Genomic DNA, 278368 nt, shown 5'->3' with positions numbered 1-278368 from the left:
GATGGGACATTCCAGGTGAGTCCTGAAGAATGAGAAGAGCCAACCAGGTGATGTTGGGGAGGAGGAGGCCGGGCTGGGGATCCATGACCTTGGTTGCTTCCAGCTCCGGTCACTACACTTCATGATATAGGCAGTTGGAAATATCACCCATCGTGCCAGGCACCAAGGAGGTGTTGGATATGTCTCATTATATTGCTATCATTATGAGCAAAATGCAAACGAGGACGCATGGATGAGAAGTTGGGGGAAGTGGGCAGTACTTGGAAGATGGGCTCGGGCTCTCTAGGCCTTTGAGGACCCTGAGGAGGGAGAGTGGGGAGGAGCTGGAAGGCCTCCAAGCCCTCGTTGAAGTCACAGAGGCTGGTGTAGCTGGTGGGAAGGAGCATGAGGGGCAGCAAAGGCAGTCTGTGCCCAACTGAGGGGACCCCCGAGAGCTAACAGAGAGGTGGACCTTGTTCTGTGGGGTCTGGGATTGGGGGACAGCTCTGAAGCCTTGGAGTCAATCCGAGGTGAGACAGACTCTGGGCTTCAGGCAGTGAAGTGCCAGGTCCAGTCAGGGGAGCCTGGGGTCAGGGGAGGGCAGTCATGGCATTTACCCAACCTCCAGAGCCCATCCGGCTTGATACAAAGACCTGGTTGTGACACCAGCTCAGAGCTTCCCTCCAGCTAACGGCCACCATCCCACCCAGCCCCTAGGTTCCTCTTTTCTGAGCGACCCACATGGAGGTCCGTTGGGACTTTGCCTTCATTGCTTTGACTTGGGGGGCCTGGGGGGCTAGAGGGGTCAGCAGAGCTGGTGGTTCAGAGGAGGTGCTCCATGAGCATTTGGTGAATGAATGAATGCATGCACACATGCATGAATGAATGGAGTGGGTAAATAGATGAGGATTCTCCATGGACTGTGTGTGAATGCATGTGTGTGGTGGTTTCTCAGGCCCCAGAACTGGCGGCAGCTTGTGGGCAAGTTGTGTCAGCAAAGAGGTAAGTGTGGAAAGTGGGAAGCTGATGGCTGATCAGCAGATAGTGCAGAGATGGGCAGGAGAATCTGAGCAAGGTTGTTACCAGGCACTCGGTTGCTTGGGCATTTGCATGAGTCTGCCCCCGGCGAGATCTGCGAGCACCCTACCACTGCACCTCATCTCGTCCATGCACAGACTCACAGGGCCCTCCCCGGGGTCCTTGCCATCTTCCTCCACGCCGTCCTCTGTGTTCACCCTGGAGCTGGCCGTCGTTGATCCTGGTCCTGGTCTGTGGACTGCGTGTGTGGTCAGGACCCAACTGAGGCCCCGTGGGGCTGGGCTGGGGTGAGGGCTGCGGGACAGACGGAGGGCAGGTGGCAAGTCTTCCCCATCGCAGACCCTAAGCCTCTCTCCTGGTCCTTCTCCTGTTGCCTCTGTGGCCAGCACATCAGATGACCATGGCTCTGCGTGGCAGCGCTCCCACTTTATATCTGGGTAACTACATTTAGAAAATAGTTTTCCACAGCCTGCCCATGTCTTAGTAGACAGAAAATTGCTGGCAGCTCTGAAGTGACAGTTCAGGTTTGGGAGTTCTGAGGGCCAGAGCAGCCTGCTGGTCACATTCACAGGTGCACACACTGGATATCTCTCAAATTCACATGTGGTCCCAGGCCCACAGGTGCCAGAGTCACTAACACCCCCTCGTGCACAGCCACATGCCCAGCCACTCTAGTCATAGGGGCAGCAACACACTTAAAAACAGCCACATGGGGCTTCCCTGGTGGCGCAGTGGTTAAAAATCTGCCTGCTAATGCAGGGGACACGGGTTTGAGCCCTGGTCCGGGAAGATCCCACATGCCGCGGAGCAACTAAGCCCATGTGCCACAACTACTGAGCCTGTGTGACACAACTACTGAAGCCCACGTGCCTAGAGCCTGTGCTCCGCAACAAGAGAAGCCACCGCAATGAGAAGCCCACCCACCACAAGGAAGAGTAGCCCCCGCTCACCACAACTAGGCAAAGCCCGCGCGCAACAACAAAGAGCCAACACAGCCAAAAATAAATAAATAAAATAAATTAAAAAAAAAAACAGCCACATGTAGGTGCAAAAGTCACACTTGTTGCCGGCAGACGTACAAGGACCGCCACCGTGCACCATGGTGATACGTGGTGTCACACACACGTGGGCTGGGCAGTGTAGGGTCATAGGGTTGTGCATGGTGCTTCACCTCTCACCCTTACTGCCCCCCCCCACCCCGAGTGCTCACTAGCTCCCTGGGTTGTGTCATCACTGTCCCTTCCCCCACCTGCATCCCTGATGAGGTCAGGGCTATGAGGTCAGTATGTCCCCCTTGGGAGCTTGGGAAACGTTAGTGGTTTGTAAATCACCCGAGTCCAGTCAGGGTCACCTTGGGACATTTGTGCACTTTCTAAAGGGCAGTTGCGTATTAGGCACAGGCAGGAGACCAGAGAAGATACATCGAAGTGCACCTGAGGTGACTCTGGTCTGCGTTCAGGCTGTTTAACAGGTGTTCTCTGAAAAAAATGTTCTGTGGTTAAGTAAGTTAGGAAAGCATATTATATAATTCAGCTGAGCTGAACAAAGGTGAACCGGTTTCTTGTTTGTGGGTTTTGGCAGGGCCGTGTGCTGCCAGAGCGTTCAGGGCGGTGTTGGGGGGTGATAGTGTGGGTCCCATTTCCCACCGACGCTTACTTCTCAGAGCCTCTGGTGGGCTGGGAGCACTGGGGCAAGGCTGCTTGGGTAGCACCAGCAATCCCTGGACCACTCACTCTGTGCCCCACCCCAGGGCTCCAGATTCAGCAGCGCACCCGAGAATCTGCATTTCTACAATTTCTCAGGTGGTGCTTCTGGGACCACACCTGGAAAACAGCAGACCTTAGAGCAGCCAGAGGGATCTTTTCAAAGCAAAAATTGTCTGGGGTTCCTCCTCTGCTCAAAGCCGTCTCACTCAGTGGAAGCCAAGTCCTCATGGGAGTCTGCAAGGCCCACCCACCTAGGTGACTGCCCCCCGCCCCAAGTCTGTTTCTCTGTCCCTTAAACCCACCCAGCAAATCCCCACCTCGGGTCTTTGTGTTGCTGCCCCTTCTGCCCTGAAATGCTCCTTCCCCAGATCTTGGTGGCGACAACCCCTCTTGCCCTATCCCTTCCTTCTCACCCCTCCAACCCCGTGCTTGTACCCCTGCTCTTCCAAGAGGCCTGCCGTGACCACTATAGCTTCTGCAGCCCTCCGAGTCCACTCCATGAGGCCAAGGCCATGCTGTCTTGTTCTCGGCTCCATTCCCAGCGCCGAGCACGGCGCTGCGGGGCAGGGGGAGGGGTTGGGTGCTGTTAGATGAACAGAGCTGGAGCAGCCCAGGGGCCAGCAGGGCTGAAGCTCGGACCTCCCCGGCCAGCCAGCCTGAGCAACTGGAGCCCTCACACAGGACGACCCTAAGTGGCACTCTCTGGTCCGATGGCAGGTCTGGTGCCCTGGGAGGGGGTGGAGAGGAGGGGAGAAGTACCCAGGCTGGGGTAGTGGGGAGTGGCCCTGTGGGCAACCAAGCTCTGTCACTTGCTTCATGCTCCTTATCAGTGCTGACCTGTGTCCTCTCCTTGGAGCACTTGGTGTCCTGACACGTCTCTCCAGAGGTCATGGAAGCGTGGATGAACTTGGCTCACCGGCACCTCACAGTGACCCAGGCGAGGTCAGAGGTTGTCCTGTGGCAGAAACCAGAAGGTTCTGAAGAACAGGGGCCAGGCTTGTTTTCCCCATCACACCCTCTATTGGCTCTGGCCTGGCCTAGAGGTGGCCCTAATGGGCAGCTGGGAGAAGGAGGGTTAGCCCAGGCCTGTCTGGCTGCCGGGTGCATAGGAGTGATGCGGAGGGGGTGGGGGAATGGCAGACTCCCCTCTGACCTAGTCCTCTGTGAGGTCTGCGGGGTGGCTGCCCAGAATCTGCACTGGCGTCCCTGGGGCCTGTCTGAGTCTGTGTTCTGCCTCCCTCCGAAAGTGGCTGTGCTGGCTGTACACCCACAGTCCTCCCCTGTCATGTCAAGGCTGTGGGTTTAAGCGGCCTTGGGTGTTGGGATAGTCCGTGAATTTGCCCATGATGTCAGTGGTGGCCTTGCTCAGGACTCCCAAGGAATCTTCTGACAAGCAAGGCTTTTAAATTTATTTATTTAATTATTCTTAAATATTTATTATTATTTTTTTTGGCTGTGCTGCGTGGCATGTGGGGTCTTAGTTCCCTGACCAGGGATCAAACCCATGCCCCCTGCAGTGGAAGCGTGGAGTCTTAACCACTGGACCTCCAGGGAAGTCCCTGACAAGCAAGGCTTTGACTTTAGGGTCCTCCTGCCCAGGGAGCTGGCATCAGACTCTGAGCCTTGCTCTGAATGGCTCTGCCTGGCCAGTGGACTGCAGGCTGAGGTCTCTAGGTCACTCATCCCGGCCCTCCTGGGTGCAACTCCATGAGCAGTGTCCTGCTTCCCATGTGCCCATATCTGCCCACACACATGTGTGCAGGTGCAGGAAAAGTCTGCAGTCTGCTCTCCTGCACCTCCACCCTCCACCCCTGCCTGCCCTTTATTTTTTTTAATTGACAAAACATTATATTAGTTTCAGGTATACAATGTAATGATTCGATATTTGTATGTATTGCAAAATGATCACCATGATAAGTCAGTTAACATCCATCGCCATACACAGTTCCAAAAAAATTATTTTTCTTGTGATGAGAACTTTCAATATCCACTCTCCTATCTATGTTCAAATACGCAATACAGTATCATTACCTATAGTCACCATGCTGTACATTTCATCCCCACGAATTATTCACTTTATAACTGGAAATTTTCTTTTTTCAGCTACAAGTTATTTATTTTTAAAAATTTATTTATTTATTTATTTTTGACTGCGTTGGGTCTTCGTTGCTGTGGGCGGGCTTTCTCTAGTTGTGGCGAGCGGGGGCTACTCTTCGTGTTGGTGTGCAGGCTTCTAATTGTGGTGGCTTCTCTTGTTGCGGAGCACAGGCTCTAGGCAGGTGGGCTTCTGTAGTTGTGGCACACGGGCTCTAGAGCGCAGGCTCAGTAGTTGTGGCGCACAGGCTTAGTTCCTCCGCAGCATGTGAGATCTTCCCGGACCAGGGCTTGAACCCGTGTCCCCTGCATTGGCAGGAGGATTCTTAACCACTGCGCCACCAGGGAAGTCCCTACCATTTATTGAGAGCTGACTAGGTGCCAGGCCTGTGGTTTAATCCTACTGCAACCCTATGCCGTAAGGTTGTGTTCCCCCAAAAGATATGTTGAAGTCCTAACTCCCCAGTACCTGTGAATGTGACTTTATTAGGAAATAGGGTCGTTAAAAACGTAATGAATTTAAAATGAGGCCATACTGGATGAGGGTGGGCCCTAATCCCATAACTGTGTCTTTACAAGAAGAGGGAAATTTGGACCCAGAGGCACATAGAGAGGAAGGCCATGTGAAGAAGGAGACAGAGATTGGAGCTACGCTCCACAAGCCGAACCCCTGGGTCTACCAGAAGCAAGGAAGGGTCCTCCGCTAGAGGCTTTGGAAGGACCCTGCCAACACCTTGCTTTGTGACTTCTAGCCTCCAGAAGTAGGAGAGGATAAATTTCTGCTGTTTTTAGCCACCCAGTTTGTGGTGTCTCGTTACAGCAGCCCTGGGAAACTAATACACCTAGTTTCTGTTAGGATATCCATTTTACAAGAGGAAATAAAGCTCAGAGAGGTTAAGCTCTTGCCCACAGGTACAAAACAAGTCAGTGTTGCACATGGAATTGGAAGCCAGATCTGCACAACTCCAAGCCTGTGGGCTCAGCCTCTCCCCTACGGACCCCCCTTGGCTCCATTCCCTGACCCACTACAGCACCCCACCCCCTGCAGCCTCAGGGGAGACCCCATTCCCTCCCAGCTGGGGGCCGCTGGTCTTCTTCACTAGATCCTAAAACTCCATGTCCTGGCTTCCCCAAGCTCCAGTCTTCCCTTCCCCAGCAGACTTCAGGGGTGCCCCTCACTGTCCCCCCAGACCCCACGTAGCCTCAGTCCTTGGTGCTGCTCTCAACTGTCCACGTGGGAGTTCTGGTACCCCACAGCCCGGACCCCTGGTCCTCCTGTGCATCTCTGTGCAGTCATGATCTCCCCGTGGCCACACCCCTTCTTCCTGCTGCTCCCAGGTCTCCACGGCCAGGCCTCTGTCCCCAGACCTCTCCCCCTCCAGCCCTGTTCAGGATGGACCCTCTAAAGGGGAGCGCTGACTGCACCGCCTCCCTGGCACCCCAAGCTACCAGCAGGCCCCACTGCCCCCGAGTGGCATTTGAGTCCACTGTCCAGGCCCCTGTGGGCAGCAAGGTTCAGACAGAGGAGGCCCCGGTTGCCTTCTCTGCAGTAGAGAAGGCCTCCCCCATCTCCCTGCCCCCAGCCCATTTGACTCCCCGCTCCGCCACCTCCACCCTGGCGCAAGGGCAGAAGCTGCCACTGCCCAAAGCAGGTCCAGGTTTGCTCAGCCAAATTTGGCGGAGGCCTGGCATGGTTTGACAAATCCTGAGCCAGCCTGTTCAGGAAAGGGAAGGAGAGCAAGGCCATACGTAGCTCATTTGATGTTGTGATAGCCTTCCCCTGGCCCAGTGGAGGTTTGCACAAGGAAAGGTCATTGGAGTCCATGCATCCATGTGATGTAACCGGGCAGCGGCTCATACACAGGAGCATAGACATGTGGTGTAGCAGCTGGTGTTGGCGCTCTACCTGCTCCCTCCCACTTACCGTTTTGGGGCACACAAGCCTGACTTCTTACTGCCAGTACCAGAGACCCTGTGCTGAGGGCTTTCTTTGCCCCAGAAGACCCTAGGCCTGGTGTAGGACTGGCTGGAAATGCCAGGCTGTCGAGTGTGGCTGGATAAACCCTCAACTCCCTCACCTGAGGTGAGATGACCCTGAGGCACGTTCTGTATTGGGTCACAGGCTCTCCAGCGACCTTGGGCTCTGGTCACCTGAGGTGGTAACTTGCTTAATAATGCCCTTCACTGGCTGCTCTCCATCCTTTGTCTCACGCTCCCACTCCCTACTGGTGTTTTCTAGAGTCACCTCCCAAATAAATGAATTAACCTTGAATCCTTTCTCAGCTTCCGGAGGAACCCGAACCAAGATACACAGGCACAGGTACACACGTCAAGTATCTCCCATAGGCATGCGCACATGTGCAACAGACACACAATCACGTACAAGCACTCAGAGGCACACGTGGGCACACACAGACACACAGTCACACACCTTCATCCATTCCATATGCTCTCGAGAGGGGACCAGAATGAACTGACAGGACCCTCCCTCTGAAAGCACTTGGATCCTCAAAAGAAAACCCTGTCCTGCTTGTACTTCAAATCCCCACATGCGCCTTCTCCTGGAAGCCCCCCAATCCTGCCAACAGAGGGACACCGTCAGTGCTGAGCCAGAACACCTGGAAGGACACACAGAGGGCTCAGCCTGATTGGTGGCCCTTTCCCTCTCTGGTTCCCTTGGAGCAGAGGCTCTGGTTCATCACCTGCCTCCCCCATGACCCTCCATAATGCCTGGGGACCCCAGAACAGGGTGGGGCACGCAGCTGGCATTCCACAGACGATTGTGGAATAGAATTGTCTGCTCCTGACCGCATAGCAAGCCCCTCCCTGAGTCCCAGCATCACTGGGGACCTTGGGAAGGATTTCCTGGTGTTCCCCAGGCCCAGTGGTGGTTCCAGATATTGAATTGTCACACAAGTTTGGTTTTTTTCCTGTGCCAAGCCAGGGATGAGTGCCCAGGACCCCCCTGTGATCAGCAGGGTGTGGTCCCTGCTTGCACAGAGCTCATAGCCCGGGGGAGATAGATGAGAAAGCTCCAGAATATAAGCAGTGAAGGGGATGGAGGCATGAGGAGTGTCTGGGTTGGGGCCGGCAGAGGTGTCTCTGAAGGGGTGATGTCCAGGCCAAGGCCTGAAAGACCGTGAGTGAGCAAAGCGATGAGCTGGGGGAAGAGCAGCCAGACAGAGGGAACAGCCAGCACAAAGGCCCTCAGGAAGGTCTGAGCACGAGGGAGCCCAGTGTGGCATGATGAGGAAGGGGAGACCAAGGGGGCCTGCCTACGATTGCCTCCAGCCCTTTCTCTTCCAGCTGACCACAACCACCCATTGAGGCCAGAAGTGCCCTACAGGTCACCTATGGATGTCCTTGTTGTACCGTTGGGCAACCTGAGACCTGAGATGGGATCACAGAGCAGGTTGGGGTCAGAGCTAGGACTTGTCGAGTCTGGGTCCCTGGCCAAGGCATCGTAGCTGAGTGACAGCCCCCTGGCTCCTTGAGGGCAGGATGGAGCTGTCCAGGCACTATGGTGCCCAGGGTTTCTTTATCAGGTCCTGGGACCACCATATCACAATCCCAGGGGCTTGTTATAAATGTGGGCTCCCAGCCCCACCCAGATCCATGGAGTCAGACTCTATGGCTGGTCTGGGAATTGGCATTTAAACCAGCTGCACCTAGACTCTGGAAACCCTGTGCCCTAGGCCCCCTGTGGTCCTGGTCTTGGCAGTCCCACTCCCTTTGATAAACAGCTGAATGACCCTTCTACGGCCCTGCTTCTCAAACTGAGGATGGGGGCGGGTCATAAAACCACAGGATAAACTAAGGCATCTTCCTGAATATCAGTGTGACTTGGCATTAACTGGTCCATCATTAAAACATTAATTTGATATTAAAAAGATATTGAAAAGAAGAGTAGATGCTAAACTTACTTGACAGTTTAAGATAAAATATGAGACAACAAAGGACTTTCTAATGTGGGGTTCGCTGCCTTGGGACTGTTTTGGCCTCCATCCCTGCTGTTGGGGGTAAAGTCTTGAGGTCCTCCTAAGTTTTACCGGGCCCTGAACTATTTAAGGATTCTTAGTTCTTCTTCCTGTATTTGTTAGGATTAAGGGTTCAGGCTGTGCAGACAGACAGACTTGGGTTCAAATCCTGGCTCCCCATTTAGTAATTCTGTGCCTCAGTTTCCCCATCAGTAAAATGGGCATAATATTGTACTACTCCTGGGGTTGTAGCTAAAACTTCACATGGCTTTTGGTGTACAGTGACTCTTTGGTAAATGAAAATTGTCAGTTATTTTATTGCTGGCACTATTCCAGGCTGGTTCACCACACCACAATTCAGGGCTCCCTGGAGGAGGGAAATCTGATTATCCTCTGGTTTCATGGGTATCTGGCCCTATCTTCCCACCCCAAATGCTCTAGGGGCAGCCAGCAAAGATCTGCTAGGGGGCCTGAGGAGCTGTGGCCTGCATTCTTCTACCTTGACCAAGTTCCCTAGGTTTGGGCTGGTGTCACCCAACCCCCCTCAGGTGGGCAGTGGGACATGGGGGCCAAGATTTGCTCTGGCTACTGTGGACAGGACACTGAGCTCCTTACCAGCCTCACCAGGAGACTGAAGTCCAAGAGGCTCCATGACTTGCCCAGGGCCACAGAGCCAGTCCATAGCCTAGGGCTGTGCAGTCCAATACGGTAGCCACTAGCCACATATGGCTGTTTACATTTCAATTAATTAAAATTGAATAAAATTTAAAATTCTGTTCCTTAGGCGTGATAGCCACGTTTCAAGTGTTTGATAGTCACATGTGACCAGTTGGTCAGTGTGGATACAGAACATTTCCATCGTCACAGAAAGTTCTCTCGGTCACACTGATCTAGAGGGGCTGTTCTCAGCCTTGGCTGCGCACTAGACTCACCTGGAGAGCTTTTAAGAAACACTGGTGCCTGGCCCCACCTGCAGAGGTTCTGAATGGCAGCCAGGGCTGAGAACTGCTGCTCCGAAGCCCTGTTTGCATTGTCTACTGGAACGGTTTCTCTTAATGGTTCAAATTGAATTCAGACTTTTTGTGAGTGTCTGCATCCCACTTCCAGCCCATGTGTGCAGAGCCAAGGTTGGGGGGGTGGGGTTCAGTTTTGTGGAATTCTCTCTCTTACCACAGTTGGGCTGCCCTGGTCCCTTCCCCTCTCTCTGGACAATGTGAAAAGGAGGCCCAGCATCTCTCACGGGGTCGCTTGAGGCTATGGGAGAGAGGCCATGCATCATGCCTGTCATGCTTATGGGAGGTGGGTAGAAGTACCCAGAGGCGTCCCTATCTGACTTGAGTGGATGGTGTGGAATGTGGCTACTGGCCAGCTCTGTGTCTTTCTGGAAACTGGTCCCAGGGACCCCTGGGTCCCTTGACATCACTGTCCCAGGAATTGCCATGGCAACTTTAGTCATGCTACCCACTGTTTGCAACATGCAAGGACAGGCCCAAGCTGGATGCTTACCCAGAGTGGCCACTGCTATGGGATGGAGGAGCAGGGCTAGGTGAGGTTGAAGGCTTGGGGCTCCATGGGACCTCTCCCCACTTTGGGGTGGGCCTGCCATATAGATGGTTGACCTGCAGGGGCACGCCAATTTCACAGCAGGTTCTCCTGAGGCCCAGAATTACAATGGGTCTTCCTGGGAAGGGTCATCCTGCAGGGGTCACTTCCACAACAGGGAGACCTGGTACCAGAGCTCCATCTATGAGCGGTCTCTTTTGGCTCACCTCAGCCCTAGGAGGGGACATGTGGCCCTTGGGCAGGGGGTCTGGGAGTGATGACAGGGTGAGAGGCCCTCACAGGGGGCCCTGAGTGTGGGCTTTGTACCGGGACAGAGACATCTCTGCCATAGTGGGGCTTGGAAAAGAAGCTCTCTTTGAGCCGCCTCAACATGGAGCCCCCCCACTATTAAACCTCTTCCAGCACTGAGCGTTCCCCCTCCCATGGAGGCCCCAGTCAGAAATGGAGTTCAATCTGGTCGAGGTGGCATGGGGTGGGACTGCTGCATCAGAACATGGAGGCACCTATCTTGGTTTATGCAGGCTGTGCCAGTGTTGTATCCTAGGTTGTCTATGTGGTTTTGGTAGAGCTGAACTCTGCGTTTTTATGGTGAGTAAATGAGCAAGATGGAGTGGGGCATCCCCAGCTGCTCCTCCCTGAGGGGTAAGGATAGCAGACAGTGGGATCTGGAAAGACCAGCAAGGATGAGTAAAATCTTCCAGTGCCTCTCGCTTTGAGCAGACCTGACATTTGAAAATCATTTTACAAAAGGGTTTCATAAATTTAGTTATGTAGATTATGAACTCCTGTAAACCATGGGTGTTCTATAGCTAAAATTGACAACAAAACAAAACAAAACCAAAAACGCCACCCAACAACAAGAATGAATGAACCCTTATGTGTAATAGATATATTTTTCTGTATTTAATTTTTTTCTTCCTTAATGTTTTCACTTTAAATGTTTGTCCAGTAGGCAAGAGAATAGCTGAGTAAGATGCAAACATTGGTGGGAAGGCTTGAAAATTGTCATTTGAACAGTGCTGAACAATTTCAGGTGTGTGTAAGCGATACTATACATTTTTTAAGTGGAATTTTATATTGTATAAGTTAAGTGAGCCTGAACATTTCTAACATACAGGAACCAGTTTTAAGCCAAACCACAGCGAAGATGGGATTAAATGTATCTATTTCTTGGGTCTGGCCCCAAACCTTCCAGGTCCAAAGAAGAGACTCACTCCTCCACATGCAAGCTCCCCCCCACTGCCAGTCTCTGAGTTCACTGAATTGGGCTCTGGTTTGCAGGTCTAGGGACACACCATCTTAGGTCTCAGGATGTCCTGAGAAACCTCAGGGCCTGGCCAGATCTTAATCAGTGTTGAAGTATGGCCAATCCACACTTAACCAGAGAGGTGACACAAGGTTCCCAAATCTTTACAAATGTCCAGTCCAGATCAGGTCCAGGTTGGGAAGATGCCCAGAGTGAGGCGTGTGTGTGTGTGTGTATGTGTGTATGTATGTGTGCTGTGGCGAGGGCGGGGGGTCGAGCGGGAAGGTCTAGAGACCCCAGAAAGTGAGCAAGGACGACCTCTGGCGGCCAGGCCCTTGGATTATCTCCTTCTCTTTTAAACACGTAATTTACAACGGCTGCTCAGGGCTGAGGGTCCTGAGAGGGCCAGGCTGCGTCACACCCTCTCATTTCACGAATGGGGAAACTGAGGTCCACAGAGCAAGGTTATTTTTCCCGAGGTCACGCAGCGAATCAGGGCAAGAACTGAGAATAGAACCCAGGCCTCTCCACTCCAAGGATGTGATTCCGAGTGACTAGTGTTCTTTTAAATCGACACCTGTTTTAAGCGCGTTCGGAGGAGCGAACTACTTAAAGAATTCCCGAAGGGTGAATAATTGGCTTTTAATGGGGTACTGAGAGAAAAGCCGGCCTCGCGGGCGCTTGAAGAGGACACAAACACAACGAGCCACAATTAACAACCCAAAGTGAACGCTTTAAGGATCTCCACTTCCGGGATCCTTAAGGCGTTCACTTCGGATTGTTATTCACGGCCCCGCCCTCATGGCATCTTGGGAAATGTAGTCCCACTTTCCTCTAGACACAAGGATGAGGGCGTCTTGGAACTGCATTTCCCAGAAGGCTGTGCTCGCCGTCTCGTTAGCCGGGCTACGGGTCGGTGGGGCGAACCTCTCATCCTGGACTTTTCAATTTCTCAGGGGGAATGAGTGACGGTGGACAGAGGCCTTTGGCGGCGCCGTCTGTAGGCTGCCTGGCCAGGGGGCGCTGGACGCGGAGACCATGGAGCCGGCCATACAGCTCTCCTTCCAGTCGGGGGGCAAAAAGCCGAGGCGCCGCGTCTCCTTTAATCGCGGTGGGCGGGGCGAGGCGAAGCGACCCGCGTTGCTATTGGCGGCGGTTGGGGGCGCGGAAACTGAACGGGACGCAACCGCAGCCGCTGCTTTCTCAGGCTCCTCTGGTGCCTTGGGCGCCCCCGGCCCCGCCATGGCCGCTCCCTGCACGGTAAGTTCCTGCCAGCTGCGGCCGCCCGGGCTTTAGTCTCCTCGCCTAGCCGGACGGAGGGTTCCGGGCCGGTCTTCTCTGGCCCCAGTTTACTGTCTGTGCAGGGGGCGCTGAGTCCGGGCACCTGGTGAACGCCTTCTGCGAGCCAGGCTCTGTTCGGGCTACCGGGGCTAACAAACCAGCCTCTGCCCCCAGGATTTGCATCTCCCCCTAGCGGGGGAGACACTTGTATGGCCCGACTGGAGGTGTGACCTGGGGCCAGCGCCGGGCCTCTCTGGCTTCTGTCTCCTTATCCTGAGCAGTGGATGGCTGAATGGGGGTTTGTTGAGGGTGCACCCTGTTCCGACCTGTGGGAACAACAGGCCCCCGGGATGCCCGGGACGGCCCAGGCCTGCAGTGTGACCTGGGCCAGACTGCCCTCTCTGATGAGTCCCAGGTTCTTCCAGAGGCCAGAGGGGAGCACTCCAAAGCCCCTCTTTTTGAGAGGTTGTTTTGAACCTGAACCTGCCTGGTCCTCTGGCTGGGTTGAAAGTCAAGGACGCTGGGTGGTGGCCTGTTGGCTTCCTTGGGTGTCTGGGCATGTGAGCAGAGGGCCCAGACTAGGAACTAGGCCTTTTGATCTCTAATGGTGTTTCATCCCCCACCCCAATACATAAACCACCTTTGGGGGAGATGAGGAACCAACAAGCCTGTGGGATTGGAAGAGAGGGTGTCGGGAGATTTCAGGCGTCCCCTGGTTAGGGGCGGATCTGAACTTGCCTCTAGAGGGTGCACTGTTTTACCCTTATTCTTCCAAGAAGCTCAGGTGGAGCAGTTTCTGCTCAGTTCCCCGCCCTCCTCCAGCTGCCATTCCTTCTCTTGTTGAAAGGAGGACTCAGGCTGGTGTGTTGGGGGGTGGAGCTGGGCAAGGGGCCACGGGAGCCTTTGTTCTGGTTACAGCTCCCTGCAGCCCTTGTTCTGCCCCAAGACCGTTTTTTCCTCAAGAGGAGGCTTTGCTGGGCTCCCTGGTGCCCCCAAAATGCTTCTTTGAGGTTTAAGATATTTGGGGTAGGGGGAGATGTCTGCATGGCTGGACTATAATTCTCCAACACGAATTGCTGTTGGATGGAGAGAATCTCTGGAATATTATCTCCATGTCTTCCTAAGCTACTGCTTCTCTGATGTTGGGTGGAGTGGAGATGGTTGTAAAGCCACTGGGGGCTTATTCAGGGCTGACCTTTGGGTTCACTGGCCGGTCCGCAGTGGGATTGAAGGTATGGGATCTGATTCCTGAGATGGGGGTGCTGAAAGTCCCCATTTTTTCTTCTTGGGTCTTTTGAAAAATAACTTTATTGAGATATTATTCACATACCATAAAATTCACCCTTTTGAAGTGTAAAATTTAGTGGTTTTTAGTACACTCACAATATTGTGCAACCATTACTGTCTATTTCCAGAACATTTTTGTCACCCCAAAGAGAAAGCAGTCGCTCCCCTTCCTGACTGCCCCCCCCCTCCGCCGCCCCCGCCCAGTCCCTGTCAACCACTAATCTATTTTCTATCTTTATAGATTTGCCTATTCTGGACATTTCATATAAATGGAATCAGACAAAATGTGGCCTTTGGTGTCTGGCTTCTTTCACTTAGCATAATGTTTTCAAGGTTTATCCGTGTTGTAGCATGTGTCAGTAGTTCATTCCTTTTTGTGACTGAATAATATTCTGTTGTATGGATATATACCACATTTTGTTTATCCATTTATCTGTTGATGAACATTAAGGTTTGTCCACTTTTGGGCCATTATGAATAATCCTGCTATGAACATTTGTGTACAAGTTTTTGTGTGAAAATGCTTTCAACTCCTATGGGTATTTACCTACAATTGCTGGATCATTTGATAACTCTGTGTTTAACTTTTTGCAGAACTACCAAATTGCTTTCTACAGTGACTGGTTTTTGTTTTTATTTTTAAACATTGTTTTGTCTATTCTGGCTGTTCTACATTTTATGTGAATTTTAGGATGAGCTTGTCAATTTCTGCAAAAAAAAAGGCATCTGAGATTTTGAAAGGGATTCTGTTCACTCTGTAGATCAATTTGAGGAGTATTTCATCTTAACAATATTAAGTTTTCCAAACTATGAACATGGGATGTCTTCCCATTTATCTAGGTCTTTCTATACTTCTTTCAATGATGTTTTTTAGTTCTCATATGTCTTGCACTTCTTTTGTTAAGTTATTCCTAAGTATTTTGTTCTTTTTTATGTATCATGAATGGAATTGTTATCATACTTTTATTTTTCACATTGTTCATTGTTGGTGTACTTGATTTTTGTATATTGATTTTGTATCCTGTAAGCTTGCTGAACTTGTTTATTAGTTCTAATAGATTTTTTAGTGATTCCTTAGGATTTTCTATATACAAGATCATGCCTTGAGCATTTTTAAATGCTGCTGGCTGTTATAGGAAGAGTCTTGCCCCTGGGGAAGCCCCTTCCTCCTCCAGGCTTCACATATTTGACCCTGGCTCTCCCTCAGGAGGACCCCTCGCTGGAGAGGCATTTTAAGGGCCACCGGGATGCAGTTACCTGTGTGGACTTCAGTCTCAACACGAAGCAGCTGGGTAAGAAGAGGCATCTTGTCCTAGGCACTAGGCTATGAGCTGAGAAGGTCGCGTTTCTACCCGGGAGGTGTGGCGTGGGGGGAGCAGGGCACAGCGAGGACCCAGGTGTTTTGTCTAGACCTACCTCCTGCTTCAGCCGGCCAGCTCTCTGGGCGCTAGGCTTTATGAGCTCCATTCTGCATGTGGAGTGTGAGGCTCAGAAAGGTTGGGGGCCTTGCTAAGGTCACACAGCCTTTGAGGTTAGGACCCAGTTCTGGGCTCTTCCCTGCACACCGCATCCACCTCTCAGGTCTGGCCTGCAGAATGAGCCCTAAACAGTGGCTTTTTCCTTGGGTCTTTATTGATTCTGTTGTCCACAGTACCATGGGCACACCTTCTTGTTGAAGACGCCCACCACTGAGAAGGATGGGGAGCAGAGCCGGGTGCTTCCCTCCCACCATTGCCCTTATGCTGCAGCTGAGTGCTCCCTCCTTGGCCACCTGTGGGTTCATACACAGCTGTCACGGCTGCAGCTTTCTTGTTTCTATGGACGAGGCTCCCCCTTCATCCAATGGTCAAGGTCCCCTGTCAGAAGCTGCTGGTCTTGTGATACACTGGAGATTAAGAGGAAACTGAAGTCATTTTTGGTCTGTTCTGGGGACCTCCACTAGGCTTCGGATGGGTCCTCTTAATGGCAAAAAGGCCACTGGGTTGAGCTGGCTCCCCAGTTTTGCGAGGACTTGCTCTCTCGAGCTGCAGAGTGTGTCTGTGGGGAGACCTGGGACCCTCAGTTACAGCCCAGGGCTGGTTGCTATGTGGGCCTGCTGCCTGGAGTGGTGACAGGCCCTAGGCTCTCCGAACTCCTGCTCAGCAGTCACTGGAGGTGTGGCCTGTCCCCATGGGGAAGGCAGAGCTGGGCTGTCCCTGCTGCCCGCACCCCACGCTCCGCCCATCTCCAGCATCCTGGTGGAGGCTCCGGGCCCGCTTGAGCCGAGCGTCATGGCATACGCTCTCTCCTCAGCCAGTGGCTCCATGGACTCATGCCTCATGGTGTGGCACATGAAGCCCCAGTCACGTGCCTACCGCTTTGCCGGCCACAAGGACACCGTCACCTGTGTGAACTTCTCCCCTTCGGGACACCTGCTTGCCTCGGGCTCCCGCGACAAGACTGTCCGCATCTGGGTACCCAACGTGTGAGTTAAGGACTTGGAGGGGCTTGTCTGAGTCTGGGCCCTAGTGCTGGACTGGTCACAGTGGGACATCTGCCCCACTTCCGAGGAGGTACCATCAGAAGCTGGGGCTTCAGTCGGGGCCCTCCTCTCAGGGCCAATAGTGAGATTCTGGGCTGACCTCAGCCATCCTGGAAGAGATCCCACCTGATGCTGCTTGCACGTGGGTGAGGCTCTGGCTTCCCTTTTTGGGGACTGGGGCACTCAAGCCTGGATTGACTTTGGGAGGGTTCTGAGGCGGGGGGAGGGCTTCGATGTGCCCTTATGTTGCTGTTATGGGTTTATGGGTTTCCTGACTCTGCATACCCATCCCTGCAGCAAAGGTGAGTCAACCATGTTTCGTGCACACACGGCCACAGTGAGGAGCGTCCATTTCTGCAGCGATGGCCAGTCCTTCGTGACAGCCTCCGACGACAAGACAGTCAAGGTGTGGTCAACTCATCGCCAGAAATTCCTGTTCTCCCTGAGCCAGCACATCAACTGGGTCCGCTGTGCCAAGTGAGTAGTGTCCTACCTGGAGACTGCTGGAGGGACCCCAGGGGTTGGAGGGCACAGAGGAGTTGCCAGGTGCTAGCACCATGACCTTGGACAAGTTACTTAGCCACTCTTTATCTTCCTGAACCTCAACTTCCTTATGTATGAAAAAGAACAGTAATAGTTCTCACATTGTAAGTTGTCCAGGCTTCACTGAGCTAATGCATGACAAGTAAGTTAGTCCATTGTCAGCCACAACTGACCCCTGACGTCTGTGCTGATGCAGCCCAAGGTGAGTCATCAGGGGCCACTTATTAGCAATAGCAACAACAACAAGATAACGTCAGTACCACCACTAGAAATTTTCTTCTAACTCCTCATGGCAGTCCCGCAAGTAGGTGGCATTGTTGCCATTTTGCAGATGAAGAAACTGAGGCTCAGAATAGTGTAGTATCTTGCCGTGGGGCACATCGGGAGTAAGTGGCAGAGCTGGGGTTGGAAGCCGAGTGTCTGGCACTAAGGCTTGCCTACTTTTCTCTGAGGACGTTCTGCTCCTCAGAGGTTGATTTTGCTTCAGAGGTGCCACATGGGGGCCCAGGCTTCTGAGAGGGGTTGGTCTGGAAGCCGGTTCTCCCTTTGGTGTGGGGGCCAGTGCTTTGGGGATGGGGGCCAGCTGATTCAAAGCACCTTTCAAAGTCTTAAGAATTGCAGACACAGCTGTGCCTGCTTCTAGCTTATTCTGTTCCTTTCAACAGAGATCTCACATGTCGAATCTCTGTGCTCTGGAGGAAGAGGTTGGGGTGTCTGGGGACACTGGGAAACCATGGGAGTCAGAGGTTGGGGACTGTTGAGCTGTGTTCTTCTGGGGACCCCATGAAGTTACTTATTCTCCAGGGCCCTCGTTCCTCTGTCCTGGGAGGTCCCTGATTGCTCTGAGTGGCCCTCACCATTGGACTCCTGAGAATAGGAGGGGCCCCGCCAGCAGACAAGTGTTGAACTCACACCAGGCCTTTGGTGGTGGGTCCCCAGAACCTCCACCCCTTTTTTGTTAGCAGGTTGGTTTTGCTGACCCATTCTCAGAGTTAGATGTGGATTCAGGGCACCTGGGAACAGGATAATGATGCCAAGTACTAGCAGTCAGCACGCATGTTGCCATGTGCAGTGCTGGGGGCCTTGTGTGTGACGCTATTGCCTACCTGCTTACCAGGAGGTAGGCACCCTTCTGACTCATCTTGCAGAGAGAAAGGCATTTGCCCAGGATCACTCAGGGTCAGAGCAGGGCATGTGGCCCAGGTGGGTTCCAGAGGTCAGGTGGTGGGCAGCTCAGGAAGGGTGACTGTGGAAGATGGTGTGTGGTGCCCGTGATGTCTGTTGACTGGTGATGTGACTTGTGCCCCGCCTGGTTCAGGTTCTCCCCGGATGGGCGGCTCATCGTGTCCGCCAGTGATGACAAGACTGTCAAGCTGTGGGACAAGACCAGCCGGGAGTGTGTCCACTCGTACTGTGAGCACGGCGGGTGAGTCCCCAGATCCTGTCCTCCACCTGTAGGCGCTCGAGAAAAGCATAGACCTGGGCTCGAAGAGGCCCTAGTGGCCTCCGGTGGCGGCAGTTGGGGCCCACCGCCATGTCTCTGCTGCTCCCTGGCTCTGTATCTTTTCGCATGTGGGCGGAAGTTTCTGCCTCATCCCCATCCCCACGAACAGTAAAGAGCGCTTAACCTCAAGGCATGAAACTCTTTTTAAACATCTTTATTGGAGTATAATTGCTTTACAATGGTGTCTTAGTTTCCGCTTTATAACAAAGTGAGTCAGCTATACATATATCCCCATATCTCCTCCCTCTTGCGTCTCCCTCCCTCCCTCCCTATCCCACCCCTCTAGGTGGTCACAAAGCACCGAGCTGATCTCCCTGTGCTATGCAGCTGCTTCCCACTAGCTATCTATTTTACATTTGGTAGTGTATATATGTCAGTGCCACTCTCTCACTTCGTCCCAGCTTACCCTTCCCCCTCCCCGTGTCCTCAAGTCCATTCTCTACATCTGCGTCTTAGAGAAAAACAAATACCGTATGCTAACACATATATATGGAATCTAAAAAAAAAAAAAAAATGTTTATGAAGAACCTAGGGGCAGGACAGGAATAAAGATAAAGATAAAGGCATGAAACTCTCGAGGCCTCTCTTTTCCCTTCACTTTCTAGTTCTCAAAATTGTGACACGTCTGTCTAAAGAAGTTGAACCCAGACCCCCAAAAGGATGTTCTCCTTGGTGATGACTTTATAAATGAAAGGCTAATCAGGTTCTTGTAGTGGATGGTGGCTGTTCATATTGTGCCGCATCACTGAGAGGGATGAGCCTGCATTTGAGCAAGGACTCACCCAATCTGGGTTCCTAGATGAACCCCAGCGTCTGCCCCTTGTTAGGCTGGGAGCCCCAGGTAAGGGTCCCTCCTGAGGGCTGGCCACGATACCAGCCTGGGTGTCACATATGAGTATATTGAGGGCCCTTGGCTTGTCTTCTAGAAATAGGTGAGCCAGTGGCTCTGGGACCCTGCTGGCCCTTCATGTCTGGGCCTCAGTTGGCAGGGCCTGCCCTGCCTCCTGCTCTGGTAGGGGCACCAGCTCTAACTGAAAGCACCCGAGCAGCTGGCTGAACTTTGGTCTGAAGACCACTTTCTCTGCTCTCATTTAGAAGTTGGTGCTGAGACTTGCTCCCTGGTAAGTGCCCCTCAGGTCACTGCTAGCCTCTGTTCTCACCCTCTCCTTCTTGTTCTCCCTTGGCCGCCTGGTAAAGATACAGGGCAGTAGGGAGGTATTCTGGGCTGAGGGAAGAGTGTGAGCAGGTGTGTGGGAGTGGGGATGTGCTGGATGTTTGGGGGTCTGTTCTGAGCCGGGGCAGACCTCCTACAGCATGCGGTGGCCCCCTTTCCAGCTTTGTCACCTACGTGGACTTCCACCCCAGCGGCACGTGCATCGCCGCCGCCGGCATGGACAACACAGTGAAGGTGTGGGACGTGCGGACTCACCGGCTCTTGCAGCACTATCAGCGTGAGTGTCCCCGAGCAGCCGCAGTGGGACTGTGCCACGCCGGGTGTCTGGCTCTTGGCTGCGGGGCTTAAATGGGCCTGAGGACAGCTGGGGCTGGCTTGGGGTTAGGGGGGAGTCCTGGGTCTGTTGGGATCTTCAGGGGTGGGTAGTCTATGGCGTGGCTGTCCTGGAACCTTGGCCCGGAGATACAGCGTGGTGCTAACTGGCATCCACCAGCCCTTTGGTGCCCACTTATGAGGTGGCAGAACCTCAAGCACACTGCGGTCCAGATGGGGGCCCTCAGTGGGGCTCTGGCCAGGGCTCCTCTTGAGGGGCACTTCTCAGGGGCTGCCCATGCCACTCACCTCCCCCTGTAATGGAGGCTCTGTCCTCCAGGGCCAAGGTGACAGCCCTGGAGGTGGTGAAGGAGACAGGTCTGTCAAAAGAGGTCAGTGTTGGTGGGACCTTGGCCACCTCTGGTTCCACGGTGTCCTCCACAGATGTGGAGCCATGAGCCATATGGAGGGTCGATTTGGTAGGGGGCCAGGCTTGGAAGCCAGCCCCGGTGCCGTGTCCCCTTATTTATATATATATTTAATTATAGCCCTTGGAAGGCAGGGCAGCGGGCTGTCGACGTGGGCTGGTATCGGGCTGCAGGAGGGAGGTGGGAGTGGGGGCAGACTTGGGTGAGCTTACGATGAGAGAGCTGAAGGTACTGGGATATGGAACTGGCCTCAGAGCAGGTATGACTGGGCAGAGTCCTAAGTCACCCCAGTTGTGGGGATGAGGCCCAAGGAAGGGAGCTGGTGAGGGGCCACAGGAGGAACTGGGAGTTGTGCAGGGGGCAGAATGGGTGGGCAGGCCTGAGGGCTCAGGGCTGAGACCAGGGAGAGTCAGAGCTGGCGTTGTTTGAAGAACTGTGGTTGTTGACTTGGGACTAAGTTTCAAGTCCATGGGCTCACTTCCAAAATTCACACCTGAAAATGGGAAGGACATATCTGGAGAAAGGTGTGGGACGTGGGGTTCAGAGCTCCCCCCTTAACACCCCCCACAAGCCCTTCCAATTCTCTGATGTTTGAGGCCAGGAATTTCTTGGGGTAACTGAGGGAACAGACCTTCCAAGAAGGGGGAGTGGATCTTGGTCTTGAAAAGCACATGGTGGAGGGTGGCTCTGCACCCAGCTTCAGCATTTTTAGCTGTGTGACTTTGGGCAGGTTATTTGACTTCTCTGGGCCCCCTGGGACAATGATAAGGCCTGTTTCTTAGGTGGTGTTGGGAGGGTAATGAGTTGGTCCATGACAAGAACTTACAGAGTGCCTCACACAAAACAGGAACCAGGCACAGTGTTAGTGACAATGACAGTGATGCTGAGTCTCAGTCAGGAGGTCTGGTCTCCCAGCAAGGTGGGCCCAGTTGGTCCAGGCTTGCAGTACTGTACATCACCACCAGGTGGCAGGGGCCAGCCACGAGAACGGTTCTTTCCTCAACAGGGAGCCCTGGGGTTTGTCACTGATGCTATTTCAGACAGAGGCTTCCTGAACAGAGCCCCAGCGGGGTCTGCCCTCTACTTGGAGACCACGCCTCTCTCTCCTCTCCTTCAGGCTCAGAGGCCTTTCTCCTCCTGCTCTGGGCCAGGCCTGAGTTGGAGACTGGGTACATCTGCATAGCTGACTGGGCGGAAGGTGGGAGGTGCAGAGGAGTGCTCGGCAGAAAGGCCACCTCTGAGTGTGGGGTCAGGAGGGAGGACTTGGACAGGGAGAGACCGGAAGGGAGGTGATGAGGCAGAGCAGTAGTTAGGAGTACGGGCTCTGTTTCCTGTCTGTGAAGGGGTGGTGGTAGCCTGCCTTATGGGGTTAGTGAGGATCTGATGGGAGAATCCACATGAGGATTACAGTACACTACTGGGTACATGGTTTGTACCACATAAATCTTGATACTGGTGAAGAGAATCTCCAGGTGACCCTGGGAGAGTCCAGGCCTTTCTCTGATGGATCAGGAACCTAGGTCTGGTGTTGGTGGCGTGCAGCAACAGGTACCTGCAGGGGAGGGCCTTGAATGCCATGCTCTAGCCCAGGGTTCCAAAGATGCAGCCTGGCTGGAAGTGCTGGGACAGGGGCAAAAGGGTGAAGGGCATCTGAGAGGACAACAGTGCTGAGAGCCTGCTTGGGTAGGAAGCCATGTGCCTAGGTGACTGGTAGGTGGGCTGTCAATGCCCAATGTCGGGTGAGGTCTGGACATCAGAGTGGGTCAGGGGTCAGGCCCAGGGGGTGGGTTTTGGAGATTGAATAGAGGCAGAAGGTGATGCTATGGGGTGGAGGGGCCAGCTGGGCCTAGGGATCTGGAGTGTGAGAAGGGCTGAGGCCACATCCTGCATCCCTGTGATTGAGGGGCTGTGGAAGAAAAAGGTCCACAGGCAGCCAGAGTGAGCAGGGGGAGCCCGCTTTTCCCGTGATGGAGGGCTGAGGAGAGCAGAGCCAGGGGACTGAAGGAAAGCAGGGTCTCCTAAAGAGGGCGGTCAAGGGGTGGCATGATGCAGAGCAGTTGAGGAGAGTGGAGGGTGCTGGGGAGAGATTCCTGGGGGAGCAGGCTTGGCAGTGGGTGGGGGTGGGAGATCAGTGACTGGCAGGGCCCAGGGGTGGGGGTGGACTCAGATAGCATCAGAGGTCAAGTCCTGAGGGGACCTGAGGTGCATGAGGCTGACAGGCTCCACAGTGAGATTTCAGTCTGTTTTTGCTGCTGTCCTTTCCTCTTGTGATAGAGCCACTCAGCGAGCCTGCAGCCTCTTATTCCTAAGCCACCCCTAATAGAGACCAGAGGCTTCGGGGGGCCTGGAGTACCCCATAAATAACCCGGTTCCCTCTGAGCTCCCTGCCCAATGCATGGCACACAGTGGGTATTCGCAAGGCAGCAGACTCATCCCACCACCTCTGGGCTCAGCCTCCGGGGCTCAAGGAGAGCCTGGCAGGTCTGAGCTCATTGGTTGGGGGGGACAGCCCTCACCCTGTTTGCTGGGGAGGGACCTGGTCAGGTGTGCTCAGCAGCTCCCCTAGAGAGCTCCATGGAAGAACCTTCTACCTGAGAGACCCTCCTAGCCCCTGAGTAGCAGCTGTCCCCCTACCCAGAAGAGATGCCAGGGGATCTCTTGGGAAGCTGATTCCCCAAGTAGGGCTCCCAGCCCCCCGGTAACAGGCACCTGAGCTGTTTTCTGTCCCTGACCCCTAGGACACCCAGGGGGAAGTGTTTAAGGACAGTGACATCCAGTGTCTTCCCTGATTGGGCTTTGGGCGCATAAGGCTGTTGGGCTCTTCTGAGAGAAATTGGTTCATGATACTGCAAATGTGTGGCCAGCAAGCCCAGCCAGCCTGTGGCCAGCTGCCATGATCTTGTTCTGTGGAGGGCACTTCCGGTCCCATGTTGGGTTGTTGGAATCACTCTGGGCTACAGCAGGCAGCTGGCACCATTTGTCTCAGGCGAGGAGTTTCTTGCTCTGGCCTATCACTGCAAGGAGCAGTTCTGATTTCCCAATTCAGCAAGGAGTTGGTGGGGCACTGGAGCCCTGGGAGTGCCAGTCCCCACGGAGGTGGGTTAGGCTCCGTACGCTCTGAGCCACACTAAGACTGTTCAGACATCTGAGCAGCAGCCCTGTCCCCGATCCCTTAATGTGCTTTGCGGTTTCCAGGCACGTGCGGGTTCATTATCCAGGGACAGGCCTGAGTGGTCAGCAGGGCAGGGCTACTCCCCATTTCACAGATGGGGTGTTTGAGGCTTGCCCAGGTCACGCAGCTGGGAAGCTATGGGTTCCTCACACTGTGTTGATTCTAGTCATTTACTTGCCCGGCGCCCCCGAGAGGGCTTGGCTTGGCTCTCTCCAGAAACTCCAGTTAGAAGCTCAGAGTCCCAGCTTCTCTGTCCACTGGTCCTTAGCACGTCCCTGGACCCCCTCCCTACTCCAGACATGGTCATGGAGGGTTTTAAAGCTGTGCAACCAGCAGGGCAGGCCTGCACCCTTTTTGGTGTTCGGAGCCCGAAAGGGTTGATCAGGAGGCAGTGCACCGTCCCACCTGCTCTGGCCAACTCACCGGCTCTCGCCCGCCGTCCCTGAGCAGGTGTTCCTACGACATTCGCGAGGTGGCTGTTCGGAGTGCCCTTAGCTGCTGGTGTCAGAGCACCTTCACTGTGTGAACCCATAGCCTCTTGTGAGCCCACAGCCACTGTGTCACTGGTAATGCCAGTTGAGCGTTGTGAGAGGCCACCCTGGCAGAGCGAGCCGAGCCCTTGTGGTGGGCAGGCATGTGGTGGGGCTCGGCGCTGGCGTGGCCTGCCCCAGAAGGAGACCTCCTGCTTGGGCACCTGGGGTCTCTGTGGGCCCCATGGCCAGTTTGGAACCCATTGGGCAGTGGGCCAGATTTGCTGAGGGTTCTACAAGCAGAGCTGTGCAGGCAGCTTGTGGATAGCCAGGTCTCTCCTTAGGCCACCTGCTGCAGGCAGGCTGCAGGCTGTGGCCCGTTCCCAGTACTTGGGGGCAGGATCTGCAGTGGCCTCAGTCCCACCCTCCCTGGCATCCTGGTGACCTACAGAACATTGACGCTGGTACATCTCTGACCCTGAGTTGGAGTCCCTTCTTTGGGGTCGCGGTGGGGGTGGGGTGTAGCCCACATTGTGCCCAAATGGCAGCCTGCCATCAGCCGTCACCCATCTCTGCCATGGAGCTAGGCGGAGGGCCTGCAACTTTGGTCTTGGTGAAAAGTGGATTGTTTGTGTGCCGTCACTGCTCAGGGCTTCGTGATGGGAGGCTTACCCCCTAGTGGGGCAGTGGGAGACTGTCATGCAGGGCTGATTCTATGAGGCCTCCCTGGTACAGCCCCACCCTCGGCAGAGCCAGAGAGGCTGCTCCAGGCTGGCGGGGCCGGTGGGTGAGGCAGGAGAGCGAGTCGGGAAAGGTGGGGCTGGCACATTCCCAAAAGCCTGGTTTGCCAGGCTGAGCCCTGTTTTGGAGTAAATGGTTCCAGATATTTCTACCCCAGCCAAGAGGCCTTAGCTATTCCTGCCATTTATAGTGGAGCAGGGCCTCGGGCACCCTTCCCTGGGCCGGGTGAGGGGGTGGGCGGCAGTTCCCTCCCTTGGGTGGGCTTGACCAGGTGGGAGAACCTGGCGTGGTAGCCACGCCCTGCCGCTGACGCCCTGCTGGTGCTGGGCAAGCCCTGTGTTCCCTGAGCTCGCCTCCCCCGATCCACGCTGCTGCTGGCTCTCCCCTGCCAGCTTTGTCTCCGGGAGGGGCTGGGGGGCGTTCATGCCAGCACAGGCTGCCAGGGGCTGCAGAAGCAAGAATAGCGTGCCCTTCTCCAGGCTCAGCGAGGCAGATGCGCCAGGAGCAGCATCTAAGGAGGCCCAAGGGGAGATTGGGGCGTGGTGAGATAGATGGAGGGCAGCTGCCTCTCAAAGCTGTCCTACTGTGGGCCGAGGGGTCAGGGGTGGGCGGGACTCCTCAGGGGGATCTCGCAGTGTTTGTGCCCCTCTCCCACCCCCACTCGCCGCGGGTGTGAACCAGCGTCCTGGCGAGCACAGCCAGCCCCTCAGGAGCTGACACTGGCTCGCAGCCTATAGAAGCACAGCCTGAAGTGCCTGCAGAGCCTGGGTCTCCTTCTCCCCAGGCGTGACACACTCGTTTGGGGGGAGGGAAGGATTCACTTTTTATCATTTGCTCAGTTGTATAATCATAGTGACTATATTCTAATGCTGAAAAAATATTTTCTGGAAGTATGTAGAGTAATAATTAGAAGTCCCCCTGTTCCTGTCCTCCCCAGAGAGCACCCCTGCTCTGTGTCTGGAGCTTCTGTCCACGCCTTCCTCTGGGTCTGTACACGTGGGTGTGTCCCCCACATGTGGGGAGTCACAGGCACACCCTGTGTGCCACTAATGTTCTTTCTGCTGCTGCTTGTGGCCGGTGCCTGTTCGGTTCTGCTGGGGTCGGCTCTGGCTTTTTTCCTCTTCTCTCCATGCCCCTATTTCTGGTAAACACTGAGGGTGCCACCCCCTGCCTCATGGCCCTGAGTGTGGGAGAGCGTCTGGCCGTGGGGCTCTGGACTCCACCTCCAGGAGCTGGCTCTGGAGACCCCATCAGCCCCACTCCAGGCCGTCTCTTGGAGTTCCTGGTGCTGAGAGAGTGTTTAGACCTAAAGATCGTGTTATGTAAAGCCCTGGTATCTCCCCTAAGTGTGCTTGGGGACGTGAATCCACACTCCCCGGCACATCTGCACATCGGCTGGCCTGGTGTCTGAGGGGCTCCGTGCACCTCCGTCGGCTCTACTGAGGGCCGTTTCATGGTGGGTGTGTTTACTGGTCCAGCAGTGGTTCCTGCAGTCTCACGGTGCCAGGATGAGGGGTTGGTTTTAGAATTTGCCTGTATGTTTGTGGCAGTTCTGACTTGGCGGGGTCATGGTTATCCTAGCCCCTCTGGTTTCGCTCACGAAGGCACCTGGGTCTTCCTCAGCAGCTACTCTAAGCTGTGATATGGCTGGTCCACACGTTGATGTCCCCATGTGGCCTGCCTGGGTCCAGTTCACCTACTCACCAACTGCTTTTCGAGTCCCGCTCAGTGTCAGGCACTGAGCCAGGAGCCAAGGACCCAACAAAGCCCCCTGCCTGATGGAGCACATGGTCTCATGGGGGACCCAGCCGGGAACCAAATAGCTGCACATAAATGTAAAAACCCTGCTGTGAAGAGACTCATGGTGCTTCAGGAGGGACCAAACAAGGGGGTGGCCCTGATGGCGAGGTCAGGGGAGGCTTCCCTGAGGAGGTGACTCTGAGCAGTGAGTGAGCTGCAGGGTCTGGGGAAGAGACGGGCAAGAGTCTTCCCGGCCCAGGGGGAACAAGGGGTGGGAAGGTCCCACAGCTAGGGAGCTGACAGGGCTGGTGTGGCCAGATCTTGGAGAGCGAGGGACACCAGTGTGGATGGTGGGGCTTGGGCTGGAGCAGTGGGGAAGAATCGTGGATGGGCTTGAGCTGGTAAGTGAGTTAAATGGCAGGATCTGGAGTAGCATGGGATGCCTGGGGTAGCGGAGAGGGACATCAGGGCTCACTCTGTACAGAGGCCGCATAGGCTTCACCTGGCAACATGCCTACAGCACCCTAACTTGTAGGTGCTGTGCCACAGAAGGAGAAACGGGCTCAGTGTGTCAAGATGCTCGCTCAGGGTCCCGGGGCGGGCCAGTCAGGAGGCTGGGGTTGGAACCCGGGCCTGACTGGCTCCTGAGAGCGTGTCTTAAGCTGTTTTCTTGCCCACTCCCATGCCCATCCTTTCCCCCGGGGCAGGGGCATCATATTGGCATTTGCAGGGGTTTTCTTTTCCATTTGGTTTCCCTGAAGTAGCAGCATGTGAGACAGATTGAGCGTTATGTTTGAGCACTCTGTACGGCTCTAGCTTGACTGCTTGGTGAGGAGGGAGAGGTGGAGGAATGGCTTGATCCCTCTGGCCTTGCCACACGTGCTCCTGCCTGCCCTGTGTCTCCCGCCGCCTGCCCTGCGTCTCCCGCTGCCTGCCCTCATCTCTGGATGAGTCTCCTCCTGTCCTTTGTTTGTGCTGCCCTCCTGGGAAGTCCTTGTGGGGCTCTTCATAGCAACTCTGGGCAATGGCCGCCCCAGCCCAGACCTGTGCCGAGTCTTCTGGCCCGTCTTCTGGCTTCGTGGGCCTCCCAGCCCATCTGAGTGACATCCTTCCTCCAGTGCACAGTGCGGCGGTGAACGCCCTCTCCTTCCACCCGTCGGGAAACTACTTGATCACGGCCTCCAGCGACTCAACCCTGAAGATCCTGGACCTCATGGAGGGCCGGCTGCTCTACACGCTCCATGGACATCAGGTGAGGGCGTCAGCCTGGGCTGAGTGGCATGGAGTGGGGTGGAGGCGCTGCCTTGAGGTGGCCCTTCACTTGGAGCCGGATGGAGGGGTTCTGTGGTCCCCTTGCAGCCTGCACGTTGGGGTGAGGTGCAGAAGCAGGTTTCCCACCCACAAGACCTGTGACCTCTGGCAGAAGTGCTGGGCCTGGTGCTGCAGCTGAGAAGGGAGTACAGGGCTTCAGTTGGGTGGGGGCTCGGAACGGAGGCCTCTGGACATGGTTGACAGACTTTTCCCAGGGGCTGAATGGAATCTGTCCCCAGTGACCTCAGGCATCACTTGGTCCAGCAGTTGAGTAGAGCCCTGGAACTCATGCCCTGAATTGCCATCAGGCCTCCTGGGGCCCTTTGGAGGCAGAAACAACAGGTGTCTTGCAGAGGCGGGTGTGAAGGAGGGAAATCTTACCGCACATTCATTGCGGAATTCCTAGAATTGAAACGAGGGAGAGAGGCCTTCTCTCTGAGCGTCTTTCACCAACACATCCGGTGCCCTGGCCCCCTGTGTGGGCAGTAGCTGGGCACGGGCCCCAGTGGGCGGTGGGCTGCTTGCAGTTCTCCCCTGCAGCCGGCCTGGGTGTGGCTGAGCTGTCTCCTGCTGAGCAGAGCGGTCATCAGAGTGTCTCCTGCTGGGACGTGGTCGCCACATCCAAGTGGGGCACGGGTGCAAAGACCAGAGCATTTCAGTTTGTCCACTTCTCCACCCATGAGCAGGGGCAGACGGGATGGAGAGTGGGGACAGGCTCTTGAGGGCTGAGGGAGGCCCTGGGCTGCTCATGTCTCTTGGGCCAGCAGCTAGGTGTGAGGCGTCTAGCCCAGGGCTCTCTGGATCCCACTGCCATCTGAGTCAGAGCACAAGGGGCCTTGGCCATGGCTTGGAGTGGGGGCATGGGCCTTTTCTTCTGCTTCCTTGGGACCTGGAGGCTGCTTGCCCTCAGCCCATGGTGACCCCTGGTCCTCTCTGTCAGAGAAATGTCTGGTGTGCAGGACCAGCGGGCCTGTTCCCCTGGTGTCGACACATCTAGGTGTCACGTATGGCCACTGGGCTGGCGTGATCGCTGCTCCTGTTGTCAGCCTGTGGGGGAGCCACCTTTGTTAGCCCTTTGGCAAGTAGTTACTTAGATTCACATGTAACCAGTTTCGGATCTTATAACCAGGAGGGCATTTGAAAACCACATGAACACTGCTACCTCTCCTGCTCCCGCGAAAATGAAGGAAAAGCAATGCACAGAAACACCGTGCAGGCAGGTGCATACCAAGTGATCACCGAGCACTTTCTCCTTTCTAGTGGACGTTCTTTAGACAGCTGACTCACCTCTCAGCCTGAGAAGCTTTGAATGCGGCATCTAAAAAGCCGTTCCTGTGTTCGGGCCCAGCATCAGCACATATGGGAAACCTGTGGACATTGTTCTCCTGGAGAAGTGAGACAGGGGCCAAGAGAAACCGCGCAGTTACCTATCTGCTGTTGAACCTGGAAATGTGGGAGACAGGCTGAGGGACAGTGGTGGTTTGGGGGTGTGGAGAACGGGAAATGGCTTCGGAAATCAATTCTTCCTCAGGGCACCAAACTCGCAGTGCCCAGAGGAAGGGGGAGGAAGGAGAAGCAAGCTCACCTCTGTTCATCTTGCCGTCCGTTTGTCCATTCATCATCCGCTTCCCAGCTCACCGGGCTGGGCACCAGGGGTATGAAATGGATGTCGTGGTCCCACCCACTGGGGCTCGTGGCCTGGGAAGCAGGGGACTCTCTGGGGACATCAGCAGAGCCGAGGTGGCATGAGATGTGTTAGGAAACCAGGAGAGGCAGGTTGAGTCTTGGGTGGTACTTGGAGGGTTGGGTGAAGCAGGGTAGGCTTCTCCCCGCTCAGATGAAAGTGGGAGTCGGAGTGTGAGGCTCACATTTGTTTCTCTTCCGACCCCCCAAAGTCCCTATCAAATACAGAAACTTAGCATTGGTGTGCCATGGGTCTTAGGGGCTCTTCTTCCTGGAGTACCCATAACACAGCCCCACTGTGGGGTGCAGGATGTGGGAGCCCCAGGGCCTGGCTTCCTCGGGGTTCCGCAGACCGATTCTGGGAGGAAGGAGCTGGCCAGAGCCCCGCGCTAGCTTTAACCCCTCTCCTCTTCCTGGAGAGCTGATCTCTCCCTTTCTCCTCCTCCTCCTCCTCCTCAAGACCTGTGGTGAGACCACCGTGCACTCACCGGTGGCAGCTCAGTGCTGGGTTCTCCAGCGGGCCACGTGGGCAGACCTGGCCCACTTCCTTTGCCCTCTCTGCCTCCAGGGCGCTTTCTTTTGGGCAAAGACTCTTGAAGAGTCTGGTCTCTGGGCTGATGTCGGAGGGCAAGTACGTGGTGTGTGTGTGTGAGGGGGGCTGCAAAACCTAGCCCCCCCTCTGTGCCCCAGTCTGCCAGGGTTTGCTGTGGCTCCTTGTTGGGTCTGACTCTGCCCCTGGGTTTGGGGCGATTCAAAGTCAGCTAAGGGTGGCTTCCTAAGGAAGGAGAGTGCAGTTGAGCAGCCTTGATTCGGGCAGTTGTTAAAAGCAGTCCGCCAGCTGGGCCAGATACCTAGTGTGGGCGGACATCTGGGCCGGGAGCGGGAGCGGCTTTGCTCTCCCCAAGGGGACAAATCCGTGGAAGTTGGGCCTGTGTTGTCACTGGGAGCCGATGTGCTCTGAAAATGTCCCTGACCTATGAGGGTTTGTGACATGCTGTCGGGCCAGAGTGGCTCAGCTCCAGGAAGAAGTTCTTTGACACCCCTTTGGAGGATGTATTGCCCCTGCCAAGCCCCAGGGAGAGGGCCTGCACCACGGGCTGAGGAGTGGGCTGAAGCCCCGCCCAGATGCTCTGTGCAGTGTCTGGTCCTCTTAGGCTCCCCCGCTCATGAAGTCCTCTCCCTGTCCCGTCCTTCCAGGAAGATGCACAGCTGCACTCCTTGGTGACTTGAGCTTCCACGTTCTGTTCCAGGAGGTAGTGAGGGCCTCACCAAGCACAGCTGTCACCAGCCACTTCCAGAAGCCTGTGGCGCCCACAGCTCCCAAGTGGTCCCAGATGCCCAGGGATTCTGTCCCCCAGATGAGAAGGCAGATTTGAAAGCACCTTTGAGTCCTGGTGGGGGAACCGAGGTCCAGAGAATGATCTGGACTTGTAGGGGGTCTCATGCAGCTTAGGGTTGTCGACCTGGAACGAGTACCCACATCTGCAGTTTCCACCACACGCATTGACCTCATATGTATGGCTTTTAGAAGTTGTGATCTCACTCTTGTTTTCAGATCACTGGTCTGTGTAGGAGGCCAGCGGGCCTCATGGCTTCTTGTATTCCAGCCTTGCTGCTAGGTGATGGTGTTCTGGTCCAGCAGGAGAGGGATCCCCAGGAAGCTTTGGTTTGGACTTGGAGGACCTCCTTGTGACCGCCCTCAGGCATAGCCCCAAGGGAGCCGTAGAGGGAGGGCTATTGAGTTGTTCTGCCACGTGGAGCAGCCACCCCTTCAGGCCTCCAGATCCACACTTATGAGAAGGGACAGTGCAGGCCAGGGGTCAGAGGCCAGCCGAGAGGAGCCTGCCACAGGGAGCTGGTGCTGCGGGGAGCCAGACCTTGAGCAGAAGAGGGGGCTCTGCGTGTGGCAGGGAAGTGTCTCCATGTCCTGTGAGAGGGCCGGCCTGAGCCAGCCCCACTGGAGGAAAAGTGAGGAAGGGTCAGGGGAGGCCATGCTGTTGGGTAGAAGCTCTTTTGCCTGAGTTGAGGCCAAAAGTCTCTTATTGTTTCCTAAAGGCATAGGGGCACCAGGACAGGCACATGCCAAGTGCAAAGCTAAGATCAGGATCACCCAGTGTGGCCTGGGTCTCCTGGGCTGGGCCCACGTGCTGGCACTGAGGACAGCTTGTGCCCCCAGGAGTCTGACCAGGCTGGCAGTTTGGTGGTTCTCTGGCGTGCAAGTGATTGGTCACACTTCCATCGGCCCATATGAGGCCGGCTTACCTGTGGGGCTGGGGATGGACGTCAGTTACAAGTTTATTGTGAGCCTGAAGGATTCTGGTGCTTCTCCCCTGCAGTCCTGGCTTTGGGACTCTGAGCCACAAAGGGCCATTCAGGGGGTGTGGCTGGTGACTGAGAGAGGCTCCTGCCCCGTGGGAGCTCGACGCCACATGTGCTGTACCCCAGAAACAGCTCCTTGGCTGCAGCTGGGGCTCGTGTGGCTCTTCAGAGGCTTCCACGGGGTGGATGTCCCCAGGTGATTTGGGGAGCAGGCCAGAGAGCTGGGCAGGCCCTTTGCTGGCTCCAACCCCACACGGGCCCTGGCCCCTCACCGCCCTGCTGCTCCTGCTGCGCAGGGGCGGCAGGTTTCCAAACTCAAGCCGAGCAGACACTGACGCCTTTGCCAGGGCAGGGGGGTGGGACAGACTGAGGAGCCTGTTGGGGTTGAGAGGTTGGGTAGCCCTCGGCTTCCAGACAAATCTGTCCATCCGGGTGGAGAGTGGACAGAGCAGGGAGGTACTGCCAGCCTGGATATGGGGCACTGTCCTACTTCCTCCGCCATGGGGACACCGGGGTGATTTCTCTCTCAGTGATTGGGCTGGAAAAGAGCCTGCACTGGTCACCTTTGCCAGCTGCTTTGACTGAGACCAAGTGCTGGATACGTTCTGTTGGGGAGGGTTCGCAGCCTTGTCTGATGCCCAGCTTTCTAAGGAAACACCCCAACATTTCCAGGGACGAACAGCTTGTACCCACCTGTTTCTGGTTTAGAAAAATGATGGACACTCTCCTATCTTGTTCAGCCAGAAAAGCCTGAGCCTTGGGGGGCCACAAATGGGAGGAAAGGGTTTGGACGTTGGGGTCAAACCATTCTGGCTCCACCTCTTAACCTGTGACAGTGGGCAAGACCTTGACTTTGCCAAGCCTTTCCTCCTCTGTAAGAATGATGCCCATATCTGTCATATTGGGAGAGGACACGTCCTCACAGATGCCAGTCCCTGTCCTGCGCAGCTCTTGGAAAATGACCCCATGCTGTTCTAGATGAGAGCTCTTTAAAAGGCTGTTTAAAGTTTCTGTTATGGGCATGGTCCTGGCACCATGGATGGGTAATGTTTGTTAGGAAACTGAGTACATATTAGGGGGCTCTGATGACTTAACGCCCACTGATGGGCACAGGGCCATAGCCGTCGGCCCCTCCCCCTCTGGGATGGGGCTCACCCATTTCCCCTCCTCCCACTCACCCACAGAGTCTCTGAAGGGTTTATCTGGCTTCTTATTTTGTTTAGGGTTGTTCTCATCTGCCCCAGAACATCCTCTTGCTCTGGCTTCTCTCTTGTCACACAACTCCTAAAATCCGTCCCACAGTGGGTGGGCTGTAGTGATTCTCCGACAGCTTGTCCCCACCAGCTGTCCTGAGTGGGTTCGGCCTGCTGCTGCCTTGGTCTACAGGTCTGCTTCCGTCGCCCTTTATTAGTCCCGCCCATCGGGTCTTTTCCAGGGCCTGACTCCTGGAGGACAGGCCGGGTATCTGATGACACTGGGCTGGGTAGGGGTGCCAGCGCCCTCTCTGAGGCTCTGGGAAGTCTTGCTGTGGGGATCCGCCACGACCGGGACAGTTAAGCAGGAGGAAAGGGAGACCCTGCTTCTCGCTGGATCCTGTACAGACTTAGGGGTGTCAGCTGCACGGGAGCCTCCTCACCCCGCTCACCCCTCACTTTGCCGCAGGGAAGACCAGGAGAGGGGAGGGCTTTCCCACCAAAGGCAGCTGTCTTTCGAAGCCTTGTGCCCTGAGCAAGGCCCCCATAGTTTTGTGTGGCAAATGTGGGGGCATCGTGCTAGAAATACAGATTTATTTTTCTGTATTTTCCGAAACGTAATCTCGAGACATGCTCATTTGGTTTTAGTCCCCAGAGCTATTTGGGAGAGGAGGGTAGGCGGGGCGTGGGTGGGGCGTTAAATCTGGTGTTTGCGGCTGTGCAGTTGGCGTTCGTGTCTCTGTGGAGTGACTGAACCGCACAGGGACCAGCGGGTACGTGGTTCCCCGAACCTCAGCTGGCCCACGGTGGAGCGAGCACCCATCACCCAGGGCCCAGAGCCCCAAACCCGGGGCAGCTGTGTGAGGGGCTGTGCTCGGTTGTCGAGAAATCACAGGCTCAGAGCACGGGGTCGGCCGACGCTACTGGCAGCTTGTGCCGCGCCGGGGGCTGGGGCTGGGGAAGTGACAACAAGGGGGACTCGCCCTCTAGGAGGAGAGACAGCAGGGGGACAGAGCGGCCTGGGCACGTGGGCCGCCCCTGGCTGCCCCAGGAGGAAGGAAGCTCTCAGAATGGGCCCCTCCCACCTCGTTTCTCTGCGCCCTGTGGCCCTTGTGTAGTTGTTCATTTTGGAGACTCGCTTTGCTGCTTGAGAGGCTTAGATCTGCCTTGGATGGTTGGGTAGCTCCCGGGAGAAGTGAGGGGACATTAAGAGGGAGAGGAGCTCACTTACTCCAACTGAAGTAACCAAGAGCTCAGCCTGACCCCCTGTCCCCTGCCGGCAGCCCAGAGTTGAGGGCTGGGAACAGGTGTCCTTGGCCAAGGTCAGGAGCAGCCTAGGTGGCCGCTCCTTGTCCGCGGGGCCCCACGAAGGGACATAAGCACCAGCCCACAACAGGTCTAGCGAGTGAGTGCCGAGCCTCCCTCGCGGGGATTTGTGGAAGAGTCGTCCTGGTGGACTGGGTTGCGGTGTCTTTGCCTGAGCGCGGGGGTCAGAGTCCAGAACACCCACGCCAGAGGCCTCCTTGGTCTCCGTGTATCTGTTTGATGGCCGCTCTTCTTTTACCTCTGACATGGGGCATGTGGTGTGACGTTGCTTTTTGTTCGCTGGCAGCCAGTGAAAAACATCAAAACCCTTGCATGGTGGGGGTGGGGGTACCTGGCTGAGCCTTTGCCCCTGTAGCTGTTGTGGCCACAGCGGTCAAAGTTCAGGTGTGCAGGGACTCAGGGAGTCAGGCCGGAGGGGGTGAGGCCAGCGGAGAGGTCTGGACAAACTGCAGGGGCTGTGGAGTGAGAGTCGTCAGGAGCTGTGGGATCTAAACACCATGGCATCCTTTGTTTTGCCTTTTTTTCCCCCCTGCATTGACGCCTTGCTGTTTGAGAGTGAAGGAACCAGCCAGTGTGGGTCCCTTGGGTCTGGAGGTTGGCAAGGCAGAGGCGATGTATGGTGAAATGACTGGGTGTGAGTCCAGCTGAGCTCGAGGGCCACGTGCAGCTGGGTCAGGGGGGAGAGAGAGGTGGGGGACCGGGCTGCATCCAGTGCTCATGATGATCATCTCACAAAGGGCTCCAACTGGCCAGATCCAGAGAGGGAGGGAGGAAGGATCCGGTTGAGGCTAGGCAGCGTCCCTGCCAGTGGACCTGGCCTGGAGCCAGATGGGGACCAGGACCTCAGGCAGGTGGGCACCCCTGGCGATCAGGGACAGGTCAGACCCACGCTGCCGAGGGCCCAGCTGAGAGCTGCTGCTCAGAGTCCCGCTCAGGAAGCGCTGCAGAGGCCCCGGGCCTTGCCTGTGGGAAGAAACAACTTGGCCGCATGCCTGTCCCTAGCCGGTGAACGAATGCATCAAGAGTGACTAATTGACTGAAAGGAATCAGCCACTGTGAAGGCGGGACAGTCTCAGAGAACACTCCTGATCACAACTGATCCCTGCCGGTGATAAAAGAGACTCCCCCAGCCCGCAGGGTTTGGAAACTAGAACTCACTTCTAAATAACTGCTGGGCTAAAGAGAAAATCCCAGTGGAAATGGAACATTTGGAGATGAAGGACAGTGAAAATACTGCATATGGGAAACTTTGGGGATCTAAGCTCCAAGATGGCAGTCAGAGGCAAATTTGTAGCCTTAAATGAATTTATTTAAAACCAAGAAAGATCAAAAATAACCAAATTCAGAGTTCAATGTAGGAGGCTGCAGAAAGAACACGGAAAGAGGCCTTCTTGAGCTCACAGTTTTGCGGAGCGGCGAGCGGTTCAGTGGGGCCAGAATGCTGATGGGAAGGGCAGAGGAGAGGGCCTGGTGAGGTCTCTGGGGGTCTGGGTGGTCTGGGGCCCTGAAGGCCCACCAAGGGTTGGGTTGAAGATTGTCAGCAGTGAAGAGCCGAGTCTGCATTGCAGTCCATGATGACTTTGGCCCACAGCAGAGCCCAGGGCCAGCCATTCTCTGGGCTGTGCTTTGAGTGCCCTGGACTGCTTCTGTGGGCCCCGGGGTGGATGGGTAGGAGCCTTCGTGGAAACCACTCTTTCCAGGAACACCGAGGTACCTGGTGCAGGAGCCATGCAGTCCTCTTGGTAAACGGGCACTGTTGGGGAGGACTGTGGGCCTCAACCCTCAAGAGCTCCTCTGAGCGCCCTTGTCGCTCGTGCCCTCCCTGGAGTTTCCTGGGACTTGGACTCTGGGGAAGGCTCTAGTTCTTCTTGCCTGGAGGGCTCCTAGCACCTGCTTTCTGGTCCTGATCCCCCTGCCAAACTGGGCTGCCGGCCACATTCTTCAGTGGTCCTGCTGCTGCTTGGCCTCCAATATCTTGTCCCCAACTTGGCATCTGGTGGTGAGTGTCAACAGGAAAGGAGACTGACCCACGAATATTTGTTTGGTTCCTTAGTTGCTGTGACTTCTTAGAAACCTGCCATTCCTCAATGAGCTCTGGGCAGGCAGAGAGCCTGGCTTTTTTGACACTCCACGTACTGTGTTCCTTCCCTTTTCTGTCTTCCCTCTTTGTTTTTCCTCAAAATGAAAACAGTTTTGTTTCGTTTTTGTATTAATGTAACAATGCTATATACTCGTTAAAAAATTCAAAGTATGGGAAATTACAGAGATTTCTAAGACTCAAGTAAGTCACCTGAAATTGCCTCCCCCCACTTAAGTCCTGTCAGTGTGTGGTGACTGTCCGCCTGGAAGGGTATCTGGGTGACAGACGACCTGCTCCCATCCTACCCCCAGGCCCTGCGCCTGCAGCCCGTGATGCTGCGCTCCTGGTATTGCACACTCACCTATGCAAGTGGACATTGTTCCCCGTCAGTGAGAATGGATCTCCTTTGTCCTGATGGATGGCTGCAGAGGACTCCCGGGCTGCTGTGAGCCCAGCCCCTTCGGGCCCCTTGTACTTCTTCATCACCCCCACTATGGGCAGCTCGGAGAGGAGGAGCCGTGGGTAGATTCCAGAAGCATGGGCAGACATGCTGCCTCCTGCCCAGTGTGCCTGGGCCCAGGGGGCAGCTCTGTCTAACCCGCCTGTCTCTTCTGGGCAGGCAGAAGCTGGCCTTGCTCCGTGATGTCGGGTCCCTTTCCAGCCCACAACCTGTCTAGTCTTTTCTGCCGCCGAGTGGAGGTGCTTCCCAGTATTCCTGTCGTCCACGGGTCCACTGCTGTGTCAGCCCTGCTGCCGGAGGCCCCTCATATTCGCTGTTGGAGCTCCTGTTGCTCCCTGTCCTGCTCTGGAGGAACTGAGGTGGCCTTTGATGGAGGCCGCACTGTCATCATCTAGGCGAGAACCTCTTATATCTGGCTTTGCTTGGGGAATGCCAGGTGTTGCCGCATTAACAGTTTGGCCAAAAGGAAGCAATGGTTCCTTTTGGCCAAACTTTTAGTGTGGTGGTGTGCCGAGCAGACTCTTGCTCTGTGCATCTTTCTGCAATGGGTTTCAGGCGTGTGGGGAAGAGCCCCCTTCTTTACCAGGAGATCATGCCCCCTGCCCCAAGCCTGAATGTGCTCACTGGTGCGGCCAGGTGCAGGCCTGACATCACCCTTTGGACAGTTCAGTGGACCTTCAGCGTGTGAGAAGCCAGAGTGGCATGTCTCCTCCCAAGGCCCCAACATGAGGGAAGTGATGTGCCCGTTAGAGGGACACGTCACTTTGCTCTGCTGCCCAGGCACCTTCAGTAACCCCACCCCATCCTCCTTCTTGCCCTGGTTCTGGCCCTTTGGGTCGCCTGAGCTCCCCAAGCGCCCTGCCTCTGCTCATTGGCTCCTCCACGGGGCTCCGCGCTTCTCTGGTCAGCTGCAGTGTGGTGTTGGCGGGGGGGCATGGTCTGGGTCGGGGGACCGAGTTCTGGCCCCAGTGCTGGGCCTGGGATAGGTCAGTGCACCTCTGTGACGTCCGGCTTCTCCTTGGGAAGTGAGGGCAGTGATGTCAGTCCGGTAGGGCTGTCAGTGCGGCCTTTCCTGCTCATTCCTGTCGGCCCAACGCTCGACCTCATGGCCTGGCTTTTGTCAGTGGTGCTTGGGGCCAGAGTCTCAACAGTAGTGCTCATGCTTGGGCACCTGCCAGTTCCTCCGCCAAAGGTTGGGGAGGGCATGGGCTGGATGAGGTGCTCAGCCCTGAGTCCTGCTGCCGCTCTCACTCACGAGCTTCTGGTTTCTTCCTGTGCATTGAGAATCTAGAGTGACCTTTGGTGTTTGCTCTTTTTGGCTTGTCCTCCTAGGGTCCAGCCACCACTGTTGCCTTTTCAAGAACGGGGGAGTATTTTGCTTCTGGAGGTTCTGATGAACAAGTAAGTAAAGAATGATCTGAGGGGTCTCAGCTGATACTGAGCAGAACAGAACAGGGGGCCGAGGTGTCTTGGGGATGGACAGGCTGGGTTTCACCAGCTTCCTTGGTGGCTTTCAGCAATCTTGAGGCCTGGATCTTGGGGTGGGGCCCCCAGAGCTGGGCCCTGGCCTCCCCAGAGCAGGAGTGCTGTAGGTGCCGACCCGTGGCAGCATCTCAAAACCCTTACAGCTCAAACCAGCTTGGGTAGGAAGTCTGGGTTACTGTTGCCATGAGAAAGTTAAAACGGTTTTTTAGGAACTTCTTTCTCCTGATTATAGGTGAATAATTAGATAACTCTTGGATGCTTACTGCGGGCCTGGTAATCAGGGCAACATGGCAAGAGCGTCACCCCTCATTCAGTCCTCAGGGCAGCCGCGTGGGGCAAGCCTTCTCTTCAGCTGTTCTGTGGGTGAGGAAACCGAGTCTTGGCTGCAGCAGAGCTGGAGCCTGCGCTAGAGCCTGCACTCTGTCGTCTGCCGTCCTTTGCTCCTGTGCTGTCTGAGGGGGCAGCATTTTCCAACTCCAGGCTGCGGAGTGAGGACATGTGTGAGGAGGTCCTGTCCTGCCTTGTCACCCTGTCAGCCACCCTGGTGCCTCCTGCCCAGACTGCTCAGCCCTGATTACCTGCCTCCTGCAGGGCACCCTGTCCCTGGGGTCTGGCCCAGAGTCTGGCACCTGGGAGGCTCCAGGGCCGTTGAAGAGTCCACCCGCTGGAAATCTTTCTCCGGGTTCTGGCACAGTGCTGCTTGTCCAGAAAACCACACTTCCCTGAGGCAGGGAGGAAGGGGTGGCTGTTCCGAGCCACTGGTGACCTGGTGTGTCACCTAGAATGTTCATCCCACTGTTCCCGGGCCTCACAGCTCTGACAGCTCTGCCCAGGAAAGTGCTGCTGGCCTCCCAGTGAGCGCCAGCCCCGGCCTGATGGACCGATTCTGGTTGAGTCTCTGCCAGTAAAGCAGAGGACAGTTGGAGGCACAGCATGGCTAAGAGTTGGCAGGCATCTTCCCATACCAGCACCGGTTCCTGTGCTGACCACACAAGGCAGGAGGAGGGCAGAGGGAACCCTGAGCCTTCCCTGGGCATGAAGGCCTGGCTCATTGCTCAGAAGACTAGGGAAACTAGTACAGTAAATTCACACCATAAATAAAGTCCTGGCAAAAGAAATTCACATAGCACAAGAGGCAACCTGGTAGGAAGTAGGGCTTCCCCGACCCTGGCCCCTCCCGGGGCAGCCGCTGCTGTCAGCTCCCTGGCTGCCTTCTGATTGTCTGCTCTGAGAGCCTTTTGGGAATGACATTTGACATTCTCTCTTCACATTCCTGATAGCCATTCCCCAGCTCAGCGCCATTCAGCAGTTAGACTTGTGCAGTACACAGGACCCTATAAACAAGGGGGTGTGTGCCGATGTTCTTTTTGTAAAGGGGACAAATGAGAGACCCTAGATGCTCATCAGTTGGGGAGCAATGAACAGTGGTGCTGCTCTGGGAGTGGCGAGCAGCCTCCCAAAGAACCAGGCTCGTGGCTGCGTCCCGATGGGGCATGCATCCAGGGCACGTTGAATTTCCATCCTATGTGGATTCATTGGTTTTTCTGTGGCCTCAGTTGACTACTGGCCACGATTCACAATTCCTGCCATCCTGGAAGTGGCCCTAGAGGAGTGCAGCCACGGGTGGCCCGCACCCTCCAGCAGGGAGCGCTCTTGCCCAGCTTTTGTTGGAGGAGCCTCAGGGCATGAAGATCCTCCCAGTGGGATGTAGAATAATGGACATGTTACCGACTTCTCCCTGGGGGCCAGTGTCTGTGCCAGACTGTCTCCTGTGAGCTTCATTGCAGCCCTGTGAGGTGGGAACTATGACCATCCCCTTTTCACAGATGAGGAAACTGAGGCACAGAGAGGGTGAGTCCCTTGCCTAGAGCCACACAGTAAGGGGTGGAGCCAGGATCTTAACCCTAGTTGTCTGGCCTGGAGTCTGTATCTGAACCACTTCTCACAGTGAAGCCGGCCAGGCCGCCACCCTAAGGAACTTGTATTTTAGTGGGGAGACAGATGGTAGACAAGGAAAAGGGACAAAGATTAACTAACTACCGACTCTGATGCCTTGAAGGAAATAAATAGAGGGCTATGATAAAAACTAGCAGGAGGGCCAGGGAAGGCCTCTCTGAGAAGGTGGTATTAGAGCAGACACTTCAGCCTGAGGTGCCAGCTATACAGAGCTTGGGCCTGGGACATCCCAGGCCCAGGGAGCAGCCAGTGCAGAGGCCCAGTGGTGACAGTGACTCTCCATCCTGGTGGAGCACTCGATCCTCTTGGGGCCTGTTCAGAGATGGTGCAGGTCCCAGAGGGAGTGGGGTGCCAGGTGGGGACCACAATCCCACCACTGGCCCAGAACTTTGGGGGTGGCCTCTGGGCCCATTTTCTCCGTGGAGAAAGACTGGTAAGGGGTTTTTCTCCCCCTGATTCTGTGTGCTTATTGGTCTCGGCAGGTGATGGTTTGGAAGAGTAACTTTGATGTTGTCAATTATGGAGAAGTCCTAAGAGTGCAGAGGCCCCCAGCCTCGCTGGCCAGCTCCTCCAGAACTCTGGTAAGTGGCTTGACAGGCATATCCTGAGCCCTGTGACTGGTGGGCTGGGTCATGGTGAATAGCACTGGGCTCGGGGATGGTAGGGGTGCTGCAGGCTTAGGCTGGTCACAGGGAAGAGACCCTGGTAAGATCTCATCATTTACCAAAAACTTAAGTGCTTGTGGTGCTTTGTTTCATATCTAGAATGAACACATAAGACATGAAGAGGCCGTTAGCGCACACTGCTGGGTGCCTAGGCCCCGTACCGTCTGGTGGGGGACTGTTTCCATGCTGTAGGCCGTTGGTTGGTTGAGGCCTGAGGAAAGGAAGGACCCATCCTTTGCTGAGCCTTGGGCTCGATGTCGGGTTCCTAGAGGGTGCGGGGCCTGAAGCCACAGCTGGGACAAATGGGAAGGGCCCCAGCCCTGTTGTTCTTACTTCCTTTTTTTTTTTTTTTAACCATGGAAAGGAAGTTCCTCAGCCACAAACCATTTTTAGTATCTTTGTTGGTAAAAGGGCGTTCAGTGTTCCTGAATCAAAATAGTTAATATTTTTGGACAGATATCTGGGGAAAAAAAGATAACTGATACCGTCTCACTGAATAAGGTCACATTCAGCTTTGGCTAAAATAAACGGTGAAGCCAAGGAGGTGGAACTGTGAGGGTTGTAAGCTCCAGTGGCCGCAGGCTGCTTAAATCTCTCCCTCCTGGATCTTAGAGGCAGTGTGGCCTCTCCCACACGCGGAAACTGGCCTGAACAACAGGAAGCGGCTTGCCCAAGGTCCCCAGCAAGTCAAGGTTGGCCCAGAATAGAACCAGGAAGCCTCTGAGTCCATCCCGGGGCTTTCTTTGGCTCCAGCAGAGGGCCCTGCCCCGCCCCGCCCATGCCCCATCCTGTGTGTTGGGGCTCCCTCTAGGAACAGGCCAGGTTGGGATTTAAAGCTTTTCTTCCAAGGGTTGCCCTTGTCCCAGAGGTTTTGTTCTCCCTCCGCATTTGCTAAGGAGTGGCCGGTTCTCAGCTTTTGGGTTTGTTGGGGGGCGGGGAGGGGGTGGCTGCGTTGCACGGTGGTGTGCTTGCTGCCATTTCATCTTCCACCTAGAAAGGCATCTTCCAAACTGTGGAGTTGGGATCCTCTGGGGTCCATGCCCACTCCCCCACAGCTTCCCGTCTCTTGGGTATTTACGGCGAGCCAGGCCCTGCCGAGGCCTTTATGTGTACTGCCCTGTATATTCCTTACCTCATCAGGATGGGTGGGTAAAGTTACTGCTCTCATTCACAGAGGAGACACCTGGGGCTTAGTTGCCTGCCCTGGTGCCTGGACCTGGGGACCCACCATGCTGGTCCCTCTGAGCAAGGCTGAGTAAGCTAGAAACTGCAGGTGGCAGAGGGCTGCCTGGAAGCTCTTTCCCACCCTGGGGGAGGGCCCTGCCACCTGTCTCTTGGGAATGGTTAGTAATCACCAGCAAGGAGAGAATCCCATGCTCCTTTTCTTGTAGCTATTGAGAAAGTAACTTGGACAAGCTGCCTCTTGTCCCTTCAGCCCTAGCTCAGAGACGGGGTGTGGGGCACCCTTGCTTCCCATAGCTGTGGGACCTGATCATCTAGGACGAAGGATGTGGGGTGGGGAAAGCCAACAGGACAGGGCAGGGTAGGGCCTGGGTGCTCGAACCATCAGCCGGGCTCAGGAAAACCATTTGTTCCCGTATTCCCCTCAGGCCCTCTGCCCAGTGGGCATCACCACGTGGGGCTCAAATTGGGGAAGGGGTGTGGTCTCTGGCTGTGTGGTCCCAGGTAAAGCACCCACTCTTTGCAAGCCTCCATTTCCACGATGGGGCCCGAATACACTCACAGACAGGCTCTGAGGACCCCATGTGTGATGTAGGTGACCTCTGCTAACCTATGAAGTGACTTGACTTGTTAATCCTAAAATCATTCTTCGTTTGGGGCTTTTTCCTCATTTGTCTCAGGCCCCTTTGAGACTCTGAACTGACCTATAGGTCCTCCTCCAGACGCACTATGTCCACACACGCATACCACCGGTGTACCCTTTCAGGGGCTGCTCTGATCTCAGGACTCCCAGGTCAAGAGGAGAGCTGGGGAGGCTGTTTTGTTTTGTTTTATATATGTAACATAAAATTCACCATTTTGCCTATTTTTAAGCATGCAGTTGAGTGGCATTAAGTACATTCACACTGTTGGGCGACAATCATCACCATCGTACACAGAATTTTTTCGTCTTCCCAAACTGAGGCAAACTAGTCAGTATAGCACGGCTCAGTGACTAGGTCTTCCCCTGAGTTGGGAAGGCAAGCTGACAGTATGGTCTTGCCCGTCCTGCCCCAGGGCTTCACTGGCACCGAGATAGTACTGATGACCGATTCTGTGGCCGGCCGGGGTGTCTCAGCTCCTCAGGGAGCCCAGGAGCTGTAAGTTCAGGGAGCCCCCACCCGTCTAGCTCTGTCCACATTACCATCCTTCCAGCAACCTGGGGGTTCTCAGCCTTGGCACGTCGATTCTTTGGGCCAGATGAATCTTGGCCCAAAGAAATCCTGTTCATTGTAGGATGTTTAGGAGCATCCCACTAGCTGCCGGTTGTGACAGTCACAAATGTCTTCAGACATTGCCAAATGTCTCCTGGGGCGCAGCGCTGCTCCCAGTTGAGAATCACTGCAGTAACTCCTGCCTCGGAGTGAGCCCAGAAAGGGGGCTGCTGCAGCAGCAGGAGGAGGGTGGGAATGCGGGCATGGCTGTCAGGGTGGGAGGAGCTTAGGGGGGGCACTGAGGACTCTGGAGCCTGTGCTCCTGCTTGATGGGCCAGATCTGGGCTCCCCACCAGCAACTGTGGCCCAGGTCTCTCAGCCTGACTTACTAACACAAGCTCACTTTGTAGAAATGTCGTTTGGCTTATCGAACTGTGGAATCTTCCATGGGTGATGGTAAACAACAAAAAAAGACCTTGAGCAACTTGGTTTTCTTCACTACACTTGGAGTGTGTTCTTACCTTTCCTGCCTGCGGGCTTCCCGGGCTCTGCGGTAGTACCTGGTGAGTGATTTGGTGGCTTGGCTTCTCAGAGAGCCCACGAGCACCACCACCGTGCCCAAGGAGCTCTCAGACCTGAAGGCCCCTCCCCCTTCAGCTCTGTCTACACACTGGGTCTCAGATTCTAACGCCGCACGAGTCACTCCTGCGCGTTTGGGGATTTTAGGAAGCGCATTGGACCAGGTGCTGGATCTTGAATTCTGGACCACATGCCTATTAGAGTTTGGCAGTTTAAAGCCAGAGGGGCAGACCATGGCAAGGGTAGCCCTGTGAGCCTGTGACAGCCCCTGCCCTGGACCCCTGCCCTGACTGTGGCATTCAACTCCCGCTCTTGGAATGAAGGCCATCCTTGAGCCCACTCTGAACAGAGCTCTGTTCACTGCCGGAGCTATTTTCAACCTCTGGTTGAAATTCACAGCTTATTTTTAGACACATTTCATGTTGAAAAGCAAAAGCCATTTCCCAGCCCTTCAGAATGAGAATAATGGGTTCCATTTTCCCTCTATTCTTGGCTGAGTTGCCATGAGGAGGGATTTCAGGGCTGTGGCTGGGGAGCTTTCTCTGCTTGGAAGCCTGCAGAGGAAGGACTCCAGCCCATGCACTGGGCTGAGGGTGGGCAGGAAACTCCGTGGTCTGCCGCACGACACGCTGCATGGCTGGAGGAAGGTTGCAAGGTTTCAAGCAGATGAGCCGCCTCCCAGAGGGGCTTGTGTGGGGCCCCACGAGCTGTCTGTGGCGGGGGCTTGTGCTGGCGTTTTCAAGAGGCTCCTGTTTAGCTCTGTTCCTGCTACAGCCCTCGTCCTCTCGCCCTCTCTGCGCTCATCCTCACCGTTTTCACTCCCTCCTGCTGTCTCTGCTTTTTGGTCTGTCCCTGAGCCTGTGGACCACTGTGTCTTGGCTGACCTTGGATTTGGCATGTGCCCCCCAAGTCCCAGCCGCTATAGCTGACTTCTGCCTCAACCACAGAAGCGTCGTAAAACCATTTTTAATAGCAAAGATGCATCTATTCTGATATAATCTTATTCTTGCCCTCTCTTGAGACATCTGAGAGCCTGTTATGCAATTGAGAAGGAAGGTTGTGCTGGGTGGGGCAGGAGTGGAAGAAGGCCGAATTCTAGGTAATTCAGTAAAACTAAAAAACCACTTCCTGAGTTCTCTGGGCTGGCTGCCCTCCAGTTCAGAGAACCTTGAGGTCTAGGGCCGAGGGCTTTTCTCCACTCACCTCAAATGGGGAGATGCCAGGTCCTCCTTCGGGAGATTTCACGAGGTGGTACATGCCAAGCAGGCACTTGGAACCGTGCCCTGCATGTGGCAAGTGCTCACCAAGCTTTAGCTATTTTTAAAATGTTCCTTTTCCTTCCTCTGTCCAACAGAGCTAGGCGAGTCCCCTGCCCGGGCAGGGGACTTAATGTGCTCCAAACCTGCTGCGGTGAGGGACAGCAGGCGGGGGTGGGGGCCCTTCTGACCGGGTCACATTTGAGGTTGACTCCGCTCAGCAGACTGTCCCTGTGAGGTCCACTGTGGCTTCTGGACTCTTGCGGGCGTCAGTTGTGCTTCCTGATGAGTAGCCCAAGTCCTCTCTGCTCGCAGACACAAAAGCAAATCCATGAGGTGGGTGGAAACAGGCCTCTTTTCCCCCCCCCACCCCCTGACTCCTTAGGGCATGGTGCCCAGGACCCCCTGAGCCTCAGTGCTAGGACTGTCCCCAGGAAGAGGAGGCCAGGTTAGCCGAGGATATCTGGTCCAAGGCCTCAGCCTTCCCTAAGGATGGCCTGTTTCTTCTTCCTAGTTTCTCTGGTTCTGAAGGGGGAGCCCCAGACACCCCCTGTGCCCCCCTTCAGCTCCCACATTTCCATTTTGGGGTGCTTTACAAAGTGGGCTTGACTTAGGGATTCTTGGGCCCTGATCCCTGGCCCAGAGAGTCTTGGCACTGGATCTTGCCCCACGCTGAAGATCTGGGAGTCCCAGGTGGCGTTTGCTCAAGATCTGGGTTCTCATGCAGGCACCTGGACTGAGGAGTCATTGGGTCAAGGTTGGGGAAGGGACCCATTTCCACCTGCCTCATAGATTTGCTTTCTCGCTTGGGAACTTGGATGACTTGGGTCTTTTACTGAGAACACACATTTCTGGCTGGCATTTGCTTTTCGTAGTGAGGAGAAGTGTGGGTTGGTAGATGGGGCATTGTGAACCCCAAGTGTCTTAGAGGGGAGCCTCTCATTTCTCCACTTGAGGCCAGTTCTGGCTCTGAGTTCTCCAAGCTGTTGCAAGGGGCTCTTGGCAGCAGATCCTCAGTCAGAGGATGCCAGGCACACAGGCATCTTGGAAAAGTGTTGGTTTCATGGGACCCAGACTCCTAACACATCGGCTGACCTTGCCTTAGACTCGGGGCATCTGTGGGGGTCGAGATGTGCCTCTTAATGTGCTGGGGGCTCTCGCTCTGCTGCACCCTCTGGCTGAATAGCTGGCCTCCCACAGCCTCCTTCATCCATGTGAACGAGAGCCTGGTGAGAAACACAGGAAAGCAGACGCTCCCTGGCCCCTCCCAGTACCTTCTTGCCTGGTTTGGCCATTGTTGGACCTGGCAGGGCCTGGGCCTTGGGGGCTGACTTAGGAACGGTGGGGACTCTGTTTTCATGTTTCCTGGGACTTAGTGGATGACTCCCATGGGGTAATTCATTCCTGCCCGCTGTGCTGCACAGAGGAGAAACCTGAGCCCAAAGGTCACCTGCTGGTGAGTGGCCCAGGTACCAATCAAGCCTGTGCCCTTGGGTCTCAGCCCTTTTGTTAGCAAAACTAAGAGACCCTAGACTGGAAACGATCAAGAGGTATTCTCCCCATTTCTCAGTGGGCATCCTAGCCTCCTCAGCCCCTGGGACAGATATGCAAGCCCAGCACAGGACAGACTCTGGTGACTCAGAAACAGCTCTTGGTCACTTTTGTGTGTGTGTGCTTGTGTTGAGTCCTGGCAGCACCGCCTTGGGGCCTCTGGTGTCTGCATGCCCCTCACCCTTGGTGAAATTTGACTCCCCGTTGCTGGTCCCTGTTATTCCCCCCACTAAGACCCCGAGGTTCCTGTTCTGTGAGGTGTCTCCAGGTCACCTGGAATGGCCTGGGGCTGGGCACAGTACAGGGGAACAATAAGAGACCTCGCTGGCCAGGTGCTTCCTGCGGTGAGGACAGCAATCTTACAAGGATGGCTGCCCTGGAGAGGATTCTTGGGCAGCCCTACTAGGGAGGTGGATGATGCTGGAAACTTCTGGCTCTGGGAGCCACTTTAAGAGCTTGGCTGGCAGTATTGCCCCTGTATCCTGTTCCAAGCCGAGGCTGGGGCCTGGCTGGATGTGGCACATCTCTCCTGTAACCTCAGACAGGTCATCTGGATTCTCTGTATCCTGATTTCTCCCCCCAGAGTACATTACTTCTCTGGGCATTTTCCATTTTACCGGCTCACTCTGCAAAAGACCATCCTGCAGGGGTGAGGGCAGGGCAGGGCAGCCGCCGCAGCCTTTGCTGACCCTGGGTGATAGAGGTGCTCAGACAGATGCCTCACTCCACACTGAGATTGCATTTTCCCCACCTTTACCTGAATGGAAGTCGTGGAAAGTGCTCTAGGTTTCTTAGTTTCCATGGGAAGACAGAGGAGACTAGAAATATAGAAGATTCAATGTTTGTCACCAAACTGCGATATTTAAAGAAAGTTTCCTGCTTGAAACAGAGCACCCTTGGACAGTAGCTGATGGGTAACGTGGCTGTGCATGGTCGAGGAGCACCAGATATTCGACGCCCCTAGCAGAGGGGCTTCCTGGGCCCAGGGATCAGAGTGAGGGGCTGAGCCCTCCCCGCTGACCTGTTGTATCCAGTACTGGGAGGCAGGCGGGATGCCCTCTCCTTTCCTTCCAGAGGCTACAGCTGACTTACTGGGAGGTGGGTCAGGGCTGCTACCAGGCACATGTTAAATAATTACTGTGTTTACAAGAAGGGAGGGGTTGCCTTTGACAAGCACGAGAACAATGTTTGCAGAAACGCATCAGGCAGAGTTGCTGGGCTTCCTGGCAGTGGAGTGAGGAGACAGGCCTTTTAACATTTGACATTTATTGCAGCAAGCCTCTTGCAGTGGTTCTCAAACTTTAGTGTACATCAGAGTCACCCTAAGGGCTTGTTAAAATTCAGCTTGCCCCATCCCCAGAGTGTCTGATTCAGTAAGGAATTTACATTCCTAACAAATTTCTAGGTGGTGCTGATGCTGCTGGTTGGTTGGAAAACAGTCTAGCCGATTGACACCTTGGCATCGCGAGCAGGGAGGTGGCTGGAAAGAGAGAGTGAGTCTCTGTCCATCTTGGGAAGTTTCTATGGCTCATGGGGGCTACAGCTTGGGAGAGGCACCTGGAGAATTGGTGTCCCTTCAGCCCAGTTTGGAGCACTGTAGTCTTCCTCTTTCCAGAAGAGGAAAAGCGGTGTGGTTGGTTCTGATCTCGGTGTGGTGTTAAAAGAAATCCCGGTGTTGCCCTTTAGGCTCTTTAGACCTAAAGGCACTCTTTAAACCCACTGAGCTCTGTTTACAACTGGGCAGGCAGATGTGTGGTTTTATTACCAGCCAAGGACATCAGTTAGAGGATGGGACCCAGGGCAGCCCTTCGTGGGCCTCTGCCGGGCCTGTCATCCTCTCTCAGCTCCTGTCCTGGCCGTTAGTGCTGCTGCATCAGTTCCGTCATCAGTGCTTGAATGCATGTTCTCCAGGCCACCTGCCTCCTGCATTGTCCTCAGTGTCCACCTCTTACCCTGCAGATGGGGGTGCCTAGGTCACCTCCCATCCTCCAGAGTCTGCTGGACCTTTAGGGAAGCTGGCGGGTGAGTCTCTGACACCTGAGCTTGAGACGGCCTGGGTGCTTGTGGCCCAACATTTTAACCCCCAGGTAGAGGCCTTCTTTGTAGAGCCTTTTGGGGAAGTGCCTCCAGGTAGCAAGAGCAGGAACAAGCCCTGAAACAGCGATGACGGCAGTGGCACCAAGAGGATGGGGCTGTGTGATGGGGCAGTAACTGAACTCCCTTCTCTGAGCTGCCCTTTTGAGGGGCTGATGGTAGTTTCCCGCCACTGGAAAATTCCCACCCCTTTCACAAGGTCCCTATCCAGAGGAGAATGGCACAATTCTTAGGAAGGAAGGCCTATTAATGACTTAAACCAACAGGGGACGTAGTCTCAGAAATCCAGGGCAAGATGTATTAAGGTAGTCACAGTGTGGAATCCAGACAAAGCCTGGACACCCTTGTGTCCAGCTCTGCATGCATCGGGACACACCTGGTGTGTGAACCTGGGCGCTCACACACACCTGTGAGAGCTCTCATCTCTTTCAAGGGACTCAGAGCTGTTTGGGTTTCCTTTCCCCCTGGCAGCCAAAGCGTGGGTTCAAGGTCAGTGGAGATTCCACAGTTGCACATGGGGAATCGAGCCCAAATCACAGGACAGTGGGGTCCTGACATTGTGGTGCTTTACTCCAGGGCACACACAGCCCTGGGCAGGGCACACTGCATGCCTCAGAGTGCCTTTGTTTCAGCCCTGGGGCCACTGCAGTGATGCTACCATTTTGGTGACAGTGATGATAAACATCCACAGCCTGGTTAGGCCACGCTGACAAGTCCCCTCTCCACAGAGAGCCAGCAGAGGCCATGCATGTGAAGTAGAGAGGGTGGCATCTGAGAGCTAGCCTGCCTTCCTCCCTCCCTCCCTCCCTCCCTCCCTCCCTCCCTTCCTTCCTTCTTTCCTTCCATGCTGCTTTCAAACCTAGAAACCTGAAAATGGAAGAAATGAGCCACAAGTGGAAATAGACCCAGTTGCTTAAATCTGACTGTGATTCTTTGGCTCCACCTCCCTGTTCCCCAGCAGAGCCACGCTCCTCCTTTTAGTCTCTTTCCAGATGGCACCTCCTCCATGCAGCCTTCCCAGGAAGGGCAGCAGCTTGTGAAATCTTCCTGCTCCACCTACCCAGAGCACTCTGCTTGGTGGAGCAGCCCCTCTCTGCCACAGTCAGTTTTTCACAGGCCTAACTTGTTGCCCTGGAGGCCTGGGGCCTTGGTCTCCATGTGGTGCCCAACATGTGTCTGGACACCTGAGCAGAATGCTTAGGAAATCAGAGTTCAGTGGACACATTCTGCTGTCTGTGGGCATCGTGGGTTGAGTGTGTGAAGCTAGAGGCAGGCTCTGGCGCTTTCCTTTTGCCGTGTTTGATGGTCCCAGGCTAAATGAAGGAAACCACTTTCTGACCTGGTTTGTCAGTTTGGGGGCAGGTGGCAAGGGGTGGTGTGGGCAGTGGTGGGTGGGAGAATCTACATGTCTGGACTAGAAGTTTTAGTCCTTCTTTCAATTTCAATGGAAAAAATCCCTTTTCAGCTTGTATTTTCCAGATTGGATGGCAGCGTTGTCCATGTGGTGTAAGGGTGTTGGATAATGCTTGTGTTTATGTTCTCATTGGTTACCATGGAAAAAATCAGAATAGATGGTTTCCATGGAGATTATCTTAAAATTAGTTTCTTTGAAGGTCCAGACATTGCTGCAGGGTTCACTGAATGCTCTTGGTGCCATCGGGGCTTTCTCTATGGCAGTGCCAAAGGCTGGTCTGAACGTTTGTGGATTCAGCCTAATTTGCCTCCTGTGCTTGAAAGTGCCAGAACACCAGAGTGGGGGTGATCCTGTGCCTCACCTTCCTCCTGGGGTCCCGCTTGCCTGGCCTCAGCTCCACAGCTCATTCAAGTAGCCTGGAGCTTTTATTTTTTTATTTTTTTTACCACCACCAACAAAAAAACCCTTTGTATTGTGGAAATTTTCAAGCTAGCACAAAAAGTAGAGAGAATAATATAATGAACCACCCCCCCATGTATCCTTTACCTAGCTTTAGCATTCTGCTGATCTTATTTTGTTCATCTCCTCCCACCCTTTTTTAGAAGAGTTGGAATATTTTTGTTTAATCCAGATATGTTACCCTAAATAAAGACTTTTCTGGGTTAAATAACTGCAGTGCTCTTATCACATCCAACAAAATTAATATTTCCTTAATATCAGATGCCTAGTCCATGTTCACATTTTTCTGCATTGTGTCAAGAATATTGTTTTGTGCTCTTTGTTCAAATAAGGACGTGGGAGCCTTTGAAAGCCCACATCTCCCCTCCTCACCATGGTCCTGCTACGTGGAGAGGTTGAGCGCTCTTAGCTTAGAGCTGCAGTTGGGCCGGGCCAGGCGGAGCCTTGGGGCTCCACCCTCCCACTGTCCACAAGGGAGAGTTGTGTACTCTGAGCTCCAGGACGCCCTTGTCCCAGCCTGGAGATGTGTCAGCGCAGGTGGGCCAGCTACTGCCAGCTGTCCTGGGGCAGGCGTCCGCTGGGGTGCGCTGTCCCTCTTCACAGCCTACAGGGGGAGGGAGGGAGAGGGGTGATGTAACCTTGATTCACAACAGCTGTGTGCAACTTCATCTTCCAGGAAAGGGAGGCTGTGAGACACCGGGGTTGGGAGGGCGGGGGGGGGGAGGCAGCCTCCCTCGGCTCCTCCCTGGGCAGCACCAGGGTGAGGGCTTTGGCTCATCGGAGGCCCGCTGCCTCTGCGGGGTAGGCAGAGCCAGTCCTGGTTATCTATCTTGGCAGGCTCTGCTCGTGTCCTGAGATGCTGCACAAAATATGAATTGCCGAGTGGTGGGAGTGGTGCCCGGGGATGGTTGGTGACTCGAACACTCTCCATTGAACTAAGTGCAAGGAGAGTTTAAAATAGCCAGCCTTTGTTCCCGAGGTTTTAAAAATTCAACTCCAGTAGTTACAATGAGCTGTCTTCAAGTGGATCTATAAATAAACTGCTACTGTTCCTCTTTGTCACCGAGAGCTTCGGCGGCTTCCAGAGACGTCGGCTCTGCCGCTCATCTTCATTAGATGCCTCTCATCTGTGGGGCAGCTGCGGCCATCAGCAAGCCAGGCTGACACGCAGAGTTTGTAATGACAGCCACACATTCCCTTTTAAAGAGCCACAGTGCCAAGCCACAGTGCCCCATGATTGACTACACAGGGAAAGATGTAACTTTGCATTGGAGAAACCTGGCAGGGAGGTCAACATCACCATTGATCGAGGTCAACATCACTGATATATAAGATATATAAGACCTGTCTGGTATATAAGACCTGTCCATGTGAGCCCTGTGGTGTCATGCACATAGCTTTTGTGGTGCTCTTGTCAAAAATGCATAACCTCACCCCAATTGTGAGAAAACATCAAACAGATCCAAACTGAGGGACATTTGACAAAAAAACTGACCAGTACTCTTCAAAAATGTCAAGGTCATGAAAGACAAGGGAAAACTGAGGAACTGGACAGATCTCAGGAGACTAAGAAAAAACTGAATGCAGTGTGGGGTCCTGGATAGGATTCTGGAACATCAAGATCCAAGGACATTAATGGGCAAACTGGTGAAGCTCAAATGGAGCCCTTCCTTGGTTTGGTTAATGGAATTGTCCCAATGTTAATTTCCTGGCGTGACCATTGTACTAATGGTTATGTAAGATGTTAACACTGGGGGAGCCTTGGGGAGGGATATATGGAAATTTTCTGTACTATTTTTTGCAACTTTTCTCTAAGTCTAAAATTAGTTCAAAGCAGTTTAATTTAAAAAAACAAAACAAAAACTACAGTCAACACTTAAGCTTTATCAGAAGCCTTGATCTCCCGCCCAGGGTGTCTCGGTTCAGGTGTTTGTGGTGGGGAGGGCAGGTGTTTCTGTCTCAAGGTAGGAGGTAACAACCCGAGCTACTTAGCATCCAGCCTGGAGTGGGCCCTTAGTGACGTGTGTGGAGCTGAACTGAGCAAGAGCCGGCCCTACAGGAAACAGGCCGTGTTCAAAGGGAGTTCTTACAAAGGTATTGGTCACCAGCATGGGGACCGCAGGGCGGCGTTGTCTGCTTGTGGACGTTGTCGTTTCTCAAAATGCTCCGGAGGTGCACCCTCTCCAGGAACTCTGGGCAGACTGGCAGCAGATGCTCTGCAGCATCGCCTCCTCCTGAGGCTTCCCTGGGCTGTGTGGAGGACCCCACCACTCTGCCCTGCCCTGTTCCTTCTCATCCGTGTCCCTGAGCCCTGGACTCTGCCTTGCTGCCTGTCAGCGTGTTTCTGGCTGTACCAGGTGTGATGACCTGGAGGGCTTCCACCCCTAAAGCCTGGGTTGGTTTTCCTCCACGCTCAGATCCAGGAGGGCCAGGACCTCCCCTGGGCACAGGAAAGTTCTCGCTGCATGATGGTCTGCTTGCTTTCTCATGGCTGCCACCGGTTTGCAACTGCTTAGCCTTCCTCTCCCCGTTTCGTCCTCCCCCGCTTCTCCCCACAGCTTCCCTCACGTGTCATTTCAGTAGGACAGTCCTCCCCTGCCCTACTTTTTTCTCCTGGGGGCATATCTGGACATTAGAATGACTTCCTGTTTCCTGCTTCTTACCAAGGCCGTCCTTTCACACCTTTGAAACACATTTGGCTGTATAAATCAGCCCTCTTGTGTGGGGAGGAATACTTGGAGACCAAGTATTGGAGAGCACGGCTGGGGAGTCAGCAGGAGATGGCTGGGGTTGAGCCCAGGAGTGGCTGACATAGCCCTAGGGGTGGGAGCCTCGGTCTTGCTTTGGGCCTGAGTGAGGAGACGGGGGTTCCGTGGTTTGTGCATTTAACATCTCCCACATGCCAGGGAGGCCTGTGACCCACACAGGTGTAATAGGATGACAGAGGCAGCTGTGGCCCCTGCCTCAGAGGGACTCTCAGGAGAGGACTGTGAGGTGAGAAAGTGGGCCAAGCTGCCTGTGGTCTTGGTGCCTGGACGGCACTGGTTCTGTGTGAGGAGGCCTGGGTCAGGCACGTGGATCCCTCATCCTCCAGGTTAGACCCATCCTCTGACCGCTTCACAGTTCTTAGTTCAGAGGACACCCTGTCTGCTTCCCGTTGGTGGGAGCCTGGGGTCACAGGGTCGCTCTTACACTGAATTGGAATCTGTCATCTTGGAGAGTCTGATTGAGTTCAGAGGAAGCTGTCCAGCCCCATCCCCCCGAGCCTCTTGGCTCACTCTCCTTGGGAGCCTGGTGTGGGGAACACATGGAGGCACCCTGCACATTCATACTCTAGACAAAAGCCAGCAGCGGTAACCAAACCCCACACACATACTTGGGCTGGCTTGGAAGAACATTGGCAAGATTGCCAAACAATTAGATGATTTTAAGAAACTAGAATTCCTCTTGGGTTCAAGGCTATGTTTAGAACCAGAAGTTTCCTCCCTTGTTGGAGTCCGGGCCGGAACCCTAAATTATAGGGCAGACAAGGCTGTAGTAGATGTAGTCCACAAATATGTGCGGGGAATACAGTACCAGGTTTCTTTTGAGCTTTGATTTGAGAAAACAGCTGTGTCTATTTCCACTTGAGAAGCTGGAGCTGAGCAGAGCCCAAGTGAGCTCTGCTCTGTCCCCTGCTCTCCTCGCCAGGGCCAGGTTTAGCAGACAGGGAGGCAGGCGAACTGGATGCCTGTTAACTTTCCGTGAGGCAAATTGTCAAAGCCAAAGACCTGAGGTGAAAACCAAGGAACGTCTGTGTCTGTGAATCTGCACCCTTGCTTAGCAGACTATGTGATGAGCAGTTCGATGAAAGATTAAGTTGAAAAGATTCAGCCGTGGTGTGTGGTGTGTCTGTCCATTTCTTCGTTTTGCACTCAGGGTCTATACTAGGAGGGTAACTGGTGAGACAGTCCAGATCTTGGGCCTGGGTCACCTCTGGCTCCCCTCTCTGGCCAGACCCAAGCCTTGGACCAGTTAGTTCCTAGATGCTTTTGTCTGTTACAGAGTTTTAGTTTCTGGAGCAGGCTGGGCAGGGGGCAAGGTCCGGTGTTAGAGACTAAAAGAGAAGGAGAAATTTCCATCTTAAGCAGGTGTTAATAATTGACCACCCCGCCCAACTAGAGGGGGGCATTCTGTCAAGTCAGCTCATGACATCTTTATGGTAGAACTCTAGCCACTCCTGGCTTCTGGCCAGGTGTATGTAGACCTCACTTGCTCATGACTGTCAAGCTGTGTATGGACCCCTAAGCAGCTGAGACCTGAAGTTCCATAGACTGGGCAGCTGCTGCTTGGAAAACCTTGCTTGGGACATCTGCTAACGACTGGGGAGTCACTGGAATGTGACTCTGACCTTCTGCATTTGGAAACCATCATCCCCAGACCAATGGTGGACCTCACGGGCCTGACCTGCGGTCTTTAGCCTTGGGTTTTGCCCACTGGTAATGTCCTGTGGCAAGGCAGTGATTTTCACCTTGAGTGCAGAGTGGCAGTGATGCGTAGTGTCAAGTGCAGTGTCATGTGATGGGCCTGTTGGGATCCTAGGGGCATTTCGGTTGTAACTGCATCTTTTTTCTTTTTTAAGTCAGACTTATTAGTACACAAATTGTAACATTCACCATTTAAAAAAGTGAACCATTCTCTGAGTTTCGACAAACAATCATGTAATCACCACCATGATCATGTTATAGAATATTTCCGTCATCCCCCCAAATTTCCTTGTGCTTCTTTGTAGTCAATCCAGTACCTCCACCTCCAGCCCCAGGCAACTACGAGTCTTTTTTCTGCATTTTTCAGAATTTGATATAATTGAAATCGTATAGTTATATGTTCTTTTTAGTCTGGTTTCTTTCAGCTTAATTATTGAGATTCACCCATGTTGTTACATTTATCAATAGTTCATTTCTTTTTATTGCTGAGTACTACTCCATCGAATGGATATACAATTTGTTTGTCTGTTTGTGAACACTTGGGCTATTTTCAATTTGGGGGCTATTACAAGTAAAGCTGCTGTTAACTTTTACATACATATCTTTCTATGGACATATGCTTCCATTCTTTTTGGGTAAATATCTAGGAGTGGAATGGCTGAGACGTGTAATGGGTATATGCTTAACCTTTTATGTTACTGTCAAACTGTCTTCCAAAGTGGTTGTTCCATCTTGCGTTCTCCCCAGCAGTGTATGAGAGTTCAAGTTTCTCCACCTCCTCGCCAGCACTTGGGATGGTCAGTCTTTTTAACTCTAAAGCATTGTAATAGGTGTATAAGGGATATCTCGTGGTGATTTTAACTTGCATTTTCCTGATGACTGAGGATGTAGAACATTTTTTTACATGTTTGTTTGTCATATTTATATGTTCTTTGGTGAAGTGTCTTCAAATCTTTTTGCCTATTCTTTAAATTAGTTGTCTTATTGAATTATGAAAGTTCTTAGGTATTCTGGATACAAGTCCTTTACCAGATATGTGACTTGCAAATATTTTCTCCCAGTCTGTGGTTTGTGTTTTCATTTTCTTAACAGTGCCTTTCAAAGAGCAGAAGTTTTGAATTTTGATGAAGTTCATTTTATTGGCTTCTTCTTTCACGGATCATACTTTGGCTGTCATATCTAAGAAATCTACCTAACCCAAGGTCACAAAGATTTTCTCCTATGCTTTAGAAGAAAAATTCATACCAGTATTATAGTTTTAGGTTTTACATTTAGGTCTATGAATCATTTTTGAGTTACTTTTTGTATACGGTATGAGATATGTACTGAAACTCATTTTTTTGCATAAGGATTCCAATTGTTCCAGCAATTGTTGAAAATACTATCTTATCTTCTCTCTGGTAAGTGGTGAGCCATTTAAAAAAATTAATTGACCATATATCTGTGTGTATATTTCTGGACTCTATTTGTTCACTGATCTATGTGTCTGTCCTTTCACCAATGCCACACCGTCTTGATTGCTTTAGCTTTAGACTAAGTCATAAAATCAGGTAATGTGAGTCCTCTAGTTTTGTTCTTTTTTTCAAAAACGTTTTGTCTTTTCTAGTTCCTTTGCCTTTCCATATAAATTTTGGAATAAGCTTTTTGATTGCTATAGATGATTTTGGGGAGAATTGGCATCTTAACAACTTTGAGCCTTCAGTACATGAGCATGGTATATCTCTTCATTGATATTGGTCTTTTCTCATCAGTGTATTTTAGTTTACAGCATATAGATTTTGTACATATGTTGTTAGATTTATATCTAAGTATTTTGTAGTGGGTTGAATGGTGCCCCCCCCCCGCCGAGAAATATGTCTACATCCTAACCCCCAGAACCTGTGAATGTGACCTTACTTGGTGAAAGGGTCTTTGCCGATGTGCTTAAGTTAAGGATCTTGAGATTAGATCATCTTGTATTATTAGGTTGGCCCTAAATCCAGTGACAGGCGTCCTTATAAGAGACACACAGGGAGGAGAAGGCCATGTGAAGATGGAAGCAGAGAGTGGAGTTATGCAGCCATAAGCCAAGGAATTCTGGAGCCACCAGAAGCTGGAAGAGGCAAGAAAGGATTCTTAGTGCCTCCAGAGGGAGTGGGGCCCTTTTGATTTCTTAATTTCAGACTTCCAGCCTCCAGAACTCTGAGAGAATAAATTTCTGTTATTTTAAGCCACCAAGTGTGACAGTTTTTTTTTAGAACAGCCATAGGAAACTGATAACACATTTCATGTTTTTTGGTGCTATTGAAAAGATAATGGCCAAGAATTTTTGGAAAATGATGAAAGGCATCAAACCACAGATACAAGAAGCTCAGAGAAATGACAAGCAGGCTGAAGAAAAAGCAAAAACAAAACAGAACCCTACACAAATTATATTCAAGCTTCTGAAACCAAAGGTTAAGAGAAATTCTTAAAGGTAGATAGAGAAAGGAGACGTTATATACAGAGAATCAAAGGTAAGAATTACAGAACTATTCTCATAAAACTGCACAAGCTGGAAGACATGGAAGTAACATTTTAAAAGTATCCAAAGAAAAAACTGTCAACCCAGAATTCTATACACAGAAAAAAAATCTTTTAAAAATGGAGAAATAAAGACCCCCTCTTTTTTTTTTTCCAGACAAACCAAAGCTGAGAGAATTCATTACCAGTAAACTTGTACTATAAGAAATGTCTCTTTTCTCTTTCTTCTCCTTCTGGGATTCCAGTCACACATGTATTAGATAATTTGATATTGTCCCACAGTTTACAGGTAGTCCGTTCTGGGTTTTTTTTTTCCCTATTATGTTTCAGTTTGAGGAATTGATCTGTCTTCAGGGTCATTGGTTTCTTTTCCTCAGTTGAGCTGAGCCTACTGTTGGACTGGCCAAAAAGTTCGTTCGGGTTTTTCCAAAACCTCTTCCCAAACGAACATTTTGGCCAACCCAGTAGTAGCCCAACAAAGTCATTCTTCATATCTGGTATTGGGTTTCTTATTTCTAGCATTTCCATTGACTCTTTCTTATAATTTCTACCTCTCTGCTGAAATTCCCCACCTGTTCATGCATGTTGTCCACATTTTCCAGTAAAATCTTTAACATATTAATCATAATTATTTTTTCTCCATCTGATAGTGCCCACATCTAAGTCATCTGAGTCTAATTCTGCTGATTGCTTTGTCTCTTGACAGTGGGGTTTTTTTTCCTTGCCTTTTTGAGTGTCTCATAAGTTTTTATTGAATGCCAGACATCATGTTCAGGATAGCAGAGACTGGGGTAAATAGTCTTATCAGGAGTTGATACCTTGAACTTAGGGTGAGGTCTGGGTGTTGGAGGATTTTTCTCAGTGTTCCTGCTCCACCCCCAGCTTTCAGCCTACCCTGGGGTCCTGCCGCTCAGAGGATGTCTGTGTCCATGGTCTTGTCCCTCCCCCAGCAGTAGGCTGCTGTTGCTTGTTACCTGGTGCTTGCTAGCTTTGTTGGAGGAATTCTCTGCTGTCCTGGGCCAGTTTCAGTCTTAGGCCCTGTGTCCCTGGGTCTCAGAAGTAGGGCATTCTCAGTAGTCCTGCCCCTCCCTCAGCCTTTGAATACCTCAACGATCTCCACTCAGGATGGTTTCCTGCCTCTCCCACAAGGCAAGAGAGGCTTTTATCTCTTTTTGCTCTTCCCCCAGTAGCTTAAGGATTTTGTTCCGTAGGCAAGAAGGGTCTTGGCAGGGCTTCGTGCCTTTTCCATGTCTACTCCTCTTCTCCAGGCCTGCACCCTCAAGGATGGTTTTCTCCCCCGACCCTGTCTTTCTCATGAATGCCCAGTGGAGGTCTGTGGAGAAGACCCTGTGAGCAGGTGCAAACTCCCCTTGTATCTGTGGCTCCCAGGGGTTCTTCACTCTCACCCTGGCCACTCGCAACCTCTGCAACTTGTTAACATGCATAACTCAGTTCTTCTCACCCACTTATATGGCACTCAGTGTCCCTTCTTCCCAGGCTTTGCCAGAGGTGAGCCGATGCTCACTTCCTGTTTTCCTTGGAAGAGTCTGCCTTTCCTTAGATTTCAGGCTAGTTGTTTGCTCTGTGATCTCAGCTCTCTGATTTAAGAAAAGTTAAGATCCTTTTAGATTGTTGCTCTTTTTCTTGTTAGGATAGGATTAACACTTCCCCCAACTTTCTCTACCTTAGGCAGAAGCTTCTTATCCATACCTGCATCTTGATGATGAAAAGGTGAGACCATAGGCAATCCAGAGACCAGTCAAGAAGTTATCCCTGGGCTTCCCTGGTGGCGCAGTGGTTGAGAGTCTGCCTGCCAATGCAGGGGACACGGGTTCGAGCCCTGGTCTGGGAAGATCCCACATGCCGCGGAGCAACTAGGCCCGTGAGCCACAACTACTGAGCCTGCGCGTCTGGAGCCTGTGCTCCGCAACAAGAGAGGCCAAGATAGTGAGAGGCCTGCGCACCGCGATGAAGAGTGGCCCCCGCTTGCCGCAACTAGAGAAAGCCCTCGCACAGAAACGAAGACCCAACACAGCCAAAAATAAATAAATAAATAATAATAAAAAAAAAAAAAAAAAAAAAAAAGTTATCCCAGATGGATTGATTTCTTTTCACAAGGAAGACTTGCAAGCTCTGCTCTTTTGTTTTTTAATGAAAATGTATGGGTTGGTTACCCATGTGTTTGAGTGGCTGAAAGCAACCACAGATATTTACACAATTCCTACTGTGCGCAGTGCTGAGCTCATGGTGGCGTATGACAGGATGGCAGCAACAGAAACTGAGGCAAGTAGATTAACCTACTGTGAGAGCCTGGGATCCCACAACAGGGTGGGGACACCTACAGACCCCAAATGAGATTGCCGCAAAGTTAAATAGATTCATCTATTCTGAGTTTGACCTTTTTTTTTTTTTTTTTTTCTTTTGATGTTAAGATGTTTATATTTGGTACAAGTGAAAGTTGTCGACTTGGTGCGACTTTCTAGGTATGTATGTTTGGGTTAATGTTGTTGTAATCTTACTTGTGAGAGAACTAACGAGGACCACCAGGCAGGGCCCCTAGTACCCTTGGATGTTGAACAGACAAAGCACTGATAGGATTTCTCCCCTTAAACACTGCTCCTGTTATCCCGCCACTGTCATTACTCACAGCCCTCGCACGTGCATCTCTTCCTGCTCTTGCCCATCATCTTCTTATCTCTGCTTTATCGCTTATCTGCCGAGCTCTTGGGGAAATGCCATATCTGCAGAGTGCTGGAGTGCAGATGAGTGCCTGCGATGGTGTGCGGGGCGGGACTGCTGGCCCTTTGCCTTGGGGAGGTGTCATTTCACAGGAGTGTCACCATGATGGGCTTGGCTCTTTGAGGCATCGAGTGTGTGTGGAGGGCCTGCTCTGTGTTCAGCCCTGTGCCAGGCAGGCATTCCAGGGCAGGTGGGGTGGAGGAATGACACAAAAAGTGTTAGAGCCAGGAGCCAGGAGCCTCCACAAGGATGGAAGAGAGGAGCTGGGGGTGTGGAAGCAAATCCGCAGGCCATGTCACCTCTCAGAGGCTGCTTCCTGTCAGGAAATGCCTGTACTTTGGGTTCAGATCCCAGCCGTCATTTCCTATATTAGAGCAAGTGATTTAACCTCCCTGAGCCTGCTTCCCCATCTGAAAATTAAGGTTAGTAATGCCTGCTGTGAGGGGTCATTGTAGGGATTAAATGAAGTGACGTATAAAATGCTGGCACATAGGTGGCAAGTAAACCACAGCGATAGCCATCTTTACGTGCGGTGTGTCAAGTGCTGTAATGTCTTCTGGTAAGAGCGGACAAGGTTGCAGAGAAGGGCTGTGTCCTGGTGAAGGTAAGAGCAGGAGCGAATGCTGTGGCTGGAGGAATAGCCCAGGGCAGGCAGAACCCTGGACTTGTGAGCAAGGCTGGGGGCTGGGTACCTTCTGACAGTCACTTCCTGTCTGAGCCTCAGGTTCCTGCGGCCCTCTCTTCCAGAGGCCACCTCCCTGCCTCGGGCATGTGGCTGCGGTCCTCAGTACTCTTTTGGAGCTGGCTGGGCTTGGGCTCAGAAGGAGGGTTCCTGTTGGTAAAGTCAGCGGCGCTCACCCCCCCACCCCTGCTTCCAGAGACTCGGCTCGGCACTGTCCGTTTCTGGGCCGCTCTGCAGAAACACTCAGAATTTCCATCCCCTCCTTCCCAGGCAGCAGGCAGCGCCCATCTGGCCACTCCTTGAGGACGCCGGCTGTCAGGACAGAGGGCTGCCAGGTTCCCACCCTCCCTCTGGTGGCCTTTCCTGAGGGAGCCAGGGGGACTCAGTGTCCAGAGGAAGAACGTGCGTGTCTCGAAGGGGGTCCTTTGGAAGCAGTAGGCACTGGCTTCTCAAGAAAGGCCTGTGGGTGATTTGCAGATAAGCGCCTCTCACAGCCCAGCCCTTGGGAGGGCAGGCCCAGTCATCACCCCCATTTTATAGAAGATGAGGAAGTGGAGGCCCAGAGGAATTAAACCTCTTGCCCAGGGCCACCTAGCTGGTCAGTGGTAGAGCTCAGATGTCGACCACGGCCTGTCCGAGTCACTGCTCTTCCCCGCTGCACTCTGCTGTGTCTCCCGACAGCACTGCCTGGGTCTGGGGGCCGCTGCAGTGAGGTGACGGCCAGTCAGGGCTTCTGGAACATTTCCTTTTGGAATGGGCTTTGAGAGCTGAAGTGTATCGATACCTGGAGGACTGGAAGAGCCTAGCCCCGGTGGGCCAAGGTCTTACAAAATGGCCACAGTGCCGCAAGCAGACAGGCCGACGGTGGGCATGTGGACATGGCACTGCTCCTGCTTTCAAGAATCCTCCTCAGGCTTGTGTCTCACATTCAATTTCTCTTTAACCACCAGGGCCTGCATTTTTCCAAGTTCAAATTGACATGCACTTGAGAGTTTGTTATCTATGAGATTAGAACACTTTCCTAATAAAGGAAAATATGCAGGTAGGGTCCACGTGCTAAACTGCCCTTCTTTGATGGTTGGGAATCCTCTTCCGGGCTGATTCTTCTCAAGGTCTCTGAGGCCTGCGCAGGTGAACATGTCTAGGGCAGAGCATCTTCCTGGGGCTAGGCCACTGGATTTATCCAAAAGATGGGCCAACTCAGAGGAGATGCAAGCCGGCTGCCAGTGGCAGGTGTGAGGCATCCTAGGTGAGCCCCAGTCATAGCCAATATTCTCCAGTGGCTGTGGCATTGAGGGGTGGAGGAGTGCTGGGTGGAGTACCCTGGCTCTGTGGTGTATGGGGAGTTGACAGGCTTTGAGCCTAGTGATGTCCTGGGTTTAGAGGGGAGAGGAGCGATGAGTGCAGGCAGAAGACAGGAATAGGGACACAGGCACATGGGCAGGGGGCAGGCCCTGTGGGTGGTCTGGCATTGATTCATCCCACTCATGTGTCCTAGCCCTGGAGACGCAGTGGCTGGAGGAACAGGGCAGGGATGGGGCAGGCCCAGGTGCAGAGCACAGAGGAGCTTCTGATTGGGCATGGGGGGTTGCAAGGTGAGTGGAGGACAGGATGCTCGGAGCAGGGGGAAGGAAGGGTAGATGAGGGGCCCTGGGAGCTGGGCATGGGAGCACTGAGGTGGGAGCGGAGCTGCGGAAGGAGGCAGGCTGGAGCAGGGTGCCCCGTCAAGGGGTTTGAATTTTCTCCCAGTGCCGGTAGAGAGCCCTGGATGACTGGCAAAGCCAGGGAATGATGTGGTAACATTTGGAATGTCCATCAGTGAGGCTGTGGTTGAAAACACTGAGCCCCAAGTGTGGCTGCATTTATGGGTTACTGGGGTTTGGGGGCTGGCCGAGAGTGTCGGCCTCACTGAGCATGTCATTCCCACAGGGGGCGAGTCCACAGAGGAACTGTAGGTTCCTGAGCATCTGCCCACCGTGTCCTTGGGAGGCTCCCGGCATTCTGCCCTGCTGAACACGTGCACGATGCTTCTGGGGTCAGGAAAAGCCTTTGTGTGCAGAGCAGTGCCTGACTTTTGGGGGACACGCATTGGACTGGAATGAGCCCCCTTAGGAAATCACTTGCCCTCAGTGGTGGTGGAGGAGGATGGCTTCTGCATTTGGGGACTGAGGATCTTAGGCAGAAACACCAAGTCCCTCATGTTCCTGGAGTCTTGTCTGAAGCAGCCTGGGGCGCCTGTCCTGTTGATTCTGACTCCCGCCAGCCATCAGGCCAGGACGTTCACGTAGATCTGTTTTCCCGGGGGATCTGGCCAGGGCAGGGTTGGAACCTCCCGATGGTTCTGGGCCATCCCCATTCCCGGGGTGGGGAATTGACCTTAAGCTAACCAGGAGGAAGGGTGACTTCAGAGCCAGGCTGGGCTTCAGGGGTCCCGCACTCTGACAGGCCTAGTGGAGGGCATGCCGTGTGAAGAGCTGGCAGCCCCCGGCCTCTCTGAGGGCCTCCAAGAGCCCACCTGCACATCCCTCCCAGGCCCCTGCAGCCCGGACTGCCAGGTGCTTTGATTCCGCTCCTCACTCATGGCCTCTGCTCAGAAAGGGGGGCTGGAAGGGAGCGCGCAAGCCCGGATGTGGGAGTCCCGCCACACCGCCGTTGCTCACCAACATTTGGAACTCGTCTTCTCGAGTTTGCTGGTGGTTTTCCACTTGATCCTTCAAGGAGCTCTTCCTCTCGGTGTTTCCTCAAGCACTGACTCAAGAATAAGGGGTTCTCTTTCCTTTCATTGTCTTTAGCCAGAAGTGGATTCCCCCATCCCACCAGGCAGGGGCAGGAGTCAGGAGTCGATGCAGAGCCAGCCCCAGGAGCCCGTCAGCATGCCCCAGACGCTGACCAGCACGCTGGAGCACATTGTAGGCCAGCTGGACGTCCTCACCCAGGTAGGCCGTGACGTGAATTCACCCCATCGTCTGCACTTGGCCTAGCATTTGGACCATTTGAAGTTGGCCAGCGGGTGCTGGATTTTTTTTTTTTTTAATCTGTCAAAACTTTTAGTATTTTGTCTTTTTTTTTTTCTCTCTCTCCTTAACCTAACCACATTACTGTCATCACACTCAACGAGGTTAACGATAATTCCTCAATACCATCCAATATTCTCAGGGGTCACTTTTAACGGGCTCAGGACGCACAGAGGGAGAAAGAAATATGAAGGTAAGGACCGAGGGGATGCAGGCAGCACAGGACCGAGGGGATGCAGGCGGCACATTAAAGAGCCGAGGCGACACGACATCGCTCCCGGCTGCGGCCGTGGATCGGGTGCCCAGCTCCCCGGGCCTCCCTGTTCCTGCTGTCATTAACTGCGCCAGGCCAGCACCAGCCAGGCCAGGTCGAGGCCCGCTTGGAGCCGCGAGCTCCTCGCCTCCTGGCTCCCAGGCGGCGACCCCAGCAGGCCCGGTGCAACTGAACAGCCCACCGTCCCCAGACACCGGCAAGTTCCTGGAGGGGAAACGATTGACACAGCTGCCTGCACTGCACCCCCGGCCCTCCCCCGCGGTACCTGCATCTCCCAGCAGGGCTGGGAGCTGCAACTGGCTCCCGAGCCCGGCCCACCCAGGTCCCCCGCCACCACTCTTCCTGATGCCTGTTCCCGCACCGAGCTCTCAGCACCGTGACCTTCGGGTGCTGGGTTTTTAAAAAATATAATTATAATGTACCTATTTTCCAGCCCAAATTAATGAAATAGCAGTGCCTGCCCTGGGATCCTGGCTTTCAGAGCCATCCGATCCCTGGCCAAGCCACTGGACCCCAAAATCACCAACACTGAATTCTGCCAGGGAGTGCCCACCCAGTGCTGGCCTGGGCCACAACAGCTTTGAAAGAAACGCTGTCCATTCATTTGACTCTTCTGTGGGTGGGCACTCCAGGGACGTGCCAGGGAACTGCATGTAGTGAGTCAAAGCATCCCAGAGCCCAGGCTCTGGGCTGCTCCTTATCCTCTGAGCGACCTTGGAGACATCCCTTCAGCTCTCCAAGCCCTGGTGTGTTTATCTGTGATGAGCCTGCCGTGTTTGTGGTCAGGATTAAAGGAGATGAGTCTGCAGGAAGTGTTTGACCTGTGCCTGGCCCTAGGTAGCTGCTCAGTAGATGTTAGCTGTGGCACTGACCACCCTCATCAGGGAGATCAGCGTGGCCCCATCATCACCAGGAGCGTAAGTGCATCTGGCAGCTCATAACACAGACTTGCATTGCAGCAATTCCAGTGAGAGCAAAGCGCCCTGACGAGAGGTGGCAGCCAGCACTGCGGGCATGCCCAATGGGGCATCTTCTCCTGGGGTGGAAGAGCAGTCCCGCAGAGGGAACAGCCTGCCTGCAGGTCTGGAGGGGCCATGGGCACATCCAGGCAACAAGCAGAGCCCAGCGCAGCTGACATGGGGCATGTAGGTGGTGGTGGCAGCTGGGCTGAGGCAGGATTTAAAGGTCCTCAGGCCCCTTCCCTCCTGGGCTCTGGGTGCAGACACCCCCGTGCTGGCTCACGGCTAGAGGGGGAATGCAAGAGGGAGGCCAAGGACCCTTGAGTCTCTGACAGAGATGGAGCTGAAGTGGCGTGGTGTCCCTTCCCTACCTCTGGATCTGGGGCTAAGTGCGAAAACCTCCACATTGTGTCCCATGGTCCACGGCGTGTCACAGCATCTCAGCTGGTACTGCACACCCTGGACCCACTGAAGGAAGGGCATTTGAGGGGAAAGGTCAGGCGTTGGTGACTAGGGGATGGTGGGACTATGCGCACATCATACAGACATTGCCGAGAGCCTCTTAGCCCTGGAGGAGGAGGCGTGTGCTGAGAGAGGGAGATGAGCAAAGACTTAGAAAACTTCTCCCACCTCAGAGCCGTCAGAAACTGCCAAGCCTGCCTCATGTTCTTCACAGCCTCGTCAAGTGAGAGTTCAGGGGAGGTGGAATGAATTAGAACTTTATAGGATAAAATTGGAAATTAAGTCTGAGAAGGTAGTTAAAAATAGCCTCATTGGATCCAGAGGAGTATAACACTAGAAACATTTCCTGTCACTGTTTTAAGGGCGTACATGGAAGGTTTTGTCATGTGTTAGCAGTCAGGGGTCTGGTAGTAACTTTGTAAGAAACTGGCATCACAGGGGATAAGTGAAACCTTGGCCTGTGGCCGGGGTCACACCGCTCAGCCCCTTTGCAAATCCAGACAGCACTGCCCCCCACCAAAGGCCAAGCCCATCAACCAGTCACCCGCTTTGCCAGACAGTGTCCATTCCTGAAGGCCACAAAGTGTGCCGTGTTCCTGATGGAGTCACCATATTTTGAGGCAACTTGGGTTCCACAGATGAAGCCCCCAGCTGAGACCTTAGAGTGCAACCTGTTTTCAAAATGGTGTGGGGAGGCGTCTGCACGAATTTGCGTGCTACCTCGGGCTTGGTCGCCGGTTGTTTTCCAGGCCCACGTCCCCTCCTGGAGTTGGGGCCCTAGCTGAGGTGTTTAGCTCCAGCCAGAGCTGCCCCCGCTGGGGTTGGAGGTTCCCTGGCCCCTCCTGTTGGGACCAGCCTGGCTGCGGGCAGTCCCCTCTCTGGAGGCTCCCCTGAGGCCTAGAGCCGGGTGACCACCGCCGTCCTTCTCCCCATGCGGGTAGCTCAGCTGGGGCTCTGCGCCTCCTTGGCCTGTGGGTGTTGGCCTCGGATGCTTTCCCCTCAGCGGCGCTCCTCACCCTCCTGGCGTGCGCCTGTGCTCTGGAGGAGCAGGGGTGTTGCGGCCACCCCGACACTGACACCTACTTCAGAGTTCTCTGTCTGAATCATGCTGTTCTCCTCCGTCCTGCCCCATCACTGCCCCTTCCCTCCCCCACAAGGAAGTCTATTTCTAAGCGGCCTCCGAGAGGGACACTGCCTTCTAGGTCCTGTGGGCCTCCGTCCTGAAGAACATCCTTCAGGGAAGAAGCCCAGGGCTGCAGTGGGCAGCGGCCAGGATGTTTACTGAGCGAGTCACAGAGGCTCCAGTCCCGGGTGACAGAAGGTGCTCCGCTATGGAGGTTCACTGTCCTCAGAGCCTGCCTTCCCACTCAGCAGGCTGGATGTGGCCCAATGATCGAATTCTCTCTGGAGGTGTGTGGCCCATTTGGCACCCGTCTGAAGGCTAAGGACCCGGCCTCAGTCCTCGTCCGTGGCCGCTCTGTGCAAACCAGAGGCCCAGAGGTCAGGCGGCTCAGTGGGCCTGGGGAAAAATGTGGCTCAGAGCTTGTTTGGGTGCAAGTCCTGGCTTTCCCACTTCTAGCTCAGTGACCTTGGGCAAGTCACTTAACCTCTTCGTGCCTCAGTTTCCAGATCTGGGACACAGAGCTGATAATTGCATCCACTTCACAGGCCTCTTGTGCGGATGGGGTCTGTCAGCCTGTGTGAAGCTCTTTGAACGGTGCCCAGCAATGCCATGTGCTGCTGATGGGTTCAATGCTGCTCCTGCTGCTGACCTTGTCACTATTCAGGGCCTGGCTGGCATGGGTGCAGGGGGATCCTCACGACGGCACCAGAAACAGCTCCCCAGTTCCCCCTGCCTCTCTGCCCAGAAGAGCCATTCCCCCGCCCTCACAGCAGGCGTGGAGGGTTCCCTCCGTGCACACACGTTCGCTGAGTCTTTTCTGTGTGTGGGGCCCTGAGCAAGACCCAGTCCCACCCTTAGGAGGGCCCAGGACTGAATCTGCTGATGTCAGAGCCAGGCCTCCTAGGAAGAGCAGGCAACCAGGACCGTGGGAGACAGCTGGGCAGAGTGCGCCAGATGGGAGTCCAGTGGGCCAGGTGGAGAGGGCCACGGAGTCCTTTGGCCTGGGCTAACAGAAGAAGCAGCATAGGCATTTGCGCTCCTGGTGCGGCCACTGAGCAGGGCAGAGTCGGGCCAGACCCACGCTGAGGGTCTGGCATGGAGTAGGGACAGGGACACAGATTGGGACCTGGGCCGGGGGTGGAGCTATCAGGGCCCTTCCCCCAGGAGGCGAGTTCTGCAGCCTCCCTGGCTCAGGTTCACCGCAGGAGGGAGGAAGGGGGTGAGGAGACGGGCAGGACAGCACAGCAGTCAGCCCCTGCGATGCCGCTGGGCTCCCGAGGGAGTGAGGCGCTTCCTTTAGCCCCCATGGAAAGCAGGCTGCCCCAGGGACATGTGCGGCATCTGCATCCAGCCCTTTAACTGCTGAATTGGGGTTGTGTGGTTTTATTTTTTTAGGAATACCTTTTTAGTAAAGTGCATACATTGTTTTTCAAAAGTGTATTTATTCAGGGAAATAGGATGGGATGGCCTTGCAAGGTACACAGCCCTTCGTGCATCTCACGCCCAAACAGGTTCCCTCTTCGGGCTGTCCCGGGCTGTCAGGTCTCCCCACAGTGTTGTTTTAGATGGAAAGTCCTCAGAGTGTGGGGATCACATCCTCATCATAATTTTCCTCCTGATGTTTATCTGAGGCCTGCAACTTTCCAAGGGCTTTCCTCTGCAGCCCTGTGTTATCCTCCTGCCTGGTGCCCACAGGTCACCTCATGCCCAGTGCAGATAGGGTGTTGTGCCTAGATACGGCTTGTGCCTGGACCAGCTCTGGGGTCCACTCAGCCTGGGGCTTCTCCAGGATGCCAGGTGATCCTGAGCTCAACCCGCTGTAGGTCAGAGCTTCCCCAGCTTCCCTTGCTAACCATTTCTGTGTAGTTAGGTATGGCTTCATTGAGAAGTTTATCTGCAAACCAAACTTGACCTTTCTGAAAGTTAAGGCCAGAAGCTCTTGCTCAGCCCTCTGTGATCACAGAGCCCAGCAGGCCCGGCCCCTGAGGTCACCAGCCAGAGAGCACACCCCCTTGCCCTGGCCCTTCTTTGTGTGGGGGAAGCCCCCCCTTGCCCCTGTGAGTTTGTTGTTTGGGGCCTCACTGAGCTCCTCAGTACCCTGATCCCAGCTGGACACTGTGTCCTGAGCAGCCAGGGTGTGTTTGGCCTTACACGTCCCTATCAGCTGTGGGGAACAGAGGTACCTCCCTTGGGTGTCAGGGCTGCTCTGCTCAGCCCAGTGAGCCACTGCCCATTAGCCTGGGCGTACTTGCCCTCCTGGTCTTGAGGGCCAACTCCACCGCTCATCACCTGGGTGACCTCGGGCAGGTGATGTTGCTCCCCAGAGCCTCAGCTTCCTCGCGTGTAAAGTGGGGACAGCCGAGCCTGCTCGTGTCCTCTGAGTACTATGGTGAAGCTCTGGGTTACCTGGGTGGGCTAGGTCGATGTTCTCCAAGGGTCAGTGTGGGAAAACAGGGTGGCCAGGTGACACAGGAGTGGACATTCCATGCATGTCTGTAACTGCTGGAGTCCCAGGAATGCTTTTGAGCTGCCAGTGAGACTCTAGTAGTCTGACTAGGCATTAGGATGAGAGGGAGACAAAGAGGAGGTCTTTCCCCACGTCCAGGAAGGAGGAGGGCCCAGGAGGTGACGAGAGGGACTGGGAGCCTGGGGACTGTTGAAAATCAGGGGTGGGTCGTGGGGCCCATTAGATGCGGTCCTTGAACCCAGACCCAGGCATTGGGGCCAAGATTGAAGCTCTTCAAAGATGTATATATATCTTGTGGCAGCCATCCTCTGAATTGAGTTACCGTAATGGCTGTGGGGGAAATAGATTTCCTAACGATGGGATTTAGGTTTTTCTTTGGGTGACTTTTTGGTTTTCAAAACCCCTCATGGGAATTCTCAAAAGCAACTAGGGCTGAGGTCACAAGTATGGGTGCTGGGAGCCATGTGTGTGCCCCCCCTCTTCTTCTCGGGAGCCTGTCCTGGGCCCCACCTTCTCCCCTCCCCGTCTGGGGAGAACACACACCTGTCCTGCGGCCACCCTGGTCACTGTGCTGCTGGGCCTGCCCCAGTCTTCTCTTCCTGAGATAGATGGCTCGATCCCAGAGGCCTGCAGGAGTCAGAGCAAAGCTCAGACCAGGAGTCAGAAGCCGCAGATGCTCTGGCACAGCCTTACCTCTTTCTGAGGAAGCTATGGTTTCCTCCTCCATAGAGGGGAAACTTTAGGCCCTGCCCATCTGTCTGTCCTCTGGGGTGGGCAGCAGAGGTCAGCGTCTCAGGTGGGGCCGGGACTGCTCTCAGGGCCTTCTTTCCATGAGTCGCCCCTCCCCTCCACCCCTGGCCGGGCCCCTCCCTTTGTGGCCACTCCAAGAGGAGGGGCTCCAGAGTGGACCCCTGCCAGGCCTGCCTGCTTGGTGATGGGCATTCAGAGGCCCTGACCTTTCCCCTGGTGTTCTTCTGGGGGCTCTGCCAAGTGATTTAGGGTCCCTCTCGCAGGTGCTGGGAGAGAGACTGTTTTCACAGCCAGAGTCCCCTGGGAGCTCACCTCCCGCCTTGGCTCCCTTCACTTCCTTCACGGACTCCTGAGTGACAGAGGTTGGGTGGTGTCTGGAAATTGCAGGGGCCCTGGGTCTTCCTCGAGGGCGAGGGCGAGGCCGTGGGCATGGGGCGCGGCGCAGCAATGTGGGCAGTACCCGGGAGCTAGGGAGGCTGCAGTGAGGGGCCTGGGCCCGGCAGGCGGCTGGTGGTTTCGCCTCGGAAGCCCACAGCAAAGTTATTTTTGACTCCGATTTCACGTCTTGCTGCTTTTTAAAAATACCAAGCCATGAAATTCCTGCTCCAACTGTGTTTTCTCATGGCAGCTGTGCTTGAGGCTGGCCACAGCAAGGCTGTGATGTCACACATTCAGGTTCCTGTGACTCACTGGGGGCCGCTGGGCTCGGGGGCCGCTGGGCACCGGAACATGTGCGCTGTGGGAAGCAGCCACGGGCAGGCCACCCAGCCCTGTGGTTTAAAGGTCCAGGTTGTTGCAACTCTGCTGACCAAACTCAACAAGGATAAGGATTTGGGCCTGTTTGCTTTGGGGAGTTGGATAGAGTGACCCGTTGCTTCAAGACACCTTGCCCCTGCCCCCCAAGGTCCTGGCAGTTTCCTATCTGATGGGCTGCTTGGGTGAGGCGTCCCACACGGGGAAGGTGGGAACACTGGGCAGGCCCGGTGTGGGCCGAGCTGCCTGACCAATCTCAGGGGCTCTCGGGGTCCCTCTTTCCCGGACGGACCAGCTGTTGATTGTGGAAAGAGACTCCAGACTTTAGAGCAGTTCTGCCATTTTCCCTGGGGGGCGGGTCCTCCCAGGTGTGCCCAGATGGAACTTGTCGGGAAGGTGTGCAGTGAAAGCACCTCCCCGTCCCCCCAAGTAATCCCCTTTTGTGGGGTGTGTGCAGCCCTCCCCACGGCGCTTGCGCACCCAGGCAGGGCCTCAGGGGTGATTGTTGCTGGTTTCCGCAAGAGCGGGCCCTCCCTCCACAGCAGCCTATCTCGCCACTTAGCCTTGACCGTGTATAATCCCAAGTCGGTTTAGCCAGCCTCCTCTTCCTGGATATTTAAGGGCTGCCCTTGGGCCAGAGTCGACTTCAGGACAGCCGGACCTCGTGCCACTTGGGGTTTGGAGACTTGTTTTTCCTCTGTTAAGAGCCTGCTTCCTGGGGACAAGGGACTGAAGACACTCTGGTCTATTAGACACTTGGGGTGTGACTCTAGCCGGTTGCAGAGGGGCTGGGCCCTGACCCTTCCCCAGCCCTGTTGCTCATTTTGGCAGTTTATCCAAAGGCTTCTCTGGCTTTGCAAATGCAGAGGCATGGGGAATACCAAGTCAGGGCCAGTGTGCTGGCAGCAGTCAAAGACGGGGCGAGCTTGTGTTTATTATTGCGTGAGGGGCTGGATGGCAGCTCCGTCTTCTATCCTGTCTGCGGTTGTGGCAGAAGGCACCCTCTCCCCAAAGAAGCTGCAGATGGAAGGCCCCTGCCCACCAGATGCGCTCGGGATGGCTGTGGTTACCTCTGGGGCCTGGGAACATTCACGGTCTTATGAGATTTCCCCTGTGAGGCCCAGAGCAGGCCTGGAGCTGGGGGCTGGGGAGTGGGGGCTAGAGCGGGAGATCTAGGAGAGCTAGGCCCATGGAGGGACATCTCATTCAGACTGACTCTGGATGATTCTGAGAGGAGGGAGGAAGGGGACCCAGGCGATTTGCTCTCACTGCTCTGGGGACCCAAGGGCCCTCCAAAGAAAGGTGAAGCACAGGCCACAAGAAGGGGCCTACGAGTCTTCTGGTTGTGACGGGCAGCCCCAAAAGGGCCTACATGGCTCTGAGATTAACCAAGCCCCAGCTGCCCCATGGCCTGCATGAAGCGCCGTGAGAGCTGGGTCGGGAAAGACTGCAATCGGGCCTGCCATTTCCCTCCGCCCACTCTGCAGAGGGCCCTGTCTGGGCCTGGACTGTTGGTACAGACCCTCACTGTACCCACAGTAGCCTCAGCTCTGGGGGAGGAGAAAAAACGGAAAGGAGCTTTGAACTCAGCAGAGCGTGGCATTTGGGGGAGCGATTCTGTTCCCCCCATTCTGATCTGGGCCTAGATGGTAGCTCCAGAAAACCGTCCAAGATGAGAGGCTAGGTCTCCCACTGTGGCTCAGCAGGCACTCCACAGGGGAGGGGGAGCCTGTGAGCCTTCGTCCCTGAGGTGGGCCTGTTGGACAGGGGCCACAGCCTGACTTGCCAGGCTGCACTGAGTTTTTCCAGGCCTCCAACAAGCTACCAAGCAGTCTCTCTAATTTGTGATGGTTGTGTTTTATCTGGTGCTGGCAAATTAACTATTTTATATGGATTGCTGAAAAAGTGAGCATCTGAAGAAAGGGGATACCGAAGGCGGTCAAGGCCAAGGTTCACGCCCCACTGTCAGCCCTGTTTGGACTTACCCTGGAGCCAGAGTACAGCTGAGCAGTGACTGGCATCCTGCACCTTGGGGCCTATCCCTGTCAGACTTGCCTTCCCTGGTGGTGTGCCCATGGCTGGCAGAAAGATGAGCTTGAACCCAGGCCAGGGTCGGCGTGGCAGGGGGTGTGGCTCAGGTCTTCCTCCTGGTGTGGGTAGCACCCCACGGGTCCCCGCAGCATCCGGTTTTAATGGATGGTGGTGAGTGGCCCCACTTTTAATGGCTTCTCCTTTGGGGGTAAGCAGTAATATGGAAAAGCCTGCGTTTATTTAAAAGGAGTTGCTATAAAGCCATAAGGAAAGTAAATTAGCCAAGATTCCTTAATGTCATAGCTAATCCACCAATAGAAAATAGTGTCTCATGCGCTTCCCCAAGAGAGCTAATCCTCGTTAGAGGTGGGGGCTGGGGGATGCAGAAACGCCCGAGAAATCCTATATCCTTGAGACAACGTGAAGCAGAAACACGGACCTCTGGGCTCAAGGGACAAAAGCTCATTTTGTGTTGTTGGCAGCAGACTGTGGGGTGACGAGAGGTGGTTAAAAAGACAGTTACTGAGCCCAGGGAGGTTGCGAGGAATTTCTGTAGAAACTTGTTTTTCTGTGCATCAGCTGTGTGTGATGCTGGACAAGTTAACGTGTCAGACGTCAGCATGAGTGGGAATCTCCATTCCTTCCCCTCTAAAGTTTAGGCCCCGAAACTTTTAGTCCTCATCAGATCGGCGTGAGGTGGGGAGGGGAGGAACTGGGCTGCTTCCTGGATTCCTACCCCACTTTGCGCACCCCTACTTCCTGCTGAGGCCAGGAGGCTTCCTCCCTCCCAAGGCCAGCTGGTGGTGGCCCTTCGGGCTCCAGCCTGCCCACCCTCCTCTCCCTCCTCTGCCAGCCCCTCAAGCCCACCAGGTCCAAGGCCCAAGCTGGGGGGAATGTTCCTTACCAGCCAGCCAGGCTCATCCCCAGAGTAGGGCTGCCCCAGGCCCGGGGGACCTGGACTGGCTGGTGCAGGACCTGCCTCCTCTGCATCCCCATGGCACTCAGGGTCTGGCATGTGTCCATCCAGCACTCAGTGTGCACATGTGATGCGCCAGGAGCTGGGCCTGGGAGCAGGAAGACAGTGGTGAACGAGAATAGACAGAAACCCCTGTCCTCGTGGGGCTGGCACTCTGATGGCTGTCAGCAGGCCGCTCGAGGGCCAGCGTTCACACCTCTGACTCGAAGGCCCCTGTGCCACAGACCTTCAGGCGCTGGGCCGAGGCTGGGGCTGAGAGACAGAGCCTTTGGTGGTAGGAAGAGCTGGGCCCGGACCAGCAACCCCTGTCCCCAGGGAGACAGGCTGGCCCCTCCGGCCCCCATTCACCCCTGACATGCGGCAGCGGGCTGGCCAGGGCACCATCAGCAAGCCAGGGCCCTGCGTGTGTGCACACACACGTGCACGAACACCGAGAGCTGGAGCCAGAGCTGCCAGGAGACAAGGCAGAGCCAGGCAGGCGCTGAGCCCAGCAGCCCCACTTTGTTTTGATGGCTCACAAGACCCCACAGCAGAGAGATTCCCCTTTTCTTGCATCTGTTTTAGATCTTTAGAATCTGAGTGAAGTCAAAACCCTTCTACAAGGGAGATTAATTCCACACTGTTCCATCTTTGCAGTGAAACCATAGGAAAGTTAGACATTCTGTGCGGCACTGTCGAGACAGGGGCGTTGAGCCAATGGCCAGCCCCTGGATGTTTCCCGCAGCCTGGCACAAGTGCCCCCAGCGGCATGGCTGGGTGACTGTGCCCTCGCCCTGAGACCCAGGGCACCTGGGACCCCCTGCCCCCCAGGAATCTGGCTCCTGTGTTGGGGGAAGGGGGCTGGGGTGCCCCAGCCCCTCTGGGGAGACCGCCTGGAGGAGCCAGAATCAACCATAAGCCTGGAAATGATTAAAAGGAACTTTCCGTCACAGGAGAACTTTAAGAAGCAGCCAGACCACCACGTGCCCTGATGGCTCAGGCCCTACGAGGTCTGACCACAGGCCACCTTCTTTGGAGCCTCATCAAGCCCCATCTGTGCCTAGGGCCGCCCCCTCAAACAGCCCAGAGCTCAGCCATGGCCCCTGTGAGCTGGGGGAGCCATGTTGCCCACGGTGCACCCCTGCCCAGAGCACGTGCCATGTAAATAGTAGCTATTAACAAAGTGTTGGCCAAAAAGTTCGTTTGGGTTTTTCCGTAAGATGTTATGGAAAAACCCGAACGAACTTTTTTTTTTGGCCAACCCTATTACGATGGTTCCACAAGAGATGCGTTGCACAGATGAGGAATCTGAAGCCCTGGTCAGGTAACTTGCCCAAGACCACTCAGCAAGTTAGTGATCAAGTTCAGATTTGAGCCCAGGCAGTACAGCTGCAGAGCCTGTGCTCTTATCACCTGGGACAAAGGTGGGGACCAGGAGTCACTCTGACAGCATTTTCTAAGGCCCACACCTGTGTCACAGCCATGACATGGTGAGAGAGGAGGAGGGCAGGGACCCGAGCACTGGGGCGGGGGAGGGGGGCGGGATGAGGGGGACTTCTTGGGGGAGCAGGGCAACGCAGGCCTTGAGTGCCATGTGAATGCCACATCCAAGAGTCTGGCCTTTCTTCCTGAGCTCTTGAACAGAAAAGGAATATAGCAGAAGCAGCGTGGAGGGCAAGGGGGTGAGGAATCACCAGGAAGCCAAGGCAAAAGGATGGGGACTGAGAGGAGGCAGTCACCAAGTAGGACGTGCCTGGGGTCCGCAGCACTGACTGTATATTGGGGGCCCTGGGGTCCTGGGTCAGGCGAGGAGACTCCTTGGGCAGAGCCCTGACGCGACTACCGCGCCCAGCCCGACACAGCAGCCAGAGGGGGCTTGGACATTCCCTGCACCCTCGTCAGCCCTTCCTGCAGCCTCCCCAACCCACTCCAGTGCCCTTCCGTGCTCACCATTCCCACTGCCCTCCCCCGGCCTTCTCCCAGGCGCTGCCTCTGCCCTACACGTGTCCCTTCTTTCAGCCTGACCTTCTCCCCACGCTGTAGCAGGTGTGTGCTTGTGTGGCACTCCTACCCCCAGCCGTTCCAGCCCTCTTGCCCCACTGCCCCTTTTGCCCCATTCATACACTGAGGTCCCAGTCTCCTGGCTTCCCAAGACTGCCATCCCAGAGCAGTTTTAGTTCCCCCTCGCCACAAGGCAGAGTGCTAGAGGGGGCACGTGGCTGGATGTCAGCTCTCTGCTTCCATCGTCAGTCTGTCTCTGGCCCAGCCACCCTGTTCACCTCTGTGCCACCTGTCTTCCATGTTCCAGGGAGGCCCAGGAGGGCCTTTCAACCATAGAAACCAATACCACTCACCTAAGAGGGGCCCCATGCACCCTGTGGGGCTCTGCTTAGAGCAGGAAGTAGACGTGGAAGTGCCCTGGCTGGGGGAGTGGGGGCTGCTGGGAAGAAGGGTTGCCCGCAGAGCTGAACAGCGTTGGGGAGTGCGGTGGGAAGGCCTGGAGTGAGTGAGGCCTGCACACGTGGCAGCATTTCATAAGGAACTAGCCAAAGAGCTGAGAAATGTGGAGAGAACGGCTGGCTGGTCACCCTCATTCTTTTCCCTTCCTCCAAAATGTTATTCACTATCAATCGTGGCAGCTTTGCCAGAAGCCCGCCCACATAGGACTGGTACTGCATCTCATCAGTGCCTGGAAGCCCCTCAGAGCCAGAGTCCCTCGTTGCTGCATGTGATGGGCAGCTGACAAGTGTGAGAGTGGATGATGATGTCAGGAGGGCTCGTGAGGGTTCTGTGGCCCCTCAGAGCTTTGTAGAAGTTATGGCTCCAGTTTTCCTGCTACATTCACACACCAGTATGTGCAAGAGACCTTCAATAAAGGTGGCGGCAGCAGTGGCTCTGGAAGGAGGAGCAGCTGCCGGAAGGGACCTGGCTCCGGGGGTGCGCCTTGGTCCGTTTCTGAAGTGCCAGTTCACTCCCTCTGGTTTCACCACCTGTTGTGAAACTAGGCAGCCATGATCAGTTCCCAGGCTGAGCCCCTTCTCCCAGAGTCCACTCTGGATCCAGCGCTTGGAAAAGTGGCCACGGGCATGCAGGAGCACCATCCTCCCTGCCTGTACCTGCTTGGATTTGTGAGTCTGGTGAGGCAGTGCTAGGGAGTGGAGGCGTCCCCATTCCTGACCCTTTTTGGGTAAGGGCCCTGGGACCCCTCCTCCACCTTCCTTGTGACCACCATACTCTCTTCCCTGTTCAGTCACTCCAAACCCGCCACACTGGCCTCCTGACAGTGCCAAGAGTGTGCTGTGTTCTCCTCTGTCTCAGGGCCTTTGCACCTTGTGCTTGGAACACACTTTCTCTGGCCTGTCCTGTGCTATCTCCTCACAGAGGCCTTCTGGGCCTCCTGTCAGGGTTGGAACTCTCCTTCCCAGGTCTGCCAGCCCCAGAGCACGTGAGCCAAGTCAGGGGCCTGGACTCCACGCGGAGCTCAGTCCTTGTGGGCCGGACCGACACATCCTGCTCCTTTTCTCTTTGCCTTCTCCCCAAACACAAAGTGAAAAGGGGATGAAAAGGAGGCAGAAATGAGTACTGGGGGGGAAAGAGCCGAGGAAAAATGGAGGACAAGACCACCTCAAGAGGAAACCAGGCTGAGGAGAAAAAAGAGGTTGGCAGGGCTGAAAGAAGGGGAGGGCACACCATGAGGAAGTGAGGGCCTGGGAAGTGGGCGGTCAACAGGAGAAATGGGGGGCAAAGGAAGGGCCCACAGAGCCCAGGGAGAGCATGTGGGCCTGAAAGAACTGTGCGCTGCTCCACAAGGCTGTGGGCAACTTGAACCGCCCCGCTTCTGCTCTGTTCCACCCCTTACGAGGGTGGGGGATTTATTCTCCCGGGGAGCACTGGACTCTCGCCTCCTCCATGCATTGCCCGCAGAACTCTTCCCTGGACCCGCGTGGAGCCCACGGGAGTATCGCGGCCCGGCCCCTCGTGGCTGTAGCGTCAGGCGGAGGCCCCGCGGACCCATTTTGCCTTCTCCCAGCATCACAGATGCGTGAGGCCCCGTCGCAGGAGTCAGGGGTGGAAGGCTCTCCCCTTGGCCACCTCGGAGGCCAGTGGAGATACACAAACCCAGGCTCTGTCCCACGCAGGCCACTTTGGGCCCCATGGGGTGCAGACACCTGATGACTCGATGCCAGTAGAGAAAAGGCATCTGAGGCAGCGAAGTTGGGACCCATGGCTCTGTCAAAATATCCCCTGTGCTGTGTTCCCTCCCACTTGGAGTTGGGGGCCCCAGGTACCAGACTTATCGCTGCGGACAGGCATTTTGGTGTAACTTCTCCGAGCATCACTACAATTCAGAGGGGACTAAAAATAAAAGCCTGTCACTTTAAAATTGGTTATTTTTACACCACTCAGAAGGCCCTTCAGGATGTTTCATAAAACGTCTTACACTGTTGAACTGTGAGCGAGAGAAGCCTCTCGCCCTGTTAATGTTGCCCCAGTAGGAGACAGATCACGTCTTCTCCCCCCTCAGCAGGAAAATCAGGATCTGAATGAGATGCCCTTGCTGAGCCTCTCCCAGGGGGATTTTCCTTGGAGAGCTCCAGTGGGAGTCATGCTGGGAACCCCGCCCCCTAGCCTGAGCTGGCCTCTTCCATGCTCTTGGGTTTGTTCCCTAATGCCTCCAGCATCCTCCTCCCTATTGGGTCCCTGGGTTGGGCCGTCCCTCCATCAGTGCCCACTGAGGGGCCAGGCTGCTTTCCAGGGGGTTTCAGCAGCATCACTGACATGGTCCTGAGCCCTGGCCGGAGCCCCGAGTTCACCCGCACCGGATTCTCCTCTCCAGTATCCAGGGGCTTGTGGATTCACTGCCCTCTCCCTCTCCCTGTCTCCCCCCAGCCCCCTCTCCCCCTATTAATGAGGATGATGTGAGAAATGCAGAATAACCAGGCTTTTTCTGACACCGCCTCATGCCTGCCTGACCCTCCCATCCTTCTCAGAGGGGCCTCAGCCTGTCCAGTGTGGTGCCCATCCTCAGCCTCTCCTGCGGGGCCCATCCTCAGCCTGTGTTCTCGGCCTCAGGAACGTGTTCTCTCTCTTGTCCCCCAATTGACTCACCACCAGATGGTGGTGGTTCATACCTCATGGATATCTCTGATTTTGTCCACTTTCCTCCTTAGCCCCCTCCCCCAGTCCAAGCCACCATCATCCCCTCTCATTCTCTCTTGCCTCCATCATGCCTGGTCACAGCCACACAGCCACTCCCCGGGCCATCCCCATGGAGCAGTCAGAGGGGTCTCATCCCCCCTTGGCCTCGAACCCCCAGCACCTTCCTGCTGCTCTGTGGCTGAAGATGAGGTTGCCAGGCATGGCCTGCAGGGCCCGGCCCCACCTCCTGCCTCCTCCGAGGCCCCTCTCCTGCTCGCTGCCTTCCCTCCCACCTCGGGGCCTTCCTGCCCCTCTCTCCTGGTGAACTCCTCCTCAGTCTTAGCTCACTCCCTTCCTAGGGCCACCTCCCCTGGCTCTGACCAAGCAGCGCCCTCCATTTTCCCAGCGCACCCCGCTGGTCTGCGCAGCTGCTTAGCGCTTGCCTCTTCAACCTGCTGCGCACCCTGCGGGCCCAGCTGAGTCTGTCTGCTCTGCGCCATTGTCACCCCAGGCCTGGCACAGGCCAGTACGGCGTGGTGCCCGGGGAGGATCTGAGTGAGTGAAGAGTCTAGGGCCAAGGTTGGCAAACTTTTTCTTAATGGTAAATATTCTAGGCTCTGTGGGCCATAAGAGTCTGTCATAACTACTCAACCTGCCACTGTAGCCAGGAAGCAGCCATAGACAATATGTAAGCAAATGGGCACAGCAATAAAACCTTATTTACAAGAACAGGCAGCAGGCCGAATGTGCCAACCCTTGGTCTAGAGAAACAACAATTCATTCAACAGCAAACGGGAGTGTTTCTAAGGAAACGATTTTCCATGAGAAAGGGCTGTGGCTTCCTGGAAATCGCTGGTAACAGCAGGAGAAGGTGGTTCTGAAACAAGCCCCCAGGTGACCCTCCGACAGGTGTGACTTTGAAGGTGAAACTTCTGGATCCCCTATGACCTTGCCCCAAGAGGCTCCCGCGTGGCTTGCAGGTGAAGGCCGTGACCCTGGGAGGCAGACAGTGTTGGGCGAGGGGTAACAGTGTCCAGGCGTGGAGTCTGAATTCTGCTTCCTGTTGCTCCCATTCAGGGAGGGAGGTGCCTTGTTTGAAGTCGAGCCCAGTCTTGGGAGGGGTGGGGCGCCAGCAGTGACCGGGGCGAGTACCAGAGCGTGTCTAGAGGCTGATCTCTTACGCTTTAGCAGCATAAGCGCCCCAGTGAGAGAAGGCATCTGAAATTAAGGTGTTAGGGTCGTTTCTCATTGCATATCTATTATAAGGTTCTTGTCGATATGTCCCTTTTAACCCTATAATATTGCCTTTTCATAGCTCAGAATTGTGACTTCTGTGATAATTCCAAACCTAAACGTTTAGCCAGTTAAGAGACTCTACTTCACGGGCATTGGAGGTGTCTGAGGCCTGGGAACTGCCTTGGAGAGGGGCTGATGGTGTGAGGGCGCTGCTGGGTGACCCTGAGGGATGGCCCTTCCAACTGCTCCTGCTCATTTAATCCAGAGCCACCAGACCAAGTGGCTTGGACAGGACAGAAGGTGGCTGCCGCTGCGTGAGCACAGAGACCCAGGAGCATGTTCTCAGGCTGCTTGAGCTTGGGCATAGGGTGGGGGACAAACAGGTCTGCTGGGTCACAGGGCCAGTGGCCCTCAGGTGATGCCAGAGCGAGCGGGGTGGGGGTGGGGGGAGGAGTAGGTTAGGCCTCTCCTTATACGTGGTGGATGGGGACAGAGCAAAGGTGCACAGTTCCCGGTGCCTTAGCCGGCACTCTGAAGCCAGGCCACCAGGGTTCACAGTCCAGGTTTGTCATTTATATGCTGTGTGACTTTCGGCAAGTTAGTATCACTTGGTTGGTACCTTGGTTTTCTCATCGGAAAAAATGGGGGTGTTACAGGCTCCCACCCTGAGGGGTCATTGTATGGAATAGAATGCTTGGCGTACCGTGAGCACTCCGTGAGGGTCAGCTGTCAGGAGCAGCCACTGGAGCAGAGTGTGTCAGGAATCAGGATGGCCCCCCAGAGCCCAGTCCTGGGTCCTCCCTCAAGTCTGGGCTTCATACCCAATTACAAAGGGGACCTCGTGTCTGGATGGCACAGGGCCAGGGAAAGGGCATGAGCTGCCTGGTTTCTCCAAAGTCAACAGAGAGGAGGGGCCTCTCTGTGGAGGAGTTTGGACCCCAGAATGAAGGAGTTCCGGCTAATGGCCGTCTTTCCCAGACACGTTGCCCAGACAGGTCTGCCCAGCAGCCAGAACCCTAGACTCCTCAGCCCCTTCTCCAGTTTCCCGTTGCCCTACTTAAAATTAAGTCAGAGGCCGACGGACACCCATGTCGGGCAGGGCCATTTCCTTTTTTGACACCTGCCACCACACCCAGCTTTCAACTCCTTGGGGACTTTGTGAGAGGCCGGGACCAGGTCATTTGCCCTTGAATAAAAGGAAAGCGAGGTGACTGGGCTGGGAGCGTGGACTTAGAGGGACTGCAGAGGTGTCTGCCTTTCCAGTGCTTCTCCTCACCTTCCAGGGCAGGCGGGCCTTGTCTCGGGGCCTGGGGAGCATGGGCACCGTGTGGCAGGAGGAGAATTCCCAGGGCTGGGCCAAAGCACGAGGTGGGGTGAGCCACGAGCAGCCTACTTGGCGTGGCCCCGAGTCTCAGGAGGGCACGGCTGCGGGCTCTGCTCTGCCCTCTGGGTGCTGAGGCAGCACATACTCACAGAGGCTTGCTGTGCCCCTGACACTTGGTTGTGGGGATATTGCTCTGAACCAACAGGTAAAGGTCACACTGCAAACACAGCCACGTGACATGGCCTGGAATCGGTCCCTGCTAGCGATGCTGCTCCCTCCTCGCGTGGGCCCCAGCAGCTGGGGAAGCACGGTGGCGGTGGCGCACTGTGGTGGCCTGGCTGACTCCCTGCAGGTGGCCGGCCTGCCTGCCCTCTCGCTGTGTGTATCGCCAGCCCTGAGCATATCTGACCTCTGCTACTTGGCTTCCCCGATTGGAGCCTTTTCATCACTGGGGAAGCCCTTTCCTGGTGGAGGGAAGGCATATCAGCAAATCGGAGATCAGGGTTTCCAGGCTTCACTTTATCAGGAGGGATAACCGTTTCCCGTGAAAATGAGGTCCCATGCTTTAGTGGAATGGGATTATTAAGACAAATTTGTGAAGCAGAGACTGTGTTCTAATGCACAGAAATCCAAAGTGTCTGTCCTCCTCTCCCTGGCCCATCCTTCCAGCTCAAAAGGGGTTTGGGAGGGATCATATGTGACGGGGAAGAGCTGGGTGGACTTAATCTCTGGATGGTGGCCGCCACCGAGCATCTTGGCAGAGTAGGCTGGGGGCGCAGGGAGTAGGGAAAGTGGACACCAAACACAGAGATGACGTGACTCTTCCAGAAGCTTGCCTGGGAAAGGGGAGAAGCTGCAGGTTTGAGAAGGGTGGACTTTTTTTCAGCCTGTTTGTCTCTAACGTGCTATGAAGCATCCCCTCATAGCTCCCAAAGGAAGGACCCCCAACACCCTCCTTCCATTCAGGGGACTGGAGGTGAAATAAGTGATGCTTTTCTGTTCAAAGAAATTTAACATCATCAAATTTAATGCCGTATTTCTACCGAGCTGAAGTATGGGCCCCCCATGGAACTAAGTAGAGGCCTCGTGAAATGCGTGGCACCCCTGGTATTGACATTGGCCCAGCACCCACTGACTCCACATTTGGAAATTCGGTCCCTGTGAAGAAAAAAAAATTTTTCAGTGTGTGTGTGTGTGTGTGTGTGTGTGTGTGTGTGTTGGGAGGGGGGATGGTGCTGGGCAGAAGAGGGAAAGCTGGCTGGCTCCCCCACTGGGGCCTGGAGTCCAGAGCCATTGGAAAAAGTCTGGATGAGGAATGATTTTGGAGCTTGGCTCAGTGTGAGTTTTGCAGCAGCCAGTGGAAACTTCCAGGAATGCTGCTCTGGGCCAGCCGGGGGCTGTTTCCGCCGCCACTTTTATGAGCTGCAGACCCCCTCCGTGGCTGACCAGCCAGCAGAGGGGAATGTGACCGTCTCTTTCAGCTCAGCTCTACCTCTCAGGGTGCAGTTCATATTCCACAGGCAGCAACTTTTCAGGCTCTGTCCTGTGCCCCAGGGCTCGGAGCCTTTGCAGCCCAGCCAACTCATCCAGAAGGGGCCAGCCGCCAGGAGGAGCAGCCTCCATGAGCGGCTGACATCCGTGCGGGATGCTGCAAAAATTTATAGCAATCTTAGGGGGGAAACTCCCTCCCAAAATGTTTCAATGTTTTATTAAATATGTGAAAGGAAAGTTTCCTTTCTACTGGACCAAGGCCCAGAGCCTCCATGGAGCCTCAGGGAAGGTGGCAAAACCTCTTGGGAAAGCCCACAAATGAGTAAAATTAATAGAAAGTTTTGTTTCTTAATCTGACCCCTTTCTGATGCCGGTAGGCTGCATGGCACAGGAACCAAGCCTGCTTCATTCACAGTGGACTTGCCCAGGGCCTGGTGTGTGCCTGGACACCACTGCCCCTCTGTCAACACTCTGTCCAAAGCCAGAGGAAGGGGGCAGGTTTCTGCAGCCTTGTCTGGAAGCCAGGTTCACAGGCCAGCCGTCATGCTGGGTATGCAGGAGAGGCCAGGGAGCAAAGGCTCTGCCTCTGGAAGCCAACATGACAGGCATTGTCATGGTGGACAACATGGGCACCATGCTGTCACCTCTCAGTCTCCAGGACTGCTGTGAGCTCGGCATTATCCTTCCCATTACAGAGGAGAAAATGGGCTCAAAAATGGGGAATTAGGGCCTAACCCCCAAACAGCACATTCCTGCAATGGTCCTCAGTGGGCTCGGACAGGCAGAGGCCCTCCTGGGCTCAAGGGACTCACCTCCAGCCTGGGAAGCCCCTCCAGGTGTAGAGATAAAGGGCCTGAGGTGTGGGCAGGACCCAGGTGGGGCGCCTTCTTTTGTGGATGCAGTTTTCTCACCTTTGGAATGGAGATGCTTGATGGTCTCTGGTTGGTTATGGACAGAGCCTGGCCCAGATGAGCAAGTGGTTCTGCTCTGGAACTCCAGTCTAAATGCCAGACCACCGGGGCTGGGGATTCCTGACCCTTGGCTGTCTTGAGCAATGACCGAGGACTATGGGACCTGCTGCTTACTTTCCCTCACTACGTCCTTCCCGCTGCCCAACAAACATCAGAGAATAACCATCCCAAACCAGCAGGAGTGGACGTGACGACCAGAGACAAGGCGCCAGGAAGGAGCCCTGGGTGGGAAGAGCTGGCATTTGTTCAGCGGACTGAGGCAGCTGAGGAGGACTGGTTGAGGGCATCCCCAGGGCAGCCCAATGGCCCCTCCATCCTCTGAGCTTGACCGTTTATTTTGCAGACAGTCTCCATCCTGGAGCAGCGGTTGACACTGACAGAAGACAAGCTGAAGCAGTGTCTGGAGAACCAGCAGCTAATCATGCAGAGAACACCACCATGATCAGGGGAGCAAGAATCAAGAGCTCGGTCGATTTGGGGGGTGACAGGCCGGGGATTTGTACTGGGGAACTTGGGTAAATAAATGAAGGGGATTCAGCTCTGGGAATCACATCCATCCCGGAGCCCCAGGGGTCCTGCACCTCTACCCTCCACCCAAGCTGTCCGCACCTGGAGACTCTCCACTTGGCTGTGGGAGGCCCCACATACCCACAAATGACCACGTTTAGTTTAATGTGAAGGAGCCACTTGAAAATGTTTGCTACCTTGGAGTCCTAAGTGGAGTCCACTTTTCCCTTACCAACCTTTCTGCCGTATGACTGGCTTCCCCCCACCGACCTTTCCCAGCGTAGAAATGGACTACTCATTGGTTGGATGAGCCAGGAGTTTCCTATAAATCTGACAAAAGGCCCAAAGTGGGCCCATCTGTGTCTGATTTACCCAGGAACGAGCACTCTGGAGAGGGTGGTGGCTTTGCAGTGGCCTTGATTTCTGCCCCACACATGTTCACTGGGCCCTGATGGCTTCCTCCTCTGCATGCATGAGGGCAAAGGAAACTGAACATTAAAACGGATTTGATGGAGCTCGTCACTGAAATGGCTTGTTCTGAGTGAGACCTAGTCCCCCCATCCCCAGGACCTATAAAGGGAGAATGAAAATGGCTTCTTGGGAGGGCCCCTGCCAGGATCACCTCTGAAGCCCAGCACACCCTGTTTGCAGCCGTTCGGGGTCTTCAGGAGCAAGGACAGCCAGAGCCCCTGCCTACACCCTGTCCCTCTGGCTGGCCTGGCTGGCTGCTTCAGCTGGGACCTGGAGGCCTCAGGCACCTGCCTTTCCTCTTGCTCGTGAGGGTTCCATAGGCAGCTTCCCCTGCATCCTTGCAGGAAAGCCAGGCAAGTGTTTCCCATATGTCTGGGTGTCATCCATGCCTTCTGCATTCAGCTTCTTGGGGCCCAGCCAGCCAGAGAGGTATTTACCCTCCAACACACCTGCCCTGCCCTGGGGCCTGGGGGGAGGGCGGTGTTAGATCTTCCCGGGAGCTGTCAGTAACCAAGCAGCTAATGAGGTTCCCAGCCTCTGCAGCTTCCAGGTGGGAGCACAGTCTGAATGCCTAAGAGCTTGGGCTGACAAGAGGCAGCCTATGTTGAGTACCGATGAACGACAAGCCTGGAGGAGCTGCCTCTTCCACCTGGGTGGGGAGAGAGCTGTAGTCTGCAGTTAGGCCTCAGGCCCTGCCTTTGGTTGAGCTGTGTGACCTCAACATGGTGACATAACCTCTCTAAGCCTCAGGTTCTTGTGTCAGGTGGTGGTGGTAACCACCCCACCAGGTGACGATGAGGTAGGTACTCAACAGAGGCCCGTGGCTCCCCGCCCCCATCAGTCCCTCTAGACGATGGAGCCTGCTGCAAGTGGGGAAGAGGCTGCAGGCTCAGGACACTTTGGAGGCCCCCAGGAACCTGCTGCAGTCTTCCCACGTGGCCCTGCTAGTGTGTAGAAGAGCCTGGAAGTCCTACTGGTCTAAATTGGCAGGTAAGACCCTTGGCTGTCTCGGGAGGTCATGGGCTCCCCGTCCCTGGAGGCTTTTAGGGAGTCTGGGCAACGCTGAGTCAGCTTGCTCAGAGGGGACACAGCTTGTGGGGCCAGGCTTGTCATCCCCTCCCATGCTGGCTGCCCTGCCAGTGATGAGACATCGGCTGCCCTGTTGCAGCCAGTGGAGCTGGAGCTCCCAGGTGTTGGGACTCTGGTGATTCGAGCAGCCAGCCCAGGCGAGATCCTCTCCAAAGACACAGATGGTGCAACAGGACAGGAGCAGGGTCTCCAAGGCATTGTGTAGCAGCTCTGCTCACAGGCCAGGCAAGGGTTGCCACCCATCGTGTCTTCAGTTTACACCAGGATCAAATTTTGAATTTTTCTCTGAAATCTCCCTTTCTCTGTGGGAGAAAATGAGGATTTTTGAGGGTCTGCTAGGGATTTGGGAAATGGCCTGGGAGGTAGTGGTGTACTGTTTTCCCCTGGAAGTCCCACCACCATTGTCAGATGTAAACAGTCTGGAGAGGGGTACTCACCACCCCCCGACACACACAGCACACCCCTTGTCTGGTAGGACAATATTGCCATGTCCTGGGACAGTCCAACCTGGGCCCTCCCAGATGGAGGCGGGCCAGAGCCGTGGCCATGGGCTTCTGGGAGGGCTTTGCACGAGTGGCCCGGGGCCAAGCCCTCCTGAGGGGTTTCCTGCCACTCACACACCTGCCTTGACGGAGCCACCAGACGGATCTGGAACTGGGGAGAAGGATGGTTCTTGGAGAGCTGCATTTGTCTTTAAAACAGCACAGAGACCTGCCATCTCCAAGCCTGGGGGTCAGTGTGTATGACCTCGCCAAGGCAGAGCTGTGAGGGCTCAGGCTCACATTTGGCCATATTCTTCCCCAAAGAGTTCCTTTTCTTGCTCATGTGGGGCCTGACCCAAGACCTCACTGCTCTGAGAATCTAGGGGCCAGGTTGCTCCTGGCGGGAGGGAGACAGAAAACCCTAGGGTGCTCTGACCGCTCTGGAGACTGTCTAGCCTCAGTTCCAAGCCCCGCCCCCGTGAAGGTGCTGCAGGACCCTGAGCTGGGCAACACGGTCTGGGCTGGTGACAGGCAGGACTGGCTATGGTGGGGGGGGGGGCCTTATAAGCACAGGAGGAGTGGGGAGGCCTAGCGGGGCTTGAGGTGGCTCGGCCCAGTTGGGGACCACATGACAGGGCCTTTCTTGTGGCGTCTCCCCAGATGACACTCCCTGCTAGCCCTCCCAGACAGCTCCCCTGTGGCCGGGGGCTCTTCCCGATCCCCCACCCATGCTGCCAAGCTCAGAAGCAGCCCTCTGGAAATGTAAATGCCTCAGCTCAGCCGTCATCTCTCCTAATTTTGGATTTTGGTAACTGAGCTCCCAGAAAACCAAATTGCAAATTTTTGTGTGTGTGTGTGTGCTAGGAAGATGTGTTTAAGTTAGTGGGGTTTTGTTAGGAAGTACATCTCAGTGGCAGTTCCCAGCCCCCACCCCCATCCCTTCATCCCCTAATTTTCCTAACATGTGAAGTGAAAGAACAGGTGTCTGTGATTTAAATTGCAATCCCCCACCTACCCTTTGCCAGATTCTCAGGGTTCCAGGGATGAATATGTACTCCCTGCCGGAGAAACTGAGGGAGGCAGGTCAGGTGGGCTGGACGACCAAGCCAGAAAGCAGCAGCTGAGTCCAACCCCTGCCCGTGGCAAGCCTGCCGCCCTTCATTCCTGAGTCACCACTCCCAGGGGTACCTGACAGACTAAGTGCTGATGGGTCCCTGCAGGCCTGTGTCCCTCCAGAGACTTGAGTGGCATGAGCCAGCCTGTCCTGGAAACTGCCATTCTCCCGCCCAGCACCATCCTTGTCCTCTGTCCCATGATCTCCGGGGGGGCGCGCTGCGTGAAGGCAGGCTGGCAAGAGGGCGGAGCAGGGGAGTCCGGATCGCTCTGGGAGTCAGGGGCACCGCCAGAGTCCAAATCCCGGCTCTGCCCCCTGCTAGCTCCATGACCTTGAATGAGCTCAGTAACCTTGTGGAGACCATTTGTGAGCTAGTGCCCATCTCATCAGGCACACGAGGCGCTCAGAGCGAGAATGTGCTCCGTGTGTGACTGGAGGGAGACTTCTGGCGGGTCCGACCCCTTCCCTGGAACTTGGCCTGTATGTCCGTGGGGATGGGGTCTGATGGTCCCAGAGTCGTTCTGGCTCTGAAATTCTAGGTGGCCAGGGTTACGGTCTCTTGACCCCATGGCCCGTGCTACGGGGATCCCCAGTGGTGAGGAGGGAGTTGGGCCGGCAGACAGCCTCGCCCCACCTGAGGAGGCAAGCCCTCCAAGCCCACCTCTTCTGCTGTCACCAAGGCCGAGGCCGCCACTAGGGCCAGCACAGGCTTGCGGGTGGGTGTTTGTGATTGCCGGGAATCCCGGAAACCCAGCCCGATGAGCAAGCGCAAGCATGGTGAGTCACACTATCCCAGCTCCCTGTCATTAACCTCATCTTCCTAAACGATCTGCTCAAGATGGGCCCCTGATGGCTCCAGCCTTAACTGGTGGGTGGCCATTTAAGTGGGACAGAACTGGGCCCCGGGGTTTTCTCCAAGCACCCCCTCTCCACGCTACCCCGCCCCATGCTGCCGAGGAGGGAACCACTTTGCCAAGGTGGCAGTGTCAGGCTGGCGGGCCCCAGCTCACTTCCTGTGAGCATCACTGCCCTGACACAGGGCCTTGTCCCATTGCTGAGTGGGCTCCAGCCCTAGCACCCCGGGCTCACTCTGCCAGCCACTCTGGGGGAAGTCTCTCTAGAGGCCCAGAACGTGGGGCGCTCACAGCCGTGCTCGTGCTCGAGATGAGACTGGACCCAGGCCAGACAGCCTGGGGCAAAGCCATGAGGAAGCTTTCTGTGCCGGCCCCTCCTCCGCTGGCAGCTGCTGTGTGGAAACACTTTCCCCAGACCCTATTTACAGAGCAAGGCTGAGGAGTGGTTTCACTTCAGGTGAGGCCACCTCGAGCCCCTTCTGCCAGGGCGCTGCCTGTAGCAGGAGGCCTCCCCCCGCCCCCACTGTCTCCTACCACCCATGAGAAATCTGAGCACTATCGGACGGGGGACCTGGGCAGGAGAGGAAATCACATCTTCCGGCAGCTTTCCCTTCTCAGTCCTAAGCTGCTCTTGCAAGCACAAGTGCCTGTTCCTCAAAGTGGGACTTTGGTGTCTCTCATGGGTGCTCCGTGGGCAGAGGCTTGGCCTGCAGGAGTTGGGCCCGTGTCAGCAGTGTCACTCAGCCAACATACTGACATCAGCCCCTGGCCACCTCCATCCTTCCTCAGCTGGGCACCTGGACTCAGCTTAGGAATGGAGACTGACTTCAGAGCTGTGGCCGTCCCTGAGCACCTGGGGCCCACGTTCACCCAGTCCATGTTGTTCTCCTGGTCTCAGGCCTGGCCAAGGGCACAGGTGCCCTGCAGCTGCTCTGCTCAACTGGCCTCTCTTCCAGATCTCTGCCCTGCCCTTCCCTGGCTAGGCTCAACCCAGGGCCTTGCCTTGACCTGGCAGGCTTCTCTGGAACCATCCAGCTCCCCCAGAAGCTCCTGTGGTGCCCCACCCCACCTCTGCACCGAGGCCCTCAAACTGACCCCAGCCAGAGCCGCCCGAGGACATGCCCTCGTGCCCAGGGTTGGGATGGGAGTGCTGATCGTGTTCCCCAGGGCCAGCGCACCCCCCACCCCTACCCTCGCCCCCAGGATCGTTCTCCATGACAGCTGCTGCTGGATTGGCTCCCCCAGAAGCCTCTGGAACTTGGAGCTAGAGAAGCAATGTAATTAGTCTTCCCAGACCCTCCAGGCAGCAGCTCACATGTGCCTGCTAACTGGAAACAGAAGGTGCTTTCTGTTGCAGAGGCCTGGGCTGGCCCGCGTCTGGGCTGCTGCTGTGGGACTTCTTGCCTGCAACTGTGAAGTTGACCTTTGCTCCCAGGAGTGCCCTGGTTCTGGGGTTGGGTCCAGTTCCCCTCATAGTTGGGGTGTGCTTGGGAATAGGGCCGTTTGTGAGGTTCTACAAGGATGCCCATGCCCTTTGAGACATGTCCCAAAGTCTCCTTTTTTTCCAGTTTTAATATTTTTTTATTGAAGTATAGTTGATTTACAGTGTTGTTAATTTCTGCTATATGGCAAGGTGATTCAGCTATACATATATATACTGTCTTTTTTTTTAATATTCTTTTCCATTATGGTTTATCATAGGATTTTTGTTGTTGTTTTGGGCTGTGTCGGGTCTTAGTTGCGGCACGCGGGATCTTCGTTGTGGCATGCGGGATCTTTCATTGTGGCATGCGGGCTTCTCTCTAGTTGTGGCCCACAGGCTCCAGACTGCACGGGCTCTCTAGTTGTGGTGCATGGGCTCCAGAGCACGTGGGCTCAGTAGTTGCGGTCCGCGGGATTAGTTGCCCCACGGCATGTGGGATCTTAGTTCCCCGACCAGGGATCGAACCCATGTCCCCTGCTTTGGAAGGCAGATTCTTAACCACTGGACCACCAGGGAAGTCCCATATCATAGGATATTGAATATAGTGCTCTGTGCTATACAGTAGGACCTTGTTTATCCACTCTCTATATAAAAGCTTACATCTGCTAACCCCAAACTCCCACTCCATCCCTCCCCTAACCCCCTCCCCCTTGGCAACCACAAGTCTGTTCTCTATGTCTGTGATTCTGTTTCTGTTTCATAGATGGGTTCACTTGTGTCATATTTTAGATTCCACATATAAGTGATATCATATGGTATTGGTCTTTTTGTCTGACTTACTTCATTTAGTAGGATAATCTCTAGTTGCGTCCATGTTGCTGCAAATGGCATTATTTCGTTCTTTTTTATGGCTGAGTAGTATTCCATTGTGTATATGTACCACATCTTCTTTATCCATTCATCCGTCGATGGACATTTAGGTTGTTTCCATGTCTTGGCTATTGTGAATAGTGCTGCTATGAACATAGGGGTGCATGTACCTTTTTGAATTCTAGTTTTGTCTGGATATATGCCCAGGAGTGGGATTGCTGGATCATATGGTAATTCTATTTTTAGTTTTCTGAGGAACCTCCATACTGTTTTCCACAGTGGCTGCACCAACTTACATTCCCACCAACAGTGTAGGAGGGTTTCCTTTTCTCCACACCCTCTCCAGCATTTATTGTTTGTAGGCTTTTTGTTGATGGCCATTCTGACTGGTGTGAGGTGATACCTCATTGTAGTTTTGATTTGCATTTCTCTAATAATCAGCGATGTTGAGCATCTTTTCATGTGCCTATTGGCCATCTGTATTTCCTCCCAAAGCTCCTGTTGGGATAATTGCCTCTGGTTTGGGGGAACCTCAGCTATGGAGGCCCCCCTGGTGAGGGAAGGGAGCTTAGGCTGGGGCAGGTCAGATGAGAGCCCTTCCAATCTGCCCACCACTCAGGCCATCCCAGAGCTAGCCCCCCAAGGAGCCAGGACCTGCTGAGATGTTGCCTGCTCCTTTCCTGCCTGGTCTGCTTCTGCCCTTGGCCCACTCCCTCTGTTCTCAACATAGCAGCCAGAGTCGGCTAAGCCATAAGATTAAAAAATAATAAATAATAAAAAGAAAACTTGTAAGATAGTTCATGCCATCCCTGCTCAACCCCTTCCAGCAGTTCCCCAGCCTCCTTCAGGTATAGGCTACAATGCTTACCACAGCCAAGAGGCCCTACTCAATCCTGCCCATTCCCCCACCCCCATCTCCTACCACCCTCCACCCTCCCTTCATGCCCCTCCCACCACACCAGCCTCCTGATTATTCCTTGGACACACCAGGAACATTCCAGCCCCAGGGCCTTTGTACCTGCTGTCTCTACTGCCAGGAATGCTCTGACTTCACCTTTCTGTGCCTTGGCCTCCTCATCCACAACATGGGGTAAGAGTAGTACTGGCCTCACAGGGCTGCGGGAAAGATTTGCTCTCACAATTCACACAAAGCTCTAAGAACAGGCTTTGTGCCTGCAGGGCTCCGATCCATGGCCTGGGGAGGTGGCTGGAGGTGGGTGGGGGCTGAAGGTCTGGGCCCCCAGCATCAGAATCCTACAGGCCAGCCAGCTGGCTACAAGGCCTACTCCAGGCTCAGCCTTGGTCAGCTGACTAGAAACCTGGGGTTCAACCAGTGCTCCTGGGAGGGAGACCCATTGTACCCCATGAGGCCCTCAGTCTGCTCCCTAACCGCCATGGGTCTCTCTCACTGGACACCCCACTCCACATGCCAACATGGCTCCTAGACAGCCTTTTCCTAATGAGGCTTCCAGCCACCAGGCCAATCTGAATGGCCAGGCACGGCCCCCACTGGACAGGGAGGGAGGGTGGGGCAGCCAACCCACATGCCAGGCCTCCCTGCCCACCCGCTAGCCGAGAGGGGCAAAGGTGGGGGTCAGGGCTGACAGGTCAGTGGCCTCGCTGCATCCAGGGCTCTCTGGTGGGGTAGGGGTAGCTGGGCTGGATCTGAATGAGCATCTTGCTCCTGGCCAGCTGGCTGGCTGTGGAGGGGCTTCATCATGCCCCCATGGGCCCTCCCACCCACCTGGTTCTATCCTGCCTCTAATGGCTCAGAACCCCAGTCAAGCAGGGCCAAGGATTTGGGACTTTTTCTGCCTGAAGGAGAGGAGTGGGCCCTCTAAGGGGTCTCCCCCCAAGACTGCTGGCCTGGGGGCCTCCTGCAGGGGCTGGGAGCCTGGCAGCCACCTTGTGGGGGTGGGCACAAGACTTCTGGGGAGAGTCTTCCCTCCACTCTCCCTCCCCCATCTTCCTCCTCCAAACACATGTTTCCAATCCCCTCTCAGGCCCCTCTCCCCCTCCCCCAGCCCCTTCCCATTTCCTCTCAGAGGCCCTCACTCGCATGTGGAACTCATTAGGAGACCCTCAGAGCTTGTAACCCAACTCTGGCCTGGGCTTGAGGAGGGGGCCCTGTCCACAGCCCCCATGCTGAGAGGACCAGCCTCCCCGTCTGGCCCCTGTCTGGCCCTGTGCAGCCTTGAGCTAGAGACCACAGGAGCTGGTCATGGCCAAGAGCTGGCTGGTGCTGGTTGGGGGAAGCTGACCAGGCATCCGGCTCATCTCTGCCCGGTGCCCGTTTAATCATCCTAGCCTCCCCAGGAGCCGGGCTGGGATGGCCATCGGACCTGCTGGTGAAAAGCAGACCTCAGGGAGCCTAGAGCCGGCCAGAGGGAGGGTGTGGGGTTCTGAGCAGTTACTTGATGATCCTCAGCTTCTCATCTGAAAATGAGAAAGGAAGTCCAGGGAAGAGAACGTGGTATGAGCAGCCACTGGGCAAGACAAGGCTATTTTCTCTCCTGAAGGACAGGCTGAGCGCACAGTCCCATGGGCTGGGAGTGGAGATTATGCAAAAAACTGATGCTATGGTCACCAGAGTTTGGGAAATGCCAGATGAACAAAATTAAACCAGCTATATCCCTGCAGGACTTCTCAGAGCCTTTAACACACTCCTATGCTATGCAGCTGGGGCCACAGAGTTCAAAGTGTTTCTCAGACATTTGACCACATGACCCTCTTTATGAGGTGGGCCTAGCATTCTATGGATCCCACTTTGGACAGTTCTACAGGAAGAGCCCTGAGGAGGCAGGAGGCATGGGTCAAAGCCCCCTGATGGGAAAGGCTCCCTGAGGGTCAGAACAGGGGCTGTTGTCTGCTGGGTCTGAGCAAAGGGTGGGAATCGAATGGTGGTTACAGCTAAGGAAGGGTGAGCAGGAGGCAGCAGGGGGCTGGTGTGGCTGAGACTTGGAGGTAGGACCAGGCTGGAGCTGGGCCAGGGCCTGGTGACTCCAATTCCCTCCCTCATGGCAGGTGGGTAGGCAGGGGTGGACACAGAGGCAGAGGCGTGAGGCTGGTGGGCAGAGCCTTGCCCCATGGGGTGTTGGGCGTGTCCATGGCCCCACGTCAGCCTCAGGACAGGGCAGCCACCGGCTGCAGGTTCAGAAGAGTTGCTGTCTCCTCTGTCTCTGTTTCTCTTCCTGTTGGAGCCAGCCTCTCTGCTCAGAGTCCGTTCTGCCCACGCTCCCCAGCACAGCTGCTTACAAGCCCCCTTCCCAGGCCTCCGCTCCAGGACCCCTTCCCACAGGGGTCACTGCCTGCCCCCGGGGCCCTCTCTCCACTGTCCAGGCATAAGAGGGCTCAGCAGGGGGACATGAGCTCAGCCCTGGACTGGAGCCTTCACACAGCATGTTTCCTCCTGCCTCAAGCAGCCTCGCATGGTGTACGGTACCCTGTTCTATAGAGGAGGAAACAGGCCTGGAGAGGAGAGGCTGGTGGTGGAGTTAGCATTACAGGCAGGCTCCCCAGTCTCCACCTCTCCCATCTTACCCATGCCCTGTCCCAACACACATGGCACACTCACACCTTGGTCATCTGAGGGCCACATCGGGTTGTCCTGCGATGTCCAGCGCAGGGTCTGGCAGGTGGTCAGCACTTGACCTCGTCTGGTACAGGTGTCAGGCCAAGGCACTCCTGCAGTGCATGGGGGTGGTTGGGAGTCTGTGCCCAGCCCCTTAGGCCAAAGAGGCCCTTCCCTCTGACAGTTCCGAGGCAGAAACTGCCTAGCTGCCCCGTACCCCTGGGAGTTAGGGTAGGCAGAAGGTATTGCCCCACTTTATAGATGGAGAGGCTGGGGCACCTCCAGGGGCCACCCAAGTCCACAGCAGCACCCCAGATCTGGGGGTTCCAGCTCCCTCCTACGTGGGGGCTCTGTGTCCCAGTAGTGCTCATGGCCTGGGGAATTCAGCCACTCCCCAGCCTGAGTTCTTGGGCCTGGCCTGTTGTTTCTGGGGAGGTTTTGACAGAGAGCTCCAGCTCTGGCCAAACTGCCCTCTCAATGCCTCACCCCCACCAGCCCCGGTCTCGGAACCACCCTGATGGCTCAGGCCAGAGGGCTGTCCCATCTGGCAGTGGGAGTCAGGGCAGTGCTGGCTTCTAATGAGAGACTGCATAACCCATGGCAAGGGGGCAGGGAGGTGGGAAGGGGGCCTTAAGCAGAGCTGATCCCTGGTCCTCCCTGTAACAACCTCAGAGGGCCCCACTAGGAGCCCTGAAAGTTCACTGGTCCCTCTTCTCTCCCAGGGGACCCTAGTCTTTGCAGGGAGGGAGTATCCCAGGTTTGGGGGCATGTGCCCCTGTGGCAGGAATAGGGCTGGGTGAGGCCACATCAAGAAGAGGAGTTCCCCAGACTGTTTCCTAGTGCTGCCGCCCGTGCCTGCCTACCTGGGAACATGGCACATCGAGCTCCAGGCGACCACTGGACAGCTGAGCCCGTATGGGATGGTGCTGGGCATGAAACCTAGGATAGGGCTGAGAGCTGAGGCCTCAACACAGCAACCTCGTGTCAGGGCCAGGCCAGCTGGCTCCCAGGCCATTTCCCCAACCTCATCGTGGTCACATGATCACCATCACTGTCACCATCAATGCCTTATAGGAGGAATTCCTGAAAAACAGGGCTGTGTGGACTGATGGGGAGGGGACCAGACAGGCCCAGGCTGGCAGTAGGCAGATGCTAATGAGGCAATTAGGCCTGGCAGCTACAGCGAGACCTACCAGGCACCGCCCCTTGGCCCACCTGAAGCAGACCCAGCCCAGACCCCTGGCACATCCTCCTGCCAGGTGCCCTGGGAATTCCCAGCCTCCTTCGCCCTCCCAGCCTCAGAGGTTGGATTGGCTTTACTGTCAGGAGCCTGCCACTGGTGGCTCTCCTAATCAAAAAACCATAGCTGGTTTGGCAAAGACGGACCAGGGCACCACCCCGGACTCCATCATTGCTTCTTGCCTTTGCTCTGGCTGAGAATCTCTGCCCGAGTCACCCTCCTGCCCCCCACCCCTGCTCAAACCACTGGGGCTCCAGGCCCTTCCTGGCAGAGGTGGCTTCAGAAGGATCAGAAGCTTCAAGTGGGAGGCCAAGGGTGACACGGTGGCCAGAGGCCAGCAGCTAAGGACCCCTGCTCCCCTAAAGCCCTGGCTTCCATCCCTCAGAGCCCCAGGTGGGCTCATGAGGTGCTGCCCACAAGCCCTAAAGTGTCATAAAACGGAGGGGAGATCAGCCCAGGGCAAAGATTCTGGGGAGGGGCATGCAAGAGGAAAGGGCTCGCCTTTACCCACGACTTTGGGGCAGGGAACCAGCCCAGCTAGACTTACCTGAGTCCTTTTCCTCTCTCCTCTGCCTTCCTCCAAACCCCAAGGAAATCAGAGCCAGCTGCCTGGTTTCTTGGGGCTGTTGAGCTGTTTCTCCTGGCCTTCTAGGGATGACCTCAGTGTCAGCAGTTGGGGCTTCCCCCACCCATCCCAGCCCCTCTTCCAGGCTCAAGAGTGGTGGTATGCAGGACTGGAACCCAGGCTTGGGACCTGAGGGACCCTTGGGTCCACCAGGAGGTGGGAGTTTGGGCTCAATCTGCAGAGGAAGGATAAGCTGCACCAGAGTTGGGGGGTGAGGTGCTCTCTCTGAAACAGGGAAATTGAGGCCTGCAGCCCAAGGACAGGGATGAGGCCCTGCCAGGCATGGTGGGAGCGGGGAGCCGTCCCTTCATGGTAAGAAGCCTTCTGACTCTGGTCAGGTCATGCAGGACTGGCTGAGGCCCAAGTGGGGAATGGAAGTGAGAGGTTTCTGGAATCCTCCAGTGTGGCAGAGAAGGGCCAAAGGCATTTTAAATCACAGGACCATGTGCTCACAGCTGACAACACAGAGTCCAGAAGGAAGGCGGGATCCCTTCATCCACTTCCCGGTGTCCCCTCTGGCTCTGGAGGATGAGCTGGTTTGGGGGGAAGGATAAGCAGGTAGTCAAAGGAAAGAGCCAGGACAAGAGGGCTCCAGCAGGCAGACCAGTGAGTGCAAAGGCCTGAAGAGAGAGCAGGCAAGATGATATAGGGGCCTGGGCTGGGCAACCAGAGAGTCCTGGACCCTGAGGCGAGGAGGTGGGGAGAGGGGCCGTGCCAGATCACTGAGGGCCATGCTGGCCTGTGCCCGGATGGTGGGAGGCTTCAGAGCAGGGGAGGACCAGGTCTGATTCTCAAAAGATCCCTCTGGCTGCTGGGTGGGGAATGGACTATGGGGATGGAACAGGGGGCTGCGAAGGAGGCTAGTGAGGTGGTCCACGGGAGAGATAGGAGGGCCTGGACTGTGTAGTGACAGCGGACAGATTCTGGGTATGGGAAGGATTAGCCATGGAAGTAGAAAGAGCATTTGATAGCACACATGCTATGTGCAGGATACAGCCCCCTCTCCTTATGGGGCGAGTAGCTTGCCCATGCCCCCACCCTGCCAGTGTTGGCCCCCTGCCACCCCAGTGATGGGAAACAGCTGGTAGAGCAAGGGGTTCCCTGTAGAGCCTGGAGCCAGGTAAGAGCCAGCTGGAAACCCCTGGGCTGGGGGAAAGGAGCTCTGGGTTCTTAGTCTGGGGCCCAGCCCCCTGCCACAGCTGGGGTTGTAACCATGGGCCTTAGTTTCCCCACCTGTCAAATGAGTTGACAGCCCTCCCAGGGCTGGTGCAAAGCCTGGACATGGGGCCAGAAGGAAACAAGACTTGAAACCGTCAGGTGGGCTCCTGATCAGTAAGACCACAGGGGCCTGTGTGTGGGAGCCCCAGGCAGGCATATCCACCCTCCTACCAGACCGTCCTTCCCACTTGCTCGTGTTTATGTGTTTCCTTCCCATCACCTGGGCCACGATGACTCACCCCAGGCCTCATGGGTAAGTGAGTAACTGGCTGGGGCTGGAGCCAGGCCCTTGGGCAAGACATTTCCCTTCCTAGGCCTCAGTTTTCTCATCTGTAGAATGGACAGACAAGCCCTGCTCTGCTCACCTCACTGGGGACTCTGGGGCAATGTGGGGCTGAGTTGGCGAACACTGCACTGGCATGAGGGCCATGGGGTAGGGCCTTTGTGCTGGGATCAGGCCTGCTTGACATCAGTCCCAAGTCAGCCAGCCCTGAGCAGGCCTTGAAATGTTCACTTGCCCAGGCTGACCAGCCCAGCAGACCCCCATACTCTGAGGGGAACCCCATGCCCAAGAGAGCTTGGAACAGAGGGCAGCTGGGGTCATGAGAAAGGCCTGGCTGGGCCCCAGGACTCTGTGTGACCACGTGGGGGACTCCAGTGATGAAGGGAGGCTCACACAGGGGAAGTCGCAGAGGGGAGGCTCCACTGGGTAGAGAGTGGAAAATGCTGGGCCCTGCAGGGGAGGATTCGGAGCAGGGGCAGACTCTGCTGAGGTTAAGCAGGGCAGGCTTCCTGTGGCCATGGCCCCTCAGAAGCTGGAGATAATTTCGGGGCTGGGCATGGAATGAGGAAGTGTGTGGAGGCAGGGGTGCTGTGTCTGGGGCACCGAGTAGGAAGCAGGAGGAGGTCAGAGTGAAGTGAGCTGGGGGTGGGGACAGAGAAGCATAGCTGGTCTGGCTATGAATTGAGACGTTAGCAAAAAGGTTTTACCTCCCGTGTCTACCACAGTTAATCAACTGGTCCTGCCTGCTTGGAAGGGTTTTCAGGCCAGAGGATGGTTCAGCAAGTCCTGTGATTGACTAGTAATGCCTGCCAGGGATGAAACGTGGCCGAGTGGTGAGCCTTCCACACTGAGGCAGGCCCCAGTGGGCTGGTGTGTGGCTGGGAAAGGCACACTCTCAAGTGAGTAGCCCCAGGGAGTCCACCTGGGGAGGTTGGCCAAGGGCCTGCAGTCATTGCTGGGTGGGGAGCAGGGAGAGAGGAATTACATCTGTCTAGTTCCCCCTCTGAGGTCCCACTTCACTGCCCTGCACACTCCCTTGCCCAGGGCAGGTGCTCAGAAAATGAGCCTGAATGGGAGGGGAGGCTCCTCCAGAGGCAAGGCTCTCTTCGCTCTTCCGCTCCACCTTCTCCAGGTGGCTTTGGGGAGTTCCCAGATCTTCTAGGCCCTGGCTTCCATCCTGCCAGGTCTTGTTCTCTGATTTTCCTGGGTGTGGCCCTCTCTCTCACCTGCTCCCCAGGGCCCTGACCTCCTACCCCCTCTGCCCCAACACCTGGGCAGGGCAGGGAGAGGATGGACAGGCTGGGCCCCCAGCAGCAGAGCTGTCCCAGGCAACAGCTTCCCTGTGCCATGCTGCCATCATCCAGGGCCTGGCAGCCCCCTGCTGGGAGGCAGGCCGGGATGGACTTCTGTTCCATCCAGAACTAGTCACCGCGGAGATCCCAGCAACGGCCAATATGGAAGGGTGAGCCCAGGTGACTGGAGGGCTGTGGGAGAAGAACATGGATTCCATCAGCCTGTAACAGCCCCTCTGGGTTATCTGTCTGTGGGCACCCCTCCAGCAAGAGTGGCAAGTGCCCACACATACAGGGTCTGTTTGCATGTGTGCATATCACAGTGAGTGTGTGTGTACATGTGTACTGTACATTTCTGCACTCGTGCATAGGTCTGTATTTGTATGCACACACATATGTGCCTGTGAGCATATATGCATGTATAGGTAGATCTGTGTGTGTTTGGGCCTGTATTATGCGTCCTTACGTGTGTGTGTGTGTGTGTGTGTGTGTGTGTACGTGCACATGCATGGATGTGTACAGCCAGGAGTTCTGTGCAGGGCAGGAGAGTTGCCAGGCTTTTCACAGTCCACTCCTGGCCTGGCTTAGACACTACTTGTTCTGACTGCAACCCAGGCAGGCACCTCACCAAGGGATGCGGGAGAAGCTGTCCCAAGGTTCAGGGGCAAGCAGAGTGACCCCTAGTCTGGGTCTCAGGCAGGGCTCTGACGGCATATCTCCCCCAGCCTAGTGGAGCTGCCCTTGGCAGAGACTGGCTCTGTCACCAGCAGCAGGCATCATGGACTGGAGTGCCCTGCCCCTGCCCCAGCCCCTGCTCAGCTCTCATAGTGGGAAATAGACCTTGATTGGAAAGCTGCCCTCCTGGAAGCAAGCAGGAGCTCATCCCAAATTTGTGCTAGCCTCCTTAGGGTAGGAGGGCAAGAAACTGACCCTCCTCCCCTCCTGCCCCTCCAGCATATGCCATTCAAACATGCTGGCCCATCTCTAAGAAATCCAGGGGCAACAGTGGGAAAAGGAAAGTCTGCTTCCAAGATGCTTAAACTATTCTTGGTGACACAGCTCCTGGGTCACCATGCCATGTGGACATGTGTTTGGGGGGGGTGGTACACACCAGTTCATATCTGTTCAGTTCACATCAAACATCCCACCATCACAGCTAAGCCTTGCCGGTCTGGGAAGCCCCCTTCACTGTGTGGCTCTGGGTCTGGATATGTGCAGACAGGGAAGGTAGCTTCAAACGTGCCTCATGGGTTCGGGCCTGGCAACTGGGGAACGAGGGATGAGACAGAGACGGCAGGAGGAGAAATGGCCTTGAGGAGGGGCAGGCATACCATTGGACATCCAAAGGGAGAAAGTCTGGTGGGTGGTGTAACCATGACTGTGATAGAGTCCAGAGCAAAGTTGGGGGGCAGGGGTCCTGGGATCACGGATCAGGGGGGCTAATCTAGCCTGGAGGATCAGAGGAAGCCTCCCTAAGGGTGACACCTGAGCTGGGATATTCTAGAAGGCAGGCAAAGGGTGAGGGCAAAAAAATGTCCTGAATGAGGGAAGAGTGTGTGCAAAGGCCTGGAGGGGTGTGGGAGAGGGGTACAGCCCCCAGAGAGTTCAAATACACCCCACCCGCAGCTCCCCTCCTGAGACCCAATCACCCCCAGGGACCCACACCTGTTCTGGGGCCCCCCTGCCCCTCAGGGAGACCCTAGTGAGTGGGGCACCTCTCCCAGGGGCTGCAGGTGAGGGAGGGTCTGAACCTTGAAGGGCAGGAAAGGCCACATTCCTGAGGAGGAGGAATGTCTTTGATCCCAAGCTCTGGCCCAAGGTACCAGGTCCCATCTCCCAGTATCCTTGAGGGAGGGTCACAGGTGCAGAGCAAGGCCCTGGGCAGGGGCAGCTCTGGCCTCTTGCTGTCTGACCATAGGCAAGTTCTTGTTATGCTCTGAGCCGTGTATGTCAGAGGGTTCTGTGTCTGTCCCTCGCCCCCTCCCCTAACACCCAAGGGCAGCCCTGCTGGGATCCACTTTACGCATTGTGTCTAGCGGTTAAAGGAGGCAGGGCTTCCACTCAGGAACCAAGGCTTTGGGGCTCTCCTCCGGCCAGGGTGATGGGGGCCCAGGACCACTGCAGCATCTCCCATGGCCAGGCTAATTCTCTTCCACCCCTTTGCTCCCCCTGTCACCCCCTCCCCAGATGCTCTCCCTCCTCCTGTACTCAGTCAAACCCTGCCTCTTCTTACATCCCTGCGGGAGGATGCCCCCCACCCCCCAGGGAGTCTTCCCAATTCCACACATCCTCACAGGTCTCTCCTCCAGGGTGGCTGTCCCCGCTAGAGGAGTCCAGAGGGTGAGGGAGACTAGGGAGCCATCACAAGCTAATGTGAGGGGTGGTAGGCCTCCTCCCCTCTTCCGGGAGGGGCTTCCTCGCACACGGGGGATGGAGACTGGGGGGGCACAGTGGAGGGTCCCCTCGCAGTTGTGCCCCCACTAGTGAGAACAATGGTCAACTCCTCATCAGGCACTGCTGTAGGCGAAGCTCCAACAGGCCCCCAACAAGCCCGTTGAGGAATGACTCACTGGCCAGCAGGTCCCCTCCCTTGTGGGTCTGCTCAGGCCTCTCTTTTGAGTGAGGTGCTGGTTGTCTCCATCCCTGACAACCAGCACCTAGACTACGGCCAAGGGGCCTGGCTTCAGAGAACCACCCTCCCAGCCTGACAGATTTGTGATGGACTGGTTGGGCACTGTCCAGACCAGCACGATCCCACGTGGGAAAAACTGAGGCCCAGAGAGGTGGGAACCATACTTGGGCCACACAACACGTCAGCAGGTGGCAGGGCAGAATCCACATCTGGGCCCCTCAGGCCCCGGGAGCCCTTTCCACTCGTCCTAGGTCCCCAGCGAAGTAGGCTCTGCCCAGCAACCCTAGGACAAGCCTGCGCAGGAAGCCAGAGACCTGATTCTCCTATCACCTCTCTGGGCATCGAATCTTGGGTGATAAGGCCACCTATGATTGCAATGCTGTCATCTTGCTGGGAGTGTGACTGTGGGAGAGATCCCTGCTTCTTTTCGACACAGCCCTGCAGCGGGATGAAACCCTTCACGTAGACCATCCTTCGCATGGACAAAGGGGGGTGGGGAGAGGGAGGTGGGCAGCGGGGACTGACCCAGGGCCGCCCCTCTTCGTGCCTTCCTGTCAGCGGAAAGCTCAAATCCTGTGGGTTCCAGAAGCACTCCCTTCGGCAAATCTCAAGCACCACCGCCCTTCATCTCTGACGCTAACCTCCCTCCAGCTGGGTGTAGAGGCAAGGTTGCGGGGAGCCGACCAGCCTCGGGCACAGTGGGAAGGATAAACCCCAAGGATGTGGGAGCACTCCGCCCAGCAGGGAACGGACCAGACGAACCGCAGGATCAGCCGCGAGCTCCCTCCCGACGCAGACAACCCTGACTCAGTAGGGAAAGTGCGGCAGGCCCTGCGCACGCGCACCGCTCGAGTCGAGCCGCTTTGTTCCAGCGCTACCTGCGGATCCATTCACCTACTCCGCCTAGGCAGCCTGCGAGCTGATACACAGCGCTCGCTGAGACCCCGCCCACTTCCCGCGCTGGGTGGAACTTTCGGCGGGCCCCGCCTTCCTCTCTCCGCCCCACCGTCTCCTTCGGCCGCGATTGGCCACCTGCGTGGCGCACTCCCGCCTACCACGGAAGTTGATTGGTGCGTTGGGAGGTGGGAGGAGGAGAGCCGATTAAAGAGGATCCCCCCTAGCACCCGCTCCTGTGGAAAAGTCACGTGGCGCTTCACTCGGCGCCTGTCACCACCCCGCTTGTGAAGCTTCCTTAAAGGGCCCGCTCTCTCTTCCCAGGTCCTTTCAGGATTTCTTCACCCCTGCCCGTGGAGGGTGGCACGGCCTTGGGCTGTCCTACTCCGCCAGTCGCCTAGGTGCTGATCTCCCCTCAGGCCTGCTGGGGTGAGACTACCTTCAGGTCTTCAAGCGTGTAGCCCTCATTGGGACTATGCAAGTTGCCAGAAACGGTGACCGCCTAAGCACAGGTCATGGCACGTAGTAGGCGTTCAATTTCCATTTGTTGAATGAACTCGCTGAGAATGAATGAATGGAGTTGACAGGAGGAGGGGGCTTTGGCTCAACCTGATCGCCCCTTCCCTCCGCCACATCCCCGGGGAAACTCTGCTTCCGTGAACGTAGGAAGGGGATGCCACGCGCAGGACGCCCCCAGGGCAGCCCTTCAGGGTAGGGCACAGAAGAGCTGGGAGCGTGGGATAGGGGACCCGAGAGGGTCTTGGCGGGGCCCCCAGGCGAGTCATAATCAGTTCTGGGCCAGGCGAGACGGCGGCAGCGCTGAGGCGGGGCGAAGGCCGGGGCGCAGGTCTCCGGGCACACGGGACCCCTCGCGCGCCCGCGTACCCCGTGGGGAGGGGCGGCGGAGTTACGGCGCCTTTAAGCTCGGGCGCCGGCCCCGCGGCCCCGCCCCCCGGAGGACGCCTCGGCGCGCGGCCGTCCGAGACGCCGTTTAATTGGGGCTGTCAGGCCGCGGCGCGCGCGGAGGGCCGGGCGGGACGGAGGCCGGGAGGCCGGGAGGCCGGGGCGGCGGGCGTGCAGCTCGGCGGGAGGCGGGCGCCCGGAGACGCGGCTGGGGCCCGCGCGGCCGGGGCGCCGTCCCAGGGCAGGGCTGCCCGGCCCCGGCCCCGGGCCGCCCGCGCTCCCCATGAAAAACCAGCTCCGCGGCCCCCCAGCGCGGGCGCACATGTCGGCCTCGGGGGCGTCGGCGGCTGGGGGCACCGGGGCGGGGTCGGAGCCCGGTGCGGGGTCTGGTTCCGGCGCCGGTACCGGGGCAGGCGCGGCGGCGGGTGCGGGGGCCATGCCTTGCAAGAGCGCCGAGTGGCTGCAGGAGGAGCTGGAGGCGCGCGGCGGCGCGTCCCTGCTGCTGCTCGACTGCCGGCCGCACGAGCTCTTCGAGTCGTCGCACATCGAGACGGCCATCAACCTGGCTATCCCGGGCCTCATGCTGCGCCGCTTGCGCAAGGGCAACCTGCCCATCCGCTCCATCATCCCCAACCACGCCGACAAGGAGCGTTTCGCTACGCGCTGCAAGGCGGCCACCGTGTTGCTCTACGACGAGGCCACGGCCGAGTGGCAGCCAGAGCCCGGCGCTCCCGCTTCGGTGCTTGGCCTTCTCCTGCAAAAGCTGCGCGACGACGGCTGCCAGGCCTACTACCTCCAAGGTGAGGGCAGCACCGAGACCCTGTCTGGGATTGGGGCTCTCCCGCGGCTCCTGGGTGCCCCAGCCGGAGGCCGCTTTCTCTCCCCGTGCCCAGCCTGCCCGGCCGGCGCCACGTCGCCCCCGGCCCGCATTCTCCTCTCCCGGGCGTCCGGCCCCAGCTGTGCGGGTTTAGGCTGGCACGCGGGCCTCCTCTACACCCCTTTCTGGGCACGACCTAAGTGGGTCGAACAAACTTCTCCCCGCCTGGGCTTTCCTTTTTTCGTGTTGTTGGGGCCATGGCAGCTCCTAGGTTCCCCGTGAGTCCCTCAAAGGAGGGAGGGTCCCCTCCTGGGCACCCAAGTTCAGCTTATACAGTCTGGAATGCGTGTTCCTGGAAGGCCACGGTCAGGACAGGAGCTTTTCATAATCGTCCCCGCCCCCGCCAGGGAATAGGGATCATTTGGGTTGGGGGACCCCGGGCATCCCCGCGTGGGTCTCATCACTTGGGAATCACCGCCTCTTGGAGGCGCTTGGGGCAGGGCTGTAAGCAGTGTTCCTTGCCCCAGCTCTGGTTTTCTGGGACCCCCAAGTCCTTAGCCTGCCACCCCAGAGATTGTGGAAAGGGGAGGCAGCGCTGGGAGGCGAGTGGCTGCAGCCGGTGTTTCCAATTAACATTCCAAAATGGCCTCTTGCTGGCAGCGGGGCGGGCAGGCGGGAGGGGAGAGGAGGCCTGCGGCACCCTCGGGCGCAGGGCCCATCCTTAGCTGCAAGACGCTCCCCATTTCTTGTCCCTGTAAAGCCCCAGCAGCCTCTCCTTCTGTGGGTCCAAGGCTTGGGGGGGACCTTGTGTTATAAAGGGGTGGGTTCTGGAGAGGTGGAACTGGGACCCCTTTTATGAACTTGCCCCTGCCGTGGGAAAGAGCCAGCAGATACCTTCACACTACTTCCCGTGTGGTTGAGAGTGGGGCTCAGGCACCCGATTCCCAGTCAGGGGGCCCAGGCCCTCTCTGCCTCTAGCTGACCCAGATGCAGCTCTGGCCCCTGTGGTCTCATCTATAAAAGGGGTTTGCAAACCCACAGGTGTTGGCCTGAGATGGGGTTGTTTGCTTTCCTTTACCTCTTAGCAGTTACTGAGCACCTATGGGTGCCAGGTGTGCATGGGAGCTGTGGAAGAGGAATGAGCTGGAGTCTGTCCTCAAGTGCCCTAAAGTTGGTTGTATGGCTGGGGCCCTGAAGCCCTATAGGTAAGGGTATGGAGCTCAGGCATGTTACTTTATCACTTGGGGCCTCAGTTTCCCCATCTGTGAAGTGGGTCATAGGATAGTTGTGGACAAGACAGGAGGAGGTACATGTGTAAATATGTAGCACCGCCCGTGTTGTCCATTGTTGGTGTTACGGTGCTTGCCGTGGGGAGCCCTGGCTGCTGTTGGTCTTGTGCAGCCTGTTCGATCTGGGGACACTGGCATTGTCAGTCTCTCATCTGGGCCCTGTCTCATTCTGGCCACAGGTGGTTTCAACAAGTTCCAGACAGAGTACTCAGAACACTGCGAGACCAACGTGGACAGCTCGTCCTCGCCGAGTGGCTCACCGCCCACCTCAGTGCTGGGTCTGGGGGGCCTACGCATCAGCTCTGACTGCTCAGATGGTGAGTCGGACAGAGAGCTGCCCAGCAGTGCCACCGAGTCAGACGGCAGCCCTGTGCCATCCAGCCAACCGGCCTTCCCCGTCCAGATCCTGCCCTACCTCTACCTCGGCTGCGCCAAGGACTCCACCAACCTGGATGTGCTCGGCAAGTACGGCATCAAGTATATCCTCAATGTCACGCCCAATCTGCCCAACGCCTTCGAGCACGGGGGCGAGTTCACCTACAAGCAGATCCCCATCTCTGACCACTGGAGCCAGAACCTCTCCCAGTTCTTCCCTGAGGCCATCAGCTTCATCGGTAAGTGCTGCTGCGTTTCGGGCAGGGGGGGTGGGCTTGCGCATCAAGGTGTGTATGGGACTCTGGGTGTTGCCCGTGCCTGGCTGGGTATCTTTGGGCCTGTCAAGACCTGTGTGTGCCCTGCATGTGCCAGCATGTGCCCATGGGTGTACCCAGGCCCACTGTGAGTCACCGAGGCCCTCGGGGCCTGAGCAGTCCCCCGACTCCCAGGCTCCCCGCAGCTGTTGGAGCCTCGTGGACTCTGCTGTCCAGCTTGGGTTTTTCTGGCTGCGCTGTTTCGGGCTCAGCAAGCTGAAACATCCCAGCTCTCAGACCTCCCACGGGTCTTGCTTGCTTTGCGTCACGCCTCAGCGCACATGTCTCTTTAGGGGCTGTCACGGAGCCTCTTTGGGCTTTACTGTGTACCTGAGGGGGCTAAAGTGTGGCCTGGAGCCAAAGGCCTACCCAAAACTGGCAGCTGTTGGAACGTGATGACCCAAAGGGCCTTGGCGGGGCCTCAGATGCTCCCGGCAGCCTGTGGGCCTTGCTTGGCATATAGGGGGTATCCAGAGAGTATGGGGAGAGGCTGAGGAAGCCCTCCCCAGAGTAGTGTGTTCTGCTGTCTGGCTTAGCGCCCTCTGAGCCCCCTGCATCCGCAGCCTCGGCTGACTCGGGTTCCTTATCTTTGACCTCCCATCCTGCTTTCTCCTTGGCCAGCTGGAGGCTGTTTAGATGGCAGGTCGTCTTTGGGTTCAGCTCTCACCCAGGATTCAGGAAAGGGACACAAGATCAGGGTGAATGTAAACCCTGGGCTCTCCGAGCCTGGTGACCCAGTGTTCTGTCCAGCCTCCGGTGGCAGGGAGGGGGTGGCCCGGCAGTCGTTTCCCTCTGGCGGCTATGTCCAGTGGAGGGCGTTTTGGTGTCAGCTGGGCTGGGCTCGTGTTAATAACAGGAAGTGGGAGGCTTCCCCGCCTCATCCGCTTACTGGGAACCAAAAGTAGGTGCCTGGCTGGGAGGAAGGAAGGAAGCTGAGGCCTGGGGGAGGGGCTGTGTCGGGGGCTATCCAGAGCTTCCCAGCTCTGCTTGGGAGGACATGGCCAAGAGTGCTATGGGTGCTGCCTCAGCATTCGTGCTCTCTCCCCAGTGAAGAGGGGGGTGAAGAGGGGGCCCTCAGATTTCCCAGGGCTGAGCCTGGTTTGTAGGTGTTTTTATCCTTCTTGGAGGTCCCTTTATATCTGGGGAGGGGGACAGAACAGGGTGTAGAGGTGGGAGGAACCATACTCCCTTTTTGACAAGTGAAGGAATCGAAGCCCAAGCATCCCATAGGACTCAGTGGGGCAGGATCAAGCACCAGCACCCCCAAGGCTCAGCCACACCCTTGGAGGGCTAAAAATAAAGCCAGCGGAAGTGGTTTTACTTTGGATCACCCAAGAGTGGGTTTGGGGACCAGGCCTTCCCCTTATCTTGATGTGTCACCACTGGAGGCTTGTCTCCACTACCCCCTTCTCCTGCCCCAAATCTAAAGGTCATACAACGTGGTTCCACGTGAATCCATGGCATCGGTCTCTTCCCCTGCTGGTCTGGCCCCCAGTTGGTCCCCGAGTCTGGATTAAGCACCTACTGCATGCTTTGCCCTGAGAACCCTCATGTGGGCTTAGGGAAGGGAAGTCCTGCCAGGCCGGAGGCAGTGAGCGCCATATGAGGAACAATTTGTGAACCTGTGGCATTTTGTAGGAGTGCATATTGTAGGAGTGTACCTGGCTCCCAGTGAGCTCAGGTGGGGACCTTGGGGACCCCAGGCCTGCCTCTTGTTAATCTGTACCCCTGGCACAGCTATGGCACAGAGATGCAGCTGTGCTCGGGTCTACGGGAGGAGAGATTACAGGACCGAGTTGGCCAGTGGCTCAACCGGTATTTGAGCTCCTACTGCGTGTCAGGCATAGGAGTCTGAGCACCACACTGGGGGAATCCGGGAGGAGGCGTGGAGGGGAGAGTTGGCAGAACTTGGTTGGCTGTGGTGGGAGATGTTACTGGCACATGGGCCAGGGAAAGTCTAGTAAGTGGGCTGGGTAGGCCCCACATAAGCAAACCCCACTCGTGAAACTAGGCGTGGCCCTGGTCCCAGTCCCTGGCTATTCCGGAGCAGGACTAAGGCCCCAGGGACTGGCTGGGCCCAGGGCAGAGCTGAGTGCTGCCCGCCGTTCCCTTGTGGAGGAGCCTCCACGAGGCCTGCTTCCGAGGAGGCTCTCGGGGGCACCCATGGAAGCTGCCCCAGGAGAGCAAGCTCAGCCCCGAGCCCCAGGTCGTGGGCTAGCAGGGGTGAGTGCTACGAGTTAGGAGGAACTTTTGTGTGACCTTGTGCTCGTCACTTGGTCTCTGTGCCTGTGTCCTCATTGATAAAATTAGCTTCGTAGCCATGGTGCAGATGACCTGAGAGGATGCAGGTGACACCTTGGCATGTCGTAGCACACGGTTATAGCAGCAGTAGGCCTAGCAGTGATCACAGTGTTTGTGGCGCCCTCCCTTGGCTCAGGTCCTTCTAAGAGCACTGTGAGTAAGCAGGCCCTCTGACAGGAGAAGACCAAGGCGCAGGAATGTCCAGTGACTTGGAGCTACTGTGTGGCAGAGCCCTCTCCACAGTCATGCTCTTGACCTCGACCCCAAGTTGCTGTCCCACCTGCCTGGGACTTCACCAGGTCACTCGAGAGTCGGGAGGCACCAGCCAGTCACCATGCCGCCCCCAGCCCCACCCCAGCCGCACCTGCGGTGGCTCCCTGGAGGAGGTGCTGCCCTGACCCGTGCCTGTGTGTTTCAGACGAGGCCCGCTCCAAGAAGTGCGGTGTCCTGGTGCATTGCCTGGCAGGCATCAGCCGCTCGGTGACGGTCACGGTGGCCTACCTGATGCAGAAGATGAACCTGTCGCTCAATGATGCCTACGACTTTGTCAAGAGGAAAAAGTCCAACATCTCACCCAACTTCAACTTTATGGGGCAGCTGCTGGACTTCGAGCGGACGCTGGGGTTGAGCAGCCCGTGTGACAACCACACCCCCAGCGAGCAGCTCTACTTCTCCACGCCCACCAACCACAACCTGTTCCCACTCAACACGCTCGAGTCCACGTGAGGCTGGGGGCACGGGGCAACGGGCCAGCCCCTCCCGGGCCTCCACAGGGCCTGCAGGGAGGGCCCATGCCTGCTGCCTCTGGCGTGAGGAACCCGGACATCGCCTGTGCCCAGAGGTGAGCTTCCCTCACCGTCCCGGGGAGGGTGCAGCCCACAGCCAGGCCTCCCCCGGCAGGACTTTCCGGAGGGGCCCTCAGCTCTCAGACATGTGGCTTTGGGAGTGCAGCGGGGCCTCGTCCTTGTCCCAGGACACTCCTTTCTGCTGATGGCCCAGCCAGTTTGGCTATTTTTTTTTTTAAAGACACATCCATGGACCTGAGTTTACTTTTTATTTTTGGCAGGTAAATCCGAGCTCCCTGGAGCAGAGTGTTCAAGCTCTTCTTGATTTTTCTTTTTTAATGAAAAGTGTTATTTTCAGGCTACATGCAACAGTGGATTGTATAAACCAGTATTTCATCCCTTTCTTGATCCTGCGAGAGAGAGAGAGAGAGAGAAGTGTTATCAGTTTGTTTTTCTTATTATTTCAAAAAGCAATTCTTGGGTTTTTTTAATGGAAAAGACAAACCCTGCGTTGATCTTGACCAAAAGCGTTTTGCACATGTGTGAAGCCTCCGTTTCCGCAGCGGCCCTTAAAGGGGTGGTTCGCTGCTCTCGCCAGCTTTGGACTCCCAGGCCTGCCCACACCTCCCACCTCGGCCCAGCCCGACCTGGCGCTGCATTTGCCTGTGATGACTGCCGCGAGTGGTGAGTGGTGGGCTGGACAGGTGGCCTTTGCATTCTCTGCCCACCCAACTGCCCTTCTGGTGGTCCCTGCCAACTGCCCCAGGCAGCAGAGGGAGGCCCTGCCGCTGTCCTGCTGGAGGTGGGGCCACAGGGGGCTGCCACGCAGTAGCATTAACCCTCCGGGCTCAGCCCCGAGGGGGGTCTGGGCCCCAGGCCCTTTTTATATGTACCCACTACTTCTGTCTCTTCCTCTCTCTGTTTGTAGCTGAGGGTGCAGGCCCAGTGGCTGGGGGGGCGTAGGTGGTGGCGCCCAGCCCTGCCTCCCCCAAGTCTCTTCCCTCACCCTGGTTGTTGCTTTGGTTCAGCTGCCACTCCCAGCCCCCTCGACCCGTGAAAGCCTGCCCTGTGCTCATCTTGCCCCTGCCTTCTATTAAGAAACTTGCACCCATTTCAATCCCAGGGCAGGGGTGTGCGGCGAGGATGGACAAGGGAAAGGGGTGTGAGGCTCTGTCCATCCCCCCACCCCCATATCCACAGAACAAAGCCACGGATTCCGTTATCCTCCTCCAGTTTTGTTCCTTCTCCAACCTCAGTTCTCCCAGGTGTCAGGACTGCGTGGGGCCCGGGGAGGGGTGAGCAGTCGGGCTGGGGTCCCTGAGCGAGCCAGCACTCAGCATGTGAGCAAGGCCACGGAAACTCTGCCCCCACTGCATCTTACCTCACAGGGGTGGTTTTCAGGGATTCTTTAAGGCAGCAGATTAAAATCTTGCCACAGTCAAGAAATTGACAAAAAGCTTCCATGCTGTACATGGTTCTCTTTCTCTCTTTTACCTTTAAAAAGAAAAACCCAGAAAGATGCATCAGATTTGTGTAAATGAGGGTATGCCAAGAGGGTGGCCAGTTTTGCTTTATGAACTTATGAAGGAAAATTTGTGACCCTACATATATATACACACACATACATATATATATCCCGATCCAGCAACGGGACTTTGTTTATATTGCAAATAAATATTATTTTTTCTTTAAAACGAGTTGTGTCTGATAAGGGCCAGGGGTGGAGGCAGTGAGGAGGGGAACTGTGGCCAGTATCCCAGTGCCTGCTCTGCGAGAGGCAGCAGCCTGATCCTGCCTGGGGCCTGTTGGGCACTTGCTTTGACTGGTCGGAGGTGCCCAAAGCTGGGAGGAGCGGCTGGGGTGTGGGCATTTCCCCAGCCCCTCAGGTGCAGGCAGGCAGGGGCATCTGGGCTTTCTCCATGGGCTTTGGCCCACTGGTTGACAGATCAAGGCTTGGAGAGGTTTTATGGACCAAGGTTACAAAACTGAGCCCCTGCTCGCCCAGAACCGCCCAAGGCTGTCCACTTGGACATTGCCCAGACTGCCCAAGCGCTCCAGGCTCCTGATCTGCCCCGCTGCGGCCCCAGCGCCCTGACCCTTTCTCTTGCTGCTCCTGTGGACGGGACATGGGGTGTGCGTTTATCAACCTCCCTCCTTCCCCCTCTGTCCCTGGGATGCCTATAGGACGTGAAGCCTGGTCAGTGAGCGGGTCAGCCCTGCTTTGCTCCTCAGGACCTGGGTGGCCTCAGACAGGTCCCTCAGCCTCCCTGAGCCTCAGTATCCATTTCTGTACAGTGGAGCCAGTCATACCCAGATACCCAGTGCTTTTCACGTTCGGGCATGATGAACACCTGATGTTCATTTCCTGGTTTGGACCTGGGCCTGCAGGGAGGGCTAGGCTGTGCCCAGCTTCTCCAGAGCAGATGAGCATCAGCCCTCCATGCAGGCCCCTCTGGAGGCTTAAGGCCAGGCCCTGGGGGGAGCAGGGGGCAGGCAAGGGTCCTGGAGAAGAATTATGGCCGTGGCCTGGGGAGCGCGAGGCCCCCAGTGGGCCCCACAGCCCCATGTTACAGATGGGGAAACGGAAGCTCCACAGGGGCTTCACCTCTGGCTGGACTGAGCCCGGGTCATGAACTTAGGGGACCTGGGTGCTGACTCCGTTTCCCCATCTCTGCCTCTCCCCTGGCTTTATCCCTTCTGCTGTGACCAGCACTGGACTGGCCCTGGGTGGCAGGTAGGTGGGCAGGGCCGGAAAAGTGAGAGCAATTCAGCCCCTTCCCCAGCACTCCCCTTTGGGCCGTCTAGGCTCTACCGTCTCTGTGTCTCTGTCCCTGCCCCATCTCTCCCCGTGAATTACGTCCAACCGGAACAGTCACACCCTCACGCATATGATGAGGGCTAGGTGGGTTCGAATCCCAGCTGTGTGGCTGCCAGCTCCTCAGCCCTCTCACTCAGCCTTCCCATCTTTAGAATGGGGGAACACTGCAGTGCGGCCAGCAGGCCCGTGGGAGGGGGAGGAAGGGGGTTCTCACAGTGTCGGCAAAGGGGCGGGGGCTACTTCTGCTCTTGGGCTCCCTCAGGGCCCTGGTCCTTCTGTGCCAGGGGCGGGCAAGGGGGTGGGGGCCTGAGCAGGCAGAGACTGGACCTTTGTTCCCTCGCTGCCCTTGGCCGGGGCTGGGGAAGCCCGCGGGTGCTGGGCTGGGGGCTGGGCCCTCGACAGGCCGAGTAAGTGCCTGGCAGTGCCACCGTGCCCAAGCACAGGGTGGGGGGTGGGCGCAGCAGTCTCCTCCAACCCAGCACTGAGGGGCTTTGCCTCCTATGCAACCTTAGGCCAGGTGGCCTCTGACCCTCAGTCTCCTCATCTGTAGAAACTCCCACCTCACTACCATGCCTGGCTGAGGTTCCCTTCAGCTTCCTGCTGGTGGGGGCAGAGGGATAGGTCATGGCTGGGTGGCTGGGGCCCTGGGTCCTTGCTCTGACCTTGGTCTAGGCCATGCTTACTCTGGACTACTGTCCCCTCCCTGGGTCCCAGGTTCCTGCCTCATGGTCCCTCACTCTGAGCTCCTGTTATTCCACCTTGTTTTGGCCGTGCTGTCCCCACCGTGGGCCCTGTCCGTCCCAAGCCATCTTTGGCTGAGTCCTTGGATGCCAGTGGAGCTCGAGGACACCTGGCTGTCGGCTGCATCTGCTTCGTCTCTGTGCCCTCAGTCCCATCTCTTTCCTCCTGACCCTCTTTTTGCCTCCCTTTGGGTCCCCGTTTCTGTCTCCATCTCAGCCCAGGCGCCCAGGACCCCCTCATCCACTTCTTAGCCACTTCGTAGCATTCTCATGGGAGGAGGATCTGGGCCACTCATTCACTCACTCACTCACTTGCACATTCATCCAGCAGCCATTTCCTGTGCCGACTGGGCTGTCCCAGGAGTGGGAACATGCCCGAGGGAAGTTCAGTGATGTCAGACTGGGTGGCAGGATAATGGGGCCCTCAACTTGTCCTCTGATAAATGAATCAGGTGCAACAGCAAGAGTGACTAAGGCTGGACACGAGAAAGAACTTGTAGCACTGTGGAGGAGTCACCCTGAAGGGGGTCTGACAAGGACACCACAAAAGAGATGAACATTTCCCTAGGGTGGTCCTGCTCCGAGCCCGGGGGAGGGGGAGGCTGCCCTCAGGAGAGGGGCCACCTCCACAGGACCCCTCCCCAGAGTGCAAACATAGTCATCCCTGATGAATGGGGCAGGGCGGGGGCAGGCAGCAAGCCTGTGCTGGAACCTGCTCCCAGCCCTGCTGCCGCCACCACCTGGCACACGCAGGCCTGCCCCCGGACACTATGTGTGCAGCGGGCAGACCCTCTGCCTCAGCACGGATGTGGCCGGGAACACCGGCACCCACACCCAAACCCTTAACAGAAGCCAGAGACGCTGAGTAGGAGCAAGGCCTCCCAACCCTGCTGCCCTGAGACTTTTCACCCAGGTCCTGCCTCCCCCATCGGGCTGGGAGCCTTCTCCCTCTGGCCGCATGAAGGACCAGACACACGAGCGCACACACACTGCCCCCTCATTCCTCAGACAAGACAAGCCCAAGCAGGTCTCACGGCGATGGAGGAGCCGCCCGCCTCTGACTCCAGCCTCCTCTCATCAGGGTGTGGCCCGGTGAGGTCATCCCTTCCCAGGCAAGGCCATTAAAGACCATCATTAGCAACTCCCCAGAGGTAAGATGAGGCCTCAGCCCCATTGTCTCTGGCTGGGCCAGATGAGCCGTGACAGGCAACAGGGGACTCCGGCCCCTGCCAAACCCCCTTTGCTCAGGAAGGCAGCCCCCTTCCCAGGTCTGCTCCGTCGCATACCTCCAGGGGGCATCATCTACCCTGTGGCTTCTGTGCATCTGTAGGATCTCCATCCGCCCCTCTACATCCACACCTCCTCCTCCAGTCCCAGGGCCCTGCCATCCCTGCTGCAAGCAAAGAGGGGCCGCAGCCCCTTCTCCAGGGCTGGATGGGCCGGGGGGGGGGGCGGTGGAGGGGTGTGGTCCAGAGGACAGGGGAGCCCCTAAAGAGCTTTAAGCCCATGGCTGGCAAGGTATAGTTGTCACTAGAAAGATCCCCCAGAACGTAAGTTGGTGCAGCCACTGTGGAAAACAGTATGGAGTTTCCTCAGAAAACTAAAAATAGAACTACCATATGATCCAGCATTCCCACTCCTGGGCATATATCCAGACAAAACTAGAATTAAAAAAGATACATGCACCCCTATGTTCATAGCAGCACTATTCACAATAGCCAAGACATGGAAACAACCTAAATGTCCAACAACAGATGAATGGATAAAGAAGATGTGGTACATATACACAATGGAATACTACTCAGCCATAAAAAAGAATGAAATAATGCCATTTGCAGCAACATGGACACAACTAGAGATTATCATACTAAACGAAGTAATTCAGACAAAGACAGACAAATACCATATGGTATCACTTATATGTGGAATTTAAGATATGGCACAAATGAACCTATCTATGAAACAGAATCACGGACATAGAGAACAGACTGGTGGTTGCCAAGGGGGAGAGGGTTGGAGGAGGGATGGAGTGGGAGTTTGGGGTTAGCAGATGTAAGCTTTTATATAGAGAGTGGATAAACAACAGGTCCTACTGTATAGCACAGAGAACTGTATTCAATATCCTATGATAAACCATAATGGAAAAGAATATTAAAAAAAAAAGAATGTATATGTAACTGAATCACTTTGCTGTACAGCAGAAATTAACATAGCAGTGTAAATCAACAATGCTTCAATTTTTAAAATATTGATTAAAAAATTAAAAAACAGATCCCCTAGTTTCTGAGTGGAGAATAGGCTGAGGGGCAAGTGTTCAGGACAGGGGACATTGAGGAGGCTAGGATGGTCACAGTGGGTGGTGGGGACTGGACCATTGTAGCATGGGAGGAGACGGGGAGAGAAGGACACAACCGCAGGACCAGCAGCACTTGAGCCTCATGGGAGGCAGGACCCATGGTGCGAACACAGGGTCCCAGTGTAACTTAGCAGGACCCTCTGGGGCCTTCCTGGGACAGACCCCTCCTCCATATCCTCTGCTGTAGCCCCTCTCTGAAGTACCCAGATAGCTTTGCGGAGTGGCAGTATCGTAGCCAATGAGGTTTATCCGAGGCATGATTATTGCTAATTGAAGTACCCAGATAATGGTATCTGATGCACATTTCTTGAGTTGTTTTACAGATATGAAAACCATGACCTGGCTATTGTAAATAGAGCTGCAGTGAACACTGTGGTACATGATTCTTTTTGAATTATGGTTTTCTCAGGGTATATGCCCAGGAGTGGGATTGCTGGGTCGTATGGTAGTTCTATTTTGAGTTTTTTAAGGAACCTCCATACTGCTCTCCATAGTGGCTGCATCAATTTACATCCCCATCAACAATGCGAGTCCCTCTGGCTTTACATGATGAACTCATTTAATCCTCCCTGCAGCCCTGGGAGGGGGGTGCTGATTGTCCCCAATGGGCAGATGAGGAAAGCAAGTTGAGAAGGGTCTGCACTGGGGTCTGGGTGCACGTCTGGCTGACTCTGGAATCCTTGCTCTTGTCATAGTGAAGAACAAATCTGCCTCCATATTGGACCTGTTTCTTTTACTCTAACCTTTGTCTTCTATTACTTTTGCTACAAGTTAAGAATGTTGCCTGTAGCCTGAAATATACAGGACAGCCCATTCTCAAGGCTCTGACTTTCAAAGGTATAACACTTTCCCATTCATATAGAGATAAAAGGTTGCAGAACAGAGAATAACATTTGTCTTGTTGGAGGTTTACAGGAACATCATGACCTTGGCTACGAGGACAGACGCAAGAAGGAAGGATTCTGACACCAAGAAGTTTGCACCAACCAACCACACCCCCTCCCCCTTTTAACATGAAAGAAGCCTGAATTCCAACTCTGGTAAGGTGGTTCCTTGGGACATTAGTCCACCATCTTCTCACTATGCTGGCTTTCTCAATAAAGTCGTTATTCCTTGCCCCAACAACTTGTCTCTCGATTTACTGGCCTGTCATGCAGTGAGCAGTACAAGCTTGGACTCAGTAACACTCTCAAATATCCCAGGCCTGAGAGGTCCATGGTGGCTTTGGGGTCTTTGACCCCTCCCACTCCCAACACCACCTGGGCTCCCACCGGTGCCAACCCTAGGAGCAGCATCTTGAGGGAGGGAGCCTGTAACCCCCTTTCTGAAGGGATTACAATGCATCTGTGGGTTCCCTGGGCCAGGCTGGGCAGGGGAGGCAGAGGAGGAGAGCTGGCATCACCTCGGGAGGCTTGGGAGGGAGTGTTGAGTCCGGGCTGTCCCAGAGTGCAAAGGCTGGAGGGGCAGAGACTCAGGGACACCCAATTCTAAAAGGTAAGGTGTCAGGGAGGCTTCCCAGAGAAGGGGACATCTTGTGGTAAAGATGGAGCTTCTGCTGTTCCTGCCTCCAGGCCTTTGCCCCTGCTATTTCCTCCCCTTGAATACTCTTCATCACCCACCGCTCCCTTCAAATGGCTAACTCTGCCTACTCTTTTCCCTGAGCTTGGCTCAAATGCCTCCTCCTCCAGGAAGCCCTCCAAGCCTCTTCCCCCAGCTGAGGTTCTGGCACCTCCTCTGGCTCCCATGGCCCTCTGTGCAGCCCCATTCCCTGAGCTTGGCTCAAATGCCTCCTCCTCCAGTAAGCCCTCCAAGCCTCTTCCCCAGCTGAGGTTCTGGCACCTCCTCTGGCTCCCATGGCCCTCTGTGCAGCCCCATTCCCTGGAGGCCTTGCTTGTCAGGACGCTGGGTCCAGCTGGGCATCATCATCCCTCTGGCCACTGTCTGAGGCACCTCTGGGAACTTGCCCAGCTCTGGATGTCAGGCCTGCGTGACCTGCGCACACAGAGATGTTGCATGTGTCCCCAGAGTACACGTCCTCACGTGTCCAGGTGTTGCTGATTTTGCACCTGCCTCTGGAGATGCTGAGGAGGTGGGACTGACAGGATCTCTGGCCTCTGCAGCCCCTGTTCTCCCTGCCTCTGTGCCCACCATGGTCGCCTGCCCTCCCCTCTAGTTCCAGCCAGAGCTCCTGTTTATAAATATCTGCCACCACATCGGCTAAGTGGAGGGGTCTGGAGGCCACGCTAATTGATTAATTAAACACTCTCGGTTAATTAGCTCCGTCCCTCCAGGGAAAAAAGCCTAGAGCTGGAGCCAAAGCCTCCTCTGGGCTGGGGGAGGGTTTAATTAGCCTGGGTCAGGCTGAGCCTGATGCCAGCTGCTGGGGGCAGTGGAGAGCCGGGGAGGAGTTCTGGGCACTGGAGCCAGCGGGGCCGCCTGGGGTGGGGATAAGGGGCCTCCAGCTTGGGCCTGAACCAGCCATTGATCACCCTGCCCAGCCTCCTGGCTCTTCACCTGAGCCCCAGAGGCCAGGGGCAGTTGGACCTGGAGGAGGAGGGGAGAGGTGCACCGGAGGGGGCAGGACCTGTGGGAGCAAAGGAGTGGAGGCTGACCCCCGGAAGATAAAAGGGCCTTTACTTGGTTAGCATCCCCACACGGGCTGAGGGAGACTCCAGTCTCTACAAAAGGGCCTCTCACCCTTGGCTGCTATAGCACAGTGAGGGCCTTGAATGCCAGCACAAGAGCTGGAACTTTCTCTGCGTGTGGGAGGACACGGCAGGTTTGAAGCCAAGGAGGGACCTGATCAGGTTTGGGTTTTGGAAAGATAGTGGGCTGGGGTGGGGGATGGATTGCTCAGGCGAGAATGGATTAGAGGGGCAGGAAAGGGGTGGGAGCTGGCAAAGAGGGAGCTTCAGGTGTCCAGAGAGAGTGGAGGTCAATCAGGTGTGGGGACTTGTGGGGAGGTAGGTCTAGCCCGGGTGTCAGCAGACTAGCTAATGCTGTGTGGCCTAGGGCCACCCAGTTCCCTTTTCTGGGCCTCTCTCCCCTAATCTGCAAGGTTCGGGGAGGGGTCCCCGAAGGCCAGAGCCTTGGGATGTGAAGTCAGGCATGTTTCCTCGCCCCAGGACAAAACACCTGCTTTACCCGCAAGCTCTCCTGGCACCCAGGCATCCTGCCCAGCAGGGTTCACATGCATGAAGAGCAGAGCCCAGCCCCCAACACTGTAACATCATGGTTCCAGACGAGAGGAGAGAGGAGGAGGGAGGGGGAGGGAGGGGGACACCTTTGCTGGGTACCTGTGCTCCGGATGGCCCCAGGGAGGGAGCTGGCCATGGGTAGGAGGCCGGGAGCCCAGGACACCATGACCGCCACAGAAGCAGGCAGGGCTGCAGCCTTGGCAGGAAGCCGACCCTGGGCCGGTCCTCCAGCTCCCTGAGTGGCTGTCCAAGTGGGAACAATGACCCTTTCACGTCACGCCTCCTCCAGTCACAGCAACTTTGGCGCCGTGGGACAAAGGGGCCATTTCATCATTGTTGGGCTGGATCAACAGCCCGCCGGCCTAAGCCCCGCTGCCCCCACCCAGCCCAGGCTTGGGCAGGGAGGCCGGCTGCCCAGCCCGGCCAGAGCCCAGCACTTTCTCCCCGTTCGGCCCAGCCACATCCATCCGGAGACCCTCCTCGCCTTCCTTACCTTTTGGGCTCAGCAAAAGCTGGGCCAGAGCCACGCTCTAAGGACCTACGAGGACACCAGGCTCTGCCCCCGTCCTTCCCCTCCTGAGTCTTGGTCTTCCTATCTGTGGGAAGGGGGCTGGGTGAGATGGTCTCCCAGGCTCCATCCCCATCTGCTACCCTGACCCTGAGGGGTAAGACTTTCCAATTGTGCTCCTGCCCTCAGCCAGCGCCAGCCCCTAGTGAGAGCACCAAAGTGGGGAGGAGCCCCTGGCCCATGGGGTGGGGAAAGCAGAGGAGGTCTCTTGGTCTGAGTCCTCACCAGGCCCCTGCTTAGCCTCTGCTCGCAGTGACCTTCTGTGGTGGGAGCTAGCTGAAGGCCACTTCTGTTCACCCTTCAGCTAGCCTCCCCTCCATGAGCACTTGGCCAAGAGGCCAGGGGGGCCAGGGCTCTACCCAGGGCAGACTCTCCCCCCACACAGCCCTGTCTTCTGCCTCCTTTTATTAGGGAATGGGGAATTGGAGCCCTGAGCCAGCAGGCTTCCTCCCTTCTCCACTTGGTCAGCGTTTGCTGGGGCTTCCTAAGAGGGAAAGCAGTGGAGCCTTAGGGAAGAGGTCCCAGTCTGGGGATCAAGACAGAAACTGCACCTCCTACCCACTGAAGTCAGAGCTGTCTCAGAGAGAAGCCCGAGAATCCTGACATCAGGGGCCCCAGGCACAGCCTCAGAAGCAGGGCTGTGGGACAGGGTGGTGGCCTTGTGGCGGTGCCCACAGGCAGCCATGGTGTTGGTAACTCATCCCCCAGTGGAGTGCAGGGGGGCTCCAATTGCTGGGGGCCACCAGAGGGTGGGGAGGCAGGTAGCTCAGCCAAGGCTAGGGGGCTTGGGGGGTCACCCCTGGGGACGTCTGCATGACATAAACCATTCAAGCAGCCAGTCTGGGACTAGAACGCCCCTTCTGCTCAAGGAGGAGACAGGCTCTATCCTGGTGGGCTCCTTCCCCAGGACCCAAGAGTGGGACAAACTGGGAGGGTGGGTTCCTGATGCTGGGGCGGGAGAAAGTCAGGGGCACGTGGGTGCCACAGTTTTCCCCACTTCACAGATGAGAACCCTGAGAATCAGGGTGAAGTGACCAGTCTAAGCCACACAGCAGGCAAGCGGCAGAGCCTCAGCAACTGGGGAGGAGGGAGCCGGAGTCTGGGGCTGGTCACCACTGGGGTCTGGTCTCCCGGTGACCCTACTTGGGTGCTGGGCAACAGGCTGGCTGTCGAAGGCAGATACTGTGTGTATGGCTGCGGGGGACCTGCAGGGCCGGGCCTGTTCCCTGGTTCCTACAGCTGCCCGTCCGCCCAACCCTGCCCCACCGGGCCCGGCGGCACTGCACACACACTGCCCATTTGCCCTGCCTCACTTCCTCTGACTAAGACTAAAGAATCACCCCTTCAGGGGACTGGAGCCTGGCACCCGGCAGCAGGAAATGCCTGGCCCCGCCCTCTCCAGAGCCTGCCCGCCCTGCACACCACCCACCCCAGTCTAGACTCCCAGGAACATGTTGGGGTGGGGCCACTGCCCTGGGTAGAGGTTGCCAGGCTCAGCCTGGGAGTAGAGGTGGATGCTCTCCCTCCCAAACCTGGCCAAGGGCCCCTTCTGTCCCAGCTGCCCATCTTGTTGACCTCCAGCCTCAGAATCCCTGGTGCCCCAGCCCACTCAAGCCCAGGGCCCTGGGAGGGGGTTAAGGGCTGAGCCCCTGCTATAACTCCAGCCGCAAAAGACCGAGACCTGGGCTCTGATCACAGTTTCAACCTCCTTCGATTCCAAGGCAGCCTCTGAACTGCGTCCCTCCAGGGAATGGAGGTTGAGGCTGCCTCAAGATGCCTGAGGACAGAAGTGGGAGCCTGGCCTGATGACACTGGGGGTTCCTAGGATCCCTGAATGATCTGCTGCAGCTGCCATCAGGGTAAGGTGGGGGTCGGGGGGATGGGGCTTCAGGCAACTTCTGGCTCTAGGTGGGGTCGCAGCTCCAACACAGCCCTCAGTCTCCAGGCTCTGCCCCAGGCTCAGGCCCCAGCAGTGGTCAGCACCTGCCCAAGCTGAGCCTGTACTAAGCTACTGAGGCTCAAGGGAGAGGCACAGCTGCCCGAGTGTTCCTCAGCAGGGCTGGGAGGCTGAGGCTCTGGATTCTGGCTCCAGCTCTGGCCCCAAAGGGCAGTGGGCCTGAAGCTAGGTTCCTGCACCCTCTGGACCTCAGTCTCCCCAGCTGCGCACACTGGCTGGACTCACTGAGGGCTGCTCCCAGTTCAGACACCCCGAGTTCTTGTATAACACCTGCTAGGCCAGACATACCATGGTCTATTAGTCAACAGGCCCCCAAATAGTCACCTCATCTGACTCAAGGGTTCTGGGAGGGGACTCCACTCTGTCCTCAGCCTCTGACCTCCCATGAAGGGTCACTCTGAGGAGGACACACAATGCTCTGATAACACCATCCCTCGGCCCCAAGACTCCTGAGAGCCTCTATGTAGGTGTGCACCCCACTGCTGCCCTGGGCTCGGTGAGTGGCTCTAAGCTGTGTGATCCAGGGCCAGCTCTGTCCTCTCTGGGCCTCAGCTGCCACCTCTACACCATGAGTCCATTCCCTCCTTGGGGGCTGTGGCCAGGATCAGAGATGTCTCATGAACCATAGCTCTGGTAACAGCTGAGCCAGGGGGGTATCACATACAGCCGCGTCCCAGCGGGGTGAGTTCTGTGGCCCAGCAGAGAGTCTGGCTTTGCAGACTGGTTTGCAGTCCCACCTTCAGAAATGACCCCTCACTTCTCTGAGCCTCACTCAGTGGGGATAATAAAGATACCTGTCTCACCAGGTGTGGGAGTGACTTGTCTGAGCCACCAGGCCCTGGGGAGAATGGGAGCAGCAGCTGTTATTGGGTGTGGCTGCTGGGCAGGGCGGGGGCGGGGGGCAGCTCCCAGACACCCTCAGAGCCGCTGGCCCTGGGCTGGGAGTGGATTCCAAGGACCTCACCCCACTGGGGTAAGGCCCCCGGGATGCACCTTCAGGCGCTGCCCAAGCAGCCACACTGCAGGGTGTGCCCCGGCCGGAGGAGGACCGAGGGGGTGGACGTGCTGCCTTGAAGGTGGGGAACACAGTCTGGTGACCCTGCAGGTGGGTGTGAGGAGCAGGGTGCTGGGCCACTCTGCCCCGGGGCTGGGTCTCAGGGGACAGAGGGCAGACAGAGGGGAAAGGGGTGTGGGCAAGCCCTCAGGAAGGTGGTCTCAGGCCTCTCTCCTCTGACAGTAGGACTCTGAATGCTGCGATCTGAGCCTGAACTCTGGGTTGGGGGGAGTCCTAGGGCCTCAGCCGGCTGCCAGTGGGCTCAGCCACACTCCCCCACCAAGTTGAATTCTGCCTCCTGGATATCTGGGGCCAGTAATGACCCCTGCTCGAAGCTGAAGACCTCACACAAGCTCTCCAAACTCCTCTACCAGGTTCCCATTTTACTATAAGTGTGGAAACTGAGGCCCAGAGAAGTTTAATAACTTGGAGTTTGGGGGAGGGGCTGCCCACACCCCAACCCTTGCCTGGGAAGGAAAAATGGGTCATTGAATTACCATACCATCTTAGGACTTCCCTGGTGGTCCAGCGGTGAAGACTCCGCATTCCCAATGCAGGGGGCCCAGGTTCAATCCCTGGTCAGGGAACCAGATCCCATATGCCGCAACTAAAAGCCCAATCAATCCTGTGTCTTCTAACGGGCTCCACATGACCCCTACCAATGGAGCAGAATCCCCCTCTTATTTACAGGATAGTCCCTCCAGTGCCCTGTAGCTGGGGTGCCCTGCGAGGTCTAGAAGCATCTGGGGGACTCAGTAGACCAGGCCTTCTCTGGGGCTAGCTCTGCAAACTATGGGAAGAAAACTGTCCTTCCGGAAGCTGCCTCTCTCATGCTCAAAACTTAATTCTGCAACACCCCCTTGAGGGGGTCTATCCACTGAAGTCCCTAGCTGGTCATGACATCCTAACCAAAAATGGAGGCAACTACAAACACCCCAAAGAACTCCCCATTAGGATGCATATTAGCTAACTGGGGTGAATTTAGACAGGATGGTTTAAGAAAAAAGAAATTAATTTTCTTTTGCAATACTCCATGGCCCCAATACAAACTAGGGGACCAAGAGATCTGGCCAGAAAATGGGTCATTGAATTACCATACCATCTTAGGACTTCCCTGGTGGTCCAGCGGTGAAGACTCCGCATTCCCAATGCAGGGGGCCCAGGTTCAATCCCTGGTCAGGGAACCAGATCCCATATGCCGCAACTAAAAGCCCACATGCCGCAACTAAAGATCCCTCATGCTGCAACTAAAGATCCCGCATGCCACAACTAAAAGATCCTGAGTGCCGCAACTAAGACCCAGCACAGCCAAATAAATAAATATTTAAAAAACAAAACAAAACAAAACAATACCATCTTGCAGCTGGATGTATTTTATAAAAGGAATGGTAAATGGGGGGAAGTCCCACACATCCAAATGGTCACGACCCTATTCCAAGATCCAGATCTAAAAAACTCCTGCTGGGTGTGCCTGGCTCACACCCCTTCAAAGTGCCTTTTTCCCCCACAGGAGTTCGATGTTCTAAATGATTCCCTTATGAGTCTACCTCCTCGAGGTCCACAACCGGGAACTCCTACCCACCCCACCCCCCAGTTCTGAGAGGGGACAGTTTCCAGACCATCTGCCCCAAGCGCCCCTCCTGGGCTGCTGGAAATCCCACCACTTTATCCCTCTAGCTTTGTCCTGTCCTCCATTACTGGAGGTGAGTCCTGCCAGTACTACATGAAGCAGGGCTACCTACCAGCCTCCAAATACCAAACTCTGTCCCTTAAGGGAAGTGCCAGCTGGTGGTGGAGGAACAATCAAGAGTCCACGTCCCTTTTCCTATGGCTGATCTAGCTACTTGCAAAGAGAAATTTGGACGTTTTTCCAAAGGACCCCAGTTGGTTCGTAGAGGAATTCACACAGCTGACAATGTTCTATGAACTTACTTGGGGGGACACACAGGTCCTCGTTTCTACCTGCTGCACCTTTGGAAAGCTGGATCCTTGGTGCAGCCTGGGCACATGCCAACAAACTGGCAGCCCAAAATCAAGGATATATAATCTACCTTACGGAGGGGATGCAATCCCTGACCAAGATTCCCGCTGAGACTACCAACAGGGAGGTAGAGGGCTTGAACACAGGAACCACATGATAACTTGCTTCATAGAAGGGATGAAAAGGTGTGTCATTAAGACTGTTAGTTATGACGAAGAACAACACAGGAAGTAACACAGGGAAAAGATGAAAATCTCGCCCTCTTCCAGGGCAGTTTGGTGGAGGCCTTTAGAAAGTATACCAATATTAATCCCGACACCCCTGAAGCACAAGTCCTAGTAAATACCCATTTTATCACTCAATCTGCCCCAGACATTAGGAGAAAATTACAGAAGGCAGCTATGGGACCCCAAAAATTCTCAACAAAACATTAGCAAACCAAATCCAACAACACATAAAAAAGATCATACACCACGACCACATGGGTTCATCCCAAGTTCACATACGCAAATCAACATATGCAAATCAATGTAATACACCACATAAACAAACAAAGACAAAAACCACATGATCATCTCAATAGATGCAGACAGAGCATTTGACAAAATTCAACATCCATTCATGATAAAAACTCTTACCATAGTGCGTATAAAGGGAACAAATCTCAATATAATAAAAGTTATTTATGACAAACCCACAGCCAATATAATACTAAATGGTGCAAAGCTGATAGTCTTCCTGCTAAAATCTGGAACAAGACAAGGATGCCCACTCTCACCACTTCTATTCAACATAGTATTGGAAGTCCTAGCCACAGCAATCAGACAAAAAAAGAAATAAATGTACCCAATTGGAAAGGAAGAGATAAAATTGGCATTACATGCAGATGATATGATACTACATATAGAAAACTTCAGACACTCCACACAAAAACTACGAGAACTTATAAACGAATTCAACAAGGTAGTAGGATACAAGATTAACATTCAGAAATCAGTTGCATTTCTTTACACCAACAATGAAACACTAGAAAGGGAATGTAGTGCTTGCTTCGGCAGCACATATACTAAAATTGGAACGATACAGAAAAGATTAGCATGGCCCCTGTGCAAGGATGACATGTAAATTTGTGAAGCGTTCCATATTTTTAAGAGAAATTAAGGAAACACTCCCATTTACCAAGGCAACAAAAAGAATAAAATACCTAGGAATAAACCTACCTAAGGAGACAAAAGACCTGTATGCAGAAATATATGACACTGATGAAAGAAATTAAAGATGATACAAACAGATGGAGAGATAGACCATGTTCTTGGATTGGAAGAATCAACATTGTGAAAATGACTATACTACCCAATGCAATCTACAGCTTCAATGCAATCCCTATCAAACTACCAATGGCATTTTTCACAGAACTAGAACAAAAAATTGCACAATTTGTACGGAAATACAAGAGACCCCAAATAGCCAAAGCAATCTTGAGAAAGAAAAGCAGAGCTGGACGAATCAGGTTCCCAGACTTCAGACTATACTACAAATCTACAGTAACCAAGACAGTATGGTACTGGCACAAAAACGGAAATATAGATCAATGGAACAGGATAGAAAGCCCAGAGATAAACCCACGCACATATGGTCACCTTATCTTTAATAAAGGAGGTAAGAGAGAAAAGACAGCCTCTTCAATAAGTGGTGCTGGGAAAACTGGACAGCTACATGTAAAAGAATGAAATAGGAACACTTCTTAACACCATACACAAAAATAAACTCAAAATGGATTAAAGACCTAAATGTAAGGCCAGACAGTATAAAACTCTTAGAGGAAAACATAGGCAGAACACTCTATGACATAAATCACAGCAAGATCCTTTTTGACTCACCTCCTAAAGAAATGGAAATAAAAACAAAAATAAACAAATGGTACCTAATTAAACTTAAAAGCTTTTGCACAGCAAAGGAAACCATAAATGAGACAAAAAGACAACCCTCAGAATGGGAGAAAATATTTGCAAACGAAGCAACTGACAAAGGATTAATCTCTAAAACATACAAGCAGCTCATGCAGTTCAATATCATAAAAACAAACAACCCAATCCAAAAATGGGCAGAAGACCGAAATAGACATTTCTCCAGAGAAGATATACAGATTGCCAACAAACACATGAAAGGATGCTCAATATCACTAATCATTAGAGAAATGCAAATCAAAACTACAATGAGGTATCACCTCACACCAGTCAGAATGGCCATCATTGAGAAATCTACAAACAATAAATGCTGGAGAGGGTGTGGAGAAACGGGAACCCTCTTGCATTGTTGGTGGGAATGTAAATTGATACAGCTACTATGGAGAACAGTATGGAGGTTCCTTAAAAAACTAAAAATAGAACTACCATATGACCCAGCAATCCCACTACTGGGCATACACCCTGAGAAAACCATAATTCAAAAAGAGTCATGTACCACAATGTTCATTGCAGCACTATTTACAATAGCCAGGACATGGAAGCAACCTAAGTGTCCATCGACAGATGAATGGATAAAGAAGATGTGGCACATATATACAATGGAATATTACTCAGCCATAAAAAGAAATGAAATTGAGTTATTTGTAGTGAGGTGGATGGACCTAGAGTCTGTCATACAGAGTGAAGTAAGTCAGAAAGAGAAAAACAAACACCGTATGCTAATATATATATATAGAATCTAAAAAAAAAAAAAGGTTCTGAAGAACCTAAGGGCAGGACAGGAATAAGACACAGATGTAGAGAATGGACTTGAGGACACGGTGAGAGGGAAGGGTAAGCTGGGATGAAGTGAGAGAATAACATTGACATATATATACTACCAAATGTAAAATAGATAGCTAGTGGGAAGCAGCTGCATAGCACAGGGAGATCAGCTCGGTGCTTTGCAACCACCTAGAGGGGTGGGATAAGGAGGGTGGGAGGGAGATGCAAAAGGGAGGGGATATGGGGATATACGTATGCGTATAGCTGATTCACTTTGTTATACAGCAGAAACTAACACAACATTGTAAAGCAATTATACTACAATAAAGATGTTAAAAAGAAAAGGGAATGTACAAAAACAATACCTTTTAAAATTGTGCCCCCCAAAATAAAATACCTAGGAATAAACCTGACCAAGGAAGTGAAAGACTTATACACTGAGAACTATAAAACATTAATAAAGGAAATTAAAGAGGATTCAAAGAAATGGAAAGATAAGCCATGCTCTTGAATTGGAAGATTTAATATTGTTAAATGGCCATACTACCCAAAGCAATCTACAGATTGAATGTGATCCCTATCAAATTACCCATGACATTTTTCGCAAAAGTAGAACAAATAATCCAAAAATCTATATGGAACCATAAAAGACCCAGAATTGCCACAGCAATCCTGAAGAAAAAAAAAAAAAAAAAAGCAGGAAGCATAACTCTCCCAGACTTCAGATAATAGTATAAAGGTACAGTAATCAAAACAATGTGGTATTGGCACAAAAACAGACATGTGGATCAATGGAACAGAACAGAGAGCCCAGAGATAAACCCATACACCTACAGTCAATTACTCTTCAACAAAGGAGGCAAGACTATACAATGGGAAAAAGACAGTCTCTTCAGCAAGTGGTGCTGGGAAAGTTGGACAGCTGCGTGTAAATCAGTGAAGTTAGAACACACCCTCACACCATGCACAAAAATAAATTCAAAATGACTTAAAGACTTAAACATAAGACATGACACCATAAAACTCCTAGAAGAGAACACAGGCAAAACATTCTCTGACATAAATCGTACCAATGTTTTCCTAGGTCAGTCTCCCAAGGCAATAGAAATAAAAACAAAAATAAACAAATGGGACCTAGTCAAACTTACAAGCTTTTCCACAGCAAAGGAAACCAACAAAACAAAACAAACAGCAAAAAAAAAAAAGAAAAAACAACCTATGGAATCGGAGAAAATATTTGCAAACGATGTGAACAACAAGGGCTTAATTTCCAAAATATATCAGCAGCTCATACAACTCAACAACAACAACAACAAAAACAAACAACCCAATCAAAAAATGGGCAGAAAACCTAAATAGACATTTCTCCAAAGATGAAATACAGGTGGCCAATAGGCACATGAAAAGATGCTAAACATCACTAGTTATTAGAGAAATGCAAATCAAAACTACGAGGTACCACCTCACACCGGTCAGAATGGCCATCATTGAAAAGTATACAGGGGGGACTTCCCTGGTGGGGCAGTGGTTAAGAATCCACCTGCCAATGCAGGGGACAGGGGTTCGAGCCCTGGTCTCGGAAGATCCCACATGCTGTGGAGCAACTAAGCCCGTGCGCCACAAGTACTGAGCCTGCGCTCTAGAGCCCATGAGCCACTACTATTGAGCCCACGCACCACCACGACTGAGGTCCGCGTGCCTGGAGCCCATGCTCCGCAACAGGAGAGGCCACCACAATGAGAAGTGCGCACACCGCAGTGAAGAATAGAGAAAGCCCGCGCATAGCAACGAAGACCCAACACACCAAAAATAAATAAATGATTAATTAATTAAAAAAAAAAGTCTACAGGGGACTTCCCTGATGGTCCAGTGGTTAAGAATCTGCCTTCCAGTGCAGGGGATGCAGGTTTGATTCCTGGTCGGGGAACTAAAATCCCACATGCCACGGGGCAACTAAGCCTGCATGCCGCAACTACTGAACCTGTGCACCACAACTAGAGAGAAGCCCGCGCGCCTCAACTAGAGAAGCCCGTGTGCCGCAATGAAGAGTCCCCACGCCACAATGAAAGATCCCACATTCCACAACAAAGATCCCATGTGCTGCAACTAAGACTCGAAGCAACCAAAATAAATAAATTTTTTAAAAAATGGATAACACGGGTACCTCTGATTAAAAAAAGAAAAAGTCTACAAAGGGGATTTCCCTGGTGCTCCAGTGGCTAGAACTCCATGCTCCCAGTGTGGGGGGCCTGGGTTCGATCCCTGGTCAGGGAACTATTTCCCACATGCCACAACTGGGAGTTTGCCTGCTGCAGCTAAAGATCCTGCATGCCACAACCGAGACCCGATGCAGCCAAATAAATAAATAAATAATTTTTAAAAGTCTACAAATAACAAATGCTGGAGAATGTGTGGAGAAAAGGGAATCCTCCTACACTGTTGTTGGGAATGTAAGTTGGTACAGCCACTGTGGAAAACAGTATGGAGGTTCCTCAGAAAACTAAAAATGTGGATTTCCCTGGTGGTCCAGTGATTAGGACTCCCCGATTCCACTGCAGGGGGCAAAAAAAAACCCTAAAAATAGAATTACCGTATGATCCAGCAATCCCACTTCTGAGCATATATCCAGATAAAACTATAATTCAAAAAGATACATACATGCCTGTGTTCATAGCAGCACTATTCACAATAGCCAAGACATGGAAACAACCTAAATGTCCATCAACAGATGAATGGATAAAGAAGATGTGGTACATATACACAATGGAATACTACTCAGCCATAAAAAAGAATGAAATAATGCCATTTGCAGCAACATGGATGTAACTAGAGATTATCATACTAAGTGATATAGGTCAGAAAGAGAAAGACAAATACCATATGATAACACTTATACGTGGAATCTAAAATATGACAAAAGATTGGATCAAGATGATGGAGGAGTAGGATGTGGAGCTCACCTTCTCCCACAAATACATCAAAAATACATCTGGGCTTCCCTGGTGGCGCAGTGGTTGAGAATCTGCCTGTCAATGCAGGGGACACGGGTTCGAGCCCTGGTCTGGGAAGATCCCACATGCCGCGGAGCAACTAGGCCCGTGAGCCACAACTACTGAGCCTGCGCGTCTGGAGCCTGTGCTCCGCAACAAGAGGCCGCGACAGTGAGAGGCCCGCGCACCGCGATGAAGAGTGGCCCCCACTTGCCACAACTAGAGAAAGCCCTTGCACAGAAACGAAGACCCAACACAGCAAAAATAAATAAATAAATAAATTAAAAAAAAAAAAATCTACATGTGGAACGATTCTCACAGAATATGTACTAAACGCTGGCAGAAGACCTAAGGGCAAGAAAATCTCTATGTAACTGGGTAGGGCAAAAGAATAAAAAAGAGAGAAAGGAAGGAATTGGGACAGGTTCTGCATCCCTGGGAGGGAGCTGTGAAAGAGGAAAGCTTTCCACACACTGGAAAGTCCATTCCCCAGCCTCAGACGCTTGCATTGGGGTGGTCAGGGGCTGCGTGCTGAGGCTCAGACTTCGAAGGTCAGACCCCGGGGACAGGGCTGGGGTTGGCTGTGCAGAGACAACCTGAGGGGGCTAGGGTGTGGTCACCACAACTGAGGGAGTATGGGAAGAAGCCTGAGCCCACCAGAGAGGGAAGGTGCTATTGTTGGGGGGGGTGCACGAGAAGAGGGGCAGGACTGCCATAGGTGCTTCTTTCTCCGTGTGCCTCTCAGGCAGCAGAACACCACCTACACATGCTCCAGGGGTGGGTGTAAGCGTTCACTGCCATCTCAAACTCCAGAGGCAGGTGCAGACTGCTCCTGCTGCCAAGGGTCCAGGGACCGGGCACCAACTGCTGCCCCTGCCTTCCTGGAGTGTGTTCAGGCCATGCACCTGCACACCCACTACTAAGGGGATAACGGCAAGCACATACTGAGGAAAGAGACGGCAGGCATCCAAACCAACAACAGCCCTCGGGCCAAAAAGATATTAAACCCACACATTCTACACAGGGATGCTCCTGCATAAAATAGCCCTCCAAGACTACAGTAGATAATTGTTTCTCCTAAACTCACAGAGTAAGAGAAATTTAAGCAAAATGAAGAAGCAAAGGAACCACCCCCAGTTAAAAGACCAAGAGAATTCCCCTGAAGGAACAAACAATGAAACAGACCTCTTCAGTCTAATAGACACCAAGTTCAAAAAGGAGGTAATGAAAATACTGAAGGAATTAAGAAAGGCTATCGATAGAAATGCAGATTACTGTAAAAAGGGACTAGAAACTATAAGGAGGAACCAAGAAAAATTAGAAAATTCATCTGCCTTTAACTCGGAGAAAGCTGAGTTAAAGGCAATGAATAGCAGAATGAATAATGAAGAAGAAAGAACAAATGACCTGGAAGATAGAATAATGGAAATTACCTAATCAAAACAGCGGACAGAAAGCCAAATGAAAAAAATGAAAGCAATATAAGAGACCTATGGGATAATATAAAGCATGCCAATCTATGCATGATAGGGATTCCAGAAGGAGAAGAGAGAAAAAAGGGGATTGAAAATGTATTTGAAGAAGTTATGGCTGAAAACTTCCCAAACCTAAAGAAGGACACAGATATCTAGATACAGGAAGAACAGAGGGTCCCAAACAAGATGAACCCAAACAGACCTACTCCAAGACATATGATAATAAAAATGGCAAAAGTTAAAGAGAGGATTCTAAAGGCAGGAAGAGAAAAACAAAGAGTTAATTACAAGGGAACCCCCATAAGGCTATCAGCTGATTTCTCTACAGAAACACTGCAGGACAGAAGGGAGTGGCAAAATATATTCAAAGTCTTGAAAGGGAAAAATCTGGAACCTGGAATATTCTACCCAGCAAGATTATCATTTAGAATAGGAGGAGAAATAAAGAATTTCTCAGAAAAGCGAAAAGTAAAAGAATACAGCAATACTAAACCTTTCCTAAAAGAAATATTGAAAGGTCTTCTCTAAATAGAAAAGAAGCAGGAAGATATAGGAAGAAGGAAATCACAACTGGAAAATAAATCACTTAAATTAGCCAGTACGTAGGTCAAAAAGAAAAAAAAAAACCTATTTGTGAAAGTGATGATAAACACAAGGAACAACAAAAGGATAAACATGAAGATGTAAAAAAGGACATCTAAATCATAAAATTTGGGGAAGGAGAGTAAGAAAATGCAGATTTTTTTTTTTTTTTATGTGTTTGAGCCTATATGACTATCGGTCTAAAGCAAGCAGATATAGGAAGGGACTAACATACCTGAAAAACAGGGAAACCACAAATCAAAAACATACAATAAAAAAAAAATACAATAGATTCACAAAAACCAAAAAGAAGAGAACACAAGCATAGAATAAAAGGAAATCATCAAACCACAAAAAGAAAAAGAAAAAGAAAGGAACAACCCAGAAACAGAATCAACTGGAAAACAAGGTTTAAAATGGCAATAAATACATAGGTGTCAATAATTACCTTAAAGGTCAATGGACTGAATGCTCCAATCAAAAGACATAGAGTGTCAGACTGGATAAAAAAACAAGAGCCTACAATATGCTGCCTACAAGAGACCCACCTTAGGGCAAAGGACACACATAGACTGAAAGTGAGGGGATGGAAAAAGACACTTCATGCAAATGGAAATGACAAGAAAGCGGGAGTTGCAATACTCATATCAGACAAAACAGACTTTAAAGCAAAGGTTATAAAGAAAGATAAAGAAGGACACTATATAATGAAAAAAGGATCAATACAAGAAGAGGATTTTACTCTCGTCAACATATATGCACCTAATATAGGAACATCCAAACACATAAAACAAATACTAACACATAAAAGGAGAAATCAATGGGAATACAATAATAGTAGGAGACTTTAACATCCTACTCTCATTAATGGACAGATCTTCTAGACAGAAAATCAAAAGGCAACAGAGATCCTAAATAATACAATAGAATAGTTAGAATTAATTGATATTTTCAGGACATTACATCTAAAAAAAACCAAAAACAAAAGCAGAATACACATTCTTTTCAAGTGCACATGGAACATTCTCTAGGACTGACCACATACTAGGGCATAAAATTAACCTCAACAAATTTAAAAGTATAGAAATTATTTCAAGCATTTTCCCTGATCACAAAGGCATGAAACTAGAAATCAACCACAGGAAAAGAAATGAGAAAAAAATGATTACATGTAGACTAAACAACGTGCTACTACAAACCAATGGGTCAACGAGGAAATCAAAAAGGAAATTTAAAAATACCTTGAGACAAATGACAATGAAAACACAACCATACAGCGACTTCCCTGGTGGTCCAGTGGTTAAGACTTCGCCTTCCAATGCAAGGGGTGCAGGTTCGATCCCTGGTTGAGGAGCTAAGATCCCACATGCCTCAAGGCCAAAAAACCAAAACATAAAAAAAAGAAGAAGCAATACTGTAACAAATTCAATAAAGACTTTAAATATGGTCCACATTAAAAAAAAAATCTTAAAAAAACCCCACAACCATACAAAATCTATGCAATGCAGCAAAAGCAGTTCTTAGAGGGAAGTTCATAGTGATACAGGCCTTCCTCAAAAAAAATCCAAAAAACAAGAAAAATGTCAAATAAACAACCTAACCTATCACCTAAAAGAATTAGAAAAAGAAGAACAAACAAAACCTAAAGTCAGCAGAAGGAAGGAAATAATAAAGATAAGGGAGGAAATAAATAAAACAGAGATTGAAAAATAGTAGAAAAAAAATCAATAAAACCAAGAGCTGGTTCTTTGAAAGGGTAAACAAAATTGACAAACCTTTGGCCAGGCTTATGAATAAGAAAAGAGAGAGAACCCAAATAAACAAAATAAGAAACAAAAAAGGAGAAACCTCAACTGATACCACAGAAATACAAAAAACCATAACAGAGGGGCTTCCCTGGTGGTGCAGTGGTTAAGAACCTGTCTGCCAATGCAGGGGACATGGGTTTTGCCCCGGTCCGGAAAGATCCCACATGCCACAGAGCAACTAAGCCCGTGCACCACAACTACTGAGCCTGCGTGCCACAACTACTGAAGCCCGTGTGCCTAGAGCCCGTGCTCCGCAACAAGAGAAGCCACTGCAATGAGAAGCCTGCGCACCACAACAAAGAGCAGTCCCCGCTCACCACAACTAGAAGAAAGCCCATGCACAGCAACGCAGCCAAAAATAAAATAAAATAAATAAAACATTAAAAAGAACTAACCTCACTTCCATAAAGACAAGCAAAAAAACTTACCTTAAAAAAAAATCCAGGGCTTCCCTGGTGGCGTAGTGGTTGAGAGTCTGCCTGCCAATGCAGGGGACACGGGTTCGAGCCCTGGTCTGGGAAGATCCCCCATGCCGCGGAGCAACTGGGCCAGTGAGCCATAATTACTGAGCCTGCGCGTCTGGAGCCTGTGCTCCGCAACGAGAGAGGCCGTGATAGTGAGAAGGCCCGCGCACCGCGATGAAGAGTGGCCCCCGCTTGCCACAACTAGAGAAAGCCCTCGCACAGAAACAAAGACCCAACACAGCCATAAATAAATTAAAAAAAATTAAAAAAAGAAAAAATCCATAAGAGAATACTATGAACAATTTTATATGCCAACAAATTTGACAACCTAGAAGAAATTGACAACTTTCTAGAAACATACAGCCAACCAAAACTGAATCAAGAATAAATAGATAATTTGAACAGACCGATCGCTAGAAGTGAAATAGAATCTGTAGTTAAAAAACAAAAAAACTCCCTACAAACAAAAGTCCAGGACCAGATGGCTTCACAGGTGAATTCTACCAAACATACAAAGAAGAACTTATACTGATTCTTCTCAAACTCTTCCAAAAGATTGAAGATGAGGGAACACTCCCAAAGACATTCTATGACGTCACTATCACCCTGATACCAAAACCAGACAAAGACACAACCAAAAAAGAAAATTACAGGCCCATATCTTTGATGACTAAAGATGCAAAAGTTCTCAACAAAATGTTAGCAAACCGAATCCAACAACACATAAAAAAGATCATACACCACGACCAGGTGGGATTCATCCCAAGTTTACAAGGATAGTTCAACATACACAAATCAATCAATGTAATATACCACATTAACAACAGACAAGTAAAAAACCACATGATCATCTCAATAGATGCAGAAAAAGCATCTGACAAAATTCAACATTCATTCATGATAAAAACTCTTACCGAAGTGGGTATAGAGGGGACACATCTCAACATAATGAAAGCCATTTCTGACAAACCCACAGCCAAAATAATAGTCAACAGTGAAGAGCTGAAAGCCTTCCCACAAAAATCTGGAACAAGACAAGGATGTCCAGGACTTCCCTGGTGGCGCAGTGGTTAAGACTCCGCACTCCCAATGCAGGGGGCCCAGGTTTGATCCCTAGTCAGGGAACTAGATCTCACATGCATGCCACAACTAAGAGAGTTCGCATGCCGCAACTAAGGAGCTGGTGAGCCACAACTAAGGAGCTGGCAAGCCACGTCTAAGGAGCCCACCTGCTGCAACTAAGGAGCCCATGTGCTGCAACTAAGGAGCCTGTGAGCTGCAACTAAGACCTGGTGCCACCAAATAAATAAATAAATATTTTTAAAAAGACAAGGATGTCCACTCTCACCACTTCTATTCAACATAGTATTGGAAGCCCTAGCCACAGCAATCAGACAAGAAAAAGAAATAAAAGGTAATCAAATTGGAAAGGAAGAGGTAAAATTGTCACTAGATGCAGATAACATGATACTATATATAGAAAATCCTAAGAATTCCAAACTAAAACTACTAGATCTAATAAATGAATTCAGCAAATTAGCAGGATACAAGATTAACATTCAGAAATTGGTTGCATTTCTTTTTTTTAAAATTTTTTTAAAATTTATTATTTATAAATTTATTTATTTTATTTATTTATTTTTGGCTGTGTTGGGTCTCCATTGCTGGGCGTGGGCTTTCTCTAGTTGCGGCGAGCGGGGGCTACTCTCCGTTGCGGTACACAGGCTTCTCATTGCGGTGGCTTCTCTTGTTGTGGAGCACGGGCTCTAGGCACGTGGGCTTCAGTAGTTGTGGTACGTGGGCTCAGTAGTTGTGGCTCGTGGGCTTAGTTGCTCCACGGCATGTGGGATCATCCCGGACCAGGGCTCGAACCCATGTCCCCTGCATTGGCAGGCGGATTCTTAATCACTGCACCACCAAGGAAGCCCTGGTTGCATTTCTTTACACTAACAATGAAATATCAGACAGGGAATGCAAAAAAACAGTATCTTTTAAAATTGCACCATGGACAGCTACATGTAAAACAATGAAATTACAACACTCCCTAACACCATACACAAAAATAAACTCAAAATGGATTAAAGACCTAAATGTAAGGCCAGATACTATAAAACTCTTAGAGGAGAATATAGGCAGAACACTCTTTGACATAAATCACAGCAAGATCTTTTTTGACCCACCTCCTACAATAATGGAAATAAAACAAAAATAAACAAATGGGACCTAATTAAACTTAAAAGCTTTTGCACAGCAAAGGAAACCATAAACAAGACAAAAAGACAACCCTCAGGATGGGAGAAAATATTTGCAAACAAAGCAACTGACAAAGGATTAATTTCCAAAACATACAAACAGCTCATGAACCTCAGTATCAAATAACCCAATCAAAAAATGGGCGGAATACCTAAACAGACATTCTCCAAAGAAGACATACAGATGGCTAACAAACACATGAAAAGATGCTCAACATCACTAATTATTAGAGAAATGCAAATCAAAACTTCAATGAGGTATCACCTCACACTGGTCAGAATGGCCATCATCGAGAAATCTACAAACAATAAATGCTGGAGAGGGTGTGGAGAAGAGGGAACCCTCTTACACTGTTGGTGGGAATGCAAATTGATACAGCCACAATGGAGAACAGTATGGAGGTTCCTTAAAAAACTAAAAATAGAACTACCATGTGACCCAGCAATCCCACTCCTGGGCATACACCCTGAGAAAACCATAATTCAAAAAGACACATGCACCCCAATGTTCACTGCAGCACTATTTACAATACCCAGGACGTGGAAACAACCTAAATGTCCATTAACAGAGGAATGGATAAAGAAGACATGATACATATATACAATGGAATATTACTCAGCCATAAAAAGAAATGAAATTGTGTCATTTGCAGAGACATGGATGGACCTAGAGACTGTCATAGAGTAAAGTAGGTCAGAAAGAGAAAAACAAATATCGTATATTAATGCATATATGTGGAATCTAGAAAAATGGTATAGATGATCTTATTTGCAAAGCAGAAATAGAGACAGACGTCTCTACATCTGGATGCAAATGTATGGATACCAAGGGGGCGGTGGTGGTGGTGGGATGAATTGGGAGATTGGGATTGACATATATACACTACTATGTATAAAGTAGATAACTAATGAGAACCTACTGTATAGCACAAGGAACTCTACTCGGTGCTCTGTGGTGACCTAAACGGCAAGGAAATCCAAAAAAGGGGATATATGTATACGTATGGCTGATTCACTTTGCTGTACAGCATAAACTGACACAGCAGTGTAAAGCAACTATACTCCAATAAAAAATAAAAATAAAATAGCACCAAAAAACCCCCAACAAACCTAGGAATAATCTGACCCAGGAGATGAAAGACCTATACGCTGAGAACTATAAAACATTAATAAAGGAAATTAAGGAGGATTCAAAGAAATGGAAAGATATCCCATGGTCTTGGATTGGAAGATTTAATATTGTTAAATGGCAATACTAACCAAAGCAATCTACAGATTGAATGTGATCCCTATCAAATTACCCATGACATTTTCCACAGAACTAGAACAAATAATCCAAAAATTTACATGGAACCATAAAAGACCCAGAATTGCCACAGCAATCCTGAGGAAAAAAAACCAAAGCAGGAGGCATAACTCTCCCAGACTTCAGACAATACTACAAAACTACAGTAATCAAAACAGTGCGTGTTTTTTAAATTTATTTTATTATTTTTATTTATTTATTTATTTATTATTTTTTGGCTGTGTTGGGTCTTTGTTGCTGCATGCGGGCTTTTCTCTGGTTGTGACGAGCGGGGGCTACTCTTCACTGTGGTGCGCAGGCTTCTCATTGTGGTGGCTTCTCTTGTTGGGAGCACAGGCTCTAGGCGTGCGAGTTTCAGTAGTTGTGGCACACGGGCTCCGTAGTTGTGGCTCATGGGCTCTAGAGTGCAGGCTCAGTAGTCGTGGCACATGGGCTTAGTTGCTCTGCGACACATGGGATCTTCCCGGACCAGGGTTCCAACCAGTGTCTCCTGCATTGGCAGGCGGATTCTTAACCACTGCGCCACCAGGGAAGGCCCAACAGTGTGGTATTGGTACAAAAACAGACATACAGATCAATGGAACAGAATAGAGAGCCCAGAAATAAACCCACACACCCACGGTCAATTAATCTTCAACAAAGGAGGCAAGAATATACAATGGAAAAGAGTCTCTTCAGCTGGTGGTGCTGGGAAAGTCGGACAGCCACATGTAAATCAATGAAGTTAGAACACACTCTCATACCATGCACAAAAATAAACTCAAAATGGCTTAAAGACTTAGACATAAGACATGACACCACAAAACTCCAAGAAGAGAGCAGAGGCAAAACATTCTCTGACATAAATCGTACCAATGTTCTCTTAGGTCAGCCTCCCAAGGCAATAAAAATAAAAACAAATGGGACCTAATCAAACTTACAAGCTTTTGCACAGCAAAGGAAGCCATAAATAAAACGAAAAGACAACCTATGGAATGGGAGAAAATATTTGCAAATGATATGACCAACAAGGGCTTAATTTCCAAAATATATCAGCAGCTCATACAACTCAACAACAACAACAAAACAAAAAACAAACAACCCAATCAAAAAATGAGCAGAAGACCGGGCTTCCCTGGTGGTGCAATGATTAAGAATCCACCTGCCAATGCAGGGGACACGGGTTTGAGCCCTGGTCTGGGAAGATCCCACATGCCGCGGAGCAACTAAGCCCCTGTGCCACAACTACTGAGCCTGCGCTCTAGAGCCTGTGAGCCACAACTACTGAGCCTGCGTGCCACAACTACTGAGCCTGCATGCCTAGAGCCCGTGCTCTGCAACAAGAGAAGCCACCACAATGAGAAGCCCACACACTGCAACAAAGAGTAGCCCCCACTCGCCACAACTAGAGAAAGCCTGCGTGCAGCAACAAAGACCCAACACAGCCAAAAATAAAAAATAAATAAAATAAATTAATTTTAAAAAAATGAGAAGACCTAAATAGATATTTCTCCAAAGACAAAATACAGGTGGCCAATAGGCACATGAAAAGATGCTCAACATCACTAATTATTAGAGAAATGTGAATCAAAACTACAATGAGTTACCACCTCACACTGGTCAGAATGGCCATCATTAAAAAGTCTACAAATAACAAATGCTGGAGAGGGTGTGGAGAAAAGGGCACCCTCCTACACTGTTGGTGGGAATGTAAGTTGGTGCAGCTCCTATGGAAAACAGTACAGAGGTTCCTAAGAAAACTAAAAATAGAATTACCATATGATCCAGCAATCCCACTCCTGGGAATACATCCAGACAAAACTAGAATTCAAAAGGATACAAGCACCCCTACGTTCATAGCAGCACTATTCACAATAGCCAAGACATGGAAACAACCTAAATGTCCATTGATGAATGAATGGATAAAGAAGATGTGGAACATATACAAAACGGAATACTACTCAGCCATAAAAAATAATGAAATAATGCCATGTGCAGCAACATGGACACAACTAGAGATTATCATACTAAGTCAGTCAGAAAGAGAAAGACAAGTACCATGTGATATCACTTATATGTCAAATCTAAAATATGGCACAAATGAACCTATCTATAAAAGAGAAACAGACTCACAGACATAGAGATCAGAGTTGTGGTTGCCAAGGGGCGGGGGATGGAAAGGGATGGACTGGGAGTTTGGGGTTAGTAGATGCAAACTATTACATTTATAATGGATAAACAACAAGGTCCTACTGTATAGCACAGGGAACTGTATAAAATCTCCTGGGATAATCCATAATGGAAAAGAATATAAAAAAAGAATGTGTATATATATGTATAACTTAATGACTTTGCTGTACAGCAGAATTAACACAACATTGTAAATCAACTATACTTCAATTAAAAAATAAATTAAAAATAATCTTAAAATTGATTTTCACTAAGCAAAATTTAATTATGAAATCAAATAAACTTTAATAAAATATTTAAAAATAAATAAAATATGATACAAATGAACCTATCTATGAAACAGAAACAGAATCATGGACATAGAGAACAGACTGGTGGTTGCCAAGGGGGAGGGGGTTGGGGGAAGGACGGAGTGGGAGGTTAGAATTAGCAGATGTAAGCTTTTATATATAGAATGGATAAACAGCAAGGTCGTACTGTATAGCACAGAGAACTATATTCAATATCCTATGATAAGCCATAATGGAAAACAATATTTTAAAAAAGAATGTATATATATGTATAAGTGAATCACTCTGCTGTACAGCAGAAATTAACACAACATTGTAAATCAACTACCATTCAATAAAAAAAGATATTGATAAAAAAAAAAAGAAAGTATACCAATATTAATCCCGACACCCCTGAAGGGCAAGTCCCAGTAAATACCCATTTTATCATTCAATCTGCCCCAGACATTAGGAGAAAATTACAGAAGGCAGCCATGGGACACCAAACTCCCATGAATCAGCTCATGGACTTGGCCTTTGGAGTACTTAACAATAGAGATAGGGTTGAGGAGGCAAGGAGGATTCAGGACAACAACGAAAGGCACAACTCTTGGTGGCAGCCCTAGCCCCCGCACCACCTCGTGGTCATCCTCCCCCTCTCCCTTGCGAAAGCCCATGGCAGGGGCAGGATCTAGAAAATCTGGATAAGAGCCCCTCCCTGTCAGGAACGGACCTGTTTTTTGTTTTTTTTAATAAATTTATTTATTTATTTTTGGCTGTGTGGGTCTTCGTTTCTGTGCGAGGGCTTTCTCTAGTTGTGGCGAGCTGGGGCCACTCTTCATCGCGGTGCGCGGGCCTCTCACTGTCGCGGCCTCTTTTGTTGCGGAGCACAGGCTCCAGACGCGCAGGCTCAGTAGTTGTGGCTCATGGGCCTAGTTGCTCCGTGGCATGTGGGATCTTCCCAGACCAGGGCTCGAACCCGTGTCCCCTGCGTTGGCAGGCAGATTCTCAACTACTGCGCCACCAGGGAAGCCCAGGACCTGTTTTAAATGCAGCCAGGAGGGCCACTGGAAGGACAAATGCCCCCTGTATGCGAAAAATCCACCAGGACCCTGCCTGACATGCAAACCAGAGGGCCACTGGAAGCAAGGCTGCCCCCAGTCCCGAAGGGGACTCGGGGCTCCTAAACTGATGCTGGCCAAGAGGACTGAAGACTGACAGGGCCCAGGACTCTCCCTGCCTCCCAAAGGTCACCTGGTCATTTCCCCGGAGGAGCCTCGGGTAACTCTTGACATGGCAGGTGGGAAAGGTATTTTTTTTATTAGATCCACCTACTCTGTGATGACTGATTTCCCTGGACCCTTGTCCTCCCAATCCTGTATATTAACGGGGATCGATGGACGGCCCAAAGCCAAGTGATTCACACCGCCCCCTGCTCAGCTGCTTACTAGGAAATTTTACCTTTGCACACCAGTTCCTGCTCATGCCTGAGTGCCCCATCCCCTTGTTGGGAAGGGAGTTGCTCACTAAATTCCAGACAACAGTTCAGTTTGGAGACCCCCTCAGAGAAGGCACCCATCAGGAGAAACGACTGCTCTTTGCCATGGGAGCCTGCCTCAGTCACCATCAGAGGCGGTCTCCTCTCCACCCCATATTTTTTCTCCAGTAAACCCCTCTGTCTGGGACACTGAGGTTCCTGGCAGAGCTAATAATGTGCCCCTAGTTCAGGTTTCATTGAAACCCAATGCTGATGACCCATGGAAAAAACAGTATCCCTTGAGGCCTGAGGCCCAGTGAGGTATCCAGCCTTTAATGACCAAGTTCTTAAAATATGGGCTGTTATGATCCTGCCAATCTCTGTGTAATCTCCCCATTCTGCCCATAAAAAAGCAAAGTGGAGAATACAAGTTTGTTCAAGACCTGAGGGCAGTTAATGAGGCAGTGGTCCCAGTTCACTCAATAGTTCCTAATCCATACACCGTACTGCCCAAGTTCCAGAAAATGCAAACTAGCTTACAGTGCTAGACCTGAAAGATGCCTTCTTTTGCATTCCCCTGCACCCAGATTCCCAATATTTCTTTGCCTTTGAGTGGACAGATCCAGACACATGTAACACTTCCCAGCTAACTTGGACTGTGGCTGCCCCAAGGCTCCAGGGATAGCCCCCACCTGTTCAGAAACACATTAGCAAAGGAATTAAGAGAATTACAGTTGGTTAATGGGTCTCTCCTACAGAATGTGGACAACCTCCTAATTTCCAGTCCCACTAGGGAAGATTCAGATAAAGACACCACTCAGGTCCTCAATTTCCTAGGGGAACGAGGATATTGAGTCTCTCCTCACAAGGCCCAGATTTCCACCCAACAGGTTAAGTACCTGGGAAATGTGCTCACCCATGGGACGAAGGCCTTCGCCCAAGACCAAAAGGAAACCACTGTAACCCTCCAACCACCCCCCACCCTGACTAAGAGGCAACTGAGGGCCTTTCTGGGGATGGCAGGATTTTGCAGGATCTGGATACCTGGATTCAGGCTTATAGAAAAGCCTCTTTTTAAGGCCCTAAAAGGAGGTGACCACAAACCCCTCAACTGGGATGAAAATTGCCAAGAGGCGTTACTAGCTCTAAAACCAAAATTAGGGACCACTCCTGTGTTAGGTCTCCCGAACTTAGAAAAACCCTTTCTCCTCTATATAGCTGAGAGACAAATAGCCAAAGCAATCTTGAGAAAGAAAAACAGAGCTGGAGGAATCAGGCTCCCTGACTTCAGACTATACTACAAAGCTACAGTCATAAAAACAATATGGTACAGACACAAAAACAGAAATATAGATCAATGGAACAGGATAGAAATCCCAGAAATAACCCACGCACCTATGGTCAATTAATCTATGATAAAGGAGGCAAGACTATACAATGGAGAAACGACAGTTTCTCCAATAAATGGTGCAGCTACATGTAAAAGAATGAAATTAGAACATTCTTTAACACCATACACAAAAATAAACTCAAAACTAAACTTTCAATCCATCTCCTACAGTAATGTAAATAAAAACAAACAAATGGGACCCAATTAAACTCAAAAGCTTTTGCACAGCAAAGGAAACCATAAACAAAACGAAAAGACAACCCACAGAGTTGGAGAAAACATTTGCAAATGATGCGACTGACAAGGGATTAATCTCCAAAATTTATAAACAGCTCATATAACTCAATATCAAAAAGACAAACATGCTTCCCTGGTCCAGTGGTTAAGACTCTGTGCTTCCACTGCAGAGTGCATGGGTTCAATCCCTGGTTGGGGAAGTTCCTCATGCCACCAGGTGCAGCCCAAAAAAAACCAAAACCAAAACCAAAACAACCCAATCAAAAAATAGGCAATCTTGAGAACGAAAAATGGAGCTGGAGGAATCAGGCTCCCTGACTTCAGACTATATTACAAAGCTACAGTAATCAAGACAGTTTGGTACTGGCACAAAAACAGAAATATAGATCAATGGAACAGGATAGAAAGCCCAGAGATAAGCCCATGCACGTATGGTCACCTTATCTTTGATAAAGGAGGCAAGCATATACAGTGGAGAAAAGACAGCCTCTTCAATAAGTGGTGCTGGGAAAATTGGACAGGTACATGTAAAAGTATGAAATTAGAACACTCCCTGACACCATACACAAAAATAAACTCAAAATGGATTAAAGACCTAAGTGTAAGGCCAGACACTATCAAACTCTTAGAGGAAAACATAGGCAGAACACTCTATGACATAAATCACAGCAAGATCCTTTTTGACCCAGGTCCTAGAGAAATGGAAATAAAAACACAAATAAACAAATGGGACCTAATGAAACTTAAAAGCTTTTGCACAGCAAAGGAAACCATAAACAAGACCAAAAGACAACCCTCAGAATGGGAGAAAATATTTGCAAATGAAGCAACTGACAAAGGATTAATCTCCAAGATTTACAAGCAGCTCATGCAGCTCAATAACAAAAAAACAAACAACCCAATCCAAAAATGGGCAGAAGACCTAAATAGACATTTCTCCAAAGAAGATATACAGATTGCCAACAGACACATGAAAGAATGCTCAACATCATTAATCATTAGAGAAATGCAAATCAAAACTACAATGAGGTATCATCTCACACCGGTCAGAATGGCCATCATCAAAAAATCTAGAAACAATAAATGCTGGAGAGGGTGTGGAGAAAAGGGAACACTCTTGCACTGTTGGTGGGAATGTAAATTGATACAGCCACTATGGAGAACAGTATGGAGGTTCCTTAAAAAACTAAAAATAGAACTACCATATGACCCAGCAATCCCACTACTGGGCATATACCCTGAGAAAACCATAATTCAGAAAGAGTCATGTACCAAAATATTCATTGCAGCTCTGTTTACAATAGCCAGGACATGGAAGCAACCTAGGTGTCCATCATCGGATGAATGGATAAAGAAGACGTGGCACATATATACAATGGAATATTACTCAGCCATAAAAAGAAATGAAATGGAGGTGTTTGTAATGAGGTGGATGGAGTTAGAGTCTGTCATACAGAGTGAAGTAAGTCAGAAAGAGAAAAAGAAATACAGTATGCTAACACATATATATGGAATCTAAGGAAAAAAAAAAAAGGTCATGAAGAACCTAGTGGCAAGATGGGAATAAAGACACAGACCTACTAGAGAATGGACTTGAGGATATGGGGAGGGGGAGGGGTGAGATGTGACAGGGTGAGAGAGTGTCATGGACATATATACACTACCAAATGTAAAATAGATAGCTAGTGGGAAGCAGCCGCATAGCACAGGGAGATCAGCTCGGTGCTTTGTGACCACCTAGAGGGGTGGGATAGGGAGGGTGGGAGGGAGGGAGATGCAAGAGGGAAGAGATATGGGAACATATGTATATGTATAACTGATTCACTTTGTTATAAAGCAGAAGCTAACACACCATTGTAAAGCAATTATACTTCAATAAAGATGTTTAAAAAAAAAAAAAAATAGGCAGAAGACCTATATAGACATTTCTCCAAAGAAGACATACAGATGGCCAAGAGGCACATGAAATGATGCTCAACATCACTAATTATTAGAGAAATACAAATCAAAACTACAATGAGGGCTTCCCTGGTGGCGCAGTGGTTAAGAACCGCCTGCCAATGCAGGCGACACGTGTTCGAGCCCTGGTCGGGGAATATCCCACGTGCCTTGGAGCAACTAAGCCTGTGCGTCACAACTACTGAGCCTGCGCTCTAGAGCCCGCAAGCCACAACTACTGAGCCCTAGAGTCCGTGCTCCACAATGAAGAGTAGCCCCTGCTCATCGCAACTAGAGAAAGCCCGCGCACAGCAACAAAGACCCAGTGCAACCAAAAATAAATAATAAATAAATTTTTTAAAAAACCTACAATGAGATATCACCTCACACCAATCTGAATGGCCATCATCAAAAAGCCTACAAACAATAAATGCTGGAGAGGGTGTGGAGAAAAGGGAACCCTCCTACACTGTTGGTGGGAATGTAAATTGGTCAGTCACTACGGAGAACAGTATGGAGGTTCCTTATAAAACTAAAAATACGGAGAAAACCATGGTCCGAAGGGATACATGCATCCCAATGTTCATTGCAGCGCTGTTTACAATAGCCAAGACATGGAAACTACCAAAATATCCATTGACAGTTGAAAGGATAAAGAAGATGTGATACATATATACAATGCAGTATTACTCAGCCATTAAAAAGGATGAAATAATGCCATTCGCAGCAACATGGATGGACCTGGAGATTATCATACTTAGTGAAGTAAGTCAGACAGGGAAAGACAAATATCATATGATATCGCTTATATGCAGAATCTTAAAAAAATAAGATTCAAATGAACTTATTTACAAAACAGAAACAGACTCACAGAAAACAAACTTATAGTTACCAAAGGGGAAAGGTGCGGGGGAGGGATAAATTAGGAGTTTGGGATTGACATATACACACTACTATATTTAAAATTAAAAAAAAAAACAAACCAACAAGGACCTACTGTATAGCACTGAAAACTCTACTCAATATTCTGTAATAACCTAAACGGGAAAAGAATTTGAAAAAGAATAGATATATGTATAACTGAATCACTATGCTGTATACCTGAAATTAACACAACATTGTAAATCAACTATACTCCAATATAAAATAAAAATTAAATAATTAAATAATAATCACTTTATGAATTAGTTAATTAAAAAATAAAAACAATGGTTTACCGATGGAGGTAGCTTTATACATGAAGGGGTAAGGCCAGCAGGTTATGCCATAGTCAGCCTGTGGACAATTGTTGAGTCTGGAGCTCTACCCTCTCACACTTCCACCCAAAAGGCTGAGTTGATCGCCTTGACCAGAGCACTCCAGCTAGGAAAGGGATTAAGAGTCAATATACAGGGCTTCCCTGGTGGCGCAGTGGTTAAGAATCCGCCTGCCAATGCCGGGGACACAGGTTCGAGCCCTGGTCCGGGAAGATCCCACATGCCGCGGAGCAACTAAGTCCGTGCGCCACAACTACTGAGCCTGCGCTCTAGAGCCTGCGAGCCACAACTACTGAAGCCCGCGTGCCTAGAGCCCGTGCTCCGCAACAAGAGAAGTCACCGCAGTGAGAAGCCCGCGCACCACAACGAAGAGTAGCCCCCACTGGCCGCAACTAGAGAAAGCCCGCGCGCAGCAACAAAGACCCAACTCAGCCAAAAATAAATAATAAATTTATTAAAAAAAAAAAAAGAATCAATATACATACTGATTCCAAGTATGGATTCTTAGTGCTACCTGCCCAGGCTGCCATATGGAAAGAAAAGGGATTACTAACAGTCAAAGGATCCACTATAAAACAACAGGCAGAAATTCTAGAACTCCTAGAAGCGTTCCAGCTTCCAAAGGAGGTTGCAGGTGTCACCGAAGGGGCAACACCTCCCTTACAAGGGGAAACACCCTGGCCAAAAAGCCCGCTAAGACTGCCGCCCAAGAACAGCCGGTCCTACAAGCTGCAGCTCTCAGGCCTGACAGCACCCCCTCCCCAACAGCGCCATCTTATACACCTGAAGAACTTGAGTGGGCTAAACATAGGGGACTGGAAAGAGACCTCTCAGGGTGGCTGACAAAAGATAACAAGCTTCTCATTCCCGGGGCCGAGCAATGGAAAATAACTAAGCACTTCCGCGACTCCTTCCACTTAGGGCGGACTCCCTATTCAAACTAGTTACTCAGGTGTTCCTGGGCAAGGGACCGTCCCAAACTGTTAAAAATGTCACCAAGGCTTGCAAGCTTTGTGCCCGCCATGCCCTAGGAAGCCACCCCATACCTCCACCCCTAACTTGGCCCATACAACATTGGAGAACCTATCCAGGGGAAGATTGGCAAATGGACTTGACCCAAATGTTCCCACATAGGGGATGGAAACACCTATTAGCATTCATAGACACCTTTACAGGGTTGATAGAAGCTCTCCCTACTAGGACTGAAAAGGCAATAGGAGTATCCAAATTTCTGCTTAAAGAAATTAATTAATTCCGAGATTTGGGTTACCCCAAAGCTTACAGCGATAACGGACTTTCTTTCACTGCCAAGGTGACCCAACAGCCTTCCTCAGCTCTAGGTATTCACTACCACCTCCACTCTTCCTGGAGGCCCCAATCCTTAGGCAAAGTAGAAAAAGCAAATCATGCTCTAAAGAGAATGCTTGCAAAAAACAAAAACAAAAACAAAACACTTGCTAAGCTATGCCAAGAGACTTCAGAAACCTGGATCTCTGTCCTGCCTGTAGCCCTTCTGTGGACCAGGATGGCCTCAAAGAGAATTTTAAAACTTAGCCCATTTGAGACCTATGAGAAGCCCCCCGCCTTTTGTTTCCGGTCATGCCGCACAGCTTGTGGGATCTTAGTTCCCAGACCAGGGATTGAACCCAGGCCCTCAGCAGTAACAGCCTAACCACTAACTTCACCACTGGACTGCCAGGGAAGGACCACTGGGAGGCCCTTTTTGACTTCAGATCTCTTGATGAGGAAACTCACAAATGGGTCTCCCACACTGTTAGCTTGAGCCAAGTTCTAAAGGTCCTCCAAGAATACGGAAACGAAGCGCTGCCCACCCCTACAAAGGAAAGGTCGCAGTCTCCATCCAGTCAGGGCACTCTGTCCTACTAAAAACTTGTAAGGAAGGGTCCCCTGAGGACCAGATACAACCAAAATGGAAGGGACCATATCAAGTGTTACTAAGTACCCCAACTGCTGTCAAGCTATAGGGAGTTACTAATTGGGTTCATCTGTCTAGAACAAAACCTGTATCTTATAAGTCCCAACAGGAACCAGAAGAGACCTACTCCTGTGAGCCCATGGAAGACCTCAGATACCTTTCCAAGAACAGATAAGTGACTTCACGTGGCTGAGGTGGGTTGGCCTAGTCATCCTTGTGTTTCTGACTATCATGCTCTTATTCTGCCGCTTTTCAGGACCCCCTCCCCCTGGTAAATATCTTCTTTGCCCCTGCTAGGTCTGAAAGAAAAAATACGGTAATATGATGTCAAAAGCCATCATACTAGTAGGACTTCTGACGAAGGTCGCAGCTCGGAATGGGAAAATCATGCTTTAGTAAACATATCTAAAATAGTTGCCCTGGGAGAAAAACTGGTTAATTGTTGGGCCTGCCATAAAAACCCTGGCTTAACAACAGTCGTTACAGGTACAAATAGGTACATACAAGAGCTTTACCAATTCAAACACACAGAAACCACCCCCACAGCTGATACGAGTGTGACGGGTGATACCCCCATCAGGCCCGATACCTTGCCTACGTTTTAACTCTTTTTAAAAAGGTGACATAACTTTTCCTTTAATCATGGTTACTTTTGTTATCCAGAAAACCAGTCAAGCTTCCAATGTCACTACACCTCTAATGGTTCTCTTGGCTATGGTGAGCCTCTTTGGAACAATCCCTGGGCACCAGAGGGTAATATCACCACAGCGTTTTGGAAGCTGGACCCAAACTGCATTCCCACGAATGCCTCCACTCTCTGTGCTTATAATGAAGCCCAGACCCCAGGTGCCTACGGGATAGGGATGGAATGGACTAAAAACTGGGCTAGAAGTTGTCAGGCTCTATGGAAACTGTGGGTTAAAACTTTCTTACTACACCATCTCACCTAAGCCGAGGTCATGGAATACTCCCGGACTTAACTGTTTTGAATATACTAATGGGCTCTTGTCCCCACATTGTGTTCATTAACTTTTCCCTTCCATGGATCTGGATGGCTGCTTCCTTGCTAAATTCTTCTGTTCCCAGATCTCTTATTGCACCTTCAAGATACACCTGGATACGTGGCACTCCTCAGAATGAGGGCCCAAAGACAAGGGCACCCCAGGGTAATTCGGCCCCTATGTAAATACTTATCCTTACATAATGTGTGGCATGAGGGAGCCTGTACATTAGGACATTTGGTTCCAATCACTGTCCCAATACATAATACTCAAAATCGTCCCAGGAGGGCCATCGGATTAATATTGGCAAGAATAGGACTGGCAGGGGGATTGGCAACTCCATGGGGGGCTTTGCCTACCATGAGGTAACCCTAGAAAACCTAACCAACACTTTAGAGAACCCAGCCCTGACCACTGGAAATGCCCTAAATAGACTTTCAACTTCTTTAAACTCAGTGGCCAATGTGGTTATGGACAATAGATTGGCCTTGGATTACTTGCTGGATGAGCAGGGTGGCGTTTGTGCGGTCATAAACAAAACCTGCTCCACCTATGTCAATAATTCAGGCCAGATTGAGATGGACATCAACAAGATTTATGAACAAGCAACATGGTTACACCGCTACAACCAGGGGTCAGACCCTAATGCCATCTGGTCCACCATTAAGAGTGCCCTCCCTAGCCTGCCTTGGTTCCTTACTTGGACCCTGAGTAACAGCCATACTCCTACTACTCCTCCTCTTTGGATTCTGCCTCTTTCACCTCTTGGTACAGTTCATGTTTTCCAGGTTACAACAATTCCACATCAAAATGGTGGTTAGGGGAATTCCCTGGTGGTCCAGTGGTTAGGACTTTGTGCTCTCACTGCTGAGGGCCTGGGTTCGATCCCTGATTGGGGAACTAAGATTCCACAAGCCGCGCATGGCGCAGCCAAAAAAAAAATGATGGTTAGGCAAGGATTCCAGCCCATACCGCCCTATGACTTAAAACAAGAAGCTGTCCTGCCCCTGGGATCCCTACACTAGGCATCCAGAAATTTCTACTCCCTGACAGGCAAGGTCAATGCCCCTACTCAGCCCTGAAGCAGCCAAAGAAGACAGACCATCGCCCTTCTGCTTCCCATAAGAATATGGAAGTAAAATCTCTGATGGGGGAATGAGACAAGAGGGAAAGGGGCAGAACACAAACACTAGATAAGTGAAGAGGGGGCACAGCTGTTGGGATGCAATTAAGTCCGAATAGAACCAGCTGAAACCATGGTGGCTTCGAGAATAGTCTGGTCATTGACCTTTAGCTCATTATAACGTCATCATAATACTCAAGATCACTCCCCCTTACGCTGTGATAGTTCTGAGACGACCGTAAAAGGTCAAAAAGTGAACGGTGGCCCAATTCCTGGAAAATCCCCCCCTTCCCTGAAATAGCAAAAATATTCGTCCCACTCATTAGCGTATGAAATTACTTAGCCCATAAAAACCTACAACCCCATGCCCCGGGGCTGCTCTCACTTTCCCAGAGGGTCCACATTCTACCTATGGAGTGTGTATCCTGCTAAATAAACCCGACTTTGCTTTTCTCTGGTTCGTTCCTGAATTCTTTCCGGCGAGAAGCCAAGGACCCTCACTTGGCAGTGGTCTGTCCTAAGGACTCTTGTGGGTCCCAGGATGTGACATTTCCCTCTCCTGAAACAATTAGAGACCTCTGCCCTCCCCGTGGATCTTGATTAGGGTTGGGGCAGGGATGGGCTCTCTCCCCAGCGCTGGTTTACCACTCCCTGCTAAATTCTAAGAGTCTCTGGGAAGGCATGAGGCTGAGGTCCTTCTCCAGGATAGGCTAGTGGGCACTGGACAGCACAGCCCATAGGGACCCATTTAATGGGGTCCCCCTCATATTCCCCAGCCTCAGTACAGCATTAGCCTGGGATGCATGGCCACACCTGTCCAGGCCCTGGGAAGGTCAGGGCTCCACAGGCCCTCAGGGGGCCATTTGTCCCTCCCCCACCTCCAGGCCCTGCTGCCTGCAAACCTTTGTTTTTCCAACAGGAGGCAAGTGGAACTTCTGGCCTGTGTGTTCTGTGTGAGTCCAAGAGACAGAAACACAAGCTGCTACGCAATGAGTACAACGCAGTGATTCGGTAATTAATCCGTCCACACCAGGGGCCACATCAGGATGTTTACCCTCCTCCCAGGAGCTCACAGGCCAACTGAGTGAGGGAAGAGGAAACTACAGGGATTCACCCTCCCGCGTGCCGGCTCTGTTCTAGGCACACATCACCTTATATCAGCCTCACGGGAAGGCTGGGAGGAAAAGGCGCTGAGCCAGGAAGCTGGGCTGTGATCCTGCAGGCGGTGGGGAGGGAGCCCTCAGAGGCCCAGGAGCAGGGTGTAGGCCAGGTGGGGGTCCCTGAGGCACTCACAGCACCTGCCCCTCCTGTTGGTGCTGCAGGCGGTGCGGGGGTATCTGCTCTGGCCTCTTCCAGCCCTGTAGCCTTGGCACTGGCTTTGCCCCGCAGCCTCCGCTGTAGCCTCTGGATGTTCCCGGAACTCCAAAGCAAAGGAGCAGAATCCACTCATCCAGCACCTACCCAGCTCCACGCCAGGCTGGGCACACCTCTCGGCGCATCACGTGCCGCTGAAGCCTCTCCTCCACCGCAGAGACCACCTCCTCCACCTGCCCGGAGAGATGGGGAGTGAATTCAGCTGTGACCACCTGATCCTATTGGACCTGAGAGAGTGGTGCTGGGGGCAGGGAGCCTCCTACAGAGCCCAGCTCACCTGCCTGGGCTCAGAGCCCACTGAGGGCTACACAGATCCATGCAGATGGGCTCGGTGTCCTGTGGGCTCAGACATCCTGAGATGCAGCACAGAAAACCCCGTGCAATATATACAATGGAATAGTACTCAGTTATAAAAAAGAATGAAATAATGCCATCTGCAGCAACATGGATGGACCTAGAGATTATCATACTAAGTGAATAAGTCAGAGAATGACAAATATCATATATCACATATATGCAGAATCTAAAATATGGCACAAATGAACTTATTTACAGAAGAGAAACAGATTCACAGACAAAGAAAACAAATTTATGGTTACCAAAAGGGAAAGGGGGTGGGAGAGGGATAAATTAGGAGTTCGGGATTAGCAGATACAAACTACTACATATAAAATATATAAACAATAAGGTCTTACTGTATAGCACAGGGAATTATATTCAATATCCTGTAATTAACCATGATGGAAAAGAATATGACAAAGAATATATATACGTAAGGCTTCCCTGGTGGCTCAGTGGTTAAGAATCTGCCTGCCAATGCAGGGGCCATGGGTTCAAGCCCTGGTCCAGGAAGATCCCACATGCCGCGGAGCAGCTAAGCCTGTGCGCCACAACTACTGAGCCTGCGCTCTAGAGCCCGTGAGTCACAACTATTGAGCCCACGTGCTACAACTACTGAAGCCCATGAGCCTAGAGCTCGTGCTCTGCAACAAGAGAAGCCACCATAATGAGAAGCCTGCTTGCCACAGCTAAAGAAAGCCCGCGCGCAGCAACGAAGACCCAACACAGCCAAAAATAAAAAATTAAAAAAAAATTAAAAAAAGAATACATATATGTATAACTGAATCACTTTGCTGTACATCTGAAACTAACACAACACTGTAAATCAACTATACTTCAATAAAAATTTTTTTTTAATAAAAAAATTTAAAAAGAAAAAGAAAACCCTGTGTAAAACAGGCTGCCTCCGGCTGAGGGCCGCAGATGCCCTCTGTGTGTGGGCTGAGCAGGTCATCATAGTGGAGTTACGCCTGCAGGTGCAGGACAGCCCGGGGTTGAGCCCCAGTTCTGCCACCTAAAGCTGTGTGACCTTGGGCGTGTTACTAACCCTGTAAAGCCCCAGATTCCTCATTGGGAAAATGGGGAATGTCAGACCAGTACCTCAGAGATTTAGATGGGCAGTGCAGGGCGAACAGAAGGCAAGGTTGGCCCTTGGCTTGGTGTCTCCAGGCTGGAGTTGGTGCTTGTTCTGTAGGTGGAAACTGCAGGGTTAAGCACGGAGGCCACCCAGGAGGAGGTCCCCGGTGTTGGCTGTTTCTCTGCTTGTTGCGGGGTGGGGCAAGGAGTCCATTCATGCTCTGAGACTTCCCTGGGAGCCCGGCCAGCTCTGATGTGCAGGTTGGAGAGAAGTTGTCGGTCCTCCTAGGCCTTCTCTTCCGCAAACCCTGCTGGGCAAGTGTCCTGCGTTAAGTCTCAGAGAAGGCCCACAGTGGTCTCCTGACTCCCGCCCTTCTGCTCCTCTCACTGAGGGATGTCCTCCTCGGTCCCTTGGCTGGCCACCATCTGGAGCCTCACCAGGCCTGGCACCAGGCACCTGAGAGGCTCCTGTATGCTAGGAGGTGGAATTCTGGGCATGGGAACGGAATCTAGACATGCTGAAGGATGGGGAGTCGGGGAGAGCTTCCAGGAGGAAGAATTGGGTGAGGTGACCAGCTTCAACTAGAGAAGAGGGGCAGAAGGGCAACACAGCCTGGGAAAGATGAGGGGCAGGACATGCCTGGGGGATTAAGCCTCAGGCTTTGGGGGTTGCTGCTGGGACAGGGAGGTGGCTGGACTCATAGCCAGTTCTCAGTGGGCTCTGTGGGAGGTTGATGAATTCCGCACACCTCGTCAAGCTAAGATGCACAGAACAGCTCGGAGCAGGGTGGGCTGGGCGGACATGCAGGTGGGATTTGTGGTGCCTCCTCTGGCCAGTGCAGGGATCAGGCAGCCCCGATCCTGGGACAGTGTCTGGCATCCTCTTGCTCTGCTCAGACAGCAGGTTGCCTAAGAGAGGCAACCGATTCAAATCCTGACACCAGCATTCTCCGTCTGTGTGGCCTTGGGCAGGTGTCCACATGGAAGCCGGGGAGAGCAACAGTACTTAAGCAAAAGGGTGACTATGGGGGCAGGAGGCACGGACAAGAAGGGCCTGTGTGGATACCCTACAGTCGTTGGTAGTTGTCTTCCTGGTACCTGGTGGGCATGCCCAGGCCTGCACCTTCCCCTCACCTTGCCCCATATAACAGATGGGGAAACTGAGGCTGGCTTGGTACCCTGACTGTCCCAAGACCACGGAAAGTCTGCACCAGAAGCTGCCTAGCTTCCTGCCCCTCAGTGTCCTAGGGCCACAGGGAACAGGCAGGCAGTTACTGGGCTAGGGGTAGAGATGAGGAAGAACAGACCTGCCCCTGGGAGGCCTGCCTGTAAGGGTGCAGCTCTGCCCCCACTTCACCCCATCCTCCATTTCAGCCCTCCATCCTCACACCCTCTCTGTCCTCTGGCACCACACCCGCCCTGGGCGCTGCCACTGTCCCAGAAGCCTCCGTCCTCCCATGACTCTACTGGGCCCAGGGGTGCTGCAGGGGAGGGGTGGGCGGGGACATCGAGGCCAGCGGCTTCTTTACTCCGTCCAGCTCAAGTGCAGCCCGAGCCAGGCTGGGAGCACAGCTCGAGTGAGGCTGTAGCCGCCACAGGTCAGCCTGACCCCAGACTGATGCCCAGAAACAGCATGAGTCCCTGGGGCAGGAGGAAAGGCACTGTGTGTGACTGAGGCAGCAGGACATGTCACCTGTGTATCTGCTGCCACTGTGGAGGACTCTTCAGAACACTGAGAGGGAGACAGGAGCAAGTAAGAGAGAAGCAGAGAGGAAGAGAGGGAGGAGTAGGGATGCTGAGGAGGTGCAAAGCCAAGACTCCAAGCCTCCATCGTCTGCACCAGGCCTGGAGCCCCAGCCAGGACTCTGCACCCGGGATCTGGGCCCAGCCCACCTCCAGTGCTTTATTCCCAGCCAGGTGGGCAGAGAGGCTCAGGTGGAGAGAGAAAGAGGGAGAACGAGAGCGCCCTGGCAGGTCCCCCGTGATCAGCTCTGTGCGGGTGCTGGATGCTGAGGTACGGGAGGTGTGGTCCTTGGGCTCTGTGTGGGTGTCCTCCAGCATGTGTGTACTAGGGTGCCCCATCTGCCCCAGCGCCACCCCAGGTTTTATATCTGTAACACATGTGTTACACAAACGGGATCGATCTGTACCAGCAGAAATGACCTTCCCTCAACCATAGGCTTGGTCCACCTTCCACACCAGCTTCCATGTCCACCTCACTGGGGTCCTGTACACGGACTTGACCAGTGGGCATTTCACCCAGTGACACCCCCATCAAGGATTCTGCTGTCACAGATGCCCTTGCTAGAAGGATGCTCATGAGCAGCAGGACATACCCTGGGAGTGTGTTGAGGTCCCTCTGTGAGCGTTGTGCACGTGTGCCATTAGGATTATTGATGCTCCGTGACTCTGGGCCTTGGCTCCTCATCTGTAAAACGGGGAATAATACTTGTGTACACCTCATAGGGTCATGAGAATTAAATGCAATGGGAGAGTGGCCAGGAAGCCAAGCTTAGCCTTGTGTGGGGCCAGCAAGAGCTGTGCTCCTTGGGTTTCTTTTATGGTTGCTATTATTGTCGTGTGCCTGTTCTGTCCCCCGAGGGGCTGGACCAGCTCAGTGTGGGGTCCCGCTGCTGGCAATGCCCCTCCCAACCACCAGAGTGGGGACTTTTCTGGAGGAGGCTGCCCAGCGCTGCTCTGCACTGGTTCAGAGGCAGCCAGTTCACAAGCCAGTTAAGCTTATCTCCTGAGGATTGGAGGTCTGTCTGTATCTTCCCCTGGGATGACATGAGGTGACCCAGTGTCCGAGAATTAAAAACCCTTCCACACCCGAGGTTCCAATGCCCACAACCAAATCCAAGAAAGGGCCCCTCCAGGTGTGGGGGGCTCCCAGGGGGCTCTAGTGGTGGGGCTGACACAGCTGTGCCTGTCTGTCCTCCTGCCCCCCACCCCCCAACATAGGCCCCGGGGGCTGGGCTCCTTTCTGCACAACTGTTCATGCTCACTGGCTCCTTCCCCAGGCCCTGGGACCCTTCCCTGCACAATCCAGACCCCTCTCCCTGCCCAGCATGTCTCAGGCTAAATAGTACCCAGAACCCCCACAGGTGGTCATGGGCAGAAAGGCTCTCAAAAGCCACCCAGGCCCCCAGGCCTGCCAGATGAATTCCAAGACTCCCAGGGTGCCCCCTCCTACCCTTCACGTAGCAAAGACTTTCCAGAAAAGTCTCTGGCTGGTTCTGGGTCAAATCTACTGCCCTGGACATTGGGGCAGAGAAAGGAGATCCAGCGTTCATCCCCCAGACCAGCACTGGTCCCTGCAATACCCTGAACACACCAACACTTAGTGACCCCGATGGTGAGGGCTGCAGGGCTGCAAGTGTCCACCATGGGGTAATGACAAGTGCGGCTCCCAGCCCAGGAGAGGGGTCTCCTCGCTCCTTCCTCCCCCTCCTCCCTTCCTCTCCCTCCTCCCTTCCTCTACAGTCCAAGGTCTGGGTTATTCTCTCTGCTCCCAAAGGTGGCACCGTCTTTTCTGATGGAACCACCGTGAGGAGCCAGTAGGTGGTGGGCAGATGTGTCCCTGGCAGGGAGATACCAAAACCAGTGTGTACAGCCCCAAGAGAGGGACTGACCAGCCCCAGGGACTCGTAGAGGGGAGATGTCATGATTTATGCTCATGTGTTTGCTCATTTTTTACTTATTAATTTGTTCGGAAATATTTATTGAGCCCCACTGAGTGCCAAGGTAGGGAAGTGGGGTGAGCAGAGCAGCCTGGGGGGTTCTGACAGTTTGGGGTATCAGCTTTTAGCTGGGCAGAGGGATCCCAGAGCTGTCCTCCATCTAGTGGGTTTGTTCTGGCCTCTGCCAGGCACCCAAAGCCACTCTGGGCAGACAGTGCTCTGGATGCAGCTCTGAGAACCCCACGTTCAAACCCTACTTGGGCCACTTCCCAGCGGTTCGGCCATGGGCTGGTACCCTCACCTCTCTGGGCATTGCCTCCCTCTGGAAAAGGAGGACAAGGCAATGCCTGGTCCCCAGGGTAGAGGGGACAGGACACAGGCCATGCAGGCAACACCTGGGACATAGGAAGTGCCCAGTGACATAGCACCACGTGGATTTCCCCTCCTACCCTGTGCAGGAGGCCGAGGGCAGGGTCAGGACCCCATGTTCGCTCCCTCTGACAAGAGCAGCCCAAAGCCCACTCCCTCAGGCCTGTTTCCCCATCTGTGAAGAGGCGAGGCAGAATCACAGGGGCCCTGCCATGGCACGGAACATGAAGAGGAAACACATCCCACGCCCAACCATAGCCCAGCTCCTTGTCCGCGGAGGGCATCAGGTCTTCCATGAGGTGAGACAGCCAGATGTCTTGGCCAGCAAGCATAGGGGCGGGGTCTGGGTGGCAGGGGCTGGAGTGGGGACATGGCTCTTCCATGTCCTCTGAGTGACCCTAGATTATCTCCTCCAGACAGCTCCTTCCGCCAACTCTGCCCTCTGGCTAATGCTTATCTCCGTGATAAATGGCCCCACTGCCCTGACAGAGGAAGAGCTGTGTCCTTCAGAGCCCTCTCTATCGGGCAGGGCACAGCCGGGTGCGAACTTGGGCCTCAGCACGTCAGCATGGTGGCCGAAGATCCCAGGCCGCTGACCCAAGAGTCTTGCCAGGTGGAATGGGGGCTCTGGCCCCAGGGAGGCTGGCTGTCTCACTGCCGGTTGTCTGTCTGGTTAGGGCCCTTGGGGACTCTGGTCTGAAGCGGGAGAAAGGCCGGGTCTTGGGGATTTTGAGGGGAAGGCAAGGCTCTGTTCTCACAAGGCGCTCACCGTTTTCTCCCAGAGCCCCCCAGCCTCTGCGTGCCCCGCACCTGACATGCACATACACAGCGGGACACCCCAACCATGACCTGGCAGCAGAGAGGGGCTGCTTTGACCTGCACATGACCCTAATGTGGCGGCTGGCAGACACTGGCTGCAGGCTGGATCCCACGTACAGGCTGTGGAGTGGCATCCCGTGGAAGGGGTAGCATGAGCAGGGAAGGTGGTGAGCCTGTCTCTGCAGGGTCCTTTGGCGCATCCCAGCTCTAACAGCTGCTTGAACGCTGTCCCAGGGAGGGGGGCGTGACCGGCCCAGGTCCCCACCAGAACAAATGGAATCTCCAGGGCCCCGCAGGACAGGGTCAGGCTGCGCCTCTTTGCTGACAGAGATGCGCTCAGAGACTGTACATCCCACAGGAGGAAATGTCTTTCCTTCCCTTTGGTCCAGGGCCAAAGGTCGGGTCCATTGATTCCGCTTTTCCTCCTGGCTTCAGCCTGACGCCGATACAGGCAAAGGCAGGCCGTCTGTCCACAACCAGATCCTCAGTGCTCAGCCAACCCTTGGCTCTGAAGAAATGTCTGTTGATGAATGAATCTTGGCTCCACATGAATCTTTGATACTCTAGGTTCTTGCATCCAAATATAATGTTTCATTGAAAAAAAAAATCTGCACTTATTTAGTGCTGAGGTGGCTCCCAACACACGGCCAGTGTCACTGCTATTGCTGTTAACTTCACACACGGCCATTGTCACTGCTATTGCTGTTAACTTCACACACGGCCAGTGTCACTGCTATTGCTGTTAACTTCAGGGCTGCCCTGAACCAGCCAATGCCAGTGACTTTGGGGGCAGGCGCGGGGGTAATTACATTTTAGGGGGCAGTGTAACCATCTTTGCAACATTCTCAGCGTGTGGGTATGAGCATGCATTTAAATCTTACTAGATTTTTGTGATGTTTGTGCCCGAACTTGACTTACTATTAATAGAAAAACATGTGGGTTTTACATGTTACTCATCGTTCAACATATATTGACTAAGCACATCCTCTGGGCTCCTCTGAGGTGAGACGACGGGATCCAGCAGTGGCCAAGAGAAACCTGGCCTGCTCTGGGTCCTGCGTCCCCAATGGGATAAGCACACAATTAAAGACCTGATCACAAGTTCCATGAATGCTCTGAGGAGCAGTGTAGGGGGCTCTACAGGGACAGGTACCAGGGGGCTGTCATGATCTAGAGGCCGGGAAAGCTACCCACGGAGAGGGCTGGAAGCTGACTCTGAAGAGTGAGTAGGCGTTAGCAAGTGTAAAGGAAGGGGACATTTTCCAGGCAGAGAGAACAACCTGGGCAAAGGCCAGATGGCCGGAGAGACCATTAAACCCTGAGTGTTCACTGCAGCTGAGTGGAGGAGGGAGTTGAGCTCCAGGGAGAGGCTGGACCAGAGTACACAGGCCCTCTGGGGCCCAGCAAAAGGGAGCCATGGCAGGTCAAGCAGAAGGAACAGGAGGCCAGAGGTGACTTCTAGAGGTCCCTTTCTAGCTGCTGGGTAGAAGTGGGTTATGTAGGATTTCACTCCCCAAAGTCTGGAGCTGATTTTGCTGGTACGGCCGGGGATACAGGTTTTTTATTGCTCTCTATTGTCTCCTCCGTGCCTGTCCAGACCACAGGCTCTCGGGGGCAGGGGTGGGTCTGTGTCTAATTCATTTCTGAGGGCCCAGCAGCCGTCACAGGGCCAGACATATAGCAGGGGCTAAACAGAAGCCTGCTGAGTGAGGGCGCGCACTGACCTGGTGCCCCACCTGTCTGCCCAGTGCTGCCCATGGAACTGTCTGTCAGGCCTGACTCTACCCACTAGCTTGTGTCCTCAGCCAAGCAGGGCCGGGCCCTGCAGGATGTGCTGGACACAGGCCGTGCATCCAGGAAGCAGACTTCGTGCCTTTCCTCACGCTCCCACGCTGGCTGCCAGCCGGGGAAGCGCCAGCCCGGAAGCCCTCCCAGCCATCAGGCTCAGAAGTGCAGGCACCATCTACCGGGGCCAGATCAGATCCAGTGCCGTGCAGCCTGCAGAAGCCCAGGGTCCCACCCACAGAGACCACCCTGGCCCCAGCCTCACCTCAGGCAGCTGAAGCGAAGACCAGAGGTCCTGGGTGGGGTAGAGATTGGGATGCAGAGAACCTTGGGTGAGACTGGAGGGGAGCAGCACTGCCTACTCAGGGACAACTGCTCACCACACGCAGACGGGAAGCAGTGATTTCTCCATCCCAGGAGGTGCGCAAGCAAGACCAGAAGCTGGAGGAACTCCCAGGTCCTCTCTCCACCCTGCTGTAAGAATCCCCCACCAAGCATCCTCTCTCCACCGAGCCCCAAAAGCCACCCCTTCCTGCTCCTGGGGGACCATCACTGTGGCTGTGTGGCCACGTAGTCCCTCCTCCCCACCTCACTTGCCTCTTCGGTGACACAAGAGTGGGCGAGCTCAGGAGGTGTTTTCCTTTCATTCTCTGCTCTCAGCACCACACAATGATCGCATTTATTCTCAACATCCATAATAATTTTCTTCTAAAACAAAAACATGAAGAGTTCCAAACCAATTAGCGAAAACACAGGAAGGCACCTTAATTTCAGGACACAAAGAAATACCATCAGGCTCCCGTGTTTTCTTTGTGGTAAACTGGATTGTTTCTTCAAAGGCCCGAAGCTGTCTGGAAGGGGTGGGGGTGGGAGGGAGGCCAATGTGGGAGGTCCAGGACCCCCTCCTCTGCCCCCACATCCCTTCATACCTACCAGGAGCCCTCGGGGTGGGGCCATGGTCCAACTGTGCTTCTGCCCACACACACACACACACACACACACACACACACACACACACACACACACACCCATCCTCCTCTACTCCTGGGATCACAGGCCTCCTCTTCCCTTGCACTTCTGATGAAACCCAATCCCCCAGCATAGCTGACAAGGCCCCTGGATCTGAACCAACCACCCACTTCTTGATGCCCCTCCCTCACTCTCTGCTCCTGGCCTTCGCACTGGATGTTCTTTCCTCCCTGAGCTCTCTTCCCCTGGCTAAGGACACATGCATCCTTTGGGACTTAGCTTATATACCCCTTCCTCCAGGAAGGTCTCCCTGACCTCATCAAGGGTTCCCAGGGCCACTTGTACACCCCCTGCCACAGGCCTGCTCATTCTGACATGTACCTTCCTGGTCACATGTCTGCCACCTCCATTGCCACTCAGTGTCTCAAGGCCCAGCACAATGCCTGGCACAGAGAATGTGCCCAGTAGGTGTTTGATGAATAAGTGAATGATCCTCAAAATGCCCTCAGAACCCTAAGCTGGCCTTGACTGAATGTTCTGGTTCCAAGCTCACTGTCAAACCCCAGGAGGGCAAAAGCCTTGCCCTGAGCCTGAATGCAGGTCTGGGACCTGGGGATCCCTGCACCCTGGGGTGGGAGGGTGTGTGTGCCCAGAATTCTTTCCTAACGTGGTCCTATTATTTAGGGATGGGCTGAGAGCCCTCCGTGAGCAGGAAGCAGGAAGGAGAGCTGGGCCTCTGTTCTCCCACCCAATCCCCAATTTGGAAGACATGCAGCCTGTAATTTGGAAGGCTAATTTGGTCTGGGGTTAGAAGGGAGCGCTCTGTGTGCTGAATGATGCCATGCTCTCCCAGGGGAGGAAGTGTCCTCTCCTCAGCTCTCAGGCACAGGCCACGCTGCTCCCGCATAGCCCCTGAGGCCTGGGCAGAGACCCCTAGAGCATTGGGTAGCCAGCCCTCAGCCAGAGGAGAGGGAGAGAGGGAGAAACCTGGGGTCCAGTCCCCTTAGCCACTGACTGCCCAGACAGGGGTTACCTTGGGTCAGTGGGCCCCAGACGTCAAAAAGAACCAACGGAGGGTCCCCAAGGACGAGGGCCCCAGAGCACCCCAGACAGCTGCTCAGGAGAAACACTGGGGAAATGGGCACTGTGATCACCTGGCCCAGAAGCCACAGTCCCCAGCAACCCCCACTCCTGCTGCTGCCTGAGCCCTGCCACAGAGTCACTTAACATCCCTCCAGCATGATGGGTCATCATGCTGTTTCCAGCCTGTGAACACTGTTCACCTCATCCCCTGTGAAGCCCTGTCTGACCACCAGGCTGGATCAAGATCCACTTCCGAGCCCCCACAGCGCTGTGCTTCCCACTTCACAGCACTGGGCGTTCTGCCCTATAGGTGCCTGATTGCCTCCCCCATCAGAATATGGGCTCAGTTAGAGTGGGGCCTGGTCGTGGTCCCCTTGGTGGCCCAGAGCCCTCAGCAGAGTTGGTATGACAGGACAGGCAGAGAGGTTGCTCCACTCACAGCTGTGTGGCCTTGGAGTGGCACTTCTCTGGTCCTTGGTTTGCCTGTCTGTGGACCAGGCACACAGCAGCATTTCAGTATTCGATGAACACGTGAGTGAATGAATGAGAAGCTGGTCTAGATGGTCTGCAATCCCTGCACCTCAAACCCTCCACAGTTTCTCTCCTCATTCAAGCTGCAAGGCTCTCTGCCCAGGTACATGCCAGCTGGGACTGGCACTGGCCTTGGGATGAGGTGGCCAAAAGCCCTAGGGACCGTCAGGGCAGGCAGGACGCGCAGGGGAGCTGAGAAGCTGGGGCCTTGAGAGGGTGATGGGTGACAGAGCCTTGGTGGGGAGGGCATAAAGACTTCAGGGTGACAGATAAAGTCCCCATCCCTGAACATGCCTGGTGTTTGAGGACCCCGGCCTGCCTGGGGGCAGCACCCCATCCCCAACTCACCCACACTCCAGCAGCTTCTCCCGAAACTTCTGCTCAGCCTCTAACCGTCTATCACCGGGGCTGATGATTCACACGCTCCGCTCCTCTTTCCTCTTCCCAACTAATTATAGCTCCTGCGTGTTCTTCCCCCTGGAAAAATGTCTTCTTAAAAAAATACATCCCCAAGCCAGCAGTAATTAATTTGGTGAGCACCAGTGTGCAATTCAGACAGACTCTGAGGACAGGAAGGTCCCAGGTATAGGGAGAGGTCTTTTGTCCAACAGAGGAAGAGACGGGTATGGGACACAGGTGGACATGGGACACTTCAAGCAGCAGAAGCTCAGCCCATCCCCCACTCTGCCTACCATGACTCCGGGGACCTTGGGGAATTACAGTCACAGTAACAGTCATGGGGACTCTATGGAGCACTACTACATGCTGGGCACAGTGGCAAGTGCCCACCAAGTGCACTGACGTTCCATCCTCTGACACCTGCTGAAGTCGGCCCTACTGGCCCTACTCTGGAGAAGAGGACACGAGCTCAGAACCTGCCCGGAGTCCCACAGCCATCAGTGGTGGGGTGAAATGTGAAGCCTGTGGCACTGGTAGCCGTGGCCTGAGCAGAGGGAAGCCCAGGGCTATTAGCCCCTCAAGAGACAGGCAAGCACATGGCCCTCTGGCCTGTCTCTCCCTCACCCACCTTCTGGGAATCACAGCAGTTCCCCTGGAACTGGGCCAGAGTTGAGACCACAAGTGTTGTCTGAGCTCTTTGTGGGGCCTAGTGAGCAGACAGCAGAGCAGATGTCTGAGCAGGTGCCCCGGCCAGGTGGAGAGAGCAGACACTGCCAGGACCGGGTCCTAGAGCAACAGTGACAGAATGACTGAGACATCTGAGACTGGGTCAGGGAGCCAGACAGATAGAGAGGGGCAGAGATGGAGACTAAAACAGAGACAGACTCAGGTCTGAGTCAGAGCCCAGAGGACAAAGATAAACCCAGAGAGAAGAGACAGAGACACAGGGCAGGGGACTGAGCCCCCGACTGAGCAGCAGGGACAGCTGAGATGGGAGAGGACCCCAGACCTGGTGTGGCCAAGGGGCTGGTTCAGCCAGAGAACCAGAGGCCTGGCGGTCTAGGAGAGAGCCAGGAGGGAGGGAGTGTTGAAAGGAAAGTGAGAGAAGAGAGATGGAGGCCCAAAGCCTCATGAGGTCAGGCTCGGCTGGCGGGGGCCCCAAAAAGATGGGGTAGCCATGGACACTCCAGCCTGGCGTGGGAGTTGGAAGCATAGTGCCTCCTCATCTCTATCAATATAGGAAGACTGCCTGGGGAGGTGGCTCCAGAGGGGGTGAGCACATGGGCATCAGGAGAGCTGAGGTGCATGGATCAAATGAGCAGGAGGGCCCATCCCGGGAGGGCTCCCCTGGAACGGGCTCTCTGACGCTAGTCTGTACCCCCATCTCCACCAGCGCAGAGGCAAAGTCCCTCTCCGGGGGGTTAAGGAAAATCCAGGCAAGCCTAGGCCTCTCCTTTTCTCCAGGGGAAGTGAAACCCTGGGGCTGTTTGTGTGGTCAGCCTGAGGCCAGAGGCCTCCTGCTTATCCTGCAGAGCCATGTGCCTCACAGCCAGGAATGGAGGCCGGCAGATTCAGAGCTTCCCCCTGAACCCAGGATACGGGCAGCCTTCCCTGGAGTCCTGGTGTCCGGCTGGGACAACCCCCCCACACCTTATTCCCCCCCGGCCATTTGGAAATATACCCCCTCTACCAGCCCCCAAAGCTAGGGGTCTGTCCCCCTCCTCAGATTTCTCAGGCAGGGCCAGGTCTCTCTCAGCTTAGGACAGGACTGTGCTTCCTTCCCCAGACCCTCAAGTCAGGGCCTGTCTCTCCCCTCAGACCCTCCAGGCTAAGCGAGGACCCCTCTCCCAGCCCCTTGGCCTCGCTCTGCCTTGGCAGCCCAGGAGGTGTCAACAGCCTCGCTAACCACAGGCAGACAGCCCTGGCTCCAGCCATAACCTCCCCCAACTCCTCTGGACACCTGACACGGCTGCTGCCTGCCCTGGGTCAGGGCCCAGTGCCCAGGACCCATGAGCCAGGCAGCTGTCGGGATTTCCGGCTCAGGGGGCCTCCGGGGCTGACACCTCTCAACCACTTTCTCGTCTGGACTCTCCTGGCCAAGTCTGTGCTCTTCTGGGGTCGGTGTCTGGATCCTGGAGCATCTGTCATGGGAAGGGAGGGGAACACAGCAGTGAGCAGGTGGCCTTGGGTGACCTCGATCCCAGAAGACTAGCACAGGCTCTCAGGATGTGTCCTTGAGCCCCAGGAATGAGGAAAGAAGTGGTTGACGATCCCTGGGAGGGGGGTTCACCAATGCAGGAGAAAGGTGCCCATGCAGGCCTCTCATTCTTGGTTTGGCCACCCTGGTGGGCCTGAGACACTACAGTGATCACGGCATTTTGATGGAAATACCTGTTTCATGGATCCCCAAGACAAACCAAGAAATCTCCTTTTGCAATGACGTTAACGGGAGGTAACACAAGGTAGGGTCTGGAGTCTGACAAACCAGGTCTCGCCAGCTCAGGCTCTGAGGAGATGACCGAGCCTCAGTTTCTTCACCTATAAAATGGTGCTGCCAGTAACTCCCTCCTGAGAGAATGCTATGAATAATCGAAATTTCACACATGAAGCTCAATGAACGTGAATGGCTCTGCTTTAGGCGGCCAGGATCCCACTAGAGGCTCCGAACCTGCCCCCTCCCTGGGGCCCCCTTTCCCTTCTAGGCCCCTCTGGGCAGAAGACAGGCAGGCAGCCCTCAGCCGCTAGCCCCACTGCAGCCTGGGGCAGGCCAAGCTGAGGCCTGGGGGGAAGGCGAAAGCCTAGGTGGGGCAAGGAGCCAGAAGAGCCAGGCGGGTCTCCTCCTGGGTGGGACCACTGGCAGGCCCCTGGCCCACGCTCAGGTCTCTGAGCAACGGGGACTGGACTGGCTGAGTGCCTTCCTGCTCCCGCCTGGAATCCTCAGGCCACCCCAGGGTTCAGTCACCCTCTGTACCCCGACCCTGGCTCTGGCCCCCTTCCAGGCCAGCATGGACTTTGGCCCCAGCTCCTCTGACAAGCAGAGAGGGAGGACACCGGGCCCACCCCCACTGCAGACCGTTTTTAGCCCCCAAGGAACTCGGCGTCCTCCCAGCAAGGGTGCGTGGGTCTTAGCTGGGTATTAATAGCTCAGCTGGAGGAGGTGACTGGGACTTTCACAGCCAAACCCTGGAGGACTTGCATCCTGGGCAGGCAGGGCAGCCCTCTTGTTGTCCACATGTCCTCTGCTGGCTCGCCACCATTCCTGTCCCCCAGGGGTTCTCTCATCTCCCTCCAGCCCCCACCCCCTCACACATGCCTGGTTCCCCCCTTGTTGAATCTCCCTGTGCTCCCCTGTGGGGAGGGGGAGACCTCTGGGGTCAGGACCCCAGCAGCGGGTCAACAGCTGAGGCTGGTTCGTGACCAGGCCTTGTGGGAGATGAGAACAGAGAGGCCTGTGATAAGGCTTCCTCCTTGGCACCCTTCTCTGCCCGCTGGCCTCTCATTCCCGTTTGCCTCCTCCATCCTAGCTCCCCCACCGGTGGCTGTGTGGGCTTGTCCCCAGATCTCTGACCATGCTGGGCCTAGAACGGAGAAGAGGTGGGAAAACCTAGCTGGCAGAATGGAGGCCTGGAAAAAATGCCTGGGACGGTGCTGCTTGCACACGGCTCAGGGGGGCAGCTGAGGCCTGAACTGGCTGCAGGGCCACCTCTCTGGGGCAGCCTGGGAGTGACAGGGCCCTGGGTGGTGACTGGGGATCTAGGGCCTTGGCACAGTTCCTCTCCTGAGAGCCCCCACTCCCCATGCCACAGAAGCATCTCACATACCTGCCTCGACCACTCACCCTCACTGTGTTAACTCATCTACCCCCACTCCAGGGCAGTCTTGAGGGTAGAAATCAGCAACACCGATGAAGCATGATCAACATGGAGGCGGGTGCTGTGATCATCCACGTTTCAGAGATAAGCAACCAAGGCTCCCATCCTGAGGGCAGGGAGCTGGGACTGGAGGCCAGGCCCCCAGCCTTGCTCTAGTGGCTTTGGACATAAGATCTGTACCCAGTCCTTTTCAAACTCACGGTCAATCCCTGGAAGCCCCGTCTTATTTATCACAGGCATCCCTCTGTCATCGGTCCTGGCACACGTCACTTCCAGGATACAGCAGGCAGGCTTCTGAGTCTTTGGGGACCTCCTTCTCAGTTAGCTATGGCCTTCAGCACTGGACTGATTCTGACCTCTAACCTCTGACCCTACCTCAGCCTGAGGCCTGACCTTGACCCCAAACTGAGCTTAGCTCTCCATCCCCATCAAGTTCTGAGCAATAGCCCCTGCCCTCTGACCCCTGACTCCAAGTCAAGTCTGGACCTCTGACCATTGGACAAGAAGCCCAACCCTTTGATCTCTGACCTCAGCTCCCGTTTAAGTCTCAGCCCTTAGGCCCAGCTTGAATCCAGGCCACCACCTGCTGGTTCCTGCCCCAGGCTGAGCCCCTAAGCCAGCCCCAGGCCTAGTCCCTGCCTCCCTTCCTGAGCCTCAGTCCTGGACTCACCCCGGCTCCCAGCTCTCAGCTTCTCAGCCTGGAGGAGGCCCTGCATTCTCCTCACACTCATTCAGCCACCTCCACCCTGAGTTTTGAAACAAGCTGACACAAGGAGCACATCACACCAGGCGATTTATGACTTGGACTAGCAGAGGCTGGAAACATATGCTGTTTCTGGGCTGGATCTTGTTGTTTGGACCACGGGAAAGCAGAGCCCACAGCAGAGGGAAGGGAAACAGATGGGCAGATGGGCCCTCGTGCACACAGACACCACGTGGTGGGGCGTAGAGGCCCTGGGCGACCTGGGGTTGAGGCCACGCTCTTCTGGGGCAGAGAGGCAGGCGCACCCACACACTCGGCTCTGGAGGAAACAAATTATGATAAATGGGACACTCCCCTCAACTCCTGCACCTAGTTTTCTTTTTAGCCACAGAACACATATTCACAGCAGCTCAGAGTGGAAACTGGGTCCAAGTCCCGGCTCTCCTTCCCACAGGCTGTGAGCCCTGGAGCATGCCGCTTAGCCTCAGCCTCCAACAGTGTCAGCAGCCTGATCTGTAAAATGGGGATGTGATGCTACCTTCCTCGTGGGATTTTTTGAGGACAAATGCAATTGCTGAGGCAGAGGCCCGGTGCATGCCTGGCACACGGCAAGAGCTCATGAAGGAGCAGCTACTAATATTTTATCAAAGTCCAGCTGTTCCAATTGGAGGGTCAGTAGCCCCCCCTTCTGCTCCCACCCTAGGGCTCCTGGGGGACACAGTTTGGAAACTCTTGACCAAGATTCTGGGCTGGCAGTAGGACCAAAAGTAGCATTAGCTGACGATTATGGGAGCCAGAACAGCGTGGAATTTGTCAGCATGGAATTAGGTCACAGAATTCTTAAAACAGAGAAGCCACAGAAGCCAAAAACACTCGACATCTGAAGGCACAGTGATCTCCTGGGCCAAGATTGGTGTGGACCAACCAAGAAAGAATGGATCCCTGCCTTGGACAGCAGGCTGCGGCACCATCACATGCCTGTGGGCTTTTCCTGAGTGTCCTGGAGCATCCAGCGAGTGGAGGGCCTCCGGCTCCATCATGATCTCCAAAGCCCCGCATTTCCTGGAGGTTTCCTGCTTCCCCATCGCCACTCTGCTCAGGTGTCCGGAAAGTCCAGCTGCTCTTGGGCGCCCCCTCTCCTTGGCCAGATCGCCTCTATGACTCCTCCCAGGACTCCTCTGCCCTGCTGCTGAGGTCCCTTGGGCGAATCCCAGAGGGCCATCCCTCAGCATCCCTGCTGCCCTCCCTGGTGCCCAGGCCCTGCAGAGTGGGCTTTGGACACACCGGTGACCTTAGGCCCTACCCACTCTGGGCCAACATTTCCTCACGAGTGAAGGAAAGGAGTTGGCCCCGTGGGAAGAAGGTGAGCACCTGTGCACTGGGAACCCACTGTGCCCCAGGCATTTTACATCCATCATCTCTGATTCAGGAAACAGAGGGTAGGACAGGGGGAGTGACACTCCCAAGGCAACACAGCTGGGAAACGGCAGGGGGAGGATTTGACCTAAAGCTGCCGCCCTGAGAGCAGAGGCAAGAAGTGAGGTCCCAAGTGTGGGCGGGCTACCCTCTGTGCAGCTGCAGAGACCTACAGGCAGCACATCCTGCATCCCGATCGCTGGGGGCTCCCAGCCTCCACCATGGCTGGCTGAGCCCCGCCCCTGGTGCCATTCCCACATGACCCTTCCAGGTGACTAATGAGGGCACCACTCAATAATTGGCCTCATTAGGCGGCTGGGGCTGCCCAGGGGATGGGGTGGCGGATGCTGGGCCCCGCAGGGACAGACCAGACAGCCTCCCGTTAATTACCTGAAAAATCAGACAATCAGGTCTCCTGCCACCCACCTGCCCACGTCCTGCTGGCCCCTAATTATCAACGGCTGCTGAGCAGGCTGGGAGTGACCTGGATTTGGACTGATGACCAGCCACTGCCATCTCTCCCATCCCCCACCCTGCATCCCTCACAGGCTGTGGACATAGAGAGCTGGGGGTGGAGGGTTCTCTCAGGGATCTTCCTGTAGCCCCATTTGTCCAGCCCTGGACACTTCCCACCCACTATCTCTCCTGCCGAGGGCAGCTCTAGAAGAGAAGAGATGGATGTGTGGAGCCCCGTTAGCCCTCAGGGTGGAAGATGGGTGGACTGCTGGGGGAGGGGCAAAGAGCTAGAAAGTGGAGTCCAAGAGGTGCGGGGGCTGATGAAGTGGCTGACCTCCCCCTTGGGCCTGGCTCCTCCAGGGAAAAAATGCCAGACTGTATTCAGGTGTAAGAATGGCCGAGAAGATGAAGCTGAGAGCCCTCCTGTGGGCCCTGGCCCAGCCCAGGGGATGCTGGGGGACCTGGGCCTGACCTTGGAGTCCCCCCACTCAGAAGGAGAGATGGACCTAGACAAAGCATGACCATGATACAGCCTGTGGTGTTGGGGGAGGTGTGGAGAGAGGGACTTGGCCTGGCTGGGGTGGTCCTGGAAGGCCTCCCAGAGGTGATGACCTTTAGGCTGAGCCAGGTTGGAGGGTGCACTGTTCCAGGCAGAGGGAACAGCACATGTGAGGGCCTGGAGGTGCATCCTTTTCTGCTTTTGCTGAAAGCAGTGACAGTGAGGCCGGGTACCCCTCAGCAAGTATCTACCATGCACCAGGCCATCGGGTGAGGGTGGCTAGACTGGCCCTGCCCCAGGAGGGCTGTGCAGGGGAGCTGGGATGGGGGGCAGGGATGCAGGCACAAGCCAGACAGACATCAACCCCAGGCCTCATGCAGCTTACAGTCTCACAAGGCACATTTTGTTCCTGTTCTTGTGTTGTGTGGTAGGTCACCAATGTCCATTATATGGTGTATAGTTGGCTGGATGGATGGACAGACGGATGGCAGACTAAGCCCCCCAGGTGAAGATGAAGAGCTTGAAACAGAGCAGACCTGTTACTTCCTACCTTCTGCACCCTCCACCTCTACTAATGTCGTGCCAGAGCCCTGGGCCAGAAAGAAGAGGGATCTTTCCCAGGCTCTGCACCTCCCTCCATTGCATTTTATCTCCCCAACTGGCTCTGGCTCTCCCAGAGGTTGAGTACCCAGCCCTGTCTACCAATCTTGCACTCCAAGCCAATTTGACCTTTGCCTGAGGGAATAACCTTGTGGGACGTTCAGCTGCGACTGGAGATTGGAGGGAGAATGGGGTCCAGGGGTTGGGACTCCTGGATCAATGTGATGGAGTATCAATGAGAGGAGGCAGGGAGAAGAGCTCAGCCTCCAGAGCTCACCCACTTGGGTGGGATTTTTTTGAGGGGGAGGTCAATTACATTTGTGTTTATTCCTTATTTCTCTCTTTAAATATAGTATTTGATTAATGTAAAGGAATATCTGTGACAATACATAATAACATAATGGACACTGGTGACCTACTGCACAGCACAAGAATAGGAAGGAAGTGTGTCTCGTGAGACTCTAAGTGCCAGGAGGCCTGGAGTTCACGTCTGTCTTGCTTGTACCCGCATGCCCCGCCCCCAGCACCACAAATAGCGCCTGGCACCCCATGGGCCAGCAACAGACGTTCATGGGTGGAATCTCCCTGTGTGTGCCACCCCTACCCAACTCCTGCCTCCCCCAGTGTACCAAGAATCTTGGTTTATCACTTCTGCTCTTTTGTAAGAGCTCTATCATACACATATGAATGCCTAAAACAATATTGTGTAGTTTTACTCTGGTGGGGGACTTTATAAAAATGGCTTTGAACTGAATGTAGTTTCTTGCAATTTGTGTTCTTCATTCTACGTTATGGTTTAGGACTCACCCCTGCTGCTGTGGGAGCTGTGGTTGATTTCTCAATTCTCCTGTTACTGGATGTTTGTGTTGCTCTTAGTTTCTCCTCAGGAACAGTGCTGCTAAAAACATCATTATTTTGGGGGGATTTTACTATCATTATTGTTATCACTTGTCTTGTTCCCATTCCGGCAGAGTTCACACTCCCTCTTCTCCCCCACCCCCCTGCACACACAGGTACTTCCCAGGCACACTGGTGCCCCAGAACGAGGCTCCCTGTGACCTGAGCCAACCCTGGAGGGGCGGGGGATGGGTAGGTCTGGGTAGGGGTACAGCTGAAGCGACTCCGTGTATCTCATATCTGGATGAATACCCGTGCACCCCACCTTGAGTCAACCTCATAAGTACATCTGGCTCCATGTTCAGAACAAGATGAAATGGAGAAACAGACTATGTAGTCGGATGGTCCTGGGTTCAAAGGCCCAGTTCATCTCGCACAAGCTCTACAACCTTGGGTGAGTCACTTCTTCTTTCTGAGCCTCAGTTCCCTCATGTGTAAAGTGGGGGTAATCTTAGGACCGCCCTCACAGAACATTACAGGGAGCCCCATGAGTGCTCAGTGGTGGGCAGGGGTAGCTGACATCGTTGCCGTTGCCCTTTTCCCTACTCCTGCTTCGGCTTCTTCTGCTCTCCATCTAAGGGACTTTCCAAGGCATCCCATGGCTACCCCTAAGGATGAGGAAGCTGAGGCACGGCGCATGGAGGGCCCCTACCCAGGGACCCGTATGTCCCAGCGCATTCCCTGCTGCAGGGCTGATTGGCCCCCCTCCAGTGCATTTCCCACTGCCTCTGCGGGGTCTGTGTGCGTGCAAAGGACAGCCATGCTGTCCCCTCTCCACCACGTGATCCATGCCCTGCCACTGAGCCTCTTGTGCTCCTTCTCGCACTGTCTCAGCCCTGTGGTGTGAAGCTGGGGATGGCAGGGAGGGCAGCACCAGAAGGCCACCAGGGCCAGCAGCCCATCGTGCAGCCTGTCCCCCGCCTCCTGTCTGGGCCCCACCGTAACCTCCCCCATCCCATGGGCACCTGGAGTCCCCACCCTCCATGACCAGCCCCCCTTTGTGTGGAGGACCCCAGATCCTGCCTGGCTTAGGGCCTCCTGGACCCTGACACAGCCTCCACCCTGCTCTGAGGGGTGGTCACACGATGGGCTCTTTCAGCCCTGTACCAAGGGTGTGACAGGGAGCCTGATGCTGCCTCTCCAGACAGATGGAGCAGGTGGGGCTGGGAGAGGAGGCCTTGGAGTGCCCAGAAGTCAGGTGCTTAATTTTGCAGTCGCACCCAGTTTTTGGATGAGGATTTGGGGCTCAGTGTCAGGCCGCAGGGAAGGAGAGTTGGGGACCAGGAGCCCAGATCTGCGCCGCCTGCTGTCACTGCTTGCATTCAACAGGGCTGAGCTGAAGGGGGGCGGTCTCCTCCAAACACAGACTTCCTGCTGGAAGGAGCCCACTGCTACCACCCAGCGAGGCTGGCCCCCTCCATGGTGCGGGGCCAGGGATCAGGGCCAGCCTTCACCCCCAGCTCTGCTCCAGAAGCACTGGCCTCCCTGGAGAGAAGTGGGTGAGAAAGGACCGTTCCCTTGAATGTCCTGCACCCCTTCCCACCTGCCAACACCCGCGTTTCTCCAGCTCCTCTCAGGGAACCCCCTCCTCACTGCTGCTGCAACATTCCCTCCGGGCTCCCGCCCCCACAGCCCCCCGGGCCCCTCCTCCGGCCTCGGGGCGGGAGCACAGTAATTCGAGTTATTTTTAGCCAAGCCGCATCCTCCTAGAGACTCGAGTCAAGGGGAAACCGCCCCCGCACCTCCAGGAGCTGCTTGCAAAAAAAGATCGATTAAAACCAGCGCTTGGAGGGCTCGTGCCAGGCAGGCGGGCCAGCTCTGAGACAGAGCGAGGGCCCTGGGCCTCTCACCCGCGGGCTCCCCGTGCTAGGGCCCGGTTGTTAGGGGTGGCCGGGGTCCCCCACATGCCCCTCACTGCCACCACTCAGCAGCTGTCCTTAGCCCGCCCTCTCCTGGCCCCATCCCCGTCATCCCTGCGGGTGGTGAAGAGGGCATCCGGGGAGCCATCCCCACTCTCCCATCCCCCTCTGGGCGGGGTGCCTTGGGGGTGGGCAGCCTATGTGTTTCCAGGGGAATCTGGGGGGCAGGGAGGGACCCCTTTATCACCTGCCTGGCCTTCTGGCTGATTCAAGCCTTGTCCCAGAGGGGCTGTCAAATGGGACAGAGAGGGACTTCCCTGGAGGTCCAGTGGTTAAGACTCCACACTCCCACTGCAGGGGGTGCGCCTTCAATCCCTGGTTGGGGAACTAAGATCCCACATGCCACGTGGTGTGGCAAAACAAAACAAAAACAAAAAAGAGGAACAGAGACCGTGGGCAGGCCCCTTAAGCACTTGGCACGAAAGGGTCCCTGGAGCCTCCCCACAACCCCTAGTGTAGTAGGTGGTGCCCTCATCCCCATCTCAAAGGGAGGTCACAGAGCCACAGGAGGACAGAGTGTTTGCTCAAGGTCACCCAGCTGCTAAGTGTCAAGGCAGCATCTGGGTCATGCCCTCCAACCTATACCAGTGGACAGACCGTGAGGCCTGAGAATGTGACGACCAACTAATGAACAGGTGTCGGGGGACACAGGAAGGACTGACAATGCTGTACGGGGTTCCCACCTGCCGTGGATGCCACGGCACACTCTCTCAGAGGCGCGCTCCTCAGCTAGGACGTGGCCCTCCTTTTCCCAAGCTGTCATCAGTGTGCGTCTCAGGCAGCATCCAAGCCCAGAAGAGCTTCCAGGAGTGGCCTTGACAGAGGAGAAGGAGCTGGGTGACCCTGGGCAAGACACTTTACCTTTCTGGGCCTCTGTTTCCTCATCAGCAACATGGGATTAACAAGAGAAGCCACTCTGCGGGTGTGGCGAGCACTGGCAACAGCTGATGCACAGCTCCTGGCTCCCGGCCCTAGCAGGATGCCCCTGTTCTGCCCAGGCCCTGAGCTTAGGACTGTGTGCTGGAAGGTGAGGAAACCCACTGTGGGCCAGGCCTCTGGGGCTTTGGGGGTGCAGTGACAGCTCAGGGAGGCCCTGATCAGCTGGGGTCCGGTGCCAGAGAGTCATAGGGAGCAAATGCCAGCTTGTGCCCACTCAGCCCCTCCCACCTCTCCCTGACCTTACACGGCCTGCCTTTGAGCCCCAGCAGCATCCCTCCTCTCCCAGGAAGGCTGCAGAGTCCCTCTTCCAAACCCCAGAGGCTCCTGCCTAGATGGACCCCTCTCTGTTCTACATCTTGGGGTCCTGTGCCCACAGCTTCCTCCTGTCCCAGCCCCTCAGGCTCTGCACATAATAGATGCTCCAGGTGATCGTGGCAGTAGCCCTGGCCCAGCAGACATAAGGGTTTCAAGCTCAGGGCCTCACAGGGCCCATCCACCGATCTCCTAAGTGGAGCCAGGAATCACCCTTTCTGTTTGTTTGCTCCATCACGGAGAATCTCCCCCCAGCCTGTGTGGCTGACCCCATTTTACATGGGGCAGAGGCAACAGGAGAGTGATGTGCAGACCCTGGGAATTTGGGTGATTTGCCCAGGCACCCACAGCTTAGAAAGGGCGGTGCTTGGGCCAAAGCCTGTTGTCTAGGGCCACAAGCCCTTCTTGCTCAGGGACACTCAATGGGACCTTTAGGGTCCCTAGCTCTCCTGACTGTGCCCCTCCTCAGAGCCCCAGCTCCTTTCTGCTCTTTTTGGTGTCCCTTGTTCCTCCCTAAACAGGGCCAGGCCTCCTCCCTCACTCAGTCCATTATGCGCTGAGGCTGGGAGGGGGTTTACTGAAGCACTAAATGAGAAGCAGGCAAGCGTAGGCCCAGAGCCTTCCCCAGACCCACCCCCCCCCAACTGTGGGACACAGCCCTCCTGGCCCTCATTGCCTGCCCCAAACCCCCCTGGTCTGACCACCCTGGTTCCCTGCCTGACTTTGCCACATACTCTCTGTGTGCTTTGGGTAAGTCCCTGCTCCTCTCCAGACCTCAGCTTCCCCACCTATAGGCTTGGAGACGGGAACCAGATGATCTTCAAGGCCCCTGCCCCAATGCTGGTTTTCTCAACTCTGCCAGGGGCTCCTGGGTCGCAGCCTCTGTGTCCTAGGAGAGAATAGGGACTTTGAGAGTTGGGGGTTTGAAACCTTAGGGAGGTGATAGCCGCCTTGTTCATTCAGAATAATTATTGCAAAAGCTACTACACCCTTCCCTCTCCCCCACTTAAAGAATCTTCCACCTGATCCTGAGGCAGGGGTGGTCCTGGGATCCAGCCCCTGGGCCATAATGGGGGCTGAGAAAGGAGCCCTCCCCTACCCCCAGCCTCTCTTTCCCTGGGCTAGGAAGGCACACACAGGCCATAGGGGCATCCAGGCAGGATGGGGCTAAAGGAGAAAGGGGAGCTGGAGGGGCTGCGGTTGCCATGGCAGTGACACTACTGGCTCTACTGGAGGCTGCTGGGGGGAAGAGAGGGGGTCCCTCCCAATCCTCACCTTCATTGTTCTTTTTCACATGCTCTTTTTTCACCTCGGAGGCAGGGGTGAGAGTTGGGGGAGCCCCTTGGAGGTGCAGTCCTGCTCTGTCCAGCCCCCTCTCCTGCCCACCTACTCCATCCCTCTCTTCCTGGCAGGTCAGTCCTCTGTACTGCTGAGCATCCCCTCCTTCAAGCCTGGCCAGTCCCTGCCTGCCTGAGGCCCACAGACCCCAGCCCCGCCCCAAACTGGCAGGAGCCTGCCCTCCTCCCAGGGACACTGCCACCACCACCAACACCCCTTCCTTTCTAGCCATGTTCTGGGAGGGCCCAGTGGGTCTGAGTGGAGGCAGAGCCAGCACAGTGGACCCCCCCCCCCCACTCTGAGCATCTGTTGGCCATAGAGACCAGGGCTTCTTCCAGGTCACCAGTCAGTGTCACAGGGCTTCCTCCATGACCTCACTGGGCACACACCATCCATCCCATGCTCCTCTGGTCCTGGGGGGCATCTGGACCACAGTAGCTCTCCATTTGGCTGTGGGACCTCTAGCAAGTCATGCCCAAGGACTCCATCTCCCCATCTGTGAAATAGGGTGATGGGAACCCTGCCAGCTCCCAAGGCTGCTGTGTGGTCTCAGGAATGCTCAGCCAGGCCCCAGGAGGCTTCCTGCCTGCTCAGCACTCCCTCCACTATCTCTCCCTCCACTGTCACAAGTGCAGAGACTGAGGCTCAGAGAGATGAAGTCACTCCACTGGTGAGCAGTGGTCAGAATTTGAACCCGAGGGACTTCCCTGGTGGTCCAGTGGTAAAGAATCCGCCTTCCAATGCAGGGGACGCGGGTTCGATCCCTGGCCAGGGAACTAAGATCCCACACGCCACAGGGCAACTAAACCCGTGCACCACAACTACTGAGCCTGTGCACCTCAATGAGAGACCCCGCATGCCACAAACTACAGAGCCCATGCGCCCTGGAGTACACGTGCCACAACTAGAGAAAGAAAAACCCGCATGCCACAACTAGAGAGAAGAACGGTGCCGCAATGAAGAGCCCATGCACCACAACAAAAGATCCCGCGTACCTCAATGAAGATCCCATGTGCAGCAACTAAGACCCGATGCAGGGAGGGAGGGAGGGAGGAAGGAATTTGAACCCGAGTCAGTCTGATGTCAAAACCCGTTCCTTGGGCTTCCCTGGTGGCGCAGTGGTTAAGAATCCACCTGCCAATGCAGGGGACACGGGTTCGATCCCTCATCCGGGAAGATCCCACATGCCGCGGAACAACTAAGCCCGTGCGCCACAACTATTGAGGCTGCGCTCTAGAGCCCGTGCGCCACAACTACTGAGCCTGCACTCTAGAGTCTGTGCTCCGCAACAAGAGAAGCCACCACAATGAGAAGCCCGCACACCGCAATGAAGAGTAGCCCCCGCTCTCCGCAACTGGAGAAAGCCTGTGTGCAGCAACGAAGACCCAACACAGCCAAAAAAATAATAAATCAAATAAATTAATTAAAAAAAAAAAACCCGTTCCTTTAACCCCCAACAGACATAGCCTCTAGTAACTCTGATGTGGACCAGCAGGGGCTGTGCCCAGGGATACCCACAGGCTCCACTTTCTCTGCCCTGTTCCCTCTCTGGGGGAAGACACCCTATACCACCACTACCAGGAGCTTGAAGCCAGGGGAGACTCAACCTACCCAGAGAACCTGCCAAGAATGGGCAGACAGGGGCTTGTGGGGGGTGGGGAATGGGTACCAAAAGCAGGGGTGTGAGAGGTCTGGGAGGCTCAAAGGACTTCTTCCCAAAGGAGGGGAGCTCCAGGCGGCCTGCGGTGGCCCCACTCCATCTGCGGTCCTGTGCTGCCCCCATGTGGACGACAGGCTCACATTCCCCAGTGGAGACACATCACTTCTGGGCCAGGAGACCCGCAGAGGGAAAATCAGTGGCCTGGGGCTATGAAGGTGTCCCCAGTGACTGGAGGAATGCGCTGCACCCCCAAGCCTCTGCGGGACCTGTCTTCTCTCTTCCCGACAGATCCTGGTCCCCAGCATGGCATTGCAAGCTGCCCACCACCTTTCCTTCTCCCAGGAGCTTCGAATCCCAGACTTTTGGAGGAAAGTGAACTTGAGAGTTGTATTTTCCAACCCTCCATCCCATATTTCAACCTCCATCCCCAGGAATTCCTCGTATCTGAGAGCTTACTACCTCTGGGAGCAGCCCATGGTTTGGAAGAAAATCTAACTGCAAAAATGACCCTTGCCCATGGTATTTGCCTCCCTCAGTCATAGCTCTGCCCTCTGGGGCCACAAGAACCAAGTGGCCTCTCACAGGAATTTCTAAGTAGATCCAAAGCTTTACCCGGTGCTTAGGGGCCTCCTCTCTGACCCCCAGTCTTCTCTCCCACAGGTAAAACATCCTGCTTCTGATAAGCCACTCTGGTCGCTCCTATCTGGGCATACTGGTAGTCCCTGTCCTCTGGAACTTCAGGACTGAGGGGACCCAGCACCCCTAAGGACTGTCATGTCATTCCATCCTGGCCCTTCTTTGGATCCTGTGCTCATTTTTAGCATTCACTTGACACTGACATTTCCCCTAAGCCATTTCTGCCTCCCCGGAGCCCTTGTGGGGAACAGCATGGCTGGGACGAACAATGATTGAACACCTAATGTATACTCAGCACAGTGTTCAGTGCTTTACTCAAATTATCCGGTTTACCTAACAAAGGAAATTGAAGATGATTCAAAGAAATGGAGAGATATCCCATGCTCTTGGACTGGAAAAATTAATATTGTTAAAGCAGCCACACTACCCAAAGCAATCTACAGATTTAATGTGATCCCTATCATATTTCCCGTGCCATTTTCCACAGAACAAGAACAAATAATCCTAAAATGTACATGGAACCATACAACACCGAGAATTGCCAAAGCAATCCTGAGGAAAAAGAACAAAGCTGAAGGCATAACCCTTCCAGACCTCAGACGATACTACAAAGCTACAGTAATCAAAACAGAGTGGTATTGGCACAAAAATAGATATATGGATCAATGGAACAGAATAGAGAGCCCAGAAATAAACCCATACACCTATGATCAATTAATCTTCAACAAAGAGGACAAGAATATGTGATGGAGAAAAGACAGTCTCTTCAGCAAGTGGTGGTGGGAAAGTGGGACACCCCATGTAAATGAATGAAGTTAGAACACACCCTCATACTATACACAAAAATAAACTCCAAATGGCTTAAAGACTTAAATATAAAACATGATACCATACAACTCCTAGAAAGGAACATAGGCAAAATATTCTCTGACATAAATTGCAGCAATGTTTTATTAGGTCGGTCTCCCAAGGCAATAGAAATAAAAGCAAAAATAAACAAATGGGACCTAATCAAACACAAACTTTTGCACAGCAAAGGAAACCATAAACAAAATGAAAAGACAACCTACGGATTGGGAGAAAATATTTGCAAACAATGCAACTGACAAGGGATTAATTTCCAAAATATACACACAGTTCATACAACTCAATATCAAACACAGCAAAATAAAACAACCCAATCAAAAATGGGCAGAAGACCTAAATAGACATTTCTCCAAAAAAGACATACAGATGCCAACAGGCACATGAAAAGATGCTCAACATTGCCAATTATTAGAGAAATGAAAATCAAAACCATGAGGTATCACCTCACACTGGTCAGAATGGCCATAACCAAAAAGTCTACAAATAATAAATGCGGGAAAGGATGTGGAGAAAAAGGAACCCTTCTGCACTGTTGGTGGGAATGTAAATTGGTGCAGCCACTATAGAAAACTGTATGGAGGTGCCTTAAAAAATGAAAAATATAGTTACCATATGACCCAGCAATCCTACTCCTGGGCATATATCTGGAGAAAACTCTAATTCAAAAAGATACATGCACCCCAGTGTTCATAGCAGCACTATTTACAATAGCTAAGACATGGAAGCAACCTAAATGTCCATCGACAGATGAATGGATGAAGATGTGGTGTGTGTGTGTGTGTGTGTGTGTGTGTGTGTGTGTGTGTGTGTGTGTGTGTGTGTGTGTGCATGCGCATATATATGGAATACACACAGTGGAATACTACTCAGTCATAAAAAGAATGAAATAATGCAATTTGCAGCAATATAGATGGACCTAGAGATTATCATCCTAAGTGAAGCAAGTCATAAAGAGAAATCACCTATGATATCACTTATATGTGAAATCTAAAATATGACACAAATGAGCTTATTTATGAAACAGAGACAGACTCACAGACACAGAAAGCAAACTTATGGTTACCAAAGGGGAAAGGGTGGGGGAGGGATAAATTAGGAGTTTGGGATTAGCAGATACAAACTACTATATATAAAATAGATAAACAACAGGGTTCTACTATACAGCACAAGGAACTATATTCAATTTCCTGTAATTAACCATATGAAGAATATGAAAAAGAATATATATATATGAATCACTTTGCTGTACATGAGAAATTAACGCAAGATTGTAAATCAATTATACTTCAATTAAAAAAAAATTATCCGGTTTAACCCCACAAGACAATTACTATTTTCATCTGCAGGTTACACTCAGAACTGAGGCTTAGAGAGCAGAGATCTGGACCAAGTAGAAAAGCTGACTTTTGTCTCTGTGAAATCCCTCCAGGCCGACTGACCTCTTGCCTCCTGATTCTGCCATCTGCCTGGATTGGTGAAATATGTACATTTAATTCCTCAAACATTTATCAGGTCCCCACATGTACCTGGCACTGTGCCAGGCACAGAAAAAAATTACTCCAGATGTCTCTGACCCTATAATTTCAATGAGTAAGCCCCAGTGGATCCTACTCGGGCTGTGAGTTGGGCTGTAGCTCTGGACAAGGCCTGGACAAGACAATACCACTGCAGGCCACATGGCTCAGGCGGATCACATCCAGCCCCCCCCCAGTCCAAGGTCTGTCTGGTCACCGAGGCCTCACATCTCTCTGTGTCTTGTGCCCAAGGGGCCTGGGTGACAGACGTTCTGCTGAGTCCAGGTAGTAGTTCTGCCCAAGGCTATGCCACAGAGGTCAGCAAGTGGATCCAGGCCTCTGCACAGACAGAGATGGGGCAAGAACTGCTGACACAAAGAGGGTGAGGAGGAAGGGCTAAGTTCTTCATCTTTTTTGTGTTAGAAACTCCTTTGACATCTGGTGATGTTTACTGACATCTCTTCAGAATAAGATTTTTAAATGTGTAAAATAAAATAGGATTACAAAAGATTTTCATGAAAAGGGAAAGATGTCCATGAGTTACTACTGAATGAATAAAATCAAGTTACAGAAGAGCTTGTATAAGCTCTTTACACATTTATGAAGAGAAAAAGAGAGAGAGATTGGGAGGGGAGCAAAAGAGAGTGAAAAGGAGGAGAGAGGAGAGGGAGGGAAGAAAGAAAGAGAGAAAGAGAGGAAGAAAGGAAGGAAGGGAGGAAGAAAGAGGGAGGAAGGAAGGAAGAAAGGAAGGGAGAAAGGACAGAAGGAGAGAGAAAGAAAGGAAGGAAGGTAGGAAAACTATCTCTTTATACATATGGCTGGCCCTACCATCTTTCCCACTTTGAAAAGCATGGCAGGACTTCCCTGGTGCCTCAGTGGTTAAGACTCCACCTGCCAATGCAGGGGACATGGGTTCAAGCCCTGGTCCAGGAAGATCCCACATGCCACGGAGCAACTAAGCTCGTGCACCACAACTACTGAGCCTGCGCTCTAGAGCCCACGAGCCACAACTACTGAAGCCCGCACGCCTAGAACTTGTGCTCCGCAACAAGAGAAGCCACCGCAATGAGAAGCCCTGAGAAGCCCGCACACCGCAATGAAGAGTAGCCTCCGCTCGCCGCAACTAGAGAAAACCCACACGCAGCAACGAAGACCCAACGCAGCCAAAAATAAATAAATAAATAAATTAATTAAAAGAAGAAAAGAAAGAAAAGCATGGCAGGCCAATGGCTCCAGATCATGGTTCCCTTTAGCCCCCCAAATGGTCCCCTCAGGTCACAGCCAAAGCTCCTCATTCTTGTCACTGCCTCCTCCCTTGCCTGACAGCTGGGATTTCACCCTGGCCCTATCCCTACAGCAGCTCCAAGAGTACTGCATGGCCATCATCTGTGAATCTGCCTCCCTGTCGGACTATGGCTCTCTGCTCGTTGCTTACTCTGCCACTGTCAAAACAACCTGGTAACACCAAGTCCTCAACACATGTCATTGCTCACTTTTTAGGAGCTGTGAGAGCTACTGCTTAGTTGGAGGGCCACACAATGGGGCAGCCTGGTTCCTTTAAAGCTGTCACAGCCTTTTTTGCCGACCCCTACCATTTGCTTCCCTTTCTCAAGGTGTGGCAGTCAAACCTTCTCCCCTGGGAATTCGCTGGTGGTCTAGTGGTTAGGACTCTGCGCTTTCACTGCCGAGGGTGTGGGTTCAATCCCTGATCAGGGAACTAAGATCCCACAACCCATGTGGCACGGCCAAAAAAACCCCCCAGAACAAATAGCCTTCTCCTCTTTGTCCAAACTTCCAGCGCCACCTGTCCCATACCCTGGGGCCTCGTGCCACGCCCACCTCCTACAGTCCCCACCTCTGCCTACCAGCTCCTCCACCTGTTCTCAGCACCCCTCAAGGACTTTGCTCCTGCAGAGACACCTTTCTTTCTGGCCTCAACTGTTTCTTTGTTGGCACTAGGTCACCCCTTGAGCATCTGAGCCTGCTCTTCATTCTCCTAACTCACACCTGTCAGATTTCTCTCCCTCTCCTCAGGAATGCTTCAGTAAGGAGTCACCTGTGTGTCCTGCCTCCACATCCTCCTTTCCCTTTCACTCCCCAACTCTCTGCAAAATGCTTCGGTCAGTCCATGAACCTGCCTGCCAAGGAACGTCCATTCAGTAGGTGTTTCTCAAGTTCCTGTTCTACATCAAGTGCTGTGTCAGGCAATGGGAAAACGAAGGTGACCAAACCAGTTCTGAACTCTTGGTGCTTGAACCAATGAACACATACACAAGTAAATAGAAAACGTAGTTAGAGTCTGGGAAAGTTCTATGAAGGAAGCAAACAGGATGAGAGGATGCAGAGTAACTGGGAAGATGGGGCAGAGGGTCTCTGTTTTAGATAAGGCAGGCTAGGGAGGCTTCTCCAAGCAAGCACACTATCCAAAGAGCAGGGAAAAGGTGGTCCAGGTGGAGGGGATAGCAAGTGTAAAGGCCCTGAAGCAGGAACAGGTATTTGTGCTTGGCAGGAAAGAAAGAAGTCCATGGGTGTGGAGAAAAGTGAATGATGAGGAGAGCATTGCCAAGATTAGGGGAGGTAAAGAGTTTATCTCTAATGCAAGGGGAAGTCCTTGCAGACTTTAAGTGACAAGATCTGATTTGTATCTTAAAAAGTGCCCTCAGGCCCCACTGCTGTGTGGAAATGAACTATAGGGGTAAGAGGTGGAGAAGGCAACAGAGTTATTAGGAGGCAACATTTACTTATTTTGGATGACAACAGGCATATCACATTTAATGCATCTAAAAAGAAACATCTGGAGACTTCCCTGATGTTAAGACTTCGCCTTCCCATGCGGGGGGGTGGGGGGCTGAAGGGGGGTGCAGGTTCCATCCCTGGTGGGGGAGCTAAGATCCCACCATGCCTTGTGACCAAATAACCAAAACATAAAAGATATTGTAACAAATTCAATAAAGACTTTAAAAATGGTCCACATCAAAAAAAAAAAAATCTTAAAAAAATAAAAAGAAACATCTGGATCACTGGCCCCCTCAAAATAAAGCAACAAGACCCTTGTCCCTCCCCCAGTCTTCCCCATTTCTGTAAAAAGCACCATCTTCACGCACTTGTTCAAGCCAAAAACTTAGGGGCTACACAGGCCTTCTTCCTCTCCCCAATCTTCTGCATCCCAAGCCCAGTCTACCCTCTTTCCTTATCCACTCCTATCCATCCCCCGTGCCCCCACTCAGCTCCAGGCACCATCCTGTCCCATCCTGCACCAGACTCCTCACGGCTCTCCCTCCTCTGCCCGCTACAGTCCATTCTCCGCTGAGTAGCCAGAGGTACTTTTTTAGGAACACAAATCTCCTGTCACCCCCTGCCTAACATGTATTCCTCAAGGACTCCCTTCGCTTTCATGGCCTTTAATGAGACCTGGGACCCAAGTCAGGAGGAATATGAGGAGAAAGGAGGGGGGTCGGTAAAACCTGAAGGAGCGAGGCCAGGCTCGTAGCACCACCTTCCCATCTGGCTTGTGTCCTCCGGGCTTAGGAACCTATCTTCACGGCGCTGGGGGAAGCTTTTCCAGTAGTCCCTTCCTGCCGCGACAAGCCTATTTCCCGTGCTGCACCACGGCGTTCCTCTTTCTCTTCCGGTCCCAGGCGTTTCGGCATCTGCGGGCCCCGGTGAGTGCTAGCCGCGCAGTATCCGGAGCCATCCGTGACTCCCGGACGGCGGCGGGGCGCGTGGCCTTAGGGAGGACGGGGAGACCGGCTGCCTGGCTGTGGGGACGGAAGCCGCGGGGCGGGGACGGTGCTCGTGGGTTTTCAAGGGATGGATGGGAGAGGGAGAATTCGGATTTGGGGGGAGAGTGCAGCCTTGCGGCTGGGGGGGTTGGTTTCGAGGCACCATTACCTGAGTTTGGGAGGGGGAGACTGGCGTCGGGTCGTGCAGAATGAATCCAGGGTGGTGGAGGGCGCAGATGCAAGGCATCTGTGCTGAAGCCTCATTCAGGCTTCTGGCCTCACGTTCTTCTAGATCAGGGCGAAGAGGTAGGCCCGGCCCCGCGAGCCCCCAGCTCTGATCTCCACTCTTGTCCTCCAGTTGCAGACATGGCCAAGTCCAAGAACCACACCACGCACAACCAGTGTAAGTTCCCCTGGCCCAGCCTTCATCTAATGCCCCAGACCCTGGCAAAGATTAGGGATACTGGGCAGGGAAAGGAGGCACATTCCTACAGTGGGCCTGGGGCTGATTTTACTTTCAGCCAGCATTACCTATGGGGCTGTAGATTTAGAAGCCAGGGATCCCCTTGATATAACCCACAGTGCTTTGCATTCAGTGGTAAGGGGTTTCTTAAACGGATCCCAAGTAAGGAGAAATTATGGTTCTCCTGGGCTTGCCAGCTGTGATGGTGGTCTTATTAGAGGAAATCTCTTTTTTGGTCTAATTCCTTTTTTCCCCACAGCCCGAAAATGGCACAGAAATGGCATCAAGAAACCCCGATCACAACGATATGAGTCTCTTAAGGGGGTGAGTGTGTGCGCCGAATCACAAAAAAGTGTGTGTGTTTGGCTCCAGTTGCATGGTCAGGGTCTTTCATGTAGCTTAACTGTCCTTCATTTTGCCTGGACTTCATGCTGTGCCAGACCTGTAACAAAGCTTTACTTGGCCTTTACTGGCCCGAGGTGTAACCTGCCTCCTGAGAGCAGTTTGTCTGATCATCTCCCTTGCTCACCCAGAGCTTTTCAAGGGAAGGGGTGGTCTTGCCTGTGTACCCGGTACCTTGTGAGCCTTCCGTTCCACTTTGACCACCCATATGACCTTGATCTGATGCAGTGCTAGGCATGGAGGGGGCAGCTTCCCTTCCTGTGCTAGGGAGTTCTAAGGATTAGCCAAGAAGGCTGAGGCTGTAGGGTCTGAGCAGAACTGAGTCTTGTCTCCACTTCGCTACTCCACTGTACTGTTGGTCTCTCCCCGCCCCCGCCCCCTGCCCTCCATTCTCTTATTCTGCCTTGTTTGCTGTGAATCTGTTGTACTAACCTTAGTATTTGGCACCTTTTAAGGGGGAGGGGGTGGGGTGTCCATGAGGGGGTTTCAGGAAAAACTCAACCAAAATCCTGCTGTAGGAATTTGTTCTTCCTTTCTGAGCTCTATTGGGCTCTAAGGGTCAGATATTTCTGCATTTAAGGTTGACTTGATGCTGTCTCAGCTCCCAGTAGGCCTCAGCTGGAGCCTGATGGTCTCCTGGGTACTGCTATGGAGAGGGGCACCATGGGTGACTTGGGGGCTCCTACATGCTGCACTTACAGCCACCTGTACATTTTTTGTCTTCCAGGTGGACCCCAAGTTCCTGAGGAACATGCGTTTTGCCAAGAAGCACAACAAGAAGGGCCTGAAGAAGATGCAGGCCAACAATGCCAAGGCCATAAGTGCACGTGCTGAGGCTATCAAGGCTCCCGTAAAGCCCAAGGAGGTCAAGCCCAGGATCCCAACGGGCGGCAGCCGCAAGCTCAGTCGACTTGCCTACATTGCTCACCCCAAGCTCGGGAAACGTGCTCGTGCCCGCATCGCCAAGGGTCTCAGGCTCTGCCGGCCAAAGTCCCAGGCCAAGGCTCAAACCAAGGCCAAGGCTGCAGGTGCAGCTGCGGCTCCAGCTCCGGCTCCCAAAGGTGCCCAGGCCCCCACAAAGGCTCCAGAGTAGAGACCTTTATCTGCCAATGTGAGGACAGAAGGACTGGTGTGACCCCTGGGCTGCTGTCTGCATGGGGCTGGTGTCCTCCTGTGCTATTTGTACAAATAAACCTGAGGCAGGATCTGTCAGTCAGCCTGTGTCTGTGATCCCAGGGCTGAAAGTAGGGTTCAGGTGGGGTCGGTACCTACATTTTGTGTGGGAGAAGAGTTTAGCCGTCCTTGGATGGCAGGGTGTGGGTGGGAGTCAGGGGAAATAGGGCCTTGGAGTGCCAGAAGGCGACCTAGTAAATGAGTGGTTGGGTGCCTTAGGGACACTGGGGCACATAGCTTGCTGGACTGGGCAGGCTGGTGAGGACAGAGAAAAACCCCAAACATCCCTGTCAGGTCTTAAAGCTTACCCAGAAGAAAGGGGAGGACCCAGAAGAATTCTGCACTCTGGCCTGAGGAGTTCTAGGTTCCTAGCGTGCCTGGCCAGCATTCACTGCTCTGAGTCGTACAGTCCCCCAAGTTCTAGGGCTCCTGGGAGGCCAAGCAGTGGTGGCACTGCCTTACTTGCATGACTGTGCTGTATTCTTTGCCCCCTGGATCAGCTGCTTCACCAGCAGAGCCTTAGCCCTGAGAGCAGCCAGTGAAGCACTGTTCCTGGTCACACTAGATCTTCATTTGTAGTCCAACTTTGGGCACTGGGGAGGCTCAAAGAGTTGTTATTATGCTGGGGCAACAGGTGCAACCCATGGTGTATGAACCCTCATCTCTGAAGTAGGTGTTACTATTATCTTTGAAACCCTGCTCCATGAACATCCTTGCTGTTAGTACTTCAGAAGTGGTCCCTGTCCACACAGACTTTATTGTTGGGCAAGAGGGAAGAAGGGTCCTTGGCACTGGTCAGGGGTAGAGGCTGGAGAGCGCAGGGCTCAGCTTTCACTGGGCAGGGTGGGCACGCTGGCCAGGGCAGGTAGCAGCCGAGTGTATATGTCGATCCCGTGGAGGAACACGGCCTCATGCAGCCGTTCATCGTGGTCGTGGAGCAGCACGGGTGTGTGGTTCATGGGTGAGAAGCCCAGAGCTGGGACCCCCACCTGCAGGGGGCAACAGGTGCCGTTAGGGGGAAGGCCAGCACCCAGGACCATTCCACTGCCCACCCTACTGCAAGCAGCTCACCGCGCGAAGATAGCGGCTGTCTGTGGCAGCGGGGAAGATCTCTGGCTCCAGGGTGAGGTTCCTGCAGAGGGAAGAACCTGGTGAATGTGGAGGCAGAGAGGGGAGAGGGCAAGGGAAGGGTTGAAGGAGCAAAGGGAGGTGGGAAGGAGGGAAGGGGAGAGGGGGGCTGGCCAGTGTGCTCACATGTCCTTGCAGACCCCACTAAAAGCTGCCCACCAGGGGTCTGAATCATCAGTAGATGTCACTCGGGGCTCTGTCCATTTCTGTGGGGAGAAGGATGGCAGGATCAGGACAAGGCCTGGGCATCTTGCCCTATTCTTCATAGGGTAGGCTGTGCCTGGCATGGGGCACACACCCACCTACCCAGACATCCAGCTGGCCAGTCCAGCAACAGGCCCTCTTTCAGTCTCTCAAAGGTCACAGGCCTGGGACCTTCTCTGCCCTCCACTTCCTGTCCATCCTCAGATCCTTCCCAAGTGCCCCTTCCTCAAGATGGCACTCCCAGACCTCTCAGACTGGTCAAATACTCCAATTACAGGTTCACAGTTGTGAGGTCCCACCCTTTCCTGGACCACATGTGTTCATACTTACATAAAAGTAATACATAACTTTTTGATTCATGTCTATTCCTCCCTTCATTGTGTAAGGACTATGAGGGCAAAAACTTGTCTAATTTCACTCCCTAGTATTCCCCAGCACCCAACAGTGGCCTACACAACTAACGCTTGTTGGTGAACAAAACATGTCTCTCACAGCTAAAGCCAGGATGTATGCAGGCACACCAAATGTACACTCCTACAGTGACACATGCGGCAAGCCCAGCCTCCCCAGCTCCTATAACTCCCCTGTTGTAGGTTCCCCAGTCCACACCTGAGCAAACTCGAAGGTGACCCCTTCGCCAGCTGCCTGGCACCAGCCCTGCAGCTGCTCCTCGAAAGCCTGTGAGAAGGGAGATGAGCTGACCCCTCAGGTTCTCCCTGAGCCTCTAGGACAGGGCTGAGGACCCAGGCTCCCTCCTCCAAACCCAGGTGGAGATGGCACCTTCAGGTCCACATCTGGTGCCACGCGGAAGTCAAAGCTGGCGCTCATAGTGGCAGGTACCACATTATAGGCTACACCGCCCTCTAGCTTAGTCAGGTTCACGGAGGTTACGGCCCCCTGCTTCAGTTGAGGGTCTGACTGCAGCCTGTGGTGGGGGGCAGGGGCAGCAGCAGCAAGGGCGAAGAACAGATAAAAAGAGGGCTCAGCCCCCCTCCTCTCCTGTGTAGCCTCCCAGAGCCCCGTGCCCTTTCCCAGGCTGCCTCACCTCTGCCTCTCCTTCTCCCGAAAAGCCAGGATGGAGCTCACAACCTTGTGCTAGGAGAGTGTGAGGTTAGATGTGAGAGTGGCCCCAGGACAGAGCCTTGGGAACTCCCAAACTCCCTCCCCGTATGCCACACACCAGCTTCTCTGCTGCTGTGTCCTCAATGAATCGTGAGCCGTGGCCTGGCTTCCCGGTGCTTGTGACCTGCACCCCTGGGAGAGGCAGGGGGAAGGGGGTGTCTTCAGTATGGGAGAGGCTGGAAAAGCAACCAGCCCTGGGATGGGCCCGGGGTCTTCCCCTCATTCCAGGCTCCTCTGCCAGGTCTCTGCCCGCCTCAGAATGCACAGTGTAGAGCTGGTTTCTGCCCATGGTTAGGGCCTCCCTTCAGAAGCTCAGGAAAGAGATGCCCAGGTAGGAAGGGGCTGGGAGGCAGAGGCCCTGGGTTCAAGGCCTACTCAGGCCCCAACTTGCTGTGGAACCCTTGGCGGGCCCCTGCCCCTTCTGGCCCAGTCTCCCATCTGCACAGTGACCCCCAACGTCCAAGTGCATACTCACACCAGGGGCTCCGCTCACTGTAAAAGACAGTGAAGGCGTCAGTGGGGTTGGCCAGGCCTGAGGAGGAAAAGGTTGGCCAGGCCTGAGAGGGTGGAGCGGCCCAGCCCCCACTAGCAGCCTCCCTATCCCCTGCTGGCCACTCAGTGTCCTGCCACCCTGCTCACCCTCATCCAGGGCGAAGCCAGCCCTCAGGGCCTGGAACTCGGGCCGCTTCACAAACAGCTCCATGCCTTGGTGACCCCCGATCTCCTCATCTGTAAAAGCAGCAGGAATGTGAGATAGGGGGTGCCCCAACACTCTCCCCACCCCTGAAGGTGCCTCTCCTCAAGCCACTCCTACCTGGCACAAAGGTCATGTGGATGGTTCTGGGGAAATGGTGGCCCTCAACCTTCAGCCTCCTCACAGCCTCCAGGTACCTGAGGGGCAGTGAGAGGGTGTAAGCCAGGTGCTGGGGTGGGGAGCCATCAGATGCTTGAGCAGGCAGGCTGCAGCCTTGGGCCCTGCTCTGCCACAGCCTAGCAGGTGACTCCAGAAAGTCTCTGTCCCTGTCTCCCCACCCATGCAATGGTCATAGCAGGAATTCCCGCCCAAGGTAAGGGGTCAAGATGTTCCTTGGCCTTGACGTTCTCCAATCACACCTGGGTCCTGGGTCAATCCAACGGGCCAGTGGGGAAACTGGGAATGAAGGACACTCACTGGATGCTGACACACTTCATGTCCTGGGCGCCCCTGCCATAGATGTAGCCGTCAGCATCCTTGAAGGCTTCAAAGGGGTCATGACTCCAATGTTCCTGGGGGCAGGGGCAGGGGCAGGAAGAGGGACCCAAGCACCAAATGTAGTCGTTAATCCGCTCTGCTCAACTGTGGCCCTGCCCAGGGAGCAGGTGCCCTAGCAGCCCACGTAGGGCTGAAGAGGGCAGCTGACAGCCATCCCTCATCTCTGCCTCCCACCTCCACCACCCCCCTCTCGCCTACCCCACCCCTGGCATGGAATGGCTACTGGGCAAAGGCTGCTTGATTGAGTGGAGTAATCCTCTATGAGGTCGAATCAGTGCCAGGACCAGCATCGTGGGCTCCCTGCATTCGAATGGGGGATCTGTACCATCTTTGTCCCCAAGGGCTGTTCCACTCCCTACACCCCCCACACCTTGAAGACAGGCACCACATCGGTGTGGGAGTTGAGCAAGAGGGAAGAGAGTCTGGGGTTGGTGCCTGGCCAGGTCAGCACAGTCACCACACGGCCAGCTGCCACCTGGAGAGGGCCAGGAGGAGGGGTCGTCAGTGCACGGTGAGGAGCTGCCCCAGGCCCACCTCCCCTACCCATGCAGGGCCACAGGCTCACCTCCACTTTCTGACAGCCCAGGCCCAGTTGGCAGGCTCTCTCCTCAAGGAAGGCCACGGCAGCCCCTGGGGACACAGAGAGCCTTGCTGCTGCTTCTGCCTCCCCACACCTCCCATGGGCCCAGGCAGAACTGGGGGTACATCCAGAGAAGGGAGCAGACCCCTGCCTCAACACAATTCCACATCCGTCAGAGACATTTGCATCTCTATCCCCAAGGAAGAAGACATTTTTGGCCAGTGACCCTTTGTGGAAGGCCAGGTGGGAAGTCCAGAGTGAGAAGCAGGTGTCATTGTTACCTTCCTTAAAGATGGGGAAACTGGCGCAGAGACGTGAGGCTCACCCACCGTCTCCCAGCTGGTAAATCACAGAGCAGGGATTTGGATTGGACCCAGGTACACAGTTCCCAGCCACCAAGCCTGATTCCCCAAAGGGCTGTGGCCTTTGTTCAGCCCCAGTAGGCTTCCGGGGGCCTCTTCTTCCCTTCCCCAACCCCAAGCGCTGGAGAGTGAGGTGAAGTTGTTCCCTATTTAACTGCCAGTTGTAACTTTTGGAGCAGCACAGCCTGGAGGGGATGCTGAGCAGTCTGCTGACCTAGGGAATGGCTTAGAGGAATGGAGGCGCCATTTGAGGCAGCAGATTAGGCTCAGCTGGGTGACAGGGGTTCGCGCCTGGTTTACAGCACAGTCCCCGCCCCTGATGCCCCACCACAGGTCCTCCTGGAACCGCCGCGTTCTCACCGTAGTCGGGCTCGGGCTGGACGGTGCGGATGCGCAGGTACTGACGGAAGAGCGTCACGGATGGGTGCTCGCCCTCACGACGCTTGCTGGCCATGGCGCGGCGCTGCCCTGCCGTGGTGAGCTAGGGGCAAAGCGAGTGGCTACCTACCCCTCCCCGCCGCTGGGGCTGGTGGGCTCCATTTACACGCAGTCCCTCCCCAGGGCGGTTCCCCGGCCGCCCCGCAAGGAGAAAACACCTTGTTTCGGAGCCCCCAGTTACAGAGCCCCCATTCTGTTTCAGGCACCGTGCTGGCCACTTTCAACACATTTCCTTATTTAATCCTCCAAGGAGCCCCATGAAGTTCGTGCCTCTGAAAGCCCGCATTACAGAGGAAAAAGCTAAGAGAGATTCAGAGACACCTAGAAAGTAGCTGAGCCACGTTTGAACCCAGATATTGACTCCCCCCGCCCTCCTCAAAAAAATTCTCCCAGTTGCCCGGATTTCAGGTCAGGGAGCCCCAGATCCCTCTACCCCTCTTCACGGCCCCCCACCTCGCTCTCTGCTGGTCTTGGGCCCGCGCTCCCCTCTCGGCGTCCGCCCTGGACTGTGGGCGGGACTCCGGGTCCTGCGAGGTCTCCGGATCAGAACTGCCGCGGTCCGCCCACCACGTGGCCGGACCTCCCAGGGCGGGACCGAAGACTGCAAATCAGGGCCGTCCCAATCTCTAAGGCCCAGCGAGCGTGGGCGTCTCCGCCAGCCAGTGGTTCCAGCCTCCGCCACTTACATGAGGCTGGGATTCAAGCGCCCGCCCCGGGACAGCTGCCTCCGCCGCCGGCTCCGCCCTGCGGCCGACTGCGAGCTACAGGCTGGCCCCGCCCCCGCAGGCCCCGCCCTTGGCCCTGGGCAGCGGGCCCCACCTCCTGCAACCTCCCGATTGGGCCAGTAGGGAGGAAGGCGGGCACTGACCGGAAACGTCGCAGCTGCCCCCTTGAGCGCCGCCTCGCTCTCAGAGTACAGCTTTGAAAAGTCCTGCTGGGTCTGGCCCCGGCCTGCTCCACCACCCCCTCCCGCGAGTCTTTGACTTCTCCCCTCCTCACGCCTCAGCTCCTCAGGGGCGGCCTCCCTGACTGCCTCAATGCTCCCTGTGTGGAGAGGTTATTGGTTAATATCTGTGGGCTCCAAGAGGCTGGTCCATGTACCCGCAGGATTCCGTCCCTGGCAGGGCACAGAACAGACGGACAGCGTGCCAGGAATGAAGGATAAATGAACGGATGGGCGCATGTGTGATCACACCACTGTGTAGGCAAATCTGTGTATCAGTGGGTGACTGTGTGTATGACAATGTGAGTGTGAGATGGTGGTTGGGTGTGACAGAGGATGGCACGATGAGAGGATGTAATCGTGACGCTGCATGACAGAATGAGAGGTGGGAAACTGCACAAAAGCATACGTGTGGCACCTTCTTGGCTGACCCTGTGCCAGGCTCCCTGGCTCTTCTGCAGCCACTGGAGAGGGAAGATAAAGAGGCACAGGTGTCCCACTGGCCACCCACAGGCTGCACACAGTTGTAGCTGCCCATTTGTGTGTCCGGCTGTCCTTTGTACTCTCAGCCAGTTCTGCCTTCTGTTCCAGGGGCTGAATCAGCTTGGGGAGGGGTGGGGTCGAAGACTTCAACCTCTGGGCACAGAGGAGGCAGGCTGGCAGGGTAGGGTAGGGTCCATCCAACCGTCGTGAGGTTTAAGTCAGACTGCTGACCCACAGATTCCCAGGGGCAAGCAGGCTTGGTGGTTCACCAACAATGCTATTGTTGGGGCCCAGGGCAGGCCATCCCAAAATCTGCCTCAGTGGCATGTTGATTATTTTGAATTAAAGTCACTTGAGAAATGTCCAATGCAAGAGAGACATTCTGATCCTCCTTTCTGTCTCCCTGAAAACAAGAAATAAATCTCTATGCAAAAGGTACACTCCCTGCATCTGGAGGTAGGACACCCTGATTTCCAGAGATAGGGAATTCAGGCTGAGAAGTCTGTATAAACAAACCTTGTTAATTCTTTAATTTACTACCCCCAAGCCTACTCTGTTTAGATTCTCTACTAATTGAGCATCCAAAATATGCTTCTTTGTCCTGTCAAGTCCTCACAAATTTATTCTTTGTCTAAAAAGTATAAAAGCTGCCTGCTCTGGCCACTTCTTAGGTCCCATTTCTATGAGACCTCCTTGTACATGATTAAAATTTCTTTTTCTCCTATTAATCTGTTTTGTGTCAATTTTATTGTTAGTCCAGCCAAGAACTCAAGAGGGGTAGAGGGGGAAATTTCCCTCTCCCCAATACTGTGTTACTTGTTAAACCACATTCTCCACCCTACCTTTACAAATCTTGCTCCCTTCAGCCATAGGTCCTCTATTCCTGACTCACTCAACTCAGCCGCTAGACCCTGGATTTCCCACCAATCCCAGTGGTCATTCAGCAGTAGTAACACCCCCTCTCCATGACACTCCCATGCCGCCAGCCCAGTATGGCCAAGTGCTCTGCTTAACCAGACTCAATCCTAAAACCACTTTCTGAGCTAGGTGTTACCATCATGCCCATTTTACAGATGAGGAAACTGAGTCAGAGTAGCCACTCAGCAGCCATCTAGTACGTAGCACATGTCCTTAGCCTTCCCAGGCTGCTGGAGCAATCCCTCCAGCTCTCAGTCCCAAAGCAGTCCCAGACTTGCCTCCAACTCTAACCCCACCTGCAGCAACGCCAGGAAACAGGACCTGTCACTCCCTAGGCATGACAAAAATGCTTTTTTTATTGTGCCTCTGAGATGAAATGAGAGGTCCTGACTGGGCCTGGCCCTCTGGCCTCTGCCCTCCAACCCCAGGGGCTGCCTCCCTAGTGGAGACTGGTCCAGCTCCTCCAAGCTCAGGCCAGGCCTGGGGCCTGGACAGTGGGTGAGCTCAAGGCAGATGGTCAAGGAAGGCAAGGAGGACGAGGTGGAAGTCTTGTGGTTTGTGGAGGTAGCAGGCATGGCCTGCATCGCGCAGCTTCACCACGGAGTGGTTAGGCAGGTGGCGGAGCTGCCGCAGTGACTCCCAAGCCAGGACGCGGTCCAGCTCCCCATACAGGATGAGAGTCGGGGTCTGCAGGGCAAGGCAAGGGGCTGTGATCCTGGGGCCTGATGGGGACTGGCCCTCAAGCCACCTCCTTAGGAAATCTTCCCTATACACCCCATCTCTCCCATCCAGATCAAGGATGGGGCCATGTGTCCTCCAAGTAAGACCTGAGGCCTTTCCCCCCATGACTTGAGCCAGGGACAGGAAGCCAGGACTTTTGGAGACCCTCCTCCCAGTACCTTCACGGCCTGGAATTGTTCTTGGGTGTAGTTCTGGGTGGAGGCAGGTGCAATGGGCACGAATCCATGCAGCTGGTGGTGGCCTTGCATCAGGAAGGGCAGGGCATAGCAGCCACTCAGTGAAGGGCTCACCAACACGACATTCTGCACCTCTAGGTCCTGCAGCACTCGCTCCAACAGCTGTGCCCGCCCTGCCTCTGTGCTTGCCTCCTTCGAAGGTGCCGAGTTCCCAAAACCTGGGAACAGCAGAAGGCACCAGCTGAGGGAGGCTGGGAAGGAGGTCAGGACTTCCTGCCCACCATAGTGGGGGAAAGAGATGGGAGGCAGTGGCATATAGCATCTGCTACCCCAAACTTCCTAGACGTTATTTTTGTACTGTGATAGGGCTGCTAGAAAACCATCTTTCATTCACCATGTTGGCAAAACTAAAAAGACTGATAATACACAGTGTTAAGGAAGATGTGGAAAAATGGACACTTTTGTACATGACTGGAGGGTAAATCCACAAAGCATTTTGGAGGGTAAGATAATATTCGTCAAAAAACTTTAAATGTGTGTCCTTCAACCCATCAACTGGCCTTGATGGCTACCCTACAGAAATTATTGCCCACATGCTCAAAGAAGCATGTCCAAAGATGCTTCAGCTTCCTTACTTGAGCATTTCAACTGACACTGAAAACTCTAAAGCGCCTACACAGCCACCAGTCGAGGAGTGGCCAGATAAAACCTGTTCATCCCTCTGATGGCACACACTATGGAGGGTCACAGTGCCTGGCATGACCCATGAGACATGGTAGAGGAGAAGAAAACCAGGCTGCAGATAGATTCACTAAGCTGGCAGGACACCAGTCATGTTTACAGCCCCCACCAAACAACCCTGTATCTCTAGGTATGGAAACGCCCAAAGAGGGCCTGCCACCCTCAAACTGCTTAGAGAAGTGAGAGGGAGAGAAACATGGCATGGGTCTCTGAGGGAATCACTCTTGGTTGATTTTTTAATGACAAGAATAATAGCAAAAATCATTTGTATAGCTGAAAAAACAAAAAGCTACCTAGTTTGTCATAAAAAGGACAGTGAGATCTCCCCATGCAATCGCTTGTGAGGCAGGTCATGTTGCTAACTGCTCTGTGACATGCAACAATCCACACTGTAGTTTTCAAGGTAGAAAATAAAAACACAGAGCTTTTCGTGTTGACACTTTGTGTTGTGACTTGCCACTGCTTGTTCAGACACTGGGGTCCAGATGCTCCCCAGCCATACCTTAGGGCTTTCCTACCCCTCCAGTTCTCCCCTCTGGCATGCTGTCCCCATGTCCCTGCTGCACGTTACCTCCTTAGACCCGGGGGGGGGGGGCTCTCACCTGGGAGGTCAAGGGCCACGGCCCGGTAGCCCCTCTGCGCCAGCAGCTGCAGTGTGCCCAGCTGCTCCCACGTCCGGGAGTTAAAGGCCTTTCCATGGAGCAGCACCACATCCACCCTGTGGGCACACAGGGGAGTGTGTGTTCTGGGGGTTTTCTTCCCGGGCTTCTCCCATTGCCCTCCCAGGCCCTGAGTACTTTGAGTTGAGCTGGGGGACCCACACAGGGACTCCCCTTGGGCCTAGTCCTTCAACTACACCCTGGGGTCAGCACCCACCTGCGGGCCCGGTGAAGTGGGAGCACCTCGCGGTAAAAAATGGGGGAGCTGCCAGGGGTGAGACCAGCCAGGATCGTGACATTGGGGTCTCCCCAGAGCCAGGAGGTCTGCTCAGGGGGTCCTGGCAGCCCCACGTACAGTAGCAGCATGAACAGCAGGCCCAGGCCCAGCAGGGCGACCTGGGACCGGGTCATGGAGGTCTGTACCACAGTCTGGAGGAGGAGAGGAGAGGGAGAAGAGGGTAGGGCTGAGCCCCCGCAAGGTCCCCTGGACCCCATTCTCAAATCCCATCCAGGAGCTCCCAGCAGAGGAAAAGCTCAGCCCTTGCCCTTTCCTCTGCTCCGGGCAAGGGTCTGAGGGTTCACACCCAACTACTCCACATGCCAGGGCAAGGGCTCAGATACCCCAAAGCGTGAGGAGCATCTGAGATGTCCCCCTGGCATCAGTGGCCACCATCATCCTTGTGCCAGCTAAAACCACTTCCATTCATCAAGTGCTTATGACAGCCAGGCCCTGTGCTTGGCCCTTCACGTGTAACAACTCATGAACCCACACAAAAACACTAGGGAGCAGATATTATAGGTCTCTTATAAATGAGGAAACTGAAGCTCAGAGAGGTAAATTCTCTTACCCAAAGTGCAGAGTAGCAAGCAGGGGAACTGGGACTTGAGCCCAGGGCTGGGCTCCTAACCACCAGGCCACACTCAGTTTGCCAAGGAGGAAACCAAAGCTCTGAGGTGACGGATGAACTGGTGGACAGAGTGCTGAGGGTCATCAAAGATGAAAGACATCAAAGAGTAAAGCGATGTCCCACTGAGGGCATGTTTTGAAATGGTTCTTTTTATCACACTGCGTATAATAATGCTAAAATCAGAATGTGTTTTACCATTGATGGGAATATTTAATGCTCTACCCCAGCTGATATTAAGTGGGAAGAGAACTCATGGAGAATATCCTTGATTGAGGAAATGCCTAGGCATGAGGGGGTATGGGGCTAGGGAGAAGCATGGCACATCTAGAAGTGGAAAGGGAGGCATGGAGACTGGAGAGACAAATGCCTCCCACCCCCCAGCTTCACGCCAAATGACCTGCTTCATGGACTCCTCTAGTCTGAGTCCTTTGCCAGCCCAGAAGACAGACCTCAGTACCCAGGACCCAGACAGCAGTTAGCCCTGCCTTTGAGACTCTGCTCTTCCAATTCCTGGCTGTGTGCCTTGTTTGTCAGTAAAATGGGGAGAATAACCTGGCGGCTGCCCTCCCAAGACTCCTGTGAGATTTCGGTAATACAGTGGACCTGACCAGGGGCTGTCTTATCATTTCTTGGGTCTAGGGTGAGCAGGCCTGCCTTGTTCCCAGATTCCAGTAAACAGGTCTTTATTGAGTGTCAGCTGGGCGCTGGCCGGAGTTCAGGGCTGGGGAATCGCCTTGGACCCCCCCACCCCCCACCTCTCCCGGAACGAGAAGGCTTGTTTCCCAAGCCCCCACCCCCAGGCTCAAGGGTCAGGTGGTGACTGGGCAGTGGCAGCCCCTCTGGGGCTGATGGAGGACCAGGTGCTGAGTGGAGGAAAAGCACGCTCCTCTCTTCTTTCTGACCACGACCAGCCTCGGACGCAAGCCTCCAACGCGGCAGCCTAGGTTCCCACCAGGCAGAGCATCCGCGCTGAACCTCTCCTCTGGTGGGCCTGGTGCCCTGGGGCACCTCTCCCGATAGGGAGGGACGGGACTTCAGCCGTTGCTATGGCAACCCAGGCAGCTGGAGCACTAGACAACAGTACACTACAGATATGGGGGGAGGGGAGGGAGGCGCTGTATCCGCGTTAGGTCCTTGGCATACGCGTCGACAATGACACACAGGTGTACAGACGTGCACACAAACTCTTGTCCCCATAACGCTTTTCCTTTGTACAAGCTATTCCCTGCACGTACACGCAGTCTCCTTTCACACGCACGGGCCTCTGCACAATCGATACCTTGAAATACCCTCAAAGTCACGCACATTCAGCTATCAGGAAGGCAGAGGGACAGGTAGACACACACACGCTTTCAAAACCATATGCAGACCCTCATATTTCAAGCACCCAGTCATACACACAACCCCAAAACTACACACGCACACAAGAAATACACAGGCACAGGCAGACAGACGGACACCCAAACACAGACCCTCAGAAATACACACAGACACACAGGTAAGATATACACCCTTAAAATCACACGCACACAGAAATTCACACGGTAGACATACACAGACACAAGCGGGCAGACAGGCTGACATACCCCCCCCAACACAGGCACACAGAAACACCGACACACCACACACACACACACACACGTACACCCAGACCCCCAAGAACACACGCTGACAAACGCGCGGGCGCGCACACTTGACACACGAACACAAACATACTCGCTGCCCCAGCGCGGGCCCCTCCCAGCAGGACTCTGTCCCAGGGCTCCGGGGGCAAGGGGCGGGGCAAGGATGGCCCGCCCCCGGACACCCTGCTGGCCTCACTCCCCGGGGACACTCACCGGGCCGACAGGGATGACCGGGTCTGCCACCGCGGGGCGGGCTCCGCTCAGGTGCAACCAGCGCCAAACAGCCCCTAGACGCTAGCACTGCCTCAGCCTCCGCCTCTCTGCGGGCGGCTGCGAGCCTCCGCGCGCCTGCGCAGTCCGCGGTCTCGGGTCCACGCCTAGCAGCCGAGTTGGAGGGGGCACTGGGGGCGGCGCCCCAAAGCACAGAGGCTCCGCGCCCCTCTCCCCCGGTTCAGATTTTCCGGATTGTTTTCGGCCTGAGAGCCGGGGGAGGGCCAGCCGACTTCTTTCCACCAGCACGTCTCCACCCTTGCTCAGTCTCCTGTCTGTACAGCAGGGTTAAGGATAAGGGTTGTCTTAAGGACCACATAGGGTTGTCACCACCACAGAGGCCTGTCTTAAGGACTGAAGGATCGGTCAAGCCTTAGAACACTGTCTGGCGCGGAAGCCTCGCTGTGTAACTGCCAGATATTAGTATTGTTATGCAGCAGCCCCAGGTCTCCGGCCAGCCACTTCCCTGACCCCTGCAAATACACACGCGCTCGAGCACTCGGTCAGAGCCCGGGGTGGCCTCTAGGCTCCTTCACGTCTCTATATGTCACCTATCCTGGTTGGTGACATGTGACCAACATCTGATCTGTCCCTGGCCTGTGTGGGCAGGCCTGGAACAGGGAGGCTGCACGGAACACGCAGCATTCACTCCTTATTAGCACTCTGTGAGGTAGGCAACATCACACCCATTCTACAGGCAAGGAAATAGGCTCGGAGGCGTTGGGAAAACGATCAAGGCTGGGCATTGGCAAAGCTTCGCATTCAAACCTGTCGGGCCTCAACCACATGCCAGACTGACGACTCTGGGTTTGGGCAGCCCAGGCTGGGGATGAGGGGGTGGGGAGGAAGGGGGAGGGAACAGGAAGGATGAGACCCCAAAGGAACCCTCCTTCTCAAGCCACACCATATGCACGTGGAGCAGGTCGCTGAGGGTCTCGGGGCCGGACCCAGTCCGGTGCTTGGGGCACGTGGGGCCGAGGGGCGTGGGGAAACTGAGACAGCTGTGAGAAGAAGGATGGGCCTAGCAGCACCCGTCGGCCCTGGGACGTCTTGTGGCCACAAGCGGGCGCCCCGGAGCACGGCCCAGCCCGCGCCCTCGGGCCACATCCCTGCGTCCCCGCCCCGGGCCTCAGTCGCCGCCTGCACTCGCCCGCCTCCTATTTGCGAGAGCCCACGCAGCTCCCCAGGTACCTGCCCTGCGCCCCCCAACCCTCTCTTCCTCTCTCCAGTTAGAACCCACCCCCACCTACCCCAAAATTTCTCCTCTGCCCATCACGGTTCCCCAGGTCCCCTTCCTCGGGTCTGCCCCCACCCCCTCTGCATGCACCCTACCAGACCCTGCGATCCACAACCGAGGTCCTCGGAGTGAACAGAGCGAGTGGTGGCGGCGCCGGTGACCGCGCCCCTGGCCGCGGCGTCAGTGCGTTGGGCCCCAGCGGGCAGCGCGCTGAGCACCTCGCTTCCCTCGCCCGCCGGAACTTCAAAGCCTTTCCCTGCTCAGCGCTCCGGTTTCCGGCTCCGGAAAACAGATTTTTTTACTCCAACCCCTATCCTCTTCGGCCTGCGATGCCAACCTACGACCTATAACAGTGCCTGGAAGAGGAAAATGTTGAAAAGCAAAATAGTCAGCTACTTACTGTTGATTGCTGTTGATACATTTACTATGCTTACTATGTGCTAGGCACTGGTGAGTGTCTTACATGCCTGGCCTCGTTTAATCCAATCAACCACCTAGGAGCTAGTACTATTGTATTATCCCCATTTGTAGAAAAGGATAATAACAATGGGAACAATAATTGTAATGGGAGACCCATGTATTAAGTTCTTTCCAAAGGCAGGCACCATCAATTATCAATTCTTTTTCTTTTTTTTTTTTAACTCATAAATTCTTGAGGTAGGCTTTAATGTCCCATATTTCAGTTGAGGAAACCAAGGCAATTAGGTAGTGGCAGAGGCAGAAATAACACCTATGTCTTCCTCACCCCAAAGCATGTTCCTAGAGTTTTGATGCTCCAGGAGGGACCCCTGCCCTGTCTGTGGCAGCCTCCCTGCTCCACCTGGGCAGGGTGTTCTGTGGCTTCTCAACAGCCTGGCCTTGAACCACAGGTGCTTCACCAGCACAGCAGGAGGTATGGCGGGCGTGGAGCAGCACGAGGGCACCATCCAGGTGCAGGGCCAGAGCCTCTTCTTCCGAGAGGCTCACCCGGGCAGTGGGCAGGCCACCCGCTTCTCCGTGCTGCTGTTGCATGGCATACGCTTCTCCTCCGAGACCTGGCAGAACCTGGGCACGCTGCACAGGCTAGCCCAGGCTGGCTACCGGGCTGTGGCCATTGACCTGCCAGGTAACTCCAGGGAAGGCTTCTGGACAGGGGTTGTGGGAGCCTCACTGGGGACCCAGGGCTGGGGGCTGGGGGACTGGGAGGACCTAGCCAGGCTGACTCCTGAGCTAGACAGGGCACAGTGTACACTACAAGGGCCTTCGAGCTTTTCTAGTCCATCCGGATGTGGTCTGGACACTGCCCAGCTGCTTCTGTGTTGCCCGGGGCAGTGTCTCAGTGTCTCTGCCTCTGTTTCCTCATCTGTAATGGGAGATAACCACACTCATTCTGGGGTTTGGCTCTAATGAGAATGGAATGAGATTATCCATGTGAGTATGTGGCCAGTACCTAACACATAATAATCGGTGCTCAGTCGATTGGAAGTAAAATACTTTGAAAAAGCCGAAACCACAGGCTCTGTTGGAAGCCCTGAGGAGTGACACTGAGTCCCCTGGCACCTTTGGGGGTGGCTAAGCCCCCAGTCATGATCCCACGTACAAAGCCCTAATTTAGGTTCTGAGGGAGGGAGGAGCAGCACAAGACTGCCAGTCATAACCTCAACTGGCGGGCCCCAGCCCATGGTGCCAAGTGTGAAGGTGGCAGCATGGCCAACCTGCTCCCCTCACTGGCCATGGCTGGTATGGTTTCAGTGCCCAAGGGCGGGCCTCCAGGCCGGGACAGGATTGGTTCTGACAGTGGATTGGGCTGAGCTTCAAGGCCAAGGCCTTGAACTAATCCTTCTGCAGAAGGTAGGGACTGACTAATTGGAGGGGAGGGATGTGTGCAGAGCCAGCCCCTCATCCACTGTCCTGGAGGCATCTACCCTGCCAGCCCTGGGACAGGTGCCTTGAAGCAGTTAACTCAATTTTCACAACAATCTCAAATGGCAAACACTTTTGTTACCTCCTTTTAACAGATGGGGAAACTGAACAGTAGAGAGAGGGCTGAGGGGACTTTCCCAAGCTTACATAATCTATAGTGGACAACTGGGACTTGGATCTGGCCAAGCTGGGCTTCAGAGCCTGATTCTTTGAGGACGCTGTACTGGGGGAGATGGGCACAAACATGGAAGGAAATGCCTTATGCTTGCCACAGATATGACAGACCTAGGTTGCTGTAGGAATAACTACAGCATGCAACACTGCCTGTTGCAGGAACCTGGCACAGAGGTTGACCTAGGAGGGCTTCCTGGAGGAAGGGACCCTCTCTCCCCTGTTTTCCTACTCACCACCTTTGTCTCTCCCACACCTGAATCCCTGCAGGTCTGGGGCGCTCCAAGGAAGCAACAGCCCCTGCCCCTATTGGGGAGCTGATCCCCAGCAGCTTTCTGGCAGCTGTGGTGGATGCCTTGGATATGGGCCCCCCAGTCGTGATCAGCCCATCGTTGAGTGGCATGTACTCCCTGCCCTTCCTCGTGGCCCCAGGCTCCCAGATCCGGGGCTATGTGCCAGTGGCCCCCATCTGCACTGACAAAATCAATGCTGCCGACTATGCCAGAGTGAAGGTACCCCTATGTGGGAGGCTGAGATGTCCCTGCCAGGAGCAAGGAACAGTCCATCCCGGGGCCCTGGGTACTGGGTAACCAAAGGGGTAGCTTCCGGGAGGAGTTGAACCACCAAACTCCGCCCTTTTGGTGTACTTGGCAGAAGATTACTGTGGCAAGCCCTGTGCTAAACTGTGTGCTGGGGCATACACAAATTCATGCCTCTCCAAACCATCCCTGCACTGGGCCAACTTGTCTCTCTCTGTCATTTGCGGTGACCCCAGGGAGAGACCGAAGTGATGGGAAGGGCTGGAGTTGATTTCTAGGAGCCTGGGGCTGGTGGGGCAGGTCCCTGTTGACTCTGCATCCCTTTCCTTTCTCTAGACCTCGGTTCTTATCGTATATGGAGACCAGGACCCCATGGGTCAGACCAGCTTTGAGCACCTGAAGCAGCTGCCCAACCACCGGCTGTTGGTCATGGAGGGGGCGGGGCACCCCTGTTACCTTGACAAACCCGAGGAGTGGCATACAGGGCTGCTGGATTTCCTGCAGGAGCTAGCATGAGGCGCAGCCCTGCTGATGGGGGTGGGCCACTTGCCTGCCTTGGGCTCTCTCTCACTCATTCTCTCTCCTTCCCTCCGTGGGCTCCTGCTCATCCTGCACATCCAACAGGTGTGTCTTTCTATCTGAGTTCTTTTAGGGTCTGTCTTTTCCTCTTCTTTCTCTTGCAGTGACAAACTGAGGAGGTGAAATCAAGAGAAAAAAATTCAGGAGTCAAGGGACATAATCTGGTGGAGGGTAATCCATTAGATGAGCTTCTCCTATAGGCTTTCCTGCTCGGCTTGCATTCCTTCCTCTGCTCTGCCCAGCCTCCCCCCACCTCCCACCTCCTTTGGCTGCCCTGCTGGGCACACACACTCCCTACCTTCACCTCTTAGGCCACAAATACATACATGCCCACATGCATGCATACACATTACAGTCATCTATGTTCCCAAATATGATCCTTCACTTGGGGGCAACCACACAGGTACATGCAACTCTGGGCTGATATGCACACTCTCACAGCAGCTTTGCATTGCATGCACAGGCACACAGGCATACTCTGTCCCCACACAAGCACTTGCACAGGCACATGCTGCCCTCCCCAACCATTCAGCACCCCATGGCTGGGAAGGTGGGGACACCATGAGGCCAGCCCTTGCAGGAGACCCTCTACCAGGCTTAGGGTGTGGCCAGCTCTGAACTTCACTCACCCACAGGTTGCAGCTGGCCCCCAGATCAGAAATGCCCACAAAAGGGAAGGGCCACCACTTCGACCCTCAGATCTCCCAGCTTTTCCACTTTCTTCTGGGTGCTCCACAGCTCCCCAGGTTATTAGGCCTGGGTCTTCTCAGCCAAGCTAGTTTCTTGCTCTGAGCTTTGGGGGGTGGGGAGACAGAGATTGGAGGTCTGTGAAATAAAGTGATGCAATTAGACACCGCAGGCTCTCGCTGTCTCCAGAGCGCCGCCCCTCCCCCGCCCCTTGGGACCGCCACTGCAGGCCCCTCCCCCACCCTGGCGGGACCAGATGGTCCCCCTGCCCTTTGTCCACCGGGCCAGATGGAGGGGAAGGGAGATTGGATTCCCCTCCCCACCCCCACACACCCAGGTGCCAAGAGACTCAGCTGTAGGGGGAGGTGGAGGTCAGTGGGACCAGGCTGAGCCGATTACGGAGGAGAGGGGGAGGTAGATTTGCGCCCCAGGGGGCGCGGCAGCCGGGGGTGCGGTGCGGGAAAGCGAGAGCTTGGGAACCGCCCAGCTGCTCCCCCTACTCTTACCCCTTCCCTAGTCGAGTACTCAACTGCGCCGCGTCCCTCGCGACCCTAGCCCAAAAAGGAATTCTGGGGGTAGCTCTGGGGGAATCACGGGGCGGGTGCACAGGGTCACACCGCTCACAGGCGCCTCCTCCAGCTGGTCCGGTAACCTGTCCTGACGGACGAGGGCTGGGCCTCGCGGAAGCTGGGGGTGGCTGAGGGGTGCGGGGCTTGGTGGGCGAGAGCCCCGCGCGGGGATGGATGGCGCAGAAGCAAGGAGCGCCGGGAACCCGACCCGGCGGAGGGTCGAAACTTGAGCTCCGAGGGACCCGAGCCGGAGCGGGGCAGCGCGGGCGCTGGCGGCGGGGCCGAGGCCGAGATGGGGGAGCAGGGGGCTCGGCAGAGTCGCCGGGCGGGCGGCCCGGGACGGAAGGACCGGCTGGCCGAGAGCTAAGGGACTGGGAGCGGGGCGTAGGCGCGGGTGGCGCGGGAAGGACCGTGGCTGGGACCGCGCTTCAGGCCGGACCAACCCCCTCGACCCCCACTCCCGGGGGCTGGAGGAGCCGCCGGGGTACGGTCGCCCCAGCCCTCCCGGAAGCGGCCGCCGCTCGGGGCGCACCGCGGCGCGCGGGGCGGGGCGGGCGGCTGCGGCACTGGGGCGGCTGGGGCGGGCCCGCCGCGCTGTAATCGGATCCGGGGAGGGGGCGGGGAGGGGCCGGGCCGGGCGGGCCGGGGGTGGGGGGGGGGCGCGGAGCCGGGCTCCGGGCCGGCCGGGCTCCGCGCCTGTCAAACCCCTCATTGTTCGCAGCTGATGTCACTCGCAGTTGTGAGCGGCCGCCTCTCCCGGGGACAATGTGGGACTGAGCGGCCCAGCCGCCGCGCCGCCGCCGCCGCAGGACAGCCCCAGCGAGGTAGGGCGCGGGCCGGGCGGGGCACCGCGGGCCGCGAAGTTTGGGGGTTCGGCGGGGGGCGGGGAGCCCGCGCCTGAGTCCACAGGCTGGGGTTGCGGGTTTGGGAGACTGGGAGACTGCGAGGAACACGTTCCCTGTCCCACACGGGCCCAGGCCTGCACAGGTGGGGGGCGCTGGTCTGCTAGAGGAGCCCCCAGTACCAGGGAGGGGTTTCCTGGACCTGAGACCCCAGATTTGAGGCCCTCATCCCACCTGCTGTTTCTGTCCTTTGGACCTGCTCTTCTCTCGACCTCCTGCCCTGGGTTCTGGTTCTGCTCCATCTCTGTCCCCATCTGCCATTCCCCTGCAGTTCCTGGCTCAGCACACACCCCTTCCCATTCTCTGCAGTCCTTGGGGGCGCCAGACACAGACCTCCAGGCCAGGGGTGTGTGGAGATGACGTTGGGGGCTCGGAGTGGTCCCTCGTGCCCTGTGGCTCTTTAGCCCCTCAGCTCTGACCTAGCTTCTTAGCTGGAGTTCTGGGAGGTGCGGGGGCTCTGGCTAGTCACTTCAGCCTGGCCCTGGAGCCTGCTTGGCCAGGAGAGGGAGGTACCCGCCTCCTCAGTCCCCTATCCCAGGCCCGCCATCTTGGGACCTGTGGCACCCAGTGCCCCGCCCGACTCCAGCACCCTGGGGAGTGGTCTTCAAGGGGATGCACCCAGGGCCAGGTGCATTCCCTCCTTCCAGAATGTGGGCTCTTAGTTCCCACCAAGCGCAGGATGATCACCTTCATGCTGGACCAATAGAGCATGTGTCCCCAGGGGCTCCTCTTCTCCTACAAAGAGTTTTTAGACCCCCAGTGACTCCCCAGGACCTTAAACCTCAACTGCAGCCTTCACTCTTTCCTGGGGTTACCCTCACTGCTTCAGAGCCAGCACCTGGGACCCTATCCTTTTCCCATCTGAAGGTCCCCTAGCCCCTCCGGGCCCTGGAACCCCCTCAACCTCCAAGGCGCCCCCATCCCAGCCCCCACCCCCCAGCCTTCATCAGCATGCAGGCTCAGGCTGCCCAAACACAAGGGGATTGTTCTTCTTGCATGCTCAGGGTGGGGGGCTGGGAGCAGGCGGCCCACACACCCTGGCAGGCCCAGGCCACAGGGAGGCTGGCTTTGCCCCGCCCTCTGTCCCCAGACAGGCTCTGCCCACCCTCCCTACTCCCATCACTGCCCCCCTCCAGCCTCCATCCCCATTGCCTAGTGGCGCTGACCTCTTGAGGAAAGAGCTCTGAGCTGCACAGGTGGACCCTGGGGTTCTGCCAGCTCTGCCAGTTGCCTCTCATTCTCATGTAGCCTTACAGACAAGCCCCTTCCTCTCTGGGCCTCAGGTTCCCCTCTGATGAGGCCCTTCCAGCTATGACAGTCTGAGCCCGATTTTGTGAAACCTATGCCACACCACAGTTCTTCCTTCAGCCCCCCCTTCGCCATGGGGAAACCCACTCAGGGCCTCCAGAAGTCTCAAAGCAAAGTGCAAATCCCCCACCCCAGTGATAACGCCTGGGGAGCCCCTAGACCCAGAGACACAGCAGGAGCAGGGGCTGGGGGTGCTAAGGAATGGGAACTGGGAACCCTGTCCAGGCGGATCCTGACTCTCCCATGGGGCTGGTCCCCTGAGCCCTGGGTCTTCTCACCCCACTGTCACTGCTTCTCTGGGATTCTTAGCCCCATCGCTGGTCTCTAATGCCTCTGGGCCCTGTGAGCCCTTTCTTCTCCCTGCACACTGAGACTGGTACTGGCTCCTGCCCTCCTGGAGGAGCTTCTGCCCTCCTGGAACTCTGTGTAGTGGAAAGGCAGGCTCAGAAATGCCCAAATGGGGCCTCTTTGAGTTGCAGGCATCTTGGAGGGGCAGAGAGGCCTGAGTGATACCATCTGACTTGGAAGGTTGGGTAGGGCTTCACAGAGGAGGCAGCATCTGAGAAGGATTTGGACAGAGTGGGGAGGATGGGCATTTCAAGCTAGGATCAGCCTGGGCAAAGGCCCAGAGGCCTGGTGGTGCTAGGCGTGTTTTGCAGTCTGGTGTGTGTGGGGGATGGGGTAGAGATGAGACAAGAGAAGTTGGCAGAGACCAGACCACGAAGGGCCTTGAGTGCCCATCTATGGAGATCAGGCTTTATTCATTGGGCACTGGGGAGCCAAGGATGGCTGTTGAGCAGCAGAGTGACCCAGTCTCCAGCATGGAGAATGGAAGCTAGAGACCTTTCTCAATTTGGGTGAGACAGTGAGGGGATGGGTACCAGTGCGTGGGGCTGTACCATGTACCCTTTCTCCTGGACTCCAGTCTGGGCCTGGGCCTGCCTTGGTTTCCCTTGGCTGTGAGGACTCTTGAGGGGTTGCCTAATGATGCTCTAAGGAGGCTGTAGCATTTCTGGCACCAGCCAGCTTGTCAGAGCTTCCCTTCTCTGCCTAGTACTGAGTCTACAGGACAGTTCTAGGTCAAGGAACCAGAGGCTGGAGCTCATGGACCCCAGGCTGCTCCCCTCCAGGCCCCTCCTCCCCCGACTCTCCCATAAAGTAGGTATGAATGGCCATCCTGGGAGGCTGTAAGGCTGAGAGGCTGGGCATATGGATCCAAGGATGCTGGGGCAATTCTTCTGGAGGCCTAGCTAATCAGAAAGGGTGAGCATGCCCAGAGAAAAGGATGGGCAGGGGAGTCAGGATCCCTCAGTGCTGAACCCCTCCGGTCCCAGGGTCCATTCCCCCACCCCCCATCCCCGCCATGCCCTGCTTCGCCTGATGCCCTGAGCCATTCTCCAGCATCACTGGGTGTGGCCAGCATGGCTGCTTTTGGAGTAGGAATAGAAGGAGGCTGTTAGGTTGGGGACTGTTGGGGGATGTAAGGTGGGGGATGAACTTGGAGACTGGACCCTTCTCTCTCTTCCCAGTCCAGGTGGGTCTACAAGCCCTAGTTGGTCCAGACACTCTAGCTATTAGAGCCAAGGGAATCCCCCAAGGGGCGGGCCAGTCCACTTGAGTTGCTTGGCCCCAGGAGCCTTCCCCTCCCCCGGATTGTTCTTGCTCCAGAACAAAGCCAGGGTGGACACTTGATCCCTGCGTGTGGGGGGGAGCTGGCTAAGCCCCCGGCCCTTTGATTGGGCAGCTGTCATGAGAGAGAGACAGCTGGGGGGGAGGGGCAGGAAGGGGCAGCCGCCATCGCTTACACAGCTGTCACCCCCCCCACCCCCCCACCCCCCGCCCCCTCCAGCCTGAGTGGCAGGAAGCCAGAGACAGAAGGAGTGGGCACTGGATCTGGGGAGGGGGTCTGGGGAGAAGAAGGGAACGCCCGAGGTCAGAGGCCTGGTCTGAGCTTGGTATGTTCTGCCAGGGAGCCCTGCTGACCAGAGGGGGCTGGGCACCCCCAGAGGTGAGCTGGAGGTCAGTGTGGCATGATGCGTGGCTGCCATGTGGGTGGCCCAGCAGGGACCTAGGGCCCACCAAGCTGGAGCAGCAAGCAACTCCCTAGAGCCCCTGTAAGGGTAGAAGGGGAGCCAATATGCCTAGTAGGGCTGCTTGTTCTTAGGGCTCTAGGAGAATAATTAGAGAGACCTGTATCAAGACCCCTTGTTCTCCCCTAAAGAGAGGAAAGACCTTGAGGGTCTATCAAAACAGGAAGGACACAGAGAGACCAGCCACTCCCCTCCCCCACCCCCTTCCTGCAAACACACACACATAGCACAGGTAGGTAAACTGAGGTCTAGGTCAGGTGCAGGCCTGGCCAAGGTCACCCATTGAATTTGGGGCAGTGGGGCTCTGCTGTAAACCCAGGTACCTTTTTCAGGGCAGGAGCCCTAGTTCTGGCCACATCCCAACCCTTCTGCCCTATTTTCCCAGGAGCCTTTGCCCACAAAAGTTGATGTGCAAATGGTATGGGGACAATGTCGGGTCTCCCATTGGTTATCACCCCAAAGAGGTCCCTGAGCCCCAGAAAGTTCCGGAGCTTAAGATGTGGCTCTGGACAAGTACAGTCCTTTCTAAACACAACCCATGTCTACTAACCAGGCAGGGGTCTGAGAGACTACTAAAGCCTGCTCCCCACCTTTGAAGAGCTGCCCCCATCCCCCCCGGAAGAGGACAGACAGACCCAGACAGGACAGCCAGACAGAGGAAGCAGACAGGCCCTCACACTAGCAGGCAGGGCCCTGCTAGTCCCACCAGGTCCCACCTCTCTGTGACCTTGGGCAGGTTACAGACCCTCTCTAGGCACCAGGCTCCCCTTCTGTTTGGTGAATTCATCTGTTCAGATAACCAGTGTGTTCTGAGTAACTCCTCCGGCCTGGCTCTGGGAACACAAGGAGAGGGTGGCAGCCTTGGCTCCTTCTCTAAGGGGCTCCCGGGCTGGCCAGGGCAACAGAAACTAAGCATGTCATCACTAGTGCTTTGCTGGGGGAACTGCCGGCAGCTGGGGGAATGTTAGCAAGGGCAGCCAGCATGAGGCTGGCCAGGATGCTCACAGAGCACAGGCCCTGCATCCACTGTTGACCTCTGACATCTGGAGAGCGGATGGACAGAACTCAAGCGGAGGGAGGAGCAGGTGCTGGGGAGGCAACAGTTACTGGGTGTTTGGGGAGTCAGGGTTGTCACCCCCATGGTACAGATGAAGAAATAAAGATCTCAGGCCATACAGTGGCTTCCAGAGACAGCCAGGCTGGGAGCCCCACCCCGCCTCCTCCATGCCCACGCTCAGGCTAGCAAGGGGGGTTCTGAAGAGGGCATTGAACAGAGCTCCATACCCTTGACCCTCGAGTCAGGATAGGGCAGGGGGCTGAAGAGGAAGGTGCCCAGGGGTCTCTGGGGTGCTCGAGCCCAGCACACTCATCCCCCCCACCCCTCCCAGGCAGTAGGAATTCATAGGGTTAGGGCTTGCTCTTGGCTCAGACTTGGCACCAGTTGGTCCCCTCCCTGTTTTCCTGCTCGGGTTCTGGTTCCCCAGTGAGCTCCCCATCAAAGCTGAGCCTTGGCGGGTGGGAGACAGCCGCTGGAGGAGAGGGATTTCCAAGCAGGATTAAGGTTCAGGATTAAGTTGGGGCATGAAAAGGGGTCGGGTGGGGAGGGCTGGTGGCTGGGCTAATCCCAGCAGCTAATCTCCAGCTCCTCCTTCTTCCATCAGTTAACGGCCTTGACATTCCCCAGCCCCCCAATCCCTTTCTTACCCATCACCCAGTTCCAAGGGGGAAGCAGTCCCTCCATTTTACGGGTAAGAACACTGAGACTCAATAGTCCAAGTGATTTGTTTCTGGTACAGTAGAAAGTGCTCCAGGCTGGGAACACGGCCAGCCCGGACACTTGTAACCTCCTCAGCACATAGGAGAGGGCTCAGAAAACCACCGTGCACACGGCTGGTCCCCAGACACCACCCCTACCCCCACCCCCAGTGCTGAATGAACCTCGCTCACAGCTGTCCGCAGGAGCCTCTGCTTTAGTGACCTCTAGTGGACAGGTGCAGCCCACCCTCCTGGAGCCTCACTACCTTAACTTCTGCCCACCTTTCAAGACCTCCCATGGCCCCCGTGGCTGCTCCAGCTCCCTCTCCAGCTGCTCCTCCAGGCTCTAGCCAGCAGGGGCTCTGGTCCCTGGACGCAAATGCCTCTTGTCTGAAGTAACGTTTCGATTTTAACCCAACCTTCAAGGGCCAATCCACAAGGGTCCCCTCTTCCAAGAGGTCAGGTAGGAGGCTCCCTCTCTGGACTCCCATAGTTAATTCTTCTGACGTACGAGGGGAAGGGAAGGATACTTGTGGAAACTGGGTGCCTATCACATATGCACCTATCTCATTTTAATTCTCATAACTCTGGGGACTGGACTGGGTATCCCCTTCTTACAGATGGGGAAGCTGAGGCTCAGAAGGGTTAAATATGTCAGCCAGGCTTACACAGCTAGTGAGCTGCACACAGCAAACTGGTCAATGTGACACTTGAAACTTGTGGTCCACGCTGTCTCTCTGCTCTGGAAGTTTGTCTAGCTTGGCTCTGGGGTTCCCATGTAAGGGCAAGGGACCTGAAAGAAAGCTGAGCTCTTCTCTAACCCATCTCCCACTGCCCCCGCAGAGCCGGCCAGGCCACAGCGTGGACGCACTCCCAGGCAGCCTCGGCCCCAGCCCCGCCTGACAGGATGAGCGGCTCAGATGCGGGGCTGGAGGAGGAGCCAGAGCTCAGCATCACCCTCACGCTGCGGATGCTGATGCATGGGAAAGTAAGTGCGTGTGGGGGAGTGCTTCGCTGTGGCTCAGGAGGGGGCAAAGTGCAAGACGAGGCAAGACCTGGTCCTCTGGGAGGGAGTTTGATCTTGGGTATCCTGTCTCCTGCAGAGCCCCTACCCCAAGTAGGGGAAAGCGCTGGGCCTGGGGTATTGATACCCTGCTGACTCCACTCTTGTCTTGTTTGCAGGAAGTGGGCAGCATAATTGGGAAGGTAGGTACCTCGTTCTGTTCTGTATGTCCCCTTCAACCTGAGACCTCAGTCCAGGAAAGGAAGCAACGGCTGCTTGGCCTAAGAGCCATTCTCTATTTTGCCTCCATTTTGTCTCCTGCAGAAAGGAGAGACTGTAAAGCGAATCCGGGAACAGGTGAGGACGGAGTTTGGGAGAGGAGCCCAGGGCACCTGGTTTGGAGGGGAGGGGAGATGCCTGCCTCACCTTGTCCCTCAATCCACCATCTGGGATGACCAGTGAGTGCCCCTAGAAGGTGGCCGTTTCCAGCCTTGGCTGGGGCCTGGTGAGTGGAGGGGCAGGCAAGTTCTTGGCCAGGAAGCAGAGAAGGAGCCCCGTTGCCTGGTGCTTGTCCTGCACCCACAGAGCAGCGCCCGGATCACCATCTCTGAGGGCTCCTGCCCTGAGCGCATCACCACCATCACCGGATCTACAGCAGCCGTCTTCCATGCAGTCTCCATGATTGCCTTCAAGCTGGACGAGGTCTGTGGCTGTCTGAGGGGCTGGGGGCCACGGGTGGTTCCCCGGGAGGAACAGGACTCTGACTCCACAGAGTGGCTACGGGTGGGATGGAAGGCCAAGCTGAGAGCAGGGTTCTCTCATTGGAGTGGGACGCGGGCAGGCTTCCCTCCTTCATCCCCCAGCAGGAAGGTGCTCCAGGGGAGGGGGAGCAGCAGGGGCATGCACGGCCAACCCAGTCTTCCTGCCCAGGACCTCTGCGCTGCTCCTGCAAATGGAGGGAATGTCTCCAGACCTCCAGTGACCCTGCGCCTTGTCATCCCTGCAAGCCAGTGTGGCTCGCTGATTGGGAAGGCTGGCACCAAGATCAAGGAGATCCGAGAGGTGAGGGGAAGGGGATACCACCCCAAGAGAGTCTTACCCTTCAGTTTCGAGGGGAGACCTGGGCTTACAGCCTCCTGTCCTGTGGGGAGCTCCGAGCCTGGGCATGCTCTGGGTTATGGGAGTAGCTGGAAGTGGCCCCCGTTCTCTGCTTGCAGACTACAGGTGCCCAGGTGCAGGTGGCAGGGGACCTGCTCCCCAACTCCACAGAGCGTGCTGTCACCGTCTCTGGGGTGCCTGATGCCATCATCTTGTGTGTGCGCCAGATCTGTGCTGTCATCCTGGAGGTGCTGCCCTGGGGCAGGGAGAGAGGGCAAGGGATGGGCCCTGGGCCTGCCTTGTCAGGCCCCCAAACCCTAGGCATGTGACACCAGGTGGGGATAGAGCAGGGCTGCAGGGATGGATGTGAGAAGCTCCAGGATGTCGGGCTGCATTTACCTGGGGGTTATAGGGAGGGCCTTGAGAACACAGGGCCCTTGGGGAGGTCAAGGGGGCCTGAGAAGGTCCTGATAGAGCCTCCCCATTTGTGCCTTCCAGTCCCCACCCAAAGGAGCCACTATCCCATATCATCCAAGCCTCTCCTTAGGTACTGTCCTTCTCTCCACCAACCAGGTGAGGGGGAACAGCAGGAGGGGTGGGATGTGTTACTGGAGAAGGGGAAGGGGATGGAAGAAGGAATGGGGGGGTCCAGGGAGAGGTGGGGAGGGGTGACTCTGGCCAAACTGCCCTGATCTATCACAGTAACCCCCTTTTACCCACTTTGTCCCCACAGGGCTTCTCCGTCCAGGGTCAGTATGGGGCTGTGACCTCAGCTGAGGTGAGTGACCGCAGCCCAAGGCACCCCTTCCCGAACTGAGCTGCCTCTGACTCCTGACCTCTCTTCTTGGCACAGGTCACCAAGCTCCAGCAGCTCTCGGGCCATGCAGTCCCCTTCGCCTCACCCAGCATGGTGCCAGGTGAGCAGTCCCTGCAGAAGGAAGCAGGGGCAGATCCCAAGGGACCAGGCAGCCCCTCTGGAAAGGACATGGGGAAGCAGCAAAGGTCCAGACTCACGCCCAATCCCTCTTCTCCCCCCAGCAGGACTGGATCCTGGCACACAGACCAGCTCACAGGAGTTCTTGGTTCCCAACGACGTGAGGACGGGATGGGGTGGTTTGAGGGTGGGTAGGGGGGCCCGGGGGGTCTGGGCCTCACCTAGGGTTGAATTCCACCCTCTCTCCAGCTGATTGGCTGCGTGATTGGGCGCCAGGGCAGCAAGATCAGTGAGATCCGGCAGATGTCAGGGGCACATATCAAGATCGGGAACCAAGCAGAGGGCGCTGGTGAGCGGCACGTGACCATCACTGGTTCACCAGTGTCCATCGCCCTGGCCCAGTACCTCATCACTGCCTGGTGAGTGTGGGGTGGGGTATCACAGGTCATGGGGCTTTTGTGCCTGAGAAAGGCACAGGTCGGGTGGGGAGAGCTGACCTCCCTTCTCCTGGACCTGTCCTCTGCCTCCCCTAACCCTGCCACACTTGTTCAGTGTTGCCCCATCTTCCCCCTACATCTGTCCCCCATGTCCTGTTTCTCCAACCCTGTCTCTTTTCCCTGGGTCTTCGGCCTCCCCATTTCTCCCCTTACCCAGTGCTATATCTGCTTGTCCTTTCTTCCCGTCCGCGCTCTTCCAACCTTTCCCATCTTCTTCTCAAACACACCCACCCCAGGTCATTGTTCTCAAGTCCTCTCTATTTTTCATCTAATCTCACCCCTTACATTTGCCCTCATTGCCTCCTTTCTCACCCCCCACCTTCCCCTTCATCTTCCCCCTCTATCCCTCTTTCCAGTTTAGAAACGGCCAAGTCTACCTCTGGGGCGACACCCGGCTCGGCCCCCACAGACCTGCCTGCCCCCTTCTCGCCACCCCTGACGGCCCTGCCCACCGCTCCCCCAGGCCTGCTGGGCACGCCCTACGCCATCTCCCTCTCCAACTTCATCGGCCTCAAGCCTGTACCCTTCTTGGCTCTACCACCTGCCTCCCCAGGGCCACCGCCAGGCTTGGCGGCCTACACTGCCAAGATGGCAGCGGCCAATGGGAGCAAGAAAGCTGAGCGGCAGAAATTCTCCCCCTACTGAGGCCGGCCGAGGCACAGGCACGGGGGCAGGCAGGACTGCGGCAGGGGGCTGCCTCCATTATCTGCCCAAGGAGACTCCACCCCGGGGAGGGGGGGGTCCCAAACACCGCTAATGCCCAGACGCATGGATGCACCCCCCACCCTGCCCCGGTCTGTGGGAGTTCCTGCTCTCGGAGTGGGGGCGGTTTTTGGCCCAGGGTTCGGGGAGCTGCAGCAGCCCCAGGGTAGGGGTCTTGATCCCCTCTAGCTCTGTGCTTGGATGCAGGGAGCATCCTAAGTGCCCCCACTTTGGGGGGGGTCACTCATGCACTCCCCATCCCTCAGGGCTTCCCTGCCTCCTGTCCCCCTGTGGGGATCAGGGAGGAGGCCTGGGGGTGGCTGGGGGCCATGCTTCTCTCCCCACCTCCCTGCAGATTCCTGCTGCTTCCACTGATACCCTTTTGACTGGAATGGACTGGCTGGGCTTGGCAGAGGGCAACCCGAAGTGGGGTCACTGCCAGGCAGCTGGGGGAGTGGCATGGGGGCAGGGGCCGAGTTCTCAGCAGCAGACACTCTGTACAGTTTTTTCAATTCCTGTTTTTGAATAAATATTCTGAGAGACCAGGAAGCTGTGAAACACTGTGGGTATTGGCAAAACCTCCAGAAAACGGGTGTAGCTGAGATCCCAGAGGACCCCCATCTGTGACTCCATCAGCCCCAGCTGGGCCTCGGCCCCTTCCACATGCCAGTTCTGGGGCTTTAGGGCTCTTTGGGCGGTCATGTTGTCCAGCCTCCTGCCTCTGGCACCAAAGTGATCCAGTTGTTTTCTGGGCATTTTTAGAAGCTGATGGAGGAGTTCCAGTAGTTTTGTCCAGCCTCTCCTTGGTGCAGATGTGCGGGAGGTCTTTCTGAATGTCGCTTCACTGGTTCCTCCTGCTGTGGCTGTAACCCAGACCCTGCCCTACTTGGCCCATTCCCTTTGGCTGTGAGCCATTAGGGCCCTCTTCTCTGTGATCCTGCCCACCTCTGCTGCTTCCTTGGCCTGGGGATCATCCATGAGTGTCCAGATCACCCAAGCTGGAGGAACCCTTAGAGATGGTCCAGGGTACAGATGGGAAAACTGATGCCTAGGGAAGGGTAGGTCTGTGTACAAGGCCATGCAGAGTTGGGCCCAGAACTCAGGATTCCTAGCTCCCAGAAGCCTCTGGGCCTCACTAGGCTGCAGGCCCCCTTTCTCCCATTCCAGAGCCAGAAGTGCAGGCAGGCTACCTGCCATAAGCTGTGCTGGAGGATGGATGGGCCCTTTGTGATACCACCCTGCTTTCTCCAGTCCCGGCTCACCTTGGGAGACATCTCTCACGTGGCCTCTGGCATGCTCAGGCTCTCCCTTCCTGCCAAATCCCGGGCTTGTTCTGGTGTCCCAGAAGGGCCTAGCACAGGGCCCTCTGGAGGTCTATGGAGGTGCTGCAGGAGGGCCCGCGGGTGCCAGGCCCGCGAAGTGCAGGCCCGCGGGGGCCGGGGTAGCACTCGTCGGGCGAGGCGGCCCAGCGTCCGGCGTACAGGGCGCTGCAGCAGGCCGTACAGGAAGGGGTGAGCCGCGAAGGCCGAGTAGGCTACCCAGGTGACGGCCGCCTCTGCCACGGCGGCCTGGGCAGCGGGCGCTAGGCACGCACAGCCGTAAGGCAGCCAGCAGGCTGCGAACTGGCCCACGGCCAGCGCCGGGGCCAGGGCTGCTTTGCCCCAGGGCGGGCGAGGCCGAAGGGGCGGCAAGATGGAGAGGCGGCTGTCCAGAGAGTCGGAGCGCGGCCGGGACCCGCGCGCGGGCCGCGGGGGCCGCAGGGCAGCGCGGCGCGCCACGAGGAAGATGCCGCCGTAGGCTCCGAGCAGCAGGAGGGCGGGCAGCGCGAAGGCCAGCAGCGCCCAGAGCGGCCGGAAGGGCTCGAGGCCCCCGGCCAGGACCGAGCAGCGAGCCGGGGCAGGGGGCGGTGCGGGCGGCGGCCCGAGCAAGGAGAGCGCGCCCAGCAGCCCCGCCGCCGCCCACACGGCGGTGAGCACGAGGGTGGGCGGAGGCCGCGCGCCAGGCCGCAGCGGGTGCACTATGAGGCGGTAGCGCGCCAGGCCGAGCGCCGCCACGCCGAGCGTACAGGCGGGCAGCAGCGCCGCCGAGAGGAAGCGCGCCGCGCGGCAGGGCGCGGGGCCCAGGCGCACGCGGCCCAGCCCCGGCGGCGGAGCGGCCAGCAGGCCCAGCGGCATGATGGAGCCGGCAGCCAGCAGGTCCACTACGCACAGGTGCACGAGGTAGAGGGCGTCGCGTAGTCCCGGCGTGCGCAGCACCACAACCAGCAGTGCGCCGTTGCCCAGCAGTGCTGCCGCCTCCACGACAGCCGCCAGGATCAACCCCATCGAGGCTGCGACTTCTGGTGCGTTCAGCCCTGTGGCGTTGGCCATTCGAGCGCTCAGGCTTCACCCTGTGCTGGGATGCAGAGAGCGAAATGGAGCTTCCCCCCCCCCCCCCCCCGCCCCTCGCCACCCCCGGCCCCATTCCCATCACCCGTCCGTTGGTCCTCTAGCCTCTCACCTCACAGGCTGCGCAGGCGCTGGCTCAGACACCCAGGCTGCCATTCTCTTGGGGGCTTGGCCGGCCCCATGGAAGTGTGCAAGGCTGGGACTGTGGCTCTCTCCTCCACCCCAGCAACTCAGCCCCTGCTGGAGATGGTACTGGCTGTCACTTTGATGCTGCCCTTTGGAGACACACAGAGCTGGCAAGGGAGGGGCAGGGCCTGGCGCCGGCCCCCTGGGTCCTAGCAGCTGCCAGCTGGAGGCTGAAGGCTGTGCTGTGGAAGTGCTGTGGGTGCTTCGGGAGGGGGGCCCAGAGCAGACACAGGCTGGAGTGAGACTCAGGACATTAGAGTGTGGGCTTTGGAGTCAGCCACATCCTATTCTGCCTTTTCCAGGGGTGGGAAGTGCCACCCCCCACATCTGCTGTCTTCTGCCATCCCCATCAGTGGGGTTAATCGGATCATTCAGCCTTTGTACTGAGGGGAAACTGAGGTACCAGTGAGACGAGAGCTGGAGCTGGGAGACCCCTAGGTACCCTCTGGTCCTCAGGAGGGCTAGTTCTCTAGGTAAAGTGAGGGGAAAAGCACAGGACTTGGCACATAGTAGGTTGCTCAGCTGGTATTAGCTTGGCACAGAATAGGTGCTTCAAGACACTGTGGAATTAATGAGAGGAACCCTTAGGGAGCAACTGCTGTTTGTTTTGTTTTGTTTTTGCTGTTAGCAAACAAGTCCCCTTCTGCTAAGCACACTCTGAGTTTTCTTTAGGAAGCCACCTCTTCCCAACTCAGGACATGTGGTTTGGGTGAGCAAGACCCTCACCTTTCATATCACATTCCTGACTAGGCACGAAACCCAGTCCTGGCCAGTCAGTGTGTTGCACCCCCCACCACCAAGGTATTGTCTCAGGGAAAGCCATGTGACTCCAATGGGGCATATGCCCCCCAGGTGGTGTCACCCAGTCCCATGGCAAAACCCCATGTATACCCTGATGGCTTGCCTTTGTGTCTGAAGCTCCTTCCTCTCCCCTGAACCCCAGTCTTGGGTTTCCAGCTGTCTCTTCAACATCACCCCCAGTACAGGGACTACTGGGCATCTCAAAAGTCCTATGCCCCAAAACAGGACTTGACTCATGACCCCCCACCCCAATCTGCTCCACAGAGTCTTCCCCCTCTTAGTAAATGCCATCTCAGAAGTTTCCATTGACACCTCCCTTTCCTCCACACACCACATCCAATCCATCAATGTGTCTGAATCCAGCCATTTCTCACCACCACTACCATGCTCCCAGCCACTATCACCCCTCACCTGGACCATTTCAGACCCGTCCTGGCCTCTGCTTCTGCACCTTGTGCTGGTCATTTGTCTGTTTGCCCTTAGATCCATTCCCATCTTCCACAGCACTGCTCTGCCTTCTAAGAAACTGATTTCCCAGGCTCCTTTGTCATTTGGTTTTTGGGTAAATTCAGCCAATGGAAGTTACCAGCAGAAGGCTGGAGGGTGGCAGGAGGGAAGAAGCCAGGGTATTTTCCCTTTCATGCTCAGCCTGGATCTGCCTCTGTGGAGGACATCCTCTCTCTCCATAGCCCTGGCTCCCTTCAGGCAGTCCCCTCTGGGGTTCTGGTGCCTGCTGGGTGACCCTGGCCTCTGGGCATTGGAATACCATCATTCTTCCAGCCTAAGAGTGGTAGCAACTTCCTGCTGTTGCTAATCCCAGGGTTGACTTACCAGCCCCTTTGGTAATTCAATTCCTTCCCTGTATCAAATTCCTCTTGTCTGGAATACATAGAGTGATTTCTCTTTTGTTGATTGGATCTTGACTGACACCACAGATCCACTCTCTACATAGCTGGCTGAAGTGGATCCCTCTAAAGACAAATGAGATCAGGTCATGATCCTGCACTCATCCTTCCAAAAACTTCCCATCATCAAAATAGAATCTCACCTCCTCTTTGCTGAGATGGCCTTCTCCCCACCTCTCTGACCTCACCCGCCTCCTCCTTGCCTCCCATACTTCCAGCCGTACAGTCTTCATGCCTGTCCTCCCACATGTCAAACTGGTTTCCACCTCAGCATCTTTGCATGTGCCGTTTCCTCTGTCAGAACACCCTTGCCTCAGATCTCTCCATGGCTTGCTCCCTCACTTAATTCAGGTCTCTGCCTTCAGTGACCATCTTTTCTAAAATTGTTCCACTTTCCCATCACTACTCCTTTAACCCTACTTTATTGTTCTTCCTGGTACTTTTCCTACCTGATATTGTATTTCGTATCTATGCACATACTTGTTTAGAGCCTGTTTTATTAGAGTGCAAGCCCCTTGAGAGCAGGGACCTTGTCTGTGTCTTGCTTGTGCCTGTGCCCCTAGAACCCCTCACAGGCACGCAGTCCGCATCAGCACAGATCTGGGTGGCAGACAACAGGGCATGAACCTCTGGATTTGAGTCACCTGTTGCTGGAATTCAAAGGGCCCCGGTCCAATTCTCTTATTATTCAGATGAGAAAACTGGTGCTCAGAGAGGGAAGGAATGTGTTCTGGATTACACAGCCAAGTTATACCTGGAAACCAGGTCGCCTGCTTCCTAAGCTCTATCCACACAGGCACCACTTCCTGTACTTGACCACAACTTGAATGTGGGCATTTGCCTCCAGGAGGTGAAGCTGGATTCTTGAGGTCTTGGTTCAGAAAAAGGAGAGAGCATTGGCTTTCTCACTGCCCAGTTAGGCCTGCAGGCCTGGGGCAGCCCCCAAGCCACCAGGGTCTGGGGAGGGCTCAGCAAGGCCAGGTGGGAAAGCAAATGAGAACAGGGGACTGGGGAAGGCAATAGGGAGGGATGGGGACTATGGTGGGTTGGAGAGTGCATGCTCCCTGCAAAATCATTCAACTAAATTAGCAATTAAAACACTTTGGAAGGGACTTCCTTGGTGGCACAGTGGTTAGGAATCTGCCTGCCAATGCAGGGGACACGGGTTCGAGCCCTGGTCTGGGAAGATCCCACATGCCGTGAAGCAGCTAAGCCCATGCGCCCACAACTATTGAGCCTGCGCTCTAGAGCCCATGAGCCACAACTAACTACTGACCCCGCGTGCCACAACTACTGAAGCCTGTGCGCCTAGAGCCCATGCTCCGCAACAAGAGAAGCCACCACAGTGAGGGGCACGCACGCTGCAACGAAGAGTAGCCCCCACTCGCTGCAACTAGAGAAAGCCCGCACGCAGCAACGAAGACCCAATGCAGCCAAAAATAAATAAATAAAATAAATAAATTAAAAACAAAACAAGGGCTTCTCTGGTGGTGCAGTGGTTGAGAATCCGCCTGCCAATGCAGGGGATATGGGTTCGAGCCCTGGTCCAAGAAGATCCCACATGCCACGGAGCAACTAAGCCTGTGTGCCACAACTACGGAGTCCGCACACCACAACTACTGAGCCTGTGTGCCACAACTACCGAAGCCCGCGCGCCTAGAGCCCGTGCTCCACAACAAGAGAAGTCACCGCAATGAGAAGCCCGCGCACCACAACGAAAAGTAGCCCCTGCTCGCCGCAACTAGAGAAAGCCCGCGTGCAGCAATGAAGACCCAATGCAGCCAAAAATAAATAAATAAATAAATTTATTTAAAAAAAAAAACAAAAAACACCTTGGGACTTCCCTGGCGGTCCAGTGGTTAAGACTACATGCTTCCACTGCAGGGGGTGCGGGTTCGATCCCTGGCTGGGGAAGATCCTGCATGCCGTGCGGCCAAAAAAATAAAAAATACACACAAAACATTTTGTAGTTTGTCTGTTTTTGTTTTTTGGTTTTTTTCCAAAGAAATGCAGGAAGGATAAACCAGAAACTACAGCAGGTGGGTGGGCATGGAGTGAGAGGGCTAGGAGGACACTCTTCTGAGCATAGATTTGGATAGATTGGACTTTTGAGAACCATGTTAATGCTCTCTACGTGTTGAAAAAAATAAATCAACAAAGATGAGAAAAACCCTAAAAGTGAATATAAATAGAAGCAAATGAACCTACCTGCATTTCAAATGAATAATATAACCACACTGAAGGGAAATAAATAACTAATCCAAGTAACATTTGAACCTGTGTTCAAATTGTTGCTTTGACCATTGACCCTCAGTCTAAAGACAAAAAGATAATCTTGAATGATTCAGTAAATCTTGAGCTCTACTTAGAAAGTTTTTCACAATGGTATTGGGTGTAGCAATTCTGAAACTGCTTTTTGTGTGGGATTGAGCAAATAAGTAAATATATTGATGTTGATGAGAACCAAAGTTCTGACAGTTGGGGAAGGGAGTAAAATTATGGATATGGGGAAGAATGGAAAGACCATATGGTGTTGGATTGGAATTGGAGAAACAGACACAGATAGATGTGTTTATTTACATATACATATTTCCTAGCCCTCTTTGCTACCGGGACTGAAAAGCAATGACACCCAGTACCAAAGAGCATACCTACTGCCCAGATCTTGGATTCTAAATACCATTTCCTGCTCTAGGGAACCAGGGCTCCTTGGAGAAATGGCTGATTCTAGGTTTGTGCAAGATGAGCCTGGAACATCGTGTGATACCAGAACATAAGGAAGTGCTCATAAAATGATGTAGACACAGTCAGCTTGAAGGACCTTCTGCTGGCCAAAGCTGGGACAATTTGAGGATCAAAATAATAACAGTAATGGATTATAACCCATTGCATAAAATAGGAACCCACAAATCCATACTGATAATAAACAAAGGGGGCTATTATTAATAAATATAGAAGAAATGATGGAATTAAATTAGATAACTATCATTTGCAACCATCTTAGCAAAAATCGATTCAAGTCATCGATTTCAGGTAAAAATCATCATTGGATTTTAAAGCTAGCGGGTGAAAGTTGATGAGGAATGGGACATTCACACCTCAAAATATTTCCCCACAGATTACTGATTAATTACAAATGGGGGAAATGGTAACTTCCCAGTGGAGAAACCTGGTGGACACAACCTTGAGCAACCAAATTTACATCACCAAGAATGGGATATGTCCCTCCTGATATAGTGCACCGAGGACACAGCATTCATGTAATGTTCCTGCCCAAACTACAATGCCTGAATCTAATCACTACAAAACATCAGACAAACCCGAACTGAGAGACAGTCTATAAAACAACTGACCTGTACTCTTCAGTAGTGTCAAGAGTGTCAAAGTTATGAAGGAAAAAAAAAAAAGGCTGAAGAATGGTTTCAGATGAAAGGAGACCAAAGAGACATGACAACTAAATGTGGTGTGTGACACTGCACTGGACCCTGACCTGCTGTCTAGCATCTGCACCCCTTGTTTGTGGACAGGGTAACTTGGGTGATAACTAGCATTCCTTTCATGACAGCAGAGCTGCACCCCTTGCAGATATTCTCAATTCATTTATGATATTCACATAGAAGACACACATGGGTGTTTGGTGCCAAGACACAAGGAACGCTTGATTTGCCTGGCCATGTCTGGGCTAAAGGACAGAATCACCAGGTGGGTCCCCACATGACCAACAGTTCTGAGTTGATGGGGAGGGTCCCTTTTGGAGGCTCAATGATCAGAGGAGGCCGGTTGTTGCAGTGACCAATGTAGACTGACCAGGGTGGGTGGGAGTGTGTGTACAACCCACGTCCACCCGTGTGAGTGGTCACTCCCTGGAGTGGGGCTGGAACTGCTATGTGGTGTGGTGGGTCACTGTGGAGAGCAAGGAGGCCCAGGCCTGGTGCAGCTTTGGCACAGACAAGCAGAGGTCAGGGGGTGAGCCAATACAATGTTTAATACACTTGCCTGTGCATGTCTGAAGTTCAGCCCACCTCGGTGATCACGCCTCTCTCGGATGGACAGTCTGGGCCAGGGTGGATGGCCCGGGTGGATGTGGGACCCGCCCACTCTCAGCCTGTGCTTCTCTAACTACACAGGCTTGAATAGGCTGCTGTATCCGTGTCCCAGTAATAACGCCAGTCCATCACACCCATCACCTTAGGAGGAGAGACTGAGGCCACCGCCATGCCAGGACCACCAAGGATTAGAGGGAGAGGGGATCACTGTCTGGACACAGGAGGGAGATTTGAGAGCAAGAAAGGGTGATATGGGGGCACCAGGGATGGGAGGAAGATTGAGAATGATGGTCTAGCTCCTGGCGGTGGACGGGAGGCGGGTCGGGCAGACAACTCAGAGGCGAACCTCCAGCAGGTAGCGTAGGCGGCACTGACTCTCCTGGTAGATGAGATACTCGCTCTGGAAGAAGCTGGAGCTGCTGAACTCTGGGCAGGGCATGGGCTGGCCCTGGGGCACCACCACTCGCTGGCCATCCAGCTCCAGCTTGGTGTCCTGGGTTGGAACTGCAGGGCACAGCAAGGGCCATGGATGACCCAAGGGTCACTGGTCCTTGGCTTTACCGGTAAGTCCTACCCTCTGTGCTCTCCACTTCTACCACAGGGAGTGGCCGCTCATTCCCACCTTGCCAAGCTCCAAACCACTGCATAGGCTGGGCCTTCTGCCTGGAATCTCCTCCCCCATTTCTCTGCCTGGGAAATGCCTGCTCATCTTTCAATGCTCAGTCAATGACACCTCTTCTTTGAAGCTCTCCTGGATGCCCAGGAAAGATTTGTTGAATCAGTGAATGTTTGTTGAATGATAAAGTGAATGACTACAGTGAAGAATCCTGCGTCTTTTTTTCCTTCCTCACACGCCCCTTCCTTGCTCACCTCCTCCCTGAAAGCATCCTGCTCCATCTCAGCCTCACCTCTATCCTTAGGCCTGTCCAGCTTCATGGGACTCACCAGGCTCTGTGTGGCCACGGGCAATGACACTGTCGAAGCCAGGGGGTGGCTGCTTCAAGCTGGGCTCATAGATGGTGATGTGGTACTCTCTGCCCAGTGCCACCTCACCCAGGAACATGTAGCCAATGTCATGGGCCCCGCAGGACATGCCAGTAACTGGGGGACACAGGGAGGCTCAGGGTAGGCAGACCAGCTCTCTGCCTGACTCCCTGGGCTCCTCTCTGCTGCACTGTTATCTCCTTTGGCTTTGCTGCCCCGGCCCAGAAAAGTACCCATCCTTCCTCCAACCATGTCTCCAGGCCCCTTGTCCTGGCTGTGCTCCCTCCCCCCTCTCTCCTCCACTCCTCAACTCCCAGAGGCCAGGCGTCTGCCACCCTCACCAAGGTCAGTAATGGCCTTCCAGTGACCATATCTGGGGTGGGGGCTTTTCAGGCCTGCTCTGCTGATTTTGCCACGGCATCCTTCACCCTCTACCCTGGGACCCCCTTGCAATGCTCTCCTGAGGCCACCCTCCACTCCCTCTTAGGCTCCTCTGTCCTCCCAGTGGACACCTTGGCCTTGAGCAACCTTCAGCTCCATCTGCTCTTGGATGAATCCTCCGACCTTGCTCTCTTGAGTGGGGGCGGGTAGTGTTCTCCAATAATGAGGTCAACCTGGGCTGAGGAGCCAGTAGGGGCAGGTCACCTCAGTGAGGACACCTCTGGACAGAAACTTGGGGGTCATTGGAGACACCCTCAACCCTTTCCCACAATGCTGCCCATCCCACCTCCCACATACTCCTCTCATGGATTCTCTCCTCCTCCGCCTCCATTACCCTGGGCTGGGGGCCCATCACATTTGGCCTGGATGGGAACACAGCCTCCCTGCAGCCTCTGGCCTTTGCCACCCTCCCAACGGCTGCAGCCACGTTCAACTGTACTCCCCATCGCTCTCTGAATAAGGCTCCCTTGATCCTCCTGGGCCCCCAAGCCCCACACCCACGCTAGGCATTTGCTCTAAGCTTTGTCATCAGGCCGTGCCTGGAGGTGCTGACCTGCCGCAGCCTCCCAGGCTTCGTGCCATTCCCTGGCTGCTTTACCTTGAAGGCTCCTCTTTCACCCCCTCCCAGGTCAGGTTGGCACACTCATCCCATCTGCATCACCTTCTCCAGGAAGCTGTCGCTGACCAGCGGATGCCTCCTTTGAGTCCCCCAACCCCCAGGATGCCCCACTGAGCTCTCTAGTCAGTAACTATCCGAGGGGTCCTCTCCTGGATCCACCGCAGGTGGGACAAGTAATGGGCCCCATACTCCTTAGTGTCCCCATACCCACTCAGGGCTTGGCCCCGAGGGACACCTCACCATAGCCAGCTGACTTGCTGTTCTCGGAGGCAAAGTAGATGCCTTTGCCAACACGGCCACCAGAATGTGGCATGATGCGGAGCCCACTGGTGAGGATGGCGGCCACCACAGCCATGTTGGTGCCGTGCCACAGTAGCTTCCGATTACCCAGCTTGTCGTAGGCCTGGAACTGATCTCCCTAGGGGGGGAGATGGGAACCGGGAGAGTCATGCCACCCAAGCTCAGGTGTTTCTGTCTGCCATCAGAGAGTATGACCAAGGCCAAGGGTTCCCTAGTCACTCACATACTCATGCACACATGCACAAGACCTAGGCCTGGTGGAAACTGGTCAGAGTTTCTCAACCAACTTGCTAAAGGGAAGATAAGCCAAGGTCATCTCCCTAAGGGACAAGGTAGTGATCGTGGGGAGGGAATCTTCCTCACCTCCCCTTCTCGGTTCACTGTCCAACTATGTTGAAGAGCAGGGCAACTGTACTTGCTGCCAGTCTTTTCCAAGTAGGTATGTATCACCTGCGGGGAGACAAGAAGCTGGGTGCCAAGAGCAAGCAATGTATGGACTAACCTCCACTTGTCCCCCGCAGTCCCAGAGCTCTCCTCAGGCCCTGGAGACACAGCGAGAGAAGGCCCTAGGAGAGGGATTCTTCTGGGCACCTGGAGGGCAGACAGGCAAAGGGCCAGTGCCTACTGCTAGCTCGGCTCCTCTGTGGGGACCGGCCCACCTTGTTCTCAGGCGCCTTTGGGTCCAGCAGCTGGAGCTGGCACTTGAGGAGCTGGTAATCTCAGTCCAGTGGGTGTGGCACCTCCTCCACTTTGTCTCCTCGGGGGCTGCCTGCAGGGTCTGGGCCAGCTCGATGTCTGCCAGCACCTAAGGGGATGGGCACTGGCAGCTTGTGTGTCCCCTTGACCCTGGGCCTCCCCTCCCCCTCCCACATAAATAGGACCATGGCCACCCCACCTTATTCAGCCCCACCCCATCTATCTGTCTGGCCTTCCCCTCCCCTGTCCTTCGGCCTGCCCATCGCAGTCCATCTATCTGTCCCCCATCTCCCTTGCCCCATCTATCTGTTTGGTAACCCCACTGCCTGCAACCTGCCAACCCTCACCAGCAGCATGTCCTTCTTGGCCTGCAGAAGCTCCGGGGAGTTGATGGGTGGGGGCTGGCTACGGCCGAAGTTGTGGGGAATGATGGTGTAGAAGTGGGAGGACAGCTCCTCCAGGCTGCGGCCACAATCTGCGGGGGCTTTCAGGGCCGCCTCCACTGCCTCCAAGGCCTCCAAACCCCAGGAAATCTGCTGCTTGCTCAACTTCCCCAGTGGCATCTTCTTCACATTTGGGGGGATGGGGAGAGTGGGGAGTCAGGCCCACAGCCCTGCCACCCCCAGACCCCTGCTACCCGTCCTGGCTCCTCTCCCCTCACCCAGGTTCATGATAGCCATGGCATTCTTGAACGTGTCCTTGCTGAAGATGTTGGTGATGAGCTTCTGTGTGGCTGCGTCCAGGGAGCAGGGCTGCACTTGCTGAACCACGGTCCTCACTGGGCCTCTGTCTACCTAGGGGTAGAGGGAACATGTGGGCAGGAGCAGCTGGGCAGGGCACCTGCACCTGGAGCAGGGCCTGGCCAGACAGAGGCCGGAGAGGAAGGCCTGTGCCTGAGGGTGTACAGCTGGGCAGTGGCTGTCCCTTCCCTCGGCCCAGGCCCACCCTCCCTCCCTGGCCACTTCACCTTCACCATGGCTTCCTGGGCCTCATCCTCTCTCTGTACTTTGATAAGTGTATACTTGCTGGGGTGGGCCACAAAGTGGTCCCGCTCTGCCCAGCTGTTCTTGGTCTTGTCCTGAAATTTCTTTTCAAAGTCCTTCTGTGCATCCTCCAGTGACATGAAGCGGCTGAGTTTTGACTGGCCCACCTCTCCCGGCAAGCAACAGCTTTCAGAGGTGTGCCTACCACAGTGCCCGCCGTAAATGTTTGCTGGCCTCTACTGTGCAGGCCCTGTGCCGAGCGCCCCTGGATGTCAGAGGTGGGGCAGGGCACAGTCAGAGGCTGTGGCCTTTTGGCCTGAGTAAGCTGTGGGGACCCCGGGGAGCAGGGGGCATGCGTTGAGCAGGGAGAGGTGGGGAGGATGCGGGCACAGGGTGGGTGGGTGGTACTCACCACGTGCCCCCAGCGGTTCCAGCAGATAAAGCAGTCACCTTCTTCCAGCAGCTGGATGATGTAGAACTTGTTGTTGTTGCTCCCAATGTTGGTCTGGTTCAGGGTACAGTCATAGTCTTCATGCATCTGTGGCCAGAGGGGGTGTGCGGAGGGCAGGCTGGCTCCGGCCGCCCCTGGGTGGGATGGGGTACCTGGCTGCACGCTGACAGGAATCACACTGCACTGGGGTGTCAGAGGAGGCCCTGTCTGGGAACACTGCCTTAAGTGTCGTGGGGGGAAAACTGAGAAGCTCAGGGGCCTGTCCTGGGGTCTGAAGAGCAGACATGACCCACCTGGATCTGATGGGATATAGCCCTGCCTGACCTTTGGGGTCTTGCAAGAACACAGTTTACTTGGGAGCCTTGAGCTATTTGGCCAGAGCCAAGTGGGAGGGAAGGAGGTCTGAGTGTATTTGTACCCAAGAGGGAGCAGGCACTGGGACTGGCCGGGGACTACAGCTTACCTGGGTCCCAGGGTTGCAGCTGAGTGGGCACAGGGGGTCCATTTAGGCTATGCGCTTCTCTGTGGGTGTGGCCCTGAGGGCCTCGGCAGTGGAGCGGAAACTGTCCTCCTCTTCTGCCCCCTGACGCCCCTTCTTCTTCTCAGGACCCTCACGCTGCACCTGGGGCTTGCGCTTTGGAGCCATGGCTGTTCTGGGGCACAGAGGGGGCCCTCAGGCATCCATGGCCTTTGCGTCCCACCTGGCTGGAACAGTACCAACTTGCCCCACCCTGAGATTGCCCTTTGGTGACCTCCTTCTGCCTCCATTTCCCCACTCCCGGTCCCTGACCAAAACCGGCTCTCTGTACCCCAGATACACCCCTTTCTCCAGTCACCAGGGCCAGACCAGGCCAGGCCCCTGTCCAGTCTGCTCAGTCTGGTCAAGGAAGATGGGCTCTCCACCTTCTATGGCTCTTTTGCGTGTTCTGAGGTTGAAGGGAAAGTGAAAGGAGAATCTCCCCCCTCCCATTTCTGGGCTCCTCTCCCCACAGCACTCTCTGCTCCTCCCCCATCTCAGCTAACTTGGACCTGGCATGGTTGCTGGGCTGAGTCACCCCAGCTATGGAGGAGAGTGGGCAGTGGCTCCCGGGGGGCAGCACTCCTAAGACCAGATCTGTCCCTCCAAAGCTTGGGACCCAATAGCACAGAAACCCTTCCCAGCAGGTTCAAGAGTTCTGGGGTGCCAGCCTCCGTCCCAGACCAGTGGCATTGAACTGCCAGAGGGCAAGGGTCAGTCACACCCGCCCTGCCATGCCCTGTGGAGGGCTGTGGGCAAGGCCATAGGGCACTCACCTAAGAGAAGCAGGGACCTGGGAGCGGTGGTGGCCACCAGGTCAGTAACTCCCAAGCAGTCCTAGTTCTAACAACCTCCTGTAAGCCTTAGGGGAGCGGGGAAGAAGTGGGTGTGGGTAGGATTCCAGCTATTTGGCCACCAGTCTGGTGAGTCAGAGGCTGGGCAGGCCGAGGCGGGCAGGCAGCCTGTCCCATGGATGGGTGGTCACTTGATCCGGACACAGCCGAGGCCCAGGGGACTGACGCGCCCTTAGAATTGCTCATCTGGCCTGAGGCATGCAATACGTGTCCACCGGTTGTCCAGTGACCTTGGCCCCACGTGCGGGCATTGCCCTCCTCTCCCGGGGGCTGCCGGATGCCTCTCCCCCGGTTATTTAGAGTCAGACTCTCTCACCCTGGCCCCTGCCCCTGACGGGGAGGAGTCACGTTCCAGGAAAAGGAATCCCGTGTCTCTGGCGCACCCCAGCGTCCAAGGAGAGCAAACACAGAGAAGGTGTCGGGGTCCGACCCGTCTTCATACGTCAGTGAGCGGCAGGGCGCACGCGCCGCAGCCGTTGGCCGGAAGCGCCAGGGAGAGGCTTGCTTCCTAGTGGAGCCGGGAGCGGGAGCCTATAGGAGTTCTAGGAGGCGTGACCACAGGCATTTATCCTATGGGCGCTTGGGGGCGTGACAGAACCTACCTAAGGACCCAATGGAGCCGTGGGAGGCGGGGTCCACCGGGCGGTGGGAGCCTATCTTGGCTTGGAGTCTTGTGGGACGGCCCGGGTTCAGCCGCCACGTGAGTTCTCCAGGGGTCGCCGCAACACACACGGTGGGCAGCATGTCGGCGACAGGGGCGGCTCGAAAGAGGGGAAAGCCGGCCTCGGGGGCCGGGGCTGGTGCGGGGGCCGGCAAGCTGCGGCGAAAGGTGAGCATGGCGCTTTGGCGGGCGGGGGTCCATCCTGCTATGTTACTGGGACCACCATCATCCCCATCCGGGGGCCCCGGCACCGGTCCCCTCGCCCCCGGGACCCCAGCTGGAGTCAGCTTCGTCCCTTTCTCCGCGCGCCAAATACTGAAAGCCTTTCACTTGAGCCGGGGGCTACCGCCTTTCCCAGTGGCTCTCGAGGGACCCTAAGGGGCTCTTGGTCAGAGCCGGGGTGGTCGGGACCCCTGACCAAAGAAAGTATTATATAATTCTTAGGGCGACTCTTCTGGGGACAAGGGCAAGTCCAAGGGTGGCGGCAAGATGAATGAGGAGATCTCCAGCGACTCGGAGAGTGAGAGGTGAGCTCTTTTTTTCCACCTAGTAGAAAAGAACACTGGGGCCCATTGTGTATGGAAGGAGTACTCAATGACGGGGGCTAGAGCTGGGCCTAGAACCCAGGACTCTGGCCCTTGATTCTCAGATCTTGATTCTTTCCTCCACTTTTTGACCCTGAGAACTGTCATTTCCTTCGCTGCAGGGGCAGGGTCTCTGTGTGGGGAGGACCCCCAGTCCTAATGGGAGACCATTGAGACCTTCCTTCATGACAGGGAGCTGAACTCCAGGCAAGGGGAGAGGGATGCAAGAAATGCTTGCTAGTTCTTCATTGTGTTCTCCCACAATTTCACAGTTATTGAGAGTGCCAGGCACTAGTTTCACTGTTGAGAGAACAGAGATGAGCAGGCAGGTGAAGACGGAATGTGTTGTGGTGGGATGTGTATCTTAGAGCTGCGTGTTGTCGGAACAGAGAAGGGGAGTTTAAATAGGGCCTAGAGAGATGAGGAGGGGTTCCTCATGGAGAGGTAGGGAAGGCATTCAGGGATCAGAGAAAAGTCTGGGGGTTAAGCGGGCTAGATGGGAGATGGAGAGGATGGGAGGGTGGGCAGTGGGTGCATCTGGACTGTGGAGGGCTTTGCATACCTCCTCCATTCTGCAGGTGATGGGGGTGGAGCATGTTGCAGAGTTCAGAGTGGGCTAGCAAGGTATCAGGCCTGACCCTGTGGCATGGAAGCTGTCATATCAGAGAATCCCGGTGCCTTCTTTAAGAGTTGGCTTTAGAAATTCTACTTCTAAAAGTTGAGTACATGTTGGCCTTAACCTGCTCACAGAAAGACTTAATATATACTTTTTGTAGTCTTAAGGTTACTGTGGGTGTGTGCCAGGTCCTGTGCTAAGCACTTTTAAATATTTTTAAAATGTATTGTAAAATGTATTAGCTACAGAAGAGTTAATGAAATGTAATTGTACCATAGAGAGTAATGATGAAATGATGAACCTCTGTGCACCCACCAGAACTAGACCATTTGTAGAAACTTAGAAGCCCCAACTGCCATTCCTGCCTTAAGTTAATCATTTCTTTGGTTTCCTTCCTTCCTTTTTCTTCTTCCTCTTCTTTTTTTTCTTTTCCCTCTTCTGATTTAGGTGTAACTTACATACAGTAATATTCACCTTTCTTAATGTGTTGTTCTGTGAGTTGTGACAGTCGCATATAGTCGTGTAACTACCACCACTGTAAAGATATAGAAGGGTTTTACCACCCACCAAAATCCCCCATGGCTCCTTTGCAGTCAGTTCCCACCCCCCTCCAACCAGTAACTGCTGTCCCTAGAATTTTGCCTTTTCCAGAATGTTATTTGAGTGGAATTACAATGGTTGTATACTTGCCTTGATTTTCTTTAGAGTTCTGTCTTCTATGTGTGAACCCGAAACAGTAGATTGATTCCTTGGGTAAACTGAGTAGAAGTTAAGACTTTGGTTGTATGAGGGAAGGGCAGCACCAACCCTGTTGGCTGAAGACTTGCTGGGCACTGGGTACTAACCGGTCTCAGGAGCATGGTCAGGCCTTGGCTTCCTTGAGAGTTTCCGAGGTCCTTTCTGGGGAAGTTGTGGGCAAGGTCATGGATGAGTCTAGGAAACAACTGGGCTACCTGACAGGGACTAGATATCTGCAGGCACGTGATCAGAGGGAACGGGCTGCCCTGGGTTTTCTGCTTCTGAGTTCCTGTGACTTACCTCCAGCTCCCAGGAGCAAGTCAAAGTAGGACTCATCTTGAGTGAGGGCATGGAGGGGAAAGCAAGGACTTCACTAGCACAAGGTCAAGCCAGGCCCAGTTAAGCTTCACCTGGAATCCCATCCTCAGGGTAGAGGATGGTGCCATGGCAGTGAGGATGGGGCGCTGATAGTCCCAACATGTCTGCCTCTTGGTTCCTTGCATCAGATCTGGGCTGGCTGCTCCCCTGTGTCTGGGGGGGTCGTTGTTGTTCTGAGATCTACCGTTTCTGCTTTCCGTGTTGGATCTTCTGTTTCCTGTCTCCCGTGCCTTCCCCATTCTTAGCTTACTCTCTTGTTCAGGGAGCACATCCTCTATCCTTAAAAGAAGGAGAAAGGACCACTTTTGTGGCACCTTGTACATCTGATAATGTCTTCATTCATCATTAATGGTTTAACTGGCATGCCATTCCAGTGGTTAGCGTTTTATTCCGAATTTTGTACGTGCAGCTCCTTTGTTTTCTGCTCTCAGTGTTGCTGTTGAGACTTCTGGAGTCATTTTGATTCCTGACCCTTTGTATATGATCTGATTTTTCTTGGAAGCCTGTAGAACCTTCTCTTTCCCTCCAGAGTTGAGAGATTTCACAGTGATCTCTTTGGGTTTGGGGTCTGTTTTCACCCTTATGTTGGGCCCTGGGTGGGCCCTTTCAGTTTGGTAAGTCACATCTTTCAGTTTTCTGTGTGTGAGACCATTGGCCATGAGGGCTAGCAGGGATGGGGGTGTCAAGTGGCTGGGGAAGCAGCGAGGAGCACAGTCCTAGTGGCCAGAGGAGCGGGCCGAGCCCCCTGAAACCTAGCCCCCTCCCGCTCACAGCCTAGTTCCCAGGAGGACTGAGGAGGAGGAGGAGGAGGAGCTGGAGGAGACCGCACAGGAGAAGAAGCTGCGCTTGGCCAAGCTCTACCTTGAACAGCTTAAGCAGCAAGGTGAGCCTGTGGACTGGGCAGGTGAGGGGCGGGGCCTATGCCTGAGACTGCCTGCTGTGGCCCCAGCCACCTGGTGGGTGACTGATGCAGGTAGCCGGTGGGCTGCTGGGGCTGCTGCTGCTGGCGGCCCTGTGGGAGGGTGGCTAGGAGCTCTAATGGATCTCCTGGGGTGGGCCAGGCCCTCAGGGGGCTTCAGACTGATCTGATAAGTAAAGGCAGGGGGTGGGCAGGAGGAGACCATCCAGCCCTCCCTCCCCTTTGGCTGAGGTGGCCTGAACTTCCATGGGACACAGCCCAAATGTTCAGGGCCCAGGACTGAGGTGGTGGGTGGGGATGGGAAGGGAAAAGTGGGGTGTTGGCCTGGGTTTACTTGGCTTGGTCTGTCCTACACAGAGGAGGAGAAGGCCGAGGCCCGCGAATTTGAGGAGGACCAGGTGGCGGGGAGGCTGAAGGAGGACGTGGTGAGTGTGGAGGGAGGGTGGTGGGAGGGAAGGGATGGGGCTGGTCCTGCTCCTGGGATCTCACCCCTCTCCTCTCCATGCAGCTCGAGCAGAGAGGCAGGCTGCAGAAGTTGGTGGCAAAGGAGGTGAGCAGACAGGGCACTTTGGTGTCAGATTGGAGGGAATCACCTGGGTTGGTGGGCAGATGGCCCAACTGGGGACTCAGGCTGTGGGGTCTTTGCTGTGGAACATAGTGGGCACTTGGGCAGACAGGGTCAGGTAACGGCCTGGTCCTGGCAGCCCTGGGTCCGGTTTTCCTTCTGGGCAGTGTGGTGGGAAAGGATGGCATGCGTGTGTGTGGAGGGGGGCCTTCCTGCCCCCAGTCGCGGTGACCCGGCCCCTGCCTGCCTAGATCCAGGCCCCAGACCCTGCTGACATTCGAATCTTACGGGGTCACCAGCTGTCCATCACATGTTTGGTTATCACCCCTGACGACCTGGCCATCTTTTCTGCCTCCAAAGACTGCACCATTATTAAGTGTGAGTGAGTGCCTGGGTGGGGGTGCAGCCGCGAGGGATCATCTGGGCCGGCTGGTCTGGGGAGGAGGGAATAATCAGGGAAAACTGAGACCCGACGGGGGAAGCTTCCGGAGACAGGTTTGCTTCCGAAGAGGTGTTTTCTGGATGACAGTGGAAGCTTCTGCCCAGGAGTGGGACTTGTGAGCTCCCTGTCAATGTCATTGGAGATGATGGAGTGGAGGCAGGATGATGATTTAATGGGAATTGATGCTTCAGGTGGGCAGTTGGACTAGAGGACACTCGAGGCTCTGCACAGTCCTGGGATTGAGTTCCTGGTCCTCCTGGGTTCCTGGCCTTTGACCACTGAGGGCTGTCCTCATCCACCCATAGTAGTAACAGGAAGAGCTCATACCGTCAGTCCCAAGCACTTTCCTGTCCCTTTTCTTCCGGGCTTCATGGCTGCCCTTTGGGATTATTGTCACCACTTAACAGATGAGGAAACTGAGGTGACTTGTCCAGGGACTCACAGTGGCTGAGCCAGATCTTCTGACCTGAGGCCAGGACTTTTTCCATGGTGCCACGCTGCCCTTGAGGTGGGTTGCCAGACAGTCCTACCTTCTGTCCCAGTAGCATCTCTCTTCCCCCTTGGTGTTAGGGAGTGTGGAAAGTGGACGGAAGCTTCATGTGATCCCTCGAGCCAAGAAGGGTGCCGAGGGGCAGCCCTCCGGCCACAATAGCCACGTCCTCTGCATGGCCATCTCCTCCGATGGCAAGTACCTGGTAAGGCAGGGTTGGCCCCGGGAGTAGGTGAGAGGTGTGGGCACACGGTGGGTGCCCGTGGCCATTGCCCTTGTTTCCATAGGCCTCGGGTGACCGCAGCAAGCTCATTCTCATTTGGGAGGCCCAGAGCTGCCAGCACCTGTACACCTTCACAGGACACCGGGACGCCGTGTCGGTGAGAAGCTGGGCCTCCTTTAGTGGACGTTTCTCGAGCACCCGAGTGGGCCAGGCATGGTACTGGGATCCGGGGAATGGTGTGAATGAGGCAGCGGGTCCCCATCCTCAGGGAACCTGCACTTTGGTGAACAGGACAGAAACAGGGTGAAGCAATAGGGAAGAGCTGGGGGAGACTGAGTCGAGCTTGCCTATGGAGAGGGAGGCCTCTGAGAAGTCTGTACTTGCTTGAGGGCAGGCAAGTGTGCCCCTGGCTCCACGTAGAGCCCCACAGAGCGCTCTTGATGGGGGCTGGCTCCCTGTGCCACGTGACCTGCTTTTCAGGACGTCCTCCCTGGGCCTGACCTCTGTCTCGCCTGCTGTAGTCCAGGTTCCTTTTTTAAAAAATTTATTTTATTTATTTATTTATTTTTGGTTGTGTTGGGTCTTCGTTGCTGCACGTGGGCTTTCTCTAGTTGCGGCAAGCGGGGGCTACTCTTCGTTGCGGTGCGCGGGCTTCTCATTGCAGTGGCTTCTCTCATTGTGGAGCACGGGCTCTAGGTGCGTGGGCTTCAGTAGTTGCGGCACACGGGCTCAGTAGTTGTGGCTCACGGGCTCTAGAGCACAGGCTCAGTAGTTGTGGTACACGAGCTTAGTTGCTCCGCGGCATGTGGGATCTTCCCGGAGCAGGGATCGAACCCATGTCCCCTGCATTGGCAGGCGGATTCTCAACCACTGCGCCACTAGGGAAGCCCAGTCCAGGTTCCTTTTGCCCTCTTTCCATGCACCCTTAGGGGCTGGCATTCCGCAGAGGCACCCACCAGCTCTACAGCACGTCCCACGACCGCTCTGTGAAGGTGTGGAATGTGGCGGAGAACTCCTACGTGGAGACACTGTGAGTATGCGCGGGCAGAGGGCACGCGGATGTGCGCGTGCAGGTTCACGGGTGACCCCATCCTCCCTCTGTCCCCCTCTCCAGCTTCGGGCACCAGGATGCTGTGGCTGCACTGGATGCTCTGAGCAGGGAGTGCTGCGTGACCGCCGGGGGCCGGGACGGGACCGTGCGTGTGTGGAAGATCCCCGAGGAGTCCCAGCTTGTCTTCTACGGCCACCAGTAAGGCGGCCTGCTGCACCAGGCATTGAGGGGGCCACCCGCATGGGCTGGGGGTGAGGTTGGGCCACGCCCCTCATGGTGCCTTTCTCCAGGGGCTCCATTGACAGCATCCAGCTCATCAATGAGGAGCACATGGTGTCGGGTGCAGATGATGGGTAAGAGCTGCCTTCCACCACTGCCACTGCGCCTGGACTTGCCACGTAGAATCCTCCTGCTCGGGAGCTGTAGTAACCCTTTTCCATAGATGAGGACATTGAGGCAGAGAGCGCAGGGGACCTTGTCTGCTTCCTGTGGCTGGTGTGCACTTGGTCCCTTCCTGCCGTGTGGCCCTTCTGCCCTCCCCTGGCCCCCTCACTGACCCTGCTCCCTGTCCACAGTTCTGTAGCCTTGTGGGGCCTCTCTAAGAAGCGGCCACTTGCCCTGCAGCGTGAGGCCCATGGGCTGCGGGGGGAGCTGGGCTTGGAGCAGCCCTTCTGGGTGTCATCGGTGGCAGCCCTGCTCAACACAGACCTTGTGGCCACAGGTGGGTGCCCTGTGTGGCAGAAAGGAGGGGGTCTCAGGGTGGGCTGGTGAGGGGGGTGCTCACTGTCTCCCTGTCCCCCAGGCTCTCACAGCAACTCTGTGCGGCTCTGGCAATGCGGGGAGGGCTTCCGGCAGCTTGACCTTCTCTGCGACATCCCCCTGGTGAGTGAGGCTTGAATACCCAGCCTGTCTTTACCACACTCCCAAGGCCCGTTACAGTGTTTTCCTGCCAGAGGGCGGTTCCTCAGAGCAGGGCCAGCTATGACTTCTCTTTCTAGCCCCGGCTTCTAGCACAGGGCCTGCAGGAACCCTCCCTTCTTCCTCTCCCTTCCCCGCCTCCACTCCCCTCCTTGTCCTAGGCCTTGTCCTGGTTACTGGGATACAAGGCAGGGAAGTGTGGGCAAAGGCATGGAGGGCCTGGCCCTGTGATGGGTTCTGTATGACTGGTGCCAGACTGAATGCCAGGCTAGGGTGTGTGGACTTGGTGCAACCTAGGGCAGAGTGGCAGGATCTGTCAGTGACTTCTAGTGACAGTTCAGGGCTTGGGTCAATGGTGATGGTCATGGAGTCTCCAGAGCCAGGACCAGGAGCCAGGCCCTACTTGGCGTACACTGTCTCCTCCATCCCCACAAACTCTCTGCGAGGCCTGCGCTCTACTTTCCCCATCTCACAGAGGCGGATGCTGAGGCCCAGGTGGCAGGAGGCAGAGCAGGGATTTAACCCAGGCTGGGCCTTTGACTGTGAAGCTGGGGCTGTGGTGAGGGATCTGTTCTCACATCTTACTGCCTTGTCCCTCCCTCTTCTTAGGTGGGCTTTATCAATAGCCTCAAGTTCTCCAGTTCTGGGGACTTCCTGGTGGCTGGGGTAGGGCAGGAGCACAGGTATGAGGCACTTCTCCAGGGGTGCGGGTGGGGCAAATGGCATAGGGTGGGTGGCTGGCTGGGAATGGGGTGGATACCGGGTGGGGCTGGGCCCGCCCTCAGCTGCTCCTCTCGCCCCCGCAGGCTTGGCCGGTGGTGGCGGATCAAAGAGGCCCGGAACTCCATCTGCATCATCCCTCTCCACAGGGCCCCCAGGCCCCCTGCTGCTGGCTCCTGACACTCTCATCCCCTTTATTTAGGTTCTTCCCAGGCCATCCCCTGCCTTCTTTGTATTAAAAGCCTCCTCTTTTGGGCCTTGTCTCCTCTAGCTTCTTGATTGGGGAGGGCAGGGGGATGGCAGGGGATGGCTTAGTAAAGGCCTGGGGGCTTTATCCTTTGTAGTGAATTTGGGGATGGAGCCCTCAGCTGGCTTCTGGCTCCTAGACCCTGAGTATCCTCTACAACTTTGTTAGGCCAGCTTTCCACCCAGTGCTCCGGGCTGGTTGGGGTCGGAAGCTGCTGATCCCTCAGCTAAGAAGCTGTGGCTGTCCAGTGTGTGTAAGGGCTGGCTGCGGGGTCTGAGGACTGAAAGGAAGACAGTTAGACCTACAAGTCAGGCTGACCTGCACCACCCAGGCCAGGTTAGGAAGCTTTAGGAGCCAGACTGCCCTTGGGGTGGGGGTCAGGGTGGAGGTGGGACCCTGCATTGCTCACTGCTTGGGGACAGGGTCAGAGGTGGGAACAGCTCTGCCCTTGGTCCGAATGACAGCCAGGCTGCACGATTCCTCACAGCAGTGACCCTGCCAGGTTAATGTGTTCTCCTGATTCCACCAACTGGATAATTCAGCTTCTGCCATGGAGTGAAGTAAAGAGGAGGTGGAGAGGCTGATTGGAGAGGTAGCAGTGCAGTGAAGCGTCCTCTTCTCAATGGAAAATGAGCAAGGTGTGTTAAGGATTCTGCTCTGAACTTTCCCTTAATGCCTTGGGCCCAACAGCTGAGCCTATGGTTCTCAAGCAGCAACGTGGTCCCCTTGGGGGAGGAAGCTACAGGGCTTCCCTCCTGCTCCCCTGCTCATGAGGCCTCCCCCTTGGACAGACCTGCTCCTACCTTCATTATCCTGGGGCCAGAAGGGTCAGGTTCAGATTGAACCCCTGAAAACCCTGTTGTGGATCAGAGGATGTTACTAGAATTCACTCCCTATGTCCCGCCTTAAATTGAGCTCAACGACAGCACACACATACCGCCTGAATAATATTGCAAGTAACACGGAAATGCCCCTTAATACACAAACCCCTTTTCCATTAGCACATTCCCAGGAAGAAAGGAAAGTTTGAAAATAAATGCCTTTGGAATTGAAACTGAAAATAACCCCTCTTATGGCTTCTAGTCTCAGCCTTGGTCAGCTGAGACTTCTGCTGTAGTTGGGCTCTTCCTCCCTTCCTCCCTTCCTTCCAAGCAATGGGAAGCCATGAGAGAGTTGAAAGCAGAAAAGTAATAGGATCTGGTTCACAATAAAAAGAAAAAACAAGTCACTGCTCTGTGGAGAATTAATTAGTAAAGGTTTGGGGGAAGAAGGGCATCCACTTAGGAAGCTATAGTAATAGCAGGTAAGAGGTGATGGTGGTGTGAGAGGGCCAGCAGCAGAAGTGGGGAGGCAGAGCTATGGTTGGGTTGTGTTTGGAGGTGACACCAACAGATCTTGCTGATCTGTTGATTGTGGGATGAGATGAATGTGGCACCATAGACAGTGGTGACATTTACCAAGATGAGAAAGACCAGGTGGGGAAAGCAGGATGAGAAGGATCAACAGTTTAGTTTGCAGTGTCTAGTAGATATAGGGAAGTTGAGTAGGCAATGAGCTCACTGCTATATGTTTTATAACAAATATGAAGCCATGTGATTCTGGGGTGCAGAATTACACCTCCCACCTCACACTCCAGTGGGCTCAAGTGCTCTCCTGTCTTCTCCCCTGATGGACTCAAGGCCACAATTAGATGGGTGAGGGGCAGCCACTGTAGAAGCTCTTAGCTCTGTTCGTAGCTCTGAACCATGCAAAGACACTAGGTGGGGCCCTCCCCATCTCTGCCTGTTCCTGTCCTCTGAAGACCCCCTGGTCATCATGAGGCCCTGGTACCCTCTCAGAGTCACAGCCCCAGGGGTCACTGAGGTGTGCATTTCTCACTCCTTTCAAAACACTGAGGTGAGCAGCATGACTGAGGGGTGGGGAGGAACTGAGAGAACAGCAGGTAGGGTTCAAAACATCAAAGGGATGCGGATCCTACTAACCACTTTGCGGACCCCACCAGGAAGCCCACCACAAGCCACTGAGGATACCTCACCTCCAGATCCCGCAACTGGCATACAGGCACCCCCAATCTACCCAAAAAACTATTGGAATAAGAAAATTTAGCAAGCAGGCAAGATACCTATGGTATTGTATGCAAATATCTGAATATACTAAAAACCATTGAATTGTGCACTTTAAGGGGGTGAATTGTATGGCATGTGAATTATATTCCAACAAAGCTGTTTATAAATAAAAATCAAAAGCACCCCCGAAACTGAAAGATTCAAGGGCAATATACAAAAATCAACTGTATGAGCAGTTGGGGAATTCTTGATATAGAAGTGCAAAGTTGAAGGATTTACATTATCTGATTTCAAGACTTACTGTCTTGAAAAACTATAAAGTTACAGTAATCAGGACAGGTGGTGTTAGAGTAAGAAGAGACAAACAGATCAATGATACAGAATAGAGAAGCCAGAAATAGACTCGCATTTACACAGTCTATTGATTTTTTTAATGTACCAAGATAATTCAATGCAGAAAGGAAATACATTTTTCAATGGAAAAAAAAAATCTTGACCCCTATCTAACATCATAGCCAAAAAAAAAAAAAAAAAAAATTAATTCAAGATGGATCACAGACCTAAACAAAAACTAAAGCTAAACCTATATAAAGCTTCTAGAAGAAAACCCATGAGAATTATTTTGTGACCCTGGAGTTAACAAAGATTTCCTAGGACAGAGAAAGCACTAAGTATAAAATATTGATAGACTGGACTTCATCCAAATTAAAACCATCTGTTCATCAAAAGACAGCATTTTAAAAAGTCACAGGCCGGGGAAAAGAATATTTACAATACATGTACCTGACAAAGGGCTCATATCGAGTATAAGAACTTCTAGAACTCAGTAATAAAGACAATCCAATAAAAGTGGACAAAAGGCTTAAACCAATACTTCATAAAAGAAGATATACGAATGGCCACTAAACACATGCTCCTCATAATTGGATCCATGAGCATTTGAGGAGTGAAGGGAGAAATTAAAGTCCCTGCACTCTTAAGGGCACAGGAAAGATCCCACATATGGAGCCTGGGTAAACGAGCCTGGGCTGGGTCCCAGGATGGAGGCAGACTCAGACAGGAAAGAGGCCAGAGACTGGGGTGTCGGTGAATGTGGTGACCCTAGGGGCAGGGAGGGTGCTGGGGCTTTGAATGCCACCAGGACCTGCTCAGACTCAATCCAGTGGGCAGGGAGGAGCTGCCCGAGGGGCTGAGGAGCAGAGGGGTGACACCATCCAAGCAAAGGTTTTGAGGGTGTGCTGGGCAAGGGGCCTGGGGTGAGCATGATGCGGGTGAGCCTCCTTCTCCAACCCCATTCTTCTCCACCATTCTTCTCCCCCTCTACCAGAGTTTCACCCCAGAGGCTCTCAGTAGACCCCTTCAGGGAAGAGTGGGAAGGAGAGAAGAAAGGAGGGGTCAGTGAGGGTGTCAATAGGATCAGCCCTCTGAATATGCTCCCAGCCCCAGAGCCTGCTGGGGAAGGAAAGCAGTACTGCTCGTCCTGGGGGCCTCACAGAGTTCCCTGGTATTGTATGAATAGGTCAGCAACTCAACTCTTCTCTCCTAAGGTAATTGTTGGTAGCAGTTTGGTCTATATACCTTTCTCCCTCTTTATCTGCGTTTATAGCGTATGTGTATAATTATATATCTTGACGGTTTTTTACCATCCCATCCAATGATGGTTTTATATCCCATCCAACGGGATCATAATGATGTTCAGCTTTTTCACTTACAAATACATCTTGGGTATACTTTCTCATCAGTACACATAGATCAAATTCATTATTTTTCAACAGTTATGTTGTATTCTATAGTTTGAATGGACTATAAACCATTAAATCAATGCCCAATTTTACTCATTGGGGATATCACCAATGACTATCTTTATACACCTTTACATCAATGGGCCACTATTTCTGGTGTCTTGCTTTTGTAGCTAGGGTTTTGGCCATTTCCAGCAGAAAAGAATGGACAGCACTTCTGTCTTTTCTTTGGAGGGGGCTTAACTATTGGGAGCCATCCTGGTACTTGAGTCATAAATGCCCTTATGACATCACAGGTCTCCCTCCCCACTCTTTCTCCCCATGCCATGACTAGAGGAACACAGACCTGAGGGGATTTGAACCATCTACACCCAATCCATGTGGGACCAATGGTGAGTAAGAGAGAGACTGACACACTAGGCTTTTTTAGGGATGTCCCCATAAATCGCTCGGGATGAGGGGATCTCCCTGACATCTGAATACTCTGGGAAGCCCTGTACGCTGGGGATGTGTGGGTTACTTAATGGAGAGGGAGGGAGAGCAGCCTCCCTCTTGCCTTTCCCCTAACTGCTGATTGCAGGAGAAGGACCAGCCCAAAACAATTAATGAACACACTAAAAATGAGCCTCAGCAGAATGAGGAGCTGATCTTGAAATCTTTACCGCCAGCACCATCACCGAACTTAGAGAAGGCAGAGGTAGCAGGAGCCTGGACTTGGATGTCTCTGGTCTTTGTGTTCTTTTTTTTTTTTTTTTTTAATTTATTTATTATTTTATTTTTGGCTGTGTTGGGTCTTCGTTTCTGTGCGAGGGCTTTCTCTAGTTGTGGCAAGCGGGGGCCACTCTTCATCGCGATGCGCGGGCCTCTCACTATCGTGCCCTCTCTTGTTGCGGAGCACAGGCTCCAGATGCGCAGGCTCAGCAGTTGTGGCTCACGGGCCTAGTTGCTTGCTCCGCGGCATGTGGGATCTTCCCAGACCAGGGCTCGAACCCGTGTCCCCTGCATTGGCAGGCAGATTCTCAACCACTGCGCCACCAGGGAAGCCCTGGTCTTTGTGTTCTAATGCTTGTGGCTAGTGTCTTCTGTATGTTCCAGAGCTAAGAACAGGAATAAACTCATTCTTGTCTGTCCTCTTTCCCCATTTTTTTCTAGGCTAAACAAGAGAATATAGCTGCAACAAAGGGAGTAGATGATGCTAATAAGAGACCCAGAGCAGTATGATCCCCCCACCCAGATGGCACGGGGCTGGGGGTGGGAATGTGGGAGTCGTGTTTGTGGAATGGAATGGCCAACATATGGGAAGCTGGGCTTAATCAATGGTGTGTGTGTGTGTGTTTGAGCGTGTGCATGTATGTTTGCTTGCTAATTAAGATTTAAAGTTTGAAAGTCAAGAGAAGTGAAGATGGGGAAGAGATAAGAGAGGTAGAATTTTATGGGATGTGGGAACTTTTAATACTATGATATCACAGAGGAAGAGAGCAGGTTGTGGATTGGAGCTGCAGTCAAGGATGAAAGGGCAGGATTAGCAGAGGAAGCCACTTCTCCAGTAGGTGGGCGGGGTCTGAAGGGAAGGATTGTGGATCCTGGTCAGGTGGACAGGCTCAGGTGGACTATGATAACCCTTTGATCACGGTATTCTTGCTCTAGGCTGGCCAACTTGACGCATGTAAAACTGCGTAGCCAGGACAGATATACTACCATTCTACAGATGGGAGCGCTGAGATTCAGAGGTCAATGTGATGTATCCATGTCCATTAACCAGAGGGGGGCAGAGAAACGACACCTACCTGGTCTTCTGGTTCCAGCCAGTGCCTTGCCCAGTGCTCCTGAGGTTCAGAAGAAGGGGTGATTGTTGATAGGGCATCAGGGTCCCTTCCTGGCACACCCTGGGGCTGAAGTGGGTGGGGAATATCCTCCAAATGTCTTGTCTTTTTTCTTGTTAGATCCCAAGAACCCCAAATAGGCCTCCCGTCAGTAATCCAGAAGTAGTAAAGATCCAGGCCTGGTGGCGGGGCACCCTGGTGTGTAGCACACTGCTGTACGTGGCTCTCAGGGTGTGGATCATTCAGGGCTGGTGGAGGCATAAGCTGGTGAAGCTGCATGAGAATAGGCGGCGGACAGCTCTGGAGAACTTTACACAGAAGGAGTGGGCGGCAGTCAGGCTGCAGTCCTGGGTCCGCATGTGGCGCATCCGTTGGCGCTACTGCCGTTTGCTCAACGCTGCCCGCATCATCCAGGCCTACTGGAGATGCCAATCCTGCGCTTCCCAGGGTTTCACCAAGGGCCACTACAGAGTCACGGCCAACCAGCTGCACCTCGAACTCGAGGTCTTGCTGGGCTCAGGGCCTTGCATTGTGACAGAGTGTATTCCCCTTCCAATAAAGCAGTGAAGTGGTCTTTCCCCAGCCTCTCTCTGCTTGATAAGCTCCAGGAGGTCAGGGCCAATGATGGCAAATAGTTAGCATCTCATATGCTAGCTCTGAGGAATTGGCAGTGGTTATCTGAGGAGAAGGATTTTGAGCCACTGTCCAGACTGAGCAGAGACTGTGATTGATTAGCAATGTCTGACATAGGTAAGAAAGTTGGGGGTACAGATCTGCCATGTTGCCAACTCAGGGAGCATCACTCATGTTCAGTCTATGGAAATGGTGCCTCTCCCCAAGGCTGTGTATAATGGAAGCCTGGGGCAGGGGTGGGGTTGTTGCGCACAGCAGCACTTTTGCCAGGAATTCACTCACCAGGTCTAGTTGCTCCGGGCGTGATCTCCCACCCCCATGGCTGAGAGGGGCACACCCACCCCAAGCTCTTGATCCTGGCTCCTGTTGGTTCGTAAACTGGCCCCTGTACATGGAGGGCAAGAAAAGACCGAAGAAAGAGGCAGACTACACCAGATTAGTAGGTGGCAGGTTTAGTAAGCAAGGGAACTTATTTACAAGACTTGTCTTGGGCGGCCACAGACAAGTAGATCTCCGTACTTGCTTGCCAGACTCTTGAAAGTTTATATAGAGGCCTTAATGAGGTTCAGCCACATATACCATCCAGATGTTCTGGAGAACACATTACTCTCTCAAGGCTGCATCCCTGAAAATGCCTCCCACTGTGGGAATGGCAGGCAGAACATACATTCCAAGGACAGGGGAGGGGGTGAGGGGCATCTAATTGCCTGGGTCTAGCTTGTGAGTCCAGCTGGCGGTCACATCCTTTCAGTGACCTCCAACAGCTCCCTGCTGTATCTTCATACTTGACCTCCAAGTCAGAGTCTGAGCTCCAAACTGAAAATGGTTAGACTGCATAGCCCCTGTCCTCACTCCTACCTCAAACTCTGTCCCTCACTCTCTGACCCCGAATGCAGGCTAGGACTCATTCCCCTCCAGACCTGGTTGGTGTGGGAGGTTCCACAGGTGTGGAGGTGGGGAAAGAAGGCAACCCGCTTCTAGCCAAACCTTCTGGTGAGTGTCATCCCCTAGGCTATCACAGACCTAGAGCTGAGAAGCCATCAGTTGTGTCTCCCTCTCCCTCTCCCCAGTCTCTGCAAGAATTGATCCAGGTGGAGCTGAGACCTCTGACAGTCCCTTCTTGTGAAAAGCTGCCACCTGGGGTGAGACTGGCGCCTAAGTGATGATAAAGGGCCAATTAAGAGGTCAAGGTTAGGCTGTCCTTCTGCCCATCTGGGCACTGCTGTTCCATGGTTTCCTGCAGAGAGAGGGGTCTGAGGTCTTGGGTTATTCCCCATCAAAGCTGCAAACTCAGAAGCCCTATGTCCAGCCCAGCTCCATCTCCTCTGCCCTGGCAAGTTGGTCCCTCAGCTCACATTGCCTAGAGATCTCATGCTCCAGCTCTCTGTCTTGCACTAGGGCTTGAGCTCTGTCTTTCTTGCTTTGTCCTTCTGTGTCCTGCCCTGTCTCACTCAGGTCCTAGTCTCTCGCTCTTGCTCTGAAGGACTTCTGTCTCCTCTCTCCTTGCTTCTCTCTCTTGTGTTCAGTGTCTCAGAGTAAAGAGCAAGGACTTTAGAGCCAGACCAAGCTAGGTCACACCAACCCTGGCTTCCCCACTCAATGCTGTGTGGCTGCAGACATGTCATTTTCCCTCTCTGAGCCCCAGTTTCCTGAGCTGTGAAGTGGGGCTAATGATCCTCATCTTTCAGTGTCAATGTCAAGTAGCATAAAAATTCAGCCTCAGCAACAAAACAAAGAAAGAGGGGTCACACCCACAAACCTTAAAAATTGGCAGTCAGGGTGGGAGGGGAATAATGTTTAGCCCAATTAAGAAGACCAAAAGTTGGTGTTCCCTACCATCAAAATCAATTGCAAATGTTTATCTGTTAATGCTTGTCTGTAATGAAAATTTACAAATGTCATCTCTGAAAATGTCTTTTCATTCACATAGGTATGAAGTGAAATATCTGGCACCGCCAATACTGATATAAATTCCTGAGCATAGGATTATAATCAAGACTAGTCATCACTTGGAAGATATTTGTAGACTTCTATGAGATTCTTTTCTTGATATTTGCCTTTAAGCATGTCATTACATTACAGATTAATTACTTGCAACTGAAGTTCAGGTGGTTGTTCCTCAATTGCTTAGATAAAAAAGTTTAGAAATATGGAAACTCCTCTTGTACTTACATGGAAGTCTGAAAAGTGCTTGCTACTGGAACTCTAGTTTGAACTCAGAGAATATATCCACTGAAAATTTGTATGAGAATGGTTATCTTGCTTCTTGTTTTAACTTTTGACAGCTCAGGAAGTGCATAAAGCAGCTTGACATTACTTATGATTTAAAATTATTTGTCAAGGGGCTTCCTTGGTGGCACAGTGGTTAGGAATCCGCCTGCCAATGCAGGGGAAACGGGTTCGAGCCCTGGTCTGGGAAGATCCCACATGCCGTGGAGCAGCTCAGCCTGTGCGCCACAACTACTGAGCCCACGTGCCACAACTGCTGAAACCTGCACGCCTACAGCCCGTGCTCCACAACAAGAGAAGCCACCGCAGTGAGAAGCCTGTGCACCGCAACAAAGAGTAGCCCCCTGCTCGCCGCAACTAGAGAAAGCCCGAGCACAGCAACAAAGACCCAATGCAGCCAAAAATAAATAAATTTTAAAAATTTTTTAATAAAATAAAATAATCTTAAAAAAATAAATAAAATTATTTGCCAAAATGAATTTACTTCAGTATAAGTTTCACATAAAACATTGCTTTGCTCATTAATTTCAGGTTTAATTCATTAAAAAACACGAAGACTGCAGCAAAAGCTCATTTCCAATGCCATTCAGGATTTTTTAAAAAAATTTTATTTATTTTTGGCTGCGTTAGGTCTTCGTTGCTGCACGTGGGCTTTCTCTAGTTGCGGCGAGCAGGGGGCTACTCTTTGTCGTGGTGCACGGGCTTCTCACTGCGGTGGCTTCTCTTGTTGCAGAGCACGGGATCTAGGCGCGCAGGCTTCAGCAGTTGTGGCACGCGGGCTCAGTAGTTGTGGTGCACGGGCTGAGCTGCTCCACGGCATGTGGGATCTTCCCAGACCAGGGCTCGAACCCGTTTCCCCTGCATTGGCAGGCGGATCCCTAACCACTGCGCCACCAGGGAAGTCCCTGCCATTCAGTGTTTGATAATAGTAGTTTAAGGCAGTTTTTCTTGCTTAGAAAAATTTCAATCTTGACCCTGAGCTTAAAAGTCCTCAATAAAACTTTATCACTGCTAAGCCATAGAACTGCTGTGCGGTTGATAAGTCAGAATATTCAGCTTCTATTTCTGACCAAAATTCATGGAACCAATGATGGTTGTCAATAGTGGCAAGTGAAATTTATCATTGACATTACTGGTTCAGTAACACGATAGATTCAAATATTTTCCACAGAGTACCTAGTGATGAATAATAAAATGCATAAACACAGGCTTTAAGCACTTTATATTTTCATAAACTTTGTAAATTTGTTCAACTAAGCCTTTTTTCCCCCTGCTCCACACATATTTTCACCACTATCATTTTTATCACATCTTAGCAGATTCCACTTCAGGTTGTACTGAATTAGTGGTTTCTCAACTTTAACAAATACTCTCAACTGTATTTGTTTCATGCAGACTATTCATAGAACTCAATTCTTCAGTCTTCAAACTTGGCATTTACCCCTTCAATGAACAACAGCTGAACTGTACTGGTACCATCTGTCAACTCATTAAGAGCCAAGGAAATCCACTTGAAGTCATTTGCCCTGTCTTTAATTGACTTTTGATTTTGTTCCCAATGTCTTCAACTCTTGGAGCAGCTATTCTCATTGAAAGGCTAACAGTTAAATTTATTTTCTCTGGACACATTTTTTTCAGCTGCTGCAATTAAACTTGATTTAATTAATTCATCATTAGTAAACATCTTTTCTTGCTTGGCTAACAAATGAGCAAGTTGGAAACGTACTTTGCTTGCAGCCTCATTTTCATTTTTTTTATTTTTGTGGAGAAATTCTGCTGTGATGAGATACTCCATTTAAATCTTTTTAAATTTAAATGTCCCCTGCATTGGCAGGCGGATTCTTAACCACTGCGCCACCAGGGAAGTCCCAATATTGTATTCTTTTAGCACAGCTATATAGCGTCATTGCATAATGAGCACAATGCTTTGCCATTTTCTTAAAAGTGCGATACTTAAAGTCCACTTTTCTCCTTTTTCCATTGTTTTGACATTATGGATATGTACTGGTAATAAAAAATAAGTCACAGCACAGCAATATGTGTGGTACCCGAAACACTATTCAGTTATAACTGTACCACTGCAATTTGTTGTGTGCTGAGCAGCAGTGGGAAGTGATGAGTGCCACATATAGTCTGTCACAACTATTCAAATCTGTCACTGTAGTGTACACGTGGCTATAGCCAACATATCAACAAGTAAACATGGCTGTGTTCCAATAAAATTTTATTTATGAACACTGAAATTTGAATTTCGTATAATTTTCATGTGTCATGAAATATTATTATTTTGAGTTTTTTCAACCACTGAAAAATGTAAAAACCATTCTTTGCAGGATGTACAAAAACAGTGGGCTGGGTGTAGCCCACAGGCTGTAGTTTGCCAACCCAAGCCCTAAATCAATGTCCATTACATGGTTCTGAGTCCCCAGTAGGTACGATGTACGTGTCTCAGAACCAATGTGTGGAAATGGTACTGCACCTGTGACCACCCCTTCTAGTTACATGCTTGGGTGTTTGTGTTTTCTGTCCCTGCACCTTCAGGCTCCATGTCACTGGAGGTTCTAGTTTCTAGAGTTGGAAGGCACACATCAGGGGTCACTGTAAGAGTCCCATTAAACTTAAAGCTACAGCTGTGATCTGGTCACTTGACTCCTTTTGCCAAGAGTTAAGCAGGCGATGAAAGGGGTCACCACTCTGGCAGGGATAATTAACCCTGATATCATGAGGAGAAGGTGAAGGGCCTGCTGCTACACTATGGGAGCAGGGAAGACTATGAGTGCTGCTTGGGTGATTCACTGGAAGATGTCTTGTTGCTTTGCTGCCCAGGTATAATGGTAGATGAACACAATCATGGCCTGAGAAGTACATGCTAACCAGAGAACCAGGTGCCTCAAGGATGAGGGTCTGAATTGCTGCTTCCCTTCAGGCAAACTGCCTAGACCAGCAGAAATGCTAGTCAAAGGTGAAAGGAATTTAGAAAGGGTGGTAGAGGAAGGGGGAGAGGAGTGTAATGGCCTCAAAATGAACTGTAGCAGTAGGGACTGAAGTTTGTCTCTCTGACCCTTCTCTTTTAAGTTTTCCCAGGAGAAAAGACCTACATGAATCCTGAAGAAGCTATTTTTAAATGGTAAAAGCTTGCTATGGGAAGCAAGTATATGTGAGTGACATGAAGGGGTGGGCTGTAGTGAATATGTGGACGTAGTAGATCCACTCTTCTTAGCTGATGACTCATCCCACAGCTACTGGGAATACTGGCTACTGCTGGGTCACTGCTATGTCCCGTACTAGGAATTGCCTTTGGCCATAGGGAAGGGATTTGACCAAGGCATGTCCTCTCCTAAGGGGAAGCCTGTAGCTAGTGACTTATCATTGGTGTTATGAGTTGAATTACGCCAGCCACACAGGATTATCCAGTCTTGAACTTCCCCAACCCCACAATACCCTGAACAAGCAATATGGAGACCCTACAGAACCCCCAGATCTGAGGCCCAGGGTGAAAGCAAATGTGTCTCTTGGACAAGGGCCTCTCTCTCATTGAGGTACACTCAGGGGTTCTGTTGTGGCTCCAGGTCTTAAACACCCAAGGTGAGGTCAGAGTTGGGCTGGGGACCACTAGGAAGAAGAAGAGTCTTTTGTGGGCAACCATCCCACCCACAGCCCTGGAGCAAGAATCCAAGCTGGGCCACTAAGGGGTTTTGTATTCATTCTCAGAATCCACCTGTCAGGACCTCCTCACAGGGACAGTGGACATTCGTGGACAGAAGAGAGCAGCAACAAGACTGTTTAGTGGGGAGAGCCTGAGGATTCAGGGCTGCCACTGGGTATCACCTGAAAAAGTCACATTCTGTCTCACTTTCTTCTGCCCTTCTCTCTACATTTCTCTCTCAGACTCCAAGTCCCCATGTGCCCCCTGCCCCGCCTCCAGTTTTCTCCCTTTCTCTCTTCCAGGCTTTCCCAGTGTTACCCTTCTCTCCTAGCCCCCAAACGCTCTAGGCTCCTCGTCTCAGACCTGGGGATTTTCAGCCCACCCCAAGCAGAGCGGACAAGGCAGGGCATGGCAGGATCTGTCCCTAGTCATGAAGAGAAGGGTTGCAGGCCCTGAGGCCTTTGGGTCTCCAGAGGAGTGGGCTAGGGGTGGAGTCCATTCATTCATCCATTTATTACTCATTCAATGAACAATTATTTTTAACCTACTACGTCCTGATATTGTGCAGCCTCTGGGGTCACAAATGTGAAAGTGGCTCAGGCTCTGTCCTCTAGGAACCAGTGAGGGAAGAGGCTGGTCAGTAAATAGGTGACTACAGTAGGATCCAATGAGGACCATAGTGGAGATCTATAAGGGGGTTTGGGATTTCTCAGGGTGCAGACCTACCAAGTCACTCCGTTAGGGGCTGCCAGGAAGACAGCTGTGGTGGGGTCTGCATTCAAGGGTAACCTAGCTGTAGTGTGGGGGTGGAGGCCAAAGAAATGACCCAGGCAGGGGCTGATAGGGAAGGGCTCTCTTAGCACAGGCCACTCCCAGCAGACCTGCTTTCCTTCCCCTGCAGGCTCTGGGGCTGGGAGCATATTCAGAGGGTGATCCCATTGACACCCTCACTGACCCCTCCTTTCTTCTTTCTGTCCCTCCCTGAAGGGGTCTACTGAGAACCTCTAGGGGGAAATTCTGGTAGAGGTGGCAGAGAATGGTGGGGGTGGGGTGGGAGAATAGGGAGACCGCAGAATGCTGGTACTTCTGTGGGTCACCCACAGTGGTCATGAGGGGTGCTTGTATTTTGTTCCCTGTGTCCCTTACTCTAGCCCCAGAAGATGCATCCCATCATGCTCACCCCAGGCCCCTTGGCCAGCATACCCACAAAAAATTCCCTTGGATGGTGTCACCCCTCTGTTCCTTAGCCCCCGGGGAGGTTCCTCCCTTCCCACTGGCTTCAGTCCGAGCAGGTCCTGGTGGCATTCAAAGCCTCAGCACCCTCCCTGCCCCTAGGGTCGCCACATCCACCAACACCCCAGTCCCTGGCATCCTCCCTAATCTGTTGTGAGACCAGACTAAGCCATGTAAGGTCTCTGCACCTCAGTCTCCTCATCTGTGAAGTGGGATGAATGTCATCACTCCATGATTATTACCAGGGACGGCAGGGACAATGGTGACTAGGGACTAGACTCTGGAGCCAGACTAATGGGGGCATTAAACAGATGTGGGTCTCCCAGGGGCATGGCCAAACACCTTTATCTTCAAACAGGTGCTTCTTGTACCTTCACTGTCCCATGCATTGTACTCCACTATTTCCCCATTCTCCAATTTACTCGTATCCTTTCCACTCCCCCATCCTATTAATTTCACACTGACACCCGCCTCCAGCCTTAAATGGCCTCCTCCTCTTCTCTACGTCTGCTCTTCCCCTAGCCCCACACTGACTTCCTCCATACTCTACACATTGCAAATGCATTTCTCAGTGACCCCTGGGGCTGCGACCCTGAGAGGGGACCAGGGCCTCACGATAGCCCGGTGGGTTTTCAGAGGCCAGGAGCAGGCAGAGGTGGGGTCCTGCTTGTGCAGTGGCTGACCTTCACCCATCTCCTCACCGTGACCTTGAGGCCTCAGGGGAAGAAGATAGGAGAGTGCTTGAGTCCACTTGAGCCTGAGATGGGGGTCCTGGGCTGGTCCTGGGGGCTTATGGGCTTTCTGGTCTGTGTGGGTCTTGCTCTCCCAGGGGCCTGATAACTAGGTGACTTACAGATAGGCAAGACATAGGAGGTTTAGCCACAGCAAGGGAGTTTACTCTGTTCCCCCAGCTCTGACATCCTCATCAGAGATGATCATTGTTAATTTTTGTGGATATCTTCCTAATTTCCACTGCCTTTTAAAATAATGACTTTAGGGCTTCCCTGGTGGCGCAGTGGTTGAGAATCTGCCTGCCGATGCAGGGGACACGGGTTCGAGCCCTGGTCTGGGAAGATCCCACATGCCGCGGAGCAACTGGGCCCGTGAGCCACAACTACTGAGCCTGCGCATCTGGAGCCTGTGCTCCGCAACAAGAGAGGTCGCGACAGTGAGAGGCCCGCGCACCGCGATGAAGAGTGGCCCCCACTTGCCGCAACTAGAGAAAGCCCTCGCACAGAAAGGAAGACCCAACACAGCCAAAATAAATAAATAAATTTATTTAAAAAAAACAAAAAAACCTGGCTCTTCTGTTTAAAAAAATAATAATAATAATGACTTTATAAGACATGTGTGTAAATCTATGCTTATATTTAGTTGATCTTGATTTGATGAACTTGCTAATCTTGCTAAATCTTGTACATGCTTCTATATTAGTAGATAGAGAGCACACTCATTCCTTCTAATTGTTATTTGGTATACCATTATGTAAATGAATTGAAATCCATCATACTAAGTAAAGTAAGTCAGAAAGAAAGATAAACACCATATGATATCACTTACATGTGGAATCTAAAATATGACAAAAATGAACTTATCGATGAAACAGAAACAGACTCACATAGATAACAGACTTGTGGTTGTCAAGAGGGGGCAGTGGGGGAGAGATGGACTGGGAGTTTGGGATCAGCAGATGCAAACTACTATATATAGAATGGATAAACAACAAGGTCCTGCTGTGTAGCACAGGATATTCTATAACCTGTGATAAACCACAATGGAAAAGAATATGAAAAAGAATATATATATATAACTGAATCACTTTGCTGTACAGCAGAAATTAACACAACATTGTAAATCAATTATACTTCAATAAAATAAATGAATTGAAATCCCTTTAATGAATACCAGCCAGGCTTTAATGAGTATCACTATACACATTTGTGTCAATGGGTCAGTATTTGGGGTATTCTTCTTTGTAGCCATTTACATAGGAAAGAAAGGACAGGTCCTCTAGGTTTGCCTTAGAAGGGGCTCAGCTATTGGGAGCCATCCTGGTGCCTGAGTCATAGGTGCCCTTATGACATCATGGTTCTCTCCCCTCCTCTTCTCTTCTTGCCAGAGCAGTGGCTGGAGGAGAACAGACTTGAGAGCGATGGGAACATCTAGACCCTAACCATGGGTAATTTAGTTGACTGTAGACCTGAGGGGATTTGACCATCCCCCCAAAGCCATGGGCATTTAATGTTTTATAAGAGACGGTCAGATTTACCCAAGCTTTCTGGAGGGCAGTACATTTCCCATAGTTTCCTCAGGAGGGGATCCCTTCTCATGTTTGAGATCCCAGGAAAGTCCAGGAAGCCTAGTGTGTGGTTGACTTGGCACCTAGTGGTGGGGAGAGCACCCTTACTTTCATGTTTTTCTCTCTAAACTCTGATAAGGACAGCAAACCTTCCAAATTATAATCAAAGATAATGATGAAGTCGCATTGATAGAAGAGAACTTGAAGGAGCAAAGGAGAGGAGAGCAAGGGACTCCACCTCCAACTCCCTACCCACACCACTGCCTCTGCCTTCCCACCCTTCCCTGGGTAGATGGATCCAGGCTGTACTGTGTTGGGGAGAGACTTGACTTGTGACATCTCTGACCCTTGTGGTCCAGTGGAGTGACCCAAAGGTCTGTGACCATGCAACTTATTGTCCAAAGAGAAATGCTTCAGGGAGTGAAAGAGACACTTATCAAAGTTATACCAGGACAACAGGCATAAACCCAGGGTGTGCCAGGCAAACTGGGATGAATGGCCACCACACACAGAGCAGGAAATGAACAGGGATCCACTCCTCCTTGGCTGTCCTTTCCCCCTATTTTCTCCTTAGGCTGAGAGCTGTGAGTCTAGCCAAGGTGTGTGCCAAGGAGGAGCGCAAAGAGTTTGAACCCAGACCACACACGGTTGAGAGCTACAAAGTGGGGATTGTGTTTGGGGAATGCAAAGGCCAAGGTACAGGAAGACTGGATCCTGTGTGCGTGCGCGCATGTGTGCACATGTATCTTTGTGTGTGCGCGCATGTGTGCGGAAGCAGGACACTTACTTGATCTCTGAGGTCCAGCTGCTGCCCACAACAGCTCTCCTGCCACACCTTAGGGCCGAAATGTATGTTTCTTTCTTTCTTTTTTTTATAAATCTATTTATTTATTTATTTTTGGCTGCATTGGGTCTTCGTTGCTGTCCGCAGGCTTTCTCTAGTTGGGGCGAGTGGGGGCTACTCTTTTTTTTTAATTTTAATTTTGTCCTGTAAGTGACTATTTTCTTTCTTTCTTTCTTTCTTTTTAATTAATTAATTAATTTATTTATTTATGGCTGTGTTGGGTCTTCGTTTCTGTGCGAGGGCTTTCTCTAGCTGCGGCAAGCGGGGACCACTCTTCATCGCGGTGCGCGGGCCTCACACTATCGCGGCCTCTCTTGTTGCAGAGCACAGGCTCCAGATGTGCAGGCTCAGTAACTGTGGCTCATGGGCCCAGTTGCTCCGTGGCATGTGGGATCTTCCCAGACCAGGGCTCGAACCCGTGTCCCCTGCAGTGGCAGGCAGATTCTCAACCACTGCACCACCAGGGAAGCCCGGGGCTACTCTTTTGTTGTGGTGTGCGGGCTTCTCATTGTGGTGGCTTCTCATGTTGTGGAGCACGGGCTCTAGGCATGCGGGCTTCAGTAGTTGTGGCACTCGGGCTCAGTAGTTGTGGCTCGCGGGCTCTAGAATGCAGGCTCAGTAGTTGTGGTGCAGGGGCTTAGTTGCTCCACGGCACGTGGGATCTTCCCAGACCAGGGCTCAAACCCATGTCCCCTGCATTGGCAGGCGGATTCTTAACTACTGAGCCACCAGGGAAGTCCCTGTATGAGTTTCTTAAGTATCCCCTGTTTTCTCTTGCAAGGCCCCAAAGTAAGAATCATGATGACGGAAGAACAGAAAGCTGCTGTTTTCATCCAAGCCTGGTGGCGGGGCACCCTGGTGCGCAGGAATCTGCTGCACGAGGCTCTCAGAGTGTGGATCATTCAATGCTGGTGGAAACAGAAGCTGGTGAAGCTGCAGGAGAAGAGGCGGCGGACGTCCCTAGAATTCTACGCGCGGCAAGAATGGGCAGCTGTCAAGCTACAATCCTGGTTCCGCATGTGGTGCATCCGCCTTCGTTACTGCCGTTTGCTCCACGCTGTCCGCATCATTCAGGTCTATTGGCGCTGGCATAGTTGCCACACCCGTGGCTTTATTCAGGGCCATTACGACCTCAAAGAAAACCAACTGAATCTTCAACTTGAAATCTCTTTGGGCTCGCAAGCTTGTAGAATACAACAATGCATATCCCTTCCAATAAAGGAATGACCAAGTCTGCTATATCTGTGTCCCCAGCTCTTTGTCAGACATACTTCAAGGAGGTCATTGAGCTAATGATGGCAAATACTTGGCATCTCATAAATCAGCTCTAAGGAAGTGGCAGGGGTTGCCTGGGGTCCAGTGTGGAGGATTCTGAGAGTCTGGTGCTCTGTGAGCAGGGCCTGTGATTGATTAGCAATGTCTGCCATGGGTAGGAGAGTTGGGGTTGCAGGGCTGTCAAGTCTTCCAACTCCAGGGAGACTCCTTCACAGTGTGGTCTATGTAAATGGTGCCCCGATGTAGTTGTGCAATGTGAAGTCCTGTGTCATCTTTTGCTCTTTTCCCCAAAGTCTTTAAAAAATACTATTTAAAAATTGTGGTAAATACACATAAAATTTACCATTTTAACCATTTTTGAGTAAACAGCTCAGAAACATTAAGCATATTCAAATTGTTGTGCAACTATCACCACCATCCATCTCCAGAACTTCATTTATCTTGCAAAATTGAAACTCTGTACACATTGAACAATAATTCTTCATTCTCCCCTTCCCCAGCTTCTGGCAACCACTATTCTATTTTCTGTCTCTATGAATTCGATTACTCTAAATGCCTTGTATGAGTGGAATCATACAATATTTGTCCTTTTATGACTGACTTATTTCACTTAACATAAGGTCTTCAAGGTTTAGTTGTTTTAGAGTATTTTTACATTAAGTCCACCATCTTGTCTTTCTCAGGGACAGTTTCTGTTGATTTACTTTTTTCCTTTGAATGGGCCATAATTTTCCTCTTTCTTTGTATGCTTTGTAATTTTTTTGTTGTTGTTGAGGATTGGACATTTGAATCTCATAATGTGGTTATTCTAGAGGTCAATTTTTCACTCTTTCCCTGACTTTGCTGTTTTTGCTGTTGTTGTTGGTTTGTTGTAGGGTGTCTCTGTGCTGGGGATCTGTACAGGTGTAAACTTAAGGTCTTCTCTGGTCTTTTCTGGGCCTCCACCTTTCCCTGGGCATACATGGTGACTTTTTAAATTCCCCTGTATATGTGGTTACTTTTAAGTGTCCTAGTCCTTAAGTGTCTGGCTCTCAAAAAGGGAAAAAGAGAAAAGCGGGGGGGGGGAAGGAGAGGTTCCATCTCTTTAAATCCCCTGTAAGCCACTTCAGCTGGAAGGGGAGGGTGTTGCAACAATTGTGGTGGGGATTGCAACAATGGCCCTTGCCTCTGTTTCTGCACCTCTGTGATCACAAGCAGTCATCAGCAAAATGAGCACAGATCCCTAATATTTGAAGGACAGATTCTTTATTGCTCACCTTGGATTCTGCAAGCTTCATACAAATTTCTCCAGAACTCATTCACGGCTGCCTGGAATAGCGCTGGGGGCTAGGGTGTCAGGGATGGATAGCCACACCATAAAAGCTGAAATTAACCAAAATTAATGACAGTTTACTGTCCAACTTTCTGGAATGATGCCTTCAATTAGACCCTAAAGACTCTACCAATAAACTGTTTGAACTAATAAGCAAATTCAGTAAAGTTGCAGGATACAAAACCAACATACAAAAATCAGTTGCATTTCTATATAATAAAAATAACCTATCTGAAAAAAGGAATTTTAAAAAGTCTCATTTACAACAGCATCAAAAACAATAAAATACCTAGGAATAAATTTAACCAAGGAGGTGAAAGATATATACATTGAAAACTAAAGAAATTGAAGAAGATACAAATAAATGGAAAGATATCCCATGTTCAGGGTTCAGAAAAGTTAACATTGTTAAAATATCCTTACCAGCCAAAGCAATCTATAGATTCAGTGTAATCCCTATCATAATTCCAATGGCATTTTTCACAGAAATAGAAAAATTCCTAAAATTTGTATATAACTGTAAAAGACCCTAAATACCCAAAGTATTCTTGAGAAAAAAAGAACAAAGCTGGAAGAATCACACTTCCTGATTACAAAATATATTACAAACCTATAATAATCAGAACAGTATGGAACTGACATAAAAACAGACACAGACCAACTGGACAGAATTGAGAGCCCAGTAATAAACACATACATATATGTAGGGTGAATTAATATTTGACAAGGGAGCTGAGACTATACAATTGGTAAAGAATGGTCTCTTCAACAAACTGGTGGGAAAACTGTATATCCACATGCAAAAGAATGAAATTGGGCCCTTCCCTTACACCGTATGCAAAAATCAACTTAAAGTGGATCAAAGACTTAAGTGCAAGACCTAAAACCACAAAACTCCTAGAAGAAAACAAGGGAAAAACTGCTTTACATTGGTCTTGGCAATGATTTTTTTGGATATGACCTCAAAAGCACAGGCAACAAAAGCAAAAATAAACAAGTGAGACTACAGCAAATTAAAAACTTCTGCACAGCAAAGGAAACAATCAGCAATATAAAAAAGCACCCTACAGCACAAGAGAAAATATTTGTAAAACGTGTGTCTGATAAGGGGTTAATTGCCAAAATATGCAAGGAATTCATATAATCCAATAATGAAGAAAAACCAAAACAAACAATAACAACAACAACAAAACCAAACCTAATTTAAAAATGGCCAGTGACCTGAATAGACATTTTTCCAAAGAAGACATACAAATGGCCAACAGGTAGATGAAAAATTACTCAACACCACTAATAATGGAAATGCAAGTCAAAACCGCATGTGATATAACCTCACACCTGTTAGAATGGCTATTATGAAAAAGACAAATGATAACAAGTGTTGGCGAGGGTGTGGAGATAAGGGAATCCTTGTATACACTGCTGGTGGGATGTAAGTTGGTACAGTCATTATGTTAATCAGTATGGAGGTTCCTCAACACATTCAAAATAAAACTACCATATGATCTAGCAATCCTACTTCTGGGTATATATCCAAAGGAAATAAAATCACTTTATCAAAGAGATATCTGCATTCTCATGTTTACTGTAGCATTATTCATAATAGCCAAGCTATGGAAATACCCTCTTTCTATCAAAGGAAGAATGGATACACATATAAAATGAAATATTTTTCAGCCATAAAAAGAGAAAGAAATCCTTACATTTGTGACAACACAGATGAACCTGGAGGACCTTATGGAGGACATAAGTAAAATAAGCCCAACAGAGAAAGACAAATACTGTACAATCTCACAAAGTGGAATCTAACACAGTTGAACAGTGATTACTAGGGGCTGGGAGGTGGGGAAAATGGGGGGCTGTTTACTAAATGGTAAAAACTTTCAGTTATATGATAAGTTTGGGGATCTAATGGACAGCATGGTGAATATAATAATAATATTGAACTGTATACTTGAAATTTGCTGAGAGTGGTTTTTAAGGGTTCTTGTTTTAAAGAAAAGGTAACTGTGAGGTAATGGATGTGTTAACTTGACTGTGGTAATCACTTCACAATGTATACATATATCAAACCATCATGTTGTACAACTTAAATATATACAATTTTTATTTGTAATTACACCTCAATAAAACTGGAAAAATGATAAAAATATATTCTAGATACAAGTCCATCAAATACGTGGTTTGCAAATATTTTCTCCTGTCATGCAACTTGTCTTTTCATTCTCTTAACAGGGTCTTTCATAGAGCAAAAGTTTTAAATTTGATCAAGTCTAATGTATCAATTTTCCTTTTATGGATTGTACATTTGCAGTCAAGTCTAAGAACTTTTTGCCTAGACTTTCTCCCATTCCCCCCACTATAGATCTGGCAGCCATTAAAAGCATAAGGGAACAAAGAAATGCAAATCAAAACTACAATGAGGTATCACCTCACACCAGTCAGAATGGCCATCATTAGAAAATCTACAAACAACAAATGCTGGAGAGGGTGTGGAGAAAAGGGAACCCTCTTGCACTGTTGGTGGGAATGTAAATTGATACAGCCACTATGGAGAACAGTATGGAGGTTCCTTAAAAAACTAAAAATAGAATTACCATATGACCCAGTAATCCCACTACTGGGCATATACCCAGAGAAAACCATAATTCAAAAAGAGTCATGTACCAGGGCTTCCCTGGTGGCGCAGTGGTTGAGAATCTGCCTGCCAATGCAGGGCACATGCGTTCGAGCCCTGGTCTGGGAAGATCCCACATGCCGCGGAGCAACTACGCCCGTGAGCCACAACTACTGAGCCTGCGCGTCTGGAGCCTGTGCTCCGCAACAAGAGAGGCCACGATAATGAGAGGCCCATGCACCGTGATGAAGAGTGGCCCCCACTTGCCACAGCTAGAGAAAGCCCTCGCACAGAAACGAAGACCCAACACAGCCATAAATAAATAAATTAAAAAAAAAAAAAAGATCACTGACTTAAAAAAAAAAAAAAAAAAAAAGAGTCATGTACCACAATGTTCATTGCAGCACTATTTACAATAGCCAGGCCATGGAAGCAACCTAAATGCCCATCGACAGACGAATGGATAAAGAAGATGTGGTACATATATACAATGGAATATTACTCAGCTATAAAAAGGAACAAAATTGGGTCATTTGTAGAGACATTGATGGACATAGAGACTGTCATACAGAGTTAAGTAAGTCAGAAAGAGAAAAACAAATATCGTATATTAATGCATATATGTGGAATCTAGAAAAATGGTACAGATGAACTGGTTTGCAAGGCAGAAATAGAGACACAGATGTACAGAACAAATGTATGGAACCAAGGGGGGAAATTGGGGGGGTGGTGGTGGTGGTGGGATGAATTGGGAGATTGGGATTGACATATATACACTAAAATGTATAAAATGGATAACTAATAAAAACCTGCTGTGTTAAAAAAAATAAAATATTTTAAAAAGCATAAGGGAACACACTATGAGCAACTTTATTCTCATAAATTCAACAACTTAAAACAAATTGATCAACTGTTTGAAAGTTACACAATACCAACCCAATCAGATGAAACAGATACCTGAATAGTCCCTTGGCCATTAAAGAAATTGAATTTGTAATTTAAAAGCTCTCTAAAAAGAGATCTCCAGGCCCAGATGGCTTCACTAAAGAATTTTTACAAAATATTTAAAGAAGAATTTTCACACCAATTTTACATAATGTCTTCCAGGAAATAGAAAAGGAGAGAATGCTCCCAATTTTCATGAGGTTAGTATTACCTTGATATCAAAATCAGACAAAGGGAATTTTTAAAAAAGTGTAGATTAGTATCTCTCAGGAACTTAGAGGTAAAAATCAAACCCAACAAGGTACAAAAGAAATTATACACTAGCACCAAGTAGAAATTTATCCCAGGTAAGCAAGGCTACTTCAAACATTCAAAAATTAATCAATCCACCATATCAACAGGCTAAAGAAGAAAAATCATATGACTATATATAGTCAGAAACAGAAAAACCATTTGACAAAATCCAACACCCATTCATGATAAAAAGGAATCTCTTAGCAAGTTAGGAATAGAGGGAACTACCCAACTTTAACTTGATAAAGAGAATCCACATCTAACATCATACTTTTATTGGTTCTTGGTATGACGAGTGATTTTCTGTTGTATGCTGGACATTTTGGATATTATATTAGGAGGCTCTCGATGCTATTTAAATCTTCTATTCTAGAAGGCAGCATCCTATTTAGGTTTAGTATGTAGATGCTGGCCTACTTTTGTGGGCCCTGTTTCCAATGAGAATTTTCTTTTCTGGGCTCTTTCAATGCAATTCTGGTCTGCTTTATTCTTTTGGTTCCACTGGATCCCTTCTGGTGCCACCTACAAGGTAGAAGCCATTTTCCTGGGTTCCCTCTTGCCATTAGATGGAGGGTTTAGGATGTTGGACTTCTGAGGTACAGAGCAATACCCTGGCCTGTTCACTGGCCACCTGGTGCCAGTGGGTTTCCCACTCTGTCTCTGCTGGTGCCACTGGAGGAGAGAAGGGCTACCTGGACTGCATTTTGCTGTTGGGTGGAGGGCCAGGAAGTTCCTGTTCTGGATCTTCTTCTGTGGCTGGCTGGATGGCCAGGGGCTGCTAGTCTGGATTGCCTCTGCCACTGACTGAAGGGCAGGAGATACTAGGCCTGTTGGAGCTGAGGTACAGGAGGATCCCCTCTCTCCCACCATTTAGTTTGGGGTAGGAGATGGGTTGATCTGCTCAGGTTCTGCTGTTGCTGCTGTGGGTAGATCAAGCCTGCTTCTGTTAGCAGATGAGAAATGAAGTGGGTTGGCCCACATGGGTTCTGCTTTTACTGCTGCTGAGGACAGACTGGGTCACCACTGCTAGCGGATGTGGGGTGTAAAGTGGGTGGATAAGCCTGGGATCCACTGTTGCTGCTGTTGTGAGCAGATCATGCCTGTTGCTGCCAGTGCGTGTGGGGCATGGGATGGGTTGGCTTATAAGGGTACCATAGGCAATTCAGTCTGCTGTTGCCACTAGGCATGGGTCTCCCTGCTTAGTCTCTGCTGGGCTTCCCCTTCTTTTGACCAGAGAGAGCATGCTTTTCTTGTTTTGTTTGTTTTGTTTAGCTTTCCCTATGCCTGTTGTTGGTTCTAGGTTGCAGACATATCTGGTGTCCAGTCTGAGATGTATGACAGATAAAACAAGAATTCATCTAGGTGTACCTTTTAAAATCTTGAGACTCCTAGATGATCCGCCATCTCTCCATATTTCAGAGTCCTTTTATGATTGTTGAATTATTTTCAGAGTATTTAGTTTGTATTTAGATGGGAGGAGAAGGGAAAATTAGTTGACACCATCTTGTACCATAATTGGAAGCTCTCACTCCTAGGTTTTTAACCAAATAAAGTGCAAAACTTAGGTTCACACAAAAAAACACACAAATATACATAGCAGATTAATTTGTAATCACCCAAAACTGGAAACAACTCCAAGACCCTTCAACTGGTAAAAATTTCTGATAACATCCATACAATGGAATACCACTCAGCAATTAAAACAAATGAGTACCCACAACATCACAGGTCTCAGACACATTATGCTAAATGAAAGAAGCCACACTCAAAAGGCTACAAATTATTATTCCTTCTATATGACATTCTGGAAAAGGGAAAATAACACGTACATATTACAGACCAGTGGTTGCTAGGGTTTGGTGGAGAGTAGTGGGTGACCACAAAGGGGCACAAGGGAATTCTACTTTATGTATCTTGAAGCTCAGTTATTAGGTACATATATATACTATGATATTAAGATATATGATATTACATATATATTCTATGAATTATTGTGACTGTTGATAGATATGATAATATTGAGGTTATATTTTTACAAAGGTCTCATCTATTAAAGATATATATTAAAGTATTATGGATTAAGTAGTATGATTTTTGTTGTTTGCCTTTAAAAAATTATGTATTTCAATAAGAAGGGAGTAATTAACTCTGTAGCCTAATGTAGAGAGAATGCATAAGAACGGAGAAATAACCATTGGATTTGGTCAGTTGGAATGTTGGTGATGTTGATGAGTGCAGTGTCAGTGAAGTAAGAGGAGTAGAAGCCTGATTGGAATGGGCTGAAGAGAAAATAGTAGGAACAGAAGTGGAAACAGTGATGGCATGATTTGCTATGAGGAGAAACAGAGAACTGGAAAAGAAATTGATTAAGATCGTATTTTTTAAAGATGGAAGAGGTAGACATTGATAATTTGGATAGTGGGGTTATGAATGCAGGATCAAACACCTTGAGATGGCAGCAGGATAATGGAGGAGTTAACCTTTGATGGGATCAAAGACCCTTCATTTATTTCAACTGGAGGGAAGGCAGCAAGTGTGGTCCAGACGGAGCTGGGATGGAGAATGAGGTGGTAGGAAGATGGAGGTCCAGTCTGCTCCCATTTCTTCCGTTAAGTGTGTGGTGACATATATCATCATTATGGAGTTCAAGGGGAGAAGTAGAATTGGGCATTTGGAGAGGAGGTGGTATGAATTATTCAATTCAGAAAAAAGAAATGCAAACACACCAGAGAAATTTATTGGGAAATTTGTCCAATGGAGATTTGCAGTCATGAATACGAACCGAGACCATGCCTCATGGTTGTTTTGCTCTAGCCATGCCACTCTTCTGCAGGCACAGAGCAGGTAGATAATTAAGTTCATCCCACACACATTTGCAAAGAGAGGGCCAAGGGAAGTCAAGTTGTTCAGGGGAGAGATTACAATAATTAAGTATAGAATCTGAACTGGGTAAAGAAAGATACAAGGGTTTGTCAGGGGTGATGGCTGTAAAAAAAATTGGTAGGGTCAATAGATTGGAAGACCTTATCACATCTGAAGAAACATTCTATTAGGGGTATTTGAAAGGTGAACTGGAAGGAGAGAATAAAGTAAAAAGAGAATGGAACTCTAGAAAAAGCAATTTGGGCAACAGTACACTGATTGGTAATGGTAAGGTCCAGAGCCACACTATTCAATGGAATAGCCACTAGCCATATGTGGCTATTTAAACATAAATTAATTTAAATAAAATTTAAAATTCAATTCTTTAGTTGCACCAGGGACATTTCAAGTGCTCCACAACCATGTGTGGCTAGTGGCTACCACATTGGACAGCACTGATACAGAACATTTCCATCATCACAGAAATTGCTACTGAGTATAGCACTGCTTTAGTATGACCATGGGAGTGAGAATGGAGACAAGAGTAGGGATGGGGGTAATATCAGAGGGAGCCCTGTTTGCTACACAGCCCTCAGGGAGAGGAGTTCTGGTAAGGGAATTGTGAAGACGGAGTTCAAGTGCCATGAACTCCTGTTTTCTACCAGTCCCCAGGGTCATCACCTGCTCGTCAGCATGCCCAGTCACATCTATCACTAAGGCCGGCCTCCTGTCCTTTACCTGGGGCTGCACTGCACTGCTACCAGAAGAGTCAGCCACATGCTGGCCTTTTCACTAGGTGATTGCCAAAGATACCTTGTCTGAGGCATCTGAGATCCCAGTCAATCCCCAACTGCAGGCGGAAAGAGAAGACCCTCACTGTCTGTTCTCATGTGCAGAGGTACCCAAAGTCTTCAGGAAGATGTAGCTCACCTGTCTCGCAGATTCCCGGCGAGAAGAAAGGAATGGGGCTGGGGATGGGAACTTGGACTTCTGGCTCTGTTATATTAGACTAGGACCTCGGTTTCTGTTTTGACAACTAAGTAAGTAGCATATGGAATTGTCAGTCCAGAACAGGGTTCATGGGCACAAGGGGAAAACCTCACTAAAGTTCTTTCCCAGGGAGAAGAGGAGGCAGCGTGTCTTAAGTCCTAAAATTTCCATTAGCTGGCGGGAGACCATGAGACATACCAGATCAGGTTAGACCTTTACTGAGGACAGGAGACAGTGCCGCTTCTTGCCATCCCTTAGGGGTTGATGATTTCAATGTGGAACTGCAGGTGAGCGGCTGTGACTACACAGTGGCCCCGGAGAAGAGCACAGGTCTGGCAGTTGTGGCATTGCCAGTGGTACTGGATGATGTAAATGGCGTTGAGCACCTGGCAGTATCGCCAGTGGATGCGCCACATACGGACCAAAGACTGGAGCTTGACCACTGCCCTCTCTGTGTGTGCGTAGGAAATCAGGGCTGCCCTCCGCTTCTTCTGCCGCAGCCTGTCCATTGTCAGTCTCCACCAGCACTGAATGATCCAGGCCCTGAGGGCTGCGTGTAACAATGTCTGGCGTACCAGGGTGCCACGCCACCAGGCCTGGATCTTCTTGGCTGCTTTTATTCTTTCTTTTATATTTTTCTAGGCAGAGATAAGAGAGACCACTCAGGGAACTTCCTGCCACCAACTTCTAGGATATTCCTGGAAAGGGCCTAGATTCTTTTAACAGTCAGCCCTTCTTTGGAGACTCCAAGGGATTAGCAGGACACTGACTAAGAGGCAGAAGTCCTGGGTGGTGAGTCCTCCTCTGCCAATACGGACACATCACCTTGCCCTCAGAGTCATAGCATCCTCCTCTTGACTACCTCACAGGTGCATGGATCAAGAGAAAAACCATTAGTAACTAGGAGGGCGCATTAGGAATGTGAGGGACTTAGTTATACTCTACCTCTTCAGTGCTTATTGGGTTTGGGAGGTTTGGCCTCATAATGCTTTTGCCTGGTATTCTCTGCTAATTCTAGTCCCATTGGCTGATTTCTTTCTGCCACAACAGTGTATTTCAATATGGCGGTGAGTTTTTAACACCCTCATCACATATTCTACTCCCAGCCTCCCCATACTGTGAATATTCTACTTTCTAATTCAGAGTCCTCACATCCTCATCTCCCAGCTCATGCATTTCTTGATGGCTTTCCTTCTCTCTATTCACTCTTTGTGTCACAGTCAAACCCAGACCCAGAGAGTTCATGCTGAGAAGGAAGTGGAGGAAAAATAAGCCAGTATTTAATTGACTCCTGATTACTTTAAACTCTGGATCCCTAAGAGGCACAATTCCACACCCTCATGACACTGACATAAATGTTCTGGATATCTTAATTATATGGAGATTTTACCTACCTCTTTTTTCTGCTGCTGCTGCTTCTGCTTCTTCTGCTTCAACCTAATTTCTTCTTCGGAATCCTCAACCACAATTAAAATTAAATTGCCGTCTGTCTGTCATGAGAATTAAACGGGAAATGAATGGATGAGCTAAGAGTACTGTTTCTCTCTATGGCTCTGCACAAAGATACCCCTGCCTCAGCATCCTCTTTTTTCCCAAAAGCTGTGAAGTCCAGAGTGATTCCCACCCACCCTCAAGCCTGCCTAGTGGATATGGCCATGTCTCTTACACAAAATCGAACCCCCATGGCTTGTCTCTAGATGGTTCCTTTATTTCTCCACTTCCCAAGGTCTGACATGAGTAATATGAGGGGGAGAGCTATGAGTTAACAATTGCTTTATGACATCAGGATTAGGATATATGCCACCTAAGTTGAGTCTTCCTCACAAACAAGCTCCATGGGAACTTGTATTACCTGTCCACTTCCCTTCTGTCAGAGACGTATCCGAGCTCAGAGTGGAAAGATAGGGCACTTGGGTGCCGTTCCTCCAGTGAGGCCCATCCACATCCTTTCTCATTATCAGTCACACAGGAGGGCAGGAGGGACCATGGCAGGATAGCTCCATACAGCTCTCTAGTGTCTCCTCAGACTTAGCACTTCCTGTCTTCCCTGGATTCAAGTTTCAGTACCTCAGTGCGCCATAGGAAACTAGAGAGACTAGATGAATCTAGAAAGCAGTAAAATTTTTAAAAAAAAGCTTAAAATTAAATAGAAAACAAAAATGAGTGGTGGAAGATACATTTAAAAGCTGATATTTTTCAAATTACTGCCTCTGTGCGGGGTCTCAGAGCATGTGAGATTTTTCGTGAGCCCTTTAAGAACAGTCTCTGTTTCCCACAGCCCTCCAGCTTTCCCCCACACAAGCCCCGCTGGACTTCAAAGCCAGAAATTCTGGGCGCTCATCATCCCGGTGCAGGATCCCCAGGCGAAGGAGCCCAGTGTGGGGCTCAGGCCCCTCACTCTTTGGGGAGAACCTCTGTAATCATTATCATCCTTTTGTTTGTGGGTTGTCACCCTGGGGTGTGGGTCTTGACTATACTGACTCCACTCCTCCCACCCATCTCGTTGTGGTTCCTTTTTCATATCTTTAGTTGTGGAAAATCGTTTCTGCCAGTCTTTAGGTCATTCTCATAGATAGTTGCTTTGTAAATAGTTGTAATTTTGGTATTCTTGTGGGAGGAGGTGAGCTCAGGGTCTTCCTACTTCACCATCTTGGTCACACCTTCAGATTAGCATTTCTTAATGTTTATTGCCTGAGTTATTTATTACTATGATTATTTCTAAGCAGAGAATTTTTAAAAAAAAATTTTTATTGGAGTATAGTTGATTTACAATGTTGTGTTACTTTCAGGTGTACAGCAAAGTGAATCAGTTATACATATATATATACCCACTCCTTTTTTTTTTTTTTGAGACCTTTTTTTTTTTTTAAATTTATTTTTTTAATTTATTTATGGCTGTGTTGGGTCTTCGTTTCTGTGCGAGGGCTTTCTCTAGTTGTGGCAAGCGGGGGCCACTCTTCATCGCGGTGCGCGGGCCTCTCACTGTCGCAGCCTCTCTTGTTGCGGAGCACAGGCTCCAGACGCGCAGGCTCAGTAATTGTGGCTCATGGGCCCAGTTGCTCCGTGGCATGTGGGATCTTCCCAGACCAGGGCTCGAACCCGTGTCCCCTGCATTGGCAGGCAGATTCTCAACCACTGCGCCACCAGGGAAGCCCTCCTTTTTTTTTTTTAAGATTCTTTTCCCATATAGGCCATCACAGAGTATTGAGTAGAGTTCCCTGTGCTACACAGTAGGTCCTTATTATCTATTTTATATATAGTCATGTGTATATGTCAGTCCCAATCTCCCAATTTATCCTCCCCTCCCCCTCATCCCCTGGTAACCATAAGTTTGTTTTCTACATCCGTGACTTTTACCCCTTTTTTTTAAGATTCCACATATAAGCAATATCATATGATATTTGTCTTTCTGTGTCTGACTTACTTCACTCAGTATGACAATCTCTAGGTCCATCCATGTTGCTGCAAATGGCATTATTTTGTTCTTTTTTTTTATGGTTGAGTAATATTCCATTGTATATATGTACCATATCTTCTTTATCCATTCCTCTGTTGATGGACATTTAGGTTGCTTCCATGTCCTGGCTATTGTAAACAGTACTGCAATGAACAGTTGCGTGCATGTATCTTTTTTTTTTTAAAGATTTTTTTGATGTGGACCATTGTTAAAGTCTTTATTGAATTTGTTACAATATTGCTTCTGTTTTATGTTTTGGTTTTCTTGGCTGCGAGGCATGTGGGATCTTAGCTCCCTGACCAGGGATCAAACCCACATCCCCTACATTGGAAGGCAAAGTCTTAACCACTCAACCGCCAGGGAAGTCCTTGCATGTATCTTTTTGAACTATGGTTTTCTCCGGGTATATGCCTAGGTGTGGGATTGCTGGGTCATATGGTAGTTCTATTTTTAGTTTTTTAAGGAAAATCCATACTGTTCTCCATAGTGGCTGCACCAATTTACATTCCCACCAAAAGTGTAGGAGGGTTCCCTTTTCTCCACACCCTCGCCAGCATTTAATGTTTGTAGATTTTTTGATGATGGTCATTCTGACTGGTGTGAGGTGATACCTCATTGTAGTTTTGATTTGCACTCCTCTAATAATTAGTGATGTTGAGCATCTTTTCATGTGCTTTTTGGCCATCTGTATGTCTTCTTTGTAGAAATGTCTATTTAGATCTTCTGCCCATTTTTTGATTGGGTTACTTGTTTTTTTGATATTAAGCTGCACAAGTTGTTTGTATATTTTGGAGATTAATCCCTTGTTGGTTGCTTCATTTGCAAATATTTTCTCCCATTCTGAAGGTTGCCTTTTTGTTTTGTTTATGCTTTCCTTTGCTGTGCAAAATATTTTAAGTTTAATTAGATGCCATTTATTATTTTTGTTTTTTATTTTCATCACTCTAGGAGGTGGATCAAAAAAGATCTTGCTGTGATTTATGTCAAAGAATGTTCTGCCTATGTTTTCCTCTAAGAGTATTATAGTGTCTGGCCTTACATTTAGGCCTTTAATCCATTTTGAGTTTATTTTTGTGTATGGTGTAGGGAGTGTTCTAATTTCATTCTTTTACATGTAGCTGTCTTATTTTCCCAGCACCACTTATTGACGAAACTGTCTTTTCTCCATGGTATATTCTTGCCTCCTTTGTCATAGATTAGGTGACCAAAGGTGTATGGGTTTATCTCTGGGCTTTCTATCCTGTTCCATTGATCTATATTTCTGTTTTTGTGCCTGTACCATACTGTTTTGATTACTGTAGCTTCATAGTATACTCTGAAGTCAGGGAGCCTGATTCCTCCAGTTCCATTTTTCTTTCTCAAGATTGCTTTGGCTATTCGGGGTCTTTTTTGTTTCCATACAAATTGTAAAATTTTTTGTTCTAATTCTGTGAAAAATGCCATTGGTAATTTGATAGGGATTGCACTGAATCTGTAGATTGCTTTGGGTAGTATAGTCATTTTCACAACATTGATTCTTCCAATCCAAGAACATGGTATATCTCTCCATCTGTTTGTGTCATCTTTGATATCTTTCATCAGTGTCTTATACTTTTCTGAGTACAGGTCTTTTGCCTCCTTAAGTAGGTTTATTCCTAGGTATTTTATTCTTTTTGTTGTGATGGTAAATGGGACTGTTTCTTTAATTTCTCTTTCAGATTTTTCATCATTAGTGTATAGGAATGCAAGGGATTTCTGTGTATTAATTTTGTATCCTGCAACTTTACCAAATTCATTGATCAGCTCTAGTAGTTTTCTGGTAGCGTCTTTAGGATTATCTACGTATAGTATCATGTCATCTGCAAACAGTGACAGTTTTACTTTTTCTTTTCCAATTTGTATTCCTTTTATTTCTTGTTCTTCTCTGATGGCCCTGGCTAGGACTTCCAAAACAATGTTGAATAATAGTGGTGAGAGGGGACATCCTTGTCTTGTTCTTGATCTTAGAGGAAATGCTTTCAGTTTTTCACCATTGAGAATGATGTTTGCTGTGGGTTTGTTGTATATGGCCTTTATTATTTTGAGGTAGTTTCCCTCTATGCCCACTTTCTGGAGAGTTTTTATCATACATGGGTGTTGAATTTTGTTAAAAGCTTTTTCTGCATCTATGGAGATGATCATATGGTTTTTATTCTTCAATTTGTTAATATGGTGTATCACATTGATTGATTTGCATATATTGAAGAATCCTTGCATCCCTGGGATAAATCCCACTTGATCATGGTGTATGATCCTTTTGATGTGTTGCTGGACTCTGTTTGCTAGTATTTTGTTGAGGATTTTTGTGTCTATGTTCGTCAGTGATATTGGCCTGTAATTTTCTTTTTTTGTGATATCTTTGTCTGGTTTTGGTATCAGTGTGATAGTGGTCTCATAGAATGAGCTTGGGAGTGTTCCTTTCCTGCAATTTTTTGGAAGAGTTTGAGAAGGATAGGTGCTAGCTCTTCTCTAAATGTTTGACAGAATTCACCTGTGAAGCCATCTGGTCCTGGACTTTTGTTGTTGGAAGATTTTTAATCAGTTTCAATTTCATTACTTGTGATTGGTCTGTTCCTATTTTCTATTTCTTCCTGGTTCAGTCTTGGAAGGCTGTACCTTTCTAAGAATTTGTCCATTTCTTCCAGGTTGTCCACTTTATTGGCATATAATTGCTTGTAGTAGTCTCTTATGATCCTTTGTATTTCTGTGGTGTCAGTTGTAACTTCTTTTTCATTTTTAATTTTATTGATTTGAGTCCTCTCCCTTCTTTTCTTGATGAGTATGGCTAAAGGTTTATCAATTTTGTTTATCTTATGAAAGAACCAGCTTTTAGTTTCACTAATCTTTTTTTTTTTATTGTTTTCTTTGTCTCATTCATTTATTTCTGCTCTGATCTTTATGATTTCTTTCCTTCTACTAACTTTGGGTTTTGTTTGTTCTTCTTTCTCTAGTTCCTTTAGGTGTAAGGTTAGGTTGTTTATTTGACATTTTTCTTGTTTCTTGAGGTAAGATTGTATTGCTATAAAGTTCCCTCTTAGAACTGCTTTTGCTGCATCCCATAGGTTTTGGGTTGTCATGTTTTCGTTGTCATGTGTTTCTAGGTATTTTTTATTTCCTCTTTGATTTCTTCAGTGATCTATTGGTTATTTAGTAGCATATTGTTTAGCTTCTATGTGTTTGTGTTTTTTACAGTTTTTTTTTCCTGTAATTGATTTCTAATCTCATAGCGTTGGGGTTGGAAAAGATGCATGATATGATTTCAATTTTCTTAAATTTACTGAGGTTTGATTTGTGACCCAAGATGTGATCTATCCTGGAGAATGTTCTGTGTGCACTTGAGAAGAAAGTGTATTCTGCTGCTTTCGGATGGAATGTCCTATAAATATCAATTAAGTCTATCTGGTCTAACTAAATGTAAGGCCAGACACTATAAAACTCTTAGATGAAAACATAGGCAGAACACTCTATGACATAAATCACAGCAAGATCCTTTTTGACCCACTTCCTAGAGAAATGGAAATAAAAACAAAAGTAAACAAATGGGACCTAGTGAAACTTAAAACCTTTTGCAAAGCAAAGGAAAACATAAACAAGATGAAAAGACAACCCTCAGAATGGGAGAAAATATTTGCAATTGAAAAAACTGACAAAAGATTAATCTCCAAAATTTAGAAGCAGCTCATGCAGCTCAATATCAAAAAAACAAACAACCCAATCCAAAAATGGGCAGAAGACCTAAATAGACATTTCTCCAAAGAAGATATACAGATTGCCAACAAATACATGAAAGGATGCTCAACATCAGTAATCATTAGAGAAATGCAAATCAAAACTACAATGAGGTTATCACCTCACTCCAGTCAGAATGGCCATCATCAAAAAATCTACAAACAATACAATCCTGCAGCCTGTGGAATGAAAACCACATTCACAGAAAGATAGACAAGATGAAAAGGCAGAGGGCTATGTACCAGATGAAGGAACAAGATAAAACCCCAGGAAAACAACTAAATGAAGTTGAGATAGGCAACCTTCCAGAAAAAGAATTCAGAAAAATGATAGTGAAGATGATCTGGGACCTTGGAAAAAGAATGGAGGCAAAGATTGAGAAGATGCAAGAAATGTTTAACAAAGACCTAGAAGAATTAAAGAACAAACAAACAGATGAACAATACAATAACTGAAATGAAAAATACACTAGAGAGAATCAATAGCAGAATAACGAAGGCAGAAGAACGGATAAGTGACCTGGAAGAAAGAATGGTGGAATTCACTGCCACGGAACAGAATAAAGAAAAAACAATGAAAAGAAATGAAGACAGCCTAAGAGACCTCTGAGACAACATTAAATGCAACAACATTCGCATTATAGGGGTCCCAGAAGGAGAAGAGAGAGAAAAAGGACCCGAGAAAATATTTGAAGAGATTATAGTCAAAAACTTCCCTAACATGGGAAAGGAAATAGCCACCCAAGTCCAGGAAGCGCAGAGAGTCCCATACAGGATAAACCCAAGGAGAAACACGCTGAAACCCATACTAATCAAATTGGTAAAAATTAAAGACAAAGAAAAATGACTGAAAGCAGCAAGGGAAAAACGACAAATAACATACAAGGGAACTCCCATAAGGTTAACAGCTGATTTCTCAGCAGAAACTCTACAAGCCAGAAGGGAGTGGCATGACATATTTAAAGTGATGAAAGGGAACAACCTACAACCAAGATTACTCGACCCAGCAAGGATCTCATTCAGATTTGATGGAGAAATCAAAAGCTTTACAGACAAGCAAAAGCTAAGAGAATTCAGCACCACCAAACCAGCTCTACAACAAATGCTAAAGGAACTTCTCTAAGTGGGAAACACAAGAGAAGAAAAGGACCTACAAAAACAAACCCAAAACAATTAAGAAAATGCTCATAGGAACATACATATCGATAATTACCTTAAACGTGAATGGATTAAATGCTCCAAACAAAAGACACAGGCTCACTGAATGGATACAAAAACAAGGCCCATATATATGCTGTCTACAAGAGACCCACTTCAGACCTAGGGACACATTCAGACTGAAAGTGAGGGGATGGAAAAAGATATTCCATGCACATGGAAATCAAAAGAAAGCTGGAGTAGCAATACTCATATCAGATAAAATAGACTTTAAAATACAGAATGTTTCAAGAGACAAGGAAGGACACTACATAATGATCAAGGGATCAATCCAAGAAGAAGATATAAAAATTATAAATATATATGCACGCAACATAGGAACACCTCAATACATAAGGCAACTGCTAACAGCTATAAAAGAGGAAATCGACAGTAACACAATAATAGTGGGGGACTTTAACACCTCACTTACACCAATGGACAGATCATCCAAACAGAAAATTAATAAGGAAACATAAGCTTTAAATGACACAATAGACCAGATAGATTTAATTGATATTTATAGGACATTCCATCCCCAAACAGATTACACTTTCTTCTCAAGTGCGCATGGAACATTCTCCAGGATAGATCACATCTTGGGTCACAAATCAAGTCTCAGTAAATTTAAGAAAATTGAAATCATACCAAGTACCTTTTCTGACCACAACGGTATGAGATTAGAAATCAATTACAGGGAAAAAACCATAAAAAACACAAACACATGGAGGCTAAACAATATGTTACTAAATAACCAAGAGATCACTGAAGAAATCAAAGTGGAAATCAAAAAATACCTAGAGACAAATGACAATGAAAACACGACGATCCAAAACCTATGGGATGCAGCAAAAACAGTTCTAAGAGGGAAGTTTATAGCAATATAAGCTTACCTCAAGAAACAAGAAAAATCTCAAACAATCTAACCTTACACCAAAAGGAACTAGAGAAAGAAGAACAAACAAAACCCAAAGTTAGCAGAAGGAAAGAAATCATAAAGACCAGAGCAGAAGTAAATGAAATAGAAACAAAGAAAACAATAGCAAAGATCAATAAAACTAAAAGCTGGTTCTTTGAGAAGATAAACAAAATTGATAAACCATTAGCCAGACTCATCAAGAAAAAGAGGGAGAGGACTCAAATCAATAAAATTAGAAATGAAAAAGGAGAAGTTACAACAGACACTGCAGAAATACAAAGCATCCTAAGAGACTACTACAAGCAACTGTATGCCAATAAAATGGACAACCTGGAAGAAATGGACAAATTCTTAGAAAGGTGTAACCTTCTAAGACTGAACCAGGAAGAAATAGAAAATATGAACAGACCAATCACAAGCACTGAAATAGAAACTGTGATTAAAAATCTTCCAACAAACAAAAGTCCAGGACCAGATGGCTTCACAGGTGAATTCTATCAAACATTTAGAGAAGAGCTAACACCCATCCTTCTCAAACTCTTCCAAAAAATTGCAGAGGAAGGAACACTCCCAAACTCATTCTATGAGGCCACCATCACCCTGATACCAAAACCAGTCAAAGATACTACAAAAAAAGAAAATTAAAGACCAATATCACTGATGAATATAGATGCGAAAATCCTCAACAAAATACTAGCAAACAGAATCCAGCAACACATTAAAAGGATCATACACCATGATCAAGTGGGATTTATCCCAGGGATGCAAGGATTCTTCAATATATGCAAATCAATCAATGTGATACACCATATTAACAAATTGAAGAATAAAAACCATATGATCATCTCCATAGATGCAGAAAATGCTTTTGACAAAATTCAACACCCATATATGATAAAAACTCTCCAGAAAGTGGGCACAGAGGGAACCTACCTCAACATAATAAAGGCTATATATGACAAACCCACAGCAAACATCATTCTCAATGGTGAAAAACTGAAAGCATTTCCTCTAAGATCAGGAACAAGACAAGGATGTCCACTCTCACCACTATTATTCAACATAGTTTTGGAAGTCCTAGCCACGGCAATCAGAGAAGAAAAAGAAATAAAAGGAATCCAAATTGGAAATGAAGAAGTAAAACTGTCACTGTTTGCAGATGACATGATACTATATATAGAGAATCCTAAAAATGCCACCAGAAAACTACTAGAGCTAATCAATGAATTTGGGAAAGTTGCAGGGTACAAAATTAATGCACAGCAATCTCTTGCATTCCTATACACTAATGATGAAAAATCTGAAAGAGAAATTAAGGAAACACTCCCATTTACCATTGCAACAAAAAGAATAAAATACCTAGGAATAAACCTACCTAGGGAGACAAAAGACCTGTATGCAAAAAACTATAAGACACTGATGAAAGAAATTAAAGATGATACAAACAAAGAAATATACCATGTTCTTGGATTGGAAGAATCAGTATTGTGAAAATGACTATACTACCCAAAGCAAACTACAGATTCAATGCAATCCCTATCAAATTAGCAATGGCATTTTTTTTTACAGAACTAGAACAAAAAATCTTAAAATCTGTATGGAGACACAAAAGACCCCGAACAGCCAAAGCAGTCTTGAGGGAAAAAAACGGAGCTGGAGGAATCAGACTCCCTGACTTCGGACTATACTACAAAGCTACAGTAATCAAGACAATATGGTACTGGCACAAAAAGAGAAATATAGATCAATGGAACAGGATAGAAAGCCCAGAGATAAACCCACGCACCTATGGTCAACTAATCTATGAAAAAGGAGGCAAGGATATATAACAGAGAAAAGACAGTCTCTTCAATAAGTGGTGCTGGGAAAGCTGGACAACTACATGTAAAATAATGAAATTAGAACACTCCCTGACACCATACACAAAAATAAACTCAAAATGGATTAGAGACCTAAATGTGAGACCGGACACTATAAAACTCTTAGAGGAAAACATAGGAAGAACACTTTTTGACATAAATCACAGCAAGATCTTTTTTGATCCACCTCCTAAAGAAATGGAAATAAAAACAAAAATAAACAAATGGGACCTAATGAAACTTAAAAGCTTTTGCAAAGCAAAGGAAACTACAAACAAGACGAAAAGACAACCCTCAGAATGGGAGAAAATATTTGCAAACGAATCAACAAAGGATTAATCTCCAAAATATATAAACAGCTCATGCAGCTCAATATTAAAAAAACAAACAACCCAATCCAAAAATGGGCAGAAGACCTAAATAGACATTTCTCCAAGAAGACATACAGATGGCCAAGAAGCACATGAAAAGCTGCTCAACATCACTAATTATTAGAGAAATGCAAATTAAAACTACAATGAGATATCACCTCACACCAGTTAGAATGGGCATCATCAGAAAATCTACAAACAACAAATGCTGGAGAGGGTGTGGAGAAAAGGGAACCCTCTTGCACTGTTGGTGGGAATGTAAATTGATACAGCCACTATGGAGAACAGTATGGAGGTTCCTTAAAAAACTAAAAATAGAATTACCATATGACCCAGTAATCCCACTACTGGGCATATACCGAGAGAAAACCATAATTCAAAAAGACACACACATCCCAATGTTCATTGCAGTACTATTTACAATAGCCAGGTCATGGAAGCAACCTAAATGCCCATCGACAGACAAATGGATAAAGAAGATGTGGTACATATATATACAATGGAATATTATTCAGCCATAGAAAGGAACAAAATTGGGTCATTTGTAGAGATGTGGTTGAATCTAGAGACTGTCATACAGAGTAAGTCAGAAAGAGAAAAACAAATATCGTATATTAATGCATATATGTGGAACCTAGAATAATGGTACAGATAACCGGTTTGCAGGGCAGAAATTGAGACACAGATGTAGAGGACAAATGTATGGACACCAAGGGGGGAAAGCAGTGGGGTGTGGTGGTGGTGGTGGTGTGATGAATTGGGAGATTGGGATTGACATGTATACACTAATATGTATAAAATGGATAACTAATAAGAACCTGCTGTATAGAAAAGCAAATAAAATAAATTCAAAAGTTCAAAAGAAAACCAATAAAAAATCTACAAACAGTAAATGCTGGAGAGGGTGTGGAGAAAAGGGAACCCTCTTGCACTGTTGGTGGGAATGTAAATTGATACAGCCACTATGGAGAACAGTATGGAGTTTCCTTAAAAAACTAAAAGTAGAACTACCATATGATCCAGCAATCCCACTACTGGGCATATACCCTGAGAAAACCATAGTTCAAAGAGAGACATGTACCACAATGTTCATTGCAGCACTATTTACAGTAGCCAGGACATGGAAGCAGCCTAAGTGTCTATCAACAGATGAATGGATAAAGAAGATGTGGCACATATATACAATGGGATATTATTACTCAGCCATAAAAAGAAACGAAACTGAGTTATTTGTAGTGAGGTGGATGGACCTAGAGTCTGTCATACAGAGTGAAGTAAGTCAGAAAGAGAAAAACAAATGTCATATGCTAACACATACATATGGAATCTAAAAAAAAATGGTTCTGATGAATTAGGGGCAGGATGGGACTAAAGACGCAGATGTAGAGAATGGAGTTGAGGACACGGGGAGGGGGAAGGGTAAGCTGGGATGAAGTGAGAGAGTGGCATGGACAGATATACACTACCAAATGTAAAATAGATAGCTAGTGGGAAGCAGCCACATAGCACAGGGAGATCAACTCGGTGTTTTGTGACCACCTAGAGGGGTGGGATAGGGAGGGTGGGAGGGAGACACAAGAGGGAGGAGATGCGGATATATGTATATGTATAGCTGATTCACTATGTTATAAAGCAGAAACTAACACACCATTGCAAAGCAATTATATGCCAATAAAGTTGTTAAAAAAATGTCTATCTGGTCTAATGTGTCATTTAAAGCCTGTGTTCCTCTATTAATTTTATGTCTGGATGATCTGTCCATTGATGAAAGTGGGGTGTTAAAGTCCCCCACTATTATTGTGCTACTGTCGATTTCTCCTTTATGGCTGTTAGTATTTGTCTTATATATTGAGGTGCTCCTATGCTGGGTGCATATATATTTACAATTGTTATACCTTCTTCTTGGATTGATCCTTGATCATTGTGTAGTGTCCTTCTTTGTCTCTCATAACAGTCTTTATTTTAAAGTCTATTTTGTCTTATACGAGTATTGCTACTCTCGCTTTGTTTTGATTTTCATTTGCATGGAATACCTTTTTCCATCCCCTCACTTTCAGTCTCTATGTGGCCCTAGGTCTGAAATGGGTCTATTGTAGACAGCATATATATGGGTCTTGTTTCTGTATCCATTCAGCTGGTCTATGTCTTTTGGTTGGAGCATTTAATCCATTTGCACTTAAGGTAGTTATCGATATGTATGTTCCTA

General features: G+C 52.7%; 12 protein-coding genes, 2 long non-coding RNA genes, 1 other non-coding gene and 1 pseudogene across 30 annotated transcripts; 10 read left to right on the top strand and 6 right to left on the bottom strand.

Moving 5' to 3' along the window:
* Positions 1-12554: 12554 nt before the first annotated feature.
* Positions 12555-85334, top strand: POC1A (POC1 centriolar protein A). Of its 3 annotated transcripts, none has more exons than XM_061195411.1 (11): positions 12555-12863; positions 15379-15463; positions 16464-16635; positions 16990-17169; positions 18554-18661; positions 20075-20190; positions 27895-28028; positions 38481-38549; positions 41072-41170; positions 64164-64307; positions 84664-85334. In XM_061195411.1, exons 1-11 carry the CDS (start codon positions 12642-12644, stop codon positions 84760-84762), a joined length of 1428 nt encoding a protein of 475 aa, XP_061051394.1. In that variant the 5' UTR covers positions 12555-12641; the 3' UTR covers positions 84763-85334. The 3 variants fall into 3 exon arrangements, with proteins under 3 accessions (XP_061051394.1, XP_061051397.1, XP_061051396.1); XM_061195414.1 differs by having other exon boundaries at positions 64168-64307; positions 84664-84748; XM_061195413.1 differs by lacking the exon at positions 64164-64307.
* An 18683-nt stretch (positions 85335-104017) lies between these two features.
* DUSP7 (dual specificity phosphatase 7) lies at positions 104018-111363 on the top strand. Of its 2 annotated transcripts, XR_009701615.1 has the most exons (4): positions 104018-104588; positions 106074-106508; positions 109303-109725; positions 109951-111363. XR_009701615.1 is itself a non-coding variant. In XM_061196919.1 (3 exons), exons 1-3 carry the CDS (start codon positions 104072-104074, stop codon positions 109608-109610), a joined length of 1260 nt encoding a protein of 419 aa, XP_061052902.1. In that variant the 5' UTR covers positions 104018-104071; the 3' UTR covers positions 109611-111363. The 2 variants fall into 2 exon arrangements, 1 of the variants encoding a protein (XP_061052902.1); XM_061196919.1 differs by having other exon boundaries at positions 109303-111363.
* LOC133095473 (uncharacterized) lies at positions 109953-155959 on the bottom strand. Its single transcript, XR_009701616.1, has 5 exons — positions 155872-155959; positions 153560-153843; positions 152207-152292; positions 111051-111163; positions 109953-110079 (listed from the first exon to the last, which is right to left on the bottom strand). It is a non-coding gene; the product is annotated as an uncharacterized LOC133095473 (long non-coding RNA).
* On the top strand, positions 115793-115916 carry LOC133095838 (U4 spliceosomal RNA; annotated as a pseudogene).
* Positions 125383-125489, top strand: LOC133095853 (U6 spliceosomal RNA). The gene has a single exon (XR_009701709.1). It is a non-coding gene; the product is annotated as a U6 spliceosomal RNA (small nuclear RNA).
* Positions 155960-160790: 4831 nt separating the features above from the next.
* Positions 160791-184340, bottom strand: LOC133095474 (uncharacterized). Its single transcript, XR_009701617.1, has 5 exons — positions 184263-184340; positions 175572-175672; positions 171524-171614; positions 163120-163248; positions 160791-160896 (listed from the first exon to the last, which is right to left on the bottom strand). It is a non-coding gene; the product is annotated as an uncharacterized LOC133095474 (long non-coding RNA).
* Positions 184341-184388: 48 nt separating this feature from the next.
* RPL29 (ribosomal protein L29) lies at positions 184389-186597 on the top strand. 2 transcript variants are annotated; one of them, XM_061196922.1, is made up of 4 exons: positions 184389-184460; positions 184813-184923; positions 185243-185307; positions 186113-186597. In XM_061196922.1, the coding sequence occupies exons 2-4, from the start codon at positions 184887-184889 to the stop codon at positions 186476-186478; spliced, it is 468 nt and encodes a 155-aa protein (XP_061052905.1). In that variant the 5' UTR covers positions 184389-184460; positions 184813-184886; the 3' UTR covers positions 186479-186597. The 2 variants fall into 2 exon arrangements, with proteins under 2 accessions (XP_061052905.1, XP_061052904.1); XM_061196921.1 differs by having other exon boundaries at positions 184397-184460; positions 184879-184923.
* A 680-nt stretch (positions 186598-187277) lies between these two features.
* LOC133095468 (aminoacylase-1) lies at positions 187278-200698 on the bottom strand. 7 transcript variants are annotated; one of them, XM_061196911.1, is made up of 20 exons: positions 200441-200698; positions 199052-199383; positions 198166-198298; positions 196523-196734; positions 196249-196364; positions 194888-195123; positions 191567-191687; positions 190830-190894; positions 190635-190739; positions 190184-190278; positions 189827-189903; positions 189652-189741; positions 189488-189544; positions 189071-189144; positions 188936-188985; positions 188671-188815; positions 188500-188568; positions 187813-187892; positions 187630-187690; positions 187278-187547 (listed from the first exon to the last, which is right to left on the bottom strand). In XM_061196911.1, exons 3-20 carry the CDS (start codon positions 198175-198177, stop codon positions 187383-187385), a joined length of 1830 nt encoding a protein of 609 aa, XP_061052894.1. In that variant the 5' UTR covers positions 198178-198298; positions 199052-199383; positions 200441-200698; the 3' UTR covers positions 187278-187382. The 7 variants fall into 7 exon arrangements, with proteins under 7 accessions (XP_061052894.1, XP_061052895.1, XP_061052898.1 ...); XM_061196912.1 differs by having other exon boundaries at positions 200446-200698; XM_061196915.1 differs by lacking the exon at positions 189488-189544.
* Positions 200016-204378, top strand: ABHD14B (abhydrolase domain containing 14B). Its single transcript, XM_061196918.1, is given in 5 exon segments — positions 200016-200202; positions 200205-200295; positions 201215-201450; positions 202689-202930; positions 203294-204378. Coding segments are annotated over 5 exon segments (936 nt in total). The 3' UTR covers positions 203474-204378.
* Positions 204379-205462: 1084 nt separating this feature from the next.
* On the top strand, positions 205463-215619 carry PCBP4 (poly(rC) binding protein 4). 3 transcript variants are annotated; one of them, XM_061196908.1, is made up of 13 exons: positions 205463-205616; positions 211691-211835; positions 212030-212053; positions 212175-212207; positions 212436-212552; positions 212781-212912; positions 213068-213196; positions 213447-213521; positions 213682-213726; positions 213802-213865; positions 213990-214042; positions 214132-214301; positions 214736-215619. In XM_061196908.1, exons 2-13 carry the CDS (start codon positions 211755-211757, stop codon positions 215022-215024), a joined length of 1212 nt encoding a protein of 403 aa, XP_061052891.1. In that variant the 5' UTR covers positions 205463-205616; positions 211691-211754; the 3' UTR covers positions 215025-215619. The 3 variants fall into 3 exon arrangements, with proteins under 3 accessions (XP_061052891.1, XP_061052889.1, XP_061052892.1); XM_061196906.1 differs by having other exon boundaries at positions 213987-214042; XM_061196909.1 differs by having other exon boundaries at positions 213987-214042; positions 214741-214808.
* On the bottom strand, positions 211207-217450 carry GPR62 (G protein-coupled receptor 62). Of its 4 annotated transcripts, none has more exons than XR_009701612.1 (4): positions 216344-217450; positions 213669-213876; positions 212950-213204; positions 211207-212796 (listed from the first exon to the last, which is right to left on the bottom strand). XR_009701612.1 is itself a non-coding variant. In XM_061196910.1 (2 exons), the coding sequence occupies exon 1, from the start codon at positions 217448-217450 to the stop codon at positions 216359-216361; it is 1092 nt and encodes a 363-aa protein (XP_061052893.1). In that variant the 3' UTR covers positions 213889-214139; positions 216344-216358. The 4 variants fall into 4 exon arrangements, 1 of the variants encoding a protein (XP_061052893.1); XR_009701613.1 differs by having other exon boundaries at positions 213785-213876; XR_009701614.1 differs by lacking the exon at positions 213669-213876.
* Positions 217451-222776: 5326 nt separating this feature from the next.
* Positions 222777-229195, bottom strand: PARP3 (poly(ADP-ribose) polymerase family member 3). The gene is given in 12 exon segments (XM_061196905.1): positions 222777-223910; positions 224352-224507; positions 225691-225868; positions 226114-226200; positions 226410-226498; positions 226501-226555; positions 226794-227020; positions 227108-227240; positions 227414-227598; positions 227838-227967; positions 228344-228528; positions 229174-229195. Coding segments are annotated over 11 exon segments (1593 nt in total). The 5' UTR covers positions 228527-228528; positions 229174-229195; the 3' UTR covers positions 222777-223740.
* Positions 229196-229906: 711 nt separating this feature from the next.
* Positions 229907-237811, top strand: RRP9 (ribosomal RNA processing 9, U3 small nucleolar RNA binding protein). The gene is made up of 15 exons (XM_061196904.1): positions 229907-230080; positions 230357-230439; positions 233002-233111; positions 233505-233572; positions 233656-233697; positions 233964-234090; positions 234725-234849; positions 234932-235024; positions 235797-235897; positions 235982-236116; positions 236209-236271; positions 236494-236639; positions 236721-236800; positions 237446-237519; positions 237643-237811. Exons 1-15 carry the CDS (start codon positions 229994-229996, stop codon positions 237734-237736), a joined length of 1428 nt encoding a protein of 475 aa, XP_061052887.1. The 5' UTR covers positions 229907-229993; the 3' UTR covers positions 237737-237811.
* Positions 237812-241134: 3323 nt separating this feature from the next.
* LOC133095760 (IQ domain-containing protein F1-like) lies at positions 241135-244001 on the top strand. Its single transcript, XM_061197477.1, has 4 exons — positions 241135-241140; positions 242192-242308; positions 242764-242826; positions 243555-244001. Exons 1-4 carry the CDS (start codon positions 241135-241137, stop codon positions 243999-244001), a joined length of 633 nt encoding a protein of 210 aa, XP_061053460.1.
* Positions 244002-244951: 950 nt separating this feature from the next.
* LOC133094734 (IQ domain-containing protein F5) lies at positions 244952-255545 on the top strand (the record flags this gene model as incomplete). Its single annotated transcript, XM_061195410.1, has 2 exons — positions 244952-245060; positions 255100-255545. Coding segments are annotated over 2 exons (555 nt in total), but the record flags the coding sequence as incomplete, so codon positions are not given.
* A 9322-nt stretch (positions 255546-264867) lies between these two features.
* On the bottom strand, positions 264868-266297 carry IQCF2 (IQ motif containing F2). The gene is made up of 3 exons (XM_061195409.1): positions 266280-266297; positions 266008-266103; positions 264868-265251 (listed from the first exon to the last, which is right to left on the bottom strand). The coding sequence occupies exons 1-3, from the start codon at positions 266295-266297 to the stop codon at positions 264868-264870; spliced, it is 498 nt and encodes a 165-aa protein (XP_061051392.1).
* Positions 266298-278368: the final 12071 nt, after the last annotated feature.

This window comes from Eubalaena glacialis, chromosome 7 (assembly GCF_028564815.1).
Source record: "Eubalaena glacialis isolate mEubGla1 chromosome 7, mEubGla1.1.hap2.+ XY, whole genome shotgun sequence".
Classification (NCBI taxonomy): domain Eukaryota; kingdom Metazoa; phylum Chordata; class Mammalia; order Artiodactyla; family Balaenidae; genus Eubalaena; species Eubalaena glacialis.
This window is presented reverse-complemented; position numbering and strand designations above follow the sequence as displayed.

Excerpts from the sequence above, each read along its gene's own strand:
- POC1A (XM_061195411.1), top strand. The coding sequence starts at position 12,642 with ATGGAGCCGGCCATACAGCTCTCCTTCCAGTCGGGGGGCAAAAAGCCG. Across the intron at positions 18,662-20,074 it reads TCGTACTGTGAGCACGGCGG|CTTTGTCACCTACGTGGACT; the intron begins GTGAGTCCCCAG and ends CCCCCTTTCCAG. Across the intron at positions 28,029-38,480 it reads ACACGCTCCATGGACATCAG|GGTCCAGCCACCACTGTTGC; the intron begins GTGAGGGCGTCA and ends TTGTCCTCCTAG.
- DUSP7 (XM_061196919.1), top strand. The coding sequence starts at position 104,072 with ATGAAAAACCAGCTCCGCGGCCCCCCAGCGCGGGCGCACATGTCGGCC. Across the intron at positions 104,589-106,073 it reads CCAGGCCTACTACCTCCAAG|GTGGTTTCAACAAGTTCCAG; the intron begins GTGAGGGCAGCA and ends TTCTGGCCACAG. Across the intron at positions 106,509-109,302 it reads TGAGGCCATCAGCTTCATCG|ACGAGGCCCGCTCCAAGAAG; the intron begins GTAAGTGCTGCT and ends TGTGTGTTTCAG.
- RPL29 (XM_061196922.1), top strand. The coding sequence starts at position 184,887 with ATGGCCAAGTCCAAGAACCACACCACGCACAACCAGT. Across the intron at positions 184,924-185,242 it reads CCACACCACGCACAACCAGT|CCCGAAAATGGCACAGAAAT; the intron begins GTAAGTTCCCCT and ends TTTTCCCCACAG. Across the intron at positions 185,308-186,112 it reads GATATGAGTCTCTTAAGGGG|GTGGACCCCAAGTTCCTGAG; the intron begins GTGAGTGTGTGC and ends TTTGTCTTCCAG.
- LOC133095468 (XM_061196911.1), bottom strand. Across the intron at positions 195,124-196,248 it reads CGTGGCCCTTGACCTCCCAG|GTTTTGGGAACTCGGCACCT; the intron begins GTGAGAGCCCCC and ends TGCTGTTCCCAG. Across the intron at positions 189,904-190,183 it reads ATGAAGTGTGTCAGCATCCA|GTACCTGGAGGCTGTGAGGA; the intron begins GTGAGTGTCCTT and ends ACTGCCCCTCAG.
- PCBP4 (XM_061196906.1), top strand. The coding sequence starts at position 211,755 with ATGAGCGGCTCAGATGCGGGGCTGGAGGAGGAGCCAGAGCTCAGCATC. Across the intron at positions 213,727-213,801 it reads GGGCTGTGACCTCAGCTGAG|GTCACCAAGCTCCAGCAGCT; the intron begins GTGAGTGACCGC and ends TTCTTGGCACAG. Across the intron at positions 214,302-214,735 it reads CAGTACCTCATCACTGCCTG|TTTAGAAACGGCCAAGTCTA; the intron begins GTGAGTGTGGGG and ends CCCTCTTTCCAG.
- GPR62 (XM_061196910.1), bottom strand. The coding sequence starts at position 217,450 with ATGGCCAACGCCACAGGGCTGAACGCACCAGAAGTCGCAGCCTCGATG.
- RRP9 (XM_061196904.1), top strand. The coding sequence starts at position 229,994 with ATGTCGGCGACAGGGGCGGCTCGAAAGAGGGGAAAGCCGGCCTCGGGG. Across the intron at positions 230,081-230,356 it reads CCGGCAAGCTGCGGCGAAAG|GGCGACTCTTCTGGGGACAA; the intron begins GTGAGCATGGCG and ends TATAATTCTTAG. Across the intron at positions 236,801-237,445 it reads TTCTCTGCGACATCCCCCTG|GTGGGCTTTATCAATAGCCT; the intron begins GTGAGTGAGGCT and ends CCCTCTTCTTAG.
- LOC133095760 (XM_061197477.1), top strand. Across the intron at positions 242,309-242,763 it reads CGAACTTAGAGAAGGCAGAG|GCTAAACAAGAGAATATAGC; the intron begins GTAGCAGGAGCC and ends ATTTTTTTCTAG. Across the intron at positions 242,827-243,554 it reads CTAATAAGAGACCCAGAGCA|ATCCCAAGAACCCCAAATAG; the intron begins GTATGATCCCCC and ends TTTTCTTGTTAG.
- IQCF2 (XM_061195409.1), bottom strand. Across the intron at positions 265,252-266,007 it reads AGCAGCAGCAGAAAAAAGAG|AAAAATATAAAAGAAAGAAT; the intron begins GTAGGTAAAATC and ends ATCTCTGCCTAG.